The sequence below is a fragment of the Pseudophryne corroboree genome, chromosome 3 (assembly GCF_028390025.1).
Source record: "Pseudophryne corroboree isolate aPseCor3 chromosome 3, aPseCor3.hap2, whole genome shotgun sequence".
Taxonomy (NCBI): Eukaryota; Metazoa; Chordata; class Amphibia; order Anura; family Myobatrachidae; genus Pseudophryne; species Pseudophryne corroboree.
The window spans coordinates 460,208,123-460,487,954 of record NC_086446.1 but is presented as its reverse complement, the minus strand read 5'-3'; the positions used below and the strand labels follow the sequence as shown (position 1 = coordinate 460,487,954).

Genomic DNA, 279,832 nt, shown 5'->3' with positions numbered 1-279,832 from the left:
CATAACGCAATTCTGAGGTACGCCTGATGAGGTGGATAAATGGGGACATGAAGGTATGCATCCTTTATGTCCCGAGTCTGCAATGACCGCTCTTAGCGATTCCATCTTGAACTTGAACCTTTTCAGGTATATGTTCAGGGATTTTAAATTCAATATGGGTCTGACCGAACCGTCCGGTTTCGGGATTACCACATGGTCGAATAATAAACCCCTCCTTGTTGAAGGAGGGGAACCTTGACCACCACCTGTTGAAGATACAATTTGTGAATTGCAGTTAACACTGTTTCCCTCTCGTGGGGGGAAGCCAGCAGGGCCGTCGGTGAGGGGGCATCTTCTCAAAGTCCAGCTTGCATCCCTGAGACACAATATCTATTGCCCAGGGATCTAACAGGGAGTGAACCCACTTGTGGCTGAACTTACGAAGGCGTGCCCCCACCGGACCTAGCTCCGCCTGTGGAGCCCCAGCGACATGCGGTGGATTTTTGTAGAGGCCGGGGAGGACTTCTGTTCCTGGGAACTAGCTGTGTTGTGCAGCTTCTTTCCTCTGCCCCTGCCTCTGGCAAGAAAGGACGCACCTCGGACTTTCTTGTTTCTTTGTTCGAAAGGCTGCATTTGATAATGTCGTGCTTTCCTAGGCTGTGCAGGAATATAAGGCAAAATATCAGAATTACCAGCTATAGCTGTGGAGACCAGGTCCGAGAACCCTTCTCCACACAATCCTCAGCCTTCCATATGCCTCTTAAGTCGGCATCATCTGTCCATTGCATATTCTACAGGACACGTCAAGCAGAAAATCGACATAGCTTTGACTCTAGGACCCAGTATACTCATGTCTCTTTGGGCATGTTTTATATATATATCTCTTAAGACAGCATCTTTAATATATATATATATATATATATATGTAACGGAGTTTAGGCGGCACTCAAAGGACTTTCTAGGTGCTGAAAGGAAACCGGCACTATAGCCTACTTGTCATCCTTTCGGTTTCCTTTCAGCACCTAGAAAGTCCTTTGAGTGCCGCCTAAACTCCGTTACTTATACATTCCACTATCAGTGGTAAGGAGGGCACCAAGGCGATTCCTGACTTGTTAGACGGAGTGCCAGCCAACGCAACGACTTTATATATCTACATACTAGGGTCTCAATCTCTGCTGATAAGGTACCTGTCGACGCTGCCACAGCGCTATAAACCCATGCAGACACAATCGCCGGTCTCAGTAGTGTACCAGAATGTGCACGCTATCTGCAGGATCCCTGAGGATAGCTGTTAAGTCAACGCTACCTTTTGGGCAAACGTGACACCCTAGGGGAAGATTCCCATCGTATCCTGGCCCTAGTGGGGAAAGGATACTGCCTGAGAATTCTTTGTGGGAAATGGCAGTCTCTTGCCTGGAGATTCCCGCTCTTTTTCATCATGAGAGGAGGGAAATTTACCTCAGCTTTCTTCCCCTTAAACATGTGTACCCTTGTGTCAGGGACAGATGAGTCATCAGTTTTATGCAAATCATCTTTTATTACAATAATCATATATTGAATACTTTTCTGCCATTTTGGCTGTAACTTTGCATTATCGTAGTCGACACTGGAGTCAACCTCCGTGTCGATATCAGTGTTTATTATTTTGGATAGTGAGCATTGAGAGACTCTGAAGGTCTCTGCGACATAGGGACAGACATGGGTAGATTTCCGGTCTGTTCTCTAATCTTTTGTGCAATAAATTCACCTTAGCACTTAATTACACATATCCAAACAGGTGTTGGCGTTGTCGACGGAGACAACCTCACACCCACATATTTGCTCTATCTCCTCCTTAGGGGAGCCTTTTACCTCAGACATGTCGACACACACGTACAGACACACCACACACTCAGGGAATGCTCATCTGAAGACAATTCCCCCATAAGGCCCATTGGAGAGACAGAGTATGCCAGCACACACCCCAGTGCTATTAACCCAGGAATAACACAGTAACTTAATGTTAACCCAGTAGCTGCTGTTTATATTGATTTTTGCGCCTAATTATGTGCCCCCCTCTCTTTTTACCCTCTTCTACCTTGTAACTGCAGGGGAGAGACTGGGGAGCTTCCTCTCAGCGGTGCTGTGGAGAAAAAACATGGCGCTGGTGAGTGCTGAGGAAGAAGCCCCGCCCCCTCAGCGGCGGGCTTCTGTCCCGCGTTTCTGTGTAAAATAATGGCGGGGGCTCATGTATATATACAGTGCCCAACTGTATATATGCTCACTTTTTGCCAAGAGGTTCCTAATTGCTGCCCAGGGCACCCCCCCTGCGCCCTGCACCCTACAGTGACCGGATTATGTGGGTTTAATGTGGGAGCAATGGCGCACAGCTGCAGTGCTGTGCGCTACCTCATGTGAAGACAGGAGTCTTCTGCCGCCGATTTTGAAGTCTTCTTGCTTCTGTCACCGGCTTCTGTCTTCCGGCTCTGCGAGGGGGACGGCGGCGCGGCTCCGGGATCGGACGACAAAGGGTGAGATCCTGTGTACGATCCCTCTGGAGCTAATGGTGTCCAGTAGCCTAAGAAGCAGGACCTATCTTCAGCGAGTAGGGCTGCTTCTCTCCCCTCAGTCCCACACTGCAGAGAGTCTGTTGCCAGCAGATCTCTCTGAAAATTAAAAAACCTAACAAAATACTTTCTTATAGCAAGCTCAGGAGAGCTCACTAAGTAGCACCCAGCTCGTCCGGGCACAGATTCTAACTGAGGTCTGGAGGAGGGACATAGAGGGAGGAGCCAGAGCACACCAGTATCCAAATTCTTTCTTAAAGTGCCCTGTCTTCTGCGGAGCCCGTCTATGGCCCGTATCCCCAGCATCCACTAGGACGTTAGAGAAAAAGACAATAAGCAAAGATGGCAGAGATCACGACAAGAGAGGAACAAGATTGAGGGTCCTGCCCATGAGACTTTACATACTGAAGGCGAGGGGCAAAAGAGTGACTAAGGGCTTTAGATACACGTGTTAGCATTTAGAATAGTCTGGAGAGGGAAGACCAGAGAAGAGGAGGTTACAGTAGCTGAGGCTGGATATGATGAATGAATGAATGAATGAATGAATACATGGATGAAAGTTTTGGTGGTATCAGGAGCAAGAAAGTGCTTGAACTTGTTGCTGAGATGGAAATGGCTGTTGTATGAAAACCCCTTACCTGTCCATACATATTTTGATTAGTCAATCTGACAATAATTGACCAATGAGTTGTATGTTAGCTCCAAAATGATAACTAAACATGCAACAAACTTGAAATGGACTTGCACTGTCACTTGTGTAAATTACTTTTTCTCATATGAATGGAGGTGGCAATAGATGTATTGAAATTATTTTTTGAAAAGCCAACAAACAAAGTGGCTATTTCTGAGCCAACACTGTCAAAGTCAGAAAAATATCTCTATGCACACTACCATATTTGCACCTCACACAGGTCCGTGCTGCGCATGCGTACGCTCTCCCGTACGTGCGCATACTCACAGTCGCGGGCACCCGCAGGCGCACGGTATGCGTATTTACGGTAGAGTTTATGTGATCGTAGCATGCGACTCAATCGTTACATATTTTCACTATATAATGTATTTTGTAGATCATGGTCCCTTTGATAGATTCTGAAAGTTTGGTTAATGTAGAATGTTCATGAACAGAGAAATCCCTCTTTGTTTGATACGAAGGGACAGACAGGAGTAATACAGTGGTGTTTAGTACCCATCGGAAGAGTATTTAAATAGCAATATTCCGGTGTTGGTTTGGAGCGGATTAATCGCTCGTGCGAATAGTTATGGACATAAGAAGTTTATGTCCATTTACTATTATTTGCTCTTACTTAGTCATGCGGCGGGAAACCCAGTATCCCACCCACCTGAGCTGTTGGAAATAGTCACAGCCCACCTGTATGAATCAACCTATGACCTTTTGTTATAGTGCGAGGAGGAATTCCTGTGTCCAATGAACAATGAGATTGTAGGGACCATTGAATTGTATTGTGTGTGGGGCATAAATAGACAAGCCGATCACATCCAGCTCTCACTCTTCAACGGTTATCATTGCTGAAAATCGGGAGCTGGTTGTCCAGAGGCGCATGCGATCGTTTCCCCTTGTGCGTAAGTGTTTCTCCGCAACCATATTGTTCTTACTGTTATTGTGGGCCATTTCTCTCTCTCTCTCTCTTCTCCTCTCTCTCTTATTTTTCCCTTAAAACGTAATTGTATTGTATTGTATTTCCTGTGTAGTTATCTGGTTAGGTAGTCTATGTTATATTGTAGTGTATGACTTGTATTGTGTTAATTCTTTTGCAAGTATATCATTCATAATATATATTTATTAGGCGTTGGACCCTAAGCCCAGGTATCTGTGTATTTCTTATAGTGTTTAGTATTCTCAGAGCGTCGGTGACGCTCGAACAGCATTTGAGTTAATAAGGTTACACTAGGTTGCATCTACACCCTATTTCTACACTAAGGTTTTACTGCATAATATACTGTTTATGGTTTAGATATAAAGGTTTAACATTGTGAGCGTCAGCGCCGCTGGTGATCTCCTCGTGGTCCCGAGCGTCCGCTACGCTATAGCGAATCATTACGTTAGACGGCAGCCAATAGCGTGCCTGCCTGTGATCTCTTGGCCGTGAGCGAACGTGACGCTTGAGCGTCTCGACTATGGCTAAGCGATTGTTACGCAACGAGCGTACCCTTACGGTACTCCATACGTGAATAGCGTACAGTGTTCTTAGACCTCACAAAAGGGTTTTATATAAGATAAATATCTAGCTTTATCAATTGGCGGCTCGCCCGTCCTTCACATATCTGCACTAGGTAATTTCAGCAGACATTATCCAGCAGCAAAGGGCGGGAGGTCATATTCCTCGTAGTGCTGTTTGGATAAGTGTCTGCTTCGCTTAGTAAAGGGTGCTGAAGGAATCCGGGACCGGAGGTAAGAACAAAACGATAGTGTCTTTTTAAAACTGTTTATTTCTGTCTTGCGTACACACGCACGCATATCTGCATTTCTTTTCATTCGTGTATTTTCATATATCACTCTCCTGTTTGCCATTGTATAATTGATAAACGTACTAAGAGAGATTTGCCGCTATTTCATAGTTAAAGAGTAAAGGTAATACAGTTAAGGTATAGAAATACACACAGCTCTACCTAAAGGTAAAAGGAGAGATTGGTGTGGTGTGCGGTAGATGATCGAGGATCATCTACATTGATAAACGTGTTAGTTGTGTTACGGTGGACATTGGTTTTGTGTACACGTGTCTCTAACAAAGGGCTGAGACTCGCGTACGCAAAGGCCGACGCACGCAGCGTAAATTACGCAACGGAGCGTCTGGGTACGCCCACGTAACTCAAGTCACACGATAGTGTTGATTTTTAAGTAGCGCAACAAGCGATAAATAGCGCAACAAGCGATAAATAACGCAACAGGCGATAAGTAGCGCAAATCTATTTTAAATTCGAAATTTAAATTAACAGATCCTTCTCCTAATTTGTAACACATCTGGTCTAAAGAGAAATTTCTGCGCAGAAATAGAAATAGAAACAAAAGTGTACATGTGGTGAGTGAGTGTTTTTTACATACATTTATACAATTTTGAGGTTGAACCAAAAGAAATCATCGAGTTCTCGTGAGGTACATACGTGTAAGTGACATGCACGGTGGCTAGGGAGGCATCCTTGGTTAAACATAAAATTTGAGCATTAGAGTATAGCAGACCAGGAGGTCATACTGTAACAGACCAGGAGGTCATAACAGACCAGCAGGTTCAGGTACAGCAGACAAGGAAGTCCGCTATACAGTCCACAGGCACAACACCAAAAAAGGGTTGGTGCAACACCCATATAGGCCATACAAGCTCTTGCTGAAGGAATTCGCAGCCGCAATTTTCGATTCCGCTGGTCGCTCCGTACATAAGATTAGTTGCTTATGTACTGAACGATTGTACCGCACGTAATTGTGTGCATTAGTAAACCTGACCAGTACTATTTGTGTACGAAGGTCATAAACGCTATTTGTACATTCTGACGTGATTTGTGTAATTTTTTATTTTTACAAAGGGAAGTTCGCTGGTCACTCAGGAATTATCCAACAACCTCACCTTTACTGGAAAGAGTAAGTGTTCTGCGGATATCCCTCACATGTTCCAGTAAACAAAGGTTAATAGGTGCCCTGGGTCGAGTACGCCAGCACCATATCGGTGTGATCAGGTCGTATTGGTCGGCGTGGGCAGAGTGAGTAAGGTGCTCGGTAAACCTTACCGTCAACCTATCGTGAATATCTTGGTTTTTTGTAAGGGTCCGTAACACCTGCAAATTATGGGGGCCAGTTGTTCAGGAAGGGGGCGATCAACCTCGGTTCGGGTTGATTCCATAAACCGACCAGTCGGGTCGGCAAGGTACGTAATGTGTGAAAAGTACGGAAGTCACACAGAAGCTTTATGTGATGAATGGGAGAGAATGACAGTACATGACGGGGAGAAATTCCCAAGAGTAGGTAGCTTCAGCACAGAAGTGTTAACGAATTTAAGGAGAAGGATATGTCTCATTAAATCAGCAAAGAGACGAATCAAGCATTATGATTATTTGCAGTTGTGGCAACAGGAGGGTGACATACAGAGAGGATTGGCTCAGGCGGCGGGATCTGGCTCGATCAGGAAACTGATAGCCACGGCCCCACCGCCACCATACATATCAGGAGAGAAATTGGTTGCGGAGAATGACGCACTAAGGTGTAACAAACAAACACTTAGCAACTGTGTAAATGTTAAAGATAATGTTAACCAATTAACCAATGCAAGTATTAACCCGTGCAAGTTGTACCCTGTTTTGAACTTTCCTCAGGAGTGTGATCAAGAGGACGAATCGGCAACAATTTCAGCGCTCTCTCTAGCAGCCACCATAGCAGAGACCACAGTAGGCACAGCTCCACCCCCGAGATTAGTAACAAAGGCCCCTAGCGGAGGGATAGGCGAGGTCGTATCAACGGGTAAGTACGGCACCATACACTATGCTGAAACTATTTCACCACAGCCTGTAGAATCTACACAGAATGAGGTTGTTAGAGTTAATCCTGTTAAGGTAATAGTAGTTCCAAATGGGAAAACAGACACTTCAGGAGTCACTCCTGTTAGGAACATTGCCATGTATAGCCCATTTTCCCGAATGGAATTAAGGACCATAGTGTCTGAATTCCCTGACCCTAGAAAAGACTTAGTTGCCAGCCAAAAATACATCAGAGACCTAGGTAACACGTTAGAGCCCAACAACAAAGACTGGCAGATATTGCTGAGAGCATGTTTACCCTCCAATGTTGACGCAACTCAATTTTTAGCTGACTGTGGATTAGATCAGGATGTACCTCTTACAGAAGTGTACAACAAAGACAATGTAAAAAGAATAAGCTTACAGTTAAAAGAGTATTTCCCAGCGGTAGTTAAATGGAACAAGATATTCTCCATTAAACAAAAGGAGTCAGAAACAGCTACAGAATATTTTCACAGAGCATTATTAGAGATGGCAAAATACACAGGCATAGAGGACATTAAAACAAACATAAACCATCGAGAAGTAGCAGTATCGGTACTGATGGATGGTTTAAAAGAGTCATTAAAGACTAGGGTACAGACCACACAACCATGTTGGCGAGGTCTGTCTGTGGCTACTTTGAGAGAGGCTGCTATTGATCACGACCGGAATATCACCAGACACAGGGAACAACAAGGTGATAAGTTAATGGCAGTAAGTATACAGGCCTTGACCACAAAACAGCCTGTGTTAATATCACCAAACCCTGTGGGTAAGTCAAATGTAGTAACATGTTATTCTTGTCACAAACAAGGACACTTTACACGAGACTGTAGATCGAGAAATATACAAAAATCTTATCAACCCCCTAGACAACGACACGACACACGACATTGGGATCAGGGTCCGCAGAAACGGAGTTATGAGCCACATGCAGGGGAAACAAAAAGATATCCCCCGAACAGAGACTGGCAAGCCTCTGGTAGCTCCCAATTAACTCCATCACAAGTAGTTGCTGCCAGCGGGATTCAGGGAGGTCACCATACCCAATAGGGGTGTGGCCATACCTGTAATCTGCTGCCAGTAAAATTGATTGCAAGTCTTGGGAGTGAACCAGAAATTGCAATCAATGTAGCTGGTAAATCATTAAACTTTCTTGTAGATACAGGGGCGGCCAAATCAGTGATAAATTCGACAGTGGGCATGAGAACCACTGGTAAGACAATTCCAGCCATAGGGGTAACGGGAGTAGTCCAGCACTACCCTGTTAGCAAACCAGCCGAGATTACAATAGGGCCTTTACATACCAAGCATTCCTTTTTGCTGGCTGCATCGGCACCGACTAATCTCCTGGGAAGAGACTTACTGTGCAAAATGGGGTGCGTCATTTATTGTACTCCTGAAGGTGTATTCTTGGACATACCTGAGAATCACGCTCAGGAAGTGCGAGACATGTTAGACTCCCCATCAAAATTAATGTCACATACCATTATGACAAATAGGACTCCCTCCCAAGTAGAAGAAATGACATCTCAGATACCAGAGTCACTTTGGACTAAAGATGGACAGGACACTGGATTAATGGCAAACGTAGCTCCGGTAGTTGTACAAGTAAAAGATGGTAGGATAGCTCCAAAAATCCCACAGTACCCTCTGAAGCCAGAGGTGGAGTTAGGAGTTTACCCAGTAATAGAGCGCTTGCTACAACAGGGCATTCTGGTAAGAACGTCCAGCACTGCCAATAGTCCCATCTTCCCTGTGAAAAAGAGTGGGGGGAGGGGTTACCGGCTAGTGCAGGATCTAAGGGGGATTAACAAAATAGTTGAGAGTCAGTTCCCCGTAGTGCCAAATCCAGCTGTCATCCTAATGCAAATCCCTCCCACTGCGAAATTTTTCACTGTTATTGACCTCTGCTCCGCTTTCTTTTCGGTACCTCTGCACCCTGACAGCCAATATTTGTTTGCATTTACATACAGAGGAGTCCAATACACATGGACTCGATTACCACAAGGATTCATAGATAGTCCAAGTATATTTTCCCAGGCTTTGCATGATTGTTTACAGTCTTTCCAACCAGTGAGTGGATCAGTATTAATACAGTACGTGGATGATCTACTACTGTGTTCTGATTCATTGGAAGCATCCCTGAAGGATACGAAACAGCTCCTGTTTCATCTTTCAGACACAGGACACAAGGTTTCCAAAGACAAGTTGCAATTATGCCAAACTAAGGTAAAATATTTGGGACACTGTCTAACACAAGGACTGAGACACCTGACCGCTGATAGAATTCAAGCAATTAGAGACATGACTCTGCCACAAACCCAGCAACAGATCAGAACGTTTTTAGGAATGTGTGGGTATTGCCGTAACTGGATCCCAGGGTTTTCCATTCTAGCGTTACCCTTGCAGGAGATGGTCTCCTCAAACAAACCTGATCGGATTTCGCATACAGACGAGTCTGAGACAGCATTTGAGAGACTTAAACAGTGCCTAACGCAGGCACCAGCATTAGGTATGCCAGACTATGGGAAACCCTTTGAACTATACGGAACAGAAAGTGCTGGATGCGCGGCAGGCGTACTAACCCAAAAGCACGGTGATGCCAGCAGGCCAGTAGCCTATTACAGCGCTCAGCTAGACACGGTAGCGCGATCCCTCCCCACATGCTTGCGAAGCGTTGCTGCGATAGCATTGCTAGTAACGAAAAGCGAAGATGTCGTGCTGGGTCACAACCTCACAATTCATACACCACATGCAGTGTCAGCCTTGCTGAATTCTGCCCAAACCAGGCACGTCTCATCAGCGCGGTTTACAAGATGGGAATTGGCACTAATGGCCCCCGTAAACATCACCATAAGGAGATGCAGTGCATTAAATCCTGCAACATATCTCCCAGGTGTGCCTGGACAGGCACAAAGGGTGGAGGATGAGAGTGGTGGGGAAGGAGGATTTAATACAAAGGAAGACACACATGATTGTATGGAATATTTGACCCAAAATTTTACCGCAAGGCCTGACATCAGTGACAACCCACTGAAAGATGTAGAACTTACGTTCTACACGGACGGTAGTTGTCATAGACAGTCAGACTCGGGAGACTTGTGTACTGGATACGCAGTCGTAGATGACCAAGGCACCATAGAAGCGGAACCGCTAGGCCCACCTCACTCAGCCCAGGTTGCTGAACTGGTCGCCCTAACCAGAGCATGTGAATTGGCTAAGGGCAAATCAGCCAATATCTACACCGACTCTAGATACGCATTCGGGGTAGTCCATGATTTCGGAGCCCTATGGCGCCTCAGAAATTTCATGACGGCAGCTGGTACACCGATAGCGCATGCAGCTCACATAAAAAGGCTTCTAACAGCGATACAGGAACCCGACAGAGTGGCTGTTATCAAATGTAAAGCACACACATATAGCCAAGACCCAGTATCACTTGGTAACAGCCGAGCAGACGAAGCTGCTAAGTTAGCAGCTGCTACCCCCAGACAGACAGACACCACACAACTGATGGTATTTAATACCATCAACACACAGAAGTTGTGTGAGATGCAAAATTTGTGTTCCACACAGGAAAAGGCAGTCTGGAAGGCAAAAGGATATGGCCAGGAGTCCTCAGGACTCTGGACGGATGGACACGGTAAACCAGTGGCCCCCAGAGCATACCTTCCATGTTTAGCTGAGGCAGCTCACGGGCTGACTCATCTGGGCAAGGAAGGGATGTGCAAGTTGGTAAGAGCATATTGGTGTGCCCCAGGATTTTCATCTCATGCGAGTAAAAGAGCAATGTCATGCCTTACCTGTTTGAGAAAGAACATCGGAAAGGCAATACCTACAGAACCATCTCATATCCCACCTGCAGGCGGCCCTTTCCAGGTAATACAGATTGACTTTATACAATTACCCCCTTGTCGGAATTTGAAATATGTACTTGTTTGTATAGATGTTTTCTCAAATTGGGTTGAAGCATTTCCTGCGGCTACAAATACCGCTATGTTTACTGCTAAGAAAATTGTGCAGGAATTTGTATGTAGATATGGTATCCCTAGAATTATCGAAAGTGATAGGGGTACCCATTTTACAGGTGATGTCTTTCAAGGAATGTGTAAATTGATGGGAATTGATAGCAAGCTGCACACTCCATACCGTCCACAGGCGAGTGCGAAAGTGGAAAGAGTGAACAGCACTATTAAAAATAAACTGAGTAAAGTGATGACAGAGACAGGATTGACATGGCCAGAAGCTTTACCCATTGTACTGTACAGCATCAGAACCACTCCCAGGTCCCCTCTTAATCTGTCTCCCTTTGAAATCTTGTTTGGTCGACAACCGCATGTTATGATTAACCCTCAGGATGATTTGAAGTGTAACAATGAAGTGACTGTAAAATACTTGATTAACATGAGTAAACAGTTAAGGAATCAAAATGATAATCTGAAGTTAGTGATTCCTGATTTACCAGATAGTAATTGTCATGACATTGAACCTGGGGATTATGTAATGATACAGAATTTTCTACGCTCAGGTTGCCTTATTGACAGATGGGAAGGACCATACCAGGTCTTATTGACTAGCACTACAGCATTGAAGGTTGCTGAGAGAGAGACTTGGGTTCATTCGTCCCACTGTAAGAAGGTTGCTGATCCAGAGAGGTCCCGTGATAAGGAACAGACGGTAGAGGTTGTATCACTGGAGTGTCTGTTCCAGGAGGATTGAGGCGGCACCTGAGCATTGAAAATCACAAGACCAAAAGCAGTTGTCGATCCCCTGTTCCCTTTTATTGTTTTTCTCCAACTTCCCATCCCCTCTCCCTCAAATTATTTTTTCCCCCTTCTCATTCTTCTCCGTTTCCTCCTACAAGATGGACTTGCCCCAAGAGACTGTGATCCGGATTTTCCTGTTGACCATGATGTTGACCAGAGCAGTCTGTTCCGGCGAGAGTACCATGGAGGTCGAGAGAGGTTCTGGAATGGGTTCTGATGATAAAGATGGAGGCATAGTTTTCCAAGAACAACTTAACCAACAAGTAAAGGCGAGTATCAGAAAACGATCCGATAGCATTGACAATAGAAGGAATTGTGAAGGATTGTTAGCTGAAGAAAACTGTATCTGTAGGCTCTGTGACAACGTAGTGGAGGATGGGTGCATTAAGAAATGCCAATCCAGTTTTTATATCCATATGGACCGGCATCCATTGAGTGACTATCACTCCTTAGTGGGTAGTGTGTTAAATAAAACAGATTGTTGGGTATGCTCTCAAGTACCTCAAGGTCATAGCAAATCAGGGCTAGTACCATTTCCTTTAACGTTAGGGGAGGTACTTGAGTTAAGTGGTGGGAGACCGGTGGACAGGAGGTTTAATATCTCCAGCCCTCCTAGTTTGAAGCTCCACCAATACCATGTGGATAGGTCCCTATTATGTTTTAACATCTCCAATCCCCGAAAGCCGGGAAATTGGGAAGTGTCATGGAGTAACCAAACCATGACCTTTTCGCATAGAGCAGATAGAATGCCTACAGATACAGAGCTTATACGCCACATAGCCAGTAGAGGAAAATCTTTCCGGTATAGGTATACCTTAGGAAATAGGATTACGAGAGTTGGAGAGGTATCACCAGGATACTGTGCACATATAGTACAACCTGATACGTGTACTAAGCAGATGGAAGAATTAGGGTTAGGAGATTTCACATGGAAGGTGTGTAATATGGTTATGTCCTACTCCGTCCCATATGTTCTCCCCGATGATGCATATTTCATATGCGGGAGAAAGGCGTATAAGTGGCTTGCCCCAAACTCTGAAGGATTGTGTTATATTGGAAAAGTACTGCCTGAAGTAATGACTGTATCACATGACAAAATGAAAGACATACACCGTGTTGCCCAAACTCCTTATACTCACACCCATTACGCGCACGTAGTTAAACGGCACCTGATAGAAAGAACAGAGCATCCGGCCTCTGACATGATCCATGAATCCACCAGGATTCAGTTTCTAATCGCGTTAGACATCACTCGCACCACCAGAGGAGTGCTGAATTATAAATACATATCTGCGCTTGCAAATTTGTTAGATAATATCACTGAAATGTATGATGACACGTTTAGGTATACTGGAAGAGAACTTCAAGCTTATAAAACAGAACTGGTACAGCATAGAATGGTTCTTAATTACCTCACAGCAGTGACAGGCGGATATTGTGTCACACTGGCAACACAATACGGCGTGAAATGTTGCACATATATTACGAATAGCACCGAGGATCCGGTCGAGGTCATAGACCAAAAGATGGACAATATTCTCCAACTGAAGTGGGAATTTCGCAGGAGACACAATCTCACTCTTGCTGCTGTAGGTAATGAGCTGACTGGTTGGGTGTCATGGTTGAACCCGCGAAATTGGTTCTCTGGTTTAGGAGACTGGGCCCAAGGAGTCATAATGGATGTTGGGAAGTTTCTCCTATGTATCTTAGGTGTTATCATAACGATTAGTTTGATATTTAGATGCGGTCAGGCTTTAATGAAGTGCAATCGTCGTACTAGGGTAATGAGTTTAAGGAGTGAGGAAACTGTAATTCCAATGGATTTGATTTATGACCCAAATGTAGAAACAATGATGTGATGAAAATGCGATTTCTACGGTCCGTTTCTTTCACCTGTTTTTCCGTTTCCTCCAAGGTAAAAAGACCCACTTGGACGAGGAATTTGATGAGCCGATATACAGACAACAGATGGATTAAAGAAGAAGTTTTGACAACCTGATGCACAGATTTTTGATGAACTTTGCCATAGATCCCCAGTTTCCCTAGAAATTTTAAAATTACGCTAGCCCAACACTTTTGTAAATCTATGGACATTAGATACAGAAAAAAGTGCATTCACAGTAGCGCTCTCCAACCACCAATGGGGAAATTTCAACACCAGGAGTGAAGCAAGTATTAAGGAAAACTGATTCACCCTGGAAGAAATGGAGGGATTCTTCACCCTCCCTTCGCTTAGGTCTGTGTCAATGGCAGCAATCTCTCCTCTCTCTTGATCACAGACCTACTAAGGAACAACTCCAGAACCTCAGACAAGAACGTAATGGGTCAGGATGTGTCTACTTCTCACCACGCATCCTAGATCACTTAAAAGAAAGGTACATAGTGTAGCAGTCCTTAAAAACAAAAGTGGTTTTATTCCACAGACCGCACTTACAAAATCAAAGATAAAAACAGGCACATAAAATCAACTCCTATGGACATATCACCAAGATGACATCCTCCCTCCTCCAGGAACTCCTGTAACACCAGCTGGACACGGTGTGTATGGAAGCCCGGTTCCGGATCCACAGCTTCCACGAAAAGACAGGAAGAATCCTTCAGAGTAGATGGTGAACAAGTCCACGGGTTGTAAGGCACAAGACAAAGCTCAACGCGTATCGGACACACAGTCCTTCATCAGGAGCATGCATTCGCTTGTTGCCATACCATATTTATTCCCTATACACAGCTGGAGATGATTACCGCTAACCGGCAGTTTCCAGTTTCTTCATTTCCGTTTTGGTCACCTGACCAGAAACGGAAACTACGTTTGCGGTTCACATGCGTTCCACGCGGCATTTCCCACCGCAGCTGCGTTCCACTCCACATCTTTATGCGGTTCACGGACTTCCGGACTTAGAAACAGTCTCTCTGTTACAATCCTTTAGTGAACAGTCCAAAATGTCCAGTAAATACCACAAGCCCCATTTGGAGAAAAGTCATGAAGGAGAAAAAGAGAAAAAAAATGTATTTACCAGATAACTTAAAACATTAACAATACAGCCAATTTAAAATAAATTAAAAAAGTGTATCTTTAAGGAAGAGGAAGAGTATATAACAACATATTGGGGAGAGAAAAATGGCAGAGGAGGAGGGAAATTATTCCAAAAAACATTTTAATTCGAAGTCACCGTTTAGACCCCTGGGTACCAGGGTGCCCAAACGGTGAATCCACTGCATCTCCGCCCTCGCCAGTCTCCTCTCTAGGTCTCTTGTCCTCCATTTAGGTATAACTGTCTGGATGCCACAGAAAGACTTTAAAAAACATTCCTTTGACTCATGAACTTTTTTGAAGTGGGCTGAAACAGTGTGGGTTTCTAGACCCTTTCGTATGTTGTAGACATGTTCAGCCCACCTCACCTTCACACATCTCCCTGTCCTTCCAACATAAGATAGACCACACGTACACTCTAGGATGTATACCACATTTTTAGTGTGGCATGTGATGAATTCCCTGATAGGAAAGGATTTCCCATTTACCATAAATTCTGTGGTTTTTCTCGTTGGTGATTTTACGGTCTTACACATAAGGCAGTCACCACAGCGGTGAAAGCCCTTGGTCCTTATGCTTTGTCTTAGATCTGTTTCTAGACTACTCCTTACTAGCTGGTTCTTTAGAGAGGGGGCTCTTCTATACACAAAAGAGGGGCCTTCTGGTAGTAAGGAGCCTAAGACTGGATCCTGTTTGAGTATGTTCCAGTTCTCACGAAAGACCCGTTCTATACCTTTGAAAGACTGGTTATATTGGCTAATAAAAGCCCACTTATATTTCTCATCTTTGGGACTCACATTTATTTTGGTTTTTAGTAAGGTTTCTCTCTCTACTTTAGAAATCTTACTTCTAGCTTGAGCTAATGCGTTTGAAGAGTAGCCTTTTTTCAAAAATCTACTTGCTACTTCATCAAGCTGTTGTTCACACTCTTGTACATCAGTGCAATTCCTTTTTATCCTTGCAAATTGGCTGAATGGAATACCATCCAGCCAATTTGCATGGTGCTGGCTCGTACGATCTATGAAACTATTTGAATCTGTCATCTTCCTATATGTCCTGGTATGGACTCTCCCATTGGAGACATAGATGCACAGATCCAGAAAAGACACTTCTTTCCTATCACTTGTAAAAACCAGTTGGATAGACATGTCATTTAGATTTAGATCTTCACAGAAGGCATTTAAAGAATCATCATCCCCTCGCCAGACGAACAGGACGTCGTCTATATAGCGCTGCCAGGACACTAGGCCCGCCACCAGTCCATCGCCACGCCAAATCCGATGGTCCTCCCAGTACGCCATAAACAAGTTTGCGTAACTGGGGGCGAACCTAGTGCCCATGGCAGTGCCGACCCGCTGCAAGTAGAAAGTCCCATCAAAATAAAAATAATTGTTTAATAGGATAAACTTGATGCTATCCAAAATAAAGTTTTTTATTTTTCCACTGAGAGAACTCAACTCTAAAAAATAAGAAACTGCTAAAAGTCCTTTCTCAAGGTCTATAATAGTGTACAGAGTACATACGTCAGCTGTACATAAAATGTCCCCCTCCTCCCAATTATATGAACCAATCCTTTTCAAGGTGTCACCTGTGTCCTTCAAATATGCTTTTGTTTTTTGCACCAGGGGTTGTAAATGATAATCCACCATAGCAGACAGATTACTAGTAAGACTGTTACACCCTGATACAATAGGTCGTCCAGGTGGGTGGAGGGGGTCCTTATGTATCTTAGGGAGGACATACAGTGTGGGGATAGAAGGTGTAGTTATGTTTAGAAACTCAAATTCTTTTTTGGTAATAACATTATCTCCTAACGCCTTGGTACTCAAATCCACCAGTGCTTTTGATATTCTACTTGTGGGATCAGATTTGAGTTTTAAGTAGGTTTTACCATCATTTAGTTGTCTATAAATCTCCTGCATGTATGCCTCCCTTTTCATCAGGACCACCCCCCCACCCTTGTCTGCTGGCTTGATAATGAGGTCCTTATCGTTTTTCAGGTTTTGAATCGCCTCAAATTCCTTTTTAGTTAAATTAGGCCTTATATTCTTACTTTTGGCACTTTTTTCAACAACTTTTTCAATTCCATCACAGACCACTTTATTAAAGACCTCAAGGCAATTTCCTCTGGCCTGGATTGGATAGAACGTGGAAGGGGGTCTAAAGGAGGAAATTTCCGTGACTACTTCCTCTTGAATAGGTTCCTTGTTTTTTTCCTCTTTTATTTCAAAGAACCGTTTGATGGTTAATTTACGCACAAATTTTTGTACGTCAAGGAAGATATCAAAAGAATTGGGTTTATTTGAGGGCGCAAATTTCAATCCCTTTTGTAAAACCCCTATTTCATGTACATCGAGTGGTCTGTCAGAGAGGTTAAAAATCTTCCCCTCCAACGGATCCTCTTCTCCAGAGTTTCCTTCAGTCCGACTCTGTTCATTGCACTTTGGGGTTTTCTTAAACTTACGGCTTTTTCCTGCTCTTTTACCCCTTTTAGTGGGTTTAATGGGCTTTTTAGATGGCAGTAACCCTACCATCGATTCCTCTGAGTCCTTTGACCCCACTCTAAAAAAGATGGAGAAGGAACATCCTGTTCAGGGTCTCGAATGGGCTTAAACCTATTTGCAGTATTCATTCCTGGAGATCTATTTTCAAACCTTACTGTTCTCTTATTATTCCTTGTGTTGTACCATCTCTTTGACTGGCCCATTGTAACATTGGGATTGTCCTCTGTCCTTTCCTGGTCTCTATTTCTAGGGTACCTATTTTCAGAATCTTTCCTCTTATATCCCATTGTTCTGTCCCTTCTCCTCCACTGGACAAAATTCCCATTTGGAGAGGGTTGGGCACTTTCCATATTCATATTTGGGCCCTGATGGGGAGGTCTTATTTTTCTTTTTTTATTTATGGCTAATGGCAACTCATCACTTTCCTCTTGTTCTACTACAGTTTCTACTTTCTCTGCTTCTTTCGTTGATCTTGCATTAGTATCTCTTTTTAGTTTTTTCAACTTTCTATCTTTAAGTTCCTTAGTGTTTTTATTCATTTTTTGTAATAAGACCTTCTCTCGAGTCTGAAAATCTTCTGACTCTTTATAGGGATGTACCAAGGTTTGCATCGTATTAATCTCTTCATTTAATTTATTCATGTTCCTTTTCCTTTCCCTGATTATTAAATCCATCAGAGCCACAGAACATGAATTTAATATGGTTTCCCATTCACTAATGAACTCTGGTTCAGATGTACCAAAAGAGGGGGGTTTTAAAATTTTAAGGCCTTTTGGTATGAGGTGGGCGGACTGGTAGTACTCTAGGGTTATCACCTCCCACCACATCCTGTTTTCCTTAAGCATAAGAACTTCTAATTTTTTAAAAAGTGAGGATAAATCCTCATCACAAAGCTCTACCCCTTTATTTACCTCTTTAAATGTATCTTGAATAAGTACATTTCTATTTTCCCTATAACTAAACATGGTTGCAGCACAGTTCTAAAAAAATGGATAAAGTACAGACAGAAAACAAAAGATTTTAGATTCCGTGCGCACTAGACTGAAGTGCAGCTACACAATACACATATGTGTGAATCCACTACACACAAAGAATGAATACAAGATACAGAAAAAAGTGCATTCAAATAGTTTCATAGATCGTACGAGCCAGCGCCATGCAAATTGGCTGGATGCTATTCCATTCAGCCAATTTGCAAGGATAAAAAGGAATTGCACGGATGTACAAGAGTGTGAACAACAGCTTGATGAAGTAGCAAGTAGATTTTTGAAAAAAGGCTACTCTTCAAACGCATTAGCTCAAGCTAGAAGTAAGATTTCTAAAGTAGAGAGAGAAACCTTACTAAAAACCAAAATAAATGTGAGTCCCAAAGATGAGAAATATAAGTGGGCTTTTATTAGCCAATATAACCAGTCTTTCAAAGGTATAGAACGGGTCTTTCGTGAGAACTGGAACATACTCAAACAGGATCCAGTCTTAGGCTCCTTACTACCAGAAGGCCCCTCTTTTGTGTATAGAAGAGCCCCCTCTCTAAAGAACCAGCTAGTAAGGAGTAGTCTAGAAACAGATCTAAGACAAAGCATAAGGACCAAGGGCTTTCACCGCTGTGGTGACTGCCTTATGTGTAAGACCGTAAAATCACCAACGAGAAAAACCACAGAATTTATGGTAAATGGGAAATCCTTTCCTATCAGGGAATTCATCACATGCCACACTAAAAATGTGGTATACATCCTAGAGTGTACGTGTGGTCTATCTTATGTTGGAAGGACAGGGAGATGTGTGAAGGTGAGGTGGGCTGAACATGTCTACAACATACGAAAGGGTCTAGAAACCCACACTGTTTCAGCCCACTTCAAAAAAGTTCATGAGTCAAAGGAATGTTTTTTAAAGTCTTTCTGTGGCATCCAGACAGTTATACCTAAATGGAGGACAAGAGACCTAGAGAGGAGACTGGCGAGGGCGGAGATGCAGTGGATTCACCGTTTGGGCACCCTGGTACCCAGGGGTCTAAACGGTGACTTCGAATTAAAATGTTTTTTGGAATAATTTCCCTCCTCCTCTGCCATTTTTCTCTCCCCAATATGTTGTTATATACTCTTCCTCTTCCTTAAAGATACACTTTTTTAATTTATTTTAAATTGGCTGTATTGTTAATGTTTTAAGTTATCTGGTAAATACATTTTTTTTCTCTTTTTCTCCTTCATGACTTTGCTCCAAATGGGGCTTGTGGTATTTACTGGACATTTTGGACTGTTCACTAAAGGATTGTAACAGAGAGACTGTTTCTAAGTCCGGAAGTCCGTGAACCGCATAAAGATGTGGAGTGGAACGCAGCTGCGGTGGGAAATGCCGCGTGGAACGCATGTGAACCGCAAACGTAGTTTCCGTTTCTGGTCAGGTGACCAAAACGGAAATGAAGAAACTGGAAACTGCCGGTTAGCGGTAATCATCTCCAGCTGTGTATAGGGAATAAATATGGTATGGCAACAAGCGAATGCATGCTCCTGATGAAGGACTGTGTGTCCGATACGCGTTGAGCTTTGTCTTGTGCCTTACAACCCGTGGACTTGTTCACCATCTACTCTGAAGGATTCTTCCTGTCTTTTCGTGGAAGCTGTGGATCCGGAACCGGGCTTCCATACACACCGTGTCCAGCTGGTGTTACAGGAGTTCCTGGAGGAGGGAGGATGTCATCTTGGTGATATGTCCATAGGAGTTGATTTTATGTGCCTGTTTTTATCTTTGATTTTGTAAGTGCGGTCTGTGGAATAAAACCACTTTTGTTTTTAAGGACTGCTACACTATGTACCTTTCTTTTAAGTGATCTAGGATGCGTGGTGAGAAGTAGACACATCCTGACCCATTACGTTCTTGTCTGAGGTTCTGGAGTTGTTCCTTAGTAGGTCTGTGATCAAGAGAGAGGAGAGATTGCTGCCATTGACACAGACCTAAGCGAAGGGAGGGTGAAGAATCCCTCCATTTCTTCCAGGGTGAATCAGTTTTCCTTAATACTTGCTTCACTCCTGGTATTGAAATTTCCCCATTGGTGGTTGGAGAGCGCTACTGTGAATGCACTTTTTTCTGTATCTTGTATTCATTCTTTGTGTGTAGTGGATTCACACATATGTGTATTGTGTAGCTGCACTTCAGTCTAGTGCGCACGGAATCTAAAATCTTTTGTTTTCTGTCTGTACTTTATCCATTTTTTTAGAACTGTGCTGCAACCATGTTTAGTTATAGGGAAAATAGAAATGTACTTATTCAAGATACATTTAAAGAGGTAAATAAAGGGGTAGAGCTTTGTGATGAGGATTTATCCTCACTTTTTAAAAAATTAGAAGTTCTTATGCTTAAGGAAAACAGGATGTGGTGGGAGGTGATAACCCTAGAGTACTACCAGTCCGCCCACCTCATACCAAAAGGCCTTAAAATTTTAAAACCCCCCTCTTTTGGTACATCTGAACCAGAGTTCATTAGTGAATGGGAAACCATATTAAATTCATGTTCTGTGGCTCTGATGGATTTAATAATCAGGGAAAGGAAAAGGAACATGAATAAATTAAATGAAGAGATTAATACGATGCAAACCTTGGTACATCCCTATAAAGAGTCAGAAGATTTTCAGACTCGAGAGAAGGTCTTATTACAAAAAATGAATAAAAACACTAAGGAACTTAAAGATAGAAAGTTGAAAAAACTAAAAAGAGATACTAATGCAAGATCAACGAAAGAAGCAGAGAAAGTAGAAACTGTAGTAGAACAAGAGGAAAGTGATGAGTTGCCATTAGCCATAAATAAAAAAAGAAAAATAAGACCTCCCCATCAGGGCCCAAATATGAATATGGAAAGTGCCCAACCCTCTCCAAATGGGAATTTTGTCCAGTGGAGGAGAAGGGACAGAACAATGGGATATAAGAGGAAAGATTCTGAAAATAGGTACCCTAGAAATAGAGACCAGGAAAGGACAGAGGACAATCCCAATGTTACAATGGGCCAGTCAAAGAGATGGTACAACACAAGGAATAATAAGAGAACAGTAAGGTTTGAAAATAGATCTCCAGGAATGAATACTGCAAATAGGTTTAAGCCCATTCGAGACCCTGAACAGGATGTTCCTTCTCCATCTTTTTTAGAGTGGGGTCAAAGGACTCAGAGGAATCGATGGTAGGGTTACTGCCATCTAAAAAGCCCATTAAACCCACTAAAAGGGGTAAAAGAGCAGGAAAAAGCCGTAAGTTTAAGAAAACCCCAAAGTGCAATGAACAGAGTCGGACTGAAGGAAACTCTGGAGAAGAGGATCCGTTGGAGGGGAAGATTTTTAACCTCTCTGACAGACCACTCGATGTACATGAAATAGGGGTTTTACAAAAGGGATTGAAATTTGCGCCCTCAAATAAACCCAATTCTTTTGATATCTTCCTTGACGTACAAAAATTTGTGCGTAAATTAACCATCAAACGGTTCTTTGAAATAAAAGAGGAAAAAAACAAGGAACCTATTCAAGAGGAAGTAGTCACGGAAATTTCCTCCTTTAGACCCCCTTCCACGTTCTATCCAATCCAGGCCAGAGGAAATTGCCTTGAGGTCTTTAATAAAGTGGTCTGTGATGGAATTGAAAAAGTTGTTGAAAAAAGTGCCAAAAGTAAGAATATAAGGCCTAATTTAACTAAAAAGGAATTTGAGGCGATTCAAAACCTGAAAAACGATAAGGACCTCATTATCAAGCCAGCAGACAAGGGTGGGGGGGTGGTCCTGATGAAAAGGGAGGCATACATGCAGGAGATTTATAGACAACTAAATGATGGTAAAACCTACTTAAAACTCAAATCTGATCCCACAAGTAGAATATCAAAAGCACTGGTGGATTTGAGTACCAAGGCGTTAGGAGATAATGTTATTACCAAAAAAGAATTTGAGTTTCTAAACATAACTACACCTTCTATCCCCACACTGTATGTCCTCCCTAAGATACATAAGGACCCCCTCCACCCACCTGGACGACCTATTGTATCAGGGTGTAACAGTCTTACTAGTAATCTGTCTGCTATGGTGGATTATCATTTACAACCCCTGGTGCAAAAAACAAAAGCATATTTGAAGGACACAGGTGACACCTTGAAAAGGATTGGTTCATATAATTGGGAGGAGGGGGACATTTTATGTACAGCTGACGTATGTACTCTGTACACTATTATAGACCTTGAGAAAGGACTTTTAGCAGTTTCTTATTTTTTAGAGTTGAGTTCTCTCAGTGGAAAAATAAAAAACTTTATTTTGGATAGCATCAAGTTTATCCTATTAAACAATTATTTTTATTTTGATGGGACTTTCTACTTGCAGCGGGTCGGCACTGCCATGGGCACTAGGTTCGCCCCCAGTTACGCAAACTTGTTTATGGCGTACTGGGAGGACCATCGGATTTGGCGTGGCGATGGACTGGTGGCGGGCCTAGTGTCCTGGCAGCGCTATATAGACGACGTCCTGTTCGTCTGGCGAGGGGATGATGATTCTTTAAATGCCTTCTGTGAAGATCTAAATCTAAATGACATGTCTATCCAACTGGTTTTTACAAGTGATAGGAAAGAAGTGTCTTTTCTGGATCTGTGCATCTATGTCTCCAATGGGAGAGTCCATACCAGGACATATAGGAAGATGACAGATTCAAATAGTTTCATAGATCGTACGAGCCAGCACCATGCAAATTGGCTGGATGGTATTCCATTCAGCCAATTTGCAAGGATAAAAAGGAATTGCACTGATGTACAAGAGTGTGAACAACAGCTTGATGAAGTAGCAAGTAGATTTTTGAAAAAAGGCTACTCTTCAAACGCATTAGCTCAAGCTAGAAGTAAGATTTCTAAAGTAGAGAGAGAAACCTTACTGAAAACCAAAATAAATGTGAGTCCCAAAGATGAGAAATATAAGTGGGCTTTTATTAGCCAATATAACCAGTCTTTCAAAGGTATAGAACGGGTCTTTCGTGAGAACTGGAACATACTCAAACAGGATCCAGTCTTAGGCTCCTTACTACCAGAAGGCCCCTCTTTTGTGTATAGAAGAGCCCCCTCTCTAAAGAACCAGCTAGTAAGGAGTAGTCTAGAAACAGATCTAAGACAAAGCATAAGGACCAAGGGCTTTCACCGCTGTGGTGACTGCCTTATGTGTAAGACCGTAAAATCACCAACGAGAAAAACCACAGAATTTATGGTAAATGGGAAATCCTTTCCTATCAGGGAATTCATCACATGCCACACTAAAAATGTGGTATACATCCTAGAGTGTACGTGTGGTCTATCTTATGTTGGAAGGACAGGGAGATGTGTGAAGGTGAGGTGGGCTGAACATGTCTACAACATACGAAAGGGTCTAGAAACCCACACTGTTTCAGCCCACTTCAAAAAAGTTCATGAGTCAAAGGAATGTTTTTTAAAGTCTTTCTGTGGCATCCAGACAGTTATACCTAAATGGAGGACAAGAGACCTAGAGAGGAGACTGGCGAGGGCGGAGATGCAGTGGATTCACCGTTTGGGCACCCTGGTACCCAGGGGTCTAAACGGTGACTTCGAATTAAAATGTTTTTTGGAATAATTTCCCTCCTCCTCTGCCATTTTTCTCTCCCCAATATGTTGTTATATACTCTTCCTCTTCCTTAAAGATACACTTTTTTAATTTATTTTAAATTGGCTGTATTGTTAATGTTTTAAGTTATCTGGTAAATACATTTTTTTTCTCTTTTTCTCCTTCATGACTTTGCTCCAAATGGGGCTTGTGGTATTTACTGGACATTTTGGACTGTTCACTAAAGGATTGTAACAGAGAGACTGTTTCTAAGTCCGGAAGTCCGTGAACCGCATAAAGATGTGGAGTGGAACGCAGCTGCGGTGGGAAATGCCGCGTGGAACGCATGTGAACCGCAAACGTAGTTTCCGTTTCTGGTCAGGTGACCAAAACGGAAATGAAGAAACTGGAAACTGCCGGTTAGCGGTAATCATCTCCAGCTGTGTATAGGGAATAAATATGGTATGGCAACAAGCGAATGCATGCTCCTGATGAAGGACTGTGTGTCCGATACGCGTTGAGCTTTGTCTTGTGCCTTACAACCCGTGGACTTGTTCACCATCTACTCTGAAGGATTCTTCCTGTCTTTTCGTGGAAGCTGTGGATCCGGAACCGGGCTTCCATACACACCGTGTCCAGCTGGTGTTACAGGAGTTCCTGGAGGAGGGAGGATGTCATCTTGGTGATATGTCCATAGGAGTTGATTTTATGTGCCTGTTTTTATCTTTGATTTTGTAAGTGCGGTCTGTGGAATAAAACCACTTTTGTTTTTAAGGACTGCTACACTATGTACCTTTCTTTTAAGTGATCTAGGATGCGTGGTGAGAAGTAGACACATCCTGACCCATTACGTTCTTGTCTGAGGTTCTGGAGTTGTTCCTTAGTAGGTCTGTGATCAAGAGAGAGGAGAGATTGCTGCCATTGACACAGACCTAAGCGAAGGGAGGGTGAAGAATCCCTCCATTTCTTCCAGGGTGAATCAGTTTTCCTTAATACTTGCTTCACTCCTGGTGTTGAAATTTCCCCATTGGTGGTTGGAGAGCGCTACTGTGAATGCACTTTTTTCTGTATCTTGTATTCATTCTTTGTGTGTAGTGGATTCACACATATGTGTATTGTGTAGCTGCACTTCAGTCTAGTGCGCACGGAATCTAAAATCTTTTGTTTTCAATCTATGGACATTGACAGCTTTTGCTCGCACCTTATGGGCAAAAGCACAAAGAAGACTGCAACCAACAGACACCGAACAAGACTTCAACCGACAAATGTACATTAACCTGACATAGAATACCACAGCATTTACCATAAGTGTTCTTTATCTTCATTTCTACAACCCTCAGGTAATGACACACATAGTCGATAGGGAATCCAGGCACAGATATCAGCAATCACATATTCCCCCATTCATGTATCATCAACTAAAATGTGCTCCCCCATTTTGTTACAACCAAAAGCCGAAAAGAGCTCGGTAAAGTTTGACAGCCCATCCACAGACCCGTACCACGGGATAAGAAGGAATTCAAATGTATACTTCGCAATACCTCGAAGCTTGATGTACCACACGTACGGCACGATGATACATGACCCCCCCAAACATGGACTCATACACACATGCTTCTGCTATCTCACTAGGTCATACCCTCTTCACACCTTCTCCTCTCTCCTCCCTACCCAACCATGGAAATGTATTAACCCCTGACATATATTTTTCTCTTTTTGAAATGTTTTAGGAACTGGCAGTTATTGTTGACTGCCAAAGGGTGGACTGTCAAAGTCAGAAAAATATCTCTATGCACACTACCATATTTGCACCTCACACAGGTCCGTGCTGCGCATGCGTACGCTCTCCCGTACGTGCGCATACTCACAGTCGCGGGCACCCGCAGGCGCACGGTATGCATATTTACGGTAGAGTTTATGTGATCGTAGCATGCGACTCAATCGTTACATATTTTCACTATATAATGTATTTTGTAGATCATGGTCCCTTTGATAGATTCTGAAAGTTTGGTTAATGTAGAATGTTCATGAACAGAGAAATCCCTCTTTGTTTGATACGAAGGGACAGACAGGAGTAATACAGTGGTGTTTAGTACCCATCGGAAGAGTATTTAAATAGCAATATTCCGGTGTTGGTTTGGAGCGGATTAATCGCTCGTGCGAATAGTTATGGACATAAGAAGTTTATGTCCATTTACTATTATTTGCTCTTACTTAGTCATGCGGCGGGAAACCCAGTATCCCACCCACCTGAGCTGTTGGAAATAGTCACAGCCCACCTGTATGAATCAACTTATGACCTTTTGTTATAGTGCGAGGAGGAATTCCTGTGTCCAATGAACAATGAGATTGTAGGGACCATTGAATTGTATTGTGTGTGGGGCATAAATAGACAAGCCGATCACATCCAGCTCTCACTCTTCAACGGTTATCATTGCTGAAAATCGGGAGCTGGATGTCCAGAGGCGCATGCGATCGTTTCCCCTTGTGCGTAAGTGTTTCTCCGCAACCATATTGTTCTTACTGTTATTGTGGGCCATTTCTCTCTCTCTCTTCTCCTCTCTCTCTTATTTTTCCCTTAAAACGTAATTGTATTGTATTGTATTTCCTGTGTAGTTATCTGGTTAGGTAGTCTATGTTATATTGTAGTGTATGACTTGTATTGTGTTAATTCTTTTGCAAGTATATCATTCATAATATATATTTATTAGGCGTTGGACCCTAAGCCCAGGTATCTGTGTATTTCTTATAGTGTTTAGTATTCTCAGAGCGTCGGTGACGCTCGAACAGCATTTGAGTTAATAAGGTTACACTAGGTTGCATCTACACCCTATTTCTACACTAAGGTTTTACTGCATAATATACTGTTTATGGTTTAGATATAAAGGTTTAACATTGTGAGCGTCAGCGCCGCTGGTGATCTCCTCGTGGTCCCGAGCGTCCGCTACGCTATAGCGAATCATTACGTTAGACGGCAGCCAATAGCGTGCCTGCCTGTGATCTCTTGGCCGTGAGCGAACGTGACGCTTGAGCGTCTCGACTACGGCTAAGCGATTGTTACGCAACGAGCGTGCCCTTACGGTACTCCATACGTGAATAGCGTACAGTGTTCTTAGACCTCACAAAAGGGTTTTATATAAGATAAATATCTAGCTTTATCAACACTTAATACAACTAGACTGCGGCTGAGAGAAAGTAGGTGTGTGTCCAATATTATTTATTCGTAATGATTGTGTAGTACTCATCAGTTCACAATGGTTGTATCCCATTCACACACAGCAGTTTTCTTTTTCCAGGATGAAAATAATTTGAAAGAAGAATTAAAGTTACAGACATGAAAATGTAAAGAAAATCCAAACTACCCCAATTTCCAAATGTCACTTACCAGGAGTGCAGTGCTCAGGACATTCAGCTGTCTCTCAAATTCAGATCTCTCAATTATGAAACAATCGGCTGTCAAAGTTTGAGTGGCCAACACAGCAGTATCATAAACAAGATTGGTGTGACCGACGCAAGAAGTATATAACAGATACATTGCTGGATTCTAGTCAATACATCAGACTTGTTCTTTTTGCAGCAGGAAGCATGTTGTCCGGTGACAAAACAAAGTTTGCTAAGTATGAAGGGTGTGTGGAGCAGGAGCAGGGGCAGAATGCCTTAAATCTAGTGGCTATCTCACTGGGATTGCCCTCGGACTAGGAAATTAGAGCCTATTATATTTGGTCTTAATAAAGACCCGATTCAGTGGACCGGATGTTATGGTGCCTGAGTTCGGCAGCCGTGCGGGGATGCCGGCCAAACTCTGAGGTTTTTTTAAAAGGGGCAATCATTTACAAGGCATGGTTTTGCCTTGTAGGTGATTGCCCCTTTAAAAAAGAAAAAGAAAAAGTAAAAACAAACAAAAAAAGTCATAGTTTGGCTGGCACCCCACATGGATGCCGAACTCGGGCCCCATTCCATTTGGCCCAAGCTTTAGGCTCCTCAAAAGGTCATTCATACCTTTTGTTTCTACAATTTGCTTTTTAAATTGAATATAATTTTTTTTAAAAAGATTATTTTAATACTCAATCTATTCATATTTTTCAAAGTAATGCATTTTACACCAGTTTAAATCAGATTACCAATATCGGCATCACCAGTGGCCTGAACTGATGACAAAGTGAGTGATGCTGTGAATCAAAGCAACAAAAACAAATCCTAGGTTTCATCATCCATCTTACACAATGCAGATAAAAGTGAACTGTCAAATGGTTGCTGTGAGCCAGTGCAAATTGTGTACACAGATACAATATTTATAAATGATCCAGGGTGACCGTGTGGGACAGACGTCCACAGAGCTACAGCAGCACTCAGCAACACACAGTGAGCAATTTGTGTTACCAGAGCACATCAGACACTCTAGGAAAGGCAGGAGACAGGTTTCACTCATTAATATTATGAAAATATAATTAGGTTTATTTCCATTTTAAACAGGGGCTTGCCTTGGTGCCTCCGTCATACTCCTTACACTACACATAGAGGTTACTCTTCAGGGAGGCATATTTTTGATATATATTATTATATGTTTTCACTTCACCATAAAACACATTTTTCGCCAACAGTTTTAATACTATTCTGGAAATGGACTTCGCTCCCCTGAACAAAATTCAGGCATCAGTAATGGTCCAAAATATACGGAATCTACAGCGCTCAAAAGGTATTATGAGGTAATATCCCTAGAAGTCACTAACAAATCTGAGGTTTCCTTACAATGGCATAGAGAAGGTGCTCTGCGCTATTATTAGGTCTTATTAAATGTATGTGAATATGAAGGAGCTTGTGTAAAATTGAACGCATCAATATGCATTGTAGGTAAAATTGTTCAACTACGTGTAACAAAACTCCAATAGTCATAAACACTGTGGTTACTTCAAATGGAATCGAGAAACTGAAAAGATAGAAAAAAAAAGTAAGAGAAATATGAAGAAATGTAACAAAAAAAAAATAAGAATTTACTCACCGGTAATTCTATTTCTCGTAGTCCGTAGTGGATGCTGGGACTCCGTAAGGACCATGGGGAATAGCGGCTCCGCAGGAGACTGGGCACAACTATAAAGAAAGCTTTAGACTACTGGTGTGCACTGGCTCCTCCCACTATGACCCTCCTCCAGACTTCAGTTAGGATACTGTGCCCGGAAGAGCTGATACAATAAGGAAGGATTTTGAATCCCGGGTAAGACTCATACCAGCCACACCAATCACACCGTATAACTCGTGATACAATACCCAGTTAACAGTATGATAACAACTGAGCCTCTCAACAGATGGCTCAACAATAACCCTTTAGTTAAGCAATAACTATATACAAGTATTGCAGACAATCCGCACTTGGGATGGGCGCCCAGCATCCACTACGGACTACGAGAAATAGAATTACCGGTGAGTAAATTCTTATTTTCTCTGACGTCCTAAGTGGATGCTGGGACTCCGTAAGGAACATGGTGATTATACCAAAGCTCCCAAACGGGCGGGAGAGTGCGGATGACTCTGCAGCACCGAATGGGCAAACTCTAGGTCCTCCTCAGCCAGGGTGTCAAACTTGTAGAATTTAGCAAACGTGTTTGACCCCGACCAAGTAGCTGCTCGGCAAAGTTGAAGAGCCGAGACCCCTCGGGCAGCCGCCCAAGAAGAGCCCACCTTCCTCGTGGAATGGGCTTTCACTGATTTAGGATGCGGCAGTCCAGCCGCACAATGTGCAAGCTGAATCGTACTACAGATCCAGCGAGCAATAGTCTGCTTTGAAGCAGGTGCACCCAACTTGTTGGGCGCATACAGGATAAAGAGCGAGTCAGTCTTTCTGACTCCAGCTGTCCTGGAAACATAGATTTTCAGGGCCCTGACTACGTCCAACAACTTGGAAGCCTCCAAGTCTTTTGTAGCCGCAGGCACCACGATAGGTTGGTTCAGATGAAAAGCGGATACCACTTTAGGGAGAAACTGGAGACGAGTCCTCAATTCTGCCCTATCCATATGGAAAATCAGATAAGGGCTTTTACATGATAAAGCCGCCAATTCTGATACACGCCTGGCCGAAGCCAAGGCCAACAACATGACCACTTTCCACGTGAGATATTTCAAATCCACGGTTTTCAGTGGCTCAAACCAATGTGACTTTAGGAAATCCAACACCACGTTGAGATCCCAAGGTGCCACTGGAGGCACAAAAGGGGGCTGAATATGCAGCACTCCCTTAACAAAAGTCTGAACTTCAGGTAGTGAAGCCAGTTCTCTCTGGAAGAAAATCGATAGAGCCGAAATCTGGACCTTAATGGAACCCAATTTAAGGCCCATAGTCACCCGTAACTGTAGGAAGTGCAGGAAACGGCCCAGCTGAAATTCCTCCGTTGGGGCCTTCCTGGCCTCACACCACGCAACATATTTTCGCCATATGCGGTGATAATGGTTTGCGGTTACTTCTTTCCTAGCTTTAATCAGCGTAGGAATGACTTCCTCCGGAATGCCCTTTTCCTTCAGGATCCGGTGTTCAACCGCCATGCCGTCAAACGCAGCCGCGGTACGTCTTGGAACAGACAGGGCCCCTGCAGCAGCAGGTCTTGTCTGAGCGGTAGAGGCCATGGGTCCTCTGAGATCATTTCTTGAAGTTCCGGGTACCAAGCTCTTCTTGGCCAATCCGGAACAATGAGTATAGTTCTTACTCCTCTTCTCCTTATTATCCTCAGTACCTTTGGTATGAGAGGAAGAGGAGGGAAAACATAAACCGACCGGTACACCCACGGTGTCACTAGAGCGTCCACAGCTATTGCCTGCGGGTCTCTTGACCTGGCGCAATACTTTTCTAGCTTTTTGTTTAGGCGGGACGCCATCATGTCCACCTGTGGCCTTTCCCAACGGTTTACAATCATTTGAAAGACTTCTGGATGAAGTCCCCACTCTCCCGGGTGGATGTCGTGCCTGCTGAGGAAGTCTGCTTCCCAGTTGTCCACTCCCGGACTGAACACTGCTTACAGTGCTAACACGTGATTTTCCGCCCATCGGAGAATCCTTGTGGCTTCTGCCATTTCCGTCCTGCTTCTCGTGCCGCCCTGTCGGTTTACATGGGCGACCGCCGTGATGTTGTCTGACTGGATCAGTACCGGCTGGTTTTGAAGCAGGGGTTTTGCTTGACTTAGGGCACTGTAAATGGCCCTTAGTTCCAGAATATTTATGTGCAGGGAAGTCTCCTGACTGGACCATAGTCCTTGGAAGTTTCTTCCCTGTGTGACTGCCCCCCAGCCTCGAAGGCTGGCATCCGTGGTCACCAGGACCCAGTCCTGTATGCCGAATCTGCGGCCCTCTTGAAGATGAGCACTCTGCAGCCACCACAGCAGAGACACCCTTGTCCTTGGAGACAGGGTTATCAGCCGATGCATCTGAAGATGCGATCCGGACCACTTGTCCAACAGGTCCCACTGAAAGGTTCTTGCATGAAACCTGCCGAATGGAATCGCTTCGTAGGAAGCTACCATCTTTCCCAGGATCCGCGTGCAGTGATGCACCGACACCTGTTTTGGTTTTAGGAGGCCTCTGACTAGAGATGACAGCTCCTTGGCCTTCTCCTCCGGGAGAAACACTTTTTTCTGTTTTGTGTCCAGAACCATCCCCAGGAACAGTAGACGTGTCGTAGGGACCAGCTGTGACTTTGGAATATTTAGAATCCAGCCGTGCTGTTGTAGCACCTCCCGAGATAGTGCTACCCCGACCAACAACTGCTCTCTGGACCTCGCCTTTATCAGGAGATCGTCCAAGTACGGGATAATTAAAACTCCCTTCTTTCGAAGGAGTATCATCATTTCGGCCATTACCTTGGTAAAGACCCTCGGAGCCGTGGATAGACCGAACGGCAACGTCTGGAATTGGTAAGGACAATCCTGTACCACAAATCTGAGGTACTCCTGGTGAGGATGGTAAATGGGGACATGCAGGTAAGCATCCTTGATGTCCAGTGATACCATGTAATCCCCCTCGTCCAGGCTTGCAATAACCGCCCTGAGCGATTCCATCTTGAACTTGAATTTTTTTATATATGTGTTCAAGGATTTCAAATTTAAAATGGGTCTCACCGAACCATCCGGTTTCGGTACCACAAACATTGTGGAATAGTAACCCCGTCCTTGTTGAAGTAGGGGTACCTTTACTATCACCTGTTGAGAATACAGCTTGTGAATTGCCTGTAACACTGCCTCCCTGCCTGAGAGAGTGGTTGGTAAGGCAGATTTGAGGAAACGGCGGGGGGGAGACGTCTCGAATTCCAGCTTGTACCCCTGAGATACTATCTGAAAGATCCAGGGATCCACCCGTGAGCGAGCCCACTGATTGCTGAAATATTTGAGACGGGCCCCCACCGTACCTGGCTCCGCCTGTGGAGCCCCAGCGTCATGCTGTGGACTTAGAGGAAGCGGGGGAGGACTTTTGCTCCTGGGAACTGGCTGTATGCTGCAGCTTTTTTTCCCCTACCTCTGCCTCTGGGCAGAAAGGACGCGCCCTTAACCCGCTTGCCCCTATTGGGCCGAAAGGACTGTACCTGATAATACGGTGCTTTCTTTGGCTGTGAGGGAACATGGGGTAAAAATGTAGACTTCCCAGCTGTTGCTGTGGAAACGAGGTCCGAGAGACCATCCCCGAACAACTCCTCACCCTTATAAGGCAGAACTTCGATGTGCCTTTTGGAATCTGCATCTCCTGTCCACTGCCGAGTCCATAACCCTCTCCTGGCAGAAATGGACATTGCACTAATTTTGGATGCCAGCCGGCAAATATCCCTCTGTGCATCCCTCATGTATAAAAGTGCGTCTTTTATATGCTCTACGGTTAGCAATATAGTGTCCCTGTCTAGGGTATCAATATTTTCTGACAGGGAATCTGACCATGCAGCTGCAGCACTGCACATCCATGCTGAAGCAATAGCTGGTCTCCGTATAACACCTGTGTGTGTATATATAGACTTCAGGATAGCCTCCTGCTTTCTATCAGCAGATTCCTTCAGGGCGGCCGTATCCGGAGACGGTAGTGCCACCTTCTTTGACAAGCGTGTAAGCGCTTTATCCACTCTAGGGGATGTTTCCCAACGTGCCCTATCCTCTGGCGGGAAAGGGTACGCCATTAGTAACCTCTTAGAAATTACCAGTTTCTTATCAGGGGAAGCCCACGCTTCTTCACACACTTCATTTAACTCCTCAGATGGAGGAAAAGCTACTGGTAGTTTTTTCTCTCCAAACATAATACCCTTTTTTGTGGTACCGGGGGTAACATCAGAAATGTGCAACACATTTTTCATTGCCTCAATCATGTAACGTGTGGCCCTACTGGAAGTTACATTAGTCTCATAGTCGTCGACACTGGAGTCAGTATCCGTGTCGACATCTGTGTCTGCCATCTGAGGTAGCGGGCGTTTTAGAGCCCCTGATGGCTTTTGAGACGCCTGGGCAGGCACAGGCTGAGAAGCCGGCTGTCCCACATTTGGTATGTCGTCAAACCTTTTATGCAAGGAGTGTACACTGTCGCGTAATTCCTTCCACAGCACCATCCACTCAGGTGTCGACCCCGCAGGGGGTGACATCACATTTACAGGCATCTGCTCCGCCTCCACATAATCCTCATCAAACATGTCGACACAGCCGTACCGACACACCGCATACACACAGGGAATGCTCTGACAGAGGACAGGACCCCACAAAGCCCTTTGGGGAGACAGAGAGAGAGTATGCCAGCACACACCAGAGCGCTATATAACACAGGGATCCCACTATAAATGAGTGTTTTCCCTTATAGCTGCTTTTATATATATATATATATATATATATATATATATATATATATATATATATATATATATATATATATATATACTGCGCCTAAATTTAGTGCCCCCCCTCTCTTTTTTACCCTTCTGTAGCTTGCAGACTGCAGGGGAGAGCCAGGGAGCTTCCTTCCAGCGGAGCTGTTAGGGAAAAATGGCGCCAGTGTGCTGAGGGAGATGGCCCCGCCCCTTTTCCGGCAGACTTCTCCCGCTTTTTCTGGAATACTGGCAGGGGTATTTTTACATCTATATAGCCTCTAGGACTATATATGATGTAGATTTGCCAGCCAAGGTGTCTTATATTGCCCTCAGGGCGCCCCCCCCCCCCCCCCCCAGCGCCCTGCACCCATCAGTGACCGGAGTGTGAGGTGTGCATGAGGAGCAATGGCGCACAGCTGCAGTGCTGTGCGCTACCTTGTTGAAGACTGAAGTCTTCTTCCGCCGATTTTCCGGAACACTTCTTGCTTCTGGCTCTGTAAGGGGGCCGGCGGCGCGGCTCCGGGAACGAACACCAAGGTCGGGTCCTGCGGTCGATCCCTCTGGAGCTAATGGTGTCCAGTAGCCTAAGAAGCCCAAACTACCACCGGTTAGGTAGGTTCGCTTCTTCTCCCCTTAGTCCCTCGCTGCAGTGAGTCTGTTGCCAGCAGATCTCACTGTAAAATAAAAAACCTAAATATACTTTCTAGGAGCTCAGGAGAGCCCCTAGTGTGCATCCAGCTCAGCCGGGCACAAGATTCTAACTGAAGTCTGGAGGAGGGTCATAGTGGGAGGAGCCAGTGCACACCAGTAGTCTAAAGCTTTCTTTATAGTTGTGCCCAGTCTCCTGCGGAGCTGCTATTCCCCATGGTCCTTACGGAGTCCCAGCATCCACTTAGGACGTCAGAGAAATAAAAATAAAATAAATGGTCCTATGGCTAAACTCTCTCTTTGATGCAAATCAGTCACTCCTATTGGGCTTCATCAGATCCAGTACCCCGTATCTTGTAAAGTTTAATTGCAGAATGTTTTCACCATCAGTATTCAATATCATTTAAACAAATCTGTGGTTAGTTCAAGTACATTTTAATATTCTCTTCTAGCACCGCTCTGGTCCACCTAAAAAAACACCCCAACATGCCTCACGTAATAAACAGCACCACAATAGGAATTAAGAACAGTATCAGGCACCTCCAGCCTATAGTCATACAGTGTAAGTGGGATTTCCTGGGTTAGCACTTACCCTTCCTAGTGTGTTTCTATGCTGGCCTCTCTTCTGCTGTTCATTAGCTGCAGGTGAGTGGGGATGAGTGGCCAGTGTATTGAGTGCTGGGGCTATGACTAGGGCACGGTGTATGTTGTAACAGATTTATTATTCTGAATATCTGATCCCCTAACTATAATAGAATTCACACTACAGTGTTTCTTTTACAAGTACTGGCATTAACTTTTTTGTAATCTGTACATACATTATTTTAGGTGTCTATTGAAAATTCCTTCTCCATTCCACTTTCTTTTATGTTCTTCACAGCTGATAGAAGCAACAGGAACTGAAAGGGCTGGATGTAATGCCGCCTGAGTTCGGTGGTCGTGCGAGACGCATTTTGAACTCAGACTTTTTTTTTTAAAGGGGAAATCACTTACAGGGCATGGTTTTGCCTTGTAAGCGATTGCCCTTTTAAAAAAACCTTCAGAGTTCGGCCTGCATCCTGCATGGCCGCTGAACTTGGGCGGGATGGACGACAGCATAATGTGAATATTCTGTGTCACCATAGTCCATTTTATAAGGGATATTATACACATTGGTCTGTTCCAGACGTAACTAAATGAAAGCCATTAATGATAAAGAAATAACAGATTCTGGATGCAGTGGGAATGGTGGCACGGATCACAGGGGAAGGCTGACAAGCGTCCTGAGACTAGGTCATGTAACCTCTTACTGCACTGAAGGAAAACAACATTTTCAGTGACAATACATGTACCTCCATCTACTAACAAAACTTTCCTGGATATAAACTGTAGCGTTGTGCATGACCTACTTTTTTTCATGGTTGTTCTTGTCCCCGACACATTAACTGCACTGAACATTTCCCCTAGACTGGAGTGGTACACGCTGCTTTGCATGTTAATTAGGTGCCTCTGTATATCATTACACTGCTCCACATGATGATATTAGCCCAGTATGTCATTCGAATGAGTTGATACATGGCTCTGTATATCATTATACTGCTGTCCCCCATAAAATTTCATGGCCTATTATTATAAAGTGCACCCACTGAGAAAAGTGACAGTTTAAAGGACTTACTGAAAGGATTGGTTGTCATCACTCAGACATGATCACTGCCCTTTCTGTACCTTTAGCCTGGTTAGTTCTACTGATATACTGGAACCAATGAGACCAGCTAATCATTGATACATAAGATCTCATATCCAGTTTGTCATTTAAGGTTTTGAAATCCAGAAAGAATAAAATATACTAATATAAAATAATTCATCAACCATGACTTAAGGTATCAATTGTACCTGTTGACTTGACAGACTAGCTGCTGAATAATGTGAATATAGCTGGTATTTAGTCCAGTTGTGCAGTATGGCGGAGTGGTTGCAACCTATTTTTGCTTGACATTTTGGATTATACTCAAGAAAGTAGGACAAGTGACTACACCCACCTACAACCAAGCAGGGAGATAAGGGACAAATCAAAGAGCAAGCGAGTGAAGGGCTTAAGTGTGAGGATAGTGTGTGCCCTGAGAGAGTGGACCAGTTGAAGACAAGAGGCCATCCTGTCCCTGAAGAGAGTGTTACCACACCGACAGGCTGAGGAGGGACCTCGGCAATACAAGGTCTGTGGGGTAGATGTATGATCCATCGCTACTCCGCTTCTCCCCCATGTAGGACTCTGGTGGTGTGTGCAAGGTGACACAGGTGTGATGCACCCCTGTCTATATCAACCAACCAGTTGCACTTCTATATGCCGGGCAATGTATGGACGGTCAGTGCACGGACCGCTCCGATACCTGCAGCTATCTATTTCGACAGCTGCAAGTGTCATTGCCCATACACAACAGCAGGGCCAGCTCTGTACCTGGCTGTCATCTCCGGGCTGCATAGGAGACCTCATGATAATAGCGAGATCTCGCTCATACCCATTGAGCCAGCCGGAGAAGAACCACAGTGCATCAGTACTATGCTGGTGAGCTGTGAGGCGCTGACAGGCATAGCCAGAGGGAGGAAATTTCACTCCCCCTCTCCAGCAGCTGAGAAGTTAATACATCTGGGTGCTAAGGCTTCCCGTTTCACCTCAGTAATAATATGTGCCGGTATCATACATTTACCCCTATGTGCTTTATGTGTTCAGCTACCAAAGAGGGGGTTATAAGCAACCTAGACGTCCACTGGTTATAGAGGTGTCAATTCACATCACAACAGAAAAGACATTAATTAATAGATTGTGGTGACTTTAACATCAACCATTGTAATGTTCTATCAGGAGTAATTGAGAAAATCTAGGCATAATTATAATTAAAAGATTGTAAGCAGGCCTTTTAGTTTTTTTTAAATACCCAGCTTTTTTTTATTTTTATTACTGTGTTTATGTAATGTTAATAAATATTTTATATTAGCTAGTTTTTTGTCTAGTTGCTCTGAAACTGCAGTTATTCGTATATTTTAAACAAAATGCTAATAATAGAATAAAAGGTTTTAAAGATATATTTATTTGCCTAAAAAAATATTTACAAAAATAAAACTGAAAAATAAAAAGGTTGTTTGAGGTATTTATGTAATAAGTCTACTACTTGTATTTACAAATCCCAAAAGGCAGGAAATGTAAATGCTGCCACCTGCTGGCAGCTTTACAAAGTGCATGTGTTCAAGTCACCGACAAATTAATTGCAGCATTTCTTCAGAATCTAAAATCTTTTCTCGAGGTTTTCCCACCTCCACACCTCGTGCAATCTCCACCTCATCAATCTTCTCCCAGTCAGAGAAGGACACAGTTTGAATCCCTGTGTTGGGAGAGGAGGAGATGGTTAACACGGTTGTACCATACTGAAGAAACATGGTGCACTATGAAAGCAGGGTGAAGTTAGCAACACGTTAGAGAAATAAAATGAACAAGGAGAAACAGAAATAAATGGCACATAGAAACACAACAGGAGTAGATACTATTTATAAAAGCTCGTACCCCTGAGGAGGAGAAGCTCTTTGATCGCTGAGGCACCTGGACGAGGCTCTGAAATGTTCAAAGCACCCGATTTTATGTCCTCCAACAAGGACTGAGCAGTGTCAAAACTGTCAGTCATTGTTGTTGTGATCACACCAGTGGGACCTCTCTTCACCCAGCCGCTGCAGTAAAGTCCTGCCAAGAAAAGTAATGTAAAGTGGTGGCAAGATGGTTGTCACTGTTCCAACATATACTGTAAGTGTTGAGAAGAACAGAACACTGACCTGGAGTCCCCTGCACTCTACCCATACTGTTTGGAATAATACCCTTATTTGGGAGGAAAGGCACAACTGGAGAGATGGGTACACTTTTATAGCCAATGCTGCTGAGGATAAGTCCACAGCTTAAGTCCTCTTCTTGCCCTGTAGGGACTGCCACTGCAGAGTCTCCAGTTCCCTGAACAATAGAAAATCGAATAAAGTGCATGAAAAAATATCACACTACATGTAACACAATTTCCAAATTTCACACCTCAAGTCGTGTGACAGACAGTCTGACTCCGGACGCTCTTTTTCCATCTTCACTAGGCAGCACGGCAATAGGGTTACGGAAGAAGAGCAGTCCCCATTCTCGATTACGCTGAATTAGATGAGCAGCATCTTTCTTTTCTGGCTTCTCCATTGCAGACTTTAATAGAAGTTCTGTGAGTCGTTTTCTAGGTCTAGGAAGGTCTAAGGAGAATCATGGCAAAGTCGGTCCAACAAATAGCAAGAAGAAACAGAAGAAGTTAACAAAGTTAAATGGAAACAGAAGTATGATTGAACAATTGTGAAACTGCAGTTTTATGGGTAATGGGTTATAGAGAACATAACCACTTTGATGACCATGAGATAGGAGTTCATCTCAAGAAACCTTACATTAGGGTTACAGGAAGAGAACCACACTCAAGTTCAGAAACAAACATCAAGAAAAGGCAAAACAGGAGCTCAAACACAAAAAGAAAAAACCCCAGAGCAACATTGCCCAGATCAATTAAAAAGTAGTAATAGAAGAACACAGGTGTGGATCACTGGGTCGACAGTCAATAGGCTGACCTCATATGGTCGACATGCAATAGGTTGACAGGTTTTAGAAGGTAGAGACTTGGGAAGGTCAACAGGCTCGACATTGAACTGGTCGACAAAGAAAATGTGTTTGTGTGTGTCATTTTCTATGTTAAACCACGTGACCCTAATTTCTGTACCGCTTTACTCGCCACATTTCTGGCATGGGGCCTCATTCTAGTACCGTTGCACACGGCACAGGTTACTATTCCCAATCACAGTCCAGGTGGATGGTAAGTGATGAAAAAATAAGATTTTAAACGAACCGGTAAATCTTTTTCTCCTAGTCCGTAGAGGATGCTGGGGACTCCGTATGGACCATGGGGTATAGACGGGCTCCGCAGGAGACATGGGCACTTTGAGACCTTTAATGGGCGTGAACTGGCTCCTCCGTCTATGCCCCTCCTCCAGACTCCAGTTATAGGAACTGTGCCCAGAGGAGACGGACATTTCGAGGAAAAGGATTTTGTTAATCAAGGGTGGGACACATACCAGCTCACACCACAAAAACACCGTACAACATGGTATATAAGTAAACCAGTTAACAGTATGAACAACAACAACAGAAAACAGCAACAACCTGATTTCAACAGCAACGCAACCTGTGTGTACCTTATCAATAACTATGTACAATTATAGCAGATTTCAGTCCGCACTGGGACGGGCGCCCAGCATCCTCTACGGACTAGGAGAAAAAGATTTACCGGTAGGTTTAAAATCTTATTTTCTCTTACGTCCTAGAGGATGCTGGTGACTCCGTAAGGACCATGGGGTTTATACCAAAGCTCCAGACCGGGCAGGAGAGTGCGGATGACTCTGCAGCACCGATTGAGCAAACATGAGGTCCTCATCAGCCAGGGTATCAAACTTGTAGAACTTTGCAAAAAAGTGTTTGACCCCGACCAAGTAGCTGCTCGGCAAAGCTGTAATGCCAAGACGCCTCGGGCAGCCGCCCAAGATGAGCCCACCTTCCTAGTGGAATGGGCCTTTACCGATTTTGGTAACGGCAAACCAGCTGTAGAATGAGCCTGCTGAATGGTGTTACAGATCCAGCGTGCCATAGTCTGCTTGGAAGCAGGCGCGCCAATCTTGTTGGCCGCATACAGGACAAACAGTGCCTCTGTTTTCCTAATACGAGCCGTTCTGGCTACATAGATTTTTAAAGCTCTGACCACATCAAGGGACTTGGAATCCTCCAAGACATCCGTAGCCACAATAGGTTGGTTCATGTGAAACAACGAAACCACCTTGGGTAGAAATTGAGGACGAGTTCTCAATTCCGCTCTATCTACATGGAAAATCAGATAGGGGCTCTTGTGAGACAAGGCCGCCAATTCTGATACCCGCCTTGCCGAAGCCAAGGCCAATAACATGACCACTTTCCAAGTGAGAAATTTCAAGTCAACAGTTTGAAGCGGTTCAAACCAATGTGATTTAAGGAACTGTAACACCACGTTAAGGTCCCACGGTGCCACTGGGGGCACAAAAGGAGGCTGGATGTGCAGTACTCCCTTCACAAAAGTCTGCACTTCTGGAAGAGAAGCCAATTCCTTCTGAAAGAATATTGATAATGCCGAAATCTGCACCTTAATGGAGCCTAACTGCAGGCCCATATCCACTCCTGTCTGTAGAAAATGGAGAAAACGACCCAGCTGGAAATCCTCCGTAGGAGCATTCTTGGATTGACACCAAGACACATACTTCCTCCAGATACGGTGATAGTGCTTCGCCGTTACCTCCTTCCTAGCTTTAAATAGAGTGGGGATGACTTCCCCTGGAATACCTTTCCTAGCTAGGATCTGGCGTTCAACCGCCATGCCGTCAAACGTAATCGCGGTAAGTCCTGGAACACACACGGCCCCTGTTGTAACAGGTCCTCTCTGAGAGGAAGAGGCCAAGGATCTTCCGTGAGAATTTCCTGAAGATCTGGATACCAGGCCCTTCGAGGCCAATCTGGAACAATGAGTATCGTCTGAACCTTTGTTCTTATTATTATTCTCAATATTTTCGAGATGAGCGGAAGTGGAGGGAACACATAGACCGCCTGATACACCCATGGTGTTACCAGCGCGTCCACCGCTATCACCTGAGGGCCCCTTGACCTTGAACAATACGTCCAAAGCTTCTTGTTGAGGCGTGACGCCATCATGTTTATTTGAGGGAGTACCCAGCAACTTGTCACTTCTGCAAAGACCTCTTGATGAAGTCCCCACTTTCCTGGATGAAGATCGTGTCTGCTGAGGAAGTCTGCTTCCCAGTTGTCCACTCCTGTCCGCTCACGTGATTTTCCGCCCAGCGAAGAATCCTGGTGGTCTCTGCCATTGCTGCTCTGCTCTTTGTTCCGCCTTGTCTGTTTACATGCGCCACGGCTGTGACGTTGTCTGACTGGATCAGAACCGGTAGGTTGCGAAGAAGGTGCTCCGCCTGTCTCAGGCCGTTGTACATGGCCCTTAATTCCAGCATATTTATGTGCAGACAAGCCTCCTGGCTTGACCATATTCCCTGAAATTTTAGTCCCTGTGTGACCGCTCCCTATCCTCGGAGGCTCGCGTCCGTGGTCACGAGAACCCAATCCTGAAATCCGAACCTGCGATCCTCTAGAAGGTGAGTCCCCTGGAGCCACCACAGGAGAGAGATCCTGGCCCTGGGGGACAGGCATATCAACCGATGCATTTGGAGATGGGACCCTGACCACTTGTTCAGTAGGTCCCACTGAAAAGCTCTTGCATGAAACCTGCCAAACGGAACGGCCTCGTAGGCCGCCAACATCTTTCCCAACACTCGATCGCATTGATGAATCGATACTCTTTTTGGTTTTAGATACTTGACCATGGTCTGGATTTCCTGAGCTTTTTCCACTGGAAGAAAAACCCTCTGTCTTTCCGTATCCAGAATCATGCCTAAGAACGACAGCCGAGTTGTCGGAACCAACTGCGACTTCTGCAAATTTAGAAGCCACCCTCAGAGAGCGCTCCACATTTTTCAGTAATTGTTCTCTTGATATCGCTTTTATCAGGAGATCGTCCAAGTACGGGATAATTGTGACCCCCTGCTTGCGCAGGAGCACCATCATTTCTGCCATTACCTTGGTGAAAATCCTCGGGGCCGTGGAAAGCCCAAATGGCAACGTCTGAAATTGGTAATGACAATCCTGTACAGCGAATCTCAGGAACGCCTGATGTGGAGGGTATATGGGGACATGAAGGTATGCATCCTTTATGTCCAGTGAGACCACAAACTCCCCCCCCCCCCCGTCCAGACTGACTGGAGATCACCGCTCGGAGAGATTCCATCTTGAATTTGAATCTTCTCAAATACAGGTTTAGGGATTTTAGGTTTAGAATCGGTCTGACCGAGCCGTCCGGCTTCGGGACCACGAAAAGAGTTGAATAAAACCCCTTCCCCGGTTGTAACCGGGGAACCATGATAATCACTTGCTGTTGACACAGCTTTTGTATTGCCGCTGAAACTATTGTTCTCTCTGGGAGAGAAACTGGTAAGGCCGATTTGAAAAATCGGTGTGGAGGCACGTCCTCGAACTCCAGTTTGTACCCTTGGGTCACAATTCCTAGCACCCAAGGATCCAGGTCCGACTGAACCCAGACCTGGCTGAAGAGCCGAAGACGTGCCCCCACCGGTGCGGACTCCCGCAGGGGATCCCCAGCGTCATGCGGTGGATTTGGCAGAAGCCGGAGAGGACTTTTGATCCTGGGAACTAGCCGTAGCTGGTGTTCTTTTCCCTTTTCCTCTACCTCTAGCGAGGAAAGACGATCCACGCCCCTTTCTGAATTTATAAGACCGAAAGGACTGCATCTGGTACTGAGGCGTTTTCTTTTGCTGTGGGGGAACAAAGGGCAAAAAAGAAGACTTATCCGCGGTAGCTGTGGTAGCAGGTCCGCGAGGCCATCCCCAAAGAAAACTTCACCCTTGTAAGGCAGAGCCTTCATAAGTCTCTTGGAGTCAGCATCACCAGTCCATTGACGGGTCCACAGCGACCTCCTAGCTGAAATTGCCATGGCATTGGCCCTTGATCCCAAGAGGCCAATATCCCTCGCAGCCTCCCTTAGGTATAACGCTGCGTCTTTGATGTGACCCAAAGTTAACAGAACAGTATCCCTGTCGAGGGTGTCCATGTCAGATGACAAGTTATCTGCCCAAGCTGCAATCGCGCTACTGACCCATTCCGACGCAACTGCCGGTCTGAGGAGGGCTCCCGTAGTCGCATAAATTGATTTTAAAGTGGTTTCCTGCTTGCGGTCCGCAGGATCCTTTAGTGTCGCCGTGTCCGGGGACGGTAGGGCCACTTTTTTGGATAACCGCGTCAAGGCTTTATCCACCGAGGGAGAGGATTTCCACCGTAACCTGTCCTGTGAGGGGAAAGGATACGCCATAATAATTCTCTTGGGAACCTGCAGCCTCTTGTCTGGAGTTTCCCAAGCCTTTTCAAATAGCGCGTTCAGTTCATGAGATGGGGGAAACGTTACCTCACGTTTCTTCTCTTTAAACATATAGACCCTTGTGTCCGGGACAGAAGGGTCCTCTGTGATATGTAATACATCCCTTATTGCTACAATCATGTACTGAATACTCTTGGCCACCCGTGGGTGTAACCTCGCCTCATCATAGTTGACACTGGAGTCGGAATCCGTGTCGGTATCAGTGTCTGCTATCTGGGTAAAGGGACGTTTCTGGGACCCTGACGGGTTCTGAGACACAGCAATATCCATGGATTGACTCCATGCTTGGTTCTGAGACTCAGCTTTGTCCAATCTTTTATGCAATAAGCCACACTTGCATTCAAAACATTCCACATGTCTACCCAATCAGCAGTCGGTGGTGCCGACGCAGTCACTATCACATTTTGCTCCTCTTCCTCCCTCGAATAGCCTTCCGCCTCAGACATGTTGACACACACGTACTGACACCCCCACACACACTGAATTATAGGGAACAGACACACAAGGAGGTCCTTTGGATAGACAGAGAGGAAGTTGCCAGCTCACACCCAACGCCGCCGCAGTCTGAAATATAACAATACCCCAGACCTGTATAGCGCGTTTTATATATATATAATATATATATCAAATCAGCACCAAATATTGTGCCCACCCCTCGTTTTGTACCCTGTTACTTGCAGATATCAGGGCAGGGTCCGGGAGCAGCGTCTCTGAAGCCAAGCTGTGGAGAAAATGGCCCTGGTTAGAGCTGAGGGACGAAGCCCCGCCCCTCAACGGCGGGCTTCGGTCCCGCTAATATTTATACTGGCGGGGGATTCAAATACCCTGTAATGCAGTGTATATAGCTTGCCAGTAGTTCTTATGAGGTACTCCTTGCTGCCCAGGGCGCCCCCCCTGCGCCCCTGCAGTGCCTAGTGTGTGTGCGGGAGCAAAGGTGCGCAGCGCGACCGATGCGCGGTACCTTCCGAACGAACAGCTAGACGACACCAGTGTTCAGACCCTCTGGAGCTAATGGTGTCCAGTAGCCTAAGAAGCAGAGCCCATCAGTCCAGGAAAGTGGGTCTGCTTCTCTCTCCTCAGTCCCACGAAGCAGGGAGTCTGTTGCCAGCAGGTCTTCCCGAACAAAAAAAAACCTAACAAAGTCTATTTTCTAGAGAAACTCGGTACAGCTCCCCTAGTGTGTGACCAGTCTCCTCTGGGCACAGGATCGAACTGGAGTCTGGAGGAGGAGGGGCATAGAGGGAGGAGCCAGTTCACGCCCATTAAAGGTCTTAAAGTGCCCATGTCTCCTGCGGAGCCCATCTATACCCCATGGTCCTTACAGAGTCCCCAGATCCTCTAGGACGTAAGAGAAATAGGCTTTTAATAACCTACCGGTAAATCCTTTTCTCGTAGTCCGTAGAGGATGCTGGGGTCAATTTTAGTACCATGGGGTATAGACTGTTCCGCAGGAGCCTTAGGGACTTTAAGACTTTTTAACAGTGTGAACTGGCTCCTCCCTCTATGCCCCTCCTCCAGACCTCAGTATAGGAACTGTGCCAGAGGAGACGTACATATTCGAGAGAGAATTTACTATTAAACTTGTGGCGAGATTCACACCAGCTCACACCATGTACAAGAAACATGTCGGCATGGCCTTTAACATAACTCATGCCAACCAGCATGTATAACGTAACAGCAACAGCTGTCAACATCTAAACATAGGTGTGTAAAAATTTTTTTAAACGTAATTAACAGGAAAAATGGAGCACTGGGCGGGCGCCCAGCATCCTCTACGGACTACGAGAAAATAAGATTTTACTTACCGGTAAATCTATTTCTCGTAGTCCGTAGTGAATGCTGGGGACTTCGTAAGGACCATGGGGAATAGACGGGCTCAGCAGGAGACATGGGGACTTTAAGAAAGAATTTAGATTCTGGTGTGCTTTGGCTCCTCCCTCTATGTCCCTCCTCCAGACCTCAGTTAGAGAAACTGTGCCCGGAAGAGCTGACAGTACAAGGAAAGGATTTTGGAAATCCAGGGCAAGACTCATACCAGCCACACCAATCACACCGTATAACTTGTGATAAACTTACTCAGTTAACAGTATGAACAACAACAGAGCATCAGATCAACCCTGATGCAACTATAACATAACCCTTATTTAAGCAATAACTATATACAAGCATTTCAGAAGAAGTCCGCACTTGGGACGGGCGCCCAGCATCCACTACGGACTACGAGAAATAGATTTACCGGTAAGTAAAATCTTATTTTCTCTAACGTCCTAGTGGATGCTGGGGACTCCGTAAGGACCATGGGGATTATACCAAAGCTCCCAAACGGGCGGGAGAGTGCGGATGACTCTGCAGCATCGATTGAGCAAACACAAGGTCCTCATCAGCCAGGGTATCAAACTTGTAGAACTTTGCAAAGGTGTTTGAACCTGACTAAGTAGCCGCTCGGCAAAGCTGTAATGCCGAGACCCCTCGGGCAGCCGCCCAAGAAGAGCCCACCTTCCTTGTGGAATGGGCCTTAACTGATTTAGGCAGCGGCAATCCAGCCGCAGAATGAGCCTGCTGAATCGTGTTACACATCCAGCGAGCAATAGTCTGCTTTGAAGCAGGCGCCCCAAGCTTGTTGGACGCATACAGGATAAACAAAGATTCTGTTTTCCTGACCCTAGCCGTTCTGGCTACATAAACCTTCAAAGCCCTGACCACATCCAGTAACTCGGAATCCTCCAAGTCAGTAGTAGCCACAGGCACCACAATAGGTTGGTTTATATGAAAGGATGAAACCACTTTTGGCAGAAATTGTGGGCAAGTCCGCAATTCTGCTCTATCCGCATGGAAAACCAGATAAGGGCTTTTATGTGACAAAGCCGCCAATTCTGACACACGCCTAGCCGAAGCCAAGGCTAGTAGCATGACCACCTTCCACGTGAGATATTTCAATTCCACGGTCTTGAGTGGTTCAAACCAGTGTGATTTCAGGAAACTCAACACCACGTTAAGATCCCAAGGTGACACTGGAGGCACAAAAGGGGGCTGAATATGCAGCACTCCCATTACAAACGTCTGAACTTCAGGCAGAGAAGCCAATTCTTTTTGAAAGAAAATGGATAGGGCCGAAATCTGGACCTTAATGGAACCCAATTTTAGTCCCAAAGTCACTCCCGACTGTAGGAAGTGAAGGAAACGGCCCAGTTGGAATTCCTCCGTAGGGGCATTCCTGGCCTCACACTAAGCAACATATTTTCGCCATATACGGTGATAATGTTGAGCCGTCACGTCCTTCCTAGCCTTTATCAGCACAGGAATGACCTCATCCGGAATGCCTTTTTCTGCTAGGATCCGGCGTTCAACCGCCATGCCATCAAACGTAGCCGCGGTAAGTCTTGGAACAGACAGGGCCCCTGTTGCAACAAGTCCTGTCTTAGAGGCAATGGCCACGGGTCCTCTGTGAGCATTTCTTGCAGATCTGGATACCAAGTCCTTCTTGGCCAATCCGGAACAATGAGTATTGTTCTCACTCCTCTTTTTATTATGATTCTCAGCACCTTGGGTATGAGAGGAAGAGGAGGAAATACATAGACCGACTGGAACACCCGCGGCGTCACCAGTGCGTCCACAGCTATCGCCTGAGGGTCTCTTGACCTGGCGCAATACCTCTGTAGCTTTTTGTTGAGGCGGGATGCCATCATGTCCACCTGTGGCAGTTCCCACCGACTTGTAACCTGCGTGAAGACTTCTTGATGAAGTCCCCACTCTCCCGGGTGGAGGTCGTGCCTGCTGAGGAAGTCTGCTTCCCAGTTGTCCACTCCCGGAATGAACACTGCTGACAGTGCGCTTACGTGATTCTCCGCCCAGCGAAGAATTCTGGTGGCTTCTACCATCGCCACCCTGCTCCTTGTGCCGCCTTGGCGGTTGACATGAGCCACTGCGGTGATGTTGTCTGACTGAATCAGAACCGGTTGGTCGCGAAGTAGGGACTCCGCTTGGCGTAGGGCGTTGTATATGGCCCTTAGTTCCAGGATGTTGATATGGAGGCAAGTCTCCTGACTTGACCACAGACCTTGGAAATTTTTTCCCTGTGTGACTGCCCCCCCCCACCCTCGGAGGCTTGCATCCGTGGTCACCAGGACCCAGTCCTGAATGCCGAATCTGCGACCCTCGAGAAGGTGAGCACTCTGCAGCCACCACAGGAGAGACACCCTGGCCGATAGGGTGATTAACCGATGCATCTGAAGATGTGATCCGGACCATTTGTCCAGTAGATCCCATTGAAAGGTCCTCGCATGGAACCTGCCAAAGGGAATGGCCTCGTATGATGCCACCATCTTTCCCAGGACTCGCGTGCAGTGATGCACCGACACCTGTTTTGGTTTTAATAGGTTTCTGACCAGTGTCATGAGTTCCTGAGCCTTCTCCATCGGGAGATGAACCCTCTTCTGGTCTGTGTCCAGAATCATGCCCAGGAATCAACTGCGACTTTGGAATATTTAGAATCCAGCCGTGTTGCGTAACACTTCCAGAGAGCGTACTACGCTGATCAGCAACTGCTCTCTTGACCTCGCTTTTATGAGGAGATCGTCCAAGTATGGGATAATTGTGACCCCTTGCTTCCGCAGGAGTACCATCATTTCCGCCATTACCTTTGTAAATATTCTCGGTGCCGTGGAGAGACCAAACGGCAACGTCTGAAATTGGTAATGACAATCCTGTACCACAAATCTGAGGAACGCCTGATGAGGTGGATAAATGGGGACATGAAGGTATGCATCCTTTATGTCCAGAGACACCATAAAATCCCCTCCTTCCAGGCTTGCGATGACCGCTCTGAGCGATTCCATCTTGAACTTGAACCTTTTCAGGTATATGTTCAGGGATTTTAAATTCAATATGGGTCTGACCGAACCGTCCGGTTTCGGTACCACAAATATGGTCGAATAATAACCCTTTCCTTGTTGAAGGAGGGGAACCTTGACCACCACCTGTTGAAGATACAATTTGTGAATTGCAGTTAACACTATTTCCCTCTCGTGGGGGGAAGCTGGCAGGGCCGATTTGAGGTATCGGTGAGGGGGCATCTCTTCGAATTCCAGCTTGTATCCCTGAGACACAATCTCTATTGCCCAGGTATCCAACTGTGAGTGAACCCACTTGTGGCTGAAATTTTGGAGACACGCCCCCACCGGGCCTAGCTCCGCCTGTGGAGCCCCAGCGTCATGCTGTGGATTTAGTGGAAGCCGGGGAGGACTTCTGTTCCTGGGAACTAGCTGCGTTGAGCTTCCTTCCTCTGCCCCTGCCTCTGGCAAGAAAGGACGCACCTCGGACTTTCTTGCCTTTTTGTGATCGAAAGGACTGCATTTGGTAATACGGTGCTTTCTTAGGTTGTGAGGAAACAAATGGCAAAAAATGTGACTTTCCAGCAGTAGCTGTGGAGGCTAGGTCTGAGAGACCCTCCCCAAACAATTCCTCACCCTTGTAAGGTAAAACCTCCATGTGCCTTTTTGAGTCGGCATCACCTGTCCATTGCCGAGTCCACAGGACCCTTCTGGCAGAAATCGACATAGCATTTATTCTAGAGCCCAGTAGGCTAATGTCTCTTTGAGCATCTCTCATATATAGGACAGCGTCTTTTATATGCCCCAGGGTCATTAATATAGTATCCTTGTCTAAGGTATCAAGTTCCTCAGATAAGGTATCCGTCCATGCTGCTACAGCACTACACACCTAGGCCGACGCAATTGCCGGCCTTAGTAAGGTACCTGAATGTGTATATATGGACTTCAGGGTACCCTCTTGCTTTCTATCCGCAGCATCTTTTAGGGTGGCCGTATCCTGTGACGGCAGGGCTACCCTCTTGGATAAGCGTGTTAAACCTTTGTCCACCCTAGGGGAGGATTCCCAGCGTAACCTGTCCGTTGGCGGGAAAGGATACGCCATAAGCATCCGTTTGGAAATCTGCAGTTTTTTATCTGGAGATTCCCAAGCCTTTTCACATAACTCATTTAGCTCGTGTGAAGGGGGGAAGGTCACCACCTGCCTTTTTTCCCCCATACATATGAACCCTCTTGTCAGGGACTGGGGTTTCCTCTGTGATGTGCAACACATCCTTAATTGCTATAATCATATAATGGATGGATTTAGCCAATTTAGGCTGTAACTTTGCATCATCGTAATCGACACTGGAGTCAGAATCCATGTCGGTATCTGTGTCAACAATTTGGGATAGTGGGCGCTTCTGAGACCCTGACGGTCTCTGCGACATAGGATCAGGCACGGGCTGAGACCCTGACTGTCTAAGGCTTCAGCTTTATCCAACCTTTTATGCAAGGAATTAACATTATCATTTAAAAACTTCCACATATCCATCCAATCAGGTGTCGGCGCCGTCGGCGGAGACACCACATTCATTTGCTCCCGCTCTGTTTCCGCATAGCCTTCCTTGTCAAACATGTCGACACAAGCGTACCGACACCACACACACAGGGAATGCTCTTTTTGAAGACCGTTCCCCCACAAGGCCCTTTGGAAAGACAGAGAGAGAGTATGCCAGCACACACCCCAGAGCTATATAACCCAGGAATAACACAGTAACTTAATGTTAACACAGTAGCTGCTGTTATATTGATTTTTGCGCCTAATTATGTGCCCCCCCTCTCTTTTTACCCTCTTCTACCGTGTATCTGCAGGGGAGAGCCAGGGGAGCTTCCTCTCAGCGGAGCTGTGGAGAAAAAATGGCGCTGGTGAGTGCTGAGGAAGAAGCCCCGCCCCCTCAGCGGCGGGCTTCTGTCCCGCTTTAATATACAATTTTTGGCGGCGGCTCATACATATATACAGTGCCCAACTGTACATGTGCAAACTTTTGCCAAATAGGTCCTAATTGCTGCCCAGGGCACCCCCCCCACCCTGCACCCTTACAGTGACCGGAGTATGTGGGTGTATGTGGGAGCAATGGCGCACAGCTGCAGTGCTGTGCTCTACCTCAGTGAAGACTGGAGTCTTCTGCCGCCGATTTCGAAATCTTCTTGCTTCTTTCACCCGGCTTCTGTCTTCCGGCTCTGCGGCTCTGGGATCGGACGACGAGGGTGAGATCCTGTGTACGATCCCTCTGGAGCTAATGGTGTCCAGTAGCCTAAGAAGCAGGATCTATCTGCAGAGAGTAGGGCTGCTTCTCTCCCCTCAGTCCCACGATGCAGGGAGTCTGTTGCCAGCAGAGCTCCCTGAAAATAAAAAAACCTAACAAAATACTTTCTTTCAGCAAGCTCAGGAGAGCTCACTGAACAGCACACAGCTCGTCCGGGCACAGATTCAAACTGAGGTCTGGAGGAGGGACATAGAGGGAGGAGCCAGAGCACACCAGAATCTAAATTCTTTCTTAAAGTGCCCATGTCTCCTGCGGAGCCCGTCTATTCCCCATGGTCCTTACAGAGTCCCCAGCATCCACTAGGACGTTAGAGAAAAGGATTTACCGGTAGGTTATTAAAATCCTATTTTCTCTTACGTCCGTAGAGGATGCTGGGTTCCATTTTAGTACCATGGGGATATACCAAAGCTCCCAGTATGGGCAGGAAAGTGCTAATGTTCCTGCAGAACTGACTGTCCAAATTTTAGGTCGTCAGCAGCCAAGGTGTCAAACTTCTAAAACTTAGCAAACGTGTTTGCACCTGACCAAGTAGCAGCTCGGCAGATTTGCAATGCCGAGACACCCCGGGCAGCCGCCCAGGATGAACCCACTTTACTTGTAGAGTGGGCTTTTACCGAAATCGGTAACGGCAATGCTGCCGTGGAATGAGCGTGCTGAATGATACCTCTGATCCAGCGCGCAATAGTCTGCTTAGAAGCAGGACCCCCAATCTTGCTGTGGTCATAGAGGAGAAACAAAGATTCTGTTTTCCTTATCCTAGCCGTTCTTGCGACATAAGTCCTCAACGCTCTGACGACATCCAAGGACTTTGGGACGGCTGAGGTGACAGAAGCCACTTGCACCATCACTGGTTGGTTGATATGAAAAGAAGACACAACCTTTGGAAAAAAGTGCAGACGTGTTCTCAGTTCAGCCCTATCTTCATGAAATATTAAGTAAGGACTTTTGTGTGACAGAGCTCCTAACTCAGACACTCGTCTGCCTGAGGCCAAGGCCAACAGCATGACCACTTTCCAAGTAAGAAACTTCAACTCCACCTCTTGTAGAGGCTCAAACCAGTCCGATTTAAGGAACTGCAGCACCACATAAAGATCCCATGGCGACGCAGGAGGCACAAACGGAGGTTGGATGCGCAGAACCTCTTTCACGAAGGTCTGGACCTCAGGAAGAGAAGCCAATTGTTTCTGAAAGAAAACCGACAAGGCCGAAATCTGAACCTTGATATAGATCCTAATCTCAGTCCAGCATCCACACCCGCCTGTAGAAATAGGAGAAGTCGTACTAATTGAAACTCCACCGCAGGAGACTTCTTGGATTCACACCAAGATACATATTTTCTCCAAATCCGATGGTAATGTTTGGACGTTACCCCTTTCCTGGCCAGAATAAGTGTGGGAATGACTTCACTAGGAAGACCCTTACGGGCTAGGATCTGGCGCTCAATAACCATGCCGTCAAACGCAGCCGCGGTAAATCCTGATAAACTAACGGCCCCTGCTGAAGCAGGTCCTCGCGAAGAGGAAGAGGCCGAGGATCTTCCAGTAATAACTCTTGAAGATCTGGATACCAAGCTCTCCTTGGCCATTCTGGAACAATGATAATTGCTCGAACCCTTGTTCTTCTGATGATCTTGAGAACTTTTGGTATTAGCGGAAGTGGAGGGAACAGATACACCGACTGAAACACCCACTGGGTCACCAGTGCATCTATCGCTATTGCTTGTGGGTCTCTGCACCTGGAACAATATTTCTGAAGCTTCATGTTGAGGCGTGATGCCATCATATCCACTTGAGGAACGCCCCAACGACTTGCAACCTCCGCAAAGACTTCTGGGTGGAGGCCCCATTCTCCTGGATAGAGATCGTGTCTGCTGAGGAAGTCTGCTTCCCAGTTGTCCACTCCCGGAATGAAAATGAGCTTTTGCATGTCTTTCTGCCCAGAGGAGTAGCTTTGTCACCTTTGCCATTGCCGCTCTGCTTTTTGTTCCGCCTTGACGGTTTATGTAAGCTACTGCCGTTACATTGTCTGACTGGATCTGTATGGGACGATCTTGAAGAAGGTGTGCCGCCTGATGCAGACTGTTGTAAACAGCTCTCAATTCCAGAATGTTTATGTGAAGTCGAGATTCTTGACTTGACCACCTTCCTTGGAAGCTTTCGCCTTGTGTGACTGCTCCCCATCCTTAGACACATGCATCCGTGGTCACCAGGATCCATGTCTGAATCCCGAACCTGCGTCCCTCCGGGTGGTGAGACATTTGTAGCCACCACAGGAGCGAAATTCTGGCTTTTGCTGACAAGATTATCTTTTGATGCATGTGGAGATGCGACCCGGACCACTTGTCCAGTAGGTCCCACTGGAAGACCCTGGCATGGAATCGGCCATATTGTAGCGCCTTGTAAGCCGCTACCATTTTCCCCAACAGGCGAATGCACTGATGAATTGATACTGTTCTTGGTCTCAAAAGTTGTTTGACCATGCTCTGGATCTCCTGAGCTTTTTCCACCGGTAGAAATACTCTCTGTACCTCGGTGTCCAGTATAATTTCCAAAAATGATAACCTCATCGTCGGTTCCAACTGAGATTTTGGAAAGTTAATGATCCAACCGTGCTGTTAAAGTACCGTCAGGGATAACGCTATCTTTTGGATTAGCTTGTCCCTGGATCTCGCTTTTATGAGGAGATTGTCCAGGTATGGAATTATGTTGACTCTTTGTTTGCGAAGGAGAACCATCATCTCCGCCATCACCTTGAATATTCTCAGAGCCGTGGAGAGCCCGAACGGTAATGTCTGGAATTGGTAGTGGCAATCCTGAACTGCAAACCTCAGGTATATGCTTGATGTGGCGGGTAAATGGGAACATGCAAGTAAGCATCCTTGATGTCCACTGACACCAGAAATTCCTTTTCTTCCAAGCTGGCAATCACCGCTCTCAAGGATTCCATCTTGAATTGAATCTTTTTAAATAAAGATTCAGAGATTTTAGGTTTAAAAATCAGCCTGACCAAGTCATCCGGCTTCGGTACTACAAACAGGCTTGAATAAAAGCCTTGATTCCTTTGTTCGGCAGAAACCAAGGCAATTACTTTGTCTTGACATAATTTGTGTATTGCGTTCAGGACATTTGCGCTGTCCTGAGCAGAAACTGGTAAGGCCGATTTGAAAAATCAGCATGGGGGAAGGTCTTGAAATTCCAACTTATTACCTTGGGATATTATCTGTAAATCCCAAAGATCCAGGTCTGAGCGAAGCCAGACCTGGCTGAAAAATAGTAGACGTGCCCCCCACCCGATCGCACTCCCGCAGAGGAGCCCCAGCGTCATGCTGTGGTTTTTGCAGAAGTAGTTCCTGACTTCTGCTCTTGTGCTCTGTGAAAAAAGGGGTACTTTTAGCCTTTTTGTACTTGTTGGGCCGAAAGGACTGCATAGTATGAGAATGATATACTTTTTTAGCCGGCGTAACTGCCGACGGCAGAAAAGCTGACTTGCCAGACGTAGTAGTTGATATCATGGCATCTAATTTCTCTCCAAAGAGGGCCTCACCATTGTATGGGAGCGCCTCAATATTTCTTTTGGATTCTGCGTCAGCATTCCACTGGCGTATCCAGAGCGCCCTGTGGGCTGAAACGGCCATAGCAGAGGCACGTGAGCCCAGTAAGCCTACATCCTTCATAGCCTCAACCAAATAACCTGCAGAATCTTTGATATGACCTAGAATTTGCAACATGTCATCTTTATCGACCGTGTCAATACTAACAATTAAGTTATCTGCCCATGCAGAAGCAATTGTGGGCCTGAGTAACGTACCCGTAGCAATATAGATGGACTTTAAAGTAGTCTCTAATTTGCGGTCAGCAGGTTCTTTTAATGAAACTGACCCTGGGGCAGGCAAAATTATTTTCTTTGACAACCTAGAAACTGAGGTGTCTATCTTGGGGGTGACTCCCACTTACGCCTATCCTCTTCTGGGAAAGGGTACGCTACCCGCAACCTTTTAGGGATAGCAAATTTATTTTCCGGGTTAAAATTTATTCAAGTCCTTAGACGGAGGAAAAGTCACCACCTGTTTTTTATTTAATTTAAAATAATCTTTTTCCTCAGGTGGAGGTGTTGTGTCAAGAAATTCCAACACCTCTTTTATAGCGACTATCATACATTCAATGCTCTTAGCCAGTTTGGGGTCTACCGCCCTCAAATCCCCAGTGTCGACGTCAGTGTCGGAATCTGTGTCAGTGTCTCTTTGCATAATTTGCGCCAGGGACCTTTTCTGGGAACTGGATGATGTGGAACAATCAGCAAATAGAGCATCTTCCACAGACTGTCCCCAATGCTTTGTCTGTTCCTCAGACTCAGAATTTCTTCGCTAGTTTAGCCATATTACTCTGCAGCTTTCTCACCCACACAGGCTCAGAACACTCTTGTGCCTCTAACATGGGTTCCTCTGGGAAAGAACTTTCTCTAGACATGTTACACGTGTGTATAGTCACACCACTCACACAGACTCTGGAGCTAATGGGGACAGACCTACACTAATGTCTGTCAGAGGGACCCAGAGGGAATTGCCAGTCCACACCACGCGCCCTATATGTATTACATACAATGAATATACATATATACCAAAACAGCCCTTCTTTATCCAATGTGAAGCCCGCAGACTTCAATAAATTATGTGCTCCTCTCCCCTTCTATAACACCCTGGTACTTAGATCAGCTATGTGTGAGGAGAAATAGCCTGCAGGATCAGCACTCCGGCGTCTCTGTGACGAGAAAATGGTGCCAATTGAGTGTTACAAGCAATTCTGAGGTGAAGACCTGCCCCTGTAATGGCGCGGTTCAGCCACGGTAATATTTATACTGGCGGGGGTAGTGTACATCAGCGGCTCACATGTATGTACATTTTGGCAGTGAGAGTTAGGATTTGTCATGTCCCTCAGAGCGCAACCCCCCCACCCCCCACCGCGCGCGCTCTGCACCCTGTGCTGAGAGACATGTAGACAAGTTGCTGCGCAGCGTCCCACGCTGCGCTGGTACCTTTATACCGCCATGATGGCCGGAGGGCCCCTCTCTGCAGAACTCCGGTAATATTCTCACCAGCCTTCTGACTCTGTTAGGGGGTGGCGCAATGCTGTGGGAGTGAACGCTGGCCAGGCTTGGGCTGTGTTCAGTACCCTCTTCAGGAGCTAATGGTGTCCTGTCAGCGGAAGCAGAGCCATTAAACTGACTGAGAAGTTGGTTCCTACTTCCCCCCCTAAGTCCCACGAAGCAGGGAAGCTGTTGCCAGCAGCTTCCCTGTAAAATAAAAAAAACCTAACAAAGTCTTTTCCAGCATAACTCTGTAGAGCTCCACTGGTGTGCATCCAGTTTCCTGGGCACATTTTCTAAACTGAGGTCTGGAGGAGGGGCATAGAGGGAGGAGCCAGTTCACACTGTTAAAAAGTCTTAAAGTGCCGAAGGCTCCTGCGGAACAGTCTATACCCCATGGTACTAAAATGGACCCCAGTATCCTCTAGGACGTAAGAGAAAAGTAGAAGAAAAAAAACAACAACAACTTGTGCCATCCATTATCATGTTGCCTATTTGAACCTGTCGACCTTTTGCACTGTCAACCTTTTGACCGTGTTGACTGATCATCCGCAACACAAGGAACACAGTATTTTCTATCTATTAGATGTGTCCTCTTAAATCTTTGCCCCGAGCGCTACAAGTCGCATTACACATTACGCATAAGTGCAGTGTGACTCTGTAGTGCCGAGCATCTTTTTTTGCATTTTTTCCAGCAAAAATGCATCTTAGATGCAAAGTAATGTAATGTGTCATCTTACATCCTTGCTGCAGTTACGTTAAACAGCCCTTGAAGTCACGCCATGCCGACTGTATTTTCATACAAAATGCTATGCTACAGTGTTTTCATGGAAAACACCATAAAGTGGAATTTCGGATGCAGATAGAGCCGCAATTACACAGAATATAGGCATGCTGCCTATCATTTTAGTTAGCAGAAGCTCCTTGCACGTCCTATTACATTACTTTCCATCTAAGATGCATTTACATAGGAAAAAAAAAAAACCCCACTAAAAAAAGACTATTGGCGCTACAGAGTCCCGCCACGGCATGGCACGACTTCAAGGGCTGTTTAGGGTGACTGCAGCAAGGATATAAGAGGACACATCTGTAGTATAGATAAAGATGTAGAAAAATTATTTTTCTATGCAAGGGAATTAACCATGAAAACGTAGTCAGCAGATCGGCTCTCCTTACCTTTTACAACATCTCCCAGGCCATTGAAATCAGAAGAACAATATAGCGGACGAGTCCCTGGCAGGTGAATCATCTCTCGTAATTCCTACAGTTAAGGAATATAATTTAGCATTAATAAATAAATGCACATATTTTCTATATTTAACTTTCTTGCTATTACAAAAAAACAAAACAAAAAAACAAAAACAAATACCACTTGCCACCCCTTTTTTTTGGCCTTTTTAGTAGGAATTAGCAGGTTAATGGCATTTTATGAAAAGTCTTCGGATTAAAACAAGGTATAGTTACTGTGGGCATTTCAGAAAATAAATTACGGATATTGTTGCTGGAATGTGATCAGCCCCAGTGCCAAGATAGGATCAGCAATGGGGAAAATATCCTAAATCCCGACATGACCAGTCTCCTTCTCTGCCGAATAGTTTGAGAACTTATAACTGAAAACATGGCATGTAAATACATATTACATGTTGAAGATGATCTTGAACATGTACCTTTATTGTAAATGCCACCTGCAGAGGCCCACGACGTCCAACAAGCCAGACTCTCTTAACACGACTCTTAGAAAGGGCTTCAAGAGCAGACTGTGTGATATCAGTCTTCTGTAAAAGCAAAAATAAATCCAGTCTATAACAGAGCAGATGGCAAAAGCAGGGTGCTAAAGTCTGGCCACTTACCTTTAACAGATCAAGAGGGGATAGCAGGATTCTTGCAATGTCAAGTGCTACATTCCCCTGTCCCAAGATGACAGCAGTCTCGCTGCCCAGGTCTGGAGATAACTGTGACATAGAAAAGATCACATCATATCTAGTTGTCAGTGGTCTCTGCAGCATTATTACAGTAAGTGTGTGTGCTCCTAAATACAAATGATTAACACGTGGAGGCCCAGATTAATGTTCGTCAAAAAAAAAAAAAAATGGTATGTTAATATAGATGTACAAAAATAAGAATTTACTTACCGATAATTCTATTTCTCGTAGTCCGTAGTGGATGCTGGGGACTCCGTCAGGACCATGGGGATTAGCGGCTCCGCAGGAGACAGGGCACAAAAGTAAAAGCTTTAGGATCAGGTGGTGTGCACTGGCTCCTCCCCCTATGACCCTCCTCCAAGCCTCAGTTAGGATACTGTGCCCGGACGAGCGTACACAATAAGGAAGGATTTTGAATCCCGGGTAAGACTCATACCAGCCACACCAATCACACTGTACAACCTGTGATCTGAACCCAGTTAACAGCATGATAACAGCGGAGCATCTGAAAAGATGGCTCACAACAATAATAACCCGATTTTTGTAACAATAACTATATACAAGTATTGCAGACAATCCGCACTTGGGATGGGCGCCCAGCATCCACTACGGACTACGAGAAATAGAATTATCGGTAAGTAAATTCTTATTTTCTCTGACGTCCTAAGTGGATGCTGGGGACTCCGTCAGGACCATGGGGATTATACCAAAGCTCCCAAACGGGCGGGAGAGTGCGGATGACTCTGCAGCACCGAATGAGAGAACTCCAGGTCCTCCTCAGTCAGGGTGTGCCCCTGACCAAGTATCAGCTCGGCAAAGTTGTAAAGCCGAGACCCCTCGGGCAGCCGCCCAAGATGAGCCCACCTTCCTTGTGGAATGGGCATTTACATATTTTGGCTGTGGCAGGCCTGCCACAGAATGTGCAAGCTGAATTGTACTACACATCCAACTAGCAATCGTCTGCTTAGAAGCAAGAGCACCCAGTTTGTTGGGTGCATACAGGATAACAGCAAGTCAGTTTTCCTGACTCCAGCCGTCCTGGAAACTATATTTTCAGGGCCCTGACAACATCTAGCAACTTGGAGTCCTCCAAGTCCCTAGTAGCCGCAGGTACCACAATAAGCTGGTTCGGGTGAAACACTGACACCACCTTAGGGAGAAACTGGGGATGAGTCCGCAGCTCTGCCCTGTCCGAATGGACAATCAGATATGGGCTTTTTTGAGACAAACGCCGCCAATTCTGACACTCGCCTGGCCGAGGCCAGGGCCAACAGCATGGTCACTTTCCCTGTGAGATATTTCAAATCCACAGATTTGAGCGGTTTAAACCAATGTGATTTTAGGAATCCCAGAACTACGTTGAGATCCCACAGTGCCACTGGAGGCACAAAAGGGGGTTGTATATGCAGTACTCCCTTGACAAACTTCTGGACTTCAGGAACTGAAGCCAATTCTTTCTGGAAGAAAATCGACAGGGCCGAAATTTGAACCTTAATGGACCCCAATTTGAGGCCCATAGACACTCCTGTTTGCAGGAAATGCAGGAAACGACAGAGTTGAAATTTCTTCATGGGGCCTTCCTGGCCTCACACCACGCAACATATTTTCGCCACATGTGGTGATAATGTTGTGCGGTCACCTCCTTCCTGGCTTTGACCAGGGTAGGAATGACCTCTTCCGGAATGCCCTTTTTCCCTAGGGATCCGGCGTTCAACCGCCATGCCGTCAAACGCAGCCGCGGTAAGTCTTGGAACAGACATGGTACTTGCTGAAGCAAGTCCCTTCTTAGCGGCAGAGGCCATGAATCCTCTGTGAGCATCTCTTGAAGTTCCGGGTACCAAGTCCTTCTTGGCCAATCCGGAGCCACGAGTATAGTTCTTACTCCTCTACGTCTTCTAATTCTCAATACCTTGGGTATGAGAAGCAGAGGAGGGAAGACATACACCGACTGGTACACCCACGGTGTTACCAGAACGTCCACAGCTATTGCCTGAGGGTCTTTTGACCTGGCGCAATACTTGTCCAGTTTTTTGTTCAGGCGGGACGCCATCATGTCCACCTTTGGTCTTTTCCAACGGTTCACAATCATGTGGAAGACTTCCCGATGAAGTCCCCACTCTCCCGGGTGGAGGTTGTGCCTGCTGAGGAAGTCTGCTTCCCAGTTGTCCACTCCCGGAATGAACACTGCTGACAGTGCTATCACATGATTTTCCGCCCAGCGAAAAATCCTTGCAGTTTCTGCCATTGCCCTCCTGCTTCTTGTGCCGCCCTGTCTGTTTACGTGGGCGACTGCCGTGATGTTGTCCCACTGGATCAATACCGGCTGACCTTGAAGCAGAGGTCTTGCTAAGCTTAGAGCATTGTAAATTGCCCTTAGCTCCAGTATATTTATGTGGAGAAAAATCTCCAGACTTGATCACACTCCCTGGAAATTTTTTCCCTGTGTGACTGCTCCCCAGCATCTCAGGCTGGCCTCCGTGGTCACCAGCATCCAATCCTGAATGCCGAATCTACGGCCCTCTAGAAGATGAGCACTCTGTAACCACCACAGGAGAGACACCCTTGTCCTTGGAGATAGGGTTATCCGCTGATGCATCTGAAAATGCGATCCGGACCATTTGTCCAGCAGATCCCACTGAAAAGTTCTTGCGTGGAATCTGCCGAATGGAATCGCTTCGTAATAAGCCACCATTTTTCCCAGGACTCTTGTGCAATGATGCACTGACACTTTTCCTGGTTTTAGGAGGTTCCTGACTAGCTCGGATAACTCCCTGGCTTTCTCCTCCGGGAGAAACACCTTTTTCTGGACTGTGTCCAGAACCATCCCTAGGAACAGCAGACGTGTCGTCGGAAACGGCTGCGATTTTGGATATTTAGAATCCACCCGTGCTGTCGTAGAACTACTTGAGATAGTGCTACTCCGACTTCCAACTGTTCTCTGGACCTTGCCCTTATCAGGAGATCGTCCAAGTAAGGGATAATTAAGACGCCTTTTCTTTGAAGAAGAATCATCATTTTGGCCATTACTTTGGTAAAGACCCGGGGTGCCGTGGACAATCCAAACGGCAGCGTCTGAAACTGATAGTGACAGTTCCGTACCACGAACCTGAGGTACCCTTGGTGAGAAGGGCAATTTGGGACATGGAGGTAAGCATCCTTGATGTCCAGGGACACCATATAGTCCCCTTCTTCCTGGTTCGCTATCACTGCTCTGAGTGACTCCATCTTGATTTGAACCTTTGTATGTAAGTGTTCAAAGATTTCCCATTTAGAATAGGTCTCACCGAGCCGTCTGGCTTCAGTACCACAATATAGTGTGGAATAATACCCCTTTCCTTGTTGTAGGAGGGGTACTTTGATTATCACCTGCTGGGAATACAGCTTGTGAATTGTTTCCAATACTGCCTCCCTGTCGGAGGAAGACGTTGGTAAAGCAGACATCAGGAGCCTGCGAGGGGGAGACGTCTCGAATCTCCAGTCTGTACCCCTGGGATACTACTTGTAGGATCCAGGGGTCCACTTGCGAGTGAGCCCACTACGCGCTGAAACTCTTGAGACGACCCCCCACCGCACTTGAGTCCGCTTGTACGGCCCCAGCGTCATGCTGAGGACTTGGCAGAAGCTGTGGAGGGCTTCTGTTCCTGGGAATGGGCTGCCTGCTGCAGTCTTCTTCCCTTTCCTCTATCCCTGGGCAGATATGACTGGCCTTTTGCCCGCTTGCCCTTATGGGGACGAAAGGACTGAGGCTGAAAAGACGGTGTCTTTTTCTGCTGAGATGTGATTTGGGGTAAAAAAGGTGGATTTTTCAGCTGTTGCCGAGGCCACCAGGTCCGATGGACCGACCCCAAATAACTCCTCCCCTTTATACGGCAATACTTCCATGTGCCGTTTGGAATCTGCATCACCTGACCACTGTCGTGTCCATAAACATCTTCTGGCAGATATGGACATCGCACTTACGCTTGATGCCAGAGTGCAAATATCCCTCTGTGCATCTCGCATATATAGAAATGCATCCTTTAAATGCTCTATAGTCAATAAAATACTGTCCCTGTCAAGGGTATCAATATTTTCAGTCAGGGAATCCGACCAAGCCACCCCAGCGCTGCACATCCAGGCTGAGGCGATCGCTGGTCGCAGTATAACACCAGTATGTGTGTATATACCTTTTTAGGATATTTTCCAGCCTCTCAGCTGGCTCCTTGAGGGCGGCCCTATCTGGAGACGGTACCGCCACTTGTTTTGATAAGCGTGTGAGCGCCTTATCCACCCTAAAGGGTGTTTCCCAACGCGCCCTAACTTCTGGCGGGAAAGGGTATACCGCCAATAATTTTCTATCGGGGGAAACCCACGCATCATCACACACTTCATTTAATTTATCTGTTTCAGGAAAAACTACAGGTAGTTTTTTCACACCCCACATAATACCCTTCTTGTGGTACTTGTAGTATCAGAAATATGTAACACCTCCTTCATTGCCCTTAACATGTAACGTGTGGCCCTAAAGGAAAATACGTTTGTTTCTTCACCGTCGACACTGGAGTCAGTGTCCGTGTCTGTGTCGACCGACTGAGGTAAATGAGCGTTTTACAGCCCCTGACGGTGTTTGAGACGCCTGGACAGGTACTAATTTGTTTGCCGGCCGTCTCATGTCGTCAACCGACCTTGCAGCGTGTTGACATTATCACGTAATTCCTTAAATAAGCCATCCATTCCGGTGTCGACTCCCTAGAGAGTGACATCACCATTTCAGGCAATTGCTCCGCCTCCTCACCAACATCGTCCTCATACATGTCGACACACACGTACCGACACACAGCACACACACAGGGAATGCTCTGATAGAGGACAGGACCCCACTAGCCCTTTGGGGAGACAGAGGGAGAGTTTGCCAGCACACACCAAAAACGCTATAATTATACAGGGACAACCTTTATATAAGTGTTTTTCCCTTATAGCATTTTAATATATATATACATATCGCCAAATAAGTGCCCCCCCTCTCTGTTTTAACCCTGTTTCTGTAGTGCAGTGCAGGGGAGAGCCTGGGAGCCTTCCCACCAGCATTTCTGTGAGGGAAAATGGCGCTGTGTGCTGAGGAGAATAGGCCCCGCCCCCTTTTCGGCGGGCTTCTTCTCCCGTTTTTCTGAGACCTGGCAGGGGTTAAATACATCCATATAGCCCCCAGGGGCTATATGTGATGTATTTTTAGCCAGAATAAGGTACTATCATTGCTGCCCAGGGCGCCCCCCCCCCAGCGCCCTGCACCCTCAGTGACCGCTGCTATGAAGTGTGCTGACAACAATGGCGCACAGCTGCAGTGCTGTGCGCTACCTTATGAAGACAGAAGAGTCTTCTGCCGCCGTTTCTGGACCTTCACTTTTCGGCATCTGCAAGGGGGGTCGGCGGCGCGGCTCCGGGACGAACCCCAGGGTGAGACCTGTGTTCCGACTCCCTCTGGAGCTAATGGTGTCCAGTAGCCTAAGAAGCCAATCCATCCTGCACGCAGGTGAGTTCACTTCTCTCCCCTAAGTCCCTCGTAGCAGTGAGCCTGTTGCCAGCAGGACTCACTGAAAATAAAAACCTAACAAACTTTTACTCTAAGCAGCTCTTTAGGAGAGCCACCTAGATTGCACCCTTCTCGGCCGGGCACAAAAATCTAACTGAGGCTTGGAGGAGGGTCATAGGGGGAGGAGCCAGTGCACACCACCTGATCCTAAAGCTTTTACTTTTGTGCCCTGTCTCCTGCGGAGCCGCTAATCCCCATGGTCCTGACGGAGTCCCCAGCATCCACTTAGGACGTCAGAGAAATATAGCCATAGGGGGAAGATATACATGCTGTATATGTGTAATAAATGTCTATGCAGGGTTTTGCTGCTTTAACATGCAGTTCCCAGGGCCTAATCCAGACCTGATTGTAGCAGCAAATTTGTTAGCAGATGGGCAAAACCATATATAATGCGGGGGGTGTAGTTGTAACACGTTCAGATAGAGTTAGATTTGGGTGGGGTGTGTTAAAACTGAAATCTAAATTACAGTGTAAAAATAAACAAGCCAGTATTTACCCTGCACAGAAACAATATAACCCTCCCAAATCTAACTCTCTCTGCAAATGTTATATCTGCCACCTCTGCCCATCTGCTAATAAATTTGCTGCTACAATCAGGTCTGAATTAGGTCCCTAAGCCTAAAAGGAGTTCTCCACCAAAGCATTCTTGTATTTAGTGCACTGACAAAAAGCACTCGCTCTCTGAAGGTTCCTACACCAATAGGACACGGCAGCAGTACAACACAATGACAGTGAGCATGACCCCTGTCATTTTCCAGTGTCAGAATGATATGTTAGCTGTCCTCACACTACATAATGATTCAGGAAATCTATGTTAAAAAAAATGAACATGTTCAATATCCTAACAGTTTTGTAGTCCATAGTCTGCACTGTAGTTTCAGTGAAAAAGGATAGTCACCTGACAAATCACCTAGGACTGGCAACTGGAGAAACATGCAGATAAATCAGGTGCGCACAGAAGAGGCATAGAAAATGTACACTGTACACGCATACAAAACAATATTTGCACTCCCTTTAGGACAATTATATAAAGCACTCTCAGAAAAGGGGGCAAATTCTGTGCTTCCAGCTTCTTTGTCTGCATGGTGACATAAGCCTAGATGGCGTAACTGGGAGTGCTGCCAATGGCAAGCCTTAGGAAAACTGCTCCATGAAGCAGCTCCAGGGCTCCGATAAGAAGAAAGAATTTAAAGAAAATCAGGTTGCTGGAGGAAGGAGATGGGGAGGTGAGTCTAGTGCTGGGGTCTCCTAGAGCACATCTGGAAGATGATCGCTCACCTGAATGTCTCCAGGTGAGTGATCACCTGGAGAAGGAGCAACAATAATGCACAGCTTGGCAGGTTAATCTTGATTTAAGGCAAGCGACAATGGCTTAGGCACTGACAATGTCATAACTCACAGTGTTCCGCTGTGAATTATCAGGCGCTTTAGCATCCACAACAGTTTGCAGATAGTAGCATAGTTCTTAAGAAGTGGATGCTTGTTACCAAACAGATGATCCCTATATATGGCTTCTGCATGGGCAGAAACTATATAAAATACTACTGCTAAGATTATGGTCCTTATTGTATTCTTTATAGAGTTTCACTACGAGGTGTGTGTCTCTCCCGAACACTTGTTCGAGAGTGCCAGACATCTTTTCCATTGTGTGCATGTGCATATATATATATATATATATATATATATATATATATATACACATACATACATACATATATACACACACACACATGCATATATATATGCACACACATACACACGTTTCTTTCTTTAAAAAAAAAAGAAAGAAAAAAAAGGAGCTTGGTTATGATTGACAGTGCAGCCAGCATGATACAGATTATACGGAAATGTGATACACCCCCGGATGCTGCTCCCCCTCCTCATAGACCAGTGATCAGTACTGGGCTCCCATTGCTACATCCCTTTGTGTAGAGTTGTGTAAAAATGGAGTACAACAAAATAAACATTGAATCATTGCTAAAACAGTGGGGAAATGTAATTTGTAATTTAAACCAGACAAAAACTAGATTCTTTACTAGAACTCCAGCATGATTGTAGTGTAGTGATTTAACATAAAAAGCAACTGATTTCCAGTTTGAGGAGGATGTTGACATCACCATCGCATACACTAAGGGGCATATTCAATTGAACACAAGGTTTTTCCTACAAAACTTAACGCGGATATAACACCCTTTTTCCCCATTACCACAGTAACTGTGCTCCCAATTCTCCTGCTATCCCATTTGAAAAAAATAAATAAAAAATAAAAAAAACCACTTGGCACAATATTTTCTCCAGCAAAAAAACAATTTTTTCTTAAAAAAAAATAAAATAAAAATATGGAGAAGTCAGCCTGTACCTCAACAAAAAACTACAAATAAATATTGGGTAACAGTATAGATAATTATTACTATAATATGCTTTGAAAATGGCTGATTATAGCATTTTTTATTTTTTAAGCATTTTAATTACTTTAAATTTGGTGTGCATAAAAATAAGAATTTACTTACCGATAATTCTATTTCTCGGAGTCCGTAGTGGATGCTGGGGTTCCTGAAAGGACCATGGGGAATAGCGGCTCCGCAGGAGACAGGGCACAAAAAGTAAAGCTTTAGGATCAGGTGGTGTGCACTGGCTCCTCCCCCTATGACCCTCCTCCAAGCCTCAGTTAGGATACTGTGCCCGGACGAGCGTACACAATAAGGAAGGATTTTGAATCCCGGGTAAGACTCATACCAGCCACACCAATCACACTGTACAACCTGTGATCTGAACCCAGTTAACAGTATGATAACAGCGGAGCCTCTGAAAAGATGGCTCACAACAATAATAACCCGATTTTTGTAACTATGTACAAGTATTGCAGATAACCCGCACTTGGGATGGGCGCCCAGCATCCACTACGGACTCCGAGAAATAGAATTATCGGTAAGTAAATTCTTATTTTCTCTATCGTCCTAGTGGATGCTGGGGTTCCTGAAAGGACCATGGGGATAATACCAAAGCTCCCAAACGGGCGGGAGAGTGCGGATGACTCTGCAGCACCGAATGAGAGAACTCCAGGTCCTCCTTAGCCAGGGTATCAAATTTGTAGGATTTTACCAACGTGTTTGCCCCTGACTAAATAGCCGCTCGGCAAAGTTGTAAAGCCGAGACCCCTCGGGCAGCCGCCCAAGATAAGCCCACCTTCCTTGTGGAATGGGCATTTACATATTTTGGCTGTGGCAGGCCTGCCACAGAATGTGCAAGCTGAATTGTATTACACATCCAACTAGCAATCGTCTGCTTAGAAGCAAGAGCACCCAGTTTGTTGGGTGCATACAGGATAACAGCAAGTCAGTTTTCCTGACTCCAGCCGTCCTGGAACCTATATTTACAGGGCCCTGACAACATCTAGCAACCTGGAGTCCTCCAAGTCCCTAGTAGGCGCAAGGCACCAAAATAAGCTGGTTTAGGTGAAACACTGACAGCACCTTAGGGAGAGAACTGGGGACGAGTCCGCAGCTCTGCCCTGTCCAAATGGACAACCAGATATGGGCTTTTTTGAGAAAAAAACCACCAATTTGACACTCGCCTGGTCCAGGCCAGGGCCAAGAGCATGGTCACTTTTCATGTGAGATGCTTCAAATCCACAGATTTGACTGGTTTTAAACCAATGTGATTTGAGGAATCCCAGAACTACGTTGAGATCCCACAGTGCCACTGGAGGCACAAAAGGGGGTTGTATATGCAATACTCCCTTGACAAACTTCTGGACTTCAGGAACTGAAGCCACTTCTTTCTGGAAGAAAATCGACAGGGCCGAAATTTGAACCTTAATGGACCCCAATTTGAGGCCCATAGACACTCCTGTTTGCAGGAAATGCAGGAATCGACCGAGTTGAAATTTCTCCGTGGGGCCTTTCTGGCCTCACACCACGCAACATATTTTTGCCACATGTGGTGATAATGTTGTGCGGTCACCTCCTTTCTGGCTTTGACCAGGGTAGGAATGACCTCTTCCGGAATGCCTTTTTCCCTTAGGATCCGGCGTTCCACCGCCATGCCGTCAAACGCAGCTGCGGTAAGTCTTGGAACAGACATGGTACTTGCTGAAACAAGTCCCTTCTTAGCGGCAGAGGCCATAAGTCCTCTGTGAGCATCTCTTGAAGTTCCGGGTACCAAGTCCTTCTTGGCCAATCCGGAGCCATGAGTATAGTTCTTACTCCTCTACGTCTTATAAGTCTCAGTACCTTAGGTATGAGAAGCAGAGGATGGAACACATACACCGACTGGTACATCCATGGTGTTACCAGAACGTCCACAGCTATTGCCTGAGGGTCTCTTAACCTGGCGCAATACCTGTCCCGTTTTTTGTTCAGACGGGACGCCATCATGTCCACCTTTGGTATTTCCCAACGGTTTACAATCATGTGGAAAACTTCCCGATGAAGTTTCCATTCTGCCGGGTGGAGGTCGTGCCTGCTGAGGAAGTCTGCTTCCCAGTTTCCATTCCCGGAATGAAACACTGCTGACAGTGCTATCACATGATTTTCCGCCCAGCGAAAAGTCCTTGCAGTTTTTGCCATTGCCCTCCTGCTTCTTGTGCCGCCCTGTCTATTTACGTGGGCGACTGCCGTGATGTTTTTCCCACTGGATCAATACCGGCTGACCTTGAAGCAGAGGTCTTGCTAAGCTTAGAGTATTATAAATTTACCCTTAGCTCCAGTATATTTATGTGGAGAAAAGTCTCCAGACTTGATCACACTCCCTGGAAATTTTTTCCTTGTGTGACTGCTCCCCAGCCTCTCGGGCTGGCCTCCGTGGTCACCAGCATCCAATCCTGAATGCCGAATCTGCGGCCCTCTAGAAGATGAGCACTCTGTAACCACCACAGGAGAGACACCCTTGTCCTTGGATATAGGGTTATCCGCTGATGCATCTGAAGATGCGATCCGGACCATTTGTCCAGCAGATCCCACTGAAAAATTCTTGCGTGAAATCTGCCGAATGGAATTGCTTCGTAGGAAGTCACCATCTTTACCAGGACCCTTGTGCAATGATGCACTGATTTTAGGAGGTTCCTGACTAGCTCGGATAACTCCCTGGCTTTCTCTTCCGGGAGAAACACCTTTTTCTGGACTGTGTCCAGAATCATCCCTAGGCACAGCAGACTTGTCGTTGGGATCAGCTGCGATTTTGGAATATTTAGAATCCACCCGTGCTGTTGTAGCAGTATCCGAGATAGTGCTACTCCGACCTCCAACTGTTCCCTGGACTTTGCCCTTATCAGGAGATCGTCCAAGTAAGGGATAATTAAGACGCCTTTTCTTCGAAGAAGAATCATCATTTCGGCCATTACCTTGGTAAAGACCCGGGGTGCCGTGGACAATCCAAACGGCAGCGTCTGAAACTGATAGTGACAGTTCTGTACCACGAACCTGAGGTACCCTTAGTGAGAAGGGCAAATTTTGGACATGGAGGTAAGCATCCCTGATGTCTCGGGACACTATATAGTCCCCTTCTTCCTGGTTCGTTATCACTGCTCTGAGTGACTCCATCTTGATTTGAACCTTTGTAAGTGTTCAAATTTTTTTAGATTTAGAATAGGTCTCACCTAGCCTTCTGGCTTCAGTACCACAATATAATGTGGAATAATACCCCTTTTCTTGTTGTAGGAGGGGTAATTTGATTATCACCTGCTGGGAATACAGCTTGTGAATTGTTTCCCATACTGCCTCCTTGTCGGAGGGAGACCTTGGTAAACCAGACTTCAGGAGCCTGCGAAGGGGAAACGTCTCGACATTCCAATCTGTACCCCTGGGATACTACATGTAGGATCCAGGGGTCCTGTACGGTCCCAGCGTCATGCTGAGAGCTTGGCAGAAGCGGTGGAACGCTTCTGTTCCTGGGAATGGGCTGCCTGCTGCAGTCTTCTTCCCTTTCCTCTATCCCTGGGCAGATATGACTCTTATAGGGACGAAAGGACTGAGGCTGAAAAGACGGTGTCTTTTTCTGCAGAGATGTGACTTAGGGTAAAAACGGTGGATTTTCCAGCAGTTGCCGTGGCCACCAGGTCCGATGGACCGACCCCAAATAACTCCTCTTCCTTTATACGGCAATACACCTTTGTGCCGTTTGGAATCTGCATCACCTGACCACTGTCGTGTCCATAAACATCTTCTGGCAGATATGGACATCGCACTTACTCTTGATGCCAGAGTGCAAATATCCCTCTGTGCATCTCGCATATATAGAAAATGCATCCTTTAAATGCTCTATAGTCAATAAAATACTGTCCCTGTCAAGGGTATCAATATTTTTAGTCAGGGAATCCGACCAAGCCACCCCAGCTCTGCACATCCAGGCTGAGGCGATCGCTGGTCGCAGTATAACACCAGTATGTGTGTATATACTTTTTATGATATTTTCCAGCCTCCTGTCAGCTGGCTCCTTGAGGACGGCCCTATCTATAGACGGTACCGCCACTTGTTTTGATAAGCGTGTGAGCGCCTTATCCACCCTAAGGGGTGTTTCCCAACGCGCCCTAACTTCTGGCGGGAAAGGGTATACCGCCCATAATTTTCTATCGGGGGGAACCCACGCATCATCACACACTTCATTTAATTTATCTGATTCAGGAAAAACTACGGTAGTTTTTTCACATCCCACATAATACCCTCTTTTGTGGTACTTGTAGTATCAGAAATATGTAACACCTCCTTCATTGCCCTTAACGTGTGGCCCTAATAAGGAATACGTTTGTTTATTCACCGTCGACACTGGATTCAGTGTCCGTGTCTGTGTCTGTGTCGACCGACTAAAGTAAACGGGCGTTTTAAAACCCCTGACGGTGTTTCTGAGACGTCTGGACCGGTACTAATTGTTTGTCGGCCGTCTCATGTCGTCAACCGACCTTGCAGCGTGTTGACATTATCACGTAATTCCCTAAATAAGCCATCCATTCCGGTGTCGACTCCCTAGAGAGTGACATCACCATTACAGGCAATTGCTCCGCCTCCTCACCAACATCGTCCTCATACATGTCGACACACACGTACCGACACACAGCACACACACAGGGAATGCTCTGATAGAGGACAGGACCCACTAGCCCTTTGGAGAGACAGAGGGAGAGTTTGCCAGCACACACCAAAAACGCTATAATTATATAGGGACAACCTTATATAAGTGTTTTCCCTTATAGCATCTTTTATATATTTCTAACGCCAAATTAGTGCCCCCCCTCTCTGTTTTAACCTTGTTTCTGTAGTGCAGTGCAGGGGAGAGCCTGGGAGCCTTCCCTCCAGCCTTTCTATGAGGGAAAATGGCGCTGTGTGCTGAGGAGATAGGCCCCGCACCTTTTTCGGCGGGCTCGTCTCCCGCTCTTTAATGGATTCTGGCAGGGGTTAAATATCTCCATATAGCCCCCGGAGGCTATATGTGAGGTATTTTTAGCCAAAAAAGGTTTTCATTTGCCTCCCAGGGCGCCCCCCTCCCAGCGCCCTGCACCCTCAGTGACTGCCGTGTGAAGTGTGCTGAGAGGAAATGGCGCACAGCTGCAGTGCTGTGCGCTACCTTAAGAAGACTGAGGAGTCTTCTGCCGCCGATTCTGGACCTCTTCTCGTTTCAGCATCTGCAAGGGGGCCGGCGGCGAGGCTCCGGTGACCATCCAGGCTGTACCTGTGATCGTCCCTCTGGAGCTAATGTCCAGTAGCCAAAGAAGCCAATCCATCCTGCACGCAGGTGAGTTCACTTCTTCTCCCCTAAGTCCCTCGTTGCAGTGATCCTGTTGCCAGCAGGACTCACTGTAAAATAAAAAACCTAAGCTAAACTTTTCTAAGCAGCTCTTTAGGAGAGCCACCTAGATTGCACCCTTCTCGGCCGGGCACAAAAATCTAACTGAGGCTTGGAGGAGGGTCATAGGGGGAGGAGCCAGTGCACACCACCTGATCCTAAAGCTTTACTTTTTGTGCCCTGTCTCCTGCGGAGCCGCTATTCCCCATGGTCCTTTCAGGAACCCCAGCATCCACTAGGACGATAGAGAAATGTAAAAGAGTTGATGTTGGGGTAATTTTAGGCAACTTTAAAAAACACCTTTAAATCCCACCTGTAAAGTTTTTAAGATACCTGTCCCGTCCATATAACACCCACATATATCTGTCCCACATCTTTATAACGAATTATTCTGCACTTTACAAAAGTATACCCCAATAATGACATGTAATGATTGGCCCAGTTAAACAAGTTGTAAAATTCCAATTGCATAATTAGTCATTAGGGGGAGAAAAGGAAGCAAGGGGATCTAAAGCAAGTCCCAAAATGGACACCTTCAAATAATGGTTTTTCCAAAGTTTGCACCTGCCGGAATCTGCGAGAAAACAAACAGTTAACTCCTAGAATTTACCACGCTAAAAAATTGTCACGTCTAACTGAAAACCCTGCAGCTGCCAGGACTTTTGTGAGCCTCAGCAAAAATGTCCTTGTTCAACTGAATATGCCCCATAGCCTATAGGTAAAATATTGATCAGCGGTTTCCTTTAAAAGTTTGATGCTCACATGTCTATTGTCTGGAAGTCCATTGTACCAGCCTACAAAGTCCCTTGCTGAATACACCCCTGGCAGCTCTTCTCCAGGTATCCCCAGCTCCCGCTTATCCTCAGCTCCATAGCTCTGTGAGATGGAGAACAGCATTAGGAGAGAGATAAAGCACCAACCTTCAAGTTTCTATTAGTCTCAGCACTCACCAGCACTATGGCATTGTAAGCCTTCTCCAATTCCTCTACGGTTACATCTCTCCCGACTGTCACATTGCCTATGAAACTGCAGCGTTCAGAGAGGGCGGTCTGAGTAAAAGTGTTGATAACATTCTGTATGGAATTTGCAAAAAAATAATAATAATAAATAAAAAAGCAGATAAGTAAATGTGAAAAAAAATATATAAAAAAAAATGGCTGTTTGTTAAAATGTTTAATTATTTTCCCTTGCCATCCAAAGTGTTAAAACTCCATTCTGCAGCATTTAGACATAGGTCATCTAGGACAGAAAGTAAAATAAAATATGGCCAGTAGGTTGTCCTTGCAGGAGTCTTCAGGTTTGTGAATCCAATGAGTATAGAGCATCTCTTTTTAATGAGACTGCAAACCAACAAAATGTTACTTCTATATTGCAATGCAGAAAACCTCCGCTCTCCAAACATGACAACCTACAGCTGAAAGGGATGTGAAAAAGGATAACATTCTATACAGATTTAAGCAAGCATAAACACTTCATGTAATTCACGTATATAATTTGGCACAGTCATCAATAATCACACAGGGATTACTTGCAATTAAAGTGTCATTAAGAAATTCTTAAATAATTTGCCTTTAACCCTTCCATGCATTCATTTTTTACGTTTTTTGTTGTTGTTTTTTTATTAGTCCTCAGGGCTTATAAATAAATAAACAAAAAAGTTTGAATCACTTGGCCTTGTTTTGACTATGCACGAAAACAAAAACTGGGATGCAGAAAAATTGCAGCAGGTGCTCTGGACTGAGGAGTCAAAATATGAAATATTTGACTGCAACAGAAGGCAGTTTGTTCGCCAAGGGGCTGGAGATCGGTACAATAATGAGTGTCTGCAGGCAGAGTGAAGCAGGGTGATCTTCAGGTTGCCGAATGTTGGGATCACGGCGCACAGTATACCGGCGCCGGAATCCCGACACCCGGCATACCGACAGATATTCTCCCTCGTGGGGGTCCACGACCCCCCTGGAGGGAGAATAAATAGCGTGGCGCCTGTAGCACGCCACCGTGCCCGCAGCGAGCCCGCAAGGGGCTCATTTGTGCTCGCCACGCTGTCGGTATGCCGGCGGTCGGGCTCCTGGCGCCGGTATGCTGGTCGCCGGGAGCCCGGCAGCCAGCATACCATACTACACCCGTGAAGCATGGTGGGGGTTCCTTGCAAGTTTAGGGCTGCATTTCAGCAAATGAAATTGGGGATTTGGTAAAGATTAATAGTATCCTCAATGCTGAGAAATACAGGCAGGTACTTAACCATCATATATCATCATCAAGGAGGAGTCCGATTGGTTCTAAAATTATTCTGCAGCATGACAACGGCCCAAACATACAGCCAATGTAATCAAGAACTATCTTCAGCGTAAAGAAGAACAAGGAGTCCTGGAGTGATGATATGGCCCCCTCAGAGCTCTGATCTCAACATCATATAGTCTGTCTGGGATTACATGAAGAGACAGATATATACACACACACTATATATATATATATATATATATATATATATATATATATATATATATATATATATATATATATATATATATATATATACATACATACATACATACATATATACATACATACATACATACATACATACATACACACACACACACACACACACACACACACACACTATGTAGACAAAAGTCATTGGACATTGACAGCAAATAGATAAACAAGATTGTATTGACGTCAGTACTTTGTGGGTACTGCAGACACCCTTCTTGGCAAGCAAACTGTCCACAAGTTCCTGGACAACAGCAGGTGGTATGTTTTGCCATTCCGCCTTAAGTACAGTGACCCTGAAGAAGGTCGAACTGGTCTAGAATGCACCAGTCGCTCCAATTTGTCCCAGAGGTTCTCTATTGGGTTAAGATCTGGACACTGAGCTGGCCAGTCCATCCAGGTTACAGAATTTTCTGTGTACCAGTCCAGCGTCGCCCTGGAAACATGACAGGTGGCAATGTGGTCCTTATAAAAAAAAAACATTTGTTGTTTCCATAGAACTGCCACAATGAAGTGTACACAGAGTTATCAATGACATCTCCATACTTCTCAGAGTAAATGGACCCATGTCAAACCAGCTGATACAGCCCCAAAGCATGAATCCACCACCTCCATGCTTTACTGAAGGTACTGTACACTCTGGCATCAGATGTTCTTCTGGCAATCTCCAAACACATCCATCTGATCTGAAAAGTGTAAACAATTATTCGTCACTCCATAACACTCGCCGCCATTGTTCCACTGTCCAGGTTTTGTGCTCTTTACACCATCTTGAAGTTTATGAGCAGCTGCTCACCCATAATATCCAAGTGCATGGGCCTCCCTACGACATGTTCTTGTCAAAACCGGCACATTAGTGGCCATTTGGAACTTGTGTGCAACGGTATGTATGGGACAACTACTGTTCTTTTGTTTTGGGGGGTCTTTCAGGGCGAGGTGCGTTCCTGCAATGACCGTTCTTCTTCCACACATTAATGACAAAAGACAGTGGATTCGAGAACCTAACATCCGCAATGCTTCTCACACTCATACCTCCCATCGAGCAGCCGACGATGATCCCCTTTTCAATCTCTGTTAGCTCATTCATGCAAGTCAGCTCATTAGCAAATTATCTAAATCAGTGGCCCTCTACCTGGTTTATACCATCACAAACACGTGTCCAGCTCAGGAGCAACCTTTTTCGTTTGCTGATTATGTCCAATCACTTTTGACTACGTAGTGTATATCTGGTTGAGCGTACACACTAATCGATTTCCACAAAATCATTACTGATATCTTCTGATCTGCCAGATCAGAATATGCAAGGAATGACACACAGTAGCGCACAACAGTGCATACACCCTAGACAATGTGGCACATTTGTCATTCCAATTCGGCTCAAAATGACAAATCCTCCAATATATGCCTAGTGTGTACCCAGCGATAACCGAGTACTGAACACCAACACTGATGGGATTACTAGATTTCAAGAAATCAGGACTAGAAAAGGCCACAGGCATTTTGTAACCTACACAATACAGCTGTTCTCACCGGGATGCAGTTAATTTACTGGCTCTCAGGAGACCTAGTCCAAAAGTTTCTAATTGGGAAATTTATAAAAAATATGAAATTAAGTAAATTATGTTTATATGTCAGACTTAGGTTCAGTTATGTGGTGAGGGACAAGATTTGCTTCTGTTTGTACACATATTTTATGACTGCCAGCCACAAGTACTAGTTTTTCCTATTACATGGATAATAAATATTTTGAATTGGTTCTGGACCACCAATCCGAGGCACCCCTGCAAGTGTCCCGCGGCACCCCAGGGTGCCACGGCACACAGTTTGGGAACCACTGGGTTAGACTATAACTTTACCTAATCACAGATCTTTACACTAACTACAGAAATCATGCATTAGGCTGCTCACTTGGTTTGACCACGCCAGTGTCATGTACAGATGTATCCTCATACATCATTGCTGCAGTCGCGTCGCACGAGAATCTTCTAGAATATGGCATCTTTTTTGCTTCCTTGACCCAATGCGACTAAGACACACAAAGAGACTGTGCTGATTAATTTGATATATGAACACTTGTACTGTATGGGTTCACTACGATCTGCCGGCGGTCGGCCTCCCGGCGACCAGCATACCGGCGCCGGGAGGCCGGCTTACAGACAGTGTGGCGAGCGCAAATGAGCCCCTTGCGGGCTCGCTGCGCTCACCACGCTACGGGCACGGTGGCGCGCTACACTATTTTAATCTCACTCCAGGGGGGTCGTGGACCCCCACGAGGGAGAATAAGTGTCGGTATGCCGGCTGTCGGGCTCCCGGCGCCGGTATGCTGGTCGCCAGGAGCCCGACCGCCGGCATACTGAAGACCACCCGTACTGTATGTCTATGTGCTTTAATTCTGCTCCGTATACAGACTCAGTCACACACAATATACAAGTGTTATATATCACATTAGTCAGCACAGTCTCCTCATGCATCATTGCGTATTGAGGCTAGATGTATGAGGACACATCTGTACTCTGTCCATCCCTAACGCCATACTTAAAACTTGGGCCTGGTAGTTTAACAAATTACTCCTAGATCTAACCTGTGAAACGGACATGGAGTATACTCAAGAGGTAAAACAAATGACACATACATAAGTGTCATGATCCTAGGCACGGCGATTCCCCAGATACGCCAACCTGCGAATCCCTGCCACGTGACACCATTACTGGACACCTGAGCGCGTGCGTTAATTTCAACACGGTCACTGCCACCAGCCAAAGTACAAACGTTTAGGGTATGACCCAAGGCAAACTTGTGGCTTTTGTCTGCACCCAGAATTATTAATATTTTGGTAACGCCTCTTTCAGAGAGTTGGGTTGGATACACAACAGAAAACAGAGCTAAAATTGATTATTTAATTTAAGTAAGTAAACCCTTCAAAGCTTAGGGTTACAAAAAAAAAAAAAAGTTACAAGAATATAATAGTTGTAAAATAGTCACACACGTAAATACAATTTCAAATAAAATAAATAAATAAAATAAAATAAAAAAAATAAATAGGAATAAACTCAGCTTCACCTGAAGTTGGTCTGGCGGATTGAGGCCTATCCTTGATTGACTTACTGGAACATCTATATCCTTCGAAAAGCCTCATGCAGAATGAACACCTTCCAGCCTGTGTTCCTCATATTTAAAACCCAGGCTGCACTCACAGGCCCCCCTCGTTCTGGAGAGTTTGTTTAACCCTTCCAAAGCCAGAGTGAATGGAGTCTTAGCTCAGGGTCTCTTAATCATACTAACAGGGATGGATGGCCTTATCTTTCAATTGCTTGTTTGATGCTTAGAGAGTTGGTACCGGCCCTCTTGGTCACATAAGCAGGGATTATTTAACTACCCATCCATTTTGTTTGAAGGTATGAAGCAGGCTTATCCATTATACTGGGACAGTATATACAACTGGCTAAAGGGACATTTATCACCTGTTGTAGCCAAAAAGTCGTCGCTAACCCATAAGGATGCACCCCTTGTTGGGAAAGTAACAACTTGTTTGAAATGACCCAAGCCAGGCCTGACCCTGGCCTCTGAAATGCTGTTCATTTGCAATGTAAATTGCCTCAATATACAGATAGGCTCAGGAAGAGCATTGAAGCTTGTCACCTTTCCACATAGTAAACAACTCAAAAGTTGTGCTATTTCTGGACCCCTGATGTGTCTGAGTAAACACTACAAGGCAATTAACTCTCACCCCAGGTTCCACCCACAGACATGTTTCTCAATACAAAATACATTGATACAGCAAACAGATATCTTGATATCACATACTGTTATGCACACCAGTGCCTGCAGGAATGTACTGGTGTCAGAACTGTTATGCACTCCAGTGCCTGCAGGAATGTACTGGTGTTTGAACTGTTATGCACACCAGTGCCTGCAGGAATGTACTGGTGTCTGAACGGATAGGTATGCAAAGCAAATGAACTCACAGACAGACACAGAAGGTGATAGGGTAACAAAATAAACACAAAGTGAACAGAGAAGCCCAGAGGCTAAGGAACTGGGTGTCTCCCTAGTATTAGTAATGCTCAGATGGGAAAAGCAAGATGTTGTGTTTTAATACGTAGAGAACCCGAAATGCTGTTGCTAAGGGCAACAGCAAAACCCTAAAGGGTTACCAACGGGTGTGGCAGTAAACTCCTTGGTCAGAGATGGAATGATAGACACAAGGAGAGTCACCACAATCCTAATTCTCACTTGCAGTGCACAGGTTCAGCTTACTGCCACTAAACTGACACCTGACACCTTGCACAGTGAGACAGGATTTAGGCAGGCAAGTCTTAGAATACAGCTGCAAACTTGCTAAGTTCACAGAGTAGTAAAAGAACCCCAGCAAGCTAAACGACTGACTCCAGTCTTACTGCTAGGTCTGGATTGGCAGAGTGTAGTACCAAATCCCCAGGCCTATTTGCAGTAAGCAACAACAAATACAAAGCTACACAGTACTGGCTAACTTTCAGGAACTGACTAACCAACAAAGATTCAGCAGCATCTGCTTAACCTGAGAAGAGGCCTTATAAAGCAGGTGCTGTCCACGCCCCACTCAGACCTCACAGACTGTGGGCACAAAAACCAGCACCGGATCCCCTGCCGTGCACAGAGCCTGTAACCACTGCACAGCAAAAGACCCGAACCGGAGTATCAGCTGCGCTCAGGTTACTCCGCTAGCACTTGTCTCCCGGTTGCCATGACGACGTGGCAGCACAGGGCAGGAGACCCTAACACATACACCGATATTTGATTAGAGCCCCCTCATACCCTTATAAGCCTTCCCAAAACACCCCTCATGACCCTGCCTTAGCTTTAGAAAATATTCCTCTGCACCACCAGCCTGTCCCTATCTCTTTCTGTCTAGCTCCTATGAGTCTGTCTAACCATATCATGCCACTGAAACCAGGCCCATGGATTACTCCGAGGAGACACACACAGGGTGGAGCATCAGAGAGGGACAGACAAGAAGTTTTGTTGTCAGGCAACGCCAAATGGTATTCCCACGTGTACACCACTTCTGAACGGAATAAGTCCAGGAGAGTTTGGGACAGGTTTCAGCAGGGGGCAGGCCACAATTGTCTGTCCCAGGTTCCTAGTGTACACAATAAATAAAAAATATAAAATGGGGGTCCATAAGTGACAGCTAGATAAAATAAGATTGAGCACTACATAATGGTCATTGGTGGCCAGGGTTCAAGATGAACCAGCTCAAATGAAGTCCTGAATAAGTTGAAACTTGGCTTTGCATTAATGCCAAAGAGTTCAATCTTTGTCTCAGACCAGAGAATTTGTTTCTCAAGGTCTGAGAGCCCTTCAGGTATATTTTGGCAAACTCCAGGCGGGCTGCCAAATGCTTTTTACTACGGAGTGGCTTCCATCTGGCCACTCTACCATACAGGCATGATTGGTGGATTGCTGCAGAGATGGTTGTCCTTCTGGAAGGTTCTCCTCTCTCCACAGAGGAATGCTGTAGCTCTGACAGAGTGACCATCGGGTTCTTGAACACCTCCCTGACTACGGCCCTTCCCCCCCGATCGCTCAGTTTAGACGGCCGGCCAGCTCTAGAAAGAGTCCTGGTGGTTCCAAACTTCATTCATTTACGGATGATGGAGGTCACTGTGCTCATTGGGATCTTCAAAGCAGATATTTTTCTGTACCCTTTCCCAGATTTGTGCCTCGAGACAATCCTGTCTCGGAGGTCTTCAGATAATGCCTTTGAATTCATGCTTGGTTTGTGCTCAGACAAGCACTGTCAAGTGTGGGACCTTATATAGACAGGGGTATGCCTTTCCAAATCATGTCCAATCAATTGAATTTACCACAGGTGGACTCCAATTAAGCTGTAGGAACATCTCAAGGATGATCAGTGGAAACAGGATGCACTTGAGCTCAATTTTGAGCTTCACAGCAAAGGCTGTTAATACTTCTGTACATGTGATTTTATTTTTTTATTTTTAATAACAAAAATCTCAAAAACTTTTTTCATGTTGTCATTATGAAGTATTGGCCCCCATTCCGAGTTGATCGCTAGCTGCTTTCGTTCGCAGCGCAGCGATTAGGTACAAAAGCTGCACTTCTGCGCATGCGTATGGGGCGTAGTGCGCACGCGCGACGTACTTTCACAAAAGCCGATGCAGTTTCACACAAGGTCTAGCGATGCTTTTCAGTCGCACTGCTGGCCGCAGAGTGATTGACAGGAAGTGGATATTTCTGGGTGGTAACTGGCCGTTTTCGGGGAGTGTGTGTAAAAACGCAGGCGTGTCAGATAAAAACGCAGGAGTGGCTGGGGAAACATAGGCGTGGCTGGCCAAACGCAGGGCGTGTTTGTGACGTCAAAATAGGAACTAAACAGTCTGAAGTGATCGCTAGCTAGGAGTAAGTCTCGAGCTACTCAGAAACTGCACAATCTTTTTTTGTAGCAGCGCTGCTAAGATACACTCCCAGAGGGCGGCGGCTTAGCGTTTGCACTGTTGCTAAAAGCAGCTCGTAATGAGGGCCATTGTGTGTAGAATTTTGAGGGAAAAATAAATGTATTCCATTTTGGAACAAAGCTGTAACATAACAAAAATAAGATTTTAAACCTACCGGTAAATCAGGGTGGTCTTCTGTTTGCCGGCGGTCGGGCTCCCGGCGCTCAGTATACCGGCGCCGGGAGCCCGACAGCCGGAATACCGACAATTATTTTCCCTCGTGGGGGTCCACGACCCCCATAGAGGGAGAATAAAATAGTGTGGCGCGCGTAGCGCGCCACCGTGCCCGTAGCGTGGCGAGCGCAGCGAGCCCGCAAGGGGCTCATTTGCGCTCGCCAAGCTGTCGGTAAGCCGGCGGTCGGGCTCCCGGCGCCGGGATGCTGGTCGCCGGGAGCCCGACCGCCGGCCAGCCGTAGTGAACCCGGTAAATCATTTTCTCCTAGTCCGTAGAGGATGCTGGGGACTCCGTAAGGACCATGGGGTATAGACGGGCTCCGGCAGGAGATAGGGCACCTAAAAAGAACTTTGACTATGGGTGTGCACTGGCTCCTCCCTCTATGCCCCTCCTCCAGACCTCAGTTAGAGAACTGTGCCCAGAGGAGATGGACAATACAAGGCAGGATTTAGCAATCCAAGGGCAAGATTCATACCAGCCCACACCAATCATACCATGTAACCTGGAACATACATAACCAGTTAACAGTATGAACAACAACAACAGTAACGGTCCAAGACCGATGTCAACTGTAACATAACCCTTATGTAAGCAACAACTATATACAAGTCTTGCAGAGTTTCCGCACTGGGACGGGCGCCCAGCATCCTCTATGGACTAGGAGAAAAAGATTTACCGGTAGGTTTAAAATCTTATTTTCTCTTACGTCCTAGAGGATGCTGGGGACTATGGGGTTTATACCAAAGCATCCAATCGGGCGGGAGAGTGCGTATGACTCTGCAGCACCGACTGAGCAAACGCTAGGTCCTCATCAGCCAGGGTATCAAACTTGTAGAATTTAGCAAAAGTGTTTGACCCCGACCAAGTCGCCGCTCTGCAAAATTGTAAAGCCGAGACGCCTCGGGCAGCCGCCCAAGAAGAGCCCACCTTCCTAGTGGAATGGGCCTTAACCGAATTTGGTACCGGCAATCCAGCCGTAGAGTGAGCCTGCTGAATCGTAATACAGATCCAGCGAGCAATAGTCTGCTTTGAAGCAGGAGCGCCAATCTTATTGGCCGCATACAGGACAAACAGAGCCTCTGTTTTCCTAATTCTAGCCGTCCTGGCTACATAAATCTTTAAGGCCCTGACTACGTCCAGGGATCTGGAATCCTCCAGGTCACCGGTAGCCACAGGCACCACAATAGGTTGATTCATATGGAACGACGAAACCACTTTAGGCAAAAATTGACGTGTCCTCAATTCAGCTCGATCCACATGAAAAATCAAGTAGGGGCTCTTGAGTGAGAGAGCCGCCAATTCTGACACTCGCCTTGCTGATGCTAAGGCCAACAACATGACCACCTTCCAGGTAAGAAATTTCAACTCAACCTTGTTAAGCGGTTCAAACCAGTGTGATTTTAGGAACTGCAACACCACGTTCAGGTCCCATGGTGCCACTGGAGGCACAAAAGGGGGCTGGATGTGCAGCACTCCCTTTACAAACGTCTGGACTTCTGGAAGAGAAGCCAATTCCTTCTGAAAGAAAATCGAGAGGGCCGAAATCTGTACCTTAACCGAGCCTAATTTCAGGCCCATATCCACTCCTGTCTGTAGGAAGTGGAGAAGACGACCCAGATGAAAATCTTCCGTAGGTGCATTCTTGGTCTCACACCAAAACACATACTTTCGCCAGATACGGTGATAATGTTTCATCGTCACCTCCTTCCTAGCCTTTATTAAAGTAGGGATGACCTCTTCCGGAATCCCCTTTTTTGCTAGGATTCGGCGTTCAACCGCCATGCCGTCAAACGTAACCGCGGTAAGTCTTGAAATACACAGGGCCCCTGCTGCAACAGGTCTTCCCTCAGAGAAAGAGGCCAAGGGTCTCCTGTGAGCATCTCTTGTAGATCCGAGTACCAGGCCCTTCGAGACCAGTCTGGGACAACGAGTATCGTCTGTACTCTTCTTAGTCTTATGATCCTCAACACTTTCGTGATGAGAGGAAGAGGAGGAAACACGTAGACCGATTCGAACACCCACGGTGTTACCAGTGCGTCTACTGCTACTGCCTGAGGGTCCCGAGACCTGGCGCAATACCTCCGAAGTTTTTTGTTGAGGCGTGACGCCATCATGTCTATTTGAGGAGTTCCTCAAAGACGTGTTACGTCTGCAAAGACTTCTTGATGAAGTCCCCACTCTCCTGGATGGAGATCGTGTCTGCTGAGGAAGTCTGCTTGCCAGTTGTCCACTCCCGGAATGAAGACAGCCGACAGAGCGCTTACATGATTTTCCGCCCAGCTAAGTATCCTTGTGGCTTCCGCCATCGCGACTCTGCTTCTTGTCCCTCCTTGGCAGTTCACATGAGCCACTGCTGTGACATTGTCTGATTGAATCAGAACCGGTAGGTTTTGAAGAAAACTCTCCGCTTGTCGAAGGCCGCTGTAAATGGCCCCGAGTTCCAACACATTGATGTGTAGACAGGACTCCTGGTCTGACCAAAGACCCTGAAAAGTCTTTCCCTGTGTGACCGCTCCCCATCCTCCGAGGCTCGCGTCCGTGGTAACCAGGATCCAGTCCTGAATCCCGAACTGGCAACCCTCCAGCAGGTGAGCACTTTGCAACCACCACAGGAGGGACACTCTGGTTCCTGGGGACAGAGTTATTTTCCGATGTAAGTGCAGATAGGACCCGGACCACTTGTCCAGAAGGTCCCATTGAAAAGTCCTTGCATGGAACCTTCCGAAGGGAATGGCCTCGTAGGCCGCCACCATTTTCCCCAGAACTCGAGTGCATTGGTGAACTGACACCCTTTTCGTTTTTAGCAGGTCTCTGACCATGTTCTGGATGTCTTGGGCTTTCTCTATTGGGAGAAAGACCTTCATTTGTTCCGTATCCAGTATCATACCTAGGAACGGTAGTCGAGTTGTCGGAATCAACTGTGACTTCGGTAGATTTAGAATCCAACCGTGTTGCTGGAGCACTCTCAGAGAGAGCGCCACACTGCTCAGCAATTTCTCCCTTGATCTCGCTTTTATCAGGAGATCGTCCAAGTATGGGATAATTGTGACTCCATGCTTGCGCAGGACCATCATTTCCGCCATTATCTTGGTGAAAATCCTTGGGGCCGTGGAAAGTCCAAACGGCAACGTCTGAAATTGGTAATGACAATCCTGTACAGCGAATCTCAGGTTTTCCTGATGGGGGGCATATATGGGGACATGAAGGGACACCATCTAATCCCCACCCTCCAGCTGGCGATGACCGCTCTGAGCGATTCCATCTTGAACTTGAACTTTTTCAAGTACAAGTTCAGGGATTTTAGATTCAAAATGAGCCTGACCATACCGTCCGGTTTCGGGACCACAAATAGGGTTGAATAGTAACCTCTTCCCTGCTGGTGCAGGGGAACCTTGATTATTACTTGCTGTATACACAGCATTTGAATTGCAGCTAACACTACATCCCTTTCCGATGTGGAAGCTGGTAGGGCCGATTTGAAAAATCGGCTCGGGGGCACATCCTCGAATTCCAATTTGTAACCCTGGGAAACTATTTCTAACACCCAGGGATTCAGGTCCGAACTGACCCAGGCCTGACTGAAAAGTCGAAGACGTGCCCCCACCGGTGCGGACTCCCTCAGGGGAGTCCCAGCGTCATGCTGTGGTTTTTGGAGCAGCCGGGGAGGACTTTTGTTCCTGGGCACCTGTCGAAGCAGGTGCTCTCTTGCCTCTGCCCTTACCTCTGGCGAGGAAAGAGGATCCCCGACCTCTTTTGGACTTGTGCGACCGAAAGGACTGCATCTGATAGGGTGTTGCTTTCTTTTGCTGTTGGGGAATATATGGTAAAAAAATTTGATTTACCTGCTGTAGCTGTGGAAACCAGGTCCGTCATCCCATCCCCAAACAATACATCACCCTTATAGGGTAGTGCTTCCATATGTTTTTTGGAATCCGCATCACCCGTCCATTGGCGAGTCCATAAGGATCTTCTCGCTGAGATAGACATGGCATTGGCCCTAGAAGCTAGCAATACAATGTCCCTTTGAGCATCCCTCATAAATAAGACTGCGTCTTTTATATAGGCTAGAGTTAGGAATATAGTATCCTTATCCATAATGTCAAATTGATCTGTCAGCTCATCTGTCCAAGCTGCAATTGCGCTACACACCCATGCAGACGCAATCGTCGGTCTTAACACAGCACCCGTATGAGAATAAATGCCCTTTAAGGTAGTTTCTTGCCTGCGATCTGCAGGGTCCTTAAGGGCCGCTGTGTCAGGAGACGGTAGCGCCACTTTCTTGGACAAGCGCGTCAGGGCCTTGTCCACAGTGGGGGGTGATTCTTAAATCTCCCTATCCTGCTTAGGGAAGGGGTATGCCCTAAAAATTCTTTTGGGGATCTGCGGTCTCTTATCCGGAGTCTCCCAAGCTTTTCTAAAGAACTCATTTAATTCAGGAGATGTGGGAAAATTAATAATCTGTTTCTTTTCCTTAAACATGAGTTCATCCACAATATGCAACACATCCCTTATTGCCACAATCATACACTGAATGGTTTTAGTCACCCTAGAGTGTAATTTTACTTCGTCATAGTCGACACTGGAATCAGAATCCGTGTCGGTAGTAGTGTCTTGTGTTAAGGGATACTTTTGAGACCCCAACGGGCCCTGTGAGTCGGTCCAATCTGAGGATTGACCGAATGATGTCCCCCCTAAACCAGCCTTATCAAGCCTTTTATGTAAAGATGCCACACTTGCATGCAACGTATGCCACATGTCCATCCAATCTGGAGTCGGCACAACCGATGGGGACACACCACTCATTAGCTCCACCTCCTCCTTGGAGAAGCCTTCCGCCTCAGACATGTCGACACACACGTACCGACACCCCACACACACAGGGATTAACCTATAAGGGGACAAAACCCCAACCAGGTCCTAAGGAGAGACAGAGAGAGAGTATGCCAGCACACACCAGCGCTTAACAACACTAGAAGAAAATATATATATATATATATCCAGATAGCGCTTTTTTATATATATATTATGTCAATTCCCACTCACTGCGTCGCCAAAGTGCCCCCCTCCTCTTTTTCCCAGCCTGTGAAGGTTCAGCAGGGGAGAGATCAGGGAGCCAGCTTTTCCTCATGCAGTTTCTGTGGAGAAAATGGCGCTGGTTAGTGCTGAGGATCAAGCCCCGCCCACCCGACGGCAGGCTTCGGTCCCAGTGATTTTTCAATAAAATGGCGGGGGATCAGCGATTTACTGCCTCCGCAGTCTAATGCCACTGTATTTGTGCCAAAATGTGAGGTTTATTGCTGCCCAGGGCGCCCCCCCCTGCGCCCTGCACCCTTCAGTGCTGCTGTGTGTGAGACTGGGAGCAATGGCGCGCAGCTAACCGCTGCGCGCCTTACCTCATGAAGATCTGATGTCTTCTGCCGCCTAAGATGTCTTCTGTCTTCTCTATCCGCTTCTACCTTCGGCATCTGTGAGGAGGACGGCGGCGCGGCTCCGGGACGAACCCCAGGTGAGACCTGTGTTCTGACTCCCTCTGGAGCTAATGGTGTCCAGTAGCCTTAGAAGCAGTGCCCAACTTGACAAGCCAGCTCTGCTTCTCTCTCCTCGGTCCCATGATGCAGGGAGCCTGTTGCCAACAGGACTCCCTGAAAATAAAAAACCTAACAAAATTCTTTTTCCACAGAAAACTCTGGAGAGCTCTCTGCAGTGCACCCATTCTCCTCTGGGCACAAGATCTAACGGAGGTCTGGAGGAGGGGCATAGAGGGAGGAGCCAGTGCACACCCATAGTCAAAGTTCTTTTTAGGTGCCCTATCTCCTGCCGGAGCCCGTCTATACCCCATGGTCCTTACGGAGTCCCCAGCATCCTCTAGGACATAAGAGAAATGTGGAAAAAGTGAAGCGCTGTGAATACTTTCCGGATACATTGTATATTACGGGATAAACTCTGTTGTTTGAAGTACATGGGTAGGAATAGCTTGGAGGTATAAAAAGATTCTACCTACAAATCAGTGATCACTTCTATAGCAAGTTGCCATAATGATCCAGTAACAGCATGGTAGAGATGTGTGGTGTCTGCGACTACTATTAGCACCTTTTAATAAAGATTGAATTGCAACTTGCATTTGTACTGCTGTACAGCAAACACCACTGTTTTAAGCTTTTTTTTTTTTTATTAATTACTTATTTTGTTTTAGAAAATAACGGGGCTATCCAATTAACTACAATAACACTATTCGCGATCGCGGCTAATGTTATCGCACCTACCTCCCCAAAAATTGGGTTATCGCAACCTATCCTATTCCAAATTGGTGATTACTGTAATCGCCCGATTATTCTAGCCTGCAAAAGCATAGGAAAAAGTGGGAAAATATGCCTGTACCCCCTAAAATGCCAAACTAATGTTGGAAAACATTATGGAAATTTATTAGTGACCATAATATAACTAATTGGTGTAATTAGATCAGGTGAAATGGCTGTGATGTGCATTTAAAAAAAAAAATGCTGAAAAATTATATAAAGTGCGCTCATTAAATTTGGGGTACATAGAAATGGGTATAAGTATATATTTGGGTCAATTTAGGGGACTTTAGAAAACAAAAAAATGGAAAGGGCCGATCACTCCCACCTGCAAGCCTTAAACCACTTGTCCCACTCATAAAGCACCCCAATATCTTTGTCCCATACCTTGTACCCCAATTTCCATCTTTTTGCATTTATTGATCCCAAAAATGACATGGTATAGTGCCTAATTAGTCATTCAGGGGGTGTCTCAGAGGGTCTGAGCCAAATCCCAACATTTTTAGCTTAAAATAGGGATTTTGCACTACTTATCACCAACTCGGAGATGGTGAAGAGGATACAGAATTATTGCATTTGCATTAATTTATTGCAGCAAATTGGACACCCCCCTAACAGTTATATATTGATATTAGAGTTGCTTCATAAAAAGTGAGAGGGCATGTTGATTTTGGATACCTTGTAAAGTAGCATGTTGTAGTGTCGTTAAGGGGGGTATTTATAAAAGTTTGGAGAGAGATAATGGGGGTAGGGGCTAATCCCCCAGATCTATACAATTAGCCCCAAAGCGGTGGCAGCTATTATCGGGGGATTTTTTTTCCCTAGAGCCTCAGCAGGCTCCAGAAGAAAAAATAAAAATAAAATATAATGCCCACAAATGTCTTTTTTTTTTGCAAATCAGGTAGAGAAAACACATAGGTCTGTGAACGTATCACGGGTTCTGTTATTTTGCTTGTACAAAAGGTAATTTTTTTTAGGGCGAAAAAAAAATTAGGAGGCTAATTGAATTGCCCCCCCCCCCCCAAAAAAAAAAAAACACACACACACACACACACACACACACACACACACACACACACACACACGTAACAAGGAGGGGTTATAGGACTCCCGCTTTTCACACCCGGAAAAAAAATAGATTTTACTTACCGGTAAATCTATTTCTCGTAGTCCGTAGTGGATGCTGGGGACTCCGTAAGGACCATGGGGAATAGACGGGCTCCGCAGGAGACATGGGCACTTTAAGAAAGAATTTAGATTCTGGTGTGCTCTGGCTCCTCCATCTATGTCCCTCCTCCAGACCTCAGTTAGAGAAACTGTGCCCGGAAGAGCTGACAGTACAAGGAAAGGATTTAGGAAATCCAGGGCAAGATTCATACCAGCCACACCAATCACACCGTATAACTTGTGATAAACTTACCCAGTCAACAGTATGAACAACAACAGAGCATCAGTTCAACCCTGATGCAACAATAACATAGCCCTTATTGCAGCAATAACTATATACAAGTATTGCAGAAGAAGTCCGCACTTGGGACGGGCGCCCAGCATCCACTACGGACTACGAGAAATAGATTTACCGGTGAGTAAATTCTTATTTTCTCTAACGTCCTAGTGGATGCTGGGGACTCCGTAAGGACCATGGGGATTATACCAAAGCTCCCAAACGGGCGGGAGAGTGCGGATGACTCTGCAGCACCGAATGAGCAAACACAAGGTCCTCCTCAGCCAAGGTATCAAACTTGTAGAACTTTGCAAAAGTGTTTGAACCTGACCAAGTAGCCGCTCGGCACAGCTGTAGTGCCGAGACCCCTCGGGCAGCCGCCCAAGAAGAGCCCACCTTCCTAGAGGAATGGGCCTTAACTGATTTTGGCAGCGGCAATCCAGCCGCAGAATGAGCCTGCTGAATCGTGTTACAGATCCAGCGAGCAATAGTTTGCTTTGAAGCAGGCGCACCAAGCTTGTTGGAAGCATACAGGATAAACAAAGAGTCTGTTTTCCTGACTCTAGCCGTTCTGGCTACATAAACCTTCAAAGCCCTGACCACATCAAGCAACTCGGAATCCTCCAAGTCAGTAGTAGCCACAGGCACCACAATAGGTTGGTTTAAATGAAAAGATGGAACCACTTTTGGCAGGAATTGTGGACGGGTCCGCAACTCTGCTCTATCCGCATGGTTCAAACCAGTGGGATTTCAGGAAGCTTAACACCACGTTAAGATCCCAAGGTGCCACTGGAGGCACAAAAGGGGGCTGAATATGCAGCACTCCCTTCACAAACGTCTGAACTTCAGGTAGAGAAGTCAACTCTGTCACGATCCGGGTATCTGGACGCCATTTCTTACCCATCAGATGCCTCCTAAGGCTGGCTCAGCGCTCCAGGACCGGATCCCATCTGTTATCCTAATGTTCACATTCCTGCATCCTCTCCTGTCTCTCTGAGACGCTGTCACAGTAACGCCTTATTACATCTGGCATGGTGTCTCCCGCGGCCTCCGCCGCCGTCCCTGAGCTTCTGCATGCAGAGTGTCAGAGTGGCGATTACGTCAGCCGCGGCCTCCGCTGTGTCCGCGTGGTTGGATGTGCACTTGTCAGCCTGGCGTCTCCTGTCTCCAGTGGCCGGCGCCGCCATTACTGTTTTCATTACCACATGGATTACAAACCAAACTTCCCTCCAAGTGTCTGCATGGGCGCAGCCATCTTGGATTCTGTCAGCTGATCATTTCCCCCAATCTGTTGTCAGTATTGTTAATCTGCATAATTGCCTAGCCAATCCCTTCCTTGCTGCAGGTATAAATACACTGTGCCTGAGCAAGGAAGGCGTCAGTGCTTTGGTTGTCAAACCTAGTTCCTGTTTGTCTCTCTCCTGTGATTGTCTTCCAGGTTCCAGCTCCTGTCTCAAGACTTCCACCATAGAGACCCGCACCAGCATTCCACCTGCGGTGTAGCCTGACTCTCCAATCCATTGTGGATTCATCTGTTTCCAGCTACAACATTACCTGCTTCCAGCTCAGCTTCCAGCAGAGTACAGCTTCCCTTAAAGGGCCGGTGTCCTTTCTACACTTTACCACTCTCCACCGGTATTATTATTTCTCCGCTCTCAAGTTCTACATTTCAGTTCATATTTCATCGCTCCCAAGTTCATTTATTATTTAACTGGTTCCAGCCAGTATCCACTCCGTGCTAACAACAGTCTGGTTCCAGCCAGTATCCACAGCAGCTGTTTTACCTTCAGCAACCCAGCTTTTCCTGGAACACCAGCTGGCACAATCCTGGGTTATCTCCATTGCTACAGTCGGGCCTGGTAAGGACTTTCCATCTAGAAGATCATAAGAACTATCTCACACTACCAGTGCCCTGGGGCTCCTGCCATCCTGTAGTACCCAGGAACTGTATTTATTATTTGCTGACTTTTTACGTTTTCTTTTACTGCTGCTGTGTTGCGGAGTTGTCATAATAAACATCATTGACTTTTATCCAAGTTGTCGTGGTCACGCCTTCGGGCAGTTATTATTCATGTTACTTACATGTCCAGGGGTCTGATACAACCTCCCAGGTTCCGGTACATCTCAGCCCCTACAACTGAGGCTGCCTCCCGTCAGCTCAGGCCCTCAGTTGTGACAGTAAGCACTGACCTAATGAATCCAGCCGGAGACCAGGATCAAGAGGCCAGGCCGATGCAAGAACTGGCAGCCCGACTAGAACATCAGGAGGCTGCACAGGGCCACATCATCCGCTGTCTCCAGGATCTCTCTACTCGGCTGGATGGGATTCAGACAACTCTCCGTGGATCAGGCGCATCTGGTGCGTCAACCACAGTGACTCCAGCTATAACCCCACCCACCTTACCCATTTCTGCTCCACGTCTTCATCTTCCAACGCCAGCAAAATTTGACGGATCTCCAAGATTCTGCAGGGGATTTCTCAACCAGTGTGAGATTCAGTTTGAGCTACAACCTGGCAATTTTCCCAGTGACCGTACAAAAATTGCCTACATCATCTCTCTTCTCAGTGGCTCCGCCCTTGACTGGGCATCACCGTTATGGGAGAGGTCCGACACCCTGCTATCTTCTTACACTGCATTCGTGTCAACATTCAGGCGCATCTTCGACGAGCCAGGCCGGGTAACCTCAGCTTCATCCGAGATTCTCCGTTTACGCCAGGGGTCACGAACTGTAGGACAATATCTGATACAGTTCCAGATCCTGGCATCCGAACTGGCATGGAACGACGAGGCCCTGTATGCTGCATTCTGGCATGGCTTATCTGAGCTTATTAAAGATGAGTTAGCTACCAGAGACTTACCTTCTAAGTTAGATGAGCTAATCTCACTCTGCACGAAAGTTGATTTACGTTTCAGAGAGAGCAACTGAGCGTGGAAGATCATCTGCTCCAAAATCTTCTGCTCCTCCTCCTCGTCAACTGTCACCATCTAAAGATGAGCCCATGCAAATTGGCCGTTCCCGTTTAACTCCTGCTGAGCGCCGAAGACGTCTCTCTGAGTCTCTTTGTCTTTACTGTGCAGCTCCGTCTCACACCATCAATGCCTGTCCCGAACGTCCGGGAAAACTCCAAACCCTAGCTCGCCCAGGAGAGGGCCGGCTAGGAGTAATGATCTCCTCTCCATCTCCTCATGATTGTAATCTCCCAGTCTCGCTTCAAGTTGCTCAACGTTATCGGAACGTCATTGCTCTCCTTGATTCCGGAGCAGCTGGGAACTTTATTACTGAAGCCTATGTTAAACGGTGGTCCCTACCCACCGAGAGACTTCCTTCCTCCTTTTCCTTAACTGCCGTGGATGGCAGTAAAATTTTTGATACTGTTATTGCTCTAAGGACTCTACCAGTTCGTCTGAGAGTGGGAGTTCTTCATTCCGAACTTATTTCACTTTTAGTGATTCCAAGAGCCACACATCCTGTGGTCCTGGGCCTTCCATGGCTCCGTCTTCACAATCCTACAATTGATTGGACGACTACGCAAATCCTGGCATGGGGTTCCTCCTGTGCAGAGACATGTTTGTTTAAAGTATTGCCTGTCTGTTCTTCCTCCCCCAGGTCGTCTGATGTTCCACCTCCTCCATATCAAGATTTCACGGATGTGTTCAGTAAAGCTTCTGCTGATATCCTTCCTCCTCATAGAGAATGGGACTGCCCGATTGATCTCGTTCCAGGGAAGGTTCCACCTCGAGGCCGAACTTATCCGTTGTCTCTGCCTGGAACGCATTCTATGGAGGAATACATTAAAGAGAACCTAGCAAAGGGGTTCATTCGACCTTCTTCTTCCCCAGCCGGCGCAGGCTTCTTTTTTGTAAAAAAGAAAGATGGTGGTCTGCGGCCGTGCATCGACTACAGAGGTTTGAACGACATTACCATCAAGAACCGTTATCCTTTACCCCTGATTACTGAGCTCTTTGACAGAGTTAGCGGAGCTACCATCTTTACAAAGCTGGACTTGCGAGGTGCATACAATCTCATCCGGATCCGTGAGGGTGACGAGTGGAAGACCGCCTTTAACACCCGTGATGGACATTATGAGTACCTCGTCATGCCCTTCGGATTGAGCAATGCTCCAGCTGTCTTCCAGCATTTTGTCAATGAGATTTTCAGAGACATTCTATACCGTCATGTCGTGGTCTATCTAGACGATATCCTCATTTTTGCCAACGATTTAGAGGAACATCGTTTTTGGGTTAAAGAGATTCTGTCCCGTCTCCGTGTCAATCATCTCTATTGCAAATTAGAAAAATGCGTCTTTGAAGTCAAGTCCATTCCGTTTCTAGGGTACATTGTGTCCGGTTCCGGACTAGAGATGGATCCTGAGAAACTACAAGCAATTCAGAATTGGCCGGTACCCTTAACCCTCAAAGGGGTCCAGAGGTTCTTAGGGTTCGCCAATTATTACCGAAAGTTTATACGAGACTTTTCCACCATTGTGGCGCCTATTACTGCTTTCACCAAGAAGGGTGCTAACCCGTCCAAGTGGTCTGAAGAAGCCATGCAAGCTTTTCATCTTTTAAAACAGAGGTTCATCTCTGCGCCTGTCCTGAAACAGCCTGACATCGACTCTCCTTTCATCCTAGAGGTGGATGCCTCCTCCGTCGGAGTAGGAGCGGTGTTATCTCAGAGGGCTAAAGATGGCCATTTACATCCTTGCAGTTTCTTCTCCCGGAAGTTCTCCCCAGCTGAGCGCAACTATGCCATTGGCGACCAGGAGTTGCTAGCCATCAAGCTCGCTCTAGAAGAGTGGAGGTATCTGTTGGAGGGAGCTTCTCATTTAATCACCATACTTACAGACCACAAGAACCTTTTATACCTGAAGGGCGCACAATGTCTCAACCCTCGTCAGGCCAGATGGGCACTTTTCTTTTCCAGGTTCGACTTTAAACTCCAGTTCTGTCCGGGCTCTCAGAATCGCAAGGCCGATGCCCTTTCCCGCTCATGGGAGCAAGAAAATGAGTCAGAGTCTTCAGACAAGCATCCTATTATAAATCCGTTGGCATTCTCCACGGTAGGGATGGACTCTACGCCCCCATCAGGGAAAAGTTTTGTGAAGCCGATGCTAAGGAAGAAGCTCATGCATTGGGCCCATGCTTCCCGTTTTGCCGGACATACAGGTATCCAAAAAACCCTGGAGTTTATCTCTAGGTCCTATTGGTGGCCAACTCTGAAAAAGGACGTCTTGGAGTTTATTGCATCTTGCCCAAAGTGTGCCCAACATAAAGTATCCCGCCAGTCGCCTGCGGGGCAACTGGTTCCACTATCCGTTCCCCGTCGACCATGGACCCACTTGTCGATGGATTTCATTACAGACTTACCCATGTGCAACAAGTTCAATACCATCTGGGTGGTAGTTGACCGGTTCACCAAGATGGCACACTTCATTCCTCTCACCGGTCTTCCGTCAGCTTCCAAGTTGGCTCAAGTATTCATACAAGAGATCTTCCGACTCCACGGTCTTCCTGAAGAAATTATCTCAGATCGAGGAGTTCAATTCACAGCCAAATTCTGGTGAAGTTTATGTCAAGTCCTCCAAGTCAATCTAAAGTTTTCCACGGCTTACCATCCTCAGACCAATGGTCAAACCGAGAGGGTGAATCAGGACTTGGAGGCCTTCCTCCGCATCTATGTGTCCTCCTCTCAAGATGACTGGGTTCAATTACTTCCCTGGGCCGAGTTCTGTCATAACAACCAGTATCATTCTTCATCTGCTTCAACACCATTCTTCACTAACTTTGGATTCCACCCTAAAGTTCCTGAGTTCCAACCGCTTCCAGCAACTTCTGTTCCCGCAGTGGATATCACCTTGCATCAGTTTGCCAATATCTGGAAGAGCGTACGATCAGCTCTGCTCAAGGCATCGTTCAGGTACAAGAAGTTTGCGGATAAGAAGCGTCGAGCAGTTCCTGCTCTCAAGGTGGGTGATCGGGTATGGTTATCCACGAAGAATTTGAGGTTAAGAGTTCCCAGTATGAAGTTTGCACCTCGCTATATCGGTCCTTTCAAGATTGAACAAGTCATCAATCCTGTTGCTTACAGACTCCAGTTGCCTCCCTTCTTAAAAATACCCAGGACATTCCATGTTTCCCTGTTGAAACCGCTGATCTTGAATCGGTTTCATTCCTCACTTCCTCCAACTCCGAAAGTCCAAACTCAACGAGGCGTTGAGTATGAAGTGGCCAAGATCCTGGACTCACGTCACCGTTACGGTCAACTACAATATCTTATTGACTGGAAGGGTTATGGTCCTGAGGAACGTTCGTGGACCAATGCTTCTGATGTCCATGCTCCTGCCTTGGTCCGGAGATTCCATTCCAAGTTTCCTCAAAAGCCAAAGAAGTGTCCTGGGGCCACTCCTAAAGGGGGGGGTGCTGTCACGATCCGGGTATCTGGACGCCATTTCTTACCCATCAGATGCCTCCTAAGGCTGGCTCAGCGCTCCAGGACCGGATCCCATCTGTTATCCTAATGTTCACATTCCTGCATCCTCTCCTGTCTCTCTGAGACGCTGTCACAGTAACGCCTTATTACATCTGGCATGGTGTCTCCCGCGGCCTCCGCCGCCGTCCCTGAGCTTCTGCATGCAGAGTGTCAGAGTGGCGATTACGTCAGCCGCGGCCTCCGCTGTGTCCGCGTGGTTGGATGTGCACTTGTCAGCCTGGCGTCTCCTGTCTCCAGTGGCCGGCGCCGCCATTACTGTTTTCATTACCACATGGATTACAAACCAAACTTCCCTCCAAGTGTCTGCATGGGCGCAGCCATCTTGGATTCTGTCAGCTGATCATTTCCTCCAATCTGTTGTCAGTATTGTTAATCTGCATAATTGCCTAGCCAATCCCTTCCTTGCTGCAGGTATAAATACACTGTGCCTGAGCAAGGAAGGCGTCAGTGCTTTGGTTGTCAAACCTAGTTCCTGTTTGTCTCTCTCCTGTGATTGTCTTCCAGGTTCCAGCTCCTGTCTCAAGACTTCCACCATAGAGACCCGCACCAGCATTCCACCTGCGGTGTAGCCTGACTCTCCAATCCATTGTGGATTCATCTGTTTCCAGCTACAACATTACCTGCTTCCAGCTCAGCTTCCAGCAGAGTACAGCTTCCCTTAAAGGGCCGGTGTCCTTTCTACACTTTACCACTCTCCACCGGTATTATTATTTCTTCGCTCTCAAGTTCTACATTTCAGTTCATATTTCATCGCTCCCAAGTTCATTTATTATTTAACTGGTTCCAGCCAGTATCCACTCCGTGCTAACAACAGTCTGGTTCCAGCCAGTATCCACAGCAGCTGTTTTACCTTCAGCAACCCAGCTTTTCCTGGAACACCAGCTGGCACAATCCTGGGTTATCTCCATTGCTACAGTCGGGCCTGGTAAGGACTTTCCATCTAGAAGATCATAAGAACTATCTCACACTACCAGTGCCCTGTGGCTCCTGCCATCCTGTAGTACCCAGGAACTGTATTTATTATTTGCTGACTTTTTACGTTTTCTTTTACTGCTGCTGTGTTGCGGAGTTGTCATAATAAACATCATTGACTTTTATCCAAGTTGTCGTGGTCACGCCTTCGGGCAGTTATTATTCATGTTACTTACATGTCCAGGGGTCTGATACAACCTCCCAGGTTCCGGTACATCTCAGCCCCTACAACTGAGGCTGCCTCCCGTCAGCTCAGGCCCTCAGTTGTGACAAACTCCTTTTGAAAGAAAATGGATAGGGCCGAAATCCGGACCTTAATGGAACCCAATTTTAGGCCCAAAGTCACTCCTGACTGTAGGAAGTTAAGGAAACGGCCCAGCTGGAATTCCTCCGTAGGGGCATTCCTGGCCTCACACCAAGCAACATATTTTCGCCATATACGGTGATAATGTTGAGCTGTCACGTCCTTCCTAGCCTTTATCAGCATATGAATGACCTCATCTGGAATGCCTTTCTCAGCTAGGATCCGGCGTTAAACCGCCATGCCGTCAAACGCAGCCGCGGTAAGTCTTGGAACAGACAGGGCCCTTGTTGCAACAAGTCCTGTCTTAGAGGAAGAGGCTACGGGTCCTCTGTGAGCATTTCTTGCAGATCTGGATACCAAGTCCTTCGTGGCCAATCTGGAACAATGAGTATTGTTCTCACTCCTCTTTTCCTTATTATTCTCAGCACCTTGGGTATGAGAGGAAGAGGAGGAAATACATAGACCGACTGGAACACCCACAATGTCACCAGGGTGTCTACAGCTATCGCCTGAGGGTCTCTTGACCTGGCGCAATACCTCTGTAGCTTTTTTGTTGAGGCGGGATGCCATCATGTCCACCTGTGGCAGTACCCACCGACTTGCAGTCTGTGCGAAGACTTCCTGCTGAAGTCCCCACTCTCCCGGGTGGAGGTCGTGTCTGCTGAGGAAGTCTGCTTCCCAGTTGTCCACTCCCGGGACGAACACTGCTGACAGTGCGCTTACATGATTTTCCACCCAGCGAAGAATTCTGGTGGCTTCCGCCATCGCTACCCTGCTTCTTGTGCCGCCTTGTCGGTTGACATGAGCCACTGCGGTGATGGTGTCTGAATGAATCAGAATCGGTTGGTCGCGAAGCAGGGTCTCTGCTTGACGTAGGGCGTAGAAATTTCTTCCCTGTGTGACTGCTCCCCACCCTCGGAGGCTTGCATCCGTGGTCACCAGGACCCAGTCCTGAATGCCGAATCTGCGGCCCTCGAGAAGGTGGGCACTCTGGAGCCACCACAGGAGAGACACCCTAGCCCTGGGGGATAGGGTGATTAACCGAAGCATCTGAAGATGTGATCCGGACCACTTGTCCAGTAAGTCCCATTGAAAGGTCCTCGCATGGAACCTGCCTAAGGAAATGGCCTCGTATGATGCCACCATCCTTCCCAGGACTCGAGTGCAGTGATGCACTGACACCTGTTTTGGTTTTAATAGGTTCCTGACCAGTGTCATGAGCTCCTGAGCTCCTTCTATCGGGAGATAAACCCTTTTCTGGTCTGTGTCTAGAATCATGCCTAGGAAAGGCAGACGAGTCGTAGGAACCAACTGCGACTTTGGAATATTTAGAATCCAGCCGTGTTGCCGTTACACTTCCAGAGAAAGTGCTACGCTGATCAGCAACTGCTCTCTTGATCCCGCTTTTATGAGGAGATCGTCCAAGTATGGGATAATTGCGACCCCTTGCTTCCGTAGGAGTACCATCATTTCCGTCATTACCTTGGTAAATATTCTCGGTGCCGTGGAGAGACCAACGGCAACGTCTGAAATTGGTAATGACAATCCTGTACCCCAAATCTGAGGTACGCCTGATGAGGTGGATAAATGGGGACATGAAGGTATGCATCCTTTATGTCCAGAGGCACCATAAAATCCCCCCTTCCAGGCTCGCGACAACCGCTCTCAGCGATTCCATCTTGAACTTGAACCTTTTCAGGTATATGTTCAGGGATTTTAAATTCAATATGGGTCTGACAGAACCGTCCGGTTTCGGGACTACAACATGGTCGAATAATAACCCCCTCCTTGTTGAAGGAGGGGAACCTTGACCACCACCTGTTGAAGATACAATTTGTGAATTGCAGTTAACACTATTTCCCTTTCGTGGGGGGAAGCCGGCAGGGCCGTCGGTGAGGGGGCATCTCCTCGAAGTCCAGCTTGTATCCCTGAGACACAATATATATTGCCCAGGGATCCAACAGGGAGTGAACCCACTTGTGGCTGAAATTTCGAAGACGTGCCCCCACCGGGCCTAGCTCCGCCTGTGGAGCCCCAGCGACATGCGGTGGATTTTGTAGAGGCCGGGGAGGACTTATGTTCCTGGGAACTAGCTGTGTTGTGCAGCTTCTTTCCTCTGCCCCTGCCTCTGGCAAGAAAGGACGCACCTCGGACTTTGTTTCTTTGTGATCGAAAGGACTGCATTTGATAATGTCGTGCTTTCCTAGGCTGTGCGGTAATATAAGTCAAAAGATCAGAATTACCAGCCATAACTGTGGAGACCAGGTCCTAGATCCCTTCTCCACATAATCCTCAGCCTTGTAAGGTAAACCTTCCATATGCCTCTTAAGTCGGCATCACCCATCCATTGCATGTCCCACAGGACACGTCAAGCAGAAATCGACATAGCGTTGACTCTAGAACCCAGTAGACTAATGTCTCTTTGGGCATGTTTTATTTATTTATAATATATATATATATATATATATATATATATATATATATATATATATATATATCTCAAGAAATAGTATATCTCTGTGGAGCGCACTTAATGACTAAAATAAATATATTTATGTATAATACAATTTAATATGGTTATATTGGTTTCTGACAAAAAGAGGATGACATCACACAAACACCCTTTAAACTTTAAAACATCTATTGCTTTTTATTGCTAAAATAATTACATTTCAATACTGATAAAAAATGATGTACACTTTTACAATGTGTTATTGTTCATTACAGCCAAAAAATTGAATAACAACTTTTCCAAACAATAAAAGATTTTTACACTCTAATGAGTGTAAAAATCTTTTATTGTTTGGAAAAGTTGTTATTCAATTTTTTGGCTGTAATGAACAATAACACATTGTAAAAGTGTACATCATTTTTTATCAGTATTGAAATTTAATTATTTTAGCAATAAAAAGCAATAGATGTTTTAAAGTTTAAAGGGTGTTTGTGTCATGTCATCCTCTTTTTGTCAGAAACCAATATAACCATATTAAATTGTATTATACATAAATATATTTATTTCAGTCATTAAGTGCGCTCCACAGAGATATACTATTTCTTGATTTCTATTTTTGGTCTTGTTCGACAGGGGACCATCTCTGTGTAGAAGCTTGCCCCTTAATAAAATTATTGAGTACAATCAAAGGTATAGGTCCAATTTTAGAGCGCAAAAAGGATCTCTTATTCTATATATATATATATATATATATCTCTATCTCTATCTATCTATCTATCTATATATATATATATATATATATATATATATATATATATATATCTATATATATTTTACTGCATGCTATCTGCAGGATCCCTGAGGATAGCTGTTAAGTCAGCGCTACCTTTTGGGCAAACGTGACACCCTAGGGGAAGATTCTCATCGTATCCTGACCCTAGTAGGGAAAGGATACTCCCTGAGAATTCTTTGTGGGAAACTGCAGCCTCTTGTCTGGAGATTCCCGCTCTTTTTCTTCATGAGAGGAGGGAAATTTACCTCAGCTTTCTTCCCCTTAAACATGTGTACCCTTGTGTCAGGGACAGATGAGTCATCAGTGATATGCAAAACATTTTTTATTACAATAATCATGTAACTTTGCATTATCGTAGTCGACACTGGAGTCAGACTCCGTGTCGATATCAGTGTCTATTAGTTTGGATAGTGAGCATTGAGAGACTCAAAGTATCTGCGACATAGGGACAGACATGGGTAGATTCCCTGTCTGTTCTCTAATCTTTTGTGCAATAATTTTACCTTAGCACTTAATTTCACATATCCAAACAGGTGTCGGCGTTGTCGACGGAGACACCACTCACACACACATTTGCTCCATCTCCTCCTTAGGGGAGCCTTTTACCTCAGACATGTCGACACACACGTACTGACACACCACACACTCAGGGAATGCTCCTCTGAAGACAATTCCCCCACAAGGCCCTTTGGAGAGACAGATAGAGAGTATGCCAGCACACACCCCAGCGCTATAAACCCAGGAATAACACAGTAACTTAATGTTAACCCAGTAGCTGCTGTTTATATTGATTTTTGCGCCTAATTATGTGCCCCCCCCCCTCTCTTTTTACCCTCTTCTACCGCTGTATCTGCAGGGGAGAGCATGGGGAGCTTCCTCTCAGCGGAGCTGTGGAGAAAAAATGGCGCAGGTGAGTGCTGAGGAAGAAGCCCCGCCCCCTCGACGGCGGGCTTCTGTCCCGCTTAAATATACATTTTCTTGGCGGGGACTCATACATATATACAGTGCCCAACTGTATATATCAGTACTTTTGCCAACAGAGGTCCATATGCTGCCCAGGGCGCACCCCCCTGCGCCCTGCACCCTTACAGTGACCGGAGTATGTGAGGTGTGTTTGGAGCAATGGCGCACAGCTGCAGTGCTGTGCGTTACCTCATGTGAAGAACGGAGTCTTCTGCCGCTGATTTCGAAGTCTTCTTGCTTCTCATACTCACCCGGCTTCTGTCTTCCGGCTCTGCGAGGGGGACGGCGGCGCGGCTCTGGGATCGGACGACGAGGATGAGATCCTGTGTACGATCCCTCTGGAGCTAATGGTGTCCAGTAGCCTAAGAAGCAGGACCTAGCTTCAGAGAGTAGGGCTGCTTCTCTCCCCTCTGTCCCACGATGCAGGGAGTCTGTTGCCAGCAGAGCTCCCTGAAAATAAAAAACCTAACAAAATACTTTCTTACAGCAAGCTCAGGAGAGCTCACTGAACAGCACCCAGCTCGTCCGGGCACAGATTCAAACTGAGGTCTGGAGGAGGGACATAGAGGGAGGAGCCAGAGCACACCAGAATCTAAATTCTTTCTTAAAGTGCCCATGTCTCCTGCGGAGCCCGTCTATTCCCCATGGTCCTTACGGAGTCCCCAGCATCCACTAGGACGTTAGAGAAATATTGTGGGCAACTGAATTCCCCCCAAAATTGTGAGAGATACTGTACCGTCCAACTCCTGTCATTTTTCAAACACAGCCTGTAAAATGTAAAGTAGAAGCTGACTGGCTAGTACTTTACCTCTCACACTTATCTCTCTCTGAGCTTTGATAAATAGTCCTTAACGTACTGGGGGGCATAAGAAGAGTATAAATCAAAATTTGCTAGTTATGTTGTGTTGTGTCATAAGTTTATGACCAGGTGTCTATTTCAGCCTCTACTCAAGATTTTGGAGCAGCCTTGCCTTGAAAACACATTTCCACACAGACAACTAATTAAATGATTTGCATTAAGATTTAAAACACCACAAATCCTTCTAACATTCAACAAGCAAGCATTACATGAAAGTCATGTGCAAGGTTTATTTATACGTAAACCCAGTAAAAAGGAGATTTATGGTAGACTTACCATGGTTAAAGCTCTTTCTGAGAGGTACACTGGATTCCACAGGGAATAACATCCGGGTGTATAGGGTTGGATCTTGATCCGAGGCACCAACAGGCTAAAGCTTTGACTGTTCCCAGGATGCACTGCACTACCTCCTCTATAGCCCCGCCTCCAGGCACTGGAGCACAGTTTCGTTAACCAGTCCAATGCAGTAGCAGGTAAAATAGAGACGGTAGATGTTAGCAATATAGAACCACATTCTTACGACAGGAGAAGGTACCAGCGGCTAATGCCATACAAACCCAAAGAAGCTAAGTGCGTCAGGGTGGGCGCCCTGTGGAATCCAGTGTACCTCGCAGAAAGAGATTTAACCATGGTAAGTCTACCATAAATCTCCTTTTCTGCAGCGGGGTACACGGGTATTCCACAGGGAATAACATCGGAGATGTCCTAAAAGCAGTTCCTCATAGGAGAGGACACACTGTAGCGGGCACAAGAACCCGGCGTCCAAAGGAAGCATCCTGGGAGGCGGAAGTATCAGAGGCATAGAACCTGATGAACGTGAACACAGGAGGACCACGTAGCCACCTTTCACAACTGTTCTGCGGACACGCCACATCCGGACGCCCAAGAAGGTCCAACCGACCGAATCGAATGGGCCTTGATAGCAGCAGGAGCTGGGAGCCCAGCCTGCGCATAAGCTTGTGCAATCACTATTCTAATTCATCTGGCCAATGTCTACTTATTCGCAGGCCACTTCTCTACAGAGGTCTTCTGGCATGATTGGAGATTTATAGAATCTTTTACGATCAAATAACCCTAATATAGATAATTTATATTCAGCTGCAGAGTGTCAATTATGCCTGTGTAAGCATAAAGACATATAAACTCCTATTACCAATAGGAGAAAAACTACAATAAATTCAAAGTCACTCTGCGCTAATGTTATTTTAACTCAGACTTTGAAATGAGTGAAGTCAAATATATAAGGAATATATTATTCTTTAATAAATTAATCACATTAACACATTCATATACAAAATACGGACACCATAAAAAATGATTCAGTCATAATAAAACCATACAAGTAAAATTCCTATCACTATGCATGCAATTAGATATTCAGTATATACTTTTCAAAATGTAACAGAACATGCTCATTTAGCTAGTTATATAGAGGTGAATCAATTCAGTCTCTGAACCAAACCAGTCCTTTGCATAGCACTTGACTGTAATATCCACAATGTGTGCAGAAAGAAATAATAAATAGCCTCGTTCTCTTAATTAGATAGGACTAAGATGATACTAGTCCTAATACAATTCCTTAGCAGGTATATATGTTATAGCATAAGGTGCTGGAGCAGTCGGCCACAGTTGAGTCAATGGAATAATAGTCCCAACCACCAATGGTTATACTCTTTTAAATGTACTCCCAATACTGAACAAGCAAACCGCCTATATGCTGTGACAAGTTCACCAACTGAAATTGTTAAGCGGTCAGTTCGACTGTAAGTGTGCTGTGCTGGATCGGAAGGGTGCGGCTAGGAGGCACCGGACGTCTCCGTCATCCAAGATGAACGTGCCGCTGCAGCTTCCAATTGTCGCTGTATAGAAAGGCTGGCGTCTAGCGCTCGATGTAGTGCCTATGCAGAAATGTCCACAGCTGGCGGTAGCAATGTCACGATGTCCTCTAACGCGTTTTGCTCGTTTATGGAGCCTTTTCAAAGGGCAATATGGTTTTCAGAAACCATCCACTCTCCTATCCGTGACATCATCCAATGACGTTGATGGCAAAGGCAATATAGATTTTCACAATAATCGAATGACATGTGTATCTACATTGGGAGCCATTTCCCATTTTAAACAGTCCCCAGCCGGAAAAGGATAATTGGAATCCCATTTTTTGGGAGTTCAATATTTTTTACTGGGTGTAGCCCAAGCCTCTTGCATGATTTCCGTTAGCTGGTCTGACTCTGGAAACTCAGTCTTACCTGCTTTGGGCCGTTTAAACACAGGTGCCTTGGCTTTTAACACAGGGTCTGCTGAATCCTCCAAGGATAGAATGGCCTTTATTGCTCTAATTAACTCAGCTATATCCACTGAGCTGAGACCTTCTACTTGTTCTTCGTCTGCCGAAGAAGAGTATATAGAGCTTTAATTGTCTAATGAATCATCCTGTGTAGCCTGTGAAGTTGACGGTTTACTTACACTCGGTTTTTCAGCTTGTCTTTTTGGAGTAGCTGGAGAGGGAAATGATATACCATAGGTAGGGAGCTGCATGTATGGGTTATTAGTGTACCCCATTCCTGGTAGGGAAGCTGTAGGAATTACCCGTTCAGCTATACTAGACAAGGTCTGTGCAAACATCGCTCAAGGTGGATCTATCTGTACAAGACGTTGAACAGGGATCTGCCTTGTTATCTGCTGAATCAGTTTTGCAAGACAAACATGTTATGAGTGTTGGCGTTACTGTGAGTGCACCCTCGTCACCTTTGCCGCTCTTAGACATAATAAATCGTCAGCACTTTAAAGTGTACTACACAATTTGTGACTGTAATCACTTTAACCTTCTAAAGCAGGGGTCTTCAACCCGTGGCCCGCGGGCCACAGGTGGCCCGCTGCTATGGTTTCCATGGCCCGCCGACGCGCCCGCCCGCAGCGCACATATGAACACAAAAAAAAAAAAAAAAAATTTTTTTTCCCTTTCCCGGAGTCATGTGACTCCCCCGCACTGTCACTGGTTGCCTGTGAAGAAGGGGAGTAGCTCCTCTTAGGCTGGTCAGTGGTCTGGTCACCCTTACTGTGTCTCCCTCCCTGTGTCTCCCTCCGCCTGCAGTGTTGAATAGGTGGGTGAGAGCGGCGGGGACCCGGCTGGGGGGGGTGCGGCAAGTTACCATTGAGAGCAGGGGGCAGTGCGGGAACCCGGCGGGCGGGAGCGGAGGGGGTGCGGCAGCATGTAAGCAGCCTGAGCATGGCTGTGTGCGGCGGGGACCCGGAGCGGGGGGGGGGGGGGGGGGGGGGGCTGCGGCAGGAGAATAAAAGTGTATAAGTGTTGAGGGCAGGGGGCAGTGCAGGAACCCGGCGTGCGGGAGCGGCGGGGACGGGGGTGCGGCAGCCTGAGCATGGCAGTGAATAAATTAGTATTGAGGGCAGGGGGCGTGGCGGGGGACCCAGCAGGGGGTGTATTAAGTATTAAGAGCAGAGATGGCAGGGAGCATGCTTTGACAATGCTGCTGTCTGTCTGTGATGGGGAGGAGGGAGGGTATGATAGCACCTATGTCTTGACATAGGCGCTATCATACCCTCCCTCCCCCCATCACAGACAGACAGCAGCAATATTGTGAAAGCATGCCCACATTATACCCACCAGTCCAGTGATACTGCCGTATGAGTCCAGTTCAGTGCTTACAGACCAACATCTTGAGAATACTCTGCGCATAGCGACTTCTAACATTGATGCCAACATCGACAAGCTGGCCAAGCAAAAACAATGCCAAGTTTCCCACTGATATGAACTTATTATAATAACAAAGGTAAAGTAGACCATGTTTCATTCATTAAATTACAATAATTATCTTTTGAAGTCTTTTTTATGGTCTTATGAGTCTAGAAAAGGTCTCATTACAATCATAAATTAAAATTTAGATTCTAAATACCGCAGTATAGCTTAGTGGCCCTCGGCTTCGTTTCATTTTTTTATGTGGCCCACACTGTCTTAAAGGTTGAAGACCCCTGTTCTAAAGTGATATCAATCTGACCCTACCCATGCACCAGCATTGAGGACCAGAAGAAAACAAGTTTTATTGTAAGAACTTACCGTTGTTAAAACTCTTTCTGCGAGGTACCCTGGGCTCCACAAGGATGGACAATGGGGTGTAGAGTAGGATCTTGATCCGAGGCACCAACAGGCTCAAAGCTTTGACTGTTCCCAGAATGCACAGCGCCGCCTCCTCTATGACCCCGTCTCCCTGCACAGGAGCTCAGTTTTTAGTTAACCAGCCCAATGCAGTAGCAGGAAAAGAGAGACGACAACGGTTAGTAGCCACATACACCACACTCTCACGACAGAAGAAGTGTCAGCGGCTAATGCCATACCAACCCAAAGAAGCAAAGTGCGTCAGGGTGGGCGCCTTGTGGAGCCCAGTGCACCTCGCAGAAAGAGTTTTAACAACGCTAAGTTCTTACCATAAAACGGGTTTTCTGCTGCAGGGTACACTGGGCTCCACAAGGATGGACAATGGGGATGTCCTAAAGCAGTTCCTTATGGGAGGGGACGCACTGTAGCGGGCACAAGAACCCGGCGTCCAAAGGAAGCATCCTGGGAAGCGGCAGTATCGAAGGCATAGAACCTAATGAACGTGCTCCCGGAGGACCACGTAGCCGCCTTGCACAATTGTTCAAGGGTCGCACCACGTTGGGCCGCCCAAGAAGGTCCAACCGACCGAGTAGAATGGGCCGTAATGTGAGCAGGAAGTGACAGACCAGCCTTCACATAAGCATGTGCAATCACCATTCTAATCCACCTGGCCAGAGTCTGCTTGTGAGCAGGCCAGACACGTTTGTGAAATCCAAACAAAACAAAGAGAGAATCAGATTTTCGAACAGAAGCAGTTCTCTTCACATAGATACGGAGAGCCCATACCACATCCAAAGACCGCTCTTTGGGAGACAAATCAGGAAAGGCAAAGGCCGGAACCACAATTTCCTGATTAAGGTGGAACGAGGACACCACCTTGGTAAATAACTGGGACGAGTCCGAAGTACCGCCCGGTCACGGTGAAAAATCAGATACAGGGAACTACAGGAAAGGGCCCCCAAATCCGACACCCTTCTAGCAGAGGCAATAGCCAGCAAGAACACCACCTTAAGGGAAAGGCACTTAAGATCAGCTGAACCAAGTGGTTCAAACGGAGGCTCCTGCAACACCTCCAAAACCACCGACAAGTCCCAAGGAGCCACAGGCGGGACATGGGGAGGTTGGATACGCAACACACCCTGAGTGAAAGTATGAACATCAGGTAAAGTCGCAATTTTTCTCTGAAACCACACAGACAAGGCAGAAATATTAACCTTGAGGGAGGCCAGACGCAGGCCTAAATCCAGGCCTTGTTGCAGAAAAGCCAAAAGTTTGGCTGTACTAAACTTGGAAGCATCATAATTGTTAGAAGCGCACCAAACAAAGTAGGAATGCCAGACCCTATGGTAAATCCGGGCAGAAGCCGGTTTCTGGGCCCGCAACATAGTTTTAATGACTTCTTCAGAAAAACCCTTAGCCCTCAAGACGGAAGCTTCAAGAGCCACGCCGTCAAAGACAGCCGGGCTAGGTCCTGGTAGACACAGGGGCCCTGAACGAGGACGTCTGGGCATTGTGGAAGTAGAATTGGACGCTCTGACGATAGGACCTGTAGGTCTGAGAACCAGTGCCGTCTGGGCCATGCTGGAGCTATGAGAAGCAGATTTCCTTTTTCTTGCTTGAACTTCCGAATTACCCTGGGCAGGAGTGACACCAGAGGGAACACGTACGGCAGCCGAAACCTCCACTGTACCGCCAGCGCATCCACGAATGCAGCTCGAGGATCCCTTGTCCTTGCTCCGAAGACCGGAACCTTGTGATTGTGTCGAGACGCCATCAGATCTACGTCTGGAAGACCCCACTTTTCCACTAGGAGTTGAAACACTTCTGGATGGAGGCCCCACTCGCCGGCATGTACGTCCTGACGACTGAGAAAGTCCGCTTCCCAATTCAGGACTCCCGGAATGAAGATTGCCGATATGGCCGGTAGATGGCGTTCCGACCAATGTAGAATCCGTGAGACTTCCTTCATTTCCAGACGGCTTCGAGTGCCGCCTTGATGATTTATGTAAGCCACTGTGGTGGCGTTGTCCGGCTGCACTTGAACAGGACGGTTCTGAATTAAATGCTGGGCTAGGTTCAATCCATTGAAGACCGCCCGCAATTCCAGAATGTTGATTGAGAAGAGGGACTCCTCCTTGGTCCACCGACCCTGAAGGGAGTGTTGCTCCAGCACCGCGCCCCAATCTCTTAGACTGGCATCTGTCGTCAACAGGACCCAGTTGGATATCCAGAAGGGACGGCCCCTGCACAATTGTTGGTCCTGGAGCCACTAGAGCAGCGACAGACGGACCTGCGGAGTCAATGAGATCATTTGAGACCTGATCCGGTGAGGCAGGCCGTCCCATTAAGCTAGAATCAGCCTCTGGAGAGGGCGAGAATGGAATTGAGCATACTCCACCATGTCGAATGCTGATACCATGAGGCCCAGCACCTGCATCGCCGAATGTATCGACACTTGCGGACGAGAAAGGAAGCAACGAATCCTGTCCTGAAGCTTCAGGACTTTCTCCTGACACAAGAACAACCTCTGGTTGTGAGAGTCCAATAGCGCGCCCAGATGCACCATGCTCTGAGCAGGGATCAAGGAGGATTTCTTCCAGTTGATGAGCCACCCGTGGGCTTGTAGAAACCGGACCGTCATATCTAGATGACGTAGGAGAAGTTCTGTATCCTGACCCCTTGACGGCGGAGTACCACCGTCATCACCGTCATGACTTTGGTGAAGACTCGTGGAGCCATTGTTAAACCAAAAGGTAACGCCCGAAACTGGTAATGGAGGTGGCCAATAGCAAACCTCAGATATTGCTGATGTGACGCTGCTATAGGAATATGCAGGTAAGCATCCTGTATGTCCAGGGAGACCATGTAGTTCCCAGGTTCCAAGGCCAGAACTATAGAGCGAAGGGTTTCCATACGGAACTTGGAAATCTTCACAAACCTGTTTAATGCCTTGAGGTTGAGAATGGGCCGGGAGGACCCATTCGGTTTCGGGACTAGAAACAGCGGAGAATAGTACCCCCGGCCCCTCTGCGCAAGGGGCACCTGTACTACTACTACTCCTGTATCCAGGAGGGTCTGTACCACCGAATGGAGAGTGTTTGCCTTTGTTTGGTCCAACGGGACGTCTGTCTGGCAAAATCGATGAGGGGGTCGGTTTTTGAAGGCTATGGCGTAACCTCGAGTGACTACTTCCCGTACCCAGGCATCTGAAGTGAAGTGGTCTTCAACCATTCCTGGGTATACCCTAGAAGCTGGCCCCCCACCCTGGGATCCCCCAGGGGGAGTCCCACCTCATCATGCAGCAGGCTTATCGGCCTTGGAAGCTGGCTGACGGGCTGCCCAGGCTCTTTTGGGCTTTGGCTTACCAGGTTTGGAAGTGCGGGCCTGCTTGTTGTACGCCTGACCTTTTGCTTTACCTGAAGGACGAAAGGAAGTACCTTTAGCCTTCGACACAGAAAGAGCGGTACTTGGCAGACAGGCAGTTTTGGCAGTAGCCAAGTCAGCCACTATCTTATTTAAGTCCTCCACAAAACAGAATATCTCCCTTGAAAGGGAGTACCTCCAAGGTTTTTCTAGAGTCTAGATCCACAGACCAAGATCTCAGCAACAATATCCGGTGTGCCAGGACTGACGTAGTAGAGGCCTTGGCCGCTAGGATACCGGCATCAGAAGCCACCTCTTTAATATAACAAGAAGCTGTGACAGTATATGACAAGCATTGTCTAGCATGGTCAGAGAAGATTTCAGCTTCTAACTCCAAGGCCCATGCTTCAATAGCCTCTGCAGCCCATATAGCTGCAATCGTGGGCCTTTGTGCAGCACCCATGAGGGTGTAAATCGCTTTTAGACAACTCTCCACACGTTTATCCGTAGGCTATTTTAGAGACGTGACTGTAGTGACAGGCAGAGCTGAGAAAACCATCCTAGCCACATGTGAGTCCACTGGAGGAGGTGTTTCCCAATTCTTAGACAGCTCTGGCGCGAGGGGATAGCGAGCCAGCATCTTCTTTTGAGGCACAAACTCCGTACCCAGGTTTTCCCAGGGTTCCCGACGTATATCCACCAGGTGGTCAGAGTGAGGTAAAACTTGTTTAACCACCTTCTGACGCTTGAACCTGTCTGGTTTCTTAGGAGGGACGGATGGCTCGGGATCATCCGTAATCTGTAAAATCAACTTAATAGCCTCCAAAAGATCAGGAACATCCACATGTGAACTACCCTCCCCATCAGCCGTATCCGAGTCAGAACCTGTGGGGTCGGTGTAAGTGCCGTCTTCATCCGACGAGGTGTCAGTGACAGCAGTGGATTGTGAGGAGAAAAGCGCTCGCTCAGAGGACCCCTTGGACTTAGGCGAGCGATGGTCAGACTTTTTAGTAGTCAGGGACTGGTTCAACTTCTTTAATTGAGCAGATAAATTGTCCGCCCACGGCGGGTTAGCTGTAGGGACCACAAACGGTTGTACCGGCATCGGGGGTCCCATAGGGGGTGTTAGTTTACGAACTAGCGTATGCAGAAGCATGGAAAAAGCGGCCCACGGTGGGTCATTATGTGCCTCCGTTGCCACAGTCCCACTGGGGGACAAGGAGACCCCAGAACCAGAGCCCATAGCTGCTATATTCCCCTCATAGGGATCTGCGGCTTCAGCAACACCGGCAGTGTGTTCAGCCCCCAGAACCGTTACCCTCAGAAGCAGACATGTAACTTGCAGTATCAGGTAACACAGTACAATTGTCAGCAGCACAATACCTCCTACCCAAACCCCTGCGCCGTGCAGTCAGCACCAGCAGAGATAAGGGAGAGATATGGTGACTAAATCACAGAGAAAACTACGTATTAGAGTATATCTTTGTGAAAATCCTATATCAATATAAAACCTGACGCACCAAGCCCCCTCAGGTTATAGAATATAGGGATAGCAGGTTGAGTGAAAGACACGAAATGGACACCACTCAGCTATCAAATGCACAAACAGATAATAACCTCTGCATTGTACAAACTGTCACTACTAACAATAATACTGCACTGGACTAGCTTATATATATAGCTATATAGGCAATAGATATAACACCACACAGTAAGAACTGGATGTATATCACAGGGTAAATGTACTAGAAAACCCTGACTAAATGCACTCTTTCTTAACTAGCACTGACTGAAAAGGCAGGTAGAATACTTAAGTGTCATGTAAAGTCACAGCACTGACAACCAGGCGGTTTTACACAGGAGGATTTGCCCAAGCAGTCCCAGGAACAGTGAAGCTGAGGAATAATGGTGCCCAGACACTGACAGGGAGTGAGGGAGAGATAGATATGCAGCTCCAGGGCGGGAACATTTGCGGGAAATGGCGCCCTGGGGCTGGGGGAGGGGCTTCAGGTCTAAGCCTTATCCCTCTGCTGGCAAAACCACCGGGTACTGTGGGCTCTTTTAAACTGGTTTAGAGAGAAAACCTGACCTGCGCCCATGCCCTGGTGATCTAGTGGGATCGCCTGTACCGCCTCCCACTGACCGCGCCAGATCGCGATAAAGACCGGGTCGCGCAAGCGGGACCCACTCATCACCTCCCGAAGCGCGGCCACGCGATCCCGGAGAGCCCCCGTTGTGTGTGCCTGACGTGAAGAAAACCGGAGGCTCCTGCTGTAGTTACCCGGCAACCAGGGCTCGGGAGTGTACAGCGCCGCTGGGGAGAGCTGGAGCTGCAGCAGTGAATGTCTTCTGACATTTACCACCGCTGCTGCCCTTGAAGTCTTCACTTTTTCTTCATAGAAAAGCTCTTCTTAGGGCTGCCTGGAGCAGCCCCTCTGTTAAGTGCCTGCTTACTGCAGCACCAACTACAAAACTGAGCTCCTGTGCAGGGAGGCGTGGTTATAGAGGAGACGGCGCTGTGCATTCTGGGAACAGTCAAAGCTTGAGCCTGTTGGTGCCTCGGATCAAGATCCTACTCTACACCCCATTGTCCATCCTTGTAGAGCCCAGTGTACCCCGCAGCAGAAACAACTGACAAACATATATAAAAGTCAGCAATCACACTAGCAGTCAGTCACATGTTATATATTAGTCATATGAGCACATAATCAACTGAATTCTGTTTATACAGATCTTAAAGTATTCAGATGTAATGCGAAGAAAACCATAGTAATGTACACAGACTCATATACAAAAGGCACTTAAATTTAACTATTCATACTGCAAACGTAGACAGAAATTTAGTGCTGTATAACCCGTACTCAGTAGAGTGGGATACAGGGAGACTCACCTCACTTCCGAGATCGATCAATACGTTAGCGAATGCTGAGTGGATCCAGACACTACTACTGTACACTGCCGCTTCGGGAACTTTTAGTGAACACAGATGCACTGTGCATACAGACACGCCGGTCATACAGACGCTTGTACTGCGACCGGGTCTCCTTGCGGTAGCGCTTAGTGAACACAGATGCAGCTGCCTATGCTGCGACCGAGACCCCTCGTGGTAGCGTCCGAGACGGAAGTGAGGTAACAGTTCATGGCGGGAGACGTGCGGAAACTGGTCATGAACTGGTGGGAGGTGCGACCAGGAGAGCGTCTAACTCCCTACCGCTGACATCAACCCTAGGGATCACAGCCTCATACTAATCCTGGTGCCTTATGATACCTAAGGCCTAGTGCTGGAGCACCGGTGGTGGCGGCGCGTCAGTTACTGTTTGGTAGTCTCCTCCCAATACAGTGCGGCTGTGTCCGTATTCCCCGACTACGTGGAATCGATGCCTTACCTTCTCCCCATGCTCCGGCCACAGCCTGGTAACGTCTGCTGGACCTGCTAGTATATCCGACACAGACGGCCGTCGAGACAGCACTGTACACATGGGTAAGCGTTGTTGCGACCCGGCGGAGAGTTGTTGGAGCGACTCTTTCCAATATGCGTATAAGACGCTGTTGAGAAAAATCGCTCAAAAAACAAAGTAAGACTATAAAAATAAAATAAGAAAGCTTAGGGCTGCCAAGAACAGCAGCCCTCTGACCATGGTCCGGCTTCTGCCGCACCAAACAAAAAACTGATTTGCCTGAGCGAGTGGACAGGGATATATGGACGGGCTCGTTGCATCCTGGGAGAACTGAAAGCTTGTGATCGTTTGGTGCCAATCCGCTGTCGCTCCATCATATCCCATTGTTATCCTGTGGACCCTGCCGGAGAAATGAAATTTAAATATGTATATACTCTAGTATTTACCACAAAATACGAGGCTAATAGGACTACATTATGTCAAAAGAAATAAAATAAAAGGGCCCTATCTAGAAGCAGAGTTTTTGTAGAAAATGGCAAAACCTGCAGCAAGTGACCCTTTTAGATATGTCATGTGAGGTTGTGGGACACCTCAGTCCCGCATGCACGTGAGTCCTTGCAAAAGTCTCTCTCTTATCTGCAAGGCTAGGCTATCTAAATAAACTGTTCAAGGGCTCCTCTTTCTTATCTCCCACATACAGCCTTTCATATCTTTGTCATACCATCCAACTGCTCTGGAATACAAGCCCCTGAGAGGAATCAAACCAGATCTTTGCACAGCTCAAGGTGACAGACAGTACCATCTTCCTCAGAAAAAAGGCTAAATGTACACTTATGTAGTCTCACAAGCCTTTTGTTGTTAGAGGGTGAAACTCTTTTATACAGATAGTGTGGTCTTTTTTCTCTTTCCAGAATAGTATTTTGGATATTACTGCAGGCTTTAACATATTGTTGTTTGTGACTTTGTATAGCAATCTGTGTTCTGTATACAGTTCTGAATTCTGTGACAAAGCGTGTACGTATGTACTGTATTGATGTGGAACACATGATAGCAAAGAACTATTAGTGTACACTAAACATGAGGGGGTGAATCAGCCATCTTTTATTTATTCACAGTCTCTGACATTCCCTTACCTTTACTTCAGGGTGATCAGGTGCCACACCAAAGCGGACCAAGCCAAATGGAACGGGAAGTTTCTCATAAATGTCCACCACCGCGTTTGTGTGGTGCTAAAAATCAGAAAACATAGGTGGAACCTATCAATGTGCTTCAGGATACAGAAGATTGCCAAAGGACATTCTCATTTATGTAGTAACAGAAACACACATGATTATAGCAGTTAAAAGCATAGGACTTCGAGAAAATAAAATAATGCAGTAATTGAATAATTTTACTATAGTATAGTAACATTGTAAAGACATTTTTCTAATCCATCACTTATCATTCATATTTATATTGTTAACAGAGCAAAAAAGCAACATAAGGTGGTGGTGGGGGGTACTTCTCTGAAGTTTGTTTGCTCTGCTTTAAAAGGTTCAAACTTTCCCTAAACCCCATCCATTGATGCTATTAAATGAAAACACCCAGACAGAACAGTGAATCTGTCCTTACTGTGAAAATTCACCTGTTCAGATGGAGATGGGTGTGGTTCGTTGGGTCGACAGTAAGTAGGTTGACCACTATTCGACAGTGACTAGGTCGACACATGAAATAGGTTGACGCAGTCATTAGGTTGACATGGGTAAGGTCGACATGAGTTTAAAAAAGATAAAATAAGCGTCGTTTTCTTTGTAAAGTGATCGGGAACCCCAATTAGTGCATTGTGTCCCCTCGCAGCTTCGGGCAAGGTGCCTTGCTCCGCTACCGCTGTGCTTGGCACAGGTTACTATGCCTAATCGTACTCCACGTGGATCATAAAGTATGAAAAAGTTCAAAAAAATGAGAGAAAAAAAAAGTGAAAAACTCATGTCTACATTTTTCATGTCGACCCAAGTGTTGTCGACCTAAAAAAAAAACAAAAAAAAAAAACACCTTAACCTCCCTTCATGGAGGATCCGGTCAGGATCCCAGCAGTCGGGATACCGAAACTGTAATCCCGAAACAGTTCGGAATACTAATGCCGGGATCCCGACATGAATCGTAATGCCGGCACTGGGGGAGGGGGTAGAGAAAAAAGAAATCTTGACAAATAGGCCCCTTACGAACTGCTACAGATACAAATTTTACAACTTAAATAAGTAAGGATTTAATTACTTCTGTATAGGTGTTACAAGAACATGGATATAAAATAAGCATTCACACGAGGACAAAGGAGATTCTTTAGTGTTCATTACCACATTCAACAAGCAGACCTGACACATCATTTCTATCCATTAGAAACATTGGCATATTTAACAATAGCATAACAGGAAGCCTGCTTAGGGGGACATTTACTAAGCAGTGATGAGCGGAGAAGCTGCCGCATCAACCAATTAGCAGCTCTGTATTATTTTATAGTATGCAAATTATAGATGTTGCTTCAGTGCTGAATGGGTTGCCATGGGCAACTTCTCCACTGGCTCACTTCTCCGCTCTTATCACTGCTTAGTAAATGTCCCCCTAAATCTCACTGTACATTTTAAATCTGCCCCATCTGCTGTGCAACATGGTCTTGTCAAGATGTAAACTGCTCCTATTCTGCTCTTAACTCTCAATCAGGATAACAATCAACTAACCATTAAGTGAGAGAGCAAAACAAATTCTGAGTAAAGGGCCGTACTGACGGGGAGATGTTGAGGGAGATGTGTGCTGAGCGATCTAGCACAGGCCGCTGAGCACACATCTCTCCGCCCCGCTCAACACAGCACGATGTGTGCTGAGCGAGGGGGTACGGACGGACGGGGTGGGGGGGTCAGCTCATTTCACCCAGCGGTGAAATGAGCGACCTGCTAGATTGTGCCTGCATGCAGGCCAATCTAGCACCGACGATAGCGACACGCGGCAGCCGCTGGGGGGTGTAAATGAACCTTCCCAAGCCACCCCCAGACCCCCCCTGTATACCTGCAGGCTGTCCCGGCTTTCAAAATGAAAGCCACGATGGTCGATGTTCCCGATCGATGTTTGAAAAAAAAATAAGAATTTACTTACCGATAATTCTATTTCTCGTAGTCCGTAGTGGATGCTGGGACTTCCGTAAGGACCATGGGGAATAGCGGCTCCGCAGGAGACTGGGCACAAAAGTAAAAGCTTTAGACTAGCTGGTGTGCACTGGCTCCTCCCCCTATGACCCTCCTCCAAGCCTCAGTTAGGATACTGTGCCCGGACGAGCGTACATAATAAGGAAGGATTTTGAATCCCGGGTAAGACTCATACCAGCCACACCAATCACACCGTACAACCTGTGATCTGAACCCAGTTAACAGTATGATAAACGTAGGAGCCTCTGAAAAGATGGCTCACAACAATAAACAACCCGATTTTTTTTTTTTTTTTGTAACAATAACTATATACAAGTATTGCAGACAATCCGCACTTGGGATGGGCGCCCAGCATCCACTACGGACTACGAGAAATAGAATTATCGTTAAGTAAATTCTTATTTTCTCTGACGTCCTAGTGGATGCTGGGACTTCCGTAAGGACCATGGGGATTATACCAAAGCTCCCAAACGGGCGGGAGAGTGCGGATGACTCTGCAGCACCGAATGAGAGAACTCCAGGTCCTCCTCAGCCAGGGTATCGAATTTGTAAAATTTAGCAAACGTGTTTGCCCCTGACCAAGTAGCTGCTCGGCAAAGTTGTAAAGCCGAGACCCCTCGGGCAGCCGCCCAAGATGAGCATACTTTCCATGTGGAATGGGCTTTTACAGATTTTGGCTGTGGCAGGCCTGCCACAGAATGTGCAAGCTGAATTGTACTACAAATCCAACGAGCAATCGTCTGCTTAGAAGCAGGAGCACCCAGCTTGTTGGGTGCATACAGGATAAACAGCGAGTCAGATTTTCTGACTCCAGCCGTCCTGGAAACATATTTTCAGGGCCCTGACTACGTCCAGCAACTTGGAGTCCTCCAAGTCCCTAGTCGCCGCAGGTACCACAATAGGCTGGTTCATGTGAAACGCTGAAACCACCTTAGGGAGAAATTGAGGGCTAGTCCTCAGTTCTGCCCTGTCTGAATGAAAAATTAGGTAAGGGCTTTTATATGATAAAGCCGCCAATTCAGAGACACGCCTGGCTGAAGCCAGGGCTAACAGCATGACCACTTTCCATGTGAGATATTTCAATTCCACAGTGGTGAGTGGTTCAAACCAATGTGATTTTAGGAGACTCAACACTACATTGAGATCCCAAGGTGCCACTGGAGGCACAAAAGGAGGCTGTATATGCAGTACCCCTTTGACAAACGTCTGAACTTCAGGCACTGAAGCCAGTTCTTTTTGGAAGAAGATTGACAGGGCCGAAATTTGAACCCTAATGGACCCTAATTTTAGGCCCATAGATAGTCCTGTTTGCAGGAAATGCAGGAAACGACCCAGTTGAAATTCCTCTGTAGGGGCCTTCTTGGCCTCACACCACGCAACATATTTCCGGCAAATGCGGTGATAATGTTTTGCGGTTACATCCTTTCTGGCCTTGACCAGGGTAGGGATGACTTCATCTGGAATGCCTGAGGGTCCCTTGACCTGGCGCAATATCTGTCCAGTTTTTTGTTGAGACGGGACGCCATCATGTCCACCTTTGGTTTTTCCCAACGGTTTACAATCACTTGGAAGACTTCTGGGTGAAGTCCCCACTCCCCCGGGTGGAGGTCGTGTCTGCTGAGGAAGTCTGCTTCCCAGTTGTCCACTCCCGGAATGAACACTGCTGACAGTGCTACCACATGATTTTCCGCCCAGCGGAGAATCCTTGCAGCTTCTGCCATTGCCCTCCTGCTTCTTGTGCCGCCCTGTCTGTTGACGTGGGCGACTGCCGTGATGTTGTCCGATTGGATCAATACCGACTGACCCTGAAGCAGAGGCCTTGCTTGACTTAGGGCATTGTAAATGGCCCTTAGTTCCAGGATATTTATGTGAAGAGACGTTTCCATGCTTGACCACAAGCCCTGGAAATTTCTTCCCTGTGTGACTGCTCCCCAGCCTCTCAGACTGGCATCCGTGGTCACCAGCATCCAATCCTGAATGCCGAATCTGCGGCCCTCTAGAAGATGAGCACTCTGTAACCACCACAGGAGAGACACCCTTGTCCTTGGAGATAGGGTTATCCGCTGATGCATCTGAAGATGCGATCCGGACCATTTGTCCAGCAGATCCCACTGAAAAGTTCTTGCATGGAATCTTCCGAATGGAATTGCTTCGTAAGAAGCCACCATTTTTCCCAGGACTCTCGTGCATTGATGCACTGACACTTGGCCTGGTTTTAGGAGGTTCCTGACTAGCTCGGATAACTCCCTGGCCTTCTCCTCCGGGAGAAACACCTTTTTCTGGACTGTGTCCAGAATCATCCCCAGGAACAGTAGACGTGTTGTTGGAATCAGCTGTGATTTTGGGATATTTAGAATCCACCCGTGCTGACGTAGCACTACCTGAGACAGTGCTACTCCGAACTCTAACTGTTCCCTGGATCTTGCCCTTATCAGGAGATCGTCCAAGTAAGGGATAATTAAGACGCCTTCTCTTCGAAGAAGAATCATCATTTCGGCCATTACCTTGGTAAAGACCCGGGGTGCCGTGGACAATCCAAACGGCAGCGTCTGAAACTGATAATGACAGTTTTGAACCACAAACCTGAGGTACCCCTGGTGAGAAGGGAAGATTGGGACATGGAGATAAGCATCTTTGATGTCCAGAGATACCATATAGTCCCCTTCTTCCAGGTTCGCTATCACTGCTCTGAGTGATTCCATCTTGAATTTGAACCTTTTTATGTAAGTGTTCAAGGATTTCAGATTTAAAATTGTGGTACCGAAGCCGGACGGCTCGGTGAGACCAAACAGCGTGGAATAATACCCCTTTCCCTGTTGTAGGAGGGGTACCTTGATTATCACCTGCTGGGAATACAGCTTGTGAATAGCTTCCAATACTGCCTCCCTGTCGGAGGGAGACGTTGGTAAAGCAGACTTCAGGAACCGGCGAGGGGGAGACGTCTCGAATTCCAATTTGTACCCCTGTGATACTACCTGCAGGATCCAGGGGTCCACTTGCGAGTGAGCCCACTGCGCGTTGAAATTTTTGAGACGGGCCCCCACCGTGCCTGAGTCCGCTTGTAAAGCCCCAGCGTCATGCTGAAGACTTGGCAGAAGCGGGGGAGGGCTTCTGCTCCTGGGAAGAGGCTGCCTGGTGCAGTCTTTTTCCTCTTCCTCTGCCCCGGGGCAGAAATGAGTGGCCTTTTGCTCGCTTGTTCTTATAGGAACGAAAGGACTGAGTTTGAAAAGACGGTGTCTTTTTCTGCTGAGAGGTGACCTGGGGTAAAAAGGTGGACTTTCCAGCCGTTGCCGTGGCCACCAGGTCTGATAGACCGACCCCAAATAACTCCTCCCCTTTATACGGCAATACTTCCATATGCCGTTTGGAATCTGCATCACCTGACCACTGTCGCGTCCATAACGCCCTTCTGGCAGAAATGGACATCGCACTCACTCTTGATGCCAAGGTGCAAATATCCCTCTGTGCATCACGCATATATAGTAATGCATCCTTTAAATGCTCTATAGTTAATAAAATACTGTCCCTATCCAGGGTATCAATATTTTCAGTCAGGGAATCCGACCAAGCCACTCCAGCGCTGCACATCCAGGCTGAGGCGAATGCTGGTCGCAGTATAACACCAGTATGTGTGTATATACCTTTTAGGATATTTTCCAGCCTTCTATCAGCTGGTTCCTTGAGGGCGGCCGTATCAGGAGACGGTAACGCCACTTGTTTTGATAAGCGTGTGAGCGCCTTATCTACCCTAGGGGGTGTTTCCCAACGTGCCCTAACCTCTGGCGGGAAAGGGTATAGTGCCAATAATTTGTTAGAAATCAGCAGTTTTTTATCGAGGGAAACCCACGCTTTATCACACACCTCATTTAATTCCTCTGATTCAGGAAAAACTACTGGTAGTTTTTTCACACCCCACATAATACCCTTTTTTGTGGTACTTGTAGTGTCAGAAATGTTCAATGCCTCCTTCATTGCCGTGATCATGTAACGTGTGGCCCTACTGGACATTACGTTTGTCTCCTCACCGTCGACACTGGATTCAGTATCCGTGTCTGGGTCTGTGTCGACCATCTGAGGTAACGGGCGTTTTAGCGCCCCTGACGGTGTCTGAGACGCCTGAACAGGCACTAACTGATTTGCCGGCTGTCTCATGTCGGCAACAGTTTTTTGCAAAGTGCTGACATTGTCACGTAATTCTTTAAATACGACCATCCAGTCAGGTGTCGACTCCCTAGGGGGTGACATCACTAACACAGGCAATTGCTTCTGCTTCCACATCATTTTCCTCCTCATACATGTCGACACAATAGTACCGACACCCAGCACACACACAGGGAATGCTCTGATAGAGGACAGGACCCCACTAGCCCTTTGGGGAGACAGAGGGAGAGTTTGCCAGCACACACCAGAGCGCTATATATATGCAGGGATAACCTTATATAAGTGTTACTCCCTGTTATAGCTGCTGTATTATATATTAGCTGCCAATAGTGCCCCCCCTCTCTTGTAGCAGGACTGCAGGGGAGAGTCAGGGAGCCGTCCTTCCAGCGGAGCTGTGAGGGAAAATGGCGCTTGTGTGCTGAGGAGATAGGCTCCGCCCCCTTCTCGGCGGCCTTTTCTCCCGCTTTTTTCAGGAAAACTGGCAGGGGTTAAATGCATCCATATAGCCTAGGAGCTATATGTGATGCATTTCTTTAGCCATATAAGGTTTTTATAGTGTTTTATTGCGTCTCAGGGCGCTCCCCCCCAGCGCCCTGCACCCTCAGTGACCGGAGTGTGAAGTGTGCTGAGAGCAATGGCGCACAGCTGCAGTGCTGTGCGCTACCTTATTTGAAGACAGGAACGTCTTCTGCCGCCGCTTTCTCCGGACCTCTTCGCTCTTCTGGCTCTGTAAGGGGGCCGGCGGCGCGGCTCCGGGACCCATCCAGGCTGAACCTGTGATCGTCCTGATAAAGCTGAATATTTATCTTATATAAAACCCTTTATGAGGTCTAAGAACACTGTACGCTATTTACGTATGAAGTACCGTAAGGGTACGCTCGTTGCGTAACAATCGCTTAGCCGTAGTCGAGACGCTCAAGCGTCACGTTCGCTCACGGCCAAGAGATCACAGGCAGGCACGCTATTGGCTGCTGACTAACGTAATGATTCGCTATAGCGTAGCGGACGCTCGGGACCACGAGGAGATCACCAGCGGCGCTGACGCTCACAATGTTAAACCTTTAAATCTAAACCATAAACAATGTAATATGTTGTAAAACCTTAGTGTAGAGATAGGGTGTAGATGCAACACAGTGTAACCTTATTAACTCAAAAGCTGTTTGAGCGTCACCGACGCTCTGAGAATACTTAACACTATAAGAAATACACAGATACCTGGGCTTAGGGTCCAACGCCTAATATATATATATTCTGAATGATATACTTGCAAAAGAATTAATACAAATACAAATCATACACTACAATATAACATAGACTACCTAACCAGATAACTACACAGGAAATACAATACAATTACTATTTAAGGGAAAATAAGAGAGAAAGAGGAGAAGAGAGAGAGAGAGAGAGAGAGAGAGAGAGAGAGAGAGAGAGAGATTGGCCCACAATAACAGCAAGAACAATATAGTTGCGGAGAAAACTTACGCACAAAGGGGAACGATCGCATGCGCCTCTGGACATCCAGCTCCCGATTTTCAGCAATGATAACCGTTGAAGAGTGAGCTGGATGTGATCGGCTTGTCTATTTATGCCCCACACACAATACAATTCAATGGTCCCTACAATCTCATTGTTCATTGGACACAGGAATTCCTCCTCGCATTATAACAAAAGGTCATAGGTTGATTCATACAGGTGGGCCGTGACTATTTCCAACAGCTCAGGTGGGAGGGAAACTGGGTTTCCCGCCGCATGGATAAGTAAGTGCAAATACAGTAAATGTTCATAAACTTCTTATGTCCATAACTATTCGCACGAGCGATTAATCCGCTTCAAACCAACACCGGAATATTGCTAATTAAATACTCTTCCGATGGGTACTAAACACCACTGTATTACTCCTGTCTGACCCTTCGTATCAAACAAAGAGGGATTTCTCTGTTCACGAACATTCTATATTAACCAAACTTTCAGAATCTATCAAAGGGACCATGATCTACAAAATACATTATATAGTGAAAATATGTAACGATTGAGTCGCACGCTACGATCACATAAACTCTACCGTAAATACGCATACCGTGCGCCTGCGGGTGCCCGCGACTGTGAGTATGCGCACGTACGGGAGAGCGTACGCATGCGCAGCACGGACCTGTGTGAGGTGCAAATATGGTAGTGTGCATAGAGATATTTTTCTGACTTTGACAGTCCACCCTTTGGCAGTCAACAATAACTGCCACCTTCTAAAACATTTCAAAAAGAGAAAAATATATGTCAGGGATTAATACATTTACATGGTTGGGTAGGGGAGGAGAGGAGAAGGTAGGAAAAGGGTATGACCTAGTGAGATAGCAGAAGCATGTGTGTATGAATCCGTGCTTGGGGGTCATGTATCATCGTGCCGTACGTGTTTTAAATCAAGCTTCGAGGTATTGCGAAGTATACATTTGAATTCCTTCTTATCCCGTGGTACGGGTCTGTGGATGGGCTGTCAAACTTTACCGAGCTCTTTTCGGCTTTGGTTGTAACAAAATGGGGGAGCACATTTTAGTTGATGATACATGAATGGGGGAGATATGTGATTGCTGGTATCTGTGCCTGTATTCCCTATCGACTATGTGTGTCATTACCTGAGGGTTGTAGAAATGAAGAAAAGACATAATTACGGTAAATGCGGTGGTATTCTATGTCAGGTAAATGTACATTCGTCGATTGAGGTCTTGTTTGGTGTCTGTTGAATGCAGTCTTCTTTGTGCTTTTGCCCATAAGGTGCGAGCAAAAGCTGTCAATGTCCATAGATTTACAAAAGTGTTGGGCTAGCGTAATTTTAAAATTTCTAGGGAAACTGGGGATCCATGGCATAGTTCATCAAAAATCTGTGTATCAGGTTGTCAAAACTTCTTCTTTAATCCATCTGTTGTCTGTATACCGGCTCATCAAATTCCTCGTCCAAGTGGGTCTTTTTACCTTGGAGGAAACGGAAAAACAGGTGAAAGAAACGGACCGTAGAAATCGCATTTTCATCACATCATTGTTTCTATATTTGGGTCATAAATCAAGTCCATTGGAATTACAGTTTCCTCACTCCTTAAACTCATTACCCTAGTACGACGATTGCACCTCATTAAAGCCTGACCGCATCTAAATATCAAACCAATTGATATGACAACACCTAAGATACATAGGAGAAACTTCCCAACATCCATTATGACTCCTTGAGCCCAGTCTCCTAAACCAGAGAACCAATTTCGCGGGTTCAACCATGACACCCAACCAGTCAGCTCATTACCTACAGCAGCAAGAGTGAGATTGTGTCTCCTGCGAAATTCCCACTTCAGTTGGAGAATATCGTCCATCTTTTGGTCTATGACCTCGACCGGGTCCTCGGTGCTATTCGTAATATATGTGCAACATTTCACGCCGTATTGTGTTGCTAGTGTGACACAATATCCGCCTGTCACTGCTGTGAGGTAATTAAGAACCATTCTATGCTGTACCAGTTCTGTTTTATAAGCCTGAAGTTCTCTTCCAGTATACCTAAACGTGTCATCATACATTTCAGTGATATTATCTAACAAATTGGCGAGCGCAGATATGTATTTATAATTCAACACTCCTCTAGCGGTGCGAGTGATATCTAACGCGATTAGAAACTGAATCCCGGTGGATTCATGGATCATGTCAGAGGCCGGATGCTCTGTTCTTTCTATCAGGTGCCGTTTAACTACGTGCTCGTAATGGGTGTGAGTATAAGGAGTTTGGGCAACACGGTGTATGTCTTTCATTTTGTCATGTGATACAGTCATTACTTCAGGCAGTACTTTTCCAATATAACACAATCCTTCAGAGTTTGGGGCAAGCCACTTATACGCCTTTCTCCCGCATATGAAATATGCATCATCGGGGAGAACATATGGGACGGAGTAGGACATAACCATATTACACACCTTCCATGTGAAATCTCCTAACCCTAATTCTTCCATCTGCTTAGTACACGTATCAGGTTGTACGATATGTGCACAGTATCCTGGTGATACCTCTCCAACTCTCGTAATCCTATTTCCTAAGGTATATCTATACCGGAAAGATTTTCCTCTACTGGCTATGTGGCGTATAAGCTCTGTATCTGTAGGCATTCTATCTGCTCTATGCGAAAAGGTCATGGTTTGATTACTCCATGACACTTCCCAATTTCCCGGCTTTCGGGGATTGGAGATGTTAAAACATAATAGGGACCTATCCACATGGTATTGGTGGAGCTTCAAACTAGGAGGGCTGGAGATATTAAACCTCCTGTCCACCGGTCTCCCACCACTTAACTCAAGTACCTCCCCTAACGTTAAAGGAAATGGTACTAGCCCTGATTTGCTATGACCTTGAGGTACTTGAGAGCATACCCAACAATCTGTTTTATTTAACACACTACCCACTAAGGAGTGATAGTCACTCAAAGGATGCCGGTCCATATGGATATTAAAACTGGATTGGCATTTCTTTATGCACCCATCCTCAATGACATTGTTACAGAGCCGACAGATACAGTTTTCTTCAGCTAACAATCCTTCACAATTCCTTCTATGGTCAATGCTATCGGATCGTTTTCTGATACTCGCCTTTGCTTGTTGATTATGTTGTTCTTGGAAAACTACGCCTCCATCTCTGTCATCAGAACCCATTCCAGAACCTCTCTCGACCTCCATGGTACTCTCGCCGGAACAGACTGCTCTGGTCAACATCATGGTCAACAGGAAAATCCAGATCACAGTCTCTTGGGGCAAGTCCATCTTACAGGAGGAGAAAAGAAGAAGTTTGTAATGGGGGTACAGGAAAACAGTTAGAGGGGGAGAGAAACTTGTTACGATAATTAAGTTCTCTAGTCTTGTTGTTCTTCTTGTTCTGCTGTCATCTCAAAAAGGTGCTGTCTCTCAGTCTTCCAAACGAACATTCCGGTGATGCAATATTCCCTCCAAACCAGCGATCTTTCTGTAAGGAGCAAAAAAATCTTGCATTACCATTTGCCTAACTGAGGTGTGACACACCATCTTTAAAACATGAAAGCATGAGTGAGAAGAGAGAGAAAACAACAACAGCAAAAAAAAAAAACAAAAGAGAGAGAGAACAATTCGTATATGTATATAATAAGAATTTACTTACCGATAATTCTATTTCTCGGAGTCCGTAGTGGATGCTGGGGTTCCTGAAAGGACCATGGGGAATAGCGGCTCCGCAGGAGACAGGGCACAAAAAGTAAAGCTTTAGGATCAGGTGGTGTGCACTGGCTCCTCCCCCTATGACCCTCCTCCAAGCCTCAGTTAGGATACTGTGCCCGGACGAGCGTACACAATAAGGAAGGATTTATGAATCCCGGGTAAGACTCATACCAGCCACACCAATCACACTGTACAACCTGTGATCTGAACCCAGTTAACAGTATGATAACAGCGGAGCCTCTGAAAGATGGCTCACAACAATAATAACCCGATTTTTGTAACTATGTACAAGTATTGCAGATAATCCGCACTTGGGATGGGCGCCCAGCATCCACTACGGACTCCGAGAAATAGAATTATCGGTAAGTAAATTCTTATTTTCTCTATCGTCCTAGTGGATGCTGGGGTTCCTGAAAGGACCACGGGGATTATACCAAAGCTCCCAAACGGGCGGGAGAGTGCGGATGACTCTGCAGCACCGAATGAGAGAACTCCAGGTCCTCCTTAGCCAGGTTATCAAATTTGTAGGATTTTACAAACGTGTTTGCCCCTGACTAAATAGCCGCTCGGCAAAGTTGTAAAGCCGAGACCCCTCGGGCAGCCGCCCAAGATGAGCCCACCTTCCTTGTGGAATGGGCATTTACATATTTTGGCTGTGGCAGGCCTGCCACAGAATGTGCAAGCTGAATTGTATTACACATCCAACTAGCAAAAGTCTGCTTAGAAGCAAGAGCACCCAGTTTGTTGGGTGCATACAGGATAACAGCAAGTCAGTTTTCCTGACTCCAGCCGTCCTGGAACCTATATTTTCAGGGCCCTGACCACATCTAGCAACTTGGAGTCCTCCAAGTCCCTAGTAGGCGCAAGACACCACAATAAGCTGGTTCAGGTGAAACACTGACACCACCTTAGGGAGAGAACTGGGGACGAGTCCGCAGCTCTGCCCTGTCCGAATGGACAAACAGATATGGGCTTTTTTGAGAAAAAAAACACCAATTTGACACTCGCCTGGTCCAGGCCAGGTCCAAGAGCATGTTCACTTTTCATGTGAGATGCTTCAAATCCACAGATTTGACTGGTTTTAAACCAATGTGTTTTGAGGAATCCCAGAACTACGTTGAGATCCCACAGTGCCACTGGAGGCACAAAAGGGGGTTGTATATGCAATACTCCCTTGACAAACTTCTGGACTTCAGGAACTGAAGCCAATTCTTTCTGGAAGAAAAATCGACAGGGCCGAAATTTGAACCTTAATGGACCCCAATTTGAGGCCCATAGACACTCCTGTTTGCAGGAAATGCAGGAATCGACCGAGTTGAAATTTCTTCGTGGGGCCTTCCTGGCCTCACACCACGCAACATATTTTCGCCACATGTGGTGATAATGTTGTGCGGTCACCTCCTTTCTGGCTTTGACCAGGGTAGGAATGACCTCTTCCTGAATGCCTTTTCCCTTAGGATCCGGCGTTCCACCGCCATGCCGTCAAACGCAGCTGCGGTAAGTCTTGGAACAGACATGGTACTTGCTGAAACAAGTCCCTTCTTAGCGGCAGAGGCCATAAGTCCTCTGTGAGCATCTCTTGAAGTTCCGGGTACCAAGTCCTTCTTGGCCAATCCGGAGCCATGAGTATAGTTCTTACTCCTCTACGTCTTATAATTCTCAGTACCTTAGGTATGAAAAGCAGAGGATGGAACACATACACCGACTGGTACACCCACGGTGTTACCAGAACGTCCACAGCTATTGCCTGAGGGTCTCTTAACCTGGCGCAATACCTGTCCCGTTTTTTGTTCAGACGGGACGCCATCATTTCCACCTTTGGTAATTCCCAACGGTTTACAATCATGTGGAAAACTTCCCCATGAAGTTCCCACTCTGCCGGGTGGAGGTCGTGCCTACTGAGGAAGTCTGCTTCCCAGTTTCCATTCCCGGAATGAAACACTGCTGACAGTGCTATCACATGATTTTCCGCCCAGCGAAAAGTGAAAAGTCCTTGCAGTTTTTGCCACTGCCCTCCTGCTTCTTGTGCCGCCCTGTCTATTTACGTGGGCGACTGCCGTGATGTTTTATCCCACTGGATCAATACCGGCTGACCTTGAAGCAGAGGTCTTGCTAAGCTTAGAGCATTATAAATTTACCCTTAGCTATATTTATGTGGAGAAAAGTCTCCAGACTTGATCACACTCTCTGGAAATTTTTTCCTTGTGTGACTGCTCCCCAGCCTCTCGGGCTGGCCTCCGTGGTCACCAACATCCAAAACTGAATGCCGAATCTGCGGCCCTCTAGAAGATGAGCACTCTGTAACCACCACAGGAGAGACACCCTTGTCCTTGGATATAGGGTTATCCGCTGATGCATCTGAAGATGCGATCCGGACCATTTGTCCAGCAGATCCCACTGAAAAGTTCTTGCATGAAATCTGCCGACTGGAATTGCTTCGAAGGAAGTCACCATTTTTTTACCATGGCCCTTGTGCAATGATGCACTGATTTTAGGAGGTTCCTGACTAGCTCGGATAACTCCCTGGCTTTCTCTTCCGGGAGAAACACCTTTTTCTGGACTGTGTCCAGAATCATCCCTAAGCACAGGAGACTTGTTGTCGGGATCAGCTGCGATTTTGGAATATTTAGAATCCACCCCTGCTGTTGTAACAGTATCCGAGATAGTGCTACTCCGACCTCCAACTGTTCCCTGGACTTTGCCCTTATCAGGAGATCGTCCAAGTAAGGGATAATTAAGACGCCTTTTCTTCGAAGAAGAACCATCATTTCGGCCATTACCTTGGTAAAGACCCGGGGTGCCGTGGACAATCCAAACGGCAGCGTCTGAAACTGATCGTGACAGTTCTGTACCACGAACCTGAGGTACCCTTAGTGATAAGGGCAAATTTGGGACATGGAGGTAAGCATCCCTGATGTCTCGGGACACCATATAGTCCCCTTCTTCCCGGTTCGTTATCACTGCTCTGAGTGACTCCATCTTGATTTGAACTTTTGTAAGTGTTCAAATTTTTTTAGATTTAGAATAGGTCTCACCTAGCCTTCTGGCTTCAGTACCACAATATAGTGTGGAATAATACCCCTTTTCTTGTTGTAGGAGGGGTAATTTAATTATCACCTGCTGGGAATACAGCTCGTGAATTGTTTCCCATACTGCCTCCTTGTCGGAGGGAGACCTTGGTAAAGCAGACTTCAGGAGCCTGCGCAGGGGAAACGTCTCGACATTCCAATCTGTACCCCTGGGATACTACTTGTAGGATCCAGGGGTCCTGTACGGTCTCAGCGTCATGCTGAGAGCTTGTCAGAAGCGGTGGAACGCTTCTGTTCCTGGGAATGGGCTGCCTGCTGCAGTCTTCTTCCCTTTCCTCTATCCCTGGGCAGATATGACTCTTATAGGGACGAAAGGACTGAAGCTGAAAAGACGGTGTCTTTTTCTGCAGAGATGTGACTTAGGGTAAAAAACGGTGGATTTTCCAGCAGTTGCCGTGGCCACCAGGTCCGATGGACCGACCCCAAATAACTCCTCTTCCTTTATACGGCAATACACCTTTGTGCCGTTTGGAATCTGCATCACCTGACCACTGTAGTGTCCATAAACATCTTCTGGCAGATATGGACATCGCACTTACTCTTGATGCCAGAGTGCAAATATCCCTCTGTGCATCTCGCATATATAGAAATGCATCCTTTAAATGCTCTATAGTCAATAAAATACTGTCCCTGTCAAGGGTATCAATATTTTTAGTCAGGGAATCCGACCAAGCCACCCCAGCTCTGCACATCCAGGCTGAGGCGATCGCTGGTCGCAGTATAACACCAGTATGTGTGTATATACTTTTTATGATATTTTCCAGCCTCCTGTCAGCTGGCTCCTTGAGGACGGCCCTATCTATAGACGGTACCGCCACTTGTTCTGATAAGCGTGTGAGCGCCTTATCCACCCTAAGGGGTGTTTCCCAACGCGCCCTAACTTCTGGCGGGAAAGGGTATACCGCCCATATTTTCTATCGGGGGGAACCCACGCATCATCACACACTTCATTTAATTTATCTGATTCAGGAAAAACTACGGTAGTTTTTTCACATCCCACATAATACCCTCTTTTGTGGTACTTGTAGTATCAGAAATATGTAACACCTCCTTCATTGCCCTTAACGTGTGGCCCTAATAAGGAATACGTTTGTTTATTCACCGTCGACACTGGATTCAGTGTCCCTGTCTGTGTCTGTGTCGACCGACTAAAGTAAACGGGCGTTTTAAAACCCCCGACGGTGTTTTTGAGACGTCTGGACCGGTACTAATTGTTTGTCGGCCGTCTCATGTCGTCAACCGACCTTGCCGCGTGTTGACATTATCACGTAATTCCCTAAATAAGCCATCCATTCCGGTGTCGACTCCCTAGAGAGTGACATCACCATTACAGGCAATTGCTCCGCCTCCTCACCAAGATCGTCCTCATACATGTCGACACACACGTACCGACACACAGCACACACACAGGGAATGCTCGGATAGAGGACAGGACCTACTAGCCCTTTGGGGAGACAGAGGGAGAGTTTGCCAGCACACACCAAAAACGCTATAATTATATAGGGACAACCTTATATAAGTGTTTTCCCTTATAGCATCTTTTTTATATATTTCTAACGCCAAATTAGTGCCCCCCCTCTCTGTTTTAACCCTGTTTCTGTAGTGCAGTGCAGGGGAGAGCCTGGGAGCCTTCCCTCCAGCCTTTCTGTGAGGGAAAATGGCACTGTGTGCTGAGGAGATAGGCCCCGCCCCTTTTTCGGCGGCCTCGTCTCCCGCTCTTAACGGATTCTGGCAGGGGTTAAATATCTCCATATAGCCCCCGGAGGCTATATGTGAGGTATTTTTAGCCAAAAATAGGTTTTCATTGCCTCCCAGGGCGCCCCCCTTCCAGCGCCCTACACCCTCAGTGACTGCCGTGTGAAGTGTGCTGAGAGGAAATGGCGCACAGCTGCAGTGCTGTGCGCTACCTTAAGAAGACTGAGGAGTCTTCATGCCGCCGATTCTGGACCTTCTTCTTGTTTCAGCATCTGCAAGGGGGCCGGCGGCGAGGCTCCGGTGACCATCCAGGCTGTACCTGTGATCGTCCCTCTGGAGCTAATGTCCAGTAGCCAAAGAAGCCAATCCATCCTGCACGCAGGTGAGTTCACTTCTTCTCCCCTAAGTCCCTCGTTGCAGTGATCCTGTTGCCAGCAGGACTCACTGTAAAATAAAAAACCTAAGCTAAACTTTTCTAAGCAGCTCTTTAGGAGAGCCACCTAGATTGCACCCTTCTCGGCCGGGCACAAAAATCTAACTGAGGCTTGGAGGAGGGTCATAGGGGGAGGAGCCAGTGCACACCACCTGATCCTAAAGCTTTACTTTTTGTGCCCTGTCTCCTGCGGAGCCGCTATTCCCCATGGTCCTTTCAGGAACCCCAGCATCCACTAGGACGATAGAGAAATACAACATAACACATCAATAAACAACAACAGGAAAAAAAACATTTTTCAAACAAACAGTTTTCAAACATTTTCAAACATTTTAAAACATTGTCAGATCATCAGGCTGTCATATCTACATGTCTAATGGTTTCCTTGCGCAGTCCCTCCCCCCAGCACTTCCATATTCCACTGTCTGTATCTGGCCAGAATACATTGATGCGGATAGGTCATGCTGGGGTTTGGTAGACTTCTGCAAAGACCAAGTATATATGCAATGTTTGAATCCTACCAATATTCGTCAGAGATGGGGAGAGAGAAAAAGAAACATTTCACAGATACATTTACAACGTTTCACCCGGTCATTCCTGTGTCTTCAGGGAATGACCTCCCAATTTATTAACTATTACCTCAGGCTTACCATCCGTCCTAGTGATCACCTTTCTTGACTACATTATGGGTGTGGTTCAAAATTCTTCCTATATGGTCCCTGATTATAATTTGGTGTGTCATAATTTTGCTCATTCCTCTGTCTAGGGGGTCTGACTTTATGTGTGCTATTACAGTTGCTGGCATAATGCCCTTCTCTTTTACAAAGAAAACAAACCCGGGGCTTCTTCCAAGTGTCAGTGACCTGAGGTTTTGGTTGATTTGATGCCTCCTCAAACGCTCGGATGCTCATCACCATCAACCGCTTTCCCTGTGCTTCCCTGCTTCCTTGGATATCATGGTTATGTTGTTGTCTAGGGGATTGATATGACTTTTGTATTTCTCTTGATCTACAATCTCTCGCAAAGTGTCCTTTTTTATGACAATTGTAACAGACTTCCACATTTAAGTTTCTCGCAGGGGTTTGGGGCTTATGCTGGAGTGGTCTTGTGGTTAGGGCCTGTATACTTGCGGCCATTAATTTATCACTTTGTGACTCTCTGTATCTGGTGATATTTCGATCAATATCAATAGCGGCCTCTCTTAATGCGGCCACCGAGATATTTCTCCAGTTTGGGTTGGTGGTCTGTACCCTTGTACTCAATACCTCCTTTAAACCATTCATTAATACCTTAACCGCTATTTCTCTATGCTGTGCGCATGTTTTGATGTCTGTGATCCCAGTGTTCCTAGCCATTACTTGCAGTGCTCGATTGAAATAACTGGAGATACTTTCCCTTTCGTTTTGTCTTATGGAGAAGATTTCATTCCACTTGACAACGGCAGGGAAATATACTTCCAACTGTTGGTTTATCTGCTTAATACATTCCTGATTGTGTTCCTCCGTTTGAGGTACTTCTGTGTCTAATTGGCAATCAGTAATAAATGTTGCAGAGTCAACACCGGAGGGCAAACATGCCCTCAGCACTGTCCGCCAATCTTTGTTGGCGGGTTCTGTTGAGTTTCCTAGTTCTTTAATGAACCTTTGACATGCGACTAGATTTTTCCGTGGATCAGGAAATTCGGACATAATTGATCTCAATTCGGTCCGGGACCAGGGACAGCTCATTGCACTGTCCTGGACGGGAATGGTTCCCTGATCGTCAGTCTTCCCATTGGGGACTGTGATCACCCTGACAGGACTAAACTCAATTACATCACCTTGTTTTGGTCTTACAATATGGGGTACATTTGTTTGTGCGTGATATAAAACATTGTACGTACCTGTGGACACGACCTCACCTGACCCTCCGTTAGGGGGTTTGATTATTGCCTTTACCGATTTGGTCGCGTCCACCTGGATGTCTTGTGTGATGGCTGCTGGAACTGGTGCCGACATCGTGTTGAGTTCACTTTCTTGCTCGTATTCCTGAGGGAAGTTTGACATGGAGTGCAACTTGCACGGGTTAATAGTTGTACATTTAACAGCATTACAATTATCATTGTTATGTTTATTACACTTATTCTTATCATCTATACTACAGTTGCTAAGTGCGTTTTTATTGTTCAACATTGTGCCTTTCTCCGCAACCATAATCCTCTCCGTTGCCACATCTCTCCTCCCAAGATGAGAGTCAGATATGTCAGTTAGCTCTTTTTGCATTTCACTTTCCTGTTGCCATAACTTTAAACAATCATAATGTTTGATCCGTCTCTTTGCTGGTTCAATAAGACCTATCCTTCTCCTTAGATTTAGTAACACTTCTGGGCTAAAGCTACCTATTCTTGGGAATTTCTCCCCGTCATGTACAGTCATTCTTTCCCATTCATCACATAAAACCTCTGTGTGTGAACCGTATTTTTCACACATTACATACCTGGCCGACCCGATTGGTCGGTTTACTAAATCAACCCGAACCGAGGTTGATCGCCCCCTACCTGAACAACTGGCCCCCATAACTTGCAGGTGTTGCTTTTCTTCAGCGAACCCTTACAAAAACCAAGATGCCCGGGGCAGGCTGGCGGTGAAGTTTACCGAGTACTCCACTCACTTCTCGCCCACGTTGGCCAGTAACACAATCACTGTATCCAGAGCTGTTGTACCCAACCTAGGGCCCCTGTGAACCTTTATTTACTGGGGCGCGTTCCCCAGCAAGTATCGGTTGTTGGATAGTTCCTGAGTGACCAGCGAACTTCCCTTTGTAAAAATAAAAAATTACACAAATCACGTCAGAATGTACAAATAGCGTTTATGACCTTCGTACACAAATAGTACCGGTCAGGTTTACTAATGCACACAATTACGTGCGGTACAATCGTTCAGCACATAAGCAACTAATCTTATGTACGGAGCGACTAGCGGAATCGAAAATTGCGGCTGCGAATTCCTTCAGCAAGAGCTTGTATGGCCTATATGGGTGTTGCACCAACCCTTTTTTGGTGTTGTGCCTGTGGACTGTATAGCGGACTTCCTTGTCTGCTGTACCTGAACCTGCTGGTCTGTTATGACCCCCTGGTCTGTTACAGTATGACCTCCTGGTCTGCTATACTCTAATGCTCAAATTTTATGTTTAACCAAGGATGCCTCCCTAGCCACCGTGCATGTCACTTACACGTATGTACCTCACGAGAACTCGATTTCTTTTGGTTCAACCTCAAAATTGTATAAATGTATGTAAAAACACTCACTCACCACATGTACACTTTTGTTTCTATTTCTATTTCTGCGCAGAAATTTCTCTTTAGACCAGATGTGTTACAAATTAGGAGAAGGATCTGTTAATTTAAATTTTGAATGTTAAAATAAATTTTCGCTATTTATCGCCTGTTGCGTTATTTATCGCGTGTTGTTTGAGTTACGTGGGCGTACCCAGACGCTCTGTTGCGTAATTTACGCTGCGTGCGTCGGCCTTTGCGTACGCGAGTCTCAGCCCTTTGTTAGAGACACGTGTACACAAAACCAATGTCCACCGTAACACAACTAACACGTTTTTCAATGTAGATGATCCTTGATCATCTACCGCGCACCACACTGACTTCGCCTTATCTTTCAGGCAGAGCTGTGTGTTTGTCTATACTTTAACTATATTACCTTTACTCTTAAACTATGAAATAGCGGCAAATCTCTCTTAGCACGTTTATCAACTATAAAACTGGCAAACAGGAGAGTGATATATGAAAATACACGAATGAAAAGAAATGCAGATATGCGTGCGTGTGTACGCAAGACAGAAATAAACAGTTTTAAAAGGACACTATCGTTTTGTTCTTACCTCCGGTCCCGGATTCCTTCAGCACCCTTTACTAAGCGAAGCAGACGCTTATCCAAACAGCACTACGAGGAATATGATCTCCCGCCCTTTGCTGCTGGATAATGTCTGCTGAAATTACCTAGTGCAGATATGTGAAGGACGGGCGAGCCGCCAATTGATAAAGCTGAATATTTATCTTATATAAAACCCTTTATGAGGTCTAAGAACACTGTACGCTATTTACGTATGAAGTACCGTAAGGGTACGCTCGTTGCGTAACAATCGCTTAGCCGTAGTCGAGACGCTCAAGCGTCACGTTCGCTCACGGCCAAGAGATCACAGGCAGGCACGCTATTGGCTGCTGACTAACGTAATGATTCGCTATAGCGTAGCGGACGCTCGGGACCACGAGGAGATCACCAGCGGCGCTGACGCTCACAATGTTAAACCTTTAAATCTAAACCATAAACAATGTAATATGTTGTAAAACCTTAGTGTAGAGATAGGGTGTAGATGCAACACAGTGTAACCTTATTAACTCAAAAGCTGTTTGAGCGTCACCGACGCTCTGAGAATACTTAACACTATAAGAAATACACAGATACCTGGGCTTAGGGTCCAACGCCTAATATATATATTCTGAATGATATACTTGCAAAAGAATTAATACAAATCATACACTACAATATAACATAGACTACCTAACCAGATAACTACACAGGAAATACAATACAATTACTATTTAAGGGAAAATAAGAGAGAAAGAGGAGAAGAGAGAGAGAGAGAGAGAGAGAGAGAGAGAGAGAGAGAGAGAGAGAGAGATTGGCCCACAATAACAGCAAGAACAATATAGTTGCGGAGAAAACTTACGCACAAAGGGGAACGATCGCATGCGCCTCTGGACATCCAGCTCCCGATTTTCAGCAATGATAACCGTTGAAGAGTGAGCTGGATGTGATCGGCTTGTCTATTTATGCCCCACACACAATACAATTCAATGGTCCCTACAATCTCATTGTTCATTGGACACAGGAATTCCTCCTCGCATTATAACAAAAGGTCATAGGTTGATTCATACAGGTGGGCCGTGACTATTTCCAACAGCTCAGGTGGGAGGGAAACTGGGTTTCCCGCCGCATGGATAAGTAAGTGCAAATACAGTAAATGTTCATAAACTTCTTATGTCCATAACTATTCGCACGAGCGATTAATCCGCTTCAAACCAACACCGGAATATTGCTAATTAAATACTCTTCCGATGGGTACTAAACACCACTGTATTACTCCTGTCTGACCCTTCGTATCAAACAAAGAGGGATTTCTCTGTTCACGAACATTCTATATTAACCAAACTTTCAGAATCTATCAAAGGGACCATGATCTACAAAATACATTATATAGTGAAAATATGTAACGATTGAGTCGCACGCTACGATCACATAAACTCTACCGTAAATACGCATACCGTGCGCCTGCGGGTGCCCGCGACTGTGAGTATGCGCACGTACGGGAGAGCGTACGCATGCGCAGCACGGACCTGTGTGAGGTGCAAATATGGTAGTGTGCATAGAGATATTTTTCTGACTTTGACAGTCCCTCTGGAGCTAATGTCCAGTAGCCAAGAAGCCCAATCCACTCTGCACGCAGGTGAGTTCGCTTCTTCTCCCCTTAGTCCCACGATGCAGTGAGCCTGTTGCCAGCAGTACTCACTGAAAATAAAAAACCTATTTAAACTTTTACTTCTAAGCAGCTCAGGAGAGCCACCTAGCATGCACCCTTCTCGTTCGGGCACAAAAATCTAACTGAGGCTTGGAGGAGGGTCATAGGGGGAGGAGCCAGTGCACACCAGCTAGTCTAAAGCTTTTACTTTTGTGCCCAGTCTCCTGCGGAGCCGCTATTCCCCATGGTCCTTACGGAAGTCCCAGCATCCACTAGGACGTCAGAGAAATATATATTTAAAGTCAGCACGGAAGGATCCCCCCCTCCTCCAGCGGCTGCAGACAATGGCAGCCGCTGGGGAGTGTAAATGAACCCTCCCAAGCCACCCCCAGACCCCCCCCCCCCCCCCCCCCCCCCTGTATACCTGCAGGCTGTCCCGGCTTTCAAAATGAAAGCCACGATGGTCCCGATGTTCGTGATGTTCCCGATCGATGTTTGAAAACAAATATTAAAAGTTTTCCCGTTTTTTTTTTTTAACTAAAATCATTTGGGATAAGGTTAAATTGATGTTCTTCACCTCATTCGCTAATAAAAAAACCCAACAATTTCGGAGCGGTTTTTGGCGAAATAAATCGTCAGTTAAGTGGTAAAAATTCACTATACTGGACAGAAGTTGGTGCTGGCTGTAACACATTTGTTTAAGACTCTTCGGGGATTAAGACACGCCCAATGACAGACTTAGGAATCGGCCATAAAGTGGCTTACATCATCTAAAGATAATGTAAACCAAAGTGGCCACACTCCGAAAAGCTTAACATTTTGGTACCTAGGTGTCACAGTCCCCACTGATGGTAAAGGAGACAGCAATCTGCAGCAGTAGGTAGCCTTTTGCGGGATCTCTCTGTAAAATCACTTACATTAGGCTGTTAGTACATAGTGCTGTTGCATAAAATTATACAGAAACTGTAGTGTGCTTTCCGTATTATTTTATGAACATTTGCCTTGATAAATAGGCCCCTAAATGCCAAACGTGTAGCCAAAGCCAATCTGTCTGGCATGCTAATACAAATCTGGGTAATTGCAAAGATAACACACACTTCATGAAACATTATGGAAATTGTGCAGAACGAATGCAGTGTATCTTATAACATATGGCTGTGTGCTGTAAAGTCCAATCGTTCTTTCAGAGAACATTATTTTCAGATCCAGTCAACTTCCACTTAGTGCATCTACAGCTTGTTTCCATGGTTACAGTGTGGAGAACCTATCTGCCAAATGGCATTATTAAGGTGTTTGTTAATTTACAGCAAACAACTTTAGACACAAGTCCTATTTCAAGTACCAGGAATGATTCTAATACATTGCAGCAAATAGCAGAAGGATTTTAATTAGGCAATGTAGTTTTTTTTTTTTTTTTTTAGATTCCAGTAATTCCCTAACTGCAGCCTTTTATTACCAGCATTAGCATGTGAGAGATTTGGAAATGCACTTGATGATTACAGAATTCTTTACCTTCAGCAGATGTTGAGCTGTGTAAAATCCAGCTGGCCCACTGCCAACAATGCAGATTTTGGGTGGGTGGGATGTGGACGACAGTGTTCTCGCTGCACCTTGGTATAATTACATGTTAAACATTACTCACAATATTAGTAGTGTAGATAAAATCGGGACGTTGGTCTAAAATAATATTAAACTATTACTCCTCCTAGAGAGCTTGGCAGAGTTTCAATAAGTAACTACTGGACGGGTTGGGTACAGAATAGACCAACAGCAGAATACTGACGCATCCCCGAAAGTATTTTAACCCTATCCCACACCTCCTGCAGCCTAACCCTAACCTCTCCTTCCCGCAGCCTATTCCTAACCCCACTACTTAACGGTGGTGAGTATCAGAATTCTGTCCATCAGGATCCATTTCTCGGGGGTTTAGTATGAAATACCTACAATCAAAATCCTGATGGTCAAAATACCGACAACAATTGACCGACGGTCAAAATCCTGACAAGGTCAAAATACGACATTTAAAATGTCGACAGGTCAAAAAGTCGACACTTTTGTGTATGTCGACATGGATACTGTATAAGTGTACCGTGTCCGCTTACCATGCTTTGGGCGCAGTACCCCCCCCCCCCCCCCCAGGTCCACTGGGATGGTAAAATTAACAAGTTGGTTTCAATGAAAAAAGTCATGAAAAACTCATGTCGACTTTTTGACCTGGCGACAATTTCAATGTCAGTATTTTGACAATGTCGGGATTTTGACCGTCTGTCAATGGTTGTTGGCATTTTGACAGTCTGCATTTTGACTGTAGGTAAACTGAACGCATCCCTTTGTCGATCAGGATCCCAGCTGACTGGATTTTGACAGCATCCCACTGGGACAGCTTCCTCAGTATTCAGGTACAAATACATCTCTACTCAGTATCACTTCAACCACTTTGATGTAAAGCAACAACACCCTGTTTGCTATATCCTTTCTAAGCATTTCTCTTTGTAACCTTGTCACACAGATCCAGACTCGCTCTAGCCTGGTTCCCGCCCAGCACTTTGGCACTATGCCAGTGTTTCCCAACCTTGGTCCTCAAGGCACACTAACAGTCCAGGTTTGAGGAGATGGTTATTTTTATTTAATTAAGGGATCTATGTACTAAGCCTTTGAGCGAGATTATTATGTGGATAGATATAAAGTACCAACCAACCAGCTCCTCATTTTTCAAACACAGCCTGTAAAATGGCAGTTAGAAGCCGATTGGCTGGTACTTTATTGATGTCCAAAGCTTAGTACATAGACCGCCAAGTCACCTGTGCTCAAGTATGGATATTCTTAAAACCTGGATTGTTAATAAGCCGTGAAGATCGCATTTGGGAATCCCTGCCCTATGCCCTCAAGCTGTGTTATGGCACAGAACATGAATTGGTGAAAAGGCAAGGAGAGCTGTGGGTGAGGGTAAAGGGCCATATGGCAGCAGTTCCTTATGGGAGGGGACGCACTGTAGCGGGCACAAGAACCCGGCGTCCAATGGAAGCATCCTGGGAAGCGGCAGTATTGAAGGCATAGAACCTTATGAACGTGGTCCTGGAGGACCACGTAGCCGCCTTGCACAATTGGTCAAGGGTCGCACCACGTTGGGCCGCCCAAGAAGGTCCAACAGACCGAGTAGAATGGGCCGTAATGGGAGCAGGAGCTGACAGACCAGCCTTCACATAAACATGTGCAATCACTATTCTAATCCACCGGGCCAGGGTCTGCTTGTGAGCAGGCCAGCCACGTTTGTGAAATCCAAACAAAACAAAGAGAGAATCAGATTTTCGAATAGAAGCAGTTCTCTTCACATAGATACGGAGAGCCCGTACCACATCCAAAGACCGCTCTTTGGGAGACAAATCAGGAGAGACAAAGGCCGGTACCACAATCTCCTGATTAAGGTGGAACAAGGACCCTACCTTCGGTAAATTACCGGGACGAGTCCGAAGTACCGCCCGGTCACGGTGAAAAATCAGATATGGGGAACTACAGGAAAGGGCACCCAAATCCGACACTCTTCTAGCAGAGGCAATAGTCAGCAAGAACACCACCTTAAGGGAAAGCCACTTAAGGTCAGCTGAACCAAGGGGTTCAAACGGAGGCTCCTGCAACGCCTCCAAAACCACCAATAAGTCCCAAGGAGCCACAGGCGGGACATAGGGAGGTTGGATACGCAACACACCCTGAGTGAAAGTGTGAACATCAGGTAAAGTCGCAATTTTTCTCTAAAACCACACCGACAAGGCAGAAATATGAACCTTGAGGGAGGCCAGACGCAGGCCTAAATCCAGGCCATGTTGCAGAAAAGCCAAAAGTTTGGCTGTACTAAACTTGGAAGCGTCATAATTGTTAGATGCGTACCAAACAAAGTAGGAATGCCAGACCCTATGGTAAAGCCGAGCAGAAGCCGATTTCCGGGTCCGCAACATAGTTTTAATGACCTCTTCAGAAAAACCCTTAGCCCTCAAGACGGAAGCTTCAAGAGCCCTGCCGTCAAAAACAGCCGGGCTAGGTCCTGGTAAACACAGGGGCCCTGAACGAGGAGGTCTGGGCGTTGTGGAAGTAGAATTGGACGCTCTGACGATAGGCCCTGCAGGTCTGAGAACCAGTGCCGTCTGGGCCACGCTGGAGCTATGAGAAGCAGAATTCATCTTTCTTGCTTGAACTTCCGAATTACCCTGGGCAGGAGTGACACCGGAGGGAACACGTACGGCAGCCGAAACCTCCACGGCACCGCCAGCGCATCCACGAATGCTGCCTGAGGATCCCTTGTCCTTGCTCCGAAGACCGGAACCTTGTGATTGTGTCGAGACGCCATCAGATCTACGTCTGGAAGACCCCACTTTTCCACTAGGAGTTGAAACACTTCTGGATGGAGGCCCCACTCGCCGGCATGCACGCCCTGACGACTGAGAAAGTCTGCTTTCCAATTCAGGACACCCGGAATGAAGATTGCCGATATGGCCGGTAGATGGCGTTCCGCCCAATGTAGAATCCGTGAGACTTCCTTCATTGCCAAACGGCTTCGAGTGCCGCCTTGATGATTTATGTAAGCCACTGTGGTGGCGTTGTCCGACTGTACTTGAACAGGATGGTTCTGAATTAAATGCTGGGCCAGGTTCAATGCATTGAAGACCGCCCGCAATTCCAGAATGTTGATCGAGAGGAGAAATTCCTCCTTGGTCCACCGACCCTGAAGGGAGTGTTGCTCTAGCACCGCGCCCGAACCTCTTAGACTGGCATCTGTCGTCAACAGGACCCAGTTGGATATCCAGAAGGGACGGCCCCTGCACAATTGTTGGTCCTGGAGCCACCAGAGCAGCGACAGACGGACCTCCGGAGTCAATGAGATCATTTGAGACCTGATCCGGTGAGGCAGGCCGTCCCACTTGGCTAGAATCAGCCTCGGAGGGAGCGAGAATGGAATTGAGCATACTCCACCATGTCGAATGCTGATACCATGAGGCCCAGCACCTGCATTGCCGAATGTATCGACATCTGCGGACGAGAAAGGAAGCAACGAATCCTGTCCTGAAGCTTCAGGACCTTCTCCTGACACAAGAACAATCTCTGGTTGCGAGTGTCCAATAGCGCTCCCAGATGCACCATGCTCTGAGCAGGAATCAGGGAGGATTTCTTCCAGTTGATGAGCCACCCGTGGGCTTGTAGAAACCGGACCGTCATATCCAGATGACGAAGGAGAAGTTCTGGGTAATTTGACAGGATTAACAAGTCGTCCAGATACGGCAGAATCCTGACCCCTTGACAGCGGAGTACCACCGTCATCACTTTGGTGAAGACTCGCGGAGCCGTTGTTAAACCAAAAGGTACCGCCCGAAACTGGTAATGGAGGTTGCCAATAGCAAACCTCAGGTATTGCTGATGTGACGCTGCTATAAGAATATGCAGGTAAGCATCCAGTATGTCCAGGGAGACCATGTAGTCCCCAGGTTCCAAGGCTAGAACTATAGAGCGAAGGGTTTCCATACGGAACTTGGAAACCTTCACAAACCTGTTCAATCCCTTGAGGTTGAGAATGGGCCGGGAGGACCCATTCGGTTTCGGGACTAGAAACAGCGGAGAATAGTACCCCCGGCCCCTCTGCGTAAGAGGCACCTGTACTACGACTCCTGTATCCAGGAGGGTGTGTACCCCCGAATGTAGAGTGTTTGCCTTTGTCTGGTCCGACGGGACGTCTTTCTGGCAAAATCGTACCCGGGTTTTCCCAGGGTTCCTGACGTATATCCACTAGGTGATCAGAGCGGGTAAAAATAAGAATTTACTCACCGGTAATTCTATTTCTCATAGTCCGTAGTGGATGCTGGGAACTCCGTAAGGACCATGGGGAATAGCGGGCTCCGAAGGAGGCTGGGCACTCTAGAAAGATTTAGGACTACCTGGTGTGCACTGGCTCCTCCCACTATGACCCTCCTCCAAGCCTCAGTTAGGACACTGTGCCCGGACGAGCTGACATAATAAGGAAGGATTTTGAATCCCGGGTAAGACTCTTACCAGCCACACCAATCACACCGTACAACTCGTGATACTATATCCAGTTTGACAGTATGAAAACAACTGAGCCTCTCAACAGATGGCTCAACAATAACCCTTTAGTTAACAATAACTATTTACAAGTATTGCAGACAATCCGCACTTGGGATGGGCGCCCAGCATCCACTACGGACTACGAGAAATAGAATTACCGGTGAGTAAATTCTTATTTTCTCTGACGTCCTAGTGGATGCTGGGAACTCCGTAAGGACCATGGGGATTATACCAAAGCTCCCAAACGGGCGGGAGAGTGTGGATGACTCTGCAGCACCGAATGAGAGAACTCCAGGTCCTCCTCAGCCAGGGTATCAAATTTGTAGAATTTAGCAAACGTGTTTGCCCCTGACCAAGTTGCAGCTCGGCAAGTTGTAAAGCCGAGACCCCTCGGGCAGCAGCTCAAAATGAGCCCCCTTCCTTGTGGAATGGGCTTTTACAGATTTTGACTGCGGTAATCCAGCCGCAGAATGCGCCAGCTGAATTGTGCTACAAATCCAGCGAGCAATAATCTGCTTAGAAGCAGGAGCACCCAGTTTGTTGGGTGCACACAGGATAAACAACGAGTCAGTTCTCCTGACTCTTGCCGTCCTGGAAATATAAGTTTTCAAGGCCCTGACTACGTCCAGTAACTTGGAATCCTCCAAGTCCCTAGTAGCCGCAGGCACTACAATAGGTTGGTTCAAGTGAAAAGCTGATACCACCTTAGGGAGAAACTGGGGACGAGTCCTCAATTCTGCCCTATCCATATGGAAAATCAGATAAGGACTTTTATATGACAAAGCCGCCAGTTCTGACACACGCCTGGCCGAAGCCAAGGCCAATAACATGACCACTTTCCGCGTGAGATATTTTAGATCTACGGTTTTTAGTGGCTCAAACCAATGTGATTTTTAAGAAACTCAACACCACGTTGAGATCCCAAGGTGCCACTGGAGGCACAACCGGGGCTGAATATGCAGCACTCCTTTTACAATGTCTGAACTTCAGGTAGTGAAGCTAGTTTTTTCTGGAAGAAAATTGACAGAGCCGAGATCTGTATCTTAATGGAGCCTAATTTTAGGCCCATAGACACTCCTGCTTGTAGGAAATGCAGAAATCGACCTAGTTGAAATTCCTCTGTTGGGGCCTTTTTTGGCCTCACACCAAGCAACATATTTCCGCCATATGCGGTGATAATGTTTTGCAGTTACATCTTTCCTGGCTTGAATCAGCGTAGGAATGACGTCCTCCGGAACGCCCTTTTCCTTTAGGATCCGGCGTTCAACCGCCATGCCGTCACAACGTAGCCGCGGTAAGTCTTGGAACAGACAGGGCCCCTGCTGCCGCAGGTCCTGTCTGAGTGGCAGAGGCCATGGGTCCTCTGATATAATTTCTTGAAGTTCTGGGTACCAAGCTCTTCTTGGCCAATCCGGAACCACGAGTATCGTTCTTACTCCTCGCCTTCTTATTATTCTCAGTACCTTTGGTAGGAGAGGCAGAGGGGAGAACACATGAACCGACTGGTACACCCACGGTGTTACCAGATCGTCCAAAGCTATCGCCTGAGGGTCCCTTGACCTGGCGCAATATCTTTTATAGCTTTTTGTTGAGGCGGGACGCCATCCTGTCCACCTGTGGCCTTTCCCAATGGTGTACAATCCTTTGGAAGACTTCTGGATGAAGTCCCCACTCTCCCGGGTGGAGGTCGTGTCTGCTGAGAAGATCTGCTTCCCAGTTATCCACTCCGGGAATGAACACTGCTGACAGTGCTAACACCTGATTTTCCGCCCATCGGAGAATCCTTGTGGCTTCTGCCCTTGCCATCCTGCTTCTTGTGCCGCCCTGTTGATTTACATGGGCGACTGCCGTGATGTTGTCTGATTGGATCAGTACCGGCTGGTTTTGAAGCAGAGGCCTTGCCTGACTCAGGGCATTGTAAATGGCCCTCAGTTCCAGAATATTTATGTGTAGGGAAGTCACCTGACTTGACCAAAGTCCCTGGAAGTTTCTTCCCTGTGTGACTGCCCCCCAGCCTCAAAGGCTGGTATCCATGGTCACTAGGACCTAGTCCTATATGCCGAACCTGCGGCCCTCTTGAAGATGGGCACTCTGCAGCCACCACAGTGGAGATACCCTGGTCCTTGGAGACAGGGTTATCCGCCGATGCATCTGAAGATGCGATCCGGACCACTTGTCCCACAGGTCCCACTGAAAAGTTCTTGCATGGAACCTGCCGAATGGGATTGCTTCGTAGGAAGCTACCCTTTTTCCCAGGACTCGCGTGCAATGATGCACCGATACCTGTTTTTGCTTCAGGAGGTCTCTGACTAGAGATGACAGCTCCTTGGCTTTCTCCTCCAGGAGAAACACTTATTTCTGGTCTGTGTCCAGAACCATCCCCAGGAACAGTAGACGTGTCATAGGAACCAGCTGTGACTTTGGACTGTTTAGAATCCAACTGTGCTGTTGTAGCACTTTCCAAAATAGTGCTACCCCGACTAGCAACTGCTCCTTGGACCTCGCCCTTATAAAGGAGATTGTCCAAGTACGGAATAATTAAAAACTCCCATTTCTCGAAGGAGTATCATCATTTCGGCCATTACCTTGGTAAACACCCTCGGTGCCATGTACAGTCCAAACGGCAGTGTCTGGACTTGGTAATGGTAATCCTGTACCACAAATCTGAGGTACTCCTGGCGAGGATGGTAAATGGGGACATGCAGGTAAGCATCCTTGATGTCCCGGGATACCATGTAATCCCCCTTCCAGGCTTGCAATAACCGCCCTGAGCGATCCCATCTTGAACTTGAATTTTTTTATGTATGTGTTCAAGGATTTTAATATAACATGGGTCACACCGAACCATGCGGTTTCGGTACCCCAAACCGTGTGGAATAGTAACCCCGTCCTTGTTGAAGTAGGGGCCCTTGAGTATTACCTGTTGGGAATACAGCTTATTAATTGCCTCTAGCACAGCCTCCCTGCCTGAGGGAGTTGTCGGCAAGGCATATTTGAGGGAACGGCTGGGGGGAGACATCTCGAATTCCAGCTTGTACCCCTGAAATACTACTTGAATGAAACAGGGATCCACCTGTGAGCGAGCCCACTGATCGCTGAAATTTTTGAGACGGCCCCCCACCGTACCTGGCTACACCTGTGGAGCCCCCGCGTCATGCTGTGGACTCAGAGGAAGCGAGAGAAGAATTTTGATTCTGGGAACAGGCTGATTGGTGCAGCTTTTTCCCTCTTCCCTTGTCTCTTTGACCCGCTTGCTTTTCTGAAGCCGAAAGGACTGTACCTGATAATACAGTGCTTTCTTAGTCTGTGAGGAAACCTGAGGTAAAATTATTTCTTCCCAGCTGTTGCTGTGGATACGAGGTCCCAGAGACCATCCCCAAATAATTCCTCACCCTTATAGGGCAGAATCTCTATGCGCCTTTTAAAGTCAGCATCACCTGTCCAGTGACAGGTCTCTAATACCCTCCTGACAGAATGGACATTACATTCATTTTTGGATGCCAGCCGGCAAAATATCCCTCTGTGCATCCCTCATATATAAGACGACGTCTTTAATATGTTCTCATGTTTGACAGGGTCACCGACCACGCTACAGCAGCACGATCTGCAGGTCTCAGTCTAGTACCTGAGTGTGTAATACAGACTTCAGGATAACCTCCTGCTTTTTATCAACAGGTACCTTCAAAGTGGCCGTTCCTAAAACGGCAGTGCCACCTTTTTTGACAACCGTGTGAGCGCCTTATCCACCCTAGGGGATATCTCCCAGCGTAACTTATCCTCTGGCGGTAAAGGGTACGCCATCAGTATTTTTTAGAATTACCAGTTTCTTATCGGGGAAACCCACGCTTTTCACACACGTCATTCACTCAACTGATGGGGGAACAAAACACTGCCTGCTTTTTCTCCCCAAACATAAAACCCATTTTTAGAGGTACTTGGGTTAATGTCAGAAATGTGTAACACATTTTTTATTGCCGGGATCAAGTCACGGATGTTCCTAGTGGATTGTGTATATGTCTTAACCTTGTCGACACTGGAGTCAGACTCCGTGTCGACATCTGTGTCTGCCATCTGCGGGAGCGGGCGTTTTTGAGCCCCTGATGGCCTTTGAGACGCCTGGGCAGGCACGGGCTGAGAAGCCGGCTGTCCCACAGCTGTTACGTCATCCACCCTTTTATGTAAGGAGTTGACACTGTCGGTTAATACCTTTTACCTAACCATCCACTCTGGTGTCGGCCCCACAGGGGGCGACATCCCATTTATCGGTATCTGCTCCGTCACCATATAAGTCTCCTCATCAAACATGTCGACACAGCCGTACCGACACACCGCACACACACAGGGAATGCTCTGACTAAGGACAGGACCCCACGAAGCCCTTTGGGGAGACAGAGAGAGAGTATGCCAGCACACACCAGAGCGCTATATAATGTGGGAATTAACACTATAACTGAGTGAATTTTCCCCAATAGCTGCTTGTATATATAATATTGCGCCTAAATTTAGTGCCCCCCCCTCTCTTTTTAACCCTTTGAGCCTGAAAACTACAGGGGAGAGCCTGGGGAGCTTTCTTCCAGTTGCACTGTGAAGAGAAAATGGCGCCAGTGTGTCTGAGGGAGATAGCTCCGCCCCTTTTTCGCTGACTTTTCTCCCGCTTTTTTATGGATTCTGGCAGGGGTATTTATCACATATATAGCCTCTGGGGCTATATATTGTGATTGTTTTGCCAGCCAAGGTGTTTTTATTGCTTCTCAGGGCGCCCCCCCCCCCCAGCGCCCTGCACCCTCAGTGACCGGAGTGTGAAGTGTGTATGAGGAGCAATGGCACACAGCTGCAGTGCTGTGCGCTACCTTGGTGAAGACAGAAGTCTTCATGCCGCCGATTTTCCGGACCTCTTCTTGCTTCTGGCTCTGTAAGGGGGACGGCGGCGCGGCTCCGGGACCGAACACCAAGGCTGGGCCTGCGGTCGATCCCTCTGGAGCTAATGGTGTCCAGTAGCCTAAGAAGCCCAATCCGGCTGCAAGCAGGCGAGTTCGCTTCTTCTCCCTAGTCCCTCGCTGCAGTGAGCCTGTTGCCAGCAGGTCGCACTGAAAATAAAAAACCTAAATCTATACTTTCTTTCTAAGGGCTCAGGAGAGCCCCTAGTGTGCATCCAACCTCGGCCGGGCACAAAATCTAACTAAGGCTTGGAGGAGGGTCATAGTGGGAGGAGCCAGTGCACACCAGGTAGTCATAAATCTTTCTAGAGTGCCCAGCCTCCTTCGGAGCCCGCTATTCCCCATGGTCCTTATGGAGTTCCCAGCATCCACTAGGACGTCAGAGAAACTTGTTTAACCACCTTCTGACGCTTGAACCGATCAGGTTTCTTAGGAGGGACGGATGGCTCGGGATCATCCGTAATCTGTAGAATTAACTTATTAGCCTCCAAAAGATCAGGAACATCCACATGTGAACCACCCTCCCCATCAGCCGTATCCGAGTCAGAACCTGTGGGGACAGTGTAAGTGCCGTCTTCATCAGACGAGGTGTCAGTGACAGCAGTGGATTGTGAGGAGACAAGCGCTCGCTTAGAGAACCCCTTGGACTTAGGCGAGCGATGGTCAGACTTTTTAGTAGTCAGGGACTGGTTCAACTTCTTCAATTGAGCAGATAAATCGTCCGCCCACGGCGGGTTAGCTGTAGGGACCACATACGTTTGTACCGGCATCGGGGGTTCCATAGGGGATGTTAGTTTATGAACTAGCGTATGCAGAAACGTGGAAAAAGCGTCCCACGGTGGGTCATTATGTGCCTCCGTTGCCACAGTCCCACTGGGGGGCAAGGAGCCCCCAGAACCAGAGCCCACAGCTGCTATATTCTCCTCATAGTGATCTGTGGCGTCAGCAACACCGACAGTGTGTTCAGCCCCAGAACCGTTACCCTCAGAAGCAGACATGATATAACTTGCTGTATCAGGTAACACAGTACAATTGGTAGCAGCACAATACCTCCTACCCAAACCCTTGCGCAGTGTAGTCAGCACAAGCAGGGATACAGGAGAGATATGGTGACTAAATCACAGAGAAAAATACGTATTAGAGTATATCTTTGTGAAGAAACTATATCAATATATAACCTGACGCACCAAGCCCCCTCAGGTTATAGAATATAGGGATAGCAGGTTGAGTGAAAGACACGAAATGGACACCACTCAGTTATCAAATGCACACACAGATAGTCACAGTTTGTACAATGCAGAGGTTATTACTAACAATAATACTGCACTGGACTAGCTTATATATATATATATATATATATATATATATATATATATATATATATATATATATATATATATCTATATAGGCAATAGATATAACACTACACAGTAAGAACTGGATGTATATCACAGGGTAGTTGTACTAGAAAACCCTGACTAAATGCACGCTTTCTTAACTAGCACTGACTGAAAAGGCAGGTAGAATACTTAAGTGTCATGTAAAGTCACAGCACTGACAACCAGGCGGCTTTACACAGGAGGATTTGCCCAAGCAGTCCCAGGAACAGTAAAGCTGAGGGATAATGGCGCCCAGACACTGACAGGGAGTGAGGGAGAGATAGATATGCAGCTCCAGGATAGGAACATTTGCGGGAAATGGCGCCCTGGGGCTGGGGGAGGGGCTTCACGTCTAAGTCTTATCCCCCTGCTAGCAAAACCACCGGGTACTGCGGGCTCTTAGCAAACTGGTTTAGAGAGAAAACCTGACCTGCGCCCATGCCCTGGTGATCTGGTGGGATCACCTGTACTGCCACAGTGACCACCACCAGCTCGCGCGGCCCGCCTCCCACTGACCGCGCCGGATCGCGATAAAGACCTGGTCCTGCAAGCGAGACCCACTCACCACCTCCCGAAGCACGGCCACGCGATCCCGGAGAGCCCCCGTCGTGTGTGCCTGACGTGAAGAAAACTGGAGCCTCCTGCTGTAGTTACCCGGCAACCAGGGCTCGGGAGTGTACAGCGCCGCTGGGGAGAGCTGAAGCTGCAGCAGTGAATGTCTTCTGACATTTACCACCGCTGCTGCCCTTGAAGTCTTCACTTTTTCTTCATAAAAAAGCTCTTCTTAGGGCTGCCTGGAGCAGCCCCTCTGTTAAGTGCCTGCTTACTGCAACACCAACTACAAAACTGAGCTCCTGTGCAGGGAGGCGGGGTTATAGAGGAGGCGGCGCTGTGCATTCTGGGAACAGTCAAAGCTTTGAGCCTGTTGGTGCCTCGGATCAAGATCCTACTCTACACCCTCATTGTCCATCCTTGTGGAGCCCAGTGTACCCCACAGCAGAAAATAATATATATAATAAATATGTAATTATCTCAGTAGAGGACACAAAAATGTGGGATTTTGAATAAGGAATAATAAGATTTTACTTACCGATAAATCTATTTCTCGTAGTCCGTAGTGGATGCTGGGCCTCCGTAAGGACCATGGGGATTAGCGGCTCCGCAGGAGACAGGGCACAAGAATAAAAGCTTTAGGATCAGGTGGTGTGCACTGGCTCCTCCCCCTATGACCCTCCTCCAAGCCTCAGTTAGGATACTGTGCCCGGACGAGCGTACATAATAAGGAAGGATATTGAATCCCGGGTAAGACTCATACCAGCCACACCAATCACACCGTACAACTTGTGATCTGAACCCAGTTAACAGTATGATAACAACGAAGGAGCCTCTGAAAAATAAGAATTTACTTACCGATAATTCTATTTCTCATAGTCCGTAGTGGATGCTGGGGACTCCGTCAGGACCATGGGGAATAGCGGCTCCGCAGGAGACAGGGCACAAAAGCAAGCTTTTAGGATCACATGGTGTGTACTGGCTCCTCCCCCTATGACCCTCCTCCAAGCCTCAGTTAGGTACTGTGCCCGGACGAGCGTACACAATAAGGAAGGATCTTGAATCCCGGGTAAGACTCATACCAGCCACACCAATCACACCGTACAACTTGTGATCTGAACCCAGTTAACAGTATGATAACAAAGAAGTAGCCTCTAAAAAAAGATGGCTCACAACAATAATAACCCGATTTTTGTAACAATAACTATGTACAAGTATTGCAGACAATCCGCACTTGGGATGGGCGCCCAGCATCCACTACGGACTATGAGAAATAGAATTATCGGTAAGTAAATTCTTATTTTCTCTAACGTCCTAGTGGATGCTGGGGACTCTGTCAGGACCATGGGGATTATACCAAAGCTCCCAAACGGGCGGGAGAGTGCGGATGACTCTGCAGCACCGAATGAGAGAACTCCAAGTCCTCTTTAGCCAGAGTATCAAATTTGTAAAATTTTACAAACGTGTTCTCCCCTGACCACGTAGCTGCTCGGCAAAGTTGTAATGCCGAGACCCCTCGGGCAGCCGCCCAAGATGAGCCCACCTTCCTTGTGGAGTGGGCTTTAACAGTTTTAGGCTGTGGCAGGCCTGCCACAGAATGTGCAAGTTGGATTGTGCTACAGATCCAACGAGCAATCGTCTGCTTAGACGCAGGAGCACCCATCTTGTTGGGTGCATACAAGATAAACAACGAGTCAGATTTTCTGACTCCAGCTGTCCTTGAAATATATATTTTCAATGCTCTGACAACGTCCAGTAACTTGGAGTCCTCCAAGTCGCTAGTAGCCGCAGGCACCACAATAGGCTGGTTCAAGTGAAAAGCCGAAACCACCTTAGGGAGAAAATGAGGACGTGTCCGCAGTTCTGCCCTGTCCGAATGGAAAATAAGATATGGGCTTTTGTACGATAAAGCCGCCAACTCTGAAACTCTCCTGGCTGAAGCCAGGGCCAGTAGCATGGTTACTTTCCATGTAAGATGCTTCAAATCTACCGATTTGAGAGGCTCAAACCAATGAGATTTGAGAAAATCCAAAACTACGTTTAGATCCCACGGTGCCACTGGAGGCACAATTGGGGGCTGTATATGTAGTACACCCTTGACAAAAGTTTGTACTTCAGGCACTGAAGCCAATTCTTTCTGGAAGAAGATTGATAAGGCCGAAATTTGAACTTTAATAGACCCCAATTTTAGGCCCATAGACCATCCTGCCTGCAGGAAATGTAGGAATCGACCCAATTGAAATTCTTCCGTTGGGGCCTTCTTGGCTTCACACCACGCAACATATTTTCTCCAAATGCGGTGATAATGTTGTGCGGTCACTTCTTTCCTAGCTTTAATCAAGGTAGGAATAACTTCCTCTGGAATGCCCTTTTCTTTTAGAATCCGGCGTTCAACCGCCATGCCGTCAAACGCAGTCGCGGTAAGTCTTGGAACATACAAGGTCCCTGCTGAAGCAGATCCCTTCTTAGAGGTAGAGGCCACGGATCTTCCGTGAGCATCTCTTGAAGTTCCGGGTACCAAGTTCTTCTTGGCCAATCCGGAGCCACTAGTATTGTTCTTACTCCCCTTTTCCGTATAATTCTCAGTACCTTTGGTATGAGAGGCAGAGGAGGGAACACATACACTGACTGGTACACCCACGGTGTTACCAGAGCGTCCACAGCTATTGCCTGAGGGTCTCTTGACCTGGCGCAATATCTGTCCAGTTTTTTGTTGAGGCGAGACGCCATCATGTCCACCTTTGGTTTTTCCCAATGGTTCACAATCATGTGGAAAACTTCCGGATGAAGTCCCCACTCTCCCGGGTGAAGGTCGTGTCTGCTGAGGAAGTCTGCTTCCCAGTTGTCCACTCCCGGGATGAACACTGCTGACAGTGCTATGACATGATTTTCCGCCCAGCGAAGAATCCTTGCAGCTTCTGTCATTGCTCTTCTGCTTCTCGTGCCGCCTTGTCTGTTTACGTGGGCGACTGCCGTGATGTTGTCCGACTGGATCAACACCGGCTGACCCTGAAGCAGCGGTTTCGCCAGGCTTAGAGCATTGTAGATCGCTCTTAGCTCCAGTATATTTATGTGAAGAGACGTCTCCAGGTTTGACCATACACCCTGGAAGTTTCTTCCCTGTGTGACTGCTCCCCAGCCTCGTAGGCTGGCATCCGTAGTCACCAGGACCCAGTCCTGTATGCCGAACCTGCGGCCCTCTAACAGATGGGCACTCTGCAACCACCACAGGAGAGACAACCTTGTTCTTGGTGACAGTGTTATCCGCTGATGCATGTGCAGATGCGATCCGGACCATTTGTCCAGCAGATCCCACTGAAATATTCGTGCGTGGAATCTGCCGAATGGAATTGCTTCGTAAGAAGCCACCATCTTTCCCAGGACTCTTGTGCATTGATGTACTGACACATTTCCTGGTTTTAGGAGGTTCCTGACAAGTTCGGATAACTCCCTTGCTTTCTCCTCCGGGAGAAACACCTTTTTCTGAACAGTGTCCAGAATCATTCCCAGGAACAGCAGACGAGTTGTCGGTGTCAATTGAGATTTTGGAAGATTCAGAATCCACCCGTGTTGTTGAAGCACTACTTGGGTTAGTGCTACCCCGACTTCCAGCTGTTCTCTGGACCTTGCCCTTATCAGGAGATCGTCCAAGTAAGGGATAATTAATACGCCTTTTCTTCGTAGAAGAACCATCATTTCGGTCATTACCTTGGTAAAGACCCGAGGTGCCGTGGACAAACCAAACGGCAGCGTTTGAAACTGATAATGACAGTCTTGTATCACGAACCTGAGATACCCTTGGTGTGAGGGGTAAATTGGGACATGCAGATAAGCATCTTTTATGTCCAGGGACACCATGAAGTCCCCTTCTTCCAGATTCGCTATCACTGCTCTTAGTGACTCCATCTTGAACTTGAATTTCTGTATGTACAGGTTCAAGGATTTCAGATTTAGAATAGGTCTTACCGAACCGTCCGGCTTCGGTACCACAAATAGTGTGGAATAATACCCCTTTCCCTGTTGTAGGAGGGGTACCTTGATTATCACCTGCTGAGAATACAGCTTGTGAATGGCTTCCAATACCGTCGCCCTTTCTAAGGGAGACGTTGGTAAAGCAGACTTTAGGAACCGGCGAGGGGGAGACCTTTCGAATTCCAACATGTAACCTTGAGATACTATCTGCAGGATCCACGGGTCACCTGTGAGCGAGCCCACTGATTGCTGAAAATCTTTAGTCGACCCCCCACCGCTCCTGAGTCCGCTAGTAAAGCCCCAGCGTCATGCTGATGGCTTTGTAGAACCCGGGGCGGGCTTCTGTTCCTGGGCAGGGGCTGCTTACTGCCCTCTCTTACCCTTTCCTCTGCCTCGGGGCAGATAAGACTGTCCTTTTGCCCGCTTGTTTTTATAGGAGCGAAAGGACTGCGGCTGAAAAGACGGTGTCTTTTTCTGTTGGGAGGGGGTCTGAGGTAAAAAAGTGGATTTGCCGGCAGTTGCCGTGGCCACCAGATCCGATAGACCGACCCCAAATAATTCCTCTCCTTTATATGGCAATACTTCCATATGCCTTTTGGAATCCGCATCACCTGACCACTGTCGCGTCCATAAACTTCTTCTGGCAGATATGGACATCGCATTTACTCTCGATGCCAGAGTGCAAATATCCCTCTGAGCATCTCGCATATAAAGAAACGCATCCTTTAATTGCTCTAAAGTCAATAAAATACTGTCCCTATCCAGGGTATCAATATTTTCAGTCAGGGAATCCAACCACACTACCCCAGCACTGCACATCCAGGCTGAGGCTATTGCTGGTCGGAGTATAACACCAGTATGTGTGTAAATACTCTTCAGTGTAGTTTCCAGCCTCCTATCTGCTGGATCCTTGAGGGCGGCCGTATCAGGAGACGGCAACGCCACTTGTTTTGATAAACGTGTGAGCGCTTTATCCACCCTAGGGGGTGTTTCCCAGCGCGCCCTAACCTCTGGTGGGAAAGGGTATAATGCCAATAACTTCTTTGAAATTAGCAGTTTTCTATCGGGGTTAACCCACGCTTCATCACACACGTCATTCAATTCCTCTGATTCTGGAAAAGCTACAGGTAGTTTTTTCACCCCCCACATAATACCCCTTTTTGAGGTACCTGCAGTATCAGAGATCTGCAAAGGCTCCTTCATTGCCGTGATCATATAACGTGTGGCCCTATTGGAAAATACGTTTGTTTCTTCACCGTCGACACTAGATTCATCTGTGTCGGTACCTGTGTCGACTGACTGAGGTAAGGGACGTTTTACAGCCCCTGACGGTGTCTGAGACGCCTGAGCAGGTACCAACTGGTTTTCCGGCCGTCTCATTTCGTCAACTGACTTTTGTAATGTACTAACATTATCACGTAATTCCATAATTAAAGCCATCCATTCCGGTGTCGACTCCCTAGGGGGTGACATCACCATTACCGGCAATTGCTCCGCCTCCATACCAACATCGTCCTCATACATGTCGACACACACGTACCGACACACAGCAGACACACAGGGAATGCTCTTATCGAAGACAGGACCCCACTAGCCCTTTGGGGAGACAGAGGGAGAGTTTGCCAGCACACACCAAAAGCGCTATAAAATGTATATAAACAACCCTAAAAGGTGTTGCTTCTGTTATATGCGCTTTAAAATATATAAATATCGCCAAAATATGCCCCCCTTCTCTTTGTTACCCTGTTTCTGTAGTGCAGTGCAGGGGAGAGTCCTGGGAGCCTTCCTCACAGCGGAGCTGAGCAGGAAAATGGCGCTGTGTGCTGAGGAGAATAAGCCCCGCCCCCTTTTCGGCGGGCTTTTCTCCCGGGTTTTGAGATATCTGGCCTGGGTTAAATACATACATATAGCCTCAATGACTATATGTGATGTATTCCTTTGCCATAAAAGGTATTAAATATTGCTGCCCAGGGCGCCCCCAGCAGCGCCCTGCACCCTCCGTGACCGGTCAGTGTGAAGTGTGTAGCAACAATGGCGCACAGCTGCAGTGCTGTGCGCTACCTTCATGAAGACTGAAGAGCCTTCTGCCGCCTGTTTCCGGACCCTCGATCTTCAGCATCTGTAAGGGGGATCGGCGGCGCGGCTCCGGGACGAACCCCAGGGTGACCTGTGTTCCGACTCCCTCTGGAGCTATGTCCAGTAGCCTAAGACTCCAATCCATCCTGCACGCAGGTGAGTTGAAAATCTCTCCCCTAAGTCCCTCGATGCAGTGAGCCTGTTGCCAGCAGGACTCACTGAAAATAAAAAAACCTAAAAACTTTTTCTAAGCAGCTCTTTAGGAGAGCCACCTAGATTGCACCCTGCTCGGACGGGCACAAAAACCTAACTGAGGCTTGGAGGAGGGTCATAGGGGGGAGGAGCCAGTACACACCATGTGATCCTAAAAGCTTGCTTTTGTGCCCTGTCTCCTGCGGAGCCGCTATTCCCCATGGTCCTGACGGAGTCCCCAGCATCCACTAGGACGTTAGAGAAAGATGGCTCACAACAACAATAACCCGATTTAGTTAACAATAACTATGTACAAGTATTGCAGACAATCCGCACTTGGGATGGGCGCCCAGCATCCACTACGGACTACGAGAAATAGATTTATCGGTAAGTAAAATCTTATTTTCTCCGACGTCCTAGTGGATGCTGGGACTCCGTAAGGACCATGGGGATTATACCAAAGCTCCCAAACGGGCGGGAGAGTGCGGATGACTCTGCAGCACCGAATGAGAGAACTCCAGGTCCTCCTCAGCCAGGGTATCAAATTTGTAGAATTTAGCAAACGTGTTTGCCCCTGACCAAGTAGCTGCTCGGCAAAGTTGTAAAGCCGAGACCCCTCGGGCAGCCGCCCAAGATGAGCCCACTTTCCTTGTGGAATGGGCTTTTACAGATTTTGGCTGTGGCAGGCCTGCCACAGAATGTGCAAGCTGAATTGTACTACAAATCCAACGAGCAATAGTCTGCTTAGAAGCAGGAGCACCCAGCTTGTTGGGTGCATACAGGATAAACAGCGAGTCAGACTTTCTGACTCCAGCCGTCCTGGAAACATATATTTTCAGGGCCCTGACAACGTCAAGTAACTTGGAGTCCTCCAAGTCCCTAGTAGCCGCAGGCACCACAATAGGTTGGTTCATGTGAAAAGCAGAAACCACCTTAGGGAGAAATTGAGGACGAGTCCTCAATTCTGCCCTGTCAGAATGAAAAATTAAGTAAGGGCTTTTATATGATAAAGCCGCCAATTCTGACACACGCCTGGCTGAAGCCAGGGCTAACAGCATCGTCACCTTCCATGTGAGATATTTTAAGTCCACCGTGGTGAGTGGTTCAAACCAATGTGACTTAAGGAACCTCAAAACAACATTGAGATCCCAAGGTGCCACTGGAGGCACAAAAGGAGGTTGTATATGCAGTACCCCTTTTACAAATGTCTGAACTTCAGGTACTGAAGCCAGTTCTTTCTGGAAGAAAATCGACAGGGCCGAAATTTGAACCTTAATGGACCCTAATTTTAGGCCCATAGACAGTCCTGTTTGCAGGAAATGGAGGAAACGACCCAGTTGAAATTCCTCTGTAGGGGCCTTCTTGGCCTCACACCACGCAACATATTTTCGCCAAATGCGGTGATAATGTTTTGCGGTTACATCCTTCCTGGCTTTGACCAGGGTAGGGATGACTTCATCTGGAATGCCTTTTTCCTTCAGGATCCGGCGTTCAACCGCCATGCCGTCAAACGCAGCCGCGGTAAGTCTTGGAACAGACAAGGCCCCTGCTGGAGCAGGTCCTGTCTTAGAGGTAGAGGCCACGGGTCTTCCGTGAGCATCTCTTGAAGTTCCGGGTACCAAGTCCTTCTTGGCCAATCCGGAACCACGAGTATCGTTCTTACTCCTCTCCTTCTTATGATTCTCAGTACTTTTGGTATGAGAGGCAGAGGAGGGAACACATACACTGACTGGTACACCCACGGTGTCACCAGAGCGTCCACCGCTATTGCCTGAGGGTCCCTTGACCTGGCGCAATATCTGTCTAGTTTTTTGTTTAGACGTGACGCCATCATGTCCACCTTTGGTTTTTCCCAACGGTTTACAATCAGGTGGAAGACTTCTGGGTGAAGTCCCCACTCTCCCGGGTGAAGGTCGTGTCTGCTGAGGAAGTCTGCTTCCCAGTTGTCCACTCCCGGAATGAACACCGCTGACAGAGCTATCACATGATTTTCGGCCCAGCGAAGAATCCTTGCAGCTTCTGCCATTGCCCTCCTGCTTCTCGTGCCGCCCTGTCTGTTTACGTGGGCGACTGACGTGATGTTGTCCGATTGGATCAATACCGCCTGACCCTGAAGCAGGGGTTTCGCTTGACTTAGGGCATTGTAAATGGCCCGTAGTTCCAGAATGTTTATATGAAGAGATGTTTCCATGCTTGACCACAAGCCCTGGAAGTTTTTTCCCTGTGTGACTGCTCCCCAGCCTCTCAGGCTTGCATCCGTGGTCACCAGGATCCAATCCTGAATGCCGAATCTGCGGCCCTCTAGAAGATGAGCACTCTGCAACCACCACAGGAGGGACACCCTTGTCTTTGGTGACAGGGTTATCCGCTGCTGCATCTGAAGATGCGAACCGGACCATTTGTCCAGTAGATCCCACTGAAACGTTCTTGCATGGAATCTTCCGAATGGAATTGCTTCGTAAGAAGCCACCATTTTTCCCAGGACCCTCGTGCACTGATGCACTGACACCTGGCCTGGTTTTAGGAGGTTCCTGACTAGCTCGGATAACTCCTTGGCCTTCTCCTCCGGGAGAAAAACCTTCTTCTGGACTGTGTCCAGAATCATTCCTAGGAACAGAAGACGTGTCGTTGGAATCAGCTGCGATTTTGGAATATTTAGGATCCACCCGTGCTGACGTAACACTATCTGAGATAGTGCTACTCCGACTTCTAACTGTTCCCTGGACCTTGCCCTTATCAGGAGATCGTCCAAGTAAGGGATAATTAATACGCCTTTTCTTCGAAGAAGAATCATCATTTCGGCCATTACCTTGGTAAAGACCCGAGGTGCCGTGGACAACCCAAACGGCAGCGTCTGAAACTGATAATGACAGTCTTGTACTACAAACCTGAGATACCCTTGGTGAGAAGGGTAGATTGGGACGTGGAGATAAGCATCTTTGATGTCCAGAGACACCATATAGTCCCCTTCTTCCAGGTTCGCTATCACCGCTCTGAGTGATTCCATCTTGAATTTGAACCTTTTTATGTAAGTGTTCAAGGATTTCAGATTTAAAATTGGTCTCACCGAGCCGTCCGGCTTCGGTACCACAAACAGCGTGGAATAATACCCCTTTCCTTGTTGTAGGAGGGGTACCTTGATTATCACCTGCTGGGAATACAGCTTGTGAATGGCTTCCAGAACTGCCTCCCTGTCGGAGGGAGACTTTGGCAGAGCAGACTTCAGGAACCGGCGAGGGGGAAACGCCTCGAATTCCAGTTTGTACCCCTGCGATACTACCTGTAGAATCCAGGGATCCACTTGCGAGTGAGCCCACTGCGCGTTGAAATTCTTGAGACGGGCCCCCACCAAGTCTGAGTCTGCTTGTAAAGCCCCAGCGTCATGCTGAAGACTTGGCAGAAGCAGGGGAAGGCTTCTGATCCTGGGAAGCGGCTGCATGGTGCAGTCTTTTTCCCCTTCCTCTGCCCCGGGGCAGAAAGGAATGGCCTTTTGCTCGCTTGTATTTATGGGAACGAAAGGACTGAGTTTGAAAAGACGGTGTCTTTTTCTGTTGATGTGAAGTGACCTGGGGTAAGAAGGTGGACTTTCCAGCCGTTGCCACCAGGTCCGAAAGACCAGCCCCAAATAACTCCTCCCCTTTATACGGCAATACTTCCATATGTCGTTTGGAATCCGCATCCCCTGACCACTGACGCGTCCATAACGTTCTTCTGGCAGAGATGGACATAGCACTTACTCTTGATGCCAGGGTGCAAATATCCCTCTGTGCATCACGCATATATAGTAATGCATCCTTCAAATGCTCTATAGTTAACAATATATTGTCCCTATCCAGGGTATCAATATTTTCAGTCAGGGAATCCGACCACGCGACTCCAGCACTGCACATCCAGGCTGAAGCGATTGCTGGTCGCAGTATAACACCAGTATGTGTGTATATACTTTTTAGGATATTTTCCAGCCTTCTATCAGCTGGTTCTTTGAGGGTGGCCGTATCAGGAGACGGTAACGCTACTTGTTTAGATAAACGTGTGAGCGTCTTATCTACCCTAGGGGGTGTTTCCCAACGTGTCCTAACCTCTGATGGGAAAGGATATAGTGCCAATAATTTATTAGAAATTAGCAGTTTTTTGTCGGGAGAAACCCACGCTTTATCACATACCTCATTCAATTCATCTGACTCAGGAAAAACTATTGGTAGTTTTTTCACCCCCCACATAATACCCTTCTTAGTGGTATTTGTAGTGTCAGAAATGTGCAATGCTTCCTTCATTGCCGTGATCATGTAACGTGTGGCCCTACTGGACATTACGTTTGACTCATCACCGTCGACACTAGACTCAGTATCTGTGTCTGGGTCTGTGTCGACCCACTGAGGTAACGGGCGTTTTAGGGCCCCTGACGGTGTCTGAGACGCCTGGACAGGCACTAATTGATTTGCCGGCTGTCTCATGTCGTCAACAGTTTTTTGCAAAGTGTTGACATTATCACTTAATTGTTTGAACACGATCATCCAGTCAGGTGTCGACTCCCTAGGGGGTGACATCACTAACGCAGGCAATTGCTCCGCCTCCACATCATTTTCCTCCTCATACATGTCGACACACACGTACCGACACACAGCACACACACCGGGAATGCTCTGATAGAGGACAGGACCCCACGAGCCCTTTGGAGAGACAGAGGGAGAGTCTGCCAGCACACACCCAGCGCTATATATATATATATATACAGGGATAACCTTATATAAGTGTTATTCCCTTATAGCTGCTGTTTATATTGTCATTTGCTGCCAATAGTGCCCCCCCTTCTCTTTTTTACCCTGATTCTGAAGCAGGACTGCAGGGGAGAGTCAGGGAGCCGTCCTTCCAGCGGAACTGTGAGGGAAAATGGCGCTTGTGTGCTGAGGAGATAGGCTCCGCCCCTTCACGACGTCCTTATCTCCCGCTCTTTTGTGTAAAAATGGCAGGGGTTAAAATACATCCATATAGCCCAGGAGCTATATGTGATGTATTCTTTTGCCACCTAAGGTATTATCATTTATATTGCGTCTCAGGGCGCTCCCCCCCAAGCGCCCTGCACCCTCAGTGACCGGAGTGTGAAGTGTGCTGAGAGCAATGGCGCACAGCTGCGGTGCTGTGCGCTACCTTAGTCTGAAGACAGGATTGTCTTCTGCCGCCGATTTCACCGGACCTCTTCGTCTCTTCTGGCTCTGTAAGGGGGACGGCGGCGCGGCTCCGGTGACCCATCCAGGCTGTACCTGTGATCGTCCCTCTGGAGCTAATGTCCAGTAGCCTAAGAAGCCCAATCCACTCTGCACGCAGGTGAGTTCGCTTCTTCTCCCCTTAGTCCCACGATGCAGTGAGCCTGTTGCCAGCAGGACTCACTGAAAATAAAAAACCTAAATTAAACTTTTATTCTAAGCAGCTCAGGAGAGCCACCTAGCCTGCACCCTTCTCGTTCGGGCACAAAAATCTAACTGAGGCTTGGAGGAGGGTCATAGGGGGAGGAGCCAGTGCACACCACCTGATCCTAAAGCTTTTATTCTTGTGCCCTGTCTCCTGCGGAGCTGCTAATCCCCATGGTCCTTACGGAGGCCCAGCATCCACTAGGACGTCAGAGAAATAATAAGAATTTACTTACCGATAATTCTATTTCTCGTAGTCCGTAGTGGATGCTGGGAACTCCGTAAGGACCATGGGGAATAGCGGCTCCGCAGGAGACTGGGCACAAAAGTAAAGCTTTAGGACTACCTGGTGTGCACTGGCTCCTCCCCCTATGACCCTCCTCCAAGCCTCAGTTAGGATACAGTGCCCGGACGAGCGTACACAATAAGGAAGGATTTATGAATCCCGGGTAAGACTCATACCAGCCACACCAATCACACCGTACAACTTGTGATCTGAACCCAGTTAACAGCATGATAACAGAGGAGCCTCTGGATAGATGGCTCACAACAAGAACCCGATTTAGTTAACAATAACTATGTACAAGTATTGCAGACAATCCGCACTTGGGATGGGCGCCCAGCATCCACTACGGACTACGAGAAATAGAATTATCGGTAAGTAAATTCTTATTTTCTCTGACGTCCTAGTGGATGCTGGGAACTCCGTAAGGACCATGGGGATTATACCAAAGCTCCCAAACGGGCGGGAGAGTGCGGATGACTCTGCAGCACCGAATGAGAGAACTCCAGGTCCTCCTCAGCCAGGGTATCAAATTTGTAGAATTTAGCAAACGTGTTTGCCCCTGACCAAGTAGCTGCTCGGCAAAGTTGTAAAGCCGAGACCCCTCGGGCAGCTGCCCAAGATGAGCCCACCTTCCTTGTGGAATGGGCTTTTACAGATTTTGGCTGTGGCAGGCCTGCCACAGAATGTGCAAGCTGAATTGTATTACAAATCCAACGAGCAATAGTCTGCTTAGAAGCAGGAGCACCCAGCTTGTTGGGTGCATACAGGATAAACAGCGAGTCAGATTTTCTGACTCCAGCCGTCCTAGAAACATATATTTTCAGGGCCCTGACTACGTCCAACAACTTGGAGTCCTCCAAGTCACTAGTAGCCGCAGGTACCACAATAGGTTGGTTCAGATGAAACGCTGAAACCACCTTAGGGAGAAAATGAGGACGAGTCCTCAATTTCGCCCTGTCTGAATGGAAGATCAGATAAGGGCTTTTACAGGATAAAGCCGCCAATTCTGACACGCGCCTGGCCGAGGCCAGGGCCAACAGCATGACCACTTTCCATGCGAGATATTTTAACTCCACAGATTCAAGTGGTTCAAACCAATGTGACTTTAGGAAACCCAAAACTACATTGAGATCCCAAGGTGCCACTGGAGGCACAAAAGGAGGCTGTATATGCAGTACCCCTTTTACAAACGTCTGAACTTCAGGAACTGAAGCTAGTTCTTTCTGGAAGAAAATTGACAGGGCCGAAATTTGAACCTTAATGGACCCCAATTTTAGGCCCATAGACACTCCTGTTTGCAGGAAATGCAGGAATCGACCTAGTTGAAATTCCTCCATCGGGGCCTTACTGGCCTCGCACCACGCAACATATTTTCGCCAAATGCGGTGATAATGCTTTGCGGTTACATCCTTCCTGGCTTTGATCAGGGTAGGGATGACTTCATCCGGAATGCCTTTTTCCTTCAGGATCCGGCGTTCAACCGCCCTGCCGTCAAACGCAGCCGCGGTAAGTCTTGGAATATACAGGGTCCTTGCTGGAGCAGGTCCCTTCTTAGAGGTAGAGGCCACGGGTCCTCCGTGAGCATCTCTTGAAATTCCGGGTACCAAGTCCCTCTTGGCCAATCCGGAGCCACGCTTACTCCCCTCCGTCTTATAATTCTCAGTACTTTTGTATGAGAGGAAGAGGAGGGAACACATACACTGATTGGTACACCCACGGTGTTACCAGAGCGTCCACAGCTATTGCCTGAGGGTCCCTTGACCTGGCGCAATACCTGTCCAATTTTTTGTTTAGGCGGGACGCCATCATGCCCACCTTTGGTTTTTCCCAACGGTTTACAATCATGTGGAAGACTTCTGGGTGAAGTCCCCGCTCTCCCGGGTGGAGGTCGTGCCTGCTGAGGAAGTCTGCTTCCCAGTTGTCCACTCCCGGAATGAACACTGCTGACAATGCTATCACATGATTTTCCGCCCAGCGAAAAATCCTTGCAGCTTCTGCCATTGCCCTCCTGCTTCTTGTGCCGCCCTGTCCGTTTACGTGGGCGACTGCCGTGATGTTGTCCGACTGGATCAGCACCGGCTGACCTTGAAGCAGAGGTCTTCTTGCGTGGAATCTGCCGAATGGAATTGCTTCGTAGGAAGCCACCATTTTTCCCAGGACCCTTGTGCACTGATACTTGGCCTGGTTTTAGGAGGTTTCTGACTAGTTCGGATAACCCCCTGGCTTTCTCCTCCGGGAGAAACACCTTTTTCTGGACTGTGTCCAGGATCATCCCTAGGAATAGAAGACGTGTCGTCGGGATCAGCTGCGATTTTGGAATATTGAGAATCCAACCGTGCTGCCGCAACACTACTTGAGATAGTGCTACCCCGACTACCAACTGTTCCCTGGATCTTGCCCTTATCAGGAGATCGTTCAAGTAAGGGATAACTAAAACTCCCTTCCTTCGAAGGAGTATCATCATTTCGGCCATTACTTTGGTAAAGACCCGGGGTGCCGTGGACAAACCAAACGGCAGCGTCTGAAACTGATAGTGACAGTTCTGTACCACAAACCTGAGGTACCCCTGGTGAGAAGGGTAAATTGGGACATGGAGATAAGCATCCTTGATTTCCAGAGACACCATATAATTCCCTTCTTCCAGGTTCGCAATCACCGCTCTGAGTGACTCCATCTTGAATTTGAACCTTTGTATGTAAGTGTTCAAGGATTTCAAATTTAAAATAGGTCTCACCGAGCCGTCCGGCTTCGGTACCACAAACAGCGTGGAATAATACCCCTTTCCCTGTTGTAGGAGGAGTACCTTGATTATCACCTGCTGGGAATACAGCTTGTGAATGGCTTCCAATACCGCCTCCCTGTCGGAGGGAGACGTCGGTAAAGCAGACTTTAGGAAACGGCGAAGGGGAGACGTCTCGAATTCCAATTTGTACCCCTGAGATACCCCTGAAGGATCCAGGGGTCCACCTGTGAGTGAGCCCACTGCACGCTGAAATTTTTGAGACGGGCCCCCACCGTGCCCGAGTCCGCTTGTAAAGCCCCAGCGTCATGCTGAGGACTTGGCAGAAACGGGAGAGGGCTTCTGTTCCTGGGAACTGGCTGTTTGCTGCAGCCTTTTTCCTCTCCCTCTGCCACGGGGCAGAAATGAGGAGCCTTTTCTTCTTATGTTGAGAGGCTACCTGGGGTAAAAATGTGGATTTCCCAGCCGTTGCCGTGGCCACCAGGTCTGTTAGACCTACCCCAAATAACTCCTCCCTTTTATAAGGCGATACTTCCATATGCCTTTGGAATCAGAATCACCTGACCACTGTCTTGTCCATAACCATCTTCTGGCAGAAATGGACAGCGCACTTACTCTTGATGCCAGTCGGCAAATATCCCTCTGTGCATCACGCATATATAGAAATGCATCTTTTAAATGCTCTATAGTCAGTAATATACTGTCCCTATCTAGGGTATCAATATTGTCAGTCAGGGAATCCGACCAAGCCACCCCAGCACTGCACATCCAGGCTGAGGCGATTGCTGGTCGCAGTATCACACCCGTGTGAGTGTATATACATTTTAGGATATTTTCCTGCTTTCTGTCAGCAGGTTCCTTAAAGGCGGCCGTATCCGGGGACGGTAGTGCCACCTGTGTAGACAAGCGTGTGAGCGCTTTATCCACCCTAGGGGGTGTTTCCCAACGTGCCCTATCCTCTGGCGGGAAGGGGTATGATGCTAATAACTTTTTAGGAATTAACAGTTTTTATCGGGGGAAACCCACGCATCATCACACACTTCATTTAATTCCTCACCCAACATAATACCCTTTTTAGTGGTACTGGTAGTATCAGAAATATGTAAAACATTTTCCATAGCCTCAATCATGTAACGTGTGGCCCTACTGGAAGTCACATTCGTCGACACTGGAGTCAGTATCCGTGTCGGCGTCTGTATCTGCCATCTGAGGTAACGGGCATTTTAGATCCCCTGATGGCTTTTGAGACATCTGGACAGGCACAGGCTGAGTAGCCGGCTGTCTCATGTCATCAATCTTTTGTAAAGAGCTGACACTGTCACGTAATTCCTTCCATAAGCTCAGCCACTCAGGTGTCGACTCCCTAGGGGGTGACATCTCCATTACAGGCAATTGCTCCGCCTCCACACCATTTTCCTCCTCATACATGTCGACACAATCGTACCGACACACAGCACACACACAGGGAATGCTCTGATAGAGGACAGGACCCCACTAGCCCTTTGGGGAGACAGAGGGAGAGTATGCCAGCACACACCAGAGCGCTAGCTATATATATATATATATATATATATATACATATACATATACATATACACACACACACACAGGGATAACCTTATATAAGTGTTTTTCCCCTTATAGCTGCTGTTTTATTAATACTGCGCCTAATTAGTGCCCCCCTCTCTTTTTTAACCCCTTTCTGTAGTGTAGTAACTGCAGGGGAGAGCCAGGGAGCTTCCCTCCAACGGAGCTGTGAGAGAAAATTGCGCCAGTGTGCTGAGGAGATAGGCTCCGCCCCTTTTTCGCGGACTTTTCTCCCGCATTTTTATGGATTCTGGCAGGGGTTAAAATACATCCATATAGCCCTGGGGGTTATATGTGATGTATGTTTGCCAGCCAAGGTGTTTTTATTGCTGCTCAGGGCGCCCCCCCCAGCGCCCTGCACCCTCAGTGACCGCAGTGTGAGGTGTGTGTGAGGAGCAATGGCGCACAGCTGCAGTGCTGTGCGCTACCTTGGTGAAGACTGATGTCTTCTGCCGCCGATTTTCCGGACCTCTTCTTGCTTCTGGCTCTGTAAGGGGGCCGGCGGCGCGGCTCTGGGACCGGACTCCGAGGCTGGGCCTGTATTCGGTCCCTCTGGAGCTAATGGTGTCCAGTAGCCAAGAAGCCCAAGCTGGCTGCAAGCAGGCAGGTTCGCTTCTTCTCCCCTTAGTCCCTCGATGCAGTGAGCCTGTTGCCAGCAGGTCTCACTGAAAATAAAAAACCTAAAACTAAACTTTCACTAAGAAGCTCAGGAGAGCCCCTAGTGTGCACCCTTCTCGGCCGGGCACAAAAATCTAACTGAGGCTTGGAGGAGGGTCATAGGGGGAGAAGCCAGTGCACACCAGGTAGTCCTAAAGCTTTACTTTTGTGCCCAGACTCCTGCGGAGCCGCTATTCCCCATGGTCCTTACGGAGTTCTCAGCATCCACTAGGACGTCAGAGAAAATATTATATATATATATATATATATATATATATATATATATATATATATATATATATATATATATATATATTTATTATATATATATATATATATATATATACACACACAAACAAAAAACCCAGCACTCACCAAAGTAAACTCACTTATCCTCAACAATTCAATAAATAAATGATGGGGGTTTAGTTGGTGGATTGGCCAATGCACGGAAGCCTTAGAATGTCACAAGTGACATTGCTCACATTGCGCATGCAGCACGGCCAACCGCCGACCTCCAATCAATGAGCACGGGTGCGCGCATCGTTAATTTTAGGCCCATACACACTAGATGATGTGAATGATGTGTCGTTCACAATCGTCATTATCGTTCATATCTGCAGCAAATATCTTCTAGTGTGTATGGCCCTTTAAGCTGGTTATCCACTAGACCACAAGTTCTCAAACTCGGTCCTCAGGACCCCACACAGTGCATGTTTTGCAGGTCTCCTCACAAAATCACAAGTGAAATAATTAGCTCCACCTGTGGACCTTTTAAAAAGTGTCAGCGAGTAATTAATACACCTGTGCACCTGCTGGGTTACCTGCAAAACATGCACTGTGTGGGGTCCTGAGGACCGAGTTTGAGAACCCCTGCACTAGACAATGTGTATGCACAGTGACAGTCAGTGACGGGACAGGAATTGGCAAGTGCATACACACTTGCCGGAGTGACAGCGGGGGCCATGCTGCCGCCCTCGCTAGCAAAGTCTTCTGTCAGCCCTGCATATAGGGCCGATGGAGGGGGTCACTGACGATGCGCGGTAGCACCCATCAGCAGCAGCATAGTGGGTACACACCGGATCGGGTGACATATCGTCTGGTAGTGTGTACCCAGCTTTATTTGATAACAATTTCTGCACCTAAGCGATTCATGTAAATTATTTGTAAAAAAAATCCAACGCAAAATAACAAAAAAAAAAAACACAACCACATCTGCAGTTACATTGTTATACTTAATGACAACACATACTGCTTCCTTATAGCTGCACTGTAAATTAGTTCTAGGTAATCTGTGGCTCTCCTGCTGCTGTAGAACTACAAGTTCCAGCATCGAGAGCATGATGAGACTTGTGGCTTCACAAAAGCTTTAATATACAGCATTCTGCAAAACACTGATTTTCTTACACGCTAGTATTATGGTAGCGTCCAGTTTCTCTTCGTGGAGAGGACCTTTCCTGTTATACACCTATACACAATAGTGTCACAGCTATGCACGTTCATTCATGCAATGTGTATATACAAAGAGTAGCGTTTCCCTTTATCTCCTCCTACCCCAGCCTGCCCCTTCTTGTGCAGTCTCTCACCCAGACATCTTCCGGTGGTCACCGAGCATCTCCTGCCGAGGAGCATGCAGCGAGCATGGCGCCACATCCAGCTACAGCGGGGCGTCATTCTAAGTGACAGCAGGCCGAGCCTGAACCGGGGGCTGGAGTGATGAGACTAGAGCTCCACCTCGCTCAGACTCCTCCCGGCCATCGAGACTGAACTTTGAGTAGATAGCTACATTGATTCCATAGCAACCGCTGCACCGCCATGGCGCATATATCCGGCACAGCGGCCTTGCTTGTACACCGTAGCATGTTACGTTTATCGCTGACTATTTGCCCTGTACAGCTGCGTCACTGCACGGATAGGCGGGCCCAGCTGCGGTGCCTAGGCTGTATGCAAAGCTCTTTTATAAGGACTCACGTGGTGGAAGGCTAGTCTTCCATCACAACAGCTGGATGTTTTACGTGGTATTCATGTAACCAGCAGTCAGCATACCCTCCAACTGTACCTTTTTAATAGGTACAGTACCTTTTCTCTGACGTCCTAGTGGATGCTGGGAACTCCGTAAGGACCATGGGGAATAGTGGCTCCGCAGGAGACTGGGCACAACTAAAGAAAGCTTTAGGTCACCTGGTGTGCACTGGCTCCTCCCACTATGACCCTCCTCCAAGCCTCAGTTAGATTTTGTGCCCGGCCGAGGTTGGATGCACACTAGGGGCTCTCCTGAGCTTCTAGAAAGAAAGTATAGAATTAGGTTTTTTATTTTCAGTGAGACCTGCTGGCAACAGGCTCACTGCAGCGAGGGACTAAGGGGAGAAGAAGCGAACCTGCCTGCTTGCAGCCAGCTTGGGCTTCTTAGGCTACTGGACACCATTAGCTCCAGAGGGATCGACCGCAGGCCCAGCCTTGGTGTTCGGTCCCGGAGCCGCGCCGCCGTCCCCCTTACAGAGCCAGAAGCAAGAAGAGGTCCGGAAAATCGGCGGCAGAAGACATCAGTCTTCACCAAGGTAGCGCACAGCACTCCAGCTGTGCGCCATTGCTCCTCATACACACTTCATACTCCGGTCACTGAGGGTGCAGGGCGCTTGTGGGGGGCGCCCTGTGCAGCAATAAAAACACCTTGGCTGGCAAAAATACCACAATATATAGCCCCAGAGGCTATATATGTGGTAAATACCCCTGCCAGAATCCAGAAAAAAGCGGGAGAAAAGTCAGCGAAAAAGGGGCGGAGCTATCTCCCTCAGACACACTGGCGCCATTTTCTCTTCACAGTGCAGCTGGAAGAAAGCTCCCCAGGCTCTCCCCTGTAGTTTTCAGGCTCAAAGGGTTAAAAAGAGAGGGGGGGCACTAAATTTAGGCGCAATATTATATATACAAGCAGCTATTGGGGAAATTTCACTCAGTTATAGTGTTAATCCCCACATTATATAGCGCTCTGGTGTGTGCTGGCATACTCTCTCTCTGTCTCCCCAAAGGGCTTTGTGGGGTCCTGTCCTCAGTCAGAGCATTCCCTGTGTGTGTGCGGTGTGTCGGTACGGCTGTGTCGACATGTTTAATGAGGAGGCTTATATGGTGACGGAGCAGATGCCGATAAATGTGATGTCGCCCCCTGTGGGGCCGACACCAGAGTGGATGGTTAGGTGAAAGGTATTAACCGACAGTGTCAACTCCTTACATAAAAGGGTGGATGACGTAACAGCTGTGGGACAGCCGGCTTCTCAGTCCGCGCCTGCCCAGGCGTCTCAAAGGCCATCAGGGGCTCAAAAACGCCCGCTCACTCAGATGGCAGACACAGATGTCGACACGGAGTCTGACTCCAGTGTCGACAAGGTTGAGACATATACACAATCCACTAGGAACATCCGTGACTTGATCCCGGCAATAAAAAAAAAGTGTTACACATTTCTGACATTAACCCTCTAAAAATGGGTTTTTATGTTGGGGAGAAAAAGCAGGCAGTGTTTTGTTCCCCCATCAGATAAATGAATGAAGTGTGTGAAAAGCGTGGGTTCCCCCCGATAAGAAACTGGTAATTTCTAAAAAGTTACTGATGGCGTACCCTTTCCCGCCAGAGGATAAGTTACGCTGGGAGATATCCCCTAGGGTGGATAAGGTGCTCACACGGTTGTCAAAAAAGGTGGCACTGCCGTTTTAGGAACGGCCACTTTGAAGGTACCTGTTGATAAAAAGCAGGAGGCGATCCTGAAGTCTGTATTTACACACTCAGGTACTAGACTGATACCTGCAGATCGTGCTGCTGCAGCGTGGTCGGTGACCCTGTCAAACATGAGAACATATTAAAGACGTCGTCTTATATATGAGGGATGCACAGAGGGATATTTTGCCGGCTGGCATCCAAAATTAATGTAATGTCCATTCTGTCAGGAGGGTATTAGAGACCTGTCACTGGACAGGTGATGCTGACTTTAAAAGGCGCATAGAGATTCTGCCTTATAAGGGTGAGGAATTATTTGGGGATGGTCTCTGGGACCTCGTATCCACAGCAACAGCTGGGAAGAAATATTTTTACCTCAGGTTTCCTCACAGACTAAGAAAGCACTGTATTATCAGGTACAGTCCTTTCGGCTTCAGAAAAGCAAGCGGGTCAAAGGCGCTTCCTTTCTGTACAGAGACATGGGAAGAGGGAAAAAGCTGCACCAGTCAGCCTGTTCCCAGAATCAAAATTCTTCTCTCGCTTCCTCTGAGTCCACAGCATGACGCGGGGGCTCCACAGGTGTAGCCAGGTACGGTGGGGGGCCGTCTCAAAAAATTTCAGCGATCAGTGGGCTCGCTCACAGGTGGATCCCTGTTTCATTCAAGTAGTATTTCAGGGGTACAAGCTGGAATTCGAGATGTCTCCCCCCCGCCGTTTCCTCAAATATGCCTTGCCGACAACTCCCTCAGGCAGGGAGGCTGCGCTAGAGGCAATTAATAAGCTGTATTCCCAGCAGGTAATACTCAAGGTGCCCCTACTTCAACAAGGACGGGGTTACTATTCCACACGGTTTGGGGTACCGAAACCGCATGGTTCGGTGTGACCCATTTTATATTTAAAATCCTTGAACACATACATAAAAAAATTCAAGTTCAAGATGGAATCGCTCAGGGCGGTTATTGCAAGCCTGGACGAGGGGGATTACATGGGATCCCGGGACATCAAGGATGCTTACCTGCATGTCCCCATTTACCATCCTTGCCAGGAGTACCTCAGATTTGTGGTACAGGATTACCATTACCAAGTCCAGACACTGCCGTTTGGACTGTACATGGCACCGAGGGTGTTTACCAAGGTAATGGCCGAAATGATGATACTCCTTCGAAAAAAGGGAGTTTTAATTATCCCGTACTTGGACAATCTCCTTATAAGGGCAAGGTCCAAGGAGCAGTTGCTAGTCGGGGTAGCACTATTTTGGAAAGTGCTACAACAGCACGGTTGGATTCTAAACAGTCCAAAGTCACAGCTGGTTCCTACGACACGTCTACTGTTCCTGGGGATGGTTCTGGACACATAACAGAAATAAGTGTTTCTCCCGGAGGAGAAAGCCAAGGAGCTGTCATCTCTAGTCAGAGACCTCCTGAAGCCAAAACAGGTATCGGTGCATCATTGCACGCGAGTCCTGGGAAAAATGGTAGCTTCCTACGAAGCAATCCCATTCGGCAGGTTCCATGCAAGAACTTTTCAGTGGGACCTGTTGGACAAGTGGTCCGGATCACAGCTTCAGATGCATCGGCTGATAACCCTGTCTTCAAGGACCAGGGTATCTCTACTGTGGTGGCTGCAGAGTGCCCATCTTCAAGAGGGCCGCAGGTTCGGCATACAGGACTAGATCCTAGTGACCATGGATGCCAGCCTTTGAGGCTGGGGGGCAGTCACACAGGGAAGAAACTTCCAGGGACTTTGGTCAAGTCAGGTGACTTCCCTACACATAAATATTCTGGAACTGAGGGCCATTTACAATGCCCTGAGTCAGGCAAGGCCTCTGCTTCAAAACCAGCCGGTACTGATCCAATCAGACAACATCACGGCAGTCGCCCATGTAAACCAACGGGGCGGCACAAGAAGCAGGATGGCGATGGCAGAAGCCACAAGGATTCTCCGATGGGCGGAAAATCATGTGTTAACACTGTCAGCAGTGTTCATTCCCGGAGTGGACGACTGGGAAGCAGATCTTCTCAGCAGACACGACCTCCACCCGGGAGAGTGGGGATTTCATCCAGAAGTCTTCCAAAGGATTGTACACCATTGGGAAAGGCCACAGGTGGACATGATGGCGTCCCGCCTCAACAAAAAGCTATAAAAGATATTGCACCAGGTCAAGGGACCCTCAGGCGATAGCTGTGGACGCTCTGGTAACGCCGTGGGTGTACCAGTCGGTTTAGGTGTTCCCCCCTCTGCCTCTCATACAAAAGGTACTGAGAATAATAGGAAGGCGAGGAGTAAGAACGATACTCGTGGTTCCGGATTGGCCAAGAAGAGCTTGGTACCCAGAACTTCAAGAAATTATATCAGAGGACCCATGGCCTCTGCCGCTCAGACAGGACCTGCGGCAGCAGGGGCCCTGTCTGTTCCAAGACTTACCGCGGCTACGTTTTGACGGCATGGCGGTTGAACGCCGGATCCTAAAGGAAAAGGGCATTCCGGAGGAAGTCATTCCTACGCTGATTCAAGCCAGGAAAGATGTAACTGCAAAACATTATCACCGCATATGGCGAAAATATGTTGCTTGGTGTGAGGCCAAAAAAGGCCCCAACAGAGGAATTTCAACTAGGTCGATTTCTGCATTTCCTACAAGCAGGAGTGTCTATGGGCCTAAAATTAGGCTCCATTAAGGTACAGATCTCGGCTCTGTCGATTTTCTTCCAGAAAGAACTAGCTTCAGTACCTGAAGTTCAGACATTGTAAAAGGAGTGCTGCATATTCAGCCCCCGGTTGTGCCTCCAGTGGCACCTTGGGTTCTCAACGTGGTGTTGAGTTTCTTAAAATCACATTGGTGTGAGCCACTAAAAACCGTGGATCTAAAATATCTCACGCGGAAAGTGGTCATGTTATTGGCCTTGGCTTCGGCCAGGCGTGTCTCAGAATTGGCGGCTTTGTCATATAAAAGTCCTTATCTGATTTTCCATATGGATAGGGCAGAATTGAGGACTCGTCCCCAGTTTCTCCCTAAGGTGGTATCAGCTTTTCACTTGAACCAACCTATTGTAGTGCCTGCGGCTACTAGGGACTTGGAGGATTCCAAGTTACTGGACGTAGTCAGGGCCTTAAAAAATTATGTTTCCAGGACGGCTAGAGTCAGGAGAACTGACTCGCTGTTTATCCTGTATGCACCCAGCAAACTGGGTGCTCCTGCTTCTAAGCAGACTATTGCTCGCTGGATTTGTAGCACAATTCAGCTGGCGCATTCTGCGGCTGGACTACCGCAGCCAAAATCTGTAAAAGCCCATTCCACAAGGAAGGTGGGCTCATCTTGGGCAGCTGCCCGAGGGGTCTCGGCTTTCCAACTTTGCCGAGCTGCAACTTGGTCAGGGGCAAACACGTTTGCTAAATTCTACAAAATTGATACCCTGGCTGAGGAGGACCTGGAGTTCTCTCATTCGGTGCTGCAGAGTCATCCGCACTCTCCCGCCCGTTTGGGAGCTTTGGTATAATCCCCATGGTCCTTACGGAGTTCCCAGCATCCACTAGGACGTCAGAGAAAATAAGATTTTACTCACCGGTAAATCTATTTCTCGTAGTCCGTAGTGGATGCTGGGCGCCCATCCCAAGTGCGGATTGTCTGCAATACTTGTATATAGTTATTGCCTAACTAAAGGGTTATTGTTGAGCCATCTGTTGAGAGGCTCAGTTATATTCATACTGTTAACTGGGTATAGTATCACGAGTTATACGGTGTGATTGGTGTGGCTGGTATGAGTCTTACCCGGGATTCAAAATCCTTCCTTATTATGTCAGCTCGTCCGGGCACAGTGTCCTAACTGAGGCTTGGAGGAGGGTCATAGTGGGAGGAGCCAGTGCACACCAGGTGACCTAAAGCTTTCTTTAGTTGTGCCCAGTCTCCTGCGGAGCCGCTAATCCCCATGGTCCTTACGGAGTTCCCAGCATCCACTACGGACTACGAGAAATAGATTTACCGGTGAGTAAAATCTTATTTTTTTTATGGTCTGTACCTATTTTTGGCTCTCCAAACTTCCATTAAAAGTATAGGAAAAGGGGCGTGGCAACGCCCCCCTTACCCGTGGCCACGCCCCTTATTCTAATTTGTACCGCTTTTTGTGTGTAAAATGTTGGATGGTATGAGTCAGCAGACCGATGGTCACATGACCTCCCCCAAAATCCCACCCTCTTACTATCACGACGGTCGGCATGCTGACCAACAGGGACTATTTTCACTCCTGGGTGTCCACGACACCCATAGAGTGGGAATAGAAACCCGTTGGTCGCCACCGAGCCCGCAGCGCGGTGAGCGCAGCGAGCCCACAAGGTGCTTGCTGCACTCGCCCCTCCCCGCCGGGATTCCGGCTGCGGTATGCTGCCAGGATCGCGGCGTCGGTATGCTGACCGGCGGTCTGGAGACCATCGGTCAGCCATACCACACCCATGTTTTACCTCATCGTTCAATATTCTGGGGTAGATGTATCAAGCAGTGAAAAGAGTAGCAAGGTGGGCCAGTGGAGAAGTTGCCCATAGCAACCATTCAGCTGCAAAGTAGCATTTATCAAGTACATTCAACAAAATGATAGGTCGAAGCTGGCTTCTATGGGCAACTCTCCACCAACCCACTTCTTCACTCTTTTCACTGCCTGGGGGTGTATTCAATACCTGTCGGATCCTTTCCAACGGAAAGGATCTGATAGGTCAGTCTTCAAAGAGCGGGCAAATCCGACTGTCGGATTTGGCCGCACCCGACAGCCGCTCGTCACCCGTCCATGCTCCGTCCCGACAGCCGCTCGTCACTCGTCCATGCTCCGTCCCCGACAGCCGCTCCTCACCCGTCCACGCTCCGTCCCAACAGCCGCTCCTCACGCATCTAGGCTCCTTCCCGACAGCCGCTCCTCACCCGTCCACGCTCTGTCCCCGCTCCTCCCCTCACATTGTCCCGTCCCCTTCTACCTGTCCCCGCTAACCTGTCACCGCTCCCCCGTCTCATCACCCCAGTTCTGACAATGTCAATCCAACTTTAAAAAAAGTTGGATTGACATTGTCGGAACTGGTACCAAAACCTGTAGGTTTGGCTGCGTTCCCGACAGTACACACGTGGATTCCGACAATCCAGGTGATTTCCGACAAGTCGTGAATTCCCGACTTGTCGGGAAAAATGGCCCGGCATTTAATAGGTTGGAACCCCTTCTGACCTAAACCTGTCGGAAACTGCTGTCTTTCCGACAAGACTGCAGTTTCCGACGTATTGAATACACCCCTTAATACCTCAACCCTCCTGTTCTAGCCAGAACACAAATGCACATAGTGAAATAATACAGTATATGCAATCCATTGCGGGGCTTGGATGCGATGGGCAACATCTTCTAGAAGCTTATGTACTGCTTTCAATGATTCCCCCTGAGAGGTATCCAATCAGGTCCCTCCTGGCACCCGCCGCGGTGCATGTCACGACGCATACCTAGAAGGACACCCAAATACTACTCCCAAAAGTCCTGTCGCAAAGGACAGCTCTTACTGGGAGAGCTTTTTTCAAGCAAACGGCATTATGCCTGTGAAGAAGTGACAGGATAAATCACATTCAAAATGTAATGCGTCATACATTCCGCCCCAGGGTGGTCATTCCGAGTTGTTCGCTCTGTAATTTTCTTCGCATCGCATCGATTTTCCGCTTAATGCGCATGATCAATGTTCGCACTGCGACTGCGCCAAGTAAATTTGCTATGCAGTTAGGAATATTACTCACGGTTTTTTCATCGTTCTGTTGATCGTAATGTGATTGACTGGAAGTGGGTGTTTCTGTGCGGAAACAGGCCGTTTTAGGGGCGTGTGGAAAAAACGCTACCGTTTCTGGGAAAAACGCGGGAGTGGCTGGAGAAACGGAGGAGTGTCTGGGCGAACGCTGGGTGTGTTTGTGACGTCAAACCAGGAACGACAAGCACTGAACTGATCGCACTGGCAGAGTAAGTCTCGAGCTACTCAGAAACTGCACAGAGATGTCTTATCGCAATATTGCGAATCTTTCGTTCGCAATTTTAAGATGCTAAGATTCACTCCCAGTAGGCGGCGGCTTAGCGTGTAAATCTGCTAAAAACAGCTTGCGAGCGAACAACTTGGAATGAGGGCCCATGTCTGCTCTGCTGCGTGCCAAATTATAAAGAAATAAAAATAATTAGCAAGCTGGACAATGAGAATAAATGCAATTACTCTGCACATTGCATTAACTAATATGAGGCACCACTGCTACTGTTTCACTTGTTGTGAAATGTATAATGCAATATCCATAACCATGTAAAAATATAAAATGAAATTAATTGTAATGAAAAACAGGGAGTAAAGGAGGGAAACAATTTTTTGAGCTCAGTTCTCTAGCAACATAGCCCGCAGCGATAAGCACATTGTCAGATAACACTTAACTGAAAGAACAATTCTGGGTTTCCAGAAGCGGATTCAATGGAAAGAACAATAGAAATGAATAAATAAATGGGTAAAAAACTAAAAATATACTATACAGGGCTGGCTGACACGTTTTACCATAGGGGCATGCCCAGGGGTGGTCTTCAGTTTGCCGGCTGTTGGGATCCCGGCGCACAGTATACCGGTGCCGGAATCCCGACACCCGGCATACCGCCACCTTTTCTCCCTCTTGTGGGTCCACGACCCCCCTGGAGGGAGAATAGATAGCGTAACGCGCCACCGTGGCCGCAGGGTGTCGAGCGCAGCAGTTACATGCACTACAGCATACGTAGTATACATTATCAGGTGCCCCTGTGGGTTCTACTACGTGGGCAAGACCATCCGCCCCTTTAAGTAATGAGCCAATCAACATCGATCAGCCATCCGGGCTGCTCTATCAGGCAAAAGTGAACAGCCGGTGGCTCAACATTTTGCCAACAGGAACCACAGCCTTGCCGGTTTGAAGTATATGATCATTGATCACCTCCCTGAATTGAAATGTGGCAGTGATAGGAATCAAAAATTATTGATTATGGAGGCTCGTTGGATTGTCCGTCTGGACACTGTAGCCCCCCGTGGGCTGAACGAAAAGATCTGTTGGAACAGTTTGTGTTGAACAGTGGTTGTGTTTATTATTGTTTTACATGATCTAAGTGTATTACGGTATATTCTGCCATGTGTGATACCTGTAGTTCCACTCCTGCACAGCAGCCTACCATGCACGCAGTGTGGTTCACATTGCGTTTTTAACCTCTCCCTCACATGCGTTTCTAGCATGTGGGTTTCATTTCTCTATTACTATGGGTGCTCGTGCCCTTCCTGCTGTAGACAGCAGGGGTCGCTAACCCTTTGGTGCGAGCGGTGTCCGAGCAACGGGGGAAGCTGCATCCTGTTGCCTTAGCAGCGGCGCGACGTCACTCTGGCGCACCAGTTGGTGACGTCATTGGGATACGTCTCACCGCGCCAGCGGTCGGGCCGGATGCCCCACAGGTGTGGGTGTTTTCTGGTGATATGGTCTCCTTATAAGTGTGGTAAGTGGCTCTTTATGTTTGTCTTGGTCACACTTATTTACAGTTAAACATCCTGACGGTGCTGTGACACCGAAACGTTGATGAACTTTTGATATCTGACATTTTTGATTATACATGCTAAACAAAATCCTGTGAGTGCTGTCCTCTTTCTTTGGATCTATTGCCACGCTGACACGTATTTGGACTGGGAGCACCGAGGTATTTGTGTCTTAATATATTGAGTGCCGATTTGCTGGGAGTTTATATATATGTATATATATATATATATATATATATATATATATATATATATGGTGTAGTATTAGCCCCTACAGCCCCTTAGTAGCAAAAAACAAAGTATGTTTTATAACCCCCCACCCATTCAAAAAGCCCCGACCCAACAATGTAGGGTGTTTATTTAATTTGAATTGTTATTTCTCCCCGACTCCCTCATCAGAATAGTTTCAATTCTTTTTTTCAGTCCGCTCCCCCCTGGTTATATCTGCCCCAGTCCCATGTGTATATATTCCCACCAACCACCCCCAGTCTTCCTATGCAGAGCACAGTGGAGCGTGTGCAGGGGGACAGATGTTCAGTCTTCTCTGCTGCAGCTGATGTCTGCACACGCAGAGATCAGCCAAAATGTGCAGAGAGAGGAATGAACGTTCCCCTCCCTGCACTGTGCTTCCCAGAACATGCGCTCCAGAGTGCCGGCCGCAGGGGCTCTGAAGGAGCTGCGGACCGCCAGGTACTGCAGACACTGGAGGACAGCTGGTCACATGTGATGTGACCAAGCCAGGTAAAGGTCTCCTGGCTTTGGTCACATCACACGTGACCATGCCAGTTAAGTGGTTAAAGTAACCCCTTTGGAAGTACCTAATTTCTAACAATCAAGGTGGTACTCCCACTTCTGGTAATACCATCCCCGTATATGTTGCCAGAAAAGAATAAAAAATACTTCCTTCTTAAGGCCAGCACTTCAGACATGCTTGACCACCACCCATCCTATTCTCTCGTTTTCCAATAATGCAAATCTATTCATCCTGTAAAATATTTATTTCTCTAATTTTACATGATTATCCCTGCTATGTACTAAATGTAACTCACAGGGACCGCAGTAGCAATATCCGCTGTCCCTGTAACTTACTTGCCTGGCATATCGGAGGAATCTTTCACATTTGTAAAAGACTCCTCCTGAGAATCTGACATTGTGCATGCACACAGTGTCACTTTCCGGAGCCGGATGGAGGCCTGCAGGGAACAGATCATGAGATCCCTCCTGTGAGAATGTCTCTATAGGCATACAGCAGTTAACTTCATCTGAGGATGGTTTAAACTAATGGGACTAAACTTTGGTTTTCGGGGTTTGTTACATAGGGGTAAGACTGTGGATCCGGACTATTGGTCGACAGTCATTAGGTCAACCCCATATGGTTGACATGGGCAAAAGGTCGACATATGAAAGGTCGACACTGGAAAAGGATGATGGGTTCAAAGGTAACCACAAATCATAACCTTTAGCAACCTTGTGGCGAGTGTTGCAAAGCACCGTGCTCGAAGCGTAGCGAGCCCGCGAGGGTATACGTCTCTACAGATGAAAAAACTGTCCACACTAACCCCAAAAATGACAAAAAAGGGTGTTGACCATTTTCACAGGGATGACATTTTCACCGTGTTGACCTTGTGTCCATGTTGACCTTTTTCCACTGTCCACCTTTTGTCCATGTTGACCTTGTGTCTGTCGACCATTGGGGTAATTCAGACTGGACGCGGCAGCGATCGCAGTCTGAATTTTTTTAAGGTTTGCGCATGCGCAGCAGCCGCACTGCGTGTGCGCACCCCAGGAGCACAGTGAGATGCTAAAAGCATCTCTGGGCTGCGATCGCCTCTGCCTGACTGGCAGGCAGAGGCGGTCATGCGGCGGGAGGGGGGGTGCCAACGGCATTAGAATGCCATTTGTGTGGCGTGGTCCGGACATCACATGCAGCCGCTGCCACCTTGGATGCGGCGTGTAGCTCCCTGCCAGCACGCAGGAGCTGCGCTGGCAGGGAACTACTCAGTGGGTGCAAAAGTATCGCTGCAGGGGGGCAGAGCCAGACATGCGGGGCGGACTAGCCATCCCCCCCAGCATGTCTGAGAAACTGATCGTAGATGTACTAATGATCTGAATGACCCCCCCATATGTGGCCGACCTAATGAATGTAGACTTAATGAATGTAGATCTCCTATACCACAACCAGTCCAATTAAGGGGCCAAATTACGGCTTACGGGCCAAAAACGCCCCCTGCTAAACTGTGGTCACCCAACCCTATCCGGAATTCCTCCAGAATTTAGACAGGTGAGCAGAGCACCAGAGGTAGTTTAGACATTCGCTACAGCACAGCCCCAGTACAGCTGCATGTGACAGATTGCAGTGGAGCGAGACGACCCATCGAGTCTGCGGTTGTGTCAGCAGACAGGCAGACTCACAGAAACAGGACTCTGGGCCTAATTCAGCATGAATTGTAGATGTGCAAAAAATCGCTCATCTACGATCCATTACTCTAACATACGGGGGGATGCCCAGCACAGGGCAAGTCAGCCCCAGATGCTGGATCCTGCCCCCCCCCCCCCCACCACCACCCCGCACAAATGGAAAAGCATTGCACAATGGCGATGCTTTCACATGTTTAGGGTAGCCCTCTGCCTGCTGTGAAGGCAGGCGGCTACCTGCGATGTTTCGTGTTGCAGCGGCTGCGTGTGACGTGACACAGCCACCGCGGCCCACCCCGCACGGTCCGGACGCGCCTGCGGTTTCCGGACTGCAACCCACAACGCCGCCGTGACACCCCATCCCGCCCCACGAACGCCTCTGCCTAATTGACAGGTGCCATGCCGTTGCATCTCACAGTGTGCGCACGGGCAGGGTAGCTTCTGTACAAGTGCACACTTCAAAAGGCCCCAGCAACCGCGTTCCATGCTGAATTAGGTCCCACCTGCCTCCTCTGCTGTAGCTGTTCCCCCTTCAATTTAAAGCCTGCTCAGGTCCATCATTCAAACAAGAAAAATGACATTATTGGATGTTAACCAGTCATTTCACCACAGGATTTGATGTGACAGTGCTGTGCTTAGATTTCGGAGGCCCGCGGGGAAAATGTTAGTATGCCCCCTCACCCCCCTGTAGTCTTATCTTTTGCATGTGATGATGTGGGGATGGATGTTCATTGATTAAATAGTTAGGAACCAGGAATTTTTTACACTCTTTGGTTACTGTAACAAAGAAGAAAAGATCCACGTAGACTTGTGCGTTTCATAAAGATGAGAATGAGTGCTTTGGTGATTATTTGATTTTGAACGTGTTTATGTTTTAGATACCATTAGTTTAATATGCGGAACTACAGGTAACAGTGAGCCCTAGATTCTAGATCATGCTAATACTGTCACTCACCTCTTATGTACTTGGTGCAGCGGGCGTGAAGGGAAGGCTAAGTGGGCCACCCGAGGGAGGGGTGTGGCTTTGTTGTAGGGGGCATGGCTATGCGTCCCGACCCACGTTTTAGTCACTCCGGGGGTCCGGGAGTTGCGGCCTGCCCCCGGAGACTAGCGTGTCTGCAGTGCCAGCTCCTACATGGTGACAGGAGCCGGGTTGCTGCACATAATGTTACAGTGCAGCACCTGGCTCCTGTCACTGAGCAGGAGCTGGCACTTTGGTGTCACCCCTCGGCGGATGACACCCGGGTGCGGGCCACACACCCCGCACCCACCTTGTGACGCCACTGCTGCTCGGGCGAAGCAGGAAGAGGTAGCGACGAGATGTATTAACATCTCGGATGCCACTCACACTTAGGGGTAAATGTATTATCCGGCGTTATTGGGGAGAAGCGGTATCAGCGCATGTTATGTGCACTGATACCGCTTCTCCCCTATGTATGACAGCAGCGATGCTTGCTCAGTGACAGCGCTATGAGCCTCTGTCCATATCGGCACTGTTATCTGAAAGATAGCATGCCAATATGCTGGTGGCACTGGCTAACTGTTCCGACACCTGCAACTGTCGATTTTGACAGCTGCAGGTGGCGATGCCCTATCTCCACAGCACAGACATTAGAGGGAGAGAGACACAGAGCATCAGCACTGAGCTGATGCGCTGTGTGCTCTGCGGGGATCGCCAGAGGGGGGGAGTTTTCAGTTACAACCAGTGGCGGCTCCGGAGGAGGGGCTGCAGGTCAGTTCAAATTTCAAATAGGGGAGGCACACCAATTGTCACCAACAGCCATTTCAAACTGATCTCACTGGCAGTTGGTGTGCCTCCCCTATCTGAATTTTTAACTGAGCTGCAGCCCCACCTCTGGAGCCGCCTCCTGGTTACAACATACTGTATTTGTCAGAAGTGTCCACATAACTTATGACATAGTGATATACTGTAGGTTCTCAAACGTTTTTGAATCACGGCACCCTAGGCCAAACGTTTCTTATTGAGAAATGTAAAAATAATTATTAAATTAAGTAAATTGTATTTATATCTCATCCTTAGGGTCTGTTGTGTGGTGAGGGACAAGATTTGCTTCTGTTTGTCCACATATTTTATGATTGGTAGCCACCAGCAGGGGTTTTGCCTATTACATGGACCATAAATAATTTTAGTTGGTCCTGGACCACCAATCCAAGGCACCCATGTAAGTGTTCCAAGGCACCCCAGGGTGACAGGGCACGCAGTTTGAGAACCACTGCTTGTATACTGTTCGTTTACCCATATGGCATGAAACATTTGGGATTCACTGACATACAAAGGTATCTAAAACCAGTGACGTGCGGTGAGGTCAATGGTTGGGGAGGCACTGGCCAGTGTGGGTGTTGCAATGATGCGATGAGCGAAGACAGAGAGAGAGGGTGTGGCCTGGGGATAGTGTTAAAGACAGGACAATGAGAGTGCGGTCACACACGGAGAGGAATAGGGGCAAAGAGAGGCGACTGGGTGAGCTAATAGAGAGTGTCAAAAGCAGAACAATGACAGAGCAGTCACAAAGAGAGAGAGGCAGAGACAGGGCAGATGGAGAGACTGAAGGGAGCTTTAGCTGTGGGGTAATACAGTCAGAGACATGTAGTCACACATCGGGAGGAACAGGGGCAGGGAGAGGACTGGGGGCAGGGCCGGCAACTAAAATCTTGGTTCCCGGTACGTGGATAACTCTACCCCCCCCCCACCCACCCACCCACACATCCCCCACCCCCTGCCGCTGATAAAGCTAAATATTTATCGTATATAAAACACTTTAAGAGGTCTAAGAACACTGTACGCTATCTACGTAAGAAGTACCGTAAGGGTACGCAAGTTGTGTAGCGATCGCTCAACCGTAGTCGAGACGCTCAAGCGTCACGTTCGCTTACGGCCCAGTGATCACAGGCAGGCACGCTATTGGCTGCCGACTAACGTAATGATTCGCTATAGCGTAGCGTACGCTCGGGACCACGAGGAGATCACCAGCGGTGCAGACGCTTACAACGTTTAAACCTTTATATCTATACCTTTAACAATGAGATACACAGTATACCTTAGTGTAGAGACAGAGTGTAAGTGCAACCTGGTGTAACCTGATTAACTACAAAGCTGCTTGAGCGTCACCGATGCTCAGAGAATACTTAACACTATAAAGAATACACAGATACCTGGGCTTAGGGTCCAAAACCTATTATATGTATTTTAACTATTATACTTGCAAAAGGAATCACAGTACAAATGATACACTACAATATAACATAAACCAACTAACCAGATAACTACACTGGAAATACAATGCAATACAATTAAAGGAAAATACGAGAGAAAGAGTAGAGAGAGAGAGAGATGGCTCACAGTAAGACAATATGATTACGGAGAAAACTTACGCACAAGGGGAACGATCGCATGCGCCTCGATATCCAGCTCCCGATTATCAGCAATGAGAACCGTTGATGAGAGTGAATCTGGGTATGGTCGGCCTGCCTATTTATGCCCCACACACAATACAATTCAATGGTCCCTACAATCTCATTGTCCATTGGACACAGGAATTCGGCTTCGCATTATAACAAAAGGTCATAGGTTGATTCATACAGGTGGGCTGTGACTGTTTCCAACTGTTCAGGTGGGTGGGATACTGGGTTTCCCGCCGCATGACTAAGTAAGAACAAATAATAGTAAATGGACATAAACTTCTTATGTCCATAACTATTCGCACGAGCGATTAATCCGCTCCAAACCAACACCGGAATATTGCTATTTAAATACTCTTCCGATGGGTACCAAACACTACTGTATGACCCCTGTTAGACCCTTCGTACAATACAAAGAGGAATCTCTCCGTTCAGGAACATGCTATGTTAACCAAACTTTCAGAATCTATCAAAGGGACCATGATCTATAAAATACCTTATTAGTGAAAATATGTAACGATTGAGTCGCACGCTACGACTACACAAACTTTACCGTAAATACGCATACCGAGCACCAGCGGGTGCACGCAACAGCGGGTATGCGCACTCACGGGAGAGCGCACGCATGCGCAGCGCGGACCTGAATGAGGTGCAAATATGGCAGTGTGCATAGAGATATTTTTCTGACTTTGACACCGCTGTCACTACAATTCCTCTTAGGGAAGCAGATAGTGAGGGGAGTGAGAGAGAGAGAGAGAGAGCGAGGTTATCATGGAGAAAGAGAGGAGCAAAGGAGAGAAAGGGTGACGGTGAGAGAGAGAGAAGCAAGAAAGAAATGGTAAGAGACAGGGGTGGCTCAGGGATAGAGCAAAAGATAGAAAAGGTGTCAGAGAGAGGGAGGGGTGCAGGCGGGAGTGAGAGAGAGTGTCAGGGAGAAAGGGAGCGTGAGACAAAGAGAGAGAGAGAAGCAATTGAGAGTGTGTCAGGGAAAGAAAGAGGGAGAGAGAGAGAGTGTCAGGGAGGGAGAGAGAGAGAGACAGTGGATCTTATTCAGAGATGGATGCAGTATATGCAGTCAGATCTGCGTCCATCTCCTCACATGCTGGGGACCACCCAGCACAGGGCAAGTCCACCCAGCATGTGTAGTGCCGCCTCACAATGTGTCCGCAATTGCAGACGCAGCAAATTAAAGTTGACCCCTGACTGCGCTGTCAGGCGGCCCACCGTCATTTTTTAAAACTGAAAATGCTCCCCGTTTGGCAAGCCGCGCCCCCCCCCCCCCCCCCCCCCCCCCCCAATGCTGCCGCTGTCAATTACACTGAGGCTGCATCCTGTGTAAGGTAGTACAGGTGTGATGCAGCTGCAGCACATGCGCAGTTTGCTGATGCTGGCAAACTGTGCTGCGAGCTGCTGATGTGGCCAACTCTGAATAAGGTCCAGTGTCAGGGAGAGAGTGACAGTGTCAGGGGGAGAGTGACAGTGTCAGGGAGAGAGTGACAGTGTCAGGGAGAGAGTGACAGTGTCAGGGAGAGAGTGACAGTGTCAGGGGGAGAGTGACAGTATCAGGGAGAGAGTGACAGTGTCAGGGAGAGAGTGACAGTGTCAGGGAGAGAATGACAGTGTCAGGGAGAGATTGACAGTGTCAGGGGGAGAGTGACTGTGTCAGGGGGAGAGTGACAGTGTCAGGGAGAGAGTGACAGTGTCAGGGAGAGAGTGACAGTGTCAGGGAGAGAGTGACAGTGTCAGGGAGAGAGTGATAGTGTCAGGGAGAGAGTGACTGTCGGGGAGAGAGTCACAGTGTCAGGGGGAGAGTGACAGTGTCAGGGAGAGAGTGACAGTGTCAGGGGGAAAGTGACAGTGTCAGGGGGAAAGTGACAGTGTCAGGGAGCGAGTGACAGTGTCAGGGAGCGAGTGACAGTGTCAGGGAGCGAGTGACAGTGTCAGGGGGAGAGTGACAGTGTCGGGGAGAAAGAGTGTGAAGGAGACAGAGTGTTAGGGAGACAGAGAAAGAGAGAGAGAGAGAGGTAAGGGGAGGGAGTGTTATGGAGAGAGAGGGGGTTAGGAAGAGGGAGCGAGCAGGAGAGACAGTGACACGACCTGATTACACAGCACTGAGCAGCACAGGTATGTCCTGGGGGCGGGCGCTTCTTGGCGTTAGGCCCCACCCCCTATACACCCGTGAATTGCGGCACTGCTCAGCTGCAGGGAGACAGCCCTGATAGGGGGGAGGTTGGGGAGTGATGCGGGGTCGCAGCAGCCAGGTCTTACCTGTTCTATGAACCTGCAGGAAAGTAGAGGCCACCAGCAGCACTAGGGGGATCCGGTGTAGTCAAGGCAGCTGGTCCCTCACAGAGCTCCGCCACACACTACAGCAAAAGGGCATCGCTGGGAGGATCTAGCACTACAGGCAGCATCATGGTCCCGGAGGAGCTGCACCACAGGGAGCCATCAGCCGGGCCCCACCGGTGGAGCTACGTAAGGGGCAGATGTACAGGGGCTGCTCGGGCAGGAAACCAGATAGTGACGATAACCAGCGCAGCCAAGCCTCCTTTTCCAGGCATCCAATCAGGGAGGGTCAGACAGCAGCATCACGCCCCCTCTTGGTCCGTCCCTGCAGCCCTGTCACTGAGTTAGAGGTGCCTCATCTTCTTGTTTTTTTCAATGGGCTTTTCCTGCCCGTAGCCGTGGCCCCGCCCCCCACTTTGTACAGTTTATAATTATCAGTGGGAGGCAGCGCACTCGCTGCCTCATATCCAGGTATTTCCAGGTTTTACTACAAAAAGGAGTAGATAAATACAACGAAGTTACTTATAATAACACAGAGTCTGTATTATACATATCATCTTTGTATTATTGTAATTCTCAGATCGGAATTTGACAGGGGAGGCAGAGCCTCCCCTGACTCCACGTCCCTGTCTATAACTAACATCATTAGAGCTTTTATCTGCACATTCCTTTTGCTTCAAAAGATTTGTCTCCTTTGTAAACCTAGTGTCTCTTGTAAGGAGGAAAGTATCCTCTACACATGGCCTTGGGCAGTACCTGGCCAACAGCACTACCACATGAGAATAGGTGATCTTTATAAACCTTTTGTTAATCCACAGACATCATTACAAAACCATGGCACGGAGGAAAAATAGACCACTGCTCGGGATGGAACACAAAGCTAACCGGAAAGAGCTTGGCACTTGAAGGACACCACACAGTTTAACTTCCGTACTTAGAAGTGGTTATACTGACCTAATGAGAATTGATTATTGTATTAACCTAGCTGCACGCACTTATCAACCACATATAGAGGATTGAACAACTCACTAAGAAGGGCGCTTCTCTCAGTGCACACATTTCAAATCTGTAGTAAATCAACTGCACCCTGTTGGAAGTATAGCAGTTTCCTACTGCTATTCAATTTGAAGGGTGCTCCCTGAAAGAACACACCTGAACACTCCCAAGGGTACATTCTTGCGTTTCAGCACAGCATCTGGACTATTATCAGTCATGTGGTAGGTATTGCAGTCTCCTACTGCTATAACAGAATGGGTGCTCCTCATAGGATTACACCTGAACCACACTTAGAAGATCAATGTGTCTCTACCGTAGCACTAACCCATGGAGTTAGCCAAAGGAATAGGTGCACATCAGGGTAGCGGAAAGGCAGAGTAATGCATATCCAAAGAAAAGTAGCAGAAAATGGCTGATAGAACCAGGAGTACCGGAGGCCTGTGGACCAGGAAAAATCCCAGAAGGAAGGCGTTGCTTTGGCACTGTGAGGCAGACAGGAGCAGGTTTAAATAGGAAGCAGCGGAAGTCCAAAGGCTGTTGGAATTATGTGAGCACTACTGCAGTGCAGAGATTGGTTTAGAGAGTCACACAGGGAAATCCAATATGGCCGCACACATTCCTGGAGAGAATTGGGATGCAGCGGTGGCCAAAGGGATTTGCGGGCAGCAATTATACGACAGCGCCAGGTGTAATGCAAACAAAATGTTGTTTGAAGGCAAACACCACTTAAAATTTATTAACGCCACTATGTACCTGATAAGTGGGGGGATGTATTGCATTCTAAATGTGTTGCATAGTACATCTCGCCCTACATGAGACAAAAGAAAAGTGAGGTCATGCACATGTAGAGGTCAAAACTTTCTCCTCTCACTCCCAAAACTAATTTGTTTTAGAATTGATTAGCGTGGTGATCTAATGTTCCTCAATGCATGCATTTTTCTACATAAACTGGAAATTACTTTGACCTTAATTAAACACTGGAGTCAAAACATAATTCACAATTACCTTTATATTGATGTTGTATAAAATGCAGCCTGTAGTCTACAGGGCCATTAGAATGAAAAGCATAACATTTCTATGTGGCAATAACAAATGTGTCTAGTTGCAAAATAAGATAGCAATGTTTTGTCCCAAAGGAAAAACACTTTTCATAATTATTTTGGGTAAATTGACTAATGATTGTCTCCAGTGGTTATGAATAAGTGTTTTATTTGCTTTATGAACTCTGACTGAAAACCTTAGTATAGATTGTAATTAGAAGATTAAAATATAATTTCATTTAAACACATTATACAAAAAACTATTCTTGCACAATACTGTAATACAAAGATTGAAAACACACACAGATTGAAAACACACAAACTAATGTTCATCTTTTGAGTGTTTTTTAAAACACATACCACGCGCTTTTCAGCCCCAAACCCAACTTTTGCTATTTTGTGGTTTGGAAACATACCACAACTTGCGTGCCATGAGTTGAGGTTTTAAAGCCTCAAAATTGTAAATCTGAATGAGAAAACATACAGTTTTACACGTTCAATTCAATAACTGCCGCAATCTATGCAACATTGGCCTTGTCATCTAGGGGTAACCAGAAGAAAAATAAAAGTCCCCTTGTACTGAAAAAGGGTGCCTAAGCCTAACCATCCCTATAGTGCCTAATACTAACCCTCCCCTCCCAGAGCCTAATCCTCCACTGCAGCAGCAGAGGTACCACTTATTTAATAATTATTTAGTTATTACCAGTTATTTACAGTATATAGCGTACACATATGCCGCAGCCCGCAGCGCTTTACAGAGAATATTTGCTCATTCACATCACCCCCTGCCCCAGTGGCTCTCACAATCTATATTCCCTACCACATGTACAGGCAAACACATTCACGTTTGGGTTATTTTTTTTCTGGGGAGCCAATTAACCTATCAGTATATTGGCCCTCATTCCTAGTTCGCTCGCTAGCTGCTTTTAGCAGCATTGCACATGCTAGGCCGCCGCCCTCTGGGAGTGTATCTTAGCTTAGCAGAATAGCAAACGAAAGATTAGCAGAATTGCGATTAAATAATTCTTAGCAGTTTCTGAGTAGCTCGAGACTTACTCCCACACTGCGAGCAGCTCAGCCCGTTTCGTTCCTGGTTTGACGTCACAAACACGCCCTGCATTCGGCCAGCCACTCCCCCGTTTCTCCAGACACTCCCGCGTTTTTCCCTGACACGCCTGCGTTTTTCCGCACACTCCCAGAAAACGGTCAGTTTCCACCCAGAAACACCCACTTCCTGTCAATCACACTCCGATCACTTCAACGATGAAAATTCTTAGTTCGGATGTGAGTAAATCTACTAAGTTTTGTGCTAAAATACTTAGCGCATGCGCGCTGCGTACCATGCGCATGCGCATTTTTGCCTTAATCGCTCCGTTGCGAAAAACGGCAATGAGCGAACAACTCGGAATGACCCCCATTGTTGGATTGTGGGGGGAAACCGGAGTACTCAGAGAAAAGCCACACAAGCACGGGGAGAATATACAAACTCCACACGGTGGGGATCAAACCCATGATCTTAGTGCTGTGAGGCAGTAATAATAACCATTACACCATCCTTACTGCCCAAAATAATAATCATAAAGGTACATACACATTTATAAATCAAGGGAAGCCAATTTAATTTCTCTATCGTCCTAGTGGATGCTGGGGTTCCTGAAAGGACCATGGGGAATAGCGGCTCCGCAGGAGACAGGGCACAAAAAGTAAAGCTTTTCCGATCAGGTGGTGTGCACTGGCTCCTCCTCCTATGACCCTCCTCCAGACTCCAGTTAGATTTTTGTGCCCGGCCGAGAAGGGTGCAATCTAGGTGGCTCTCCTAAAGAGCTGCTTAGAGAAAGTTTAGCTAGGTTTTTTATGTTACAGTGATTCCTGCTGGCAACAGGATCACTGCAGCGAGGGACTGAGGGGAGAAGGAGTCAACTCACCTGCGTGCAGGATGGATTGGCTTCTTGGCTACTGGACATCAAGCTCCAGAGGGACGATCACAGGTACAGCCTGGATGGTCACCGGAGCCGCGCCGCCGGCCCCCTTGCAGATGCTGAAGACAGAAGAGGTCCAGAATCGGCGGCTGAAGACTCCTGCAGTCTTCTAAAGGTAGCGCACAGCACTGCAGCTGTGCGCCATTTTCCTCTCAGCACACTTCACACGGCAGTCACTGAGGGTGCAGGGCGCTGGGAGGGGGGCGCCCTGGGAGGCAAAATGAGTACCTATAAAGGCTAAAAATACCTCACATATAGCCCTAGAGGCTATATGGAGATATTTAACCCCTGCCTGATTTCTCAAAATAGCGGGAGACGAGCCCGCCGGAAAAGGGGCGGGGCCTATCTCCTCAGCACACGGCGCCATTTCCTCTCACAGCTCCGCTGGTCAGGACGGCTCCCAGGTCTCTCCCCTGCACTGCACTACAGAAACAGGGTAAAACAGAGAGGGGGGGCAAATTTATGGCGATATTTTTATATAACAAAGCAGCTATAGGGGAGCACTTATTATAAGGCTATCCCTGATATATATATAGCGCTTTTGGTGTGTGCTGGCAAACTCTCCCTCTGTCTCCCCAAAGGGCTAGTGGGTCCTGTCTTCATTAGGAGCATTCCCTGTGTGTCTGCTGTGTGTCGGTACGTGTGTGTCGACATGTATGAGGACGATATTGGTGTGGAGGCGGAGCAATTGCCAAATATGGGGATGTCACCTCCTAGGGGGTCGACACCAGAATGGATGCCTTTATTTATGGAACTACGGGATAGTGTCAACACGCTAAAGCAGTCGTTTGACGACATGAGACGGCCGGACAATCAATTAGTGCCTGTCCAGGCGACTCAAACACCGTCAGGGGCTGTGAAACGCCCGTTGCCTCAGTCGGTCGACACAGACCCAGACACAGGCGATGACTCCAGTGGTGACGGTGACGAATCAACCGTATTTTCCAGTAGGGCCACACGTTATATGATTTTGGCAATGAAGGAGGCGTTACATTTAGCTGATACTACAGGTACCACTAAACAGGGTATTATGTGGGGTATGAAAAAACTACCTATAGTTTTTCCTGAATCAGAAGAACTAAATGACGTGTGTAATGAAGCGTGGGTTGCCCCTGATAAAAAGCTGATAATTTCAAAGAAATTATTGGCATTATACCCTTTCCCGCCAGAGGTTAGGGAGCGCTGGGAAACACCTCCTAGGGTGGACAAGGCGCTAACACGCTTATCTAAACAAGTGGCGTTACCCTCTCCTGAGACGGCCGCACTTAAAGATCCATCAGATAGGAGGATGGAAAATATCCAAAAAAGTATATACACACATGCAGGTGTTATACTACGACCAGCTGTAGCAACTGCCTGGATGGGCAGTGCGGGGGTAGTTTGGTCAGAATCCCTGATTGAAAATATTGATACCCTGGACAGGGACAATATTTTACTGTCGTTAGAACAAATAAAGGATGCATTTCTTTATATGCGTGATGCACAGAGGGATATATGCACACTGGCATCACGGGTAAGTGCTATGTCCATTTCGGCCAGAAGAGCTTTATGGACGCGACAGTGGACAGGCGATGCGGATTCAAAACGGCATATGGAAGTTTTGCCGTATAAGGGGGAGGAGTTATTTGGAGTCGGTCTATCAGATTTGGTGGCCACGGCTACAGCCGGGAAATCCACCTTTCTACCTCAAGTCACTCCCCAACAGAAAAAGGCACCGACTTTTCAACCGCAGCCCTTTCGTTCCTTTAAAAATAAGAGAGCAAAGGGCTATTCATATTTGCCACGAGGCAAAGGTCGAGGGAAGAGACAGCAACACGCAGCTCCTTCCCAGGATCAGAAGCCCTCCCCGGCTTCTACAAAAGCCTCAGCATGACGCTGGGGCTTCTCAAGCGGACTCGGGGACGGTGGGCGGTCGTCTCAAAAATTACAGCGCGCAGTGGGTTCACTCGCAAGTAGATCCCTGGATCCTGCAGATAATATCTCAGGGATACAGGTTGGAATTAGAGACAGATCCACCTCGCCGTTTCCTGAGGTCTGCTTTACCAACGTCCCCCTCCGAAAGGGAGACGGTGTTGGAAGCCATTCACAAGCTGTACTCTCAGCAGGTGATAGTCAAGGTACCTCTTCTGCAACAAGGGAAGGGGTATTATTCCACTCTTTTTGTGGTACCGAAGCCGGATGGCTCGGTAAGGCCTATTCTAAATCTGAAGTCCTTGAACCTGTACATAAAGAAGTTCAAGTTCAAAATGGAGTCACTCAGAGCAGTGATAGCGAACCTGGAAGAGGGGGACTTTATGGTATCCTTGGACATCAAGGATGCGTATCTCCACGTTCCAATTTACCCCTCACACCAGGGGTACCTCAGGTTCGTTGTACAAAACTGTCACTATCAGTTTCAGACGCTGCCGTTCGGATTGTCCACGGCACCTCGGATCTTTACAAAGGTAATGGCCGAGATGATGATTCTTCTTCGAAGAAAAGGCGTATTAATTATCCCATACTTGGACGATCTCCTAATAAGGGCGAGGTCCAGAGAACAGCTAGAGATGGGATTAGCACTGTCTCAAGAAGTGCTAAAACAGCACGGGTGGATTCTGAATATTCCAAAATCCCAGTTAATGCCGACAACTCGTCTGCTGTTCCTAGGGATGATTCTGGACACGGTTCCGAAAAAGGTTTTTCTCCCGGAGGAAAAAGCCAAGGAGTTATCCGAGCTTGTCAGGAACCTCCTAAAACCAGGAAAGGTGTCTGTACATCAATGCACAAGAGTCCTGGGAAAAATGGTGGCTTCTTACGAAGCGATTCCATTCGGCAGATTCCACGCAAGAATTTTCCAAAGGGATCTGTTGGACAAATGGTCAGGGTCGCATCTTCAGATGCACCTACGGATAACCCTGTCTCCAAGGACAAGGGTGTCTCTTCTGTGGTGGTTGCAGAGTGCTCATCTATTGGAGGGCCGCAGATTCGGCATACAGGATTGGATCCTGGTGACCACGGACGCCAGCCTGAGAGGCTGGGGAGCAGTCACACAAGGAAGAAACTTCCAGGGAGTATGGACGAGCCTGGAAACGTCTCTTCACATAAACATTCTGGAACTAAGAGCAATATACAATGCTCTAAACCAGGCAGAACCTCTGCTTCAGGGAAAACCGGTATTGATCCAGTCGGACAACATCACGGCAGTCGCCCATGTGAACAGACAGGGCGGCACAAGAAGCAGGAGGGCAATGGCAGAAGCTGCAAGGATTCTTCGCTGGGCAGAGAATCATGTGATAGCACTGTCAGCAGTGTTCATCCCGGGAGTGGACAACTGGGAAGCAGACTTCCTCAGCAGACACGATCTTCACCCGGGAGAGTGGGGACTTCATCCAGAAGTCTTCCACATGCTGGTAACCCGTTGGGAAAGACCAATGGTGGACATGATGGCGTCTCGCCTCAACAAAAAACTGGACAGGTATTGCGCCAGGTCAAGAGATCCGCAGGCAATAGCTGTGGACGCGCTGGTAACGCCTTGGGTGTACCAGTCGGTGTATGTGTTTCCTCCTCTGCCTCTCATACCAAAAGTATTGAGAATTATACGGCAAAGAGGCGTAAGAACGATACTAGTGGTTCCGGATTGGCCAAGGAGGACTTGGTACCCGGAACTTCAAGAGATGATCACGGAAGATCCGTGGCCTCTACCTCTAAGGAGGGACTTGCTTCAGCAGGGTCCCTGTCTGTTTCAAGACTTACCGCGGCTGCGTTTGACGGCATGGCGGTTGAACGCCGGATCCTAAAGGAAAGAGGCATGCCGGAAGAAGTCATTCCTACTTTGATTAAAGCAAGGAAGGAAGTAACCGTGCAACATTATCACCGAATTTGGCGAAAATATGTTGCGTGGTGCGAAGATCGGAGTGCTCCGACGGAGGAATTTCAACTGGGTCGATTCCTACATTTCCTGCAATCAGGATTGTCAATGGGTCTCAAATTGGGATCTATTAAGGTTCAAATTTCGGCCCTGTCGATTTTCTTTCAAAAAGAATTGGCTTCAGTCCCTGAAGTCCAGACCTTTGTTAAGGGAGTGCTGCATATACAGCCTCCTGTGGTGCCTCCAGTGGCACCATGGGATCTAAATGTGGTTTTGGACTTCCTAAAATCTCATTGGTTTGAACCACTAAAAAAGGTGGATTTGAAATATCTCACATGGAAAGTGACCATGCTTCTAGCCCTGGCTTCTGCCAGGAGAGTGTCAGAATTGGCAGCTTTATCTTACAAAAGCCCATATCTGATTTTCCATTCGGACAGGGCAGAACTGCGGACTCGTCCGCATTTTCTCCCTAAGGTGGTGTCAGCATTTCATCTGAACCAGCCTATTGTAGTGCCTGCGGCTACAAGTGACTTGGAGGACTCCAAGTTACTGGACGTTGTCAGAGCATTAAAAATATATATTGCAAGGACAGCTGGAGTCAGAAAATCTGACTCGTTGTTTATATTGTATGCACCCAACAAGATGGGTGCTCCTGCGTCTAAGCAGACGATTGCTCGTTGGATCTGTAGCACAATCCAACTTGCACATTCTGTGGCAGGCTTGCCACAGCCTAAATCTGTAAAGGCCCACTCCACAAGGAAGGTGGGCTCATCTTGGGCGGCTGCCCGAGGGGTCTCGGCATTACAACTTTGCCGAGCAGCTACGTGGTCAGGGGAGAACACGTTTGTAAAATTTTACAAATTTGATACTCTGGCTAAGGAGGACCTGGAGTTCTCTCATTCGGTGCTGCAGAGTCATCCGCACTCTCCCGCCCGTTTGGGAGCTTTGGTATAATCCCCATGGTCCTTTCAGGAACCCCAGCATCCACTAGGACGATAGAGAAAATAAGATTTTACTTACCGATAAATCTATTTCTCGGAGTCCGTAGTGGATGCTGGGCGCCCATCCCAAGTGCGGATTATCTGCATAAGTTGTACATAGTTATTGTTAACTAATTCGGGTTATTGTTTAGGAAGCCATCTTTCAGAGGCTCCTCTGTTATCATACTGTTAACTGGGTTTAGATCACAAGTTGTACGGTGTGATTGGTGTGGCTGGTATGAGTCTTACCCGGGATTCAAAATCCTCCCTTATTGTGTACGCTCGTCCGGGCACAGTACCTAACTGGAGTCTGGAGGAGGGTCATAGGAGGAGGAGCCAGTGCACACCACCTGATCGGAAAAGCTTTACTTTTTGTGCCCTGTCTCCTGCGGAGCCGCTATTCCCCATGGTCCTTTCAGGAACCCCAGCATCCACTACGGACTCCGAGAAATAGATTTATCGGTAAGTAAAATCTTATTTTACATTACAAAGGGGTTATGGTTATGTTATGTAACTTTTTTCACAAATGGCATGGCCAAACCTTATAGGGATCGATTTAATTAACTGCAAGCCTCGCAATGTGGAAACACTAGCAACAGCACATCAACCTCCATTATGCCCCAAAATTGCAGATTTTTGTACACAGCCCTGAGGCTGGAAACAAAAATCAGAGATCTATGGGTTATTGTAAGTGCAGTATATGCATACATTTAACCGGGTGTGGTATTGAAAGTCGACAGTAACTAGGTCGACAATGTCTAGGTCGACCACGATTGGTCGACAGTAACTAGGTCGGCAGGGTGTCTAGGTCGACAGGGTCTTTAGGTCGACATGTTCTAGGTCGACAGGTCAAAAGGTCGACATGAGTTTTTAATGTTATTTTGGTGTCGTTTTCTTCGTAGAGTGACCGGGAACCCCAATTAGTGCACCGCGTCCCCTCACATGGCTCGCTTCGCTCGCCATGCTTCGGGTATGGTGCCTTCGCTCCGCTACCGCTTCGCTCAGCACAGATTATCGTTCCAATCGTAGTCCACGTGGATCGTTAAGTATGAAAAGGTTCAAAAAAAGAAAAAAATTGTGGAAAACTCATGTCGACCTTTTGACCTGTCGACCTAGAACATGTCGACCTAAAGACCCTGTCGACCTAGACACCCTGTCGACCTAGTTACTGTCGACCAATAGTGGTCGACCTAGACATTGTCGAACTAGTTACTGTCGACTTTCAATCCGGATCCCCATTTAACCACAGGCAGGCCCAGCGCTATAGGCTCAGCAAAGGGATGCAAAGCAGGTAGGCGCTTGGCTGGTGAGGCACTCTCCCTGCTGCTGCGCCTCCCTGCAGTGTCGGACTGGGGCATGTAGGGCCCACCGGGGGAATGCAGTGGTAGGGGTCTGTGTTATGAGTGTGACCAGTCTGCAGAGGGTGTGTGGCCTGCCACTTCATTGGTTTGACTAACCATTAGAGAGTGCAACGTCTGGCCCACTTGATAAATAATATACAGTAGAATCAGCTGCTGCATGCCTGATAATGTACCAGATTAATAACAGCAATGCACTGTAGAAAATACACCATAGTCCAGTATAAGGTAACATATGTATAATGTATAATTCAAGTGCACAGTCTGGAACCTGATCCTTAGGGCAGGAGGTGGGCCCCCAGGCAGTGGGGACAACCGGTGGTTTCCCCTGTACCCCTGTGGGTCAGTCCAAGCCTGCCGCCCTGTCCCCTCTGCTGCTGCCACTGCTGTGCCTGTCACTGTATAACAGGCAGCAGCGCCGACAGCCTGTAGCCCTCCCCCCCCCTCCTCCAATGACATTGACCAGACGAAAAGGGGGCTGAGATAACCGTGCGGAAAGGGGGCGGAGTCACACGGATAAAGGGGACTGAGTCACACGGCCAAAGAGGGCAGATCCACTGTCAAAAAGGGGTGGCGCTACACGAGACCTAGTCTGAGGCAGATCCCATCCGGCCAACTAGACTGTGGTAAGTGGTTGGAAAGAAAGTGAGAGAAAGTGTATGTAGTGTGTGTGTGTGTGTGTGTGTGTGTGTGTGTGTGTGTGTGTGTGTGTGTGTGTGTGTGTGTGTGTGTGTGTGTGTGTGTGTGTGTGTGTGTGTGTGTGTGTGTGTATGTGTGTGTGTAAGTATGAGAAATAGACCCTTCACATAGGGAATACACTTCAGCTCTGTGGGTTTTCTTCTCCCTTTGAATTGTGTCATATACTTTACAGAAAACAGTTTAGATAACTGTGTAGTCATCCCACTGCACTACTCAAAAAATAAAGCACCAATAGCATAAACTTAAAAGTAATGCAGCCAAAATACTTATATCTTATGAAATACAGTTGTGTCCCTATACACTGTATTGAGGTGTGTGTGTGTGTGTGTGTGTGTGTGTGTGTGTGTGTGTGTGTGTGTGTGTATACGCGCGCGCGCATAATGTGTATAAGTGGCACTTCTGCAGGCATTAAGGATAGATAGCAGAGGTGGAACTTCCACTGGAGCAGCCAGTGCAATGCACCGGGGCCCACAGCACTTGAGGGGCCCTCAACCAGCGGAAAAGTCAGCAGGACTAATAAGAGTGCTCTGCGAAATAGGGGTACTATTACGTGGCCAGACCTCTTCTGCGTGAGACCACACCCTCTTTTTTTACACGCACCAAAGGTGCGCGCTGTCCCTTTGTAAAGTATGGGAGGGCGCAAATTTATAGTTTGCAGGGGGGGGCGCTGAACACCCTAGCACCGGCCCTGACCACAGGTTGAGTTGGCACACGGCTATTTGAATTGATCCCATAGTCTGCTGTTGTGGGATTACAAGTGCCAGTATGCACATGCCCGCCAGAGCATGCTAGCACTTGTAAAATCACTATATTTAACATTACTTTGGTACTCACAATGGTACTAGGTGGGAACAGTGTTTTTTGGTATTGGGCATCTCTAGCTGCATGGGGTATGATAATTTCTCTGACGTCCTAAGTGGATGCTGGGACTCCGTAAGGACCATGGGGAATAGCGGCTCCGCAGGAGACTGGGCACAACTAAAAGAAAGCTTTAGACTACTGATGTGCACTGGCTCCTCCCACTATGACCCTCCTCCAGACTTCAGTTAGAATCTTGTGCTCGGCTGAGCTGGATGCACACTAGGGGCTCTCCTGAGCTCCTAGAAAGAAAGTATATTTCTCTAACGTCCTAAGTGGATGCTGGGGACTCCGTCAGGACCATGGGGAATAGCGGCTCCGCAGGAGACTGGGCACAAAAATAAAGCTTTAGGATTAGGTGGTGTGTACTGGCTCCTCCCCCTATGACCCTCCTCCAAGCCTCAGTTAGGTTTTTGTGCCCGTCCGAGCAGGGTGCAATCTAGGTGGCTCTCCTAAAGAGCTGCTTAGAAAAAGTTTTTAGGTTTTTTATTTTCAGTGAGTCCTGCTGGCAACAGGCTCACTGCATCGAGGGACTTAGGGGAGAGAATTTCAACTCACTTGCGTGCAGGATGGATTGGATTCTTAGGCTACTGGACACCATTAGCTCCAGAGGGAGTCGGAACACAGGTCTCACCCTGGGGTTCGTCCCGGAGCCGCGCCGCCGACCCCCCTTACAGATGCTGAAGATTGAAGGTCCGGAAACAGGCGGCAGAAGGCTCTTCAGTCTTCATGAAGGTAGCGCACAGCACTGCAGCTGTGCGCCATTGTTGTCACACACTTCACACCAAGCGGTCACGGAGGGTGCAGGGCGCTGCTGGGGGCGCCCTGGGCAGCAATATTTAATACCTTTATGGCAAAAGAATACATCACATATAGCCATTGAGGCTATATGTATGTATTTAACCCATGCCAGATATCTAAAACTCCGGGAGAAAAGCCCGCCGAAATAGGGGGCGGGGCTTATTCTCCTCAGCACACAGCGCCATTTTCCTGCTCAGCTCCGCTGTGAGGAAGGCTCCCAGGACTCTCCCCTGCACTGCACTACAGAAACAGGGTAAAACAGAGAGGGGGGGCATTTTTTGGCGATATTTTGATATATTTAAGCTGCTATAAGGAACAACACTTATATAAGGTTGTTCCCATATATATTATAGCGCTTGGGTGTGTGCTGGCAAACTCTCCCTCTGTCTCCCCAAAGGGCTAGTGGGGTCCTGTCTTCGATAAGAGCATTCCCTGTGTGTCTGCTGTGTGTCGGTACGTGTGTGTCGACATGTATGAGGACAATGTTGGTGTGGAGGCAGAGCAATTGCCGATAATGGTGATGTCACCCCCCAGGGAGTCGACACCGGAATGGATGGCTTTGTTTATGGAATTACGTGATAATGTCAGCACATTACAAAAATCAGTTGACGACATGAGACGGCCGGCAAACCAGTTAGTACCTGCCCAGGCGTCTCAGACACCGTCAGGGGCTGTAAAGCGCCCTTTACCTCAGTCGGTCGACACAGACCCAGACACAGACACTGAATCTAGTGTCGACGGTGATGAAACAAACGTATTTTCAAGTAGGGCCACACGTTATATGATCACGGCAATGAAGGAGGCTTTGCATATCTCTGATACTGCAAGTACCACAAAAAGGGGTATTATGTGGGGGGTGAAAAAACTACCTGTAGTTTTTCCTGAATCAGAGGAATTAAATGATGTATGTGATGAAGCGTGGGTTAACCCAGATAGAAAAGTGCTAATTTCAAAAAAGTTATTAGCATTATACCCTTTCCCGCCAGAGGTTAGGGCGCGCTGGGAAACACCCCCTAGGGTGGATAAGGCGCTCACACGCTTATCAAAACAAGTGGCGTTACCGTCTCCTGATACGGCCGCCCTCAGGGATCCAGCTGATAGGAGACTGGAAACTACCCTAAAAAGTATATACACACATACTGGTGTTATACTGCGACCAGCCATCGCCTCAGCCTGGATGTGCAGTGCTGGGGTCGTCTGGTTGGATTCCCTGACTGAAAATATTGATACCCTGGATAGGGACAGTATTTTATTGACTATAGAGCAATTAAAGGATGCTTCCCTTTATATGCGAGATGCTCAGAGAGATATTTGCACTCTGGCATCGAGAGTAAATGCGATGTCCATATCTGCCAGAAGGAGTTTATGGACGCGACAGTGGTCAGGTGATGCGGTTTCCAAACGACATATGGAAGTATTGCCGTATAAAGGGGAGGAATTATTTGGCGTCGGTCTATCGGATCTGGTGGCCACGGCAACTGCCGGAAAATCCACCTTTTTACCTCAGACCCCCTCCCAACAGAAAAAGACACCGTCTTTTCAGCCGCAGTCCTTTCGGTCCTATAAGAACAAGCGGACAAAAGGACAGTCATATCTGCCTCGGGGCAGAGGAAGGGGTAAGAGAGGGCAGCAAGCAGCCCCTGCCCAGGAACAGAAGCCCTCTCAGGGTTCTGCAAAGCCCTCAGCATGACGCTGGGGCCTTACAAGCGGACTCAGGAGCGGTGGGGGGTCGACTCAAGAATTTCAGCGCACAGTGGGCTTGCTCACAGGTGGACCCCTGGATCCTGCAGGTAGTATCTCAGGGTTACAGGTTGGAATTCGAGAAGTCTCCCCCTCGCAGGTTCCTAAAGTCTGCTTTGCCAATGTCTCCCTCAGACAGGGCGACGGTATTGAAAGCCATTCACAAGCTGTTTTCTCAGCAGGTGATAGTCAAGGTACCCCTCCTACAACAGGGAAAGGGGTATTACTCCACGCTATTTGTGATACCGAAGCCGGACGGCTCGGTAAGACCTATTCTAAATCTGAAATCTTTGAACCTGTACATACAAAAATTCAAGTTCAAGATGGAGTCACTCAGAGCAGTGATAGCGAATCTGGAAGAAGGGGACTTTATGGTGTCCCTGGACATAAAGGATGCTTACCTGCATGTCCCAATTTGCCCTTCACATCAAGGGTACCTCAGGTTCATGGTGCAAAACTGTCATTATCAGTTTCAGACGCTGCCGTTTGGATTGTCCACGGCACCTCGGGTCTTTACCAAGGTAATGGCCGAAATGATGATTCTTCTGCGAAGAAGAGGCGTATTAATTATCCCTTACTTGGACGATCTCCTGATAAGGGCAAGGTCCAGAGAACAGCTGGAGGACGGAGTAGCACTAACCCGACTAGTGCTGCAACAACACGGGTGGATTCTGAATTTTCCAAAATCTCAGTTGACCCCGACGACACGTCTGCTGTTCCTGGGAATGATTCTGGACACGGTTCAGAAAAAGGTGTTTCTTCCGGAGGAGAAAGCCAGGGAGTTATCCGAACTTGTCAGGAACCTCCTAAAACCAGGGAAAGTGTCTGTGCATCAATGCACAAGAGTTCTGGGAAAGATGGTGGCTTCTTACGAAGCGATTCCATTCGGCAGATTCCACGCACGAACTTTTCAGTGGGATCTGCTGGACAAATGGTCCGGATCACATCTGCAGATGCATCAGCGGATAACCTTATCGCCACGGACAAGGGTGTCTCTTCTGTGGTGGTTGCAGAGTGCTCATCTGTTAGAGGGCCGCAGATTCGGCATACAGGACTGGGTCCTGGTGACCACGGATGCCAGTCTGAGAGGCTGGGGAGCGGTCACACAGGGAAGAAACTTCCAGGGAGTATGGTCAAGCCTGGAGATGTCTCTTCACATAAATATACTGGAGCTAAGAGCGATTTACAATGCTCTAAGTCTGGCAAAACCCCTGCTTCAGGGTCAGCCGGTGTTGATCCAGTCGGACAACATCACGGCAGTCGCCCACGTAAACAGACAGGGCGGCACAAGAAGCAGGACAGCAATGGCAGAAGCTGCAAGGATTCTTCGCTGGGCGGAAGATCATGTGATAGCACTGTCAGCAGTATTCATTACGGGAGTGGACAACTGGGAAGCAGACTTCCTCAGCAGACACGATCTACACCCGGGAGAGTGGGGACTTCATCCAGAAGTCTTCCACATGATTGTGAACCGTTGGGAAAAACCAATGGTGGATATGATGGCGTCCCACCTCAACAAAAAACTGGACAGGTATTGCGCCAGGTCAAGAGACCCTCAGGCAATAGCTGTGGACGCTCTGGTAACACCGTGGGTGTTCCAGTCAGTGTATGTGTTCCCTCCTCTGCCTCTCATACCAAAAGTACTGAGAATTATACGGCAAAAGGGAGTAAGAACGATACTAGTGGCTCCGGATTGGCCAAGAAGAACTTGGTACCCGGAACTTCAAGAGATGCTCACGGAGGATCCGTGGCCTCTACCTCTAAGACGGGACCTGCTTCAGCAGGGACCGTGTCTATTCCAAGACTTACCGCGGCTGCGTTTGACGGCATGGCGGTTGAACGCCGAATTCTAAGGGAAAAAGGCATTCCGGAAGAGGTCATTCCTACACTGGTAAAAGCCAGGAAGGAGGTGACTGCACAACATTATCACCGCATTTGGAGGAAATATGTTGCGTGGTGTGAGGCCAGGAAGGCCCCCACGGAGGAATTTCAACTGGGTCGATTCCTACATTTCCTGCAAACAGGATTGTCTATGGGCCTCAAATTGGGGTCCATTAAGGTTCAAATTTCGGCCCTGTCGATTTTCTTCCAGAAAGAATTGGCTTCAGTTCCTGAAGTCCAGACTTTTGTTAAAGGAGTACTACATATACAGCCCCCGGTTGTGCCCCCAGTGACACCGTGGGATCTTAATGTAGTCTTGGATTTTCTCAAATCCCATTGGTTTGAGCCGCTCAAATCGGTGGAGTTGAAGTATCTTACATGGAAAGTAACCATGCTACTGGCCCTGGCTTCAGCCAGGAGAGTATCAGAATTGGCGGCTTTATCATATAAGAGCCCATATCTGATTTTCCATACAGACAGGGCAGAACTGCGGACGCGTCCTCATTTTCTGCCTAAGGTGGTGTCAGCGTTTCACCTGAACCAGCCTATTGTGGTGCCTGCGGCTACTAACGATTTGGAGGATTCCAAGTTGTTGGACGTGGTCCGGGCATTGAAAATATATATTTCAAGAACGGCGGGAGTCAGAAAGTCTGACTCACTGTTTATATTGTATGCACCCAACAAGATGGGTGCTCCTGCTTCTAAGCAGACGATTGCTCGTTGGATTTGTAGCACAATTCAACTTGCACATTCTGTGGCAGGCTTGCCACAACCTAAATCTGTCAAGGCCCATTCCACAAGGAAAGTGGGCTCATCCTGGGCGGCTGCCCGGGTTGTCTCGGCATTACAACTCTGCCGAGCTGCTACTTGGTCAGGGGCAAACACGTTTGCAAAATTCTACAAATTTGATACCCTGGCTGAGGAGGACCTTGAGTTCTCTCATTCGGTGCTGCAGAGTCATCCGCACTCTCCCGCCCGTTTGGGAGCTTGGGTATAATCCCCATGGTCCTGACGGAGTCCCCAGCATCCACTTAGGACGTTAGAGAAAATAAGAATTTACTTACCGATAATTCTATTTCTCGTAGTCCGTAGTGGATGCTGGGCGCCCATCCCAAGTGCGGATTGTCTGCAATACTTGTACATAGTTATTGTTACAAACAAATTCGGGTTGTTATTGTTGTGAGCCGTCTGTTCAGAGGCTCCTACGTTTGTCATACTGTTAACTGGGTTCAGATCACAAGTTATAGGTGATTGGTGTGGCTGGTATGAGTCTTACCCGGGATTCAATATCCTTCCTTATTGTGTACGCTCGTCCGGGCACAGTATCCTAACTGAGGCTTGGAGGAGGGTCATAGGGGGAGGAGCCAGTACACACCACCTAATCCTAAAGCTTTATTTTTGTGCCCAGTCTCCTGCGGAGCCGCTATTCCCCATGGTCCTGACGGAGTCCCCAGCATCCACTACGGACTACGAGAAATAGAATTATCGGTAAGTAAATTCTTATTTTTAGGTTTTTTATTTTACAGTGAGATCTGCTGGCAACAGACTCACTGCAGCGAGGGACTAAGGGGAGAAGAAGCGAACCTACCTAACTGGTGGTAGTTTGGGCTTCTTAGGCTACTGGACACCATTAGCTCCAGAGGGATCGACCGCAGGACCCGACCTTGGTGTTCGTTCCCGGAGCCGCGCCGCCGGCCCCCTTACAGAGCCAGAAGCAAGAAGTGTTCCGGAAAATCGGCGGCAGTAGACTTCTGTCTTCAACAAGGTAGCGCACAGCACTGCAGCTGTGCGCCATTGCTCCTCATGCACACCTCACACTCCGGTCACTGATGGGTGCAGGGCGCTGGGGGGGGGGGGGGGGGGCGCCCTGAGGGCAATATAAGACACCTTGGCTGGCAAATCTACACCATATATAGTCAGGAAGGCTATATAGGTGTACCCCTGCCAGAATTCCAGAAAAAGCGGGAGAAGTCCGCCGGAAAAGGGGCGGGGCCATCTCCCTCAGCACACTGGCGCCATTTTTCCCCTCACAGCTCCGCTGGAAGGACGCTCCCTGGCTCTCCCCTGCAGTGTCAAGCTACATAAGGGTAAAAAAGAGAGGGGGGGCACTAAATTTAGGCGCAGTATATATAATATAAGCAGCTATAAGGGAAAAACACTCATTTATAGTGGGATCCCTGTGTTATATAGCGCTCTGATGTGTGCTGGCATACTCTCTCTCTGTCTCCCCAAAGGGCTTTGTGGGGTCCTGTCCTCTGTCAGAGCATTCCCTGTGTGTATGCGGTGTGTCGGTACGACTGTGTCGACATGTTTGATGAGGAGGCTTATGTGGAGGCGGAGCAGATGACGATAAATGTGATGTCACCCCCTGCGGGGTCGACACCTGAGTGGATGGTGCTGTGGAAGGAATTACGCGACAGTGTCGACTCCTTGCATAAAAGGTTTGACGACATACCAAATGTGGGACAGCCGGCTTCTCAGCCTGTGCCTGCCCAGGCGTCTCAAAAGCCATCAGGGGCTCTAAAACGCCCGCTACCTCAGATGGCAGACACAGATGTCGACACGGATGCTGACTCCAGTGTCGACGACGATGAGACTAATGTAACTTCCAGTAGGGCCACACGTTACATGATTGAGGCAATGAAAAATGTGTTGCACATTTCTGATGTTACCCCCGGTACCACAAAAAAGGGTATTATGTTTGGAGAGAAAAAACTACCAGTAGCTTTTCCTCCATCTGAAGAGTTAAATGAAGTGTGTGAAGAAGCGTGGGCTTCCCCTGATAAGAAACTGGTAATTTCTAAGAGGTTACTAATGGCGTACCCTTTCCCGCCAGAGGATAGGTCACGTTGGGAAACATCCCCTAGGGTGGATAAAGCGCTCACACGCTTGTCAAAGAAGGTGGCACTACCGTCTCCGGATACGGCCGCCCTGAAGGAATCTGCTGATAGAAAGCAGGAGGCTATCCTTAAGTCTATATATACACACACAGGTGTTATACTGAGACCAGCTATTGCTTCAGCATGGATGTGCAGTGCTGCAGCTGCGTGGTCAGATTCCCTGTCAGAAAGTATTGATACCCTAGACAGGGACACTATATTGCTAACCATAGAGCATATTAAAGACGCACTTTTATACATGAGGGATGCACAGAGGGATATTTGCCGGCTGGCATCTAAAATAAGTGCAATGTCCATTTCTGCCAGGAGAGTGTTATGGACTCGGCGGTGGACAGGAGATGCAGATTCTAAAAGGCACATGGAAGTTCTGCCTTATAAGGGTGAGGAGTTGTTCGGGGATGGTCTCTCGGACCTAGTTTCCACAGCAACAGCTGGGAAGTCTACATTTTAACCCCATGTTCCCTCACAGCCAAAGAAAGCACCGTATTATCAGGTACAGTCCTTTCGGCCCAATAGGGGCAAGCGGATTAGGGGCGCGTCCTTTCTGCCCAGAGGCAGAGGTAGAGGGAAAAAGCTGCAGCATACAGCCAGTTCCCAGGAGCAAAAGTCCTCCCCCGCTTCCTCTAAGTCCACCGCATGACGCTGGGGCTCCACAGGCGGAGCCAGGTACGGTGGGGGCCCGTCTCAAAAATTTCAGGGATCAGTGGGCTCGCTCACGGGTGGATCCCTGGATCTTTCAAGTAGTATCTCAGGGGTACAAGCTGGAATTCGAGACGTCCCCCCCCCCATCCGTTTCCTCAAATCTGCCTTGCCAACAACTCCCTCAGGCAGGGAGGCAGTGATAGAGGCAATTCATAAGCTGTATTCCCAGCAGGTGATAGTAAAGGTGCCCCTACTTCAACAAGGACGGGGTTACTATTCCACAATGTTTGTGGTACCGAAACCGGACGGTTCGGTGAGACCCATTTTAAATTTGAAATCCTTGACCACATATATAAAAAAATTCAAGTTCAAGATGGAATCGCTCAGGGCGGTTATTGCAAGCCTGGACGAGGGGGATTACATGGTATCACTGGACATCAAGGATGCTTACCTGCATGTCCCCATTTACCATCCTCACCAGGAGTACCTCAGATTTGTGGTACAGGATTGTCATTACCAATTCCAGACGTTGCCGTTCGGTCTATCCACGGCTCCGAGGGTCTTTACCAAGGTAATGGCCGAAATGATGATACTCCTTCGAAAGAAGGGAGTTTTAATTATCCCGTACTTGGACAATCTCCTGATAAAGGCGAGGTCCAGGGAGCAGTTGTTGGTCGGGGTAGCACTATCTCGGGAGGTGCTACAACAGCACGGCTGGATTCTAAATATTCCAAAGTCACAGCTGGTCCCTACGACACGTCTACTGTTCCTGGGGATGGTTCTGGACACAGAACAGAAAAAAGTGTTTCTCCCGGAGGAGAAGGCCAAGGAGCTGTCATCTCTAGTCAGAGGCCTCCTAAAACCAAAACAGGTGTCGGTGCATCACTGCACGCGGATCCTAGGAAAGATGGTAGCTTCCTACGAAGCAATTCCATTTGGCAGGTTCCATGCAAGAACCTTTCAGTGGGACCTGTTGGACAAGTGGTCCGGATCGCATCTTCAGATGCATCGGCTGATAACCCTGTCTCCAAGGACCAGGGTGTCTCTGCTGTGGTGGCTGCAGAGTGCTCATCTTCAAGAGGGCCGCAGATTCGGCATACAGGACTGGGTCCTGGTGACCACGGATGCCAGCCTTTGAGGCTGGGGGGCAGTCACACAGGGAAGAAACTTCCAAGGACTATGGTCAAGTCAGGAGACTTCCCTGCACATAAATATTCTGGAACTGAGGGCCATTTACAATGCCCTAACTCAGGCAAAACCCCTGCTTCAAAACCAGCCGGTACTGATCCAGTCAGACAACATCACGGCGGTCGCCCATGTAAACCGACAGGGCGGCACGAGAAGCAGGACGGCGATGGCAGAAGCCACAAGGATTCTCCGATGGGCGGAAAATCACGTGTTAGCACTGTCAGCAGTGTTCATTCCGGGAGTGGACAACTGGGAAGCAGACTTCCTCAGCAGGCACGACCTCCACCCGGGAGAGTGGGGACTTCATCCAGAAGTCTTCCAACTGATTGTAAACCGTTGGGAAAGGCCACAGGTGGACATGATGGCGTCCCGCCTAAACAAAAAGCTAGAAAAGTATTGCGCCAGGTCAAGAGACCCGCAGTCGATAGCTGTGGACGCTCTAGTGACACCGTGGGTGTACCGGTCGGTTTATGTGTTCCCTCCTCTTCCTCTCATACCAAAGGTACTGAGGATAATAAGGAGAAGAGGAGTAAGAACTATACTCATTGTTCCGGATTGGCCAAGAAGAGCTTGGTACCCGGAACTTCAAGAAATGATCTCAGAGGACCCATGGCCTCTGCCGCTCAGACAGGACCTGCTGCAGCAGGGGCCCTGTCTGTTCCAAGACTTACCGCGGCTGCGTTTGACGGCATGGCGGTTGAACACCGGATCCTGAAGGAAAAGGGCATTCCGGAGGAAGTCATTCCTACGCTGATTAAAGCTAGGAAAGAAGTGACCGCAAACCATTATCACCGCATATGGTGAAAATATGTTGCGTGGTGTGAGGCCAGGAAGGCTCCAACGGAAGAATTTCAGCTGGGCCGTTTCCTGCACTTTCTACAGTCAGGGGTGACTATGGGCCTAAAATTGGGTTCCATTAAGGTCCAGATTTCGGCTCTATCGATTTTCTTCCAGAGAGAATTGGCTTCACTACCTGAAGTTCAAACTTTTGTTAAGGGAGTGCTGCATATTCAGCCCCCTTTTGTGCCTCCTGTGGCACCTTGGGATCTCAACGTAGTGTTGGATTTCCTAAAGTCACATTGGTTTGAGCCACTTAAGACCGTGGAATTGAAATATCTCACGTGGAAAGTGGTCATGTTGTTGGCCTTGGCGTCGGCCAGGCGTGTATCAGAATTGGCGGCTTTGTCATGTAAAAGCCATTATCTGATTTTCCATATGGATAGGGCAGAATTGAGGACTCGTCCCCAATTTCTCCCTAAGGTGGTATCAGCCTTTCATCTGAACCAACCTATCGTGGTGCCTGCGGCTACTAAAGACTTGGAGGCTTCCAAGTTGTTGGACGTAGTCAGGGCCCTGAAAATTTATGTTTCCAGGACAGCTGGAGTCAGAAAAACTGACTCGCTATTTATCCTGTATGCGCCCAACAAGTTGGGTGCACCTGCTTCAAAGCAGACTATTGCTCGCTGGATCTGTAGTACGATTCAGCTTGCACATTCTGCGGCTGGACTGCCGCATCCTAAATCAGTGAAAGCCCATTCCACGAGGAAGGTGGGCTCTTCTTGGGCGGCTGCCCGAGGGGTCTCGGCTCTTCAACTTTGCCGAGCAGTTACTTGGTCGGGGTCAAACACGTTTGCAAAATTCTATAAGTTTGACACCCTGGCTGAGGAGGACCTAGAGTTTGCCCATTCGGTGCTGCAGAGTCATCCGCACTCTCCCGCCCGTTTGGGAGCTTTGGTATAATCCCCATGGTCCTTACGGAGTCCCAGCATCCACTTAGGACGTCAGAGAAAATAAGAATTTACTCACCGGTAATTCTATTTCTCGTAGTCCGTGGTGGATGCTGGGCGCCCATCCCAAGTGCGGATTGTCTGCAATACTTGTATATAGTTATTGTTTAACTAAAGGGTTATTGTTGAGCTATCTGTTGAGAGGCTCAGTTGTTTTCATGCTGTTAACTGGGTATTGTATCACGAGTTATACGGTGTGATTGGTGTGGCTGGTATGAGTCTTACCCGGGATTCAAAATCCTTCCTTATTGTGTCAGCTCTTCCGGGCACAGTATCCTAACTGAAGTCTGGAGGAGGGTCATAGTGGGAGGAGCCAGTGCACACCAGTAGTCTAAAGCTTTCTTTTAGTTGTGCCCAGTCTCCTGCGGAGCCGCTATTCCCCATGGTCCTTACGGAGTCCCAGCATCCACTACGGACTACGAGAAATAGAATTACCGGTGAGTAAATTCTTATTTTCTCTCGGCCATCCCCCTACAAATCTGGACGGTTTCACAATAGCACTGGCTGCTTTCTGAATGGGGACGGCGTTTATTTTTACATTTATTAAATTCATATTTTGTCTTTTTTTTTTTTTTTAAACAAACAAAGGTAGTGACTGGCAAGTTAACATGCAATTTGTGCTCACTTGTCTGCTATATCCATGTCTAAAACTTCTGCAGTTTTTCTGGTGCTTTTACCCACAGTTTTGAAAACTTCTAATATCACATGATTTGTATACATTTAGGTAAATTGAGATGGCTGTTTAGAACTGTGCCATTTAAACTAAAGCACTATTATTTGTGGTTTGTGTTTATTAAATCTCACGCTTTGAATAGCACAAAACTGTAATAGTCAAAAAATGTGGTTTTGAAAAGGTTTATTTATTTATATCCTACATAAGTTTAATTCATATCTCACAATTTATTCCTAAAGTTGTTTCTACTTGCCAGGTTGACAATTCAGTATACAGTCAACGAATATGTTAAGCTCACCTTCTGACTTATTTACTGTAATAGAACATGAAGCTACATCACTGATTTTGAGTTTATTGCGCCTACAGTACAGTATATTGCAAGTTTTTAGTGTTGCAGGGACATACTATACTTTAGGAGGCCAATTCAATTAGCTTTGGGTTCTGTTAATGCAGGTTACTGCAGGTAAAAAATTGCAACCAAGACTTAGTGTGTGTATCAATGAGAGTTAATGCTGCTATTACTTCGCAGCCATTCATAATATTCTCAAAGAACTTCACTTCCCCAAAATAAATAATAATTTAAATATAATAAGTTTAATTAGTTTCCTACTCCTCCTCACTTTATTATGTTCCACACCCTCTGATAATGGTCATACAACAGAGCAGCCAATAAGGAGTATAATAATTATTATAATACATAAATTGATAATACTTGTATTGCAGAAGGCAGTTGGGTCGCAGATACACAGAAAAGGAGAGTTATGGTAGACTTACCATGGTTAACTCTCTTTCTGCGAGGTACACTGGGTTCCACAGGGAAAACATCGGGGTATAGAGCGGGATCTTGATCTAAAGGCACCACCAGGCAAAGCTTTGACTGTCCCAGGATGCATTGGGGCCTCTTCTATGACCCTGCCTCCAGGCACTGAGAGCTCAGTTTCGCTAACCAGTCCAATGCAGGAGCAGGTAAAAGAGAAGGCAGATGTTAGTCACAGACACCACAATCTCACGACAGGAGAGGGTACCAGCGGCTAATGCCATACAACACAAGGAAGCTAGGTGCGTCAGGGTGGGCGCCCTGTGGAACCCAGTGTACCTCGCAGAAAGAGAGTTTACCATGGTAAGTCTACCATAACTCTCCTTTTCTGCAGCGGGGTACACTGTGTACCACAGATCGGGGATGTCCTAAAGCAGTTCCTCAAAGGAGAGGATGCGCCCTAGCGGGTAAGAGAACCCGGCGTCCAAAGGAAGCATCCTGGGAGGCAGAAGTATCAACGGCATAGAACCTAATGAACGTGTTCACCGAGGACCACGAAGCCACCTTGCACAATTGTTCTGGGGATGCGCCACGGTGGACTACCTAAGAAGGTTCAACAGACCGAGTAGAATTTGTACTGTGAAAACCAAACAGTACAAAAAGGGAATCTGAACTCCTGATAGAGGCAGTTCTCTCCACATATATAGAGAGCCCTAACCACATCCAAAGAACGTAATTTGGGAGACAAATCCAAAGAGACAAAAGCCGGAACCACAATCTCTTGGTTAAGGTGAAAAGATTACACCACCTTAGGCAAATAACCGGGACGAGTTCGTAGAACCGCCTGGTCCCGGTGGAATATGAGAAAGGGTGGACTACAGGACAATGCGCCTAAGTCCGACACCCTTCTTGCAGAGGCAATGGCCAGCTAGAACAGGACCTAGGCTGTGAGCCATTTAAGGTCCACCGATTCAAGAAGTTCAATTGGAGACTCTTGCAGGGCATTCAACACAACAGACAAATCCCATGGAGCCACAGGAGGGACATAGGGAGGCTGAATCCAAATAATGCGCTGAACATCAGGTATAGAGGCAACTTTTCTCTGAAACCAAACCGACAAGGCAGATATATGAACCTTGAGGGAGGCCAGACGAAAACCTAAGTCCAGGCCTCTTTAGAGAAAAGCCAGTATTCTGGAAGTTCTGAATCTATGGACATCATAATTCTTCTCAGCACACCAAGTGAAGTAAGAATTCCAAACCCTGTTATAAATCCGCGCTGAGGCTGGTTTGTGGCCTTTCAACATCATGTGAATAACCGCCTCTAAAATCCTTTGGCTCTTAGGAGTGATGCTTCAAGAGCCACGCCGTCAAAGCCAGTCTGGGTAGAGACAAGGGCTCTGTATGAGGAGGTCTGGTCGTTGAGGAAGTAGAAGAGGATGCCCTGTCGATAGACCCTGCAGGTCTGAGAACCAATGCCTTCTGGGCAATGCTGGAGCCACTAGAAGTAGTATTCATCCTTCCTGTTTGAACTTCCATAGAACCCTGGGCAGGAGTGACACTGGAGGGAACACGTAAGGCAGCTGAAAGTTCTATGGTACTGCCAGTGCATCCACGAACGTTGCTTGAGGATCCCTGGTCCGAGATCCGAAGACCAGAAACTTGTGATTGTGTTGAAACTCCATGATATCCACATCCAGTAGACCCCACCAATCCACTAGGAGTTGAAAGACTTCTGGATGAAGACTCCACTCTCCGGCATGTACGTCCTGACAACTGAGGTAGTCGGCTTCCCATTTCAGGACACCCGGAATAAACACTGCCGATATACTTGGCAGATGGCGTTTTGCAAACAAAGGATTTCTGACACTTCCTTCATAGCCATGCGACTTTGAGTGCCGCCTTGATGGTTTATGTATGTCACTGTCGTGGCATTGTCTGACCGAACCTGAACTGGTCGGTTCCGTACCAGAGGCAGGGCAAGTGATAATGCATTAAACACCGCCCTCAGCTCTAGGATGTTTATTGGAAGGAGTGATTTTTCCTTGGTTAGCCGACCCTGAAAAGAGTGTTGCTCCAACACTGCTCCCCATCCCCTCAGACTGACATCTGTTGTCTGGAGGACCCAATCGGGGATCCAGAAGGGATGGCCCCTGCTCAATTGCTGGTCCTGGAGCCACCAGGTCAGTGGCAAATGAACCTCCGGAATCAGCAAGATCATTTGGGATCTGATCCGATGTGGCAGGCCGTCCCACTTGGCAAGAATTAATCGTTGCAGAGGGCAAGAATGAAATTGATCGTACTCCACCATGTCGAACGTCGACACCATCAGGTCAAGTACTTGCATTGCCGAGTGAATTAACACTTTGGGGTGACGGATAAAGTGTCTTATCCTGTCCTGGACTTTCAGGACCTTGTCTGGAGACAGGAACAGTCTCTGACTGTGTGTGTCCAGAAGTGCCCCTAGGTGCATCATGCTCTGAGCTGAGACCAGCGAGGACTTCTTCCAAGTGATCAGCCATCCGTGGGCTTGTAAGTAACTCACCGTCAATTGTAGATGGCTGAGGAGGACATTGTGGGAACTAGCCAGAATCGTCAGGTCGTCCAAGTAAGGCAGGATTCTGACTCCCTGGCGACAGAGGTGCGCCGTCATCATGGCTATAACCTTGGTGAAGATCCGAGGAGCCGTGGCCAGTCTGAATGTCAGAGCCTGGAATTGGTAGTGACTGTCGCCAATAGCAAACCGCAGGAACTGCTGATGCAATATAGCAATAGGAATATGCAGATAAGCATCCTGTATATCCAGGGATACCATGTAATCCCTGGGTTCCATTGCCAGCACAATAGAGTGCAATGTTTCCATACGAAACTTGGCTACCCTCACAAATTTGTTCAGTGACTTGAGGTTGAGTATATGCTGAAAAGACCCATTGGGTTTCTGCACTAGAGACAGGGTCGAATAATAACCTCTGCCATGCAGGGACTGAGGTACCGGCACAACCACTCCTGTACTCAGGAGAGAACCTACCACCGGTTGTAGGGCCTGCACCTTCAACGGGTCTGAAGGGAGTACAGTCGAGCAGAACTGGTGAGGGGGGCGTCTCTTGAAAGAGACAGCGTACCCGTGAGAGACAACTTCCAGTACCCAAGCATCTGAAGTGGTCTTTAACCAGACCTGGGTGAATTGTAGAAGTCGGCCTCCCACCCTGGGGTCCCCCAGGGGGAGGCCCGCCCTGTCATGCAGCAGGCTTATCTTGTTTGGAAGCAGGCTGCCGGGCTTCCCGGGACTGTTTCGTCTTGGGCTTGGTGGACTTGGGAGCACGAGACTGTCTGGGGTAAGACTGACCCATTGCTTTCCCTTGAGGTCGAAAGGAACGAAAAGTGGTAGTCTTCGCCTTCTGTGTAGAAGGATTAGTAGGAGGAAGAAAAGCAGTCTTAACAGCTGCTAATTCAGACACTATTTTATTCAGGTCCTCTCCAAATAAAATGTCCCCAGTCAAGGGGAGTACCTCCAAGGTCTTCTTGGAGTCCAAATCCACTTTCCACGACCTTAACCACAGTATGCGTCGAGCCAGGACAGACGTGGATGACACTTTGGCTGCCAGTACCCCCGCCTCAGAGGACACCTCCTGAATGTAATAGGCGACGGTGCATATGTGAGACAGGTATTGTCTGGCCTTGTCAGAAATATCCTAGGGCAGCACATCCTCTAACGCCTGAACCCACGCCTCAATACCTTTTGCGGCCCAAGAGGCAGCTATCGTGGGTCTATGAATGGCCCCTGCAAGGGACTATATAGATTTCAGGCATCCCTCCACACACTTATCTGTCAGTTCCTTCAGGAAGTTGACAGTGGTGGCAGGCAGAGTAGACGACACCTCGAGGTGGAATTTCCCACTTGCTAGATAACTCTGCAGGGAGAGGACAGTGAGCCAAAGCCCATTTAGGGAGCGGAAATTTCTTACCTGGGGTAGACCAGGGTTCCCTCCTGATGTCCACAAGATGATCAGAATGGGGTAATACAGTTTTAACCACCTTTTGTTGTTTAAACATATCTGTTTTCTTGGCCACTGTAGTGGAATCCTCATCCTCAGTGATTTGTAGGATCTGCTTAATAGCAGCCACCAGGGCAGGGACATCAACCTGTAAGGGAGAATCCTCGTCAGTAACCCATGATTCAGAGAGAGGTTAGTAGATTGTGAGGAGATGGCAGCCCACTCAGAGGACCCAGGGACATGGGAATGACCTGGCGTAGATTTCTGTCTAACCAAAGACTTGTTCAACTGTTGCAGCTGGGTAGACAAATTTTCCGCTCAAGGCGGATTTACTATAGGGACAACTTGTGGCGGCAGTGGCACCGGAAGTCCCATAGTGGGGGCTAAATGTTCCACCAGAGTCCCCAGGAGGGTAGTGACAATAGTCCAGGGTGGCTCCATTGTAGTTACAGGAGCTGCAGGCTGACTGGGAGGTGTATGCAGAGGTGTAGCTAGGTGCCATGGTGCCCGGAACAAGGGTATGTTTCAGCGCCCCCTCCCCTGTACTGAATTGGGGACATGTTACACTTCAAAAGAAAAAATATTGAAAAATCCTAGATTGGTGACAGGGCCGGTTCTAGACCTTGTGGATCTCAGGGCGAAAGTTTCCTTTGGGCATCCCTGCCTCAAGTACCTGGGATCTGAGCTGCGGGAGTATGCAACGCTGCTTAGGAGGTGACAGGGACGCAGCACTGAATGTCACCCTGACATAACAGTGCTTCGGCCCTTGAAGTCTTCTAAGCTTTTTCAGGGCTGTCCAGTGCAGCCCACCTGTTAGGTGAAACTGAGCACTCATTGCCTTGAGGCGGGGTTATAGAGGAGGCCCCAATGCATCCTGGGACAGTCAAAGCTTTGCCTGATGGTGCCTCTGGATCAAGATCCTGCTCTACACTCCGATGTTTTCCCTGTGGAACACAGTGTACCCCGCTGCAGAAATGAATATCCTACTGCCTACTCATACCCTTTTCCTACTGCCACAATAAACTGAGTTATAGCCAGGATAACCCCGGATCGCGGCTTAGTGGAAAAGGGTTCCAAAAAATGACCGGGTCCAGTGATCAGGGAATCCAACATGGGTAGCAAGCATGATTGGACCTTGGAAGGACCTGGGTAACAGGGCAGTGTAAACGGGTGATCTGGGTCATCCGACCCAGGTCCCATTAAAAGCACAGGGAGAGCCGGATATCGGGGGTAATTCTGAGTTGATCGCAGCAGCAAGTTTGTTAGCAATTGGGCAAAACCATGGCCCTCATTCCGAGTTGTTCGCTCGCTAGCTGCTTTTAGCAGCATTGCACACGCTAAGCCACCGCCCTCTGGGAGTATATCTTAGCTTAGCAGAAGTGCGAACTAAAGATTAGCAGAATTGCGAATAGAAAATTCTTAGCAGTTTCTGAGCAGCTCGAGACTTACTCCTACACTGCGATCAGTTCAGTTAGTTTCGTTTCTGGTTTGACGTCACAAACACACCCAGCGTTCGCCCAGACACTCCCCCATTTCGCCAGCCACTCCCGCGTTTTTCCCTGAAACGCCTGCGTTTTTCTGCACACTCCCATAAAACGTCCAGTTTCCGCCCAGAAACACCCACTTCCTGTCAATCACACTCCGATCACCAGAACGATGAAAAATCTTCGTTAGGCTGTGAGTAAAATACCAAACTTTTGTGCTAATTTACTTGGCGCAGGTGCACTGCGAACATTGCGCATGCGCAGTTTGCAACAAATCGCTCCGTTGCGAAAAAAAACTAACGAGCGAACAACTCGGAATGAGGGCCCATGTGCACTGCAGGGGGGGGGGGGCAGATATAACATTTGCAGAGAGAGTTAGATTTAGGTGGGTTATTTTGTTTCTGTGCAGGGTAAATACTGGCTGCTTTATTTTTACACTGCAATTTAGATTTCAGTTTGAATACACCCCACCCAAATATAACTCTCTCTGCACATGTTATATCTGCTCCTCCTGCAGTGCACATGGTTTTGTCCAATTGCTAACAAACTTGCTGCTGCGATCAACTCAGAATTAGACCCATCATCTCCAAGCACCAGCATTAACATAAAGGATGCACCCATGTGCAGTGTAAATGGCGCCATCCCAGGAATAAAATGGGTGGCCAGTGCAGTGTGTTGCCTTATAGGTAATTGTCTGCACTTAGTATAATATTAGGGCAATGGATATTGTCTGAATCAAAATATAATTCATTATAAATAGGCGATGTTACCATAGTGGACAGTATAGTGGATATATATAGTAAGGAATAGATATGAAATAAGTTTGAATGTATGAGGTAATGTTTAGCTGATTTAAGAAATTAGGTTTGTGTATGTGTTTATATAGATATACTGTATATTAGTGTAGGGAACAGGTTTATTCTGCTCTAGTCATAAATAAGGCCAGAGAGGTTACAGTAAGATCAAGAGTCATTGTAGAGAAAAGGTATTAGGCCATAAATGATAATAGGTATGTGACAGAGCTCTGTTGGTCATTGGAATTCACAGGTGTGCTTACAGTAGATCAGAATCTACTGGTTTGTCTATTGTCCAGTGAAGGTTAAAAGCTAGGGAGTATAAATTAACTACTATGAAAAGAGATCACATCCATTGATAAAACATTGTGTAACCGACCCCAGGAAAACTTGTCAATACAACAGAACTTTGGATGAAAAGACATTCCAGATTTTACAATACTATACTTGCTTAAGGCAGTGTGGACACCACACTTTTATGACACCATGCCTCCGTGAACAGGACACGACAGCCCAGTTCAATGTTTGTTTTATTACACCTTGGAATCTGACAAACCTATAATTACCTATTCCATTGGAAACTATGAGAATATGATAGTTTGAATTGGTAAAATATGAGATAAAAGGACCAGACTTGTAGTTAGGAGTTAGAAGGAAGAGGGAGAGGGAGAAGAAGAAGGAGAAGGAAGGAAGTCAGTCAGGAGGAGAAGTCATGGAGAACATGCAGAAGGAATGATTCTTGGGATGGCAATCTTTAACTTGCAAGTATACATTTTATGTTAGCAATTGAAACTGTTTGTGAAACTTATGTCATGTTGTTTTATGTTATGTAACGAAGGAAGCATATATAATTATAATTAGTATATATATCACTACTGTGTATATCTTATTCTGTACGATTTGATCTGCCTGTAAATAAAGAATCATATAAAAAGAGCGGTAATATTCAAGCTTGAACTCTCTTTAAGGAATCTTAACTTAATAACTTCATAAGTCATATGTATAAGGACTGCATATATGTATCAGCCAATTAGTTTGTAAGCCTGACATAATATATTTGCAGATATATATGATAAATGCATATTAATTGAAATATATCCATATATTAAATACCATATATGATATATTAAATATTAATATTCATAAATAAGATTCCATAAAGCAATATTGGCGACCACGAATTGGACTTGTTATTACTGAATCTGATTATCTGATTTATAATATTTATGAGGAGTAGCAAATGCTATAAGCTGGCTACCAAATCTGCAGAATCACGGTGGGGATGTATCTATGAAAATTTATTACCATTGTGTAATGTCAATTTTGTATTCTGTATAACCTAGGATAAATGTGTTAGTGCAATATACGTTATTTTAACTAACATAATATCTATTAGGAAGCAGCACCAAAGGCTATAAGCCTGCTGGCAAAATACAAGATCACAGTGGAATAGGTTACAAATGAGAATAAAGAATTTAAAGGCCTAGAATAGAAAATGTGCACAGTGGAAAAGGGTATTTCCAAATAAATGTATAAATGTACCAGGTATTAGAGTTTAACCTTAAGACACCGGTCAATCTTAAGGAGAGGATACCTTCAGTACTAAAAACAAAGAATATATAAATTTAGCATTGAAATGTTAAAAATGCAAAAGTTTTCTGTAGCATTTAGAAAAATGCGCAGAACTGCGGCTCTAGAAGCCAAACAGAAATGTAAAGAAGAATCAGGTTCACGTCTTCGTAAGGCGTGCCTGACCATTAATGCAAAAATGCATTCGTTATTTAAGTCCCTTAAACAGAAAAATAAACAGAAAAAGTTTGGGGCAGAAGCGAAAAGCCTGACAGTTTGTAATCAAATTGTCAAGATCTCTGATGAAGAGATAACATCCAGCAAGCAAGCTGAGATAGAAACACCAAACAGGAATAGTGTTGAGGTATGTGAAACTCTGTACACAGAGTCTACAGGAGTCAGAAATGACTTAATCAGTCAAGATCCTAAAATTAAGGAAAGTTACATGTTGCAGGACTGCATCAATGTGCAGCGCATGGAGTCTGCTATGGTCACACAGACCACCAGCAGAACAGCCTCTGTGGTAAAGGAAGAAAGTAGCAATGTGCCGGATGTGTCTATCATCAGACAGCACATTAATGTAAAGGAGGTAGCAGCAATAGGAGATGTCCCCTATACTGTGTCTAGTAAGGGGGAAGATCATTGTAACTCAGATTATGAGTATTCTGCTGAATACACTCTCAGAGTTCCCAATGTAAATGAAGAATTTGTTATGCCCTTAGGCAAAGGTGAATTGTCAGCAGATTTAAACACTGATAGCAGCAGTACAGTGCACACAGGGGTGGGGAAGTTCCCCATGGTGAAAACTCCCATGGCAACCAGAGTTGCAAACCTTGAAATGTATTCACCTGGAAACATGTTTAAAGGGAAAATCCATGAAATTAATTCAGGAATGCATGTTTACAAACAAAGTTCCCAAACTTATGTAACCCCCACAGAGCACTCAGAGACTTCTAGTGATGGTGCAAATGTTTGCATGCTCTCAGAGAGACCACATGCAGAGTGTCATTCTGCAAACCACACACCAATTAACAATGACAAAAAGGATCACCAGGATGAAAATGTTTTTATGCCCTGGTGCCATAACCATTTTATTACAGGTGTGGAAAGACAGAAAGCCCTGGGACCTGCAATACATATTTGGCAAAGTTTAACAAGTTTCTCTCCCCACAAAAGTAGGTTTTTTCAGAAGCTCCAAGATTCTTCCAAACTAAGGAGCCACACCAAGCAGCAAACGCTATGGTTAAAGACAGTCTGGGACCAGGCTGCATCACAAGGGAGTATGGTCACAAGTGAATACGGTAGTATCATTCCTTTACTTGTTAGATCCAATGAAGCCATTGTTTGCTTTGATGTTCAAACAGCCACAGTTTCCAAATTAAACCTGCATCATATCTGCAGCGACAATTGTGCTGTCATTGACACACAATGTGACAGGAAAGATTGGCACAGGCCAGAAACAATTGTTTGTTTGTTATTCAATCGTTAAAAGACACATTTGTAAATTCTGTACCTGATAACATGCAGCAGATAGGACAGAATGCATAGCAAGCTATGTTAAATCACTGTATAAATATCTGTGATAGTCATTGTATGTATTTTTGTTTGATTCATAGTAATCCTGGCAACCTGTATACAGAATGGTGCAAGACTCCAAAAAGACTCCAATTTACAAGGGAAAAGGTCTTCATTAACCCTTTCATCGCTGCTATCCAGCAAAATCTACATAGCATCCCTAAAGACTGATATATGGACAAATCCTCAAGGAGTTTTCCAGTTTCACAAGAAAGGGGAAGGTTTTCATTAACCCTTTCATCACAAGTAATCATTACTTGTCTTTCAAACTACATGTACACTCCCACAACAGTGTACAGCACATCTCATCACTGTGATTATACAGAACTGTCTCATCCCTTCATATACCTTAATCACATATATGTAAACATTTGTCTGAGATATATTTTATATCATTGCATATATACCTTGTAAATATTTTATGTTTTTTTTATATATTACACAATAGATACTACCTATGCTTCCTTCGTAAAAGCTTCAAAAGTAATTAAATATCTAATACAGGATGGTATACCACGTTATAACAAATTGGGCCGAGATTATTAAGTGGGATGAATAATTCTCTTAATAAAGACTGTCACAAGTCTAAGATAATTATTTGTAGCATAACAGGGTCACTGTATATGCACATGGCTGCATATAAAATAATATTGGATGGAATTAGATATATTTAAAGCCATTCCTAAATGATATTTAATATCTGTTTGAAGCAAAATTATATTCATTTATTGTATTGATAGGATGTTACTATATACACATCAAAAGCATTTTAAATAATTATTAGTCAAAATATAGGTAGGATAGAAAACGCCTTTATATGGGTTAAACTGGTATAAGTTTATGTAAGATTGAGATGTATAAATAGGTACAAGGTAGAATAAGGAGATTTAAGACTGCATGGTAATTTATTCAGTGAGGAAATACAGAACAGAGTAGGTGTACTACTCACAGCCATTTGTGGTACTATTGCCCGAAGACAATTAAGACCTACTATTAACAAGCAAGGAAAGAAAGAAAGAAAGAAAAAAAAAAAAAAAAGACTGTTTCATATATGCCTGTTCTATTCAAAATCACAACCTGTTTGTGCAAAAGCAATATGGACACTGGTCACAACTGCGGCATTGGATAAACGCAAAGGAAACAGAACTGCTAAAGACTGTATAAAGACTATTACTATTACTGAGGGTCGTCACAAGTACTGAATGTTCAAGACACAGCACTCGACGTACACAGCCCTCTGCCTCAAACAGCGAAATGGCAAGCAAAGGAGCAGCTGCTACGAAGAATTCTACTTCTAGTAATGGTGCAAATGTTGCAAACGCAAGGCCATAATGCAAACGCAAGGCATCTCCAATTGCAAGCAAACCACGCAGATGACAGTCTTATCCCAGTAAATTGCTACATACAAGAACAGCAAAAATGTCCAAACGTACTGATCCAGATACAGAAAAAAGGTCTACAATTGGGCTATGGTATTCCAAATGTCTGTAGAAATTAGTTTTCCTCATGAATACTGAATAAAAACCTCAGTTTTGTCTGCTTTAGTTAAAAAGTAGAATAAGGTTAGGTAAGCTAAGAATTTTTAGAGATTTTTAAAATCATAATGGTTATTATTATTACACTTATGGTATATATTATGGTTACAACGAAAGTTATGTTTGAAGGAATATTTTGAAATGTATTTGGAAGCAATTACGCTAGTTTAATGTGTGGCCAATCAAAAGAATTTCTCATGGCCACAAGGGGGCGACTGTTGCCTTATAGGTAATTGTCTGCACTTAGTATAATATTAGGGCAATGGATATTGTCTGAATCAAAATATAATTCATTATAAATAGGCGATGTTACCATAGTGGACAGTATAGTGGATATATATAGTAAGGAATAGATATGAAATAAGTTTGAATGTATGAGGTAATGTTTAGCTGATTTAAGAAATTAGGTTTGTGTATGTGTTTATATAGATATACTGTATATTAGTGTAGGGAACAGGTTTATTCTGCTCTAGTCATAAATAAGGCCAGAGAGGTTACAGTAAGATCAAGAGTCATTGTAGAGAAAAGGTATTAGGCCATAAATGATAATAGGTATGTGACAGAGCTCTGTTGGTCATTGGAATTCACAGGTGTGCTTACAGTAGATCAGAATCTACTGGTTTGTCTATTGTCCAGTGAAGGTTAAAAGCTAGGGAGTATAAATTAACTACTATGAAAAGAGATCACATCCATTGATAAAACATTGTGTAACCGACCCCAGGAAAACTTGTCAATACAACAGAACTTTGGATGAAAAGACATTCCAGATTTTACAATACTATACTTGCTTAAGGCAGTGTGGACACCACACTTTTATGACACCATGCCTCCGTGAACAGGACACGACAGCCCAGTTCAATGTTTGTTTTATTACACCTTGGAATCTGACAAACCTATAATTACCTATTCCATTGGAAACTATGAGAATATGATAGTTTGAATTGGTAAAATATGAGATAAAAGGACCAGACTTGTAGTTAGGAGTTAGAAGGAAGAGGGAGAGGGAGAAGAAGAAGGAGAAGGAAGGAAGTCAGTCAGGAGGAGAAGTCATGGAGAACATGCAGAAGGAATGATTCTTGGGATGGCAATCTTTAACTTGCAAGTATACATTTTATGTTAGCAATTGAAACTGTTTGTGAAACTTATGTCATGTTGTTTTATGTTATGTAACGAAGGAAGCATATATAATTATAATTAGTATATATATCACTACTGTGTATATCTTATTCTGTACGATTTGATCTGCCTGTAAATAAAGAATCATATAAAAAGAGCGGTAATATTCAAGCTTGAACTCTCTTTAAGGAATCTTAACTTAATAACTTCATAAGTCATATGTATAAGGACTGCATATATGTATCAGCCAATTAGTTTGTAAGCCTGACATAATATATTTGCAGATATATATGATAAATGCATATTAATTGAAATATATCCATATATTAAATACCATATATGATATATTAAATATTAATATTCATAAATAAGATTCCATAAAGCAATAAGTGTGAATGGGTGTGGTATAGAAGGTCGACAGTAACTAGGTCGACCACTATTGGTCCACAGTAAATAGACGACAGGGTCTCTAGGTCGACAGTGTCTAGGTCGACAGGTCAAAAGGTCGTTGTGAGATTTTTATGGTTTTTTTGGTATTGTTTTCTCTGTACTGTGAATGGGAACCCCAGTTAGTGCACCGTGTCCCCTCGCATGGCGAGCGAAAGGTGCCTCACTCCGCTTCTGCTGCACTCGGCACAAGTTACTATTCCCAATCGTAGACCGCGTGGATTGTTAAGTATGAAAAAGTTCAGAAAAAGGAAAAAATTGTGAAAAACTCATGTCGACCTTTTGACCTGTCATCCTAGAACATGTCGACCTAGAGACCCTGTTGACCTAGAGACCCTGTTGACCTAGTTACTGTCGACCAATAGTGGTCGACCTAGTTACTGTCGACATGTGATTGGGGTCCAACCCGGGTACATACATACTCCAACAGTTCCTTATAACATCAGATACAAATATACTGTGTATTCATTTAAATGGATATTATATATGACAAGTTCTGCTGTGACCAAATAAAATGAGTAGGATGAAGCCCCCATGTATATTATAAACGACAATACATAATATTGTGTATTAGAATTTATAGTCGGAGATGCCATTGTTATTCATTTCTCCAGAATAGCCTGATCACTGTCAGTGTTTGTCATGTGTAAAAGAACACATTATTAAAAAATAGTTTTTATTGTGGATTTTCAGTTACAAAAGGTTTTCAGTATGAATTAATTGTTTTCATTATTTTTTATTGAAGAAATTATGTTTCAAAAAATTAGTTCAACAACACAAACTTCATTTTAGGACAATAATTAAATTGTAACACGGAAGAAATGTATTTGTTGCTCTAGGCAACAAAAGTTTGATTTTGTGTCTCCAAATCAATCTGTATCTTAGAAAATGAATCAGTTATAGAAAGTGTTATTTGGTTGCACAAGTACTAATGCTTGATTTGGCGTTATTGTGTAGACAAAATGACCAATTGACAAATGACACTCAATGGGAAGAAGACAGGATACTTACATTCTCAAGGGTATATTGGGCATCTTTCATGCCCTTGGTTTAGACTCCATCGCACTGATCAATACTGTTCTAGACTGCTGAGTCAGGTTAGCAAGCTTGCTTTATAAGTGGGTACCAGTCTTCAGATCTAGTCGTTTAATTAAAAGAAGGGTTTATTTTTATACACAGTAGGCATGCTATATTGTAAAGCCTCAACATATAGAACAGAATCACCTGCTATTGTGCACCCACAATGCAATCTTGAATTGTTAGTGCTTGAGCCTGATAGATTACATTAAGTATTTCAAAATCCTGTTAATTACACACTGCATGCTCAGAACAATGAGCTGTTCTACTTAATGTTTGAGCCCATTATTCTTGTTAATTGTTATGCCAGAATATGTTCTCAGCTTGGACCTCAACAGCTTAAAGGGAAATAATCATGGAAAAACCTTTACATGACGTTACATAGTAAACTTTGCAATTTAATTTGATTTAAAAAAGTGAATAAGTGTGTTGACCAGTGTTGGTCATGAATACAGCGGTAGATTGACCAACCTATCCTTGTGTGTCTGGAATCCATGTGTGTGACTGACTGAGCCAGGAAGAGAATCCAGAGGGTATACGATTAGCATACCGGCATTCGGGATTATGGCAGTTGGAATTCTGGTGCCAGAATTCTGAAACTGGTCTGACACTGCTTGTGAGCTGGCATGAAGGCTGTAGCATCTGACTGTGCTCATTCCTGGTTGTTCTGTGGTCGCTTAACAAAATAATTGCTATGTATCCTTTTGAAATTAGTGACAATGTAGGCATGGAAGGCATATGTACAGTAGAACGCTATCTGAACACTGTCTGGGGACAAAAATTTTTTTTGTTTTTAGTCTTATTAATGAATATTTTGTTTGTATTGTACTGTTCATTGTTTTTGTTTCCTTATTTTAGATTGTGTTCTAAAATGACAAAACAACATACGTACATACATACATACATACATGAGCATACAGTATTTTAATAAATGTCCAATTGTGCAAACAAACTAATTCTCCAATTACCTTCATCCCCCATTAGTTCAGATAACCAGCATTCTACTGTATGACCATCAGAAATTAAACATGTTTATTTGTCATGGCCATGGCTGTCAGAGACAGCACCAACAGCGTGGAGTGTAGTATGGTATGCCGGCGGCCAGCATACCGGCGCCGGAATCCCGACTGCCGACATACCTACAGCTGGGCGAGCGCAAATGAGCCCCTTGCGGGCTCGCTGCACTCGCCACGCTGCGGGCACGGTGGCACGCCACGCTATCTATTCTCCCTCCAGGGGGGTCATGGACCCCAAGAGGGAGAAAAGGTGTCGGTGTGCCGGGTGTCGAGATTCCGGCGCCGGTATACTATGCGCAAGGATCCCAACAGGCGGCAAACTGAAGACCACCCAACAGCATGATATACTGTACATGTTCATGCCAGTGATACTATGATATCAGTAAACCATTCCCAGATATGAAGGAAACATTTGTGTCACCCTAGAAATAAGAACATAGCGGGACGCTAGATAATACAGTGCAGATACATATGAGCCTCATGGCTATTCTCTGTATATTACCTATGAAGTTCTGTAGTATTATAAATGTATGATTTTTAATATACATTTTATGTCACAAAACTACTACAGCAGCACAAGATCAATTCTCCAGTGTATTAAATAATTTCAACTGTTGCAAAATGAAATTGTAACAAAGAAGAAGTGTTTTGTGTCAAATAAAACCAAAAACTTGCCTGGCCATTGCAGAGTAATCTGTATGCTAGTACATTCATTAGTACCAGAGACATTGCATGCAAGTTTAAGATTTATTGTGTAGACAAATGATGTTCCATGGGCACAGGACAGGATACTGTGCTTCAAAGGACATATTGTGCATTTTTCTGACTGTTTGCCCTTGGGATGACTCCATTTCATAGCACAGAGGATTCAGAATTGTCCGCCTCTTGCCTTCAGTCAGCCCACTTGCTTTACAATTTATAGATGAGAGTAAAAGCTGGAGAGCCAACTCCTTGTGCTTTGGGGGACATGCTCTTACTTTACCCAACATGAGAAATGAATAGCTTCATAGCCTTACCCTTTCCTTGGTGCTAGATAAGTAGCAGATGGCAATTATGAGCCCCCAGCAAGTGCCAGGGGCTCAGCCTCCTGTTATTCCCGCTTCCCTATTATTTGGAATTTAACATTTGTATTGATTTAACACCAAAGTGACTTACAGTACCTGTCAGCAGAACCCTCTTTTTAAGTTGTTCACAAGAGACATTTTAGCCTATTGTTACTTAATAATAAAGTTCACATAAATCATAGAACACAGAGTTCTTCTTAGTTTATTCTCAAAACTTGTAGATTGATCCAGGGGCATAGCCAGAAATTTGTGGCCCCATAGCAAGATTTTGAAGGGGCCCATATCCCAATGCATCTAGAGACACTTCTCTGCAGCAGTTGGTTATTGTAAGAACCATAATAGTGCCCTAGTTTACTTACTGACCTATAGTAGTGCCTTAATTAATGTTATCCCCATAGAACTGCCATTGTTTATTTTATAGACCAGGGTTGGGGAACCTTTTTTCTACCGAGGGCCATTTGGATATTTATAAAATCCTTCGGGGGCCATACAAAAATTCTCAACTTAAAAAATTACCCTGCCCCCCAGTAGGTCTGCCCCCCAAAAAATGGGTGTGGACAGTTAAAATGGGACGTGATACACATATGCCCCCAATAGTGCGGTGCCAGATCCACAATTGCCCCCACAGTGCCAGGTATACAAATGCCCCTCACAGTGCCAGGTATACAAATGCCCCTCACAGTGCCAGGTATACAAATGCCCCTCACAGTGCCAGGTATACAGATGTCCCCACAGTTCCAGGTATACAGATGCCCCCACAGTGCCAGGTATACAAATGCCCCTCACAGTGCCAGGTATACAGATGTCCCCACAGTGCCAGGAATACAGATGCCCCCACAGTGCCAGGTATACAGATGTCCCCACAGTGCCAGGTATACAGATGCCCCCACAGTGCCAGGTATACAAATGCCCCTCACAGTGCCAGTTATACAGATGCCCCCACAGTGCCAGGTATACAAATGCCCCCCACAGTGCCAGGTATACAAATGCCCCTCACAGTGCCAGGTATACAAATGCCCCTCACAGTGCCAGGTATACAGATGTCCCCACAGTGCCAGGTATACAGATGCCCCCACAGTGCCAGGTATACAAATGCCCCCCACAGTGCCAGGTATACAAATGCCCCCCACAGTGCCAGGTATACAGATGCCCCCACAGTGCCAGGTATACAGATGCCCTCCCCCCTCCCCTCTCCCCTCCGTGCTGCTTACCGTGGGACACGGAGGAGAGCGCGGCTGTCGGGTGGGAGCGGCGGCGTGTAGTACTTCAAACCAGCCGCCGGTTCGAGAGCCAATCAGAGCTCACGGACCGGCAGCCGCGGCTCCTGATTGGCTGCCGGTCCGCGAGCACTGATTGGCTCACGGACCGGCGGCTGGTTTGCAGTACTACACGCCGCCGCTCCCACTCGACAGCCGTGCTCTCCTCCCTGTCTCCCTGTTCTGACAGCTGAGACACGCTGCCGCCGACTGAGCGGCAGCGTGTCTCACTGACACAAGCTGGTGGGCCGGACCAAACGGCTTCGTGGGCCGTATATGGCCCGCGGGCCGGAGGTTCCCCACCCCTGTTATAGACCATAGTATGTCGCATTGTAAGCCTGCCAGTACACATTATGCAATACAGTACCCATATTTCACATTACTATATACAGTGTCCTCAGTATATATTATGCCACATTAAAGCGCTCCCAGTTCATATTATGCCACACTATGGTGCCTCCACTTCATATGGTGCCACATTACAGTGCCCCAGTTCATATTACTACATGTAACATTATGATGCCCTCCAGTTCATTTTATACCACAGAAGAATGAGCAGGTCCAGGGGTGTAACCACATATATTGTAGGAGGAAAGGCAAAAGTTTGTAAGGGCCCCTATGTACTACCCAATGGTTGAAAATTTATACAACACATGTGACTTTGACAGGGAAGGTGGGCCCTCTCAGCTCTGGGCCCCATAGCAGCTGCACTCCCTGCACCTATGGTAGCTACGCCCTTGGATTGATCATACTCTGTTCTGGGGTACATGGGGAATCACAGGAGATCATTTACCAAGTGCCCCAGTGTTGCGCAAACAGGTACCATGGTTATGCAGCATTACTTTGCAATGTTCTGCTCAGCACACTTTAAACCTATAGGCCACCTCATCCGTGTGTGGCCGCTGCAAACTAAGTGTACCCCAGTGTGCAGAGAGATAAAGACATTTGTGGGAAATACACTGTACAAAAACATTCAACTCTGAAAGAGACACCTGAAAGATGCATCCTCTCCATCCATTTCTCACTTCAAAACTCAGTCGCACTACCTTCATTTACACCAGCCATTCTCATGGCCAGACACGGGGTTGTACTAGTGGGGGGCATGGAGCGGGTATATGTACCCTGGTCTCTGGTTGGGTGATTGCATGATAAGATGGAAATTTACTGCATGTTTCTGCTTATCACAACTTAGTAATAGGCAGTGGTGTCACAAGGGGGTGCGGGCCACACATGGGTGTCACCCGCCGAGGGGTGACACCACAATGCAGGCTCCTGCTCAGGGACAGGAGCTGGGTGCTGCACTGTATCATTATGTGCAGCACTCGACTCCTGTCACTGTGTAGGCTACAGCACTCCCTGGGGGCAGTCCGCATCTCCCGAACCCCCGTAGTGACGAAAACAGGGATTAAGATGTGAAGCCACACCCTTTTTGCTGTGCCGCACCGGGTGTCACTGTGGTAAGTGACGCCTCTGGTAATAGGTCACAATCATAATATAGAATATATTGTGGAGAGGGGGCCTGGACTGCACACCCTAGCTTCTTATAATGGGATGTGCTACCTTGCTGGGACATAGTACTACAATATAGGAACTAGAATGCAGGTGCACCATACACATTAAAATTAGAAACAACCATCGTATACAAGATTCTTGGCATATATTGGCCAATGTATGAGCTTGCCAACCTACTTCACGGTCACCTCATCAGACAGGTCCCTAACATTATAGGGGTTTGCCTCTGGGGCGCAGAGCCCCCCAAACCACCCCAGCCATACCACCACAGGGCATCACACATATAAGGGATAGAAGTGAGAAAGCAGTGTTAGGTAGGTGAAAGAAGCTGCTGAGTGTTAGAAAGAGGACCGCAGTAAGGTTTCTTACACTTTGACACCTTATTGCTGTCCTCTTTCTAACACTCAGCAGCATCAATATTTGGCGTGACCACCGTTTGCCTTCAAAACAACATCAATTCTTCTAGGTACACTTGCACACAGTTTATAAAGGATCTTGTCAGGGAGGTTATTTCAAACATCAGGGAGGCATCTCATTGGCTCAAAATTTATTCTGAAGCAGGACAATGAGTCCAAACATGCCAATTTTGTTAATTGGAAAAAATAAACTATTAACATGAAACTATTTCTGAAAGCATTTGAAATTTGTAGCATTTTTTACACACCTGCCTAAAACATTTGCACAGTGCTGTGTATATATATATATATATATATATATATATATATATATATGGGTCGAGGTCCGGCACTCTTAAAGTTATATAGATATCCTCACAGGTGCCTCCACAATAAAATTGTTCATGAAAAAAGCAATGGTGCGGCACTCGTGCTATGTAATCAGAATGAATACTCGGAAATCATCCTAATATTTCAACGTTTCAATTTCTTTATCAAATTGTCATCAGGAAATAGTTATTTCCTGATGAGAATTTGATAAAGAAATTGAAACGTTTAAATATTAGGATGATTACCGAGTATTCATTCTGATTACATAGCATGAGTGCTGCACCATTGCTTTTTATATATATAGAGAGAGAGAGAAAGAGAGAGCGATATCTATATACATACAGTATATATATATATATATATATATATATATATATAAAATGTATTTTAGCAATTGGAGCTGTGTGCTCAGAGGAACAAGGGGTGTTTAGCTGATAAACCCAGGGAAGTCATGCATTTGCAGGATAGAAAATGTGTGCATTACCTGCTTGATTGAGATTGACTTCAGTGCATTTCTGCTCTGCAGCCTTGTGCAGCTGAAGGCATGTGACTGATCAAACAGAGCAGTTGTGAGGAATTCCCTTAAGAAGGCAGGGTGGGAGTGTTGCTTGCCTGTCAGTCTAGGAGGAGGAGGAGTCTATGGTATAAAAAGACTGCCTCTATGACTGACACCGGCAAAGCTGACTGGTAACAAGAGAGAAGGTCTCTGTTAGGTAGTTATAGGGCCGTTTGGAAAGCCTCTATGAGGAGCTGAGAACCTATTTCAGTGGCTGGTATGAACATGTACTGTATGATGGTTACTGGTCTATGGAAATCCTAACGAAAAAAACTAGTGCACAAGTCCACAGTCAGTATGTGCTTCTTCTGCACAGCTTCGTTTTCACAAGTGGTGTCAGTGCATGGGATACCTAGGGAAGCTAGTTTCCGCTTTCCAACCCACAAGGAAGCTGAAATGGAGGAATATTGAAAATGCTCTTGAGCGGGCAGCATCAGAGTCAGCAGCAGCAGCAGCAGCAGCAGCAGCAGCAGGTGATTCAGATGCAACAGCAGCTATATATGAATATATATATATATATATATATATATATATATATATATATATATATATATATGAATGGCTGCTACTGCAGTGCCTGCAACAACAGCCTGGGCTGCAAAAGGAGCCCAAGCTTCAGAAAATGTAAGCTGACAATGACATAGAAGCCTACCTCGCCACCTTCAAGAGAACCACAACTTAGGTCAAAACAGCCACTGGAAGTCTAGGAGGAGTAGCTGCCACCATACTTGTCTGGTGAAGCCGAGCGGGTTTATATGGACCTTGAGTAGAGGGAGGCATCGGTGTACTCGACCTTAAAAACTGAGATTCTGGCTTGTGTTAGCGTTTCTCCAAAGAAACCTCAGCCAAGACTCAGTTGGCTGCCTTACTCAAGTTACCGAGGAAGTGGTTGGAATTGGAAGAAAACACGTATATCACAGAGTGCCCCCGCTACAGCTACCCACCTGTGAGTCCTGGCAGGCTTCTCATTTCTTTGCAGAGGTGGCCACACATTTTCCCACGGTCCAGACGAGGCTGAAGCTGTAGTAAGCAGAGAGCAGACAGAGCAGCTCTCGGCTACCTTATGTGCTGCAGATGTGACATAGGGGTCTATTCATGAAGCAGTGAAAAGAGTGAAGTGAGCCTTCACACCCGTTTCACATTATTTTAGTATCACCTGAATGTATTAAAGGGGATTTGGAGCATTTTTCATGAAAAACTGCTCCAAACCCTTTAATTCACTTTTTTTTTTTAGTAAGCCACATCGCATTCCCCATACTTATAATGGGAAATGCGATCTGACCAGATTTACTAAAAAATAATGTGAAAAAATACCGCAGTGTGCCTTGTGATAATCTCGCCAGCTCAGGCTGGGGAGTTCACAGGGCAGCACTGCGATAAGCACCCTTTTGCCCAGCTTTCTCTGCCCCTGACAGAGAAAGATGAGCGGGACCCGGCTCCAGTGATCAGCTCTGTGTGTCCGATGGACACACAAGCTGATCAATGTGTAAAAATAAATAACTTAACAAAAACCAAAACATACTCACTTGTCCAGGGAGCCGGTGTCCGCTGCTCCGGTGAGTGCTGCCGGGCGTCGGGTCCCCCAAGTGCTGCAATGTGACCCTGGTGCAGTAAAGTGACGCTGCAAAATGGCAGCGCACTTTACAGCACCGGGGTTCACAGCGCAGGAGAAGGAGCCGGCACCCGGCAGCCTCATGAAGCAGCGTGGACCGGCTCCCTGGACAGGTGAGTATATTATCCTGCTGGGGGGGGGGGGGGGGGGGTCTGCAGTGCGCAGGGGTAGTCGTGATGTTGGGGGGGTCAACCGGGCAGCGGCGGTAGCGGTGATGTCGGCGGGGGCGGCACATGCGCAGCAGGACAAAACCCCAATGATGCTGTGAAGAGGCATCGCAGAGACAGAGCTTGACCGCAAGCTCTGTTCCTGCATGTGATAATTGATACATCCCTACAATGTAATCAATTATCGCAGTGCGAGTTTGGGCGATTTTATCACCTGTCATCCGCATCCTGGATGCGGATGGTGATAAATAGGCCCCTACGTCCCAGAAGCTGGGACAAAAGTACCAAACTCGAAAGTTGCAAGATATAACGTTCATTGTTAATAATAATAATAATAATAATAATAATAATAATGTAGAGTCTAATACCACTTTCAGACATACGACCCTGGAATTTACCTGCTCAGACTCGGGTTTTCACCTTTGAAAAATCTTCGGTTTCCACGAGACCCCCTTTCACACTACACCTGAGACCTGTAAAATTTCCAGGTCATCCCCTCTCAGACATAAGCCTCGTCTGCCCTGGCATTCTAAAAGCCAAGGCTGCAGGATGCTGTCATACACAGACATGGGTGTACTACGGTATGCCGGCGCTTGGTATCCCTGCGCCAGCATACAGGCGCCAGGATTCCGACCTCCGGTATACCAGCAGCGGGGCAAGCGCAAAAGAGCCTCTTGCGGGCTAGCTGCGCTCGCCATGCTGTGGGCACGGTGGCACGCCACGCTGTTTATTCTCCGTCCAGGACTGTCGTGGATTCTGGTGCCGGTATACTGAGCGCCGGGATCCTGACAGCTGGCATATCAAGTGCCACCCCACAGACATACATGTCATACACATACGTCACACTCATACACACACATACCTGTCATACACAAACATACCTGTCATACACACACATACCTGACGTGCAGCGGGCATTTTTCGTGTTTTGTGTTTTGGTTTTGGATTCGGGTCCGCGGTCGTGTTTTGGATTCGGACGCGTTTTGGCAAAACCACCTTTTCGAGTTTTGGATTTGGATGCGTTTTGGATTCGGGTGTTTTTTTAAAAAAACTTCAAAAACAGCTAAAATCATAGAATTTGGGGGTAATTTTGATCCTATAGTATTATTAAGCTCAATAACCATAATTTCCACTCATTTCCAGTCTATTCTTAACACCTCACACCTCACAATATTATTTTTAGTCCTTAAATTTGCACCGAGGTCGCTGGATGATTAAGCTAAGCGACCCAAGTGGGCGGCACAAACACCTGGCCCATCTAGGAGTGGCACTGCAGTGTCAGACAGGATGGCACTTAAAAAAATAATCCCCAAACAGCACATGATGCAAAGATAAATAAAAAAAGAGGTGCAAGATGGAATTGTCCTTGGGCCCTCCCACCCACCCTTATGTTGTATAAAAAACAGGACATGCACACTTTAACAAACCAATCATTTCAGCGACAGGGTCTGCCACACGACTGTGGCTGAAATGACTGGTTGGTTTGGGCCCCCACCAAAAAAGAAGCAATCAATCTCTCCTTGCACAAACTGGCTCTACAGAGGCAAGATGTCCACCTCATCATCCGATTCCTCACCCCTTTCACTGTGTACATCCTCCTCCTCACAGAGTATTAATTCGTCCCCACTGGAATCCACCATCACAGGTCCCTGTGTACTTTCTGGAGGCAATTGCTGGTAAATGTCTCCACGGAGGAATTTATAATTCATTTTGATGAACATCATCTTCTCCACATTTTCCGGAAGTGACCTCCTACGCCGATCGCTGACAAGGTGACCGGCTGAACGAAACACTCTTTCGGAGTACACACTGGAAGGGGGTCAATTTAGGTAAAATAAAGCCAGTTTGTGCAAGGGCCTCCAAATTGCCTCTTTTTCCTGCCAGTATACGTACGGACTGTCTGACATGCCTACTTGGATGCTGTCACTCATATAATCCTCCACCATTCTTTCAATGGTGACAGAATCATATGCAGTGACAGTAGACATGTCAGTAATCGTTGGCAGGTCCTTCAGTCCAGACCAGATGTCAGCACTTGCTCCTGACTGCCCTGCATCACCGCCAGTGGGTGGTTTGGGAAATTTTATCCTTTTCCTGGCAGCTGCAGTGGCGGTAGAAAATGAAGGAGGAGCTGTTGGCGGGTCACGTTCCGCTTGACTTCACAATTGTCTCACCAGCAGGTCTTTGATCATCTGCAGACTTGTGTCTGCCGGAAAGAGAGATACAACGTAGGCTTTAAACCTAGGATCGAGCACGGTGGCCAAAATGTAGTGCTCTGATTTCAACAGATTGACCACCCGTGAATCCTGGTTAAGCGAATGAAGGGCTCCATCCACAAGTCCCACATGCCTAGCGGAATCGCTCCGTTTTAGCTCCTCCTTCAATCTCTCCAGCTGCTTCTGCAAAAGCCTGATGAGGGGAATGACCTGACTTAGGCTGGCAGTGTCTGAACTGACTTCACGTGTGGCAAGTTCAAAGGGTTGGAGAACCTTGCACAACATGGAAATCATTCTCCACTGTGCTTGAGTCAGGTGTATTCCTCCTACTTTGCCTATATCGTAGGCAGATGTATAGGCTTGAATGGCCTTTTGCTGCTCCTCCATCCTCTGAATAGAGGGTTGAATTCCACCTCGTTACCACCTCTTGCTTCAGCTGATGGCAGGGCATGTTCAGGAGTGTTTGCTGGCGCTCCAGTCTTCGGCACGCGGTGGCTGAATGCCGAAAGTGGCCCGCAATTTTTCGGGCCACCGACAGCATCTCCTGCACGCCCCTGTCGTTTTTCAAAAAATTCTGCACCACCAAATTCATTGTATGTGCAAAACATGGGACGTGCTGGAATTTGCCCACATGTAATGCACGCACAATATTGGTGGCGTTTTCCAATATCACAAATCCCCAGGAGAGTCCAATTGGGGTAAGCCAATCTGCGATGATGTTCCTCAGTTTCCGTAAGAGGTTGTCAGCTGTGTGCCTCTTATGGAAAGCGGTGATACAAAGCGTAGCCTGCCTAGGAACGAGTTGGCGTTTGCGAGATGCTGCTACTGGTGCCGCCGCTGTTGTTGCTGCGGGAGGCAATACATCTACCCAGTGGGCTGTCACAGTCATATATTCCTTAGTCTGCCCTGCTCCACTTGTCCACATGTCCGTGGTTAAGTGGACAGTGGGTACAACTGCATTTTTTAGGACACTGAGGACACTTTTTCTGATGTCTATGTACATCGCCTGCCTAGAGAAGTGGTTCCTAGATAGGATTTGGTACCGGGGACACACTACCTCAAGCAATTCTCTAAGTCCCTGTGAACTAACGGTGGATACCGGACGCACGTCTAACACCAACATAGTTGTCAAGGCCTGAGTTATCCGCTTTGCAACAGGATGACTGCTGTGATATTTCATCTTCCTCGCAAAGGACTGTTGGACAGTAAATTGCTTAATGGAAGTAGTACAAGTGGTCTTCCGACTCCCCCTCTGGGACAGTGGCGTGCGGTGAGGTCAGTGGCTGGTGAGGCACTGCAACCATAATGTCCACCGAGTCCTGTTGATGACCCCTACCGCCGCCGAGCCAATGCCCCCTACCACGCCAAAGCCTGCTACCGCCACTGTCTTTGCTTGCACCAAAGGCACATGTGTTCCTGGAAAAGTGGGCATGGTCTTGCAATGAGGGTGTTGCCTCACAACAAGGGGCATGACCTCAATGGTAATGCTGTATCCGTATGACCGTATGGGTCGACCATCTCCCTGGTCGACCCATTATATCGGCACGAGATTCGATCTATTACAAAATCTCTCAGTACTTAGACACGTACCTTCAGCCTCTCATACAGTCACACAAAATGTTTTTGAAAGATACCACCACTTTGATTAACAAATTGATTTCAGTTTCACCAGTCCCAGAGCACAGTATATTATGCACATTAGATGTGGTTTCCTTATATACTAACATCCCGCATGATCTGGGCATTCAGGCGGTTAGATCTTTTTTTAACTGACAATGAACTCTACACTGGACCAGATTTGTCTTTCTTTTTGTCTCTGTTGGACCTCACTTTAAAGCGTAATTATTTTCTTTTTGACTACAGATGGTATCGCCAGCGGCGGGGCTGCACAATGGGTTCCTGCGTGGCTCCGTCGTTCGCAAACATCTACATGTTTAAAATTGAACAAGATTTATTCTTTTCCAACAGAGAATTTACGGACAATCTACTTTGGATCATCCGTTATATAGATGATCTCCTGCTAATTTGGACAGGTACCAGATTGCAGTTGCAATCACAGTTGACGCACATCAACACTTTGGACCCCACCATTAAGTTCACATGGGATATAAGTGAGACACAGGTCCACTATCTGGATGTGAACATATCCCTTGAGCAAGGCACTATACATACTGGCCTTTATAAAAAGCCTACTGACAGAAACACTTACCTGCATGCACAGAGCCAACATCCACCAGCATGCATCAGAGGCCTGCCATACTCACAATTTTTGAGAATATGCAGGATCTCAGATACACAAGACAAAGCTGTTGTGAACATAGATACCATGATCATACAGTTCATGCAACGAGGCTACAAACATGCAGATTTGTTGCAAGCTAAAAAGAAAGCACTTGCCCTCCCTAGGACACAATTGTTAGCGCCAGCCATATCTAAAACGACTCTTCAGAAAAAACAAGTGTTTGTGCAACAATATCATCCTCTTAGCACCTCTATTTCCAAGAAAGCCAAACAACTGTGGCCAGTAGTTGCTCTAGATCCTGACTTACAGTTTACAAAAAAATCCAGCATCCTTCCTAGTTTCACTAGGAATAAGAACTTGAAAGATCTACTGTGTAGAAATGACATCTCTACTACCAGTAAAAATGATCAGTCACATTTCCTCAGCCGCAAGCCGGGTTGCTACAGATGCACGGGCTGCATAACCTGCAGCTATATGGAGACGGGTAAAGATTTCAACCATCCACATACAGGAACTCGCATTCCAATAAAACATATACTTACCTGTAGCACCAGATTCGTCATATATTACATCCGATGCCCCTGCGGACTGCTTTACATTGGCAAGACCACATGTATGTTTAAGGAACGAATGGCCACACATCGTATGGCCATTAGACAAGCCCTAGAAGGAGCCAACCATGATCAAGCAGTGGCAAGACACTTTAAAATGTTTAAGCACAACTTATCATCACTCAAGTATAAGATCATTGACCATGTGCCAATAAATATCAGAGGTGGTGATAGAGCAAAGCAGCTCTTGCGTTTAGAGACCCGCTGGATACATAAATTGAACACTGTTGCACCAGCTGGTCTAAATGAATATATCTCTTGGAATTGCTATTTGTAACATTGCTTGCCACACACGTTGCTGATATAATTTTTCCAGTATTACAGTTATCAACCCAGTTATCTTGCGACTTCTGCTCTAATCATAATTGTTGTTTCCTGACTAAAGGTTAAGCAAAGATATGCATCATATCGGACAATATAGGCGTTATTTACCCTCTCTCACACCATGAGGCATGATCTATGTATATCAGTGTTGGCGCTGCTTATCCCCTAAAGCGCCTTATAAAAATGTTTTTTGAAGTGCACTACATGACTGGATTATGGACATTGAACTACTATGTTACTGTGATGACTATATTAATGTCTTAGGTACAGTTATTTTCATTGACGCTATCCATTCCTTTAAGCGACTAACGAAATGTCAGATGTAGTGCAATGTGTGATCACAATATTGATGCTGATTTTACATAGAATTGCCATCATCGGTGGTAATGACCTACACATCTGATTTGTGAGATTTATTGCAGAATGATGTGCGCTGCTCCGTGCAATCACCATCGGGTTTATGATATCACGCTTGATATGTTCTCCGTGCTGTATTTATTTATTTGGTGTTTTCATTGGTTTGTTGATGTCTGTTTGTAAAGTCTCCTGGCAACGGCTCACGGGACTCTAGTGCGGACTCGGCACCCGTCGCAATTGCTGTGACGTCATTCACCCTAGCCGCAGCCTCTGGGCCACGAGTTCACACTGTTGGTGATTTTCTCTATAAAGGTATGTGTTCACTTATGCTTTGTATCCTGACGAAAGTTTTTACAATAAAACTGAAACGTTGATGACAGATAGGCTGTAATTGCCTTTATATTATTATCATCTAAAAAGTCCTGAGAGTGCCGCCAGCTTCTTCTCCATATATATATATATATATATATATATATAACATCCATCCCCCCACAGATACTTACTTTTGATTGTGGAAAGGTTGCAGTCTCTATATATTCCCTGGTTCACCCCACAGAGCTGGATGAGCAGGAATCAGATGTTCGCAACTAAAGCAGGGAAGGGGCGTGGCCTCCGACATGCGGGGGCAGAGCCTCAGGGAGGGGACGGAGAAGGGACATATAGATGCAGGCGAATGGTGGCTGGTCACAGGGAAGGGAGTAGTGATGAGCACCGGAAATTTTTCGGGTTTTGTGTTTTGGTTTTGGGTTCGGTTCCGCGGCCGTGTTTTGGGTTCGAACGCGTTTTGGCAAAACCTCACCGAATTTTTTTAGTCGGATTCGGGTGTGTTTTGGATTCGGGTGTTTTTTTCAAAAAACCCTAAAAAACAGCTTAAATCATAGAATTTGGGGGTCATTTTGATCCCAAAGTATTATTAACCTCAATAACCATAATTTCCACTCATTTTCAGTCTATTCTGAACACCTCACACCTCACAATATTATTTTTAGTCCTAAAATTTGCACCGAGGTCGCTGGATGGCTAAGCTAAGCGACCCAAGTGGCCGACACAAACACCTGGCCCATCTAGGAGTGGCACTGCAGTGTCACGCAGGATGGCCCTTCCAAAAAACACTCCCCAAACAGCACATGACGCAAAGAAAAAAAGAGGCGCAATGAGGTAGCTGTGTGAGTAAGCTAAGCGACCCTAGTGGCCGACACAAACACCTGGCCCATCTAGGAGTGGCACTGCAGTGTCACGCAGGATGGCCCTTCCAAAAAACACTCCCCAAACAGCACATGATGCAAAGAAAAAAAGAGGCGCAATGAGGTAGCTGTGTGAGTAAGCTAAGCGACCCTAGTGGCCGACACAAACACCTGGCCCATCTAGGAGTGGCACTGCAGTGTCACGCAGGATGGCCCTTCCAAAAAACACCCCTCAAACAGCACATGACGCAAAGAAAAATGAAAGAAAAAAGAGGTGCAAGATGGAATTGTCCTTGGGCCCTCCCACCCACCCTTATGTTGTATAAACAGGACATGCACACTTTAACCAACCCATCATTTCAGTGACAGGGTCTGCCACACGACTGTGACTGAAATGACGGGTTGGTTTGGACCCCCACCAAAAAAGAAGCAATTAATCTCTCCTTGCACAAACTGGCTCTACAGAGGCAAGATGTCCACCTCATCATCATCCTCCGATATATCACCGTGTACATCCTCCTCCTCACAGATTATCAATTCGTCCCCACTGGAATCCACCATCTCAGCTCCCTGTGTACTACTTTGTGGAGGCAATTGCTGCTGGTCAATGTCTCCACGGAGGAATTGATTATAATTCATTTTAATGAACATCATCTTCTCCACATTTTCTGGATGTAACCTCGTACGCCGATTGCTGACAAGGTGAGCGGCGGCACTAAACACTCTTTCGGAGTACACACTTGTGGGAGGGCAACTTAGGTAGAATAAAGCCAGTTTGTGCAAGGGCCTCCAAATTGCCTCTTTTTCCTGCCAGTATAAGTACGGACTGTCTGACGTGCCTACTTGGATGCGGTCACTCATATAATCCTCCACCATTCTTTCAATGGGGAGAGAATCATATGCAGTGACAGTAGACGACATGTCCGTAATCGTTGTCAGGTCCTTCAGTCCGGACCAGATGTCAGCATCAGCAGTCGCTCCAGACTGCCCTGCATCACCGCCAGCGGGTGGGCTCGGAATTCTGAGCCTTTTCCTCGCACCCCCAGTTGCGGGAGAATGTGAAGGAGGAGATGTTGACAGGTCGCGTTCCGCTTGACTTGACAATTTTGTCACCAGCAGTTCTTTGAACCCCAGCAGACTTGTGTCTGCCGGAAAGAGAGATCCAAGGTAGGTTTTAAATCTAGGACCGAGCACGGTGGCCAAAATGTAGTGCTCTGATTTCAACAGATTGACCACCCGTGAATCCTTGTTAAGCGAATTAAGGGCTCCATCCACAAGTCCCACATGCCTAGCGGAATCGCTCTGTGTTAGCTCCTCCTTCAATGTCTCCAGCTTCTTCTGCAAAAGCCTGATGAGGGGAATGACCTGACTCAGGCTGGCAGTGTCTGAACTGACTTCACGTGTGGCAAGTTCAAAAGGTTGCAGAACCTTGCACAACGTTGAAATCATTCTCCACTGCGCTTGAGACAGGTGCATTCCACCTCCTATATCGTGCTCAGTTGTATAGGCTTGAATGGCCTTTTGCTGCTCCTCCAACCTCTGAAGCATATAGAGGGTTGAATTCCACCTCGTTACCACTTCTTGCTTCAGATGATGGCAGGGCAGGTTCAGGCGTTTTTGGTGTTGCTCCAGTCTTCTGTACGTGGTGCCTGTACGCCGAAAGTGTCCCGCAATTCTTCTGGCCACCGACAGCATCTCTTGCACGCCCCTCTCGTTTTTTAAATAATTCTGCACCACCAAATTCAAGGTATGTGCAAAACATGGGACGTGCTGGAATTTGCCCATATTTAATGCACACACAATATTTCTGGCGTTGTCCGATGCCACAAATCCACAGGAGAGTCCAATTGGGGTAAGCCATTCTGCGATGATCTTCCTCAGTTGCCGTAAGAGGTTTTTAGCTGTGTGCGTATTCTGGAAAGCGGTGATACAAAGCGTAGCCTGCCTAGGAAAGAGTTGGCGTTTGCGAGATGCTGCTACTGGTGCCGCCGCTGCTGTTCTTGCGGCGGGAGTCCATACATCTACCCAGTGGGCTGTCACAGTCATATAGTCCTGAGCCTTCCCTGCTCCACTTGTCCACATGTCCGTGGTCAAGTGGACATTGGGTACAACTGCATTTTTTAGGACACTGGTGAGTCTTTTTCTGAGGTCTGTGTACATTTTCGGTATCGCCTGCCTAGAGAAATGGAACCTAGATGGTATTTGGTACCGGGGACACAGTACCTCCAACAAGTCTCTAGTTGCCTCTGCAGTAATGATGGATACCGGAACCACGTTTCTCACCGCCCAGGATGCCAAGGCCTCAGTTATCCGCTTTGCAGCAGGATGACTGCTGTGATATTTCATCTTCCTCGCAAAGGACTGTTGGACAGTCAATTGCTTGGTGGAAGTAGTAAAAGTGGTCTTACGAGTACGACTTCCCCTCTGGGATGACCATCGACTCCCAGCAGCAACAACAGCAGCGCCAGCAGCAGTAGGCGTTACACGCAAGGATGCATCGGAGGAATCCCAGGCAGGAGAGGACTCGTCATAATTGCCAGTGACATGGCCTGCAGGACTATTGGCATTCCTGGGGAAGGAGGAAATTGACACTGAGGGAGTTGGTGGGGTGGTTTGCGTGAGCTTGGTTACAAGAGGAAGGGATTTACTGGTCAGTGGACTGCTTCCGCTGTCGCCCAAAGTTTTTGAACTTGTCACTGACTTATGATGAATGCGCTGCAGGTGACGTATAAGGGAGGATGTTCCGAGGTGGTTAACGTCCTTACCCCTACTTATTACAGCTTGACAAAGGCAACACACGGCTTGACAAATGTTGTCCGCATTTCTGTTGAAATACTTCCACACCGAAGAGCTGATTTTTTTGGTATTTTCACCAGGCATGTCAATGGCCCTATTCCTCCCACGGACAACAGGTGTCTCCCCGGGTGCCTGACTTAAACAAACCACCTCACCATCAGAATCCTCCTGGTCAATTTCCTCCCCAGCGCCAGCAACACCCATATCCTCCTCATCCTGGTGTACTTCAACACTGACATCTTCAATTTGACTATCAGGAACTGGACTGCGGGTGCTCCTTCCAGCACTTGCAGGGGGCGTGCAAATGGTGGAAGGCGCATGCTCTTCACGTCCAGTGTTGGGAAGGTCAGGCATCGCAAACGACACAATTGGACTCTCCTTGTGGATTTGTGATTTCGAAGAACGCACAGTTCTTTGCTGTGCTTTTGCCAGCTTGAGTCTTTTCATTTTTCTAGCGAGAGGCTGAGTGCTTCCATCCTCATGTGAAGCTGAACCACTAGCCATGAACATAGGCCAGGGCCTCAGCCGTTCCTTGCCACTCCGTGTGGTAAATGGCATATTGGCAAGTTTACGCTTCTCCTCTGACAATTTTATTTTAGATTTTTGAGTCCTTTTTTTACTGATATTTGGTGTTTTGGATTTTACATGCTCTGTACTATGACATTGGGCATCGGCCTTGGCAGACGACGTTGCTGGCATTTCATCGTCTCGGCCATGACTAGTGGCAGCAGCTTCAGCACGAGGTGGAAGTCGATCTTGATCTTTCCCTATTTTTGGAACCTCAACATTTTTGTTCTCCATATTTTAATAGGCACAACTAAAAGGCACCTCAGGTAAACAATGGAGATGGATGGATACTAGTATACTTATGGATTGACGAGCGACTGCCGACACAGAGGTAGCTACAGCCGTGGACTACCGTACTGCGTCTGCTGCTAATATAGACTGGATGATAATGATATAAAAAATATATATATATATATCACTACTGCAGCCGGACAGGTATATATTATATAATGACGGACCTGCTGGACACTGTCAGCTCAGCACTGCAGACTCCTAAAGTAAGCTACTAGTAGTATCAAGAAGATAGAAAAAAAAAAAACACCACAGGTAGGTGGTATACAATTATGGATGGACGAGCGACTGCCGACACAGAGGTAGCTACAGCCGTGGACTACCGTACTGCGTCTGCTGCTAATATAGACTGGATGATAATGATATAAATAATATATATATATATCACTACTGCAGCAGGACAGGTATATATTATATAATGACGGACCTGCTGGACACTGTCAGCTCAGCACTGCAGACTCCTAAAGTAAGCTACTAGTATCAAGAAGATAGAAAAAAAAAAAACACCACAGGTAGGTGGTATACAATTATGGATGGACGAGCGACTGCCGACACAGAGGTAGCTACAGCCGTGGACTACCGTACTGCGTCTGCTGCTAATATAGACTGGATGATAATGATATAAAAAATATATATATATATCACTACTGCAGCAGGACAGGTATATATTATATAATGACGGACCTGCTGGACACTGTCAGCTCAGCACTGCAGACTCCTAAAGTAAGCTACTAGTAGTATCAAGAAGATAGAAAAAAAAAAAAACACCACAGGTAGGTGGTATACAATTATGGATGGACTAGCGACTGCCGACACAGAGGTAGCTACAGCCGTGGACTACCGTACTGCGTCTGCTGCTAATATAGACTGGATGATAATGATATAAAAAATATATATATATATCACTACTGCAGCCGGACAGGTATATATTATATAATGACGGACCTGCTGGACACTGTCAGCTCAGCACTGCAGACTCCTAAAGTAAGCTACTAGTATCAAGAAGATAGAAAAAAAAAAACCACCACAGGTAGGTGGTATACAATTATGGATGGACGAGCGACTGCCGACACAGAGGTAGCTACAGCCGTGGACTACCCTACTGCGTCTGCTGCTAATATAGACTGGATGATAATGATATAAAAAAATATATATATATCACTACTGCAGCAGGACAGGTATATATTATATAATGACGGACCTGCTGGACACTGTCAGCTCAGCACTGCAGACTCCTAAAGTAAGCTACTAGTAGTATCAAGAAGATAGAAAAAAAAAAAACACCACAGGTAGGTGGTATACAATTATGGATGGACTAGCGACTGTCGACACAGAGGTAGCTACAGCCGTGGACTACCGTACTGCGTCTGCTGCTAATATAGACTGGATGATAATGATATAAAAAATATATATATATCACTATTGCAGCCGGACAGGTATATATTATATACGTATATACTGGACACTGTCAGCAGAATGCGTTTATAGAATAAAAACACCACACGACGATCACAATATACTGGTGGTCAGTGGTCACTGGTCAGTCACACTGGCACTGGCAGTGGCACTCTGGCAGCAAAAGTGTGCACTGTTAAAATATGTACTCCTGCTATAACTGCTCCCCAGTCTCGCCCACAATTAAGCTGTGTGAGCAGTGAGCACTCAGCACAGTCAGATATACAGTATTACATAGATGATGCAGCACACTGAGGGCACACTGAGGCTGAGCACAGATATGGTATGTGACTGTGTCACACTGTGTATCGTTTTTTTTCAGGCAGAGAACGGATTAATTAAACTGGTGGTCACTGGTCACACTATCAGCAAGTAGTAGTGGTCACTGGTCAGTCACACTGGCACTGGCAGTGGCACTCTGGCAGCAAAAGTGTGCACTGTTAAAATATGTACTCCTGCTATAACTGCTCCCCAGTCTCCCCCACAATTAAGCTGTGTGAGCAGTGAGCACTCAGCACAGTCAGATATACAGTATTACATAGATGATGCAGCACACTGAGGGCACACTGAGGCTGAGCACAGATATGGTATGTGACTGTGTCACACTGTGTATCGTTTTTTTTCAGGCAGAGAACGGATTAATTAAACTGGTGGTCACTGGTCACACTATCAGCAAGTAGTACTCCGTCCTAATATGCTCCCCAAAATTAGTAAATCAAGTGTCTCTAGACTCTCTACTCTCTACTCTACTCTAAACGGAGAGGACGCCAGCCACGTCCTCTCCCTATGAATCTCAATGCACGTGTGAAAATGGCGGCGACGCGCGGCTCCTTATATAGAATCTGAGTCTCGCGATAGAATACGAGCCTCGCGAGAATCCGACAGCGGGATGATGACGTTCGGGCGCGCTCGGGTTAGCCGAGCAAGGCGGGAAGATCCGAGTCTGCCTCGGACCCGTGTAAAAAGGCTGAAGTTCGGGGGGGTTCGGTTTCCGAGAAACTGAACCCGCTCATCTCTAGAAGGGAGCAGCCATGCAGGTAGGGAAGGGGCGGGCATCGGGCACTGCTGCTGCTGGCTGTGCTGTGGTGCAGCTGACATGTCAGACTGTGACATGTCTGTATTCACAGCCAGACAGCAGCTGAAAGGGGTGGGGGCAGCGGCCGCAGCTTACAGCATCCAGCGCCACCGCACATATTTAGTAAAATAAGGGGGAGGGGGGGGGCGTGCCTATGTAAATAATAATCAAATAACTTCCTAGACTATGGAGGGGCACTTGTCTTAGTGCTCCCCCAGAATCCACCACTGTCACTGGCCAGTCACATCTGCCTGTGAGTGGGGCGTGCTTTCATATGGGCTGAAAGCACGCCCCTTCCAAAGCGGCACTGCTGTTAGGTGCCGCTTCTGCTGCTTTTTCTAATGGGCTTTTACTGCCCAATGCTTGGCCCCGCCTCCCACTTCCGTCCCTTTACACTGACAGCGAGAGGCACCGAGAGTGGTGCCTCCAACACACATTTAAAACAGTTTTAACACACAAAAAAATTATTAAAATAAAAAGAAGGCTAAAGCAGATACTTATGGCACAGAATATGTGTCATAAGTATCTTTTTGTATTATTTTAATCATTAATGACAGGGGAGGCACTGCCTCCCCTGCCTCCCGTGACTGCACGTCCCTGCTCTGGGATGACGATCGACTCCCAGCAGCAACAACAGCAGCACCAGCAGCAACAGCAGCAGTAGGCGTTCCACTCAAGGATCCATCGGAGGAATCCCAGTTAGGAGTGGACTCATCTGACTTGCCAGTGACATGGCCTGCAGGACTATTGGTGTTCCTGTCTAAGGAGGAAATTGACATTGCGGGAGTTGGCGGTGTGGTTTTCAGGAGCTTGGGTACAAGAGGATGAAGGGATTTAGTTGTTAGTGGACTGCTTCCGCTGTTACCCAAAGTTTTTGAACTTGTCAATGACTTCTGATGTATGAGCTCCAGGTGACGTATAAGGGAGGATGTTCCTTGGTGGTTAATGTCCTTACCCCTACTTATTACAGCTTGACAAAGGCAACACACGGCTTGACACCTGTTGTCCGCATTTCTGTTGAAATAATTCCACACCGAAGAGGTGATTTTTTTTTGTATTTTGACCAGGCATGTCAATGGCCTTATTCATCCCATGAACAACAGGTGTCTCCCCGGGTGCCTGATTTAAACAAACCACATCACCATCAGAATCCTCCTCGTCAACTTCCTCCTCAGCGCCAGCAACACCCATATCCTCATCCTGGTGTACTTCAACAGTGACATCTTCAATTTGAATATCAGGAACTGAACTGTGGGTGCTCCTTCCAGCACTTGCAGGGGGCGTGCAAATGGTGGAAGGAGCTAACTCTTCCCGTCCAGTGTTGGGAAGGTCAGGCATTACAACCGACACATTTGGACTCTCCTTGGGGATTTGTGATTTAGAACGCACAGTTCTTTGCTGTGCTTTTGACAGCTTAACTCTTTTCATTTTTCTAGCGGGAGGATGAGTGCTTCCATCATCATGTGAAGCTGAACCACTAGTCATGAGGAACATAGGAGAGGGCCTTAGCCGTTCCTTGCCACTCCGTGTCGTAAATGGCATATTGGCAAGTTTACGCTTCTCCTCAGATGATTTTAATTTAGATTTTTGGGTCATTTTACTGAACTTTTGCTTTTTGGATTTTACATGCTCTCTACATTGGGCATCGACCTTGGCAGACAAACGTTGATGGCATTTCATCGTCTCTGCCATGACTAGTGGCAGCAGCTTTAGCACTAGGTGGAAGTGGATCTTTATCTTTCCCTATTTTACCCTCCAAATTTTTGTTCTCCATTTTTTAATGTGTGGAATTATATGCCAGTAATATATCTGGAATTAGACGGCAGTAATGTCTGGAATTAGATACCACTAGATAGATACCAGATACCACTGTGACTGGAATGATGATGACCTATGCACAGTGACAGGACACTACCACAGCACCCTACAGCAGCAAAATTCAACACAAGACACTGTACTAGTATTAGTAATGTAGTATATACTGATACTGAGCACTGATGATACTGAGCACTGATGATACTGAGCATTGATGATACTACGAACTGACACTGAGCAGCACGATTAGCACAAGACACTGTACTAGTATTAGTAATGTAGTATTACTGAGCACCACAAGACAATGAGCAGTGATACTGAGCACTGATGATACTGAGCACTGATGATACTACGAACTGACACTGAGCAGCATGATTAGTACAAGACATTGTACTAGTATTAGTAATGTAGTATTACTGAGCACCACAAGACAATGAGCAGTGATACTGAGCACTGATGATACTGAGCACTGATACTGAGCACTGATGATACTGAGCACTGATGATACTGAGAACTGACACTGAGCAGCACGATGCAGCACAAGACACTGTACTAGTATTAGTGAGCAGCACAAAAGTACTCTGGAATTGTCACCCCCCAGATACCGCTGTGACTGGAATGATGATGACCGATGCACAGTCACAGGACACTACTACCACAGCACCCTACAGCAGCAAGATGCAGCACAAGACACTGTACTAGTATTACTGAGCAGCAATAAGCACTGATACTGAGCACTGATGCTGAGATTTGACACTGAGAGAACGTAGCCACGTCATCTCTGTACCCTCTACAATGCCCGAGTGAAAATGGCGACGACACGCGGCTCTTTATATGGAATCCGAATCTTGCGAGAATCCGACAGCGGGATGATGATGCTTTGCCTCGTTTGGGTTTTCCGAGTCAGGCGGGAACAACCGAGCCTGGCTCGGACCCGTGTTTGACACTTGGAATTCGGGGGGTTCAGCTCTCGGAAAACCGAACCCGCTCATCTCTAATACCTGTCATACACACACATCACCATCCTTGCAGCATGGAGCACAGCCTCCTCCTGGCAGTCCCACCCCACCAAGCATATCCGGACAGCCTATCAGTACAACCGAGGAGTAAAATCACGGGTTGCACTATTCACACTCAACCAGGGTTGTTTACCCGGGACAAACTCTGGTCAATAGCAGGGGCCCAGACCTGGGAAGTTCAAGTGCAAAACCCCGAAGTTTTAGAGTATGTCTGAAAGGGGTATCAGTCTGATTCTGATTTCCTCACAACCCAAACAATATTTTAATTTGTTATATCTTCTCAATTGCTGGAAAACTAAATTTAGTTTCCAGAATGAAGAGTCACTCGAACACCCACCATCCTCAACCCCTTGTAATGCTTATATTAGATATTTTAACCATATGGGCACATAGTCAATGTTTTTTTCTGTTTGTTGGTGAAGAATACATTTTCATTTTGTTCTAGCACCACCTAGTGATGATAACTTGGAAATTCTTAAGCTCATACGCTTGATGTAGTTTTTAGCTTCATATCGATTAGTATATAGCTACTTATATATTAAGTACATCACTCACAGGACATTTGGCTTCCATTGTCACGTGCAAAGGGTGTTATTATCTTCATCAACTAGTGAAGTTACAAATAAAAAAGATACACCTATTAATAACATGGCTAGGATTGTACATGAATGCAATTAGTTTGCTAACAATATGGGTGGAGATCATATAAAAAAGGCACAGCTCATCGTGAGGTAAGCTAGAATGGTTGATACACGCCTCTTATGTGCGTGTGGATAAACTCAATTGTTACTTTTGTTTTTTTACTCCCTTTTGAGCTTTACTCTACTTTGCATGCAGAGGCTGTTGCTCTTTTAATGCTCTCTTTGTAAAAGTCACACAGAAAGTGTCTGATATTTATGTGGTGTAGGAGTATTAAAATAAACATTCAAAGCTGTCAACTTTCGGAAACAATATAAAATGACATTGTGCGTGTACACCTTAATGATACATAGAACATTACACCCTCTACTGACATCCAAATGCAGGGGTGAAGCTAGGCTTTCTGTCACTCGGGGGGAAAACTCAGCTTGACAAGCCCTCAGTAGATAGTGATCACCATTTGCTTGATTGAATACATAATTCAACAATGTAAAGACTGAAATGTTTCAAGGGTGAGGGCAAAACCCATAACATTAAGGTGCCAGTGCCTGCTGCATTTATTATGTGGTTCTGTTTTGTCTTCAGTGTTAAATAGAGAATTCAAGTGCCAATTTCTCAAGATTCAAAGATAATTATAATTATTGTGTATGTACTACACTACCTCACTCACCCAAAAGCATCACAGTGGACGCCATATAATACAAAGAGCATCACAGTACCCTCCATATAATGCAGAGCAGCACAGTGACCTCCGTATAATGCAGTGAGAATTAGTGATCTACATACAATACAGATAGCATCAGTGACCGTCACACAATATAGACAGCATCAATGTCTCTCATACAATACATAATAACACAGTGCTACTGCCATAGGCATTGTTCCTAAGGCACATCCTTGCTGACTTCAATTTTATATATACAAGAGCTCTGAGTCCCAAAACTAAATTTTGCCCCCAAATTACCTTGAGTGAAACAAGCCATTAATCATCAAATGACTAGGCAGTGTACTGGGCCATAACTAGGTGTATGCCAGCAGTGCCTGCCGGCAACACCAACAGGTCTGCAGCACGCTAGTATTGTGTGGCCACAATATGTAGCTGCAGTGACTGGCTACTTGTCAAGAGTGTTCAATAAATCAGTGGCCTGGCAGTGCTGCAGCTTTCCATGTGGACGCTCCGCCCCTGTGGGCTCTATCTGGCATAATGGGTATCATGGGCTCTGCCTGGCATAATGTGGGCTCTACTTGGCATAATGTGTATCAGAGGCTCTACCTGGCATAGTGTGGGCTCTATCTGGCATAATGTGTATCAGGGGCTCTACCTGTGTAATGTAGGCTCTAACTGGCATAAAGTGGGCTCTAATTGGCATAATTTGGGCTCTACCTGGCATAATATGTATCAGGGGCTCTACTTGGCATAATATGGGCTCTAAATGGCATAATGTGGGCTCTACCTGGCACAATATGTATCAGGGGCTCTACCTGCCATAAAGTGGGCTCTAACTGGCATAATGTGTATCTTGGCTCTTCCTTGCATAATGTGGGATCTATATGGTGTAATGTGTCTCTACCTGCCTCAAGTATATCAGGGGCTCTACCTGACATGTGTGTCAGGGGCTCTACCCGGCATAATGTGTATTAGGTGCTCTACTGTAGTGTAATCTGTGTAAGGGGCTCTACCATGGCATAATGTGTATAAGGGGATCTACCGTGGTGTTACGTGTATAATGGGTACTACTGTGTGGTGTACTGTGAATAACGGACAATACTGTGCTGTGTGATGTGAATAATAACACTACTGTGCCGTTTAATGTGAATTGGTACTATTTTATGGCCATGCCCCTTCCCCATAAAGCCACACCCTTATATTTTTGGCACGTGCCTTAGGCACGCACAGTTTCTATTTTAAGTATGGTGGGAGAGGAGGCATCTATTCTATTTCTGGCACAGGGCACCAAAATGTCTAGTTACGGCACTGGCAGTGTACATAGGATGTGAACTTACGGTTGTACTAATTATAATAGTTTTGCTTCTCAGAGTATAGGATCAGGATGTAGTTGTTTTATAAAAGGAAATTGACATTGTCAATATTATTGTACAGTTCATATTTGGCAAGCAAGACCCATGTGAGACTATATAGGCTGTACTACTAACACCCTTAGGTTGTGAATCAACAGAGACATTGTAAAATAAAAAAGTACCACTCTATACTGACATTTTAATGAAGTTAAAGATACCAGTCCTATTTACTTAAAGATTTGGAGCTTGAAAATATCTTATACCCCTTTCAGACCGCCTGAGGCGACACGGGAGCTCCCAGGGTGCGACCCGCCTCAGGCACCCCGCTGCCGCTGTAAGCAACCCAGCATATTGCCGGGTTGGTGACATCATCGGTGACGTGGCGGCATTTGGAGATCACATGATCTCTAAGCGCCGCCCTACCACACACAGTGAACGGGAAACGGGTTGCAACCGCACAGCGAGCCAAGATAAACATGTGTTCAGCCCTGCTCGCTACCCGAGTTGGAATACTGGGTCACTCAACCTGGTATATCAACCCTGGCACCTTTCAGACCACACATGAACATGGGTTATGCGCGTTCCTGTGTCAATAACACGTGTTCATAGCTGGCAGTCTGAAAGGGGTATAACTGGCCCAGTAGAGTGAATCAAGTAATAGGGAAAGGTGGGGATAAAGTGGTAATGCTGAGCCGCAGCGGGTATTGATGACATCAGACATCGGAAGTGCTTTGGTGTCTAGGTCCTGTTGCCTTGCTTTTTCAGCCCTTATGTAGCCACCTATTCTGCATCCAACACATTTCAAATCAGTAGATTTTATATGCATAGGATGCAGAAAAGGGGTCACATAATGGTGTAGCGCTGGACCTGAGCAGTGGGATGCTAAACGCTGGAGAGGGGTCGTGTGCTAACTGCGCGGGTCCGCGCTGCCGGAGCCGCTGCTGCCTAAGGGGGTAATTCTGAGTTGATCGCAGCAGGAATTTTGTTAGCAGTTGGGCAAAACCATGGCCCTCATTCCGAGTTGTTCGCTCGCAAGCTGCTTTTAGCAGCATTGCACACGCTAAGCCACCGCCTACTGGGAGTGAATTTTAGCTTAGCAGAATTGCGAACGAAAGATTCTCAAAATTGCGAATAGAAATTTCTTAGCAGTTTCTGAGTAGCTCGACACTTACTCTGCCACTGCGATCAGTTCAGTCAGTTTCTTTCCTGGTTTGACGTCACAAACACACCCAGCGTTCGCCCAGACACTCCCCCGTTTCTCCAGCCACTCCCGCGTTTTTCCCAGAAACTGCAGCGTTTTTTCACACACACCCATAAAACGGTCAGTTTCCGCCCAGAAACACCCACTTCCTGTCAATCACACTCTGATCACCAGAACGAAGAAAAAACCTCGTAATGCCGTGAGTAAAATACCAAACTTCTTAGCAAATTTACTTGACGCAGCCGCAGTGCGAACATTGCGCATGCGCAGTTAGCGAAAAATCGCACCGATGCGAAGAAAAATAACGAGCGAACAACTCGGAATGAGGGCCCATGTGCACTGCAGGGGAGGCAGATATAACATGTGCAGAGAGAGTTAGATTTGGGTGTGGTGTGTTCAATCTGCAATCTAAATTGCAGTGTAAAAATAAAGCAGCCAGTATTTACCCTGCACAGAAACAAAATAACCCACCCAAATCTAACTCTCTCTGCGCATGTTATATCTGCCTCCCCTGCAGTGCACATGGTTTTGCCCAACTGCTAACAAAATTCCTGCTGCGATCAACTCAGAATTACCTCCTATGTGTGACAGGCGCTGGCAGCTGGCAGCAACAGTAAGCATCAGCAAGGTAGCAGAGTGGGGAGAGCGCCTCTCCAACCTGGCACCTCTCTGCTTTGCAGACCTTGCTGAGCAGATAGCGCCGTGCCTGCCCACAACCTATTCTAAAAAGGCTATAATCATTGCGGTCACATGACCCATTGTTTTTAATTCCCTGTCTTTTTACATCTCTACCCTTATCTCTTGCTCTCCACTTCTCTACCCTTATCCCCACCCTTCCCTATCCTTATTATAATTCTCACCTTTACTGCATTTATTCCTGTTTTATTTGGTTAAACCTTTTATTTTTTTTAACAAAAAAACAAACACAATTTTTTTTATTTGAAACCTTTTTTTGTTAGTTTTTTTTAAACGTTATTTTATGTTTAGCGCTCAGTCCACAGTCGCACGGCTGTAGTGCTTCTCAATTTAATACAAATTACTGAGCTGCTACATTGAGCACGACGCAGCCACTGGGCAGGCCTTTCATCATGCTGGGCGGCCTTACCCTGTGATGGGCGGCCCCCAGAATGCAATAGAAAGGTAAGCAGAAACGGCAATCCTTACTAAATAACACCCATAGCTGACAATAAAGCACAAATCATGGGTGGCTGTAGGTAAAGACTCTGAAGGCTGTATGTGGCCCTAGGGTCATGAGCAGAAAAGATGCTTGTATGCAAAGTCTGAGGTGAGAAGAAAGCGAAGTACTGGCATTTCCGCGCCGTTTGCCCTGCTCACCCCTAACTCATACTTACCAACTTTTGGGCTGCTCTCTCCGGGAGAGAGCAGCCGGTCGGCTCAGCAGGGCAGGCGGGCAGTGTGGTGACGTGCTGAGGGGGGCGGGCCAGAGGCGGAAACGGGGGTGGGCCAGTGGCGGGATGGGGGCGTGGCTGCTGGACGCGTCATGTAAGCCACGCCCCCCACTGTGTAATGCCGCTATTGCCGACATTATACAGCAGGGGGCGTGGCTATGATGACGCGATTCAACAAGAATCGCGTCATCGCCTGCCCGGACCGCCCACTTTACTCGCTTAGTGGGCGGCCGGGCAGGGGGTGACCCCTGAAATCGGGAGACTTGCCTGCTCTTCCGCGGGGCCGGGAGGGTCACCCGAATTTCGGGAGCCTCCCGCCCATTCCGGGAGGGTAGGCAAGTATGCCCTAACTGCATTGACCTTTAATCTGTATTCCATAATCAGTTATGGACATAGGTGTGCGCAGGGGGGGTGCCTGGTGCGCACAGGCACCCCCTAATGTCTGGCACCCCGATCTCACATGCCTAATGCAGCGATCGCTGAGCAGGCTGATTACTGTCCCCTCTGCGCTGCACCCTGCCAGGACTGCATTACTGACCAGACGCCTGGGTTAATCAAGGATGCCACCGCCCACCCATCACACCTGCCACATGCCCACCACTCTCCTTCTATGCTATGCCAATGCCAGACACTGATGAGGATCAGCATGCAGTTCAATACTGACAGGCGGCCGGCAGCAGCATTAACACGTCACTAGTTTTTCCAGCAGCAGCAGTACTAGTCTGCGACTGTCAGTGTCAGTGAGTGACTGATTTGTAAGTAAGCTGCTGCAGCTTGAAGGGGAAAGAGAGGGGCAGCCAGACCAGGCTGAGGACGAGCAGGGTAACTGCAGTGAGTGCCATCAGCGATGTTTGTCTGACAATGTATCTGCTTTATTAGGATTGGCACAAGGGTGGATATTTTATATTGCATTGACGCCAATAGATGGTGATAGACACGCCCAAAAGGCGGTGCTAGGCACACCCCTCCGACGGTGCACCCCCTAATAAAATGTGCTGCGCACGCCTATGGTTATGGAGCACTTAGAAAGATGCCCAGAGCATACAAACGTCATACTTTTAAAAATGTCGTACATTTTTAATTATTTTAATTTGTTGCTGTCATCAATAGATGGCTATAACAAAAAAGCTATGTGGTGTAACTAGTAAGTTTGGAAACCCCCCTCTATAAATCCTGTGCTTACCCTTGCAGTAGATAAGGTATAGCAAAACACAAGTGGTAATAGCTGTAATAAACAAGTCCCATATGGTTTCACTTGGGGTCATTCAAAACTGTCTCATGCAGTCTAATCTAGAAAATCAATTGATTTTTTTTTTTACATCAGGTGACATAATTCTCTTCCTCTGTGAAGTGTGACTTGCCTTAGGCTTTATTTACAGAAATAATTTTGCATTTGTTACCTGCTTACTACAAGCATACAATACTTGACCTTTATAAGTCTTGTTTAATAACATGTTATAATTAAAATCACAAACTGTAAACTTTAAATCTATTCAAGCAAACATGTTGCCGCAAGGCAGTCATACCTATGCATGCTATACAGGCAAGGGCGTAGCTACCATAGGTGCAGGGAGCGCAGCTGGTAGGGGCCACCTTCCCTGTCACTGTTACATGTCTTACAGTATATATGTTTTTCACCATTGCATGGTACATAGGGGCCCCTTACCAGGGGTTAAAGTGAGCCGGAACGGGGCGGAACTGCGTTCCATCAGTTCCACTTGGAGAAGGAACGCAGTTCCACCTCCTCCGGCTCACCTAACCCGATGTTAGCCCGGCGCCGCTGAAAGATGCTGGGCACCCGCTGAGATTGTGTTTCCAGCGGGCGCCCGGCTCTCTCTCCACAGCAGGCAGCAGGAGTCAGGAGCTGACTACTCGTCAGTGTACGCTATAGGAGAGTGGGAGAGACGTCATGACGTCTCTCCCATAGTGCCAAGGAGCGGACGCCGGAAGGACTGCAGCAGTCGGACGCGGGAGCAGGGCTCGGTGAGTATGGTGGTTTTGTTTTTTTTTGGTTCGTATGTGTAGCGGCGCATCTACTGGGGGCATTACTACTAGGGGGCTTTACTACTGGGGGCATTACTACTGAAGGGCTTTACTACTGGGGGCAAACTACTGTGGGCAAACTACAAGGGAGCAAGATACTGGGGGCATTACTAACAGGGGCTAACTACTGGGGGCAAACTACAGGAGGGCATTACTACTGGGGGCAAACTACAGGAGGGCATTACTACTGGGGGTATAACTACAGGGGCATTACTACAGGGGGGCTAAACTACTGGGGGCATAACTACAGAGGTTAAACTACTGGGGGCATTACTACTGGGGGCATTACAACTTGGGGGCATTACTACTGGGGGCAAACTACAGGAGGGCATTACTACTGGGGGTATAACTAAAGGGGTATTACTACTTGGGGGCAAACTACAGGGGGTATAAATTACTGAGGGTATAACTAAAGAGATTAAACTACTGGGGGTATTACTAGTTGGAGGCATTACTACTGGGGGCTAAACTACAAGGGGGCAAACTAAAAGGGGGCATATCTACAGGGGCTAAACTACTGGGGGCATAACTACAGGGGCTAAACTACAGGGGGCATTATGACTGGGAGCCTTATTGGGTGCTAAACTACAAGTGGGCAAACTACTGGGGCTAAACTACTGGGGGCATTACTAATGGGCAAACTACATGGGGGCTAAACTACAGGGGCTAAACAACTGGGGGCTAAACTACTGGGGCCATAACTGCAGGCACATTACCACTGGGGGCATAACTACTGGGGCTAAACTACATGGGGCTAAATGACTGATCAGGGCAGCCATCAGGGGGACTGTGGGGACTGATTTCCGGGTCCCTTACAGAGAGGGGGCCCTCCTCTGGCTCCTACTGCCAATACCTGCAGAGCTGCACCAGTCTGCGAATCAACAGCAGGCTGATGCACATGGAGGACTTTTAAAAAACAAGGCTTCCATGCTCATTAGATCTCTGTGAACTGTTCCTGTAGGTTGATAAAGCTAACTATTTACCTTTTAACATAAGCTATTTACTATTACCGTGTAGCCGTAATGGCCGCTAAACCACGTGCACGTGCTACGCACTTTGTACGCTATTTGCATACAAAGACCTTGCACGTGGTACGTAAGTTACGTACACACGCTGCGCTGGGTGTACGGAATACACACAGCGAGCATACACACAGACAATAACCTTTTTAAACCTTAAACAGAATATGCTTACACTGTAAACCTTAATACCGTGATACTGTAACGATATAACACTGATTAAACTTTAGTATTTAAGCCAGCTGTTTGAGCGATTGAGATGCTCAGAAACCCTTAGTGATAAATGGTGAAACACACAGACACTGGTTAAGGTTCCAACACCTTACTAGATGATTTTAGTATGTAAAAGGGAAAAGAAATACAGTTTACAGCTTATACACTACAATCCTAACATTAAAACCTAAACACAATAACTAAACAGAAATATACACAATAGCGAAAGAACGCAAACACAAATACATAGAATAAGAATGAATGGCTTACATTAAACGGGTAACAAAGTGGCCACAGAGAAACATACCATACAGGGGAACGCTCGCTAGCGCAACCGGATCCAGTCCTCCAATTATCAGAGATAAATGTTGATGAGAGAGAGTACTGGCCGGTCAGGGGACAGTGGCCTTTATATACACAACATACAGTACACTACAAAGGGCCCTACAATCTCATTGTTCATTGGACACAGGAATGTCTCTCTTCATTATAACAAAAGGTCATAGGTGGATTTGAACAGGTGGGCTGTGACTATTTCAAACTGCCCAGGTGGGAGGTATCCTCAGGATTCCCGCCGCATGGATAATGAACTGCAAATACAGTAAATGTCCATAAACTTCTTATAGACATAACTATACGCAGGAGCAATTAATCTCTTCCTAACCAACACCGGAATGTTTCTAATAAAATACTCTTCAGTTAGGTACTAGATACCACTGTTCAACCTTTGTCAGACCCTTCGTATCATGCAGAGGAATTCCCAAGTCCCTGAACCATTTACACTAAACATACTTGCAGATATTATTAAAGGGAATATTATCTACCAAACGCACTATATTAGTTAACTATGCTATAAACGAGTCGCCCGCTACAAGCTCATAAACTCTACCGTAAATACGCATATACCGCGCGTAATCGCCGGAGCGAGTGTACGCAATTTGCGGACATGTGCACGTACGGCAGACTGAATGCACGAGCAGCGGGCATGTGCATTGGGGTTAGTACAAGGCATTGGGAATAACGATATTTTTCGACTTTGACAGTCCACCCTTTGGCAGTCACCAATAACTGCCACTTTCTAAACAATTCAAACAGAAAAATATATGTCATCATGGAATACCTTTTTATGATTGGGTAGCGGGAGGAGAGGAGAAGGTGGGAAGGATATGACCTAGTGAGATAGTGAAAGCATGTGTGTATGAAATCCATGTCTGAGGGGTCATGTACCATTGTGCCGTACGTGTTCTAAATCAAGCTTTCGAGGTATTGCGAAGTATACATTTGAATCCTTCTTATCCCGTGTTAAGGGTCTGTGGATGGGCTGTCAAACTCTACCGAGCTCTTTCCGGCTTTTGGTTACAACAAATGGGGTGCACATTAGTTGATGATACATGAAGGGGGAGAATATGTGGATGCTAATATGTGAAAATCACCTGTCGACTATGTGGGATACTACCTGGAGGTTGTAGAGATGAAGATAAGAAACAAGCGTTATCAATGCCGTCATATAACTATGTGAGGTTTAGTATACAGTCGCCGATTGGGGTCTTGTTGATGTCTTGTCTGGTGTCTTGTTGGGATCGTCGTATTTTTACTGTAGCTCTGCGGTTTGTCAGCAAACAAAGCTTCTTCAAGTGTCCATAAAAAGAATTACAGTCTCTAAAAGTGTCTGTGACACAGTTCATCATTGGTCTGTATGGGGGGTCATCAAATTCTTCTTCCAGGCGGATCTCTTGGTACCTCGGAGAAAATCAAAGGAGAAACGGGTGAAAGAAACGGACCGTGGAATCACATTTTATCACAACATTGTCTCGATTGACGGGTCATAAATTAAATTAGTTGTTGTTACAATGCCCTCACTCCTCAGACTCATCACCTTGGTACTACGCTTGCAATTCATTAAACCCCGAACACATCTGAATACCAGACCAATCAATATGATAAGTTAACTCCCAGGATACACAAGAGGAATTTCCCTACGTCCATGATGACGGTCTGAGCCCATTCTCCTAAACCTGAAAACCAATTTCGTGGGTTCAACCATGACACCCAGCCAGTCAATTCATTACCCACAGCAGCGAGTGTAAGATTGTGCCTCCTTCGAAACTCCCACTTTATTTGCAATATATCATCCATTTTTCGATCTATAACCTCGGTTGGGTCCTTGGTGCTGTTAGTGATATATGTACAACATTTCACGCCATACTGAGTTGCTAGGGTGACACAATACCCGCCTGTTACCGCTGTGAGGTAATTGAGAACCATTCTATGCTGGACCAGCTCTGTTTTGTAGGCTTGCAGCTCTCTCCCAGTATACCTGAAGGTGTCATCATACATCTCGGTGATATTGTCTAACAGGTTCGCTAGCGCAGATATATACCTATAATTTATAACTCCTCTGGCGGTACGGGTGATATCTAACGCGAGTAGGAATTGAATCCCGGTGGATTCGTGGATCAAATCAGAGGCCGCATGCTCTGTCCTATCTACAAGGTGTCTTTTAACGATGTGTTCGTAATGAGTGTGAGTGTAAGGAGCTTGGGCACTGCGGGGAATATCTTTCATTTTGTTATGGGCAATGGTCATTACTTCAGGCAGTACTTTTCCAACGTAACACAATCCCTCTGAGTTTGGGGCAAGCCACTTATACGCCCTCCTCCCACATATGAAATATGCATCATCGGGGAGAACATATGGGATGGAAAATGACATAACCATATTACAAACCTTCCATGAAAACAGTCCTATCCCTTACTCTTTCATTTGTCTAGTACACGTATCAGACTGTATGACATGTGCACAGTATCCTGGTGATACTTCTCCAACTCGCATGATCCTACTTCCTAGAGTGTACCTATACCGGAAATATTTTCCACTGTCGGTTATTTGGCGTATAAGTTCTGAGTCTAGGGGCATTTTGTCAGCTCTGTGTGAGAATGTCATGGTTTGGTTGTTCCATGACACTTCCCAATTTCCCGGCTTTCGGGGATTGGAAATGTTAAAACATATTAGGGACCTATCTACATGGTATTGGTGGAGCTTTAAACTAGGAGGACTAGAAATATTAAATCTCTTGTCCACCGGTCTCCCACCCTTTAACTCAAGTACCTCATCTACCGTTAAAGGATATGGCACTAGTCCTGACTTTCTATGACCTTGAGGTACTTGTGAGCATACCCAACAGTCTGTCTGATTTAACACTTTACCCACCAATGAGTGATAATCACTCAATGGATGCCGGTCCATGTTGATATTAAAACTGGACTGACATTCCTTGATGCAATCGTCCTCAACTATATTTTTACAATTTCTACAGATGCAGTTCTCTTCAGCTAACAATCCTTCACAATGTCTATTAATGTCATGGCTACCAGATCGTTTTCTGATACTCGCCTTTGCTCGGTGATTGTGTTGTCCTGGGAATTCTACGCCTCCATTCTGATCATCAGATCCCATTCCAGATCCCTCTTTGGCCTCTCTGGTACTCTCACCGAAACAGACTGCTCTGGTCAACAACAGGGTCAACAGGAAAATCCGGAACACAGTCTCTTGGGGTAAGTCCATCTTAGAGGAGGAAAAGGAGAAGAGTAAGATGGGGGAAGAAGAATAGGAGGGAGATGGGAACTGGAGAAAATAACAAAAGGGAAAAAGAAATCTGGCTCGACAACCGCCTCCGATCTTTTTCAGTGCTCAGGTGCCGTCTCAACCTTCCTGGAACAAACACTCTAGCGATACAATTTCCTCTACCGTCTGTTCTTTGTCACGGGACCTCTCTGGGTCAGTGACCTTCTTACAGTGAGACGAATGGACCCAAGTCTCTCTCTCGGCAACCTTTAACGCTGTTGTGCTGGTCAATAAGACTTGATATGGTCCTTCCCATCTGTCAATAAGGCAACCTGAGCGTAGAAAATTGCGAATCATTACATAATCCCCAGGTTCAATGTCATGACAATTACTGTCTGGCAGATCAGGAATCACTAGCTTTAGGTTGTCATTTTGATTCTTTAACTACTTACTCATCTTAACCAGATACTTTACAGTTACTTCATTGTTACATTTCAAATCATCCTGGGGGTCAATCATTACATGGGGTTGTCGACCAAAAAGAATTTCAAAGGGTGACAGATTAAGAGGGGACCTGGGAGTGGTTCTGATGCTGTATAATACAATTGGCAAAGCTTCCGGCCACAACAATCCTGTTTCAGCCATCACTTTGCTCAACTTGTTCTTAATAGTGCTGTTTACTCTTTCCACTTTCACACTCGCCTGGGGGCGATACGGAGTAAGCAGATTACTATTATTTCCCATCAATTTACACATTACCTGGAAGACTTCACCTGTAAAATGGGTACCCCTACCGCTTTCAATTATCCTAGGGATACCGTACCTGCACACAAATTCCTGCACAATTTTCTTTGCAGTAAACGTAGCGGTATTTGTGGCAGCGGGGAATGCTTCAACCCAATTTGAAAACACATCAATACAAACCAATACATACTTTAAATTTCTACAAGGTGGTAATTGTATGAAATCAATTTGTATTACCTGGAAAGGACCGTCTGTAGGAGGGATATGGGATGGCTCTGTTGGTATTGCCTTTCCAATATTCTTCCTCAAGCAGGTGAGACATGTCATCGCTCTTTTACCCGCATGGGAAGAAAATCCTGGCGCGCACCAATAGGCTCTTACCAACTTACACATTCCTTCTTTACCTAGATGAGTCAGCCTGTGTGCCGCTTCTGCTAGACTTGGAAGATATGCTCTGGGTGCCACTGGCTTACCCTGTCCATCTGTCCAGAGTCCTGAGGACTCCTGGCCATATCCTTTTGACCTCCAAACTGCCTTTTCTTGTGGTGAACACAAATTTTGCATTTCACACAATTTCTGTGTGCTTACAGTATTAAATACCATCAGTTGTGTGGTGTCTGTCTGCATGGGGGTACTGGCTGCTGATTTAGCAGCTTCGTCTGCTCGGCTGTTACCAAGTGACACTGGGTCTTGGCTGTACGTGTGGGCTTTACACTTGATAACAGCCACTCTGTCAGGTTCCTGTATTGCTGCTAAAAGTCTTTTGATGTGGGTTGCATGTGCCACGGGTGTGCCAGCTGCCGTCATGAAATTTCTAAGGCGCCATAGGGCCCCGAAATCATGAACTACTCCAAAGGCGTACCTAGAATCCGTGTAGATATTGGCTGATTTACCTTTAGCCAATTCACACGCTCTGGTTAGGGCGACCAGTTCAGCAACTTGTGCTGAGTGAGGTGGGCCCAGGGGTTCCGCTTCTATGGTACCTTTGTCATCTACGACTGCGTATCCAGTACACAAGTCTCCTGAGTCCGTCTGTCTGTGACAACTACCGTCAGTGTAGAAAGTGAAATCTACACCTTCCAGTGGGTTGTCACTGATGTCAGGCCTTGCCGTGAAATTTTGGGTCAAATATTCCATACAATCATGTGAGTCAGTGTCTGTACTAAATCCTCCTTCGCCATCACTCTCATCCCCCACCCTTTGTGCCTGTCCAGGCACACCTGGGAGATACGTTGCCGGATTTAGTGCACTGCATCTCTTTATGGTGATGTTTACAGGGGCCATTAGTGCTAATTCCCACCTTGTAAACCGTGCGGATGAGACGTGTCTGGTTTGGGCAGAATTTAATAATGCTGACACTGCATGAGGAGTATGGATTGTGAGGTTGTGTCCTAGCACTACATCTTCGCTTTTACTCACTAGCAATGCTATTGCTGCAACACTTCGCAAGCATGTGGGGAGGGATCGCGCTACTGTGTCTAGCTGAGCGCTGTAGTAGGCTACCGACCTGCTGGCATCACCGTGTTTCTGGGTTAAGACACCTGCCGCACATACAGCATTTTCCGTACCGTACAGTTCAAAGGGTTTCCCATAATCTGGCACACCTAATGCTGGTGCCTGCGTTAGGCACTGCTTGAGTCTCCCAAACGCCAGCTCAGACTCGTCTGTGTGCGAGATCCGATCTGGTTTGTTTGATGAGACCATCTCCTGCAAAAGTAGGGCCAGTATGGAAAATCCTGGGATCCAGTTACGACAGTACCCACACATTCCTAGGAATGTGCGAATCTGTTGCTGAGTCTGTGGCAGAGTCATGTCATGAATTGCCTGTACTCTATCAGTGGTGAGGTGTCTCAGTCCTTGTGTCAAACAATGCCCCAAATATTTTACCTTGGTCTGGCATAATTGCAACTTGTCCTTTGAAACCTTGTGTCCTGTATCAGAAAGATGAAACAGAAGCTGTTTCGTATCTCTCAAGGACGATTCGAGTGAATCAGAACACAGCAGTAAGTCGTCTACATACTGTATTAATATTGATCCACTCTCAGGTTGAAAGGATTGTAAACAATCATGCAAAGCCTGCGAGAAAATACTTGGGCTGTCGATGAAACCTTGTGGTAAACGGGTCCAGGTGTACTGTACTCCTCTATATGTAAATGCAAACAAATATTGGCTGTCAGGGTGCAGAGGTACCGAGAAGAAAGCGGAGCAGAGGTCAATTACAGTGAAAAATTTGGCAGTGGGAGGGATTTGCATAAGGATGACAGCTGGATTTGGCACTACGGGGAATTGGCTCTCAACTATTTTGTTGATCCCCCTTAGATCCTGCACTAGCCTGTAACCCCTCCCCCCACTCTTTTTAACAGGGAAGATGGGACTATTGGCAGTGCTGGACGTCCTAACCAGAATGCCCTGTTGTAGCAAGCGCTCTATTACTGGGTAAACTCCTAACTCCACCTCTGGCTTCAGAGGATACTGTGGGATTTTTGGAGCTATCCTACCATCTTTTACTTGAACTACTACAGAAGCTACATTTGCCATTAATCCAGTGTCTTGTCCATCCTTGGTCCAAAGTGATTCCGGTATCTGGGAAATAATTTCCTCTACCTTGGACGGACATCTATGTGTAACAGCAGTATGCGTCATTAACTTTTGTGGGGTGTCTAACATATCCTGCACTTCCTGAGCGTGATTCTCAGGTATGTCTAAGAATACACCTTCAGGAGTACAATATATGACACATCCCATCTTGCACAGTAAATCTCTACCAAGTAGATTAGTCGGAGCCGATGCAGCCAGCAGAAAAGAATGCTTGGTATGCAAAGGCCCTATCGTAATCTCTGCTGGTTTGCTTAACGGGTAGTGTTGTACTACTCCCGTTACTCCCATGGCTGGAATTGTCTTACCCGTGGTCTTCATACCCACTGTTGAATTTATCACTGATTTGGCCGCCCCCGTGTCTACAAGGAAAGGTAGAGACCTACCAGCTACATCAATTGTGACCTCGGGTTCACTTCCAAGGCTCGCAATTAATTTCACTGGCTGCAAACTACAGGTGTGGCCCCACCCCTATTGTAAATTGTGACCTTCCCGCAGCGCATTGGTTGCTACAATATGTGAGGGAGGTAACTGGGAATTATCAGAGACTTGCCAGTCTCTTTTTGGTGGGTACCTCCTAGTTTCCCCTGCGTGTGGCTCATCACTCCTCCTCTGCGGTCCCTGCTCCCATCTACGTGTGCCATACTGTGTGTCATGCTCTGGTCTAGGGGGTCGATATACATTATGTGAGTTTCTATTGGTGCAGTTACGTGCAAAATGTCCTTCCCTATTACAATTGTAACATTTTACCGTATACGGCTTACCACCAGGGGTCTGAGATTTAAACTGAGGCGGCCTTGTTGTAAGGGCTTGGATACTTATGGCCATCAGCTTATCACCCTGTGACTCCCTGCGTCTTGTGATGTTCCTGTCGTGCCCGACAGCAGTCTCTCTTAAGGCGGCCACCGACATACCTCTCCAGTTAGGTTGAGTGGTTTGTACCCTATTTCTTAATACTTCCTTTAAACCGTCCATCAATACGGACACCGCTACCTCTTTATGATGTACATTTGCCTCAATGTCTATGACCCCAGTATATCTAGCCATTTCCTCCAGTGCCCGGTGGTAATAATTAGAAGCAGTTTCTCCTTCCATTTGTTTAATGGAGAAAATTATGTTCCATTTTACAACGTCTGGGAAATATACTCCTAACTGCAGATTGATCTGTTTAACATTTTCTTGATTGTACTCATCAGTGAGGGGTACCTCAGCATCCAATTTACAATCTGTAATGAATTTAACATGGTCAATACTAGAGGGCAGACATGCCAGCAGTAGTGTCCGCCAATCTTTGTTATTGGGTTCAGCGGAGTTACCTAGGTCCTTAATGAACCTTTGACATGCAGCTAGATCTTTTCTGGGATCAGGAAATTCAGACAAAATTGTTCTTAATTCTGTCCGGGACCAGGGACAATGCATTGCAATATTCCTGATGGGTGTGACTCCATTTGCGTCGGTCTTCCCATTGGGGACCGCTATCACTCTAACAGGATTAAGATCAATTACCTCACTCTGGGTTGATTCTACAGTGTGTGGTGTAACAGTTTCAGCATATTGTACAGTGCCGTACTTACCTGTAGACACAACCTCACCTGTCCCTGCACTATGGGCCTTCGCTACCACTCTTACGGGTTGGGCGATGCCCACTGGAGTATCGTTTATGGTGGCCGCTAGAGAGAGAGCTGAAATTGTAGTGGGCTCATCTTCCTGGTCGCATTCCTGAGGGAAGTTTAAAATGGGATACAACTTGCACGGGTTAGCATTAGCATCAACATTTGCATTAACATTAATTTTACTCTTGTCACTACTATATTTGTTAAGTGCACTCTTTTCGTACACCCGTATGCCATTCTCTGCAGCCACTTTTTCCCCTACTATATACGGTGGTGGTGCCGTTGCTATCAGACTTCTACCAGGATTTGAATTTGCTTTTTGAGCTAATTCCTGTTGTATTTCACTCTCCTGTTGCCATAACTGTAAACAATCATAATGTCTAATCCTCTGTTTTGCAGATTTTATTAGACCTATCCTTTTTCTTAGATTTTGCAATACCTCAGGATTCAAACTGCCCACCCTGGGGAACTGTTCTCCATCATCCTCAGTCATTTGTTCCCATTCTTTTCATAATACCTGTGTGTGTGGTCCGTATTTCTCACACATTATATACCGTGCTGACCCTTTGGGCCAACAAACACCAACGTGAACCCTTGTTGGTTGTCCCTTACTTGAGCAACTGGCCCCCATTGTTTGCAGATATTGCTGTCTCAGTGAATTCTTACAAAACAAACCAAGTTCCCAGAGATAAGGCGACGGTGAAAGTTCAACGAGTGCCTTCACTCACTCACGCCCCTATTGGCCAATACGAATTCCAGCAATGTGCCCACCACTGGTCGTACCCAATCTCGGGATCTTTTTATAACCTCTATTTACTGGGGCGTGTGGTAGTATGCTACCCTTCCCAGTAAATATTAGTTGTTGGAGATTTCCTGAGTGAACAGCGAAACTCCCTTAAAATAACAAAAACCTACACAAATCACGTTAAAATGTACAAATAGCGTCTATGATCCCACAGCAAATTTTTTTAGTGGGTATCAAGGTGACCTAACTAATGTACACAGTAGCGTGCGGTCCAGTCGCACTTCGTATAAATAACTATTATTTATTTGCCGTGCAACCAATGGAATCGGTTGATTAGGCTGCGAAACCTTCAGCCGGAGCGTTTTCTCAACTTGTGCCTATATGGGTACTACGCCAACCCCCTGGGCTGCGCTTCAACCTTCACAGTTCTTTTTGTCTGCGAATACTACTTGCTCCTTTACCTTATATAATGTTAACGCGGGCAAGCCAGTCCCACGCCACCAAGTGTCCACTCACCTGATGTGGTCTCCGACGGGATCCTGATTTCTGGGTTCACAAAAGAATACCTTTATTTGCACACTCACTCCTATTCACTCATATGCATACTGATTTTTTCTGTACAGAAATTTCTTTCATTCAGGCAGTAGTTCAATCCCCGGGTTTTGCAATAGAAAAAGGTTCTCTTTAAACTAAAACTTTTGGAAACTGAACAAACTTGTGCTATTATCGCGTGGCTGCTATACCCCCCACACTAAAACAATGCTATCGTGTGATTTGAGTTTAGTGGGCGCATCCGTACGCACGTTGCGTAATATACGCTACGTGTGTGTACGCCTTTGCGTCGTGTACGTAATCTCGCACGTTGCCCGAGACACGTGTGCACAAAGTCCAGATACGTTCACAGTAACACAAATAACACGCTTCTATAAATGTAAACGATGTTCAACTGTAATCGCTTACCGAACACCACACAGTATCTGCTATGCTGTCTGTGTGTCTTTTACAATTATTCCCTTAAATATTACTTTTATAATCTTAACTGAATAGCACAAAATTTCCTCAGCACGTGTCTAACAATCAATTCTTATGGCAACAAGAGAGTGACTATGCGAAAATACACAAGATAAAAAATACAGGTGTGTGTGCGTGTATTGTGTGCGCAATTGGCGCCAAACAGAGAGAGAGAGAGAGAGAGAGAGAAAACAGATTTAAAACAATAGCTGTATGTTCTTACCTTCCTCGGATCTCACCAGCATCCCTACAAGCCAAGCAAAGCCGACGCAGACGCTTATCCGATCAGCACTACTGTATCCCCAACCACAAACACGGATACAGGGGATACTACCTTTCCGCCCTTTGCTGATCGATAAAGTCTGCGCGTTTTCGCCTGACTGCGGATATGAGGTGGACCGGACGAGTCCCCAATTGATAAAGCTAACTATTTACCCTTTAACATAAGCTATTTACTATTACCGTGTAGCCGTAATGGCCGCTAAACCACGTGCACGTGCTACGCACTTTGTACGCTATTTGCGTACAAAGACCTCACACGTGGTACGTAAGTTACGTACACACGCTGCGCTGGGTGTACGGAATACACACAGCGAGCGTACACACAGACAATAACCTTTTTAAACCTTAAACAGAATATGCTTACACTGTAAACCTTAATACCGTGATACTGTAACAATATAACACTGATTAAACTTTAGTATTTAAGCCAGCTGTTTGAGCGATTGAGATGCTCAGAAACCCTTAGTGATAAATGGTGAAACACACAGACACTGGTTAAGGTTCCAACACCTTACTAGATGATTTTAGTATGTAAAAGGGAAAAGAAATACAGTTTACAGCTTATACACTACAATCCTAACATTAATACCTAAACACAATAACTAAACAGAAATATACACAATAGCGAAAGAACGCAAACACAAATACATAGAATAAGAATGAATGGCTTACATTAAACGGGTAACAAAGTGGCCACAGAGAAACATACCATACGGGGGAACGCTCGCTAGCGCAACCGGATCCAGTCCTCCAATTATCAGAGATAAATGTTGATGAGAGAGAGTACTGGCCGGTCAGGGGACAGTGGCCTTTATATACACAACATACAGTACACTACAAAGGGCCCTACAATCTCATTGTTCATTGGACACAGGAATGTCTCTCTTCATTATAACAAAAGGTCATAGGTGGATTTGAACAGGTGGGCTGTGACTATTTCAAACTGCCCAGGTGGGAGGTATCCTCAGGATTCCCGCCGCATGGATAATGAACTGCAAATACAGTAAATGTCCATAAACTTCTTATAGACATAACTATACGCAGGAGCGATTAATCTCTTCCTAACCAACACCGGAATGTTTCTAATAAAATACTCTTCAGTTAGGTACTAGATACCACTGTTCAACCTTTGTCAGACCCTTCGTATCATGCAAAGAGGAATTCCCAAGTCCCTGAACCATTTACACTAAACATACTTGCAGACATTATTAAAGGGAATATTATCTACCAAACGCACTATATTAGTTAACTATGCTATAAACGAGTCGCCCGCTACAAGCTCATAAACTCTACCGTAAATACGCATATACCGCGCGTAATCGCCGGAGCGAGTGTACGCAATTTGCGGACATGTGCACGTACGGCAGACTGAATGCACGAGCAGCGGGCATGTGCATTGGGGTTAGTACAAGGCATTGGGAATAACGATATTTTTCGACTTTGACAAGGTCCACAACACTTTACCTATATGTAACACTAACATCACAATGAATGACATCACATAGGGGTGAAGCAGTGCGGCAGAACCTTTTTGTTTGGGAGGGAGGGGCCCTGTCTATTTTGTCAGTTCCGGGCCCCACAATTTCTGATGGCAGCCCTGGAGGGCATTACTACAGGCAACATTACTACACAGGGGCATTACCATTAAGGGCATTACTACTGGGGGCACTACTAATGAGGGCATTGTAAAGGGGGCACTTCATAAGGGGCATCACTCCTGGGAACATTAGGGGCACTACTATTGCGGGCATTGCATAAGGGGCACCACTACTATGGGCTTTGTATAAGGGGCGCTACTGTTGTGGGGATTATGTGTATTACGGGGTGCTACTACTGTGGGCATTATTACTAATATGTGACCACACCCCTTTCTTTTTGAGACCATGCCCCTTGCGCGCGCATTAACTTTATTACATAGGCGCCTTGGGGAGGGGTGGGGTGAGTTCCACCACCTCTGTAGGACCACTTTAAGCACTGCCCGTAACAAACATTAGCCTTGAGGGCTACAATATGCCCCTGGACTTGCTCATTGCAATGGAGTATAAAATGAAACTGAGGGCATTATTATGTTACATAATATGAACTGGGGGCAGCACTGTAATGTGGCACAATATGAAATGGAGGCACTATAGTGTGGCATAATATGAACTGGGGACACTGTATGTCATAATGTAAACTGAAGGTACTGTGTCACATAATGTGTACTGGCAGCCCTACATGTGACATAACATTAACTAGGGCATGTCACAACTGAGGGCCTGAGCTGACGGGAGGCAGCCTCAGTTGTAGGGGCTGAGATGTACCGGAACCTGGGAGGTTGTATCAGACCCCTGGACATGTAAGTAACATGAATAATAACTGCCCGAAGGCGTGACCACGACAACTTAGATAAAAGTCAATGATGTTTATTATGACAACTCCGCAACACAGCAGCAGTAAAAGAAAACATAAAAGTCAGCAAATAATAAATACAGTTCCTGGGTACTACAGGATGGCAGGAGCCACAGGGCACTGGTAGTGTGAGATAGTTCTTATGATCTTCTAGATGGAAAGTCCTTACCAGGCCCGACTGTAGCAATGGAGATAACCCAGGATTGTGCCAGCTGGTGTTCCAGGAAAAGCTGGGTTGCTGAAGGTAAAACAGCTGCTGTGGATACTGGCTGGAACCAGACTGTTGTTAGCACGGAGTGGATACTGGCTGGAACCAGTTAAATAATAAATGAACTTGGGAGCGATGAAATATGAACTGAAATGTAGAACTTGAGAGCGGAGAAATAATAATACCGGTGGAGAGTGGTAAAGTGTAGAAAGGACACCGGCCCTTTAAGGGAAGCTGTACTCTGCTGGAAGCTGAGCTGGAAGCAGGTAATGCTGTAGCTGGAAACAGATGAATCCACAATGGGTTGGAGAGTCAGGCTACACCGCAGGTGGAATGCTGGTGCGGGTCTCTATGGTGGAAGTCTTGAGACAGGAGCTGGAACCTGGAAGACAATCACAGGAGAGAGACAAACAGGAACTAGGTTTGACAACCAAAGCACTGACGCCTTCCTTGCTCAGGCACAGTGTATTTATACCTGCAGCAAGGAAGGGATTGGCTAGGCAATTATGCAGATTAACAATACTGACAACAGATTGGAGGAAATGATCATCTGACAGAATCCAAGATGGCTGCGCCCATGCAGACACTTGGAGGGAAGTTTGGTTTGTAATCCATGTGGTAATGAAAACAGTAATGGCGGCGCCGGCCACTGGAGACATGAGACGCCAGGCTGACAAGTGCACATCCAACCACGCGGACACAGCGGAGGCCGCGGCTGACGTAATCGCCACTCTGACACTCTGCATGCAGAAGCTCAGGGACGGCGGCGGAGGCCGCGGGAGACGCCATGCCAGATGTAATAAGGCGTTACTGTGACAGCGTCTCAGAGAGACAGGAGAGGATGCAGGAATGTGAACATTAGAATAACAGATGGGATCCGGTCCTGGAGCGCTGAGCCAGCCTTAGGAGGCATCTGATGGGTAAGAAATGGCGTCCAGATACCCGGATCGTGACAGCACCCCCCCCTTTAGGAGTGGCCCCAGGACACTTCTTTGGCTTTTGAGGAAACTTGGAATGGAATCTCCGGACCAAGGCAGGAGCATGGACATCAGAAGCATTGGTCCATGAACGTTCCTCAGGACCATAACCCTTCCAGTCAATAAGATATTGTAGTTGACCGTAACGGTGACGTGAGTCCAGGATCTTGGCCACTTCATACTCAACGCCTCGTTGAGTTTGGACTTTCGGAGTTGGAGGAAGTGAGGAATGAAACCGATTCAAGATCAGCGGTTTCAACAGGGAAACATGGAATGTTCTGGGTATTTTTAAGAAGGGAGGCAACTGGAGTCTGTAAGCAACAGGATTGATGACTTGTTCAATCTTGAAAGGACCGATATAGCGAGGTGCAAACTTCATACTGGGAACTCTTAACCTCAAATTCTTTGTGGATAACCATACCCGATCACCCACCTTGAGAGCAGGAACTGCTCGACGCTTCTTATCCGCAAACTTTTTGTACCTGAACGATGCCTTGAGCAGAGCTGATCGTACGCTCTTCCAGATATTGGCAAACTGATGCAAGGTGATATCCACTGCGGGAACAGAAGTTGCTGGAAGCGGTTGGAACTCAGGGACTTTAGGGTGGAATCCAAAGTTAGTGAAGAATGGTGTTGAAGCAGATGAAGAATGATACTGGTTGTTATGACAGAACTCGGCCCAGGGAAGTAATTGAACCCAGTCATCTTGAGAGGAGGACACATAGATGCGGAGGAAGGCCTCCAAGTCCTGATTCACCCTCTCGGTTTGACCATTGGTCTGAGGATGGTAAGCCGTGGAAAACTTTAGCTTGACTTGGAGGACTTGACATAAACTTAGCCAGAATTTGGCTGTGAATTGAACTCCTCGATCTGAGATAATTTCTTCAGGAAGACCGTGGAGTCGGAAGATCTCTTGTATGAATACTTGAGCCAACTTGGAAGCTGACGGAAGACCGGTGAGAGGAATGAAGTGTGCCATCTTGGTGAACCGGTCAACTACCACCCAGATGGTATTGAACTTGTTGCACATGGGTAAGTCTGTAATGAAATCCATCGACAAGTGGGTCCATGGTCGACGGGGAACGGATAGTGGAACCAGTTGCCCCGCAGGCGACTGGCGGGATACTTTATGTTGGGCACACTTTGGGCAAGATGCAATAAACTCCAAGACGTCCTTTTTCAGAGTTGGCCACCAATAGGACCTAGAGATAAACTCCAGGGTTTTTTGGATACCTGTATGTCCGGCAAAACGGGAAGCATGGGCCCAATGCATGAGCTTCTTCCTTAGCATCGGCTTCACAAAACTTTTCCCTGATGGGGGCGTAGAGTCCATCCCTACCGTGGAGAATGCCAACGGATTTATAATAGGATGCTTGTCTGAAGACTCTGACTCATTTTCTTGCTCCCATGAGCGGGAAAGGGCATCGGCCTTGCGATTCTGAGAGCCCGGACAGAACTGGAGTTTAAAGTCGAACCTGGAAAAGAAAAGTGCCCATCTGGCCTGACGAGGGTTGAGACATTGTGCGCCCTTCAGGTATAAAAGGTTCTTGTGGTCTGTAAGTATGGTGATTAAATGAGAAGCTCCCTCCAACAGATACCTCCACTCTTCTAGAGCGAGCTTGATGGCTAGCAACTCCTGGTCGCCAATGGCATAGTTGCGCTCAGCTGGGGAGAACTTCCGGGAGAAGAAACTGCAAGGATGTAAATGGCCATCTTTAGCCCTCTGAGATAACACCGCTCCTACTCCAACGGAGGAGGCATCCACCTCTAGGATGAAAGGAGAGTCGATGTCAGGCTGTTTCAGGACAGGCGCAGAGATGAACCTCTGTTTTAAAAGATGAAAAGCTTGCATGGCTTCTTCAGACCACTTGGACGGGTTAGCACCCTTCTTGGTGAAAGCAGTAATAGGCGCCACAATGGTGGAAAAGTCTCGTATAAACTTTCGGTAATAATTGGCGAACCCTAAGAACCTCTGGACCCCTTTGAGGGTTAAGGGTACCGGCCAATTCTGAATTGCTTGTAGTTTCTCAGGATCCATCTCTAGTCCGGAACCGGACACAATGTACCCTAGAAACGGAATGGACTTGACTTCAAAGACGCATTTTTCTAATTTGCAATAGAGATGATTGACACGGAGACGGGACAGAACCTCTTTAACCCAAAAACGATGTTCCTCTAAATCGTTGGCAAAAATGAGGATATCGTCTAGATAGACCACGACATGACGGTATAGAATGTCTCTGAAAATCTCATTGACAAAATGCTGGAAGACAGCTGGAGCATTGCTCAATCCGAAGGGCATGACGAGGTACTCATAATGTCCGTCACGGGTGTTAAAGGCGGTCTTCCACTCGTCACCCTCACGGATCCGGATGAGATTGTATGCACCTCGCAAGTTCAGCTTTGTAAAGATGGTAGCTCCGCTAACTCTGTCAAAGAGCTCAGTAATCAGGGGTAAAGGATAACGGTTCTTGATGGTAATGTCGTTCAAACCTCTGTAGTCGATGCACGGCCGCAGACCACCATCTTTCTTTTTTACAAAAAAGAAGCCTGCGCCGGCTGGGGAAGAAGAAGGTCGAATGAACCCCTTTGCTAGGTTCTCTTTAATGTATTCCTCCATAGAATGCGTCTCAGGCAGAGACAACGGATAAGTTCGGCCTCGAGGTGGAACCTTCCCTGGAACGAGATCAATCGGGCAGTCCCATTCTCTATGAGGAGGAAGGATATCAGCAGAAGCTTTACTGAACACATCCGTGAAATCTTGATATGGAGGAGGTGGAACATCAGACGACCTGGGGGAGGAAGAACAGACAGGCAATACTTTAAACAAACATGTCTCTGCACAGGAGGACCCCCATGCCAGGATTTGCGTAGTCGTCCAATCAATTGTAGGATTGTGAAGACGGAGCCATGGAAGGCCCAGGACCACAGGATGTGTGGCTCTTGGAATCACTAAAAGTGAAATAAGTTCGGAATGAAGAACTCCCACTCTCAGACGAACTGGTAGAGTCCTTAGAGCAATAACAGTATCAAAAATTTTACTGCCATCCACGGCAGTTAAGGAAAAGGAGGAAGGAAGTCTCTCGGTGGGTAGGGACCACCGTTTAACATAGGCTTCAGTAATAAAGTTCCCAGCTGCTCCGGAATCAAGGAGAGCAATGACGTTCCGATAACGTTGAGCAACTTGAAGCGAGACTGGGAGATTACAATCATGAGGAGATGGAGAGGAGATCATTACTCCTAGCCGGCCCTCTCCTGGGCGAGCTAGGGTTTGGAGTTTTCCCGGACGTTCGGGACAGGCATTGATGGTGTGAGACGGAGCTGCACAGTAAAGACAAAGAGACTCAGAGAGACGTCTTCGGCGCTCAGCAGGAGTTAAACGGGAACGGCCAATTTGCATGGGCTCATCTTTAGATGGTGACAGTTGACGAGGAGGAGGAGCAGAAGATTTTGGAGCAGATGATCTTCCACGCTCAGTTGCTCTCTCTCAGAAACGTAAATCAACTTTCGTGCAGAGTGAGATTAGCTCATCTAACTTAGAAGGTAAGTCTCTGGTAGCTAACTCATCTTTAATAAGCTCAGATAAGCCATGCCAGAATGCAGCATACAGGGCCTCGTCGTTCCATGCCAGTTCGGATGCCAGGATCTGGAACTGTATCAGATATTGTCCTACAGTACGTGACCCCTGGCGTAAACGGAGAATCTCGGATGAAGCTGAGGTTACCCGGCCTGGCTCGTCGAAGATGCGCCTGAATGTTGACACGAATGCAGTGTAAGAAGATAGCAGGGTGTCGGACCTCTCCCATAACGGTGATGCCCAGTCAAGGGCGGAGCCACTGAGAAGAGAGATGATGTAGGCAATTTTTGTACGGTCACTGGGAAAATTGCCAGGTTGTAGCTCAAACTGAATCTCACACTGGTTGAGAAATCCCCTGCAGAATCTTGGAGATCCGTCAAATTTTGCTGGCGTTGGAAGATGAAGACGTGGAGCAGAAATGGGTAAGGTGAGTGGGGTTATAGCTGGAGTCACTGTGGTTGACGCACCAGATGCGCCTGATCCACGGAGAGTTGTCTGAATCCCATCCAGCCGAGTAGAGAGATCCTGGAGACAGCGGATGATGTGGCCCTGTGCAGCCTCCTGATGTTCTAGTCGGGCTGCCAGTTCTTGCATCGGCCTGGCCGCTTGATCCTGGTCTCCGGCTGGATTCATTAGGTCAGTGCTTACTGTCACAACTGAGGGCCTGAGCTGACGGGAGGCAGCCTCAGTTGTAGGGGCTGAGATGTACCGGAACCTGGGAGGTTGTATCAGACCCCTGGACATGTAAGTAACATGAATAATAACTGCCCGAAGGCGTGACCACGACAACTTAGATAAAAGTCAATGATGTTTATTATGACAACTCCGCAACACAGCAGCAGTAAAAGAAAACATAAAAGTCAGCAAATAATAAATACAGTTCCTGGGTACTACAGGATGGCAGGAGCCACAGGGCACTGGTAGTGTGAGATAGTTCTTATGATCTTCTAGATGGAAAGTCCTTACCAGGCCCGACTGTAGCAATGGAGATAACCCAGGATTGTGCCAGCTGGTGTTCCAGGAAAAGCTGGGTTGCTGAAGGTAAAACAGCTGCTGTGGATACTGGCTGGAACCAGACTGTTGTTAGCACGGAGTGGATACTGGCTGGAACCAGTTAAATAATAAATGAACTTGGGAGCGATGAAATATGAACTGAAATGTAGAACTTGAGAGCGGAGAAATAATAATACCGGTGGAGAGTGGTAAAGTGTAGAAAGGACACCGGCCCTTTAAGGGAAGCTGTACTCTGCTGGATGCTGAGCTGGAAGCAGGTAATGCTGTAGCTGGAAACAGATGAATCCACAATGGGTTGGAGAGTCAGGCTACACCGCAGGTGGAATGCTGGTGCGGGTCTCTATGGTGGAAGTCTTGAGACAGGAGCTGGAACCTGGAAGACAATCACAGGAGAGAGACAAACAGGAACTAGGTTTGACAACCAAAGCACTGACGCCTTCCTTGCTCAGGCACAGTGTATTTATACCTGCAGCAAGGAAGGGATTGGCTAGGCAATTATGCAGATTAACAATACTGACAACAGATTGGAGGAAATGATCATCTGACAGAATCCAAGATGGCTGCGCCCATGCAGACACTTGGAGGGAAGTTTGGTTTGTAATCCATGTGGTAATGAAAACAGTAATGGCGGCGCCGGCCACTGGAGACATGAGACGCCAGGCTGACAAGTGCACATCCAACCACGCGGACACAGCGGAGGCCGCGGCTGACGTAATCGCCACTCTGACACTCTGCATGCAGAAGCTCAGGGACGGCGGCGGAGGCCGCGGGAGACGCCATGCCAGATGTAATAAGGCGTTACTGTGACAGCGTCTCAGAGAGACAGGAGAGGATGCAGGAATGTGAACATTAGAATAACAGATGGGATCCGGTCCTGGAGCGCTGAGCCAGCCTTAGGAGGCATCTGATGGGTAAGAAATGGCGTCCAGATACCCGGATCGTGACAGCACCCCCCCCTTTAGGAGTGGCCCCAGGACACTTCTTTGGCTTTTGAGGAAACTTGGAATGGAATCTCCGGACCAAGGCAGGAGCATGGACATCAGAAGCATTGGTCCATGAACGTTCCTCAGGACCATAACCCTTCCAGTCAATAAGATATTGTAGTTGACCGTAACGGTGACGTGAGTCCAGGATCTTGGCCACTTCATACTCAACGCCTCGTTGAGTTTGGACTTTCGGAGTTGGAGGAAGTGAGGAATGAAACCGATTCAAGATCAGCGGTTTCAACAGGGAAACATGGAATGTTCTGGGTATTTTTAAGAAGGGAGGCAACTGGAGTCTGTAAGCAACAGGATTGATGACTTGTTCAATCTTGAAAGGACCGATATAGCGAGGTGCAAACTTCATACTGGGAACTCTTAACCTCAAATTCTTTGTGGATAACCATACCCGATCACCCACCTTGAGAGCAGGAACTGCTCGACGCTTCTTATCCGCAAACTTTTTGTACCTGAACGATGCCTTGAGCAGAGCTGATCGTACGCTCTTCCAGATATTGGCAAACTGATGCAAGGTGATATCCACTGCGGGAACAGAAGTTGCTGGAAGCGGTTGGAACTCAGGGACTTTAGGGTGGAATCCAAAGTTAGTGAAGAATGGTGTTGAAGCAGATGAAGAATGATACTGGTTGTTATGACAGAACTCGGCCCAGGGAAGTAATTGAACCCAGTCATCTTGAGAGGAGGACACATAGATGCGGAGGAAGGCCTCCAAGTCCTGATTCACCCTCTCGGTTTGACCATTGGTCTGAGGATGGTAAGCCGTGGAAAACTTTAGCTTGACTTGGAGGACTTGACATAAACTTAGCCAGAATTTGGCTGTGAATTGAACTCCTCGATCTGAGATAATTTCTTCAGGAAGACCGTGGAGTCGGAAGATCTCTTGTATGAATACTTGAGCCAACTTGGAAGCTGACGGAAGACCGGTGAGAGGAATGAAGTGTGCCATCTTGGTGAACCGGTCAACTACCACCCAGATGGTATTGAACTTGTTGCACATGGGTAAGTCTGTAATGAAATCCATCGACAAGTGGGTCCATGGTCGACGGGGAACGGATAGTGGAACCAGTTGCCCCGCAGGCGACTGGCGGGATACTTTATGTTGGGCACACTTTGGGCAAGATGCAATAAACTCCAAGACGTCCTTTTTCAGAGTTGGCCACCAATAGGACCTAGAGATAAACTCCAGGGTTTTTTGGATACCTGTATGTCCGGCAAAACGGGAAGCATGGGCCCAATGCATGAGCTTCTTCCTTAGCATCGGCTTCACAAAACTTTTCCCTGATGGGGGCGTAGAGTCCATCCCTACCGTGGAGAATGCCAACGGATTTATAATAGGATGCTTGTCTGAAGACTCTGACTCATTTTCTTGCTCCCATGAGCGGGAAAGGGCATCGGCCTTGCGATTCTGAGAGCCCGGACGGAACTGGAGTTTAAAGTCGAACCTGGAAAAGAAAAGTGCCCATCTGGCCTGACGAGGGTTGAGACATTGTGCGCCCTTCAGGTATAAAAGGTTCTTGTGGTCTGTAAGTATGGTGATTAAATGAGAAGCTCCCTCCAACAGATACCTCCACTCTTCTAGAGCGAGCTTGATGGCTAGCAACTCCTGGTCGCCAATGGCATAGTTGCGCTCAGCTGGGGAGAACTTCCGGGAGAAGAAACTGCAAGGATGTAAATGGCCATCTTTAGCCCTCTGAGATAACACCGCTCCTACTCCAACGGAGGAGGCATCCACCTCTAGGATGAAAGGAGAGTCGATGTCAGGCTGTTTCAGGACAGGCGCAGAGATGAACCTCTGTTTTAAAAGATGAAAAGCTTGCATGGCTTCTTCAGACCACTTGGACGGGTTAGCACCCTTCTTGGTGAAAGCAGTAATAGGCGCCACAATGGTGGAAAAGTCTCGTATAAACTTTCGGTAATAATTGGCGAACCCTAAGAACCTCTGGACCCCTTTGAGGGTTAAGGGTACCGGCCAATTCTGAATTGCTTGTAGTTTCTCAGGATCCATCTCTAGTCCGGAACCGGACACAATGTACCCTAGAAACGGAATGGACTTGACTTCAAAGACGCATTTTTCTAATTTGCAATAGAGATGATTGACACGGAGACGGGACAGAACCTCTTTAACCCAAAAACGATGTTCCTCTAAATCGTTGGCAAAAATGAGGATATCGTCTAGATAGACCACGACATGACAGTATAGAATGTCTCTGAAAATCTCATTGACAAAATGCTGGAAGACAGCTGGAGCATTGCTCAATCCGAAGGGCATGACGAGGTACTCATAATGTCCGTCACGGGTGTTAAAGGCGGTCTTCCACTCGTCACCCTCACGGATCCGGATGAGATTGTATGCACCTCGCAAGTTCAGCTTTGTAAAGATGGTAGCTCCGCTAACTCTGTCAAAGAGCTCAGTAATCAGGGGTAAAGGATAACGGTTCTTGATGGTAATGTCGTTCAAACCTCTGTAGTCGATGCACGGCCGCAGACCACCATCTTTCTTTTTTACAAAAAAGAAGCCTGCGCCGGCTGGGGAAGAAGAAGGTCGAATGAACCCCTTTGCTAGGTTCTCTTTAATGTATTCCTCCATAGAATGCGTCTCAGGCAGAGACAACGGATAAGTTCGGCCTCGAGGTGGAACCTTCCCTGGAACGAGATCAATCGGGCAGTCCCATTCTCTATGAGGAGGAAGGATATCAGCAGAAGCTTTACTGAACACATCCGTGAAATCTTGATATGGAGGAGGTGGAACATCAGACGACCTGGGGGAGGAAGAACAGACAGGCAATACTTTAAACAAACATGTCTCTGCACAGGAGGACCCCCATGCCAGGATTTGCGTAGTCGTCCAATCAATTGTAGGATTGTGAAGACGGAGCCATGGAAGGCCCAGGACCACAGGATGTGTGGCTCTTGGAATCACTAAAAGTGAAATAAGTTCGGAATGAAGAACTCCCACTCTCAGACGAACTGGTAGAGTCCTTAGAGCAATAACAGTATCAAAAATTTTACTGCCATCCACGGCAGTTAAGGAAAAGGAGGAAGGAAGTCTCTCGGTGGGTAGGGACCACCGTTTAACATAGGCTTCAGTAATAAAGTTCCCAGCTGCTCCGGAATCAAGGAGAGCAATGACGTTCCGATAACGTTGAGCAACTTGAAGCGAGACTGGGAGATTACAATCATGAGGAGATGGAGAGGAGATCATTACTCCTAGCCGGCCCTCTCCTGGGCGAGCTAGGGTTTGGAGTTTTCCCGGACGTTCGGGACAGGCATTGATGGTGTGAGACGGAGCTGCACAGTAAAGACAAAGAGACTCAGAGAGACGTCTTCGGCGCTCAGCAGGAGTTAAACGGGAACGGCCAATTTGCATGGGCTCATCTTTAGATGGTGACAGTTGACGAGGAGGAGGAGCAGAAGATTTTGGAGCAGATGATCTTCCACGCTCAGTTGCTCTCTCTCAGAAACGTAAATCAACTTTCGTGCAGAGTGAGATTAGCTCATCTAACTTAGAAGGTAAGTCTCTGGTAGCTAACTCATCTTTAATAAGCTCAGATAAGCCATGCCAGAATGCAGCATACAGGGCCTCGTCGTTCCATGCCAGTTCGGATGCCAGGATCTGGAACTGTATCAGATATTGTCCTACAGTACGTGACCCCTGGCGTAAACGGAGAATCTCGGATGAAGCTGAGGTTACCCGGCCTGGCTCGTCGAAGATGCGCCTGAATGTTGACACGAATGCAGTGTAAGAAGATAGCAGGGTGTCGGACCTCTCCCATAACGGTGATGCCCAGTCAAGGGCGGAGCCACTGAGAAGAGAGATGATGTAGGCAATTTTTGTACGGTCACTGGGAAAATTGCCAGGTTGTAGCTCAAACTGAATCTCACACTGGTTGAGAAATCCCCTGCAGAATCTTGGAGATCCGTCAAATTTTGCTGGCGTTGGAAGATGAAGACGTGGAGCAGAAATGGGTAAGGTGAGTGGGGTTATAGCTGGAGTCACTGTGGTTGACGCACCAGATGCGCCTGATCCACGGAGAGTTGTCTGAATCCCATCCAGCCGAGTAGAGAGATCCTGGAGACAGCGGATGATGTGGCCCTGTGCAGCCTCCTGATGTTCTAGTCGGGCTGCCAGTTCTTGCATCGGCCTGGCCGCTTGATCCTGGTCTCCGGCTGGATTCATTAGGTCAGTGCTTACTGTCACAACTGAGGGCCTGAGCTGACGGGAGGCAGCCTCAGTTGTAGGGGCTGAGATGTACCGGAACCTGGGAGGTTGTATCAGACCCCTGGACATGTAAGTAACATGAATAATAACTGCCCGAAGGCGTGACCACGACAACTTAGATAAAAGTCAATGATGTTTATTATGACAACTCCGCAACACAGCAGCAGTAAAAGAAAACATAAAAGTCAGCAAATAATAAATACAGTTCCTGGGTACTACAGGATGGCAGGAGCCACAGGGCACTGGTAGTGTGAGATAGTTCTTATGATCTTCTAGATGGAAAGTCCTTACCAGGCCCGACTGTAGCAATGGAGATAACCCAGGATTGTGCCAGCTGGTGTTCCAGGAAAAGCTGGGTTGCTGAAGGTAAAACAGCTGCTGTGGATACTGGCTGGAACCAGACTGTTGTTAGCACGGAGTGGATACTGGCTGGAACCAGTTAAATAATAAATGAACTTGGGAGCGATGAAATATGAACTGAAATGTAGAACTTGAGAGCGGAGAAATAATAATACCGGTGGAGAGTGGTAAAGTGTAGAAAGGACACCGGCCCTTTAAGGGAAGCTGTACTCTGCTGGATGCTGAGCTGGAAGCAGGTAATGCTGTAGCTGGAAACAGATGAATCCACAATGGGTTGGAGAGTCAGGCTACACCGCAGGTGGAATGCTGGTGCGGGTCTCTATGGTGGAAGTCTTGAGACAGGAGCTGGAACCTGGAAGACAATCACAGGAGAGAGACAAACAGGAACTAGGTTTGACAACCAAAGCACTGACGCCTTCCTTGCTCAGGCACAGTGTATTTATACCTGCAGCAAGGAAGGGATTGGCTAGGCAATTATGCAGATTAACAATACTGACAACAGATTGGAGGAAATGATCAGCTGACAGAATCCAAGATGGCTGCGCCCATGCAGACACTTGGAGGGAAGTTTGGTTTGTAATCCATGTGGTAATGAAAACAGTAATGGCGGCGCCGGCCACTGGAGACATGAGACGCCAGGCTGACAAGTGCACATCCAACCACGCGGACACAGCGGAGGCCGCGGCTGACGTAATCGCCACTCTGACACTCTGCATGCAGAAGCTCAGGGACGGCGGCGGAGGCCGCGGGAGACGCCATGCCAGATGTAATAAGGCGTTACTGTGACAGCGTCTCAGAGAGACAGGAGAGGATGCAGGAATGTGAACATTAGAATAACAGATGGGATCCGGTCCTGGAGCGCTGAGCCAGCCTTAGGAGGCATCTGATGGGTAAGAAATGGCGTCCAGATACCCGGATCGTGACAGGGCACTACTATGGTTCAGAAAACCAAACGTTGTTTTCAGCAAAAGAATTGAACATAGGAATCTGATCACGCAAAGAAAAAATAATAATAATAATTTTATTTATATAGTGCTTTTCTCCAGCAGGACTCAAAGTCGTTTTACAAGCAGCAAAAACATAGCACAGGAATTTAGTATTACAGTACAAAGAGAACAAACAGAAAGACGCTGACTCTTGGCTGAGGAAGCAGATTGAGGAGTAGGAGATCATCTTCAGGGCTGCCAACACCTAGGAAAGATAACGGAAAAACATTGGCTGACGCCCAGGGCTGGTGCAAGGGTGTTCAGCTACTCCCTTCAAACTATAAATTTGCACCCTCCCTCCCATAATATACAAAGGGACAGTGTGCGTCACAAAAAGGGGTGTAGCCTCACACGGAAGGGGCAGGACCAGACCATGGTACCCACATTTCAAATTATGCCACGCAGTAGCACAATCTTAT

General features: G+C 46.7%; 1 protein-coding gene across 2 annotated transcripts; it reads right to left on the bottom strand.

The window, feature by feature from the left end:
• Nucleotides 1-37,399: 37,399 nt before the first annotated feature.
• FDXR (ferredoxin reductase) lies at nucleotides 37,400-166,559 on the bottom strand. 2 transcript variants are annotated; one of them, XM_063960674.1, is made up of 12 exons: nucleotides 166,239-166,559; nucleotides 136,310-136,407; nucleotides 112,662-112,757; nucleotides 71,864-71,986; nucleotides 71,676-71,789; nucleotides 57,497-57,598; nucleotides 57,314-57,421; nucleotides 56,823-56,907; nucleotides 38,401-38,600; nucleotides 38,154-38,325; nucleotides 37,891-38,064; nucleotides 37,400-37,711 (listed from the first exon to the last, which is right to left on the bottom strand). In XM_063960674.1, exons 1-12 carry the CDS (start codon nucleotides 166,324-166,326, stop codon nucleotides 37,581-37,583), a joined length of 1,491 nt encoding a protein of 496 aa, XP_063816744.1. In that variant the 5' UTR covers nucleotides 166,327-166,559; the 3' UTR covers nucleotides 37,400-37,580. The 2 variants fall into 2 exon arrangements, with proteins under 2 accessions (XP_063816744.1, XP_063816745.1); XM_063960675.1 differs by having other exon boundaries at nucleotides 136,310-136,401.
• Nucleotides 166,560-279,832: the final 113,273 nt, after the last annotated feature.

Coding starts and splice junctions, on each gene's coding strand:
- FDXR (XM_063960674.1), bottom strand. CDS start 166,326: ATGACGCCCCGCTGTAGCTGGATGTGGCGCCATGCTCGCTGCATGCTC. Junction 71,987..112,661: donor CTGATCACCCTGAAGTAAAG/GTAAGGGAATGT, acceptor AATTCCATACAG/AATGTTATCAACACTTTTAC. Junction 37,712..37,890: donor AGAGCTTCTCCTCCTCAGGG/GTACGAGCTTTT, acceptor CTCCCAACACAG/GGATTCAAACTGTGTCCTTC.